General features: G+C 43.9%; 15 protein-coding genes, 4 long non-coding RNA genes and 10 gene segments (V, D, J or C); 25 read left to right on the top strand and 4 right to left on the bottom strand.

Annotated features, from left to right (window-relative positions):
- si:ch211-10a23.2 (Galectin-related protein A-like) overlaps window positions 1–2,555 on the bottom strand; it is a 3,829-nt gene extending 1,274 nt beyond the window's left edge. Inside the window, exons 1-4 of one of the 2 annotated variants that reach the window (XM_004082091.5) lie at window positions 2,436–2,555; window positions 2,178–2,327; window positions 1,939–2,024; window positions 420–600 (exon numbers count right to left, since the gene is read on the bottom strand). In XM_004082091.5, the coding sequence (XP_004082139.1) occupies window positions 420–600; window positions 1,939–2,024; window positions 2,178–2,204 (294 nt within the window). In that variant the 5' untranslated portion in view covers window positions 2,205–2,327; window positions 2,436–2,555. Of the gene's footprint in view, window positions 1–419; window positions 601–1,938; window positions 2,025–2,177; window positions 2,342–2,435 lie in introns of those variants that run through there. The other variant, XM_078941191.1, reaches the window with a different exon arrangement.
- A 1,319-nt stretch (window positions 2,556–3,874) lies between these two features.
- zfyve26 (zinc finger, FYVE domain containing 26) lies at window positions 3,875–24,771 on the top strand. 4 transcript variants are annotated; one of them, XM_023951605.2, is made up of 43 exons: window positions 3,875–4,006; window positions 4,746–5,027; window positions 5,103–5,178; window positions 5,283–5,369; window positions 5,662–5,793; window positions 5,993–6,332; window positions 10,152–10,276; window positions 10,349–10,513; window positions 10,592–10,680; window positions 10,749–10,900; window positions 10,978–11,178; window positions 11,249–11,782; window positions 11,847–12,005; window positions 12,588–12,718; window positions 12,790–13,033; window positions 13,360–13,623; window positions 13,695–13,814; window positions 15,384–15,554; window positions 16,015–16,242; window positions 16,319–16,424; window positions 16,523–17,358; window positions 17,428–17,627; window positions 17,740–17,844; window positions 17,920–18,042; window positions 18,640–18,813; window positions 19,345–19,594; window positions 19,669–19,767; window positions 19,842–20,017; window positions 20,096–20,232; window positions 20,314–20,342; window positions 20,464–20,600; window positions 20,672–20,892; window positions 21,206–21,353; window positions 21,431–21,640; window positions 21,738–21,956; window positions 22,074–22,271; window positions 22,343–22,426; window positions 22,499–22,626; window positions 22,701–22,869; window positions 23,114–23,173; window positions 23,249–23,431; window positions 23,526–23,576; window positions 23,661–24,771. In XM_023951605.2, exons 2-43 carry the CDS (start codon window positions 4,837–4,839, stop codon window positions 23,862–23,864), a joined length of 7,656 nt encoding a protein of 2,551 aa, XP_023807373.1. In that variant the 5' UTR covers window positions 3,875–4,006; window positions 4,746–4,836; the 3' UTR covers window positions 23,865–24,771. The 4 variants fall into 4 exon arrangements, with proteins under 4 accessions (XP_023807373.1, XP_023807374.1, XP_023807372.1 ...); XM_023951606.2 differs by having other exon boundaries at window positions 10,975–11,178; window positions 21,741–21,956; XM_023951604.2 differs by having other exon boundaries at window positions 10,975–11,178.
- Window positions 24,772–25,872: 1,101 nt separating this feature from the next.
- rdh12 (retinol dehydrogenase 12) lies at window positions 25,873–32,166 on the bottom strand. 2 transcript variants are annotated; one of them, XM_004082092.5, is made up of 7 exons: window positions 31,942–32,166; window positions 31,350–31,468; window positions 30,014–30,169; window positions 29,828–29,932; window positions 27,990–28,199; window positions 27,725–27,914; window positions 25,873–26,661 (listed from the first exon to the last, which is right to left on the bottom strand). In XM_004082092.5, the coding sequence occupies exons 1-7, from the start codon at window positions 32,154–32,156 to the stop codon at window positions 26,559–26,561; spliced, it is 1,098 nt and encodes a 365-aa protein (XP_004082140.2). In that variant the 5' UTR covers window positions 32,157–32,166; the 3' UTR covers window positions 25,873–26,558. The 2 variants fall into 2 exon arrangements, with proteins under 2 accessions (XP_004082140.2, XP_011488374.1); XM_011490072.4 differs by having other exon boundaries at window positions 31,350–31,465.
- A 1,046-nt stretch (window positions 32,167–33,212) lies between these two features.
- Window positions 33,213–37,449, top strand: vti1b (vesicle transport through interaction with t-SNAREs 1B). 2 transcript variants are annotated; one of them, XM_023951704.2, is made up of 6 exons: window positions 33,213–33,500; window positions 34,489–34,547; window positions 35,306–35,503; window positions 35,578–35,751; window positions 36,334–36,395; window positions 36,922–37,449. In XM_023951704.2, exons 1-6 carry the CDS (start codon window positions 33,404–33,406, stop codon window positions 37,013–37,015), a joined length of 684 nt encoding a protein of 227 aa, XP_023807472.1. In that variant the 5' UTR covers window positions 33,213–33,403; the 3' UTR covers window positions 37,016–37,449. The 2 variants fall into 2 exon arrangements, with proteins under 2 accessions (XP_023807472.1, XP_023807473.1); XM_023951705.2 differs by having other exon boundaries at window positions 33,240–33,500; window positions 34,426–34,547.
- A 1,011-nt stretch (window positions 37,450–38,460) lies between these two features.
- arg2 (arginase 2) lies at window positions 38,461–44,267 on the bottom strand. Its single transcript, XM_004082093.5, has 8 exons — window positions 44,020–44,267; window positions 43,872–43,944; window positions 41,417–41,591; window positions 41,116–41,275; window positions 40,933–41,027; window positions 40,749–40,853; window positions 39,209–39,345; window positions 38,461–39,130 (listed from the first exon to the last, which is right to left on the bottom strand). The coding sequence occupies exons 1-8, from the start codon at window positions 44,131–44,133 to the stop codon at window positions 38,940–38,942; spliced, it is 1,050 nt and encodes a 349-aa protein (XP_004082141.1). The 5' UTR covers window positions 44,134–44,267; the 3' UTR covers window positions 38,461–38,939.
- Window positions 44,268–46,023: 1,756 nt separating this feature from the next.
- Window positions 46,024–56,769, top strand: rbm25a (RNA binding motif protein 25a). 2 transcript variants are annotated; one of them, XM_011490075.4, is made up of 18 exons: window positions 46,024–46,223; window positions 46,437–46,558; window positions 48,642–48,691; window positions 48,818–48,988; window positions 49,605–49,662; window positions 50,331–50,491; window positions 50,569–50,763; window positions 50,869–50,949; window positions 52,553–52,803; window positions 52,958–53,069; window positions 54,220–54,309; window positions 54,385–54,458; window positions 54,539–54,689; window positions 54,762–55,257; window positions 55,339–55,643; window positions 55,716–55,814; window positions 56,195–56,242; window positions 56,366–56,769. In XM_011490075.4, exons 2-18 carry the CDS (start codon window positions 46,453–46,455, stop codon window positions 56,456–56,458), a joined length of 2,541 nt encoding a protein of 846 aa, XP_011488377.1. In that variant the 5' UTR covers window positions 46,024–46,223; window positions 46,437–46,452; the 3' UTR covers window positions 56,459–56,769. The 2 variants fall into 2 exon arrangements, with proteins under 2 accessions (XP_011488377.1, XP_011488376.1); XM_011490074.4 differs by having other exon boundaries at window positions 50,866–50,949.
- A 1,425-nt stretch (window positions 56,770–58,194) lies between these two features.
- Window positions 58,195–65,814, top strand: slc39a9 (solute carrier family 39 member 9). The gene is made up of 7 exons (XM_023951689.2): window positions 58,195–58,728; window positions 59,807–59,915; window positions 61,773–61,976; window positions 62,186–62,254; window positions 62,677–62,762; window positions 62,842–62,976; window positions 64,031–65,814. The coding sequence occupies exons 1-7, from the start codon at window positions 58,633–58,635 to the stop codon at window positions 64,262–64,264; spliced, it is 933 nt and encodes a 310-aa protein (XP_023807457.1). The 5' UTR covers window positions 58,195–58,632; the 3' UTR covers window positions 64,265–65,814.
- On the top strand, window positions 64,220–80,164 carry plekhd1 (pleckstrin homology domain containing, family D (with coiled-coil domains) member 1). 2 transcript variants are annotated; one of them, XM_078941190.1, is made up of 14 exons: window positions 64,220–64,346; window positions 68,843–68,977; window positions 72,561–72,654; window positions 72,732–72,821; window positions 73,991–74,067; window positions 74,145–74,236; window positions 74,304–74,356; window positions 74,425–74,519; window positions 74,593–74,686; window positions 76,221–76,438; window positions 78,605–78,737; window positions 79,021–79,165; window positions 79,238–79,381; window positions 79,814–80,164. In XM_078941190.1, the coding sequence occupies exons 2-14, from the start codon at window positions 68,871–68,873 to the stop codon at window positions 79,972–79,974; spliced, it is 1,503 nt and encodes a 500-aa protein (XP_078797316.1). In that variant the 5' UTR covers window positions 64,220–64,346; window positions 68,843–68,870; the 3' UTR covers window positions 79,975–80,164. The 2 variants fall into 2 exon arrangements, with proteins under 2 accessions (XP_078797316.1, XP_004082142.1); XM_004082094.5 differs by lacking the exon at window positions 64,220–64,346 and having other exon boundaries at window positions 68,688–68,977.
- A 1,045-nt stretch (window positions 80,165–81,209) lies between these two features.
- Window positions 81,210–89,264, bottom strand: ccdc177 (coiled-coil domain containing 177). The gene is made up of 3 exons (XM_023951642.2): window positions 88,816–89,264; window positions 84,496–87,277; window positions 81,210–81,619 (listed from the first exon to the last, which is right to left on the bottom strand). The coding sequence occupies exon 2, from the start codon at window positions 87,263–87,265 to the stop codon at window positions 84,815–84,817; it is 2,451 nt and encodes an 816-aa protein (XP_023807410.1). The 5' UTR covers window positions 87,266–87,277; window positions 88,816–89,264; the 3' UTR covers window positions 81,210–81,619; window positions 84,496–84,814.
- A 16,880-nt stretch (window positions 89,265–106,144) lies between these two features.
- On the top strand, window positions 106,145–149,143 carry smoc1 (SPARC related modular calcium binding 1). Of its 11 annotated transcripts, none has more exons than XM_078941185.1 (16): window positions 106,145–106,533; window positions 121,435–121,600; window positions 123,751–123,834; window positions 124,707–124,813; window positions 124,899–124,998; window positions 128,981–129,031; window positions 129,259–129,306; window positions 131,256–131,324; window positions 131,835–131,891; window positions 133,250–133,330; window positions 136,551–136,743; window positions 139,149–139,216; window positions 142,420–142,525; window positions 142,824–143,068; window positions 143,174–143,227; window positions 147,485–149,143. In XM_078941185.1, the coding sequence occupies exons 1-16, from the start codon at window positions 106,177–106,179 to the stop codon at window positions 147,499–147,501; spliced, it is 1,803 nt and encodes a 600-aa protein (XP_078797311.1). In that variant the 5' UTR covers window positions 106,145–106,176; the 3' UTR covers window positions 147,502–149,143. The 11 variants fall into 11 exon arrangements, with proteins under 11 accessions (XP_078797311.1, XP_078797309.1, XP_078797308.1 ...); XM_078941183.1 differs by having other exon boundaries at window positions 131,802–131,891; window positions 147,488–149,143; XM_078941182.1 differs by having other exon boundaries at window positions 131,802–131,891.
- A 3,516-nt stretch (window positions 149,144–152,659) lies between these two features.
- On the top strand, window positions 152,660–164,058 carry slc2a1c (solute carrier family 2 member 1c). Its single transcript, XM_023951937.2, has 11 exons — window positions 152,660–153,130; window positions 153,386–153,456; window positions 155,472–155,567; window positions 155,793–155,953; window positions 156,021–156,261; window positions 156,346–156,508; window positions 158,311–158,495; window positions 160,591–160,692; window positions 160,759–160,860; window positions 160,944–161,147; window positions 161,681–164,058. The coding sequence occupies exons 2-11, from the start codon at window positions 153,406–153,408 to the stop codon at window positions 161,858–161,860; spliced, it is 1,485 nt and encodes a 494-aa protein (XP_023807705.2). The 5' UTR covers window positions 152,660–153,130; window positions 153,386–153,405; the 3' UTR covers window positions 161,861–164,058.
- Window positions 164,059–165,722: 1,664 nt separating this feature from the next.
- Window positions 165,723–166,491, top strand: LOC144989134 (T cell receptor beta variable 29-1-like). The segment is given in 2 exon segments: window positions 165,723–165,895; window positions 165,994–166,491. Coding segments are annotated over 2 exon segments (399 nt in total).
- Window positions 166,492–168,109: 1,618 nt separating this feature from the next.
- Window positions 168,110–168,430, top strand: LOC144989135 (uncharacterized). The gene is made up of 2 exons (XR_013653287.1): window positions 168,110–168,238; window positions 168,313–168,430. It is a non-coding gene; the product is annotated as an uncharacterized LOC144989135 (long non-coding RNA).
- A 2,079-nt stretch (window positions 168,431–170,509) lies between these two features.
- LOC111946839 (T cell receptor beta variable 29-1-like) lies at window positions 170,510–172,022 on the top strand. The segment is given in 3 exon segments: window positions 170,510–170,606; window positions 171,324–171,496; window positions 171,576–172,022. Coding segments are annotated over 2 exon segments (393 nt in total).
- A 4,338-nt stretch (window positions 172,023–176,360) lies between these two features.
- LOC101175540 (T cell receptor beta variable 6-1-like) lies at window positions 176,361–176,952 on the top strand. The segment is given in 2 exon segments: window positions 176,361–176,549; window positions 176,624–176,952. Coding segments are annotated over 2 exon segments (378 nt in total).
- Window positions 176,953–177,030: 78 nt separating this feature from the next.
- Window positions 177,031–177,942, top strand: LOC144989132 (immunoglobulin kappa variable 1-39-like). The segment is given in 2 exon segments: window positions 177,031–177,106; window positions 177,172–177,942. Coding segments are annotated over 2 exon segments (513 nt in total).
- A 2,045-nt stretch (window positions 177,943–179,987) lies between these two features.
- On the top strand, window positions 179,988–180,732 carry LOC101154840 (immunoglobulin kappa variable 1D-33-like). The segment is given in 2 exon segments: window positions 179,988–180,160; window positions 180,237–180,732. Coding segments are annotated over 2 exon segments (468 nt in total).
- Window positions 180,733–180,751: 19 nt separating this feature from the next.
- On the top strand, window positions 180,752–183,074 carry LOC144989131 (uncharacterized). Its single transcript, XM_078941181.1, has 3 exons — window positions 180,752–180,893; window positions 180,961–181,314; window positions 182,619–183,074. The coding sequence occupies exons 1-3, from the start codon at window positions 180,842–180,844 to the stop codon at window positions 183,005–183,007; spliced, it is 795 nt and encodes a 264-aa protein (XP_078797307.1). The 5' UTR covers window positions 180,752–180,841; the 3' UTR covers window positions 183,008–183,074.
- A 1,069-nt stretch (window positions 183,075–184,143) lies between these two features.
- LOC101167769 (T-cell receptor beta chain C region) lies at window positions 184,144–196,055 on the top strand. 2 transcript variants are annotated; one of them, XM_078941180.1, is made up of 7 exons: window positions 184,144–184,226; window positions 184,319–184,613; window positions 194,565–194,631; window positions 195,232–195,553; window positions 195,639–195,668; window positions 195,741–195,847; window positions 195,923–196,055. In XM_078941180.1, exons 1-7 carry the CDS (start codon window positions 184,178–184,180, stop codon window positions 195,950–195,952), a joined length of 900 nt encoding a protein of 299 aa, XP_078797306.1. In that variant the 5' UTR covers window positions 184,144–184,177; the 3' UTR covers window positions 195,953–196,055. The 2 variants fall into 2 exon arrangements, with proteins under 2 accessions (XP_078797306.1, XP_078797305.1); XM_078941179.1 differs by lacking the exons at window positions 184,144–184,226; window positions 184,319–184,613; window positions 194,565–194,631 and adding an exon at window positions 194,048–194,450 and having other exon boundaries at window positions 195,218–195,553.
- Window positions 187,067–187,869, top strand: LOC144989133 (immunoglobulin lambda variable 5-45-like). The segment is given in 2 exon segments: window positions 187,067–187,243; window positions 187,330–187,869. Coding segments are annotated over 2 exon segments (507 nt in total).
- Window positions 196,056–201,343: 5,288 nt separating the features above from the next.
- LOC144989129 (uncharacterized) lies at window positions 201,344–201,692 on the top strand. The gene is made up of 2 exons (XR_013653285.1): window positions 201,344–201,468; window positions 201,545–201,692. It is a non-coding gene; the product is annotated as an uncharacterized LOC144989129 (long non-coding RNA).
- A 553-nt stretch (window positions 201,693–202,245) lies between these two features.
- Window positions 202,246–202,712, top strand: LOC101167017 (T cell receptor beta variable 29-1). The gene is made up of 2 exons (XM_020700936.3): window positions 202,246–202,303; window positions 202,381–202,712. Exons 1-2 carry the CDS (start codon window positions 202,246–202,248, stop codon window positions 202,710–202,712), a joined length of 390 nt encoding a protein of 129 aa, XP_020556595.2.
- An 8,962-nt stretch (window positions 202,713–211,674) lies between these two features.
- LOC144989130 (uncharacterized) lies at window positions 211,675–211,987 on the top strand. The gene is made up of 2 exons (XR_013653286.1): window positions 211,675–211,751; window positions 211,834–211,987. It is a non-coding gene; the product is annotated as an uncharacterized LOC144989130 (long non-coding RNA).
- A 13,997-nt stretch (window positions 211,988–225,984) lies between these two features.
- On the top strand, window positions 225,985–226,347 carry LOC144989192 (Ig kappa chain V region BS-5-like). The segment is given in 1 exon segment: window positions 225,985–226,347. A coding segment is annotated over 1 exon segment (363 nt).
- Window positions 226,348–226,376: 29 nt separating this feature from the next.
- LOC105358013 (uncharacterized) lies at window positions 226,377–226,791 on the top strand. The gene is made up of 2 exons (XR_013653284.1): window positions 226,377–226,489; window positions 226,624–226,791. It is a non-coding gene; the product is annotated as an uncharacterized LOC105358013 (long non-coding RNA).
- A 1,936-nt stretch (window positions 226,792–228,727) lies between these two features.
- LOC144989128 (T-cell receptor beta chain V region C5-like) lies at window positions 228,728–229,444 on the top strand. The segment is given in 2 exon segments: window positions 228,728–228,888; window positions 229,006–229,444. Coding segments are annotated over 2 exon segments (360 nt in total).
- Window positions 229,445–242,345: 12,901 nt separating this feature from the next.
- On the top strand, window positions 242,346–242,781 carry LOC105358010 (T cell receptor alpha variable 13-1-like). The segment is given in 2 exon segments: window positions 242,346–242,379; window positions 242,459–242,781. Coding segments are annotated over 2 exon segments (357 nt in total).
- Window positions 242,782–243,828: 1,047 nt separating this feature from the next.
- LOC101170740 (uncharacterized) lies at window positions 243,829–253,782 on the top strand. Its single transcript, XM_078941370.1, has 9 exons — window positions 243,829–243,961; window positions 244,037–244,385; window positions 246,983–247,068; window positions 247,138–247,422; window positions 252,682–252,789; window positions 252,896–253,231; window positions 253,317–253,346; window positions 253,423–253,529; window positions 253,613–253,782. Exons 1-9 carry the CDS (start codon window positions 243,928–243,930, stop codon window positions 253,637–253,639), a joined length of 1,362 nt encoding a protein of 453 aa, XP_078797496.1. The 5' UTR covers window positions 243,829–243,927; the 3' UTR covers window positions 253,640–253,782.
- Window positions 248,591–249,393, top strand: LOC144989127 (Ig kappa chain V region 3381-like). The segment is given in 2 exon segments: window positions 248,591–248,814; window positions 248,890–249,393. Coding segments are annotated over 2 exon segments (480 nt in total).
- Window positions 253,783–257,111: the final 3,329 nt, after the last annotated feature.

Here is a 257,111-nt window from a genome sequence, read left to right as displayed (position 1 = left end):
GTTCTTTAGCCTCAGTTTGTCGTCGCATGTTTGGATGATTATATGGAGAACTGAGAGTGGACAGAGATTCTGGGTTTGATTGACCAAACGTTAGGCAGCTAAACTAAGAAACGTTGGTGTAGCATTCTGTTTTCTGATTGGTTGCTGACATGAGGAAGGTGCTGATTGGTTGATCTGTTCAGACAAAACATCTGTGTCTGGAGGTGTGTGAGTGAGATTAAGAAATGCTTTCAGCAGCCGCTATACTACTGAAGTTTTCTCCTCATCCATGGTCACCATGGAAACCCCTCCCTGGTAAACTTGTGTATTTTATATGGAGCTAATTTCATTTTTCAGTGTTTGGCAAATCTGGATAATCCAAGTCTCTGAGGACAGTAGTTTCATCTGTGCCACATGTAAATCATGAACTTCACATGTACCTTAAACGCCTCTCCCGGCGCAAAAGGGAAGAAGGAGAGCGTGTTCTCGGATGGACCCCACTTCCCCCCCATGCAGGCGTTGCGTTGGACGGCCTTTTCCGAGAAGTTGACCTTCAGCTGCAGGCCCACGTCGGCCTCCGCATCCTCCTGCTCGGGTTTGCTGGACAGAGTCACCTCAATGCTGCACCACAAACACCAGGATGCAGTAACGGTCACCAAAGGAACACATCCTGTCGGCTTCTTTCAAAATAAAAGACACGCAGAACCCAGGACATCACAGGACTTCACACAAACGCAAAGGTTAAAGGCAGAAACGGAGACAGGTCACAGGTGTGGAGGGTCACCTTTAGCGGGAATTCAGGCCCTTTAGCGCCATCCTGTGTTTGTTTTATCAGGTCAATGTCACCTGAGCATGGAAACTTTTGATCTGGGTCATTTGGGAAATTCTGATTAAAAAAAAGAGTAAAGACAGTTGTTTATGACTTTACCAAACTCCTAATGAAAACAAAAGTTTTTGAGTTATTATTCATATTATGTAAAAAAAATGACAAATTCTGCCAGAGTGTAAATATATGAGTACAAATGAGATGTTTTGAAGAGTGTCGATTAACATCTTTGCTGAATACTCAGTTACTTGTTCAATTTTAATTTCAGTCAAACCAAAGATGTTTGAGAGACAGACTATTAAAAAAAAAAATTAAACATCATAACTAGTTTTTATGGTGACTTAATTGGTGTGCTGTAACTTTTCCTAATAAAAAAGTCTAAGTTATTTTATTTATGAAAGTTTATTTATTTAAAAAATGATTTCTTTCAATAAGAAGCCTTGTTATTCAGACTTCAGAAAAAGATTGTTTCTTTTATTTTTACCTTATCCCTATCCGTAAATAGTAACTTTCCTTCATGACTTTCTACATTTTTTTGTGTTTTTGTCCAGATTAAAGTGATTTAAAATATCTCCTAAATTGTGTGTGTGAGTGATGGAAACAATGTCTGTGTACAGATGCTGTGATGACGACCTGGAAACCAAAACCAAAACCGTTTTTCACAGCTGTCAGTCTGTAAAACTCTCAATAGAAAACAGTTTTGGGGTTTAGCTTTAGTTTTCATGCAGAATCAAGTACAATAGAGATAAATAATGAGGCATTTTATGAGAACCGAGCCGTTTTCATTGTGAGGAAGGGCAACAGAAGAGAATGAGGTGTAAAATAAGAGGCCTGGGAAACCTTCCAACTGTCTGGGAACTTTGCAGCGATTGCCATCTCGAAAGCTGATGTTATCCAGTGAATCATTTTCCACTGTGGCTGTTGGGATTTCATGGGATTTGCAGTTCCTCCACACTCAATTTACAAACTGATCCTAATGAAGAAAAAGCGCTCAGGCGGGCGATTCCACAGCTGCCACAGCGGAGAACATCTGCTCTGAAACTCTCATGCCCTGTGAAACGGGAAAGCCGCAACAGGCAGGGTGTCTCCTCAACGACAGGGGAGGGGGGGTCAACAGAAAAAAAGGCTCTCACCTCTTCGGCTTCTTGTTCACGATTCCCATGATGACCAGTTTCATTGAAGGCCTCATGCCTCCCTTTATCTCTCCCGTGTACTCCTCCTGTGTAACAATAGACACAGCAGGTGAGCGTCGTGCCCACAGACCATGTCGGAGCGGAGCTGCAGCGGCTGGGAACAAAAAAGCCGGACTGATCTGCCTTCGCAGAACCAAACCACAGTTTCAGGGAAAGCAAACAAACCAGAGGAGACGTACATTCTCTTTCTTATCCTGGTCTTCCATTCCACTCAGGGCGCGACGCGGTGTGGATGTTTCAGAGCCGTGGTGCTGACTGAAGACTGATTGTCTCTGGCTCCAACCGGCAAACCCCTCCTGTACCAGGTTGCCATGGAGACTGGCTCCCGGCTTGGGGATGGAGGGAAACAGAGGAAGGAAGGGGGGGGGTTGTTTCAGTCTCTCTGGGTGGTACAGAGATGTTTGAAGAAAGGGGTTGGCTCCATCCGTCACTCTCACCTCAAATGCTCTCTGTGTGCCCTTCTAGAAGGACGTCTTTGTTGCAGTGTCAGCGTTTTTCACCGAAAGCACCAAATGCAGCAGATGCGTTCACTGCCTCCAACCTGACACTGAAATGTTGTTTCTTTGCAGATCCTGTTTGAATTTGCTCCTCTTTGCTGGGTAAAACATGTCTCAAGGTTTGGATTTTCATGTATGAGATGTTTTGGAAGGTCTGGGCCAAACAGAAACCCCACCTGTTCACACCACAGGGACCAGAACAGCCATGATGGCTGACCTGCCACAGACTCTGGATGAAGGTTCGAATCCACAACTGTGTGAGGCTTTTTATGATGTTCATTCCCAAAAAAAATACAAAGATTATTCATTGAAAGAGAAGAAAAATGTTATTTCAAGGGAAAAATTGAAGTTATGAAAAGGCATAGACTAATAAAATATATATATATTTTTTATCCCCACTGTGGAACAGAACCATTTTACACTTAAAGCAATGTCCAAACAGAAAAGAGTTAAGAATAAATAGGAAAAAATATGATTATTCATAGATATGTTCATATACAAACTATAAATTAACCGTGATAAATCTGATAACATTTTTGAATATTAATTTGTGTAGGGATGCATTTTGAATGTGTTTGGATTTAAGATTTAAATTCAGCCTGATAAGTGTTTATGCATATAACATATGTCGGATGTTTCCTTGTGTTCCTTGTTCCTCCTGTTTTTTTTTTGTCCCAAGTTTCCTCTTAAAGTTTGTGTCCGAAATTAAATAATATCAATCAGTTTACATGTTGGGATTCCCCTAAACAAATGGATGATGGGAAATGAGTGCAGGCTAACTCCTGCCACCAGTCCCGCCCACAACTCAGAGGTGAATTCCTGAACTCCTGCCGCACTGCAGAAATTATGTTCTAGAAAACTACACCGTTTTTGTTTTTTGCTTTGCTGTTTTTATTGTTTTTGTTTTGTTTTGCTTAATGCTCCACCATCATAATTAAAAGACCACTGGGAATACTTTGAAAATTGATCAACAGATGATTGGAATGGGACTTTAAAGCTCCAGAGGGACAAGCTTATTTTCTGATCTCTTATTTTAATTGAATGAGTAAATTAGAGATGCAAGTATTTAATTTAAATCTAAATTAAACTATGTTTACAGTGGGTCTTTAAATGAGCAAACAGAGATTTGACATAAATCCAGTCAAGTGTCGAAACAGTTTGGGATTAGCAGAGAAAACTTCATGGGAGCTACCATAACACACCGCTCTACATGTAAAGAACACTCTGGAACTATTCAAAACTGAAATAAAAGGGATTTTTAGCCGCTTAAAATCATTATTAAGAGTTTTTAATCGTGTAGTTGCTATATTTCCAACTGCACTTGAACATACCATAAAAAATGCAAAATAGGGGTACCGCCCACCTCATGTCAACCTTTGACCAACCAGAGGCGGTCAATCAGCTGACTTTGTCACGTGATCTGAGTTCCGGAGCTAGCTTAACCGCTTTGGAGCGAGTCGTCTCTCAGCGAAAATGTTCTCCGATTTACAGGAAAACATCGTAAAAGATGAGTAAGTTAACTATCTGTTTGCTACAGGTTTAATTCTAAAGACTTGATACTGAACTGAGTTTTCAGGGAAGTTATCGCGATAGTTTACACACAAAACGTTTGAGTAACAAGGCGCTAATGAGATTTGATGTCCACAGTCACAGAAATAAACTCCTGTGAATGTTAAAGACACGTTACAGAAAAGCTAATTTTTCTAAACTATTCGATTTTGTTTACTTGAAGAGTCTTTCCCGCTTCCCTCCAAATATAAACAAAAGGAAAAAAGTATCAAGAAAAGACAATTGATTAGTTTAAGTCGGTGTATTCAAATGTAACAGCAAGAACTGTGTTTTCGACAGTTTACATCGATTTTCGGCAGCCAAAATGGTCTTTGCTTTAATGTCAGTGACAGCAGGTTTAATGATTTTGAAGATTGGACACAGTAGATTACAGTAAAGTGATGATGGAAAAAATGCTTTAAACCAGCCTGAATATCTGCCAAGATACAATCTAAAACTTCACAACTTAATTTGATTTATACTTAGATAAAATGGTATTTGATTTTCCATCAAGTTTTGAAAAGTAGTTATAAAAAAACATAGATTATTAGTTAGAAAATTTGGAATTGTTACGTTAAAAACAAACACAATAAAATGTTTTTACCTAAAAAAAACACAAACTTTGAAGCATAACCCGGAGTTTCCCTCTGCTGGGGTCAATAAAGGTCATCTTAGGTTTTTCATAAAAACCCTTCATCTCAGGTGAAGCCTTGGCGCTCCCCGGCTCCACGCCGACGGAAGGACCTCCTCATCAGAGACTGTAGAGCGGTGGAGAGTCTCAGCCGGGGCGATCATGCATCCCTTCGGCCGCGAGGCGGAGACGTCCCTTCAAGACCTGTTCAAGTACTTCCAGAGGGCCCTGCAGCTCGGCGAGTGGGAGCTGGCGAGCGCCTGTGTCCCACAGCTGATCAGCTCCTCAGGAGGCCTTTCTGAGAAACTGAAGGACATAATCAAAGCTGTCATCTGCCATCCTCACAGTTTAAGGTGGGTCTCCTCCATGACGAATGATCTCTACCGGATACGCCAGCAGGCATTCATGTGTTCTGACCCGTTTCTCAGATGGGAGTCCGTTGGCAGTCCGCACAGGCTGGCGTGGTTTTGGCTCCAGGTCTTGGAAAAATGGACAGAAGAGAAGGTTATTTTGAGAAATCATTGTCCAAAAGATGAAAAATAAAAAGTTGGAAAAACCTCTGAGAAAAAATAATGACAAGAAAGTGGTGTGTTTGTTTTTTTTTCCAGATTCCTCCCCAGACCAGACGAGAGTTGGAGTTTCTGCTGCTCCTGGAGAAACTGAGCTCAGAGGGGATACCAGAGACCCTCCTCCAGGTCTCTTTTACACAGTCGTTTGAATTCTTTTTCTTTAGAAAAGTTGGCCTCTTGCCGTTGAACTGTCGCTCTGAACTCTTTACCAGTCAGAGGTTGTGAAACAGCATTTTCAAAACAGCTTAAATGTTGTGCATATCTTTATTTTTTCCAATGTTTACTGTTTGTTTTTTGCATATATTTATGGTTTTTCCTTGTACATAAATCATTATAGTCTAATTCCATGTATGCGCATTCACACTAGGTCGCTTAAGCTGATTCTGATTCTAAAGATCAGTTTCTGGTGTCTCTGCAGGATCTACATCAGGCTTTCTCTGCCTTGCCGTCATGCAGCGGCGGTGCGGTTGCTGCTGCGGAGTCGTGTCTGCAGACTCTGTTGCAGAAGAAGAAGCCCAGACTTGCTCAGACGTTAGCAGAGTTTCTGCAGGTCGAGTAAAACAACAAACACTCGTGGCGTTTTGTTTGGATTCAGTTTTTTCTGCCGTTATTTATTAAGTTTGGAAGGTTTTATTTCTGCAGACGCCCAACAGATCACAATTACCTCTGCGATAAAGTGAAAAAGGGTTTTTTACTGAAAAGTTCATTATTTTTAGTGGATTTCAGTGGATACGTCATGTTTCCTGCAGGATCAGTCGGGCCCTGAAGGCATCACTCTGCAGCACATATTCATCCAACACCTGATGAGGAAGCTGCAAAGGCCTGAAAAGATACCAGAGGGGGAGGAGGAGGAGTGGGCGGAGGACATCTACGCCGTGCTGGCTCTGATGCCGTGGAGGTCCTGCGGCGGCGGCCAGCTGGAGGCGCTGTTCGAAGCCCTGTGGGCCGCCAGGGCCGGCCCCCTGAAAGAGGAGAGGATCCTCGGCTGCTTGATTCGGCCGCGGTGTCGCAGTCTGGTCTCGATGTACTGCAGCGCGGCGGTGGGGCTGCAGAGGGACCTCCTGCTGAGGAGCTCGCCTCCAACGCAAGGTAGGAGGCCGGGAAAGGGAGGCGCGGCTCAGACTGACACTAACCTTCATGTGGGAAGAAAGCTGCTGACAATATTTACCTCGTTGCCACTTTTTAAAACCATTTCTCGAAGGATTTGGAGTCAAATTAAAATCAGTTAAAAACTTCTTAACCCTTTGAAGTTTGGGGCCTTTTTGTGCTGTTTTTTTACAATTGTAATAATTTACCTGTAAAGCTTTTTTTTGGCAACACTCGATATCCTTTTATCCTTTAGATTAGATAAGACTTTCTGTATCCAGCGATGGGGAAATTCTTTCGTCTGCAGCAGGAAAAGGACATTCAAACACAGTGCAACAATATAAAAGAACAGAAGAACATCTTGTCACACGACAATTACGTTAAATCAAAAGGAAAATAAGAAAGCCACACTAAAACAAGGATACCCATCATAACAGCCAAAAACGACTGAAACAATAAATGAAACACACACTGTATGGTGTGTCACTATACAGTGTTGCACAGTCTGATGGCTGTGGGGACGAATGACTGGCGGTGGCGCTCCGTCTTGCACTGTGGGAGTAACAGAAGGAGCTGGTCAGCGCCTCTGTGGAGTAATATTTATGCCTCCACATTGCACTCAAAACTTTCTTTTATTAAAAATTTTCTTTTCAATTTTTTTTCTTTTTTTTTTTCTTTCAGAACCTTTTTTTTCTCAACATTTTATTTTTACTTTCAATTTTTTTTTTTGCTTTAAAAAAATATATAAAAAAAAGTTTTTGAAAGCAAAAAAAAAAAAATGTTGGAAGCAAAAATGTAAGATTTTCATTTGCAACTTAGAATGTTTTGTTTGCACCGTGTTGGCATGAATGTGACTCTATATGCCTCTACGGTTTGGTGCAGAGGGTTATCCATGATGGTTGTTAGCTTAGCCAGCAGCCTCCTGTCCTCCTCAATTAAGAAGGTGTCCTGGGCTGCACAGATGACCCCCCCCCCCCGGTACACAGCCCACAATGGCGTCTGAGAACTTCTGCAGGTGACGGTGGTGGGAGCAGTATTTAAAGTCTGACGCCAACAGGGTGAACGGGAAAGGGTTCAGTGCTGAGCTCACCTGGCTGAGGTCGATCATCTTCATAGCCTTCATCAGCTGGGAGCTTAAGGCGGTGCTTCTCAATACGTTTTTGCAATGACGTCGGAAGCTCCGCCTCTGCCATCTTCTCCTCCTTTAAGAAGGATCGTCTACATCGTCATTCCTTTCAAGATCAGAACTAGAATCTCTATTTTCTAAATGCCTCGATGCGTCAATCATATCCGTTGTTTGTTTTGTGACTCCACCTTCTACTGGCCCACATGTGGAAAACATTCACAGAAATGCACAGAATAACAGAAAAAACTCTGTCGCCGATTTTACACGACAGAAGTGAAATAAAAGTTGGTTTAGTGGAATTCCTTTGCTCCTATTGGCTGATTACCAACTTTCAGCACCACAAACAAGAACAGCGAGGTCTTGAAAAGTAAGACGTAGAATATTTTCAGACATTTATGTTTGAAGGATCTTGTCAAATATGCGTCACAAATCTTGTTGTCAAACCGGCCTTTTGAAAACACAGAGGCTCCTCCCACCTCGCCAAATCCTGAGTAAACTTTATTGATATTTTCTGTAAAACGGAGTTGACGTCTCCCCAGTAGGAGCTTTCTAAAAGTAAAACCTTTTTGTTGCCAACCCATAAAATTCCCAAATTTATGGACCTGATCCTCCGAGACGTTTCTGACGCTTCACGGCTCCTCAGACCCACAGCTGGAGCCAAACGTGAGACCAGAGGGGAACATTCACAGGAGAAAGTGACCAAAATGAGTCCAGAAACTAGAGGAGGTCCAGGAGGAATAAGAAGGAGGGTCCAACCTCCTGCAGGGTCTGAAGAACAATCAGAGACCCAGTTTGACACCAAACCTTATTCCAATAGAACAAGTAAGTTTGTTTACCGTCGTCATGGTGATCCCCCCCCCCCCCCCCCCCGACCTGTTTTTTAAAACTTGGAATGGACCGGGATGAAGGAGAATCTGCAGACTCTCCACTAAACGCTTTTAACGCTGGAAACTCCCAAGAAGGAGAAACCTGATGCTGATCGTCACATTGATCTGTGGGAGGGGCTTCAGAACCAAAGTCCTGCCTTTCTCTCTGTGAAGCGGACAATCGTCCTCACTTTGCTGCTTTGAATGTGGAAGAAGTTTCAGTGTTCGAGGATCCAACTCTTCATGTTCTAAAGCTTTGACTGCAGGTTCCTCTAAATCGGTTCCCTTTTTTTCTCTTATTGGTAAAGAAAAAAGCTGAATTCAGACTTCAACCTGCACGCTCTGGGGAACGACTTCTGCTGGAGGAGGAGAAACGTTGGCACGGCCGTTTCCTCCCCTCAGTCGCACTTCTGCTTGTGCCCGTCTCATGTCAGGGCGAGTCCGCCAGCGCGCCGCCGAATCCCAGCTTCACAGGAAGCTCTGGATCTCTGTAAAATATTCCCGCTCTGGTCGCTGTCGATGACCTGGATCAGGTGTTCAGTCACTCAGAACCTGCTGATAAACAAAGTGGTTTCATCCTAAACACAGATTCCCCATCTAAAAGAACATTCTTTTCATCCTTTATCTCCTAAAAGAACAATCCGTTGGTACATAAGCAGTTTACCATCACCGTTTTGTTTTGTTTTAGACCGTTTCATGCTAAACCGGATCAAGATTTGATTTCTGTCCCGCAGCCGTCCTGGACTGAAGGACCAGATTGTTTCTAAGATTCTTCTTTTCTTCTGAACCTTTCAGGGAAATTTCACCTCCGCCACAAACTCAAAAACTCCACCAGCTAAAGTCTACAACCACAAATGAATTTTGGTCGACGGTTGACCTCGGGAAGAAGCAGCAATCTTGAATTTTCAAAAGATTTGGCGTAGCGAGGTCTCAAACGTGTCATTTCCACGTTGCGCACACATTTTAAACTGGAATGTTTTGAAAATGTAATACAGGAATCGTTGGCTTGAGCTGAACAAAACAATATAGCATACCATATGAACATATTAGCAATGTGGGCGTGGTTAACAAAAAACCTCGGTTGCCAAGGAAATCCAAAAGTTTACTTTGGCTGATTCTTCTAAAACTCATATAGACCTGTTCGTCACCACCGGGCGACCAAAAAATAAAATGGTTGCTATGGAGACAAACCAACATAAAATCCGCCATTTTGAAAAAGGTGTTTTGTTTTTTATGAATTTGCCACGTGCCGCTCTGACCAGGCTGGCAGAGGGGGAGGGGTGTGTAGCAGCCGCTCAGCCAGTGGGGGCGGGTCTGGGGGGGTTGCTGCAAGGGCGGGGGCAGTTGGCGCATGCTGACCATACAACGTTAATTTACTTTGACTCTTTTTGCTGAAATGTGCCGTAAGAGGAAGTAAGATTGTCCTCACAGTCCACGACGGCTGCTGGTCATAATTCTAAATCCAGGTTGATGCACTGAGCCAGACGGGTGCATTCGAGGCTTATGACTGCTGTTGCAGTTAGAAATTGATGAAAGTGGATTGGGTATCAATAATGTCAATAAAAGAAAGGATTCTTGACACCTTGGATGGGAGAGCAAAGGCTTTCATCGTTGCTTGTCGTAAAGGGAGATGACAGTTTAGTCTGCTCAGCGCGTCAGCCAGGTCACTGTGGCGTTCTCGGTGTCTCGAAGTACCAGACTTGGCTCCTGTAGAAGTTCTTTATCTCTCAGACTTAATGGGGTGGAGGCTCTCCTCACAGCGGCCCCTAAACCTGCTCTGCGTTTCCGCGGTGTCCGTTTCTAACCTGTGGCGGTGCGTTTTGCTTCCAGCTGACCTTCCAGAAGCAGAGAAACTGGCTCTCAGTCTGTGCTGTCACCACGATCGCCCTACTGCCTGGAAGACCATCTTCTTCGAGTGCCTCAGCAGCGGAAAGCACTTCCTGGAGCAGGTCTTGGTGAGTCACCTTAAAAGAACAAAAGCATGCTAGCGGACTAACGCAGTCCAATAACCGGCTGTGGTTCTGAAGGTGACTGCGCTGGACCTGATCAAACACCAGGAGTTTGCTGAGCTGCAGGCTCTGCTGCGGCTGGAGTTCCAGCCGCTGTCGCGCCTCCTGCTGCTGCTGGGGTGGACTCAGAGCCGCAGCCTGGACTCGGCTCGGACTCTCCTCAGGATCCTCCACCAGGAGCAGGTCTGGGTCGCGGTGCTGTGCAGACGCAGGCGTCCCTGCATCCAGATCCTCATGTCGTCTTCTCTTCTGACCTTTCAGGCTGCAGCCGATGACTCCGTGCTGCAGGAGTTTGCCGATCTTCTGTCCTCTCAGCTCGAGATCCTTGAATGGTGTAAAAACAGCAACCCGTAAGCGCCAAACCGAGACCGGCTTTTAACCACGTAATGCCAGCGTGACAGCGTTGGTTTCTGCGCAGGGGCGTTTCCATGGAGGCTTTGCTGTTGCAGCTTCACACTCTGGACAACCACTCTGCTCTCTACATCCTCCACTCCCTGACTCCTCTGACCCACTTTGAGGAACGGCGGATATTAGAGCTGCTGCAGCAGCCGCCAACCGCGCCCAAAACAGGTTCAGCGTCTGCACCTCCTGTCTGCTGAAAGAGTCTGGGCTTTTTCCATTATTTTTTTTGTTCGGATTTCCAGCAGGACACCCCGGTGCCGCCCCACATCTGAGCCTGGCCGCGCACAGGAACGTCCTCCTGTTCCAGGGCTTCTGTGCCATGAAGTATGCCGTCTACGCCGTGTGTGTGAACGCACACCGACACTCCAGCTGCAGTGAGTGTGCGTCTGTGCTGCATCAGCTGCTTCCAGACGCAGGAATGGACCGCGACAGGACGTCCTCAGAAGGTGTGAAGTCCTCCCTCCCTCGTTGGTTAGGAAAGCCCAGCTGTTTGTTTACGTTTTTCTGTTTTTCCAGGTCTCCATTTACTGTTTCAGCACTACCTGTCGGAGTGCCAGCTCTACCTGGAGGCGACTCCTGCCATATTTCGCCTGGAGCTCCTGGAGAACATCTTCTCCCTACTCTTCCTCTCCTCCTGGGACTTCCAGTCTGTCTCTGAAAGCTCATCAAGCACGGCAGATGCAGGAGCGGAAGTCGGTCAGACTGAACTCGGATGCTGGGAGAAGCAGAAGCCTCCCCTTGTGGCGACCCACTGGGGTCACCTTGAGCTGGAACACTTCATCCGGGGCTGCAGGGGGTTCTTGGTGGATGTGACGGCCATGGAGGGCTTCCTGAAGCTGTTGAAGAAAGCCTTGGAGGACATGAGTGCAGCGGGAGAGCGAGAGGGTCACGATGGCGGCGGGGCGGGGCCTCAGGAAGCCGAGGCGGCTAGTCTGGGCTGCTCTGTGACTCCTGAGACGTTCGAGTCCCGCCGCCAGGGACTGTCCAAACGCATCGCTGAGGCTCAGTGGAGGCTGCAGATCGTCACCAGCAACCAGGGCGTGGCCGACGGTGAGCTCCGGAAAAATACAGCCCTTCTGCTTCAGGTCATGTCTGACCTTCCTCACTTTTGCAGGTTCAGAAAACGCCACGCCCGTGTCGGGACTGGATTCTGCTCCTCCCCCTCTGGGACGCAGCAGGAGCTCCAGTCAGAGGAGGAGGAGGAAAGTTTCGCGGCTCGCCGCTGAGCGGCAGACGTCCACAGAGCAGCCCGCCGGGGACCTGGACGCCTCAGGTGAGCAGACTCCCCCTCCACAACACCTTCCGTCTCACCTGCAAATGCAAACCTGTGCGACTTCAATGCTTTAATAACCCAGGAAGGAAAGTTTTTAGAGGTTCAAAGGTTCTGCAGGAAGGAACAACCAATGAGAAGAAACCAATTCACAATGAAAGCTTTGAATGTTTCATTCATTCATTTTCCCTTCAGTTTTTTAAACTGAAAACCATTTTTCCTATATTTAATTTCCAGAATAAATCCATTCATATCCTTTTCACTCCTGAGTTTATGTGAGTGACGTCAGAGTCTGAAGGGATCGCATCTTCATGTGAAACAAAACAGCAGCTGATAGAAAAATAAAAATGATCCAAACATCTGACAAAAAAGAATATTTTTTATTCCCCACTTTATTAAAATAATGCATTTTTCTACTTTATTTGCCCCTGTCACTGGTACAGCATCATTTAAGAACAGTTTAAGTAAAACATGTCAACCGTTCAAACTTTCCAAACCTGATCAATAAATCTCGTTTCATGGCGGTTCGCCAAAGTCTCCAATGCTGGTTAACCGATTCCGTTCTGTGTGTTTGCGGGTTGCCAGATGGTGCTGGGGGGGCGGAGCCTTGCCCCTGCGGGGGTTCTCACAACTGGCTGGTCCCCGCCATGCTGGCCCCCCCGGAGTCGCTGCTGATTTCCTGCATCCGCCGAGAGAACTTCATGGAAGCACATCAGGTCTGTGGTCAAACTGAGAACCGTCGCGTTCCGGTTCCTGCTGCTGAACCGGCGTTTCTGTCGCTCCGCAGGTGTCGGCGGTTCTGGGTCTCGGCGCGACGGCCTGCAGCGGCGAGCTGGCCTTCATGGAGCGCTACAAAGAAGTGCTGGTGGAGTTGGGACGGGTGGAGCAGAAGATGGAGAGCCAGTCCATGTCGTCCTCGTCGTCTTCGTCGGAGGGTTTGGGCTCGGCGGCTGGGAGCGGCGGTGGGCGGAGCCGGCTGGGGAGCAGCGGCCGGTCCACGCTGCAGGCCATCGGGAGCGCCGCCGCTGCAGGTACGACGGCTCGGCGTCACCTTATCCTCGATTTAACCCACAATCCGTTAAAAGGCTGCTGTTGTCTGTGAAGATCTGAGACTTTTTGAAAACATCTTGTAGAAAATTTAGAGGAGCTCAAGTCCAGATCTAAACCCATTCAATAAACCGGCTTCACTTTTACAATCTGGTTTCAAACTTTCCCCATTTTTGTTCTTCTTAATATAAATATTTTGAGCTGAATTCGTGGTGTTTGTTTCCTCTTGCATGTTCTCATTTAGATATGTAAGGCCGTTTCTGTCCAGACCTAAAGGAAAATCCCGGATTCTTCTGTTTTTTTCCTGCAGGAGTGGCTTTCTACTCCATCTCAGACATCGCAGAGCGCCTCCTCAGCACCCCCGCTCACCCCCTGCCCTCCCTGGAGGAGGGCTACTGGCTGAGCGGCTGCTCTCCGGACCCGCCCGGACCGGTGTACGCGCTGCTGGAGGAGCTCAGCCCCGCGGCCATGGCGGCCTTTGACCTGGCCTGTTGCCACTGTCAGCTGTGGAAGACGTCGCGGCAGCTGCTGGACACGGCGGAGCGCCGGCTCAACGCCAGCCTGGAGGCCCGAGGCGAGAAACTCTGAGCGTCAGTCTCTTCGTTAAGACGCTCGACGTGTTGACTCAAAACGTTTCTCGCTCAGGGATTAGAGTGGACCCGAAGGCGGCGCGTCCTGAAGGAGTCAGCGGGTTCCCCGTGGTTTTGCAGAACATCAGCAAGATCCTGAATCATTCTGCAACTCACAAGGGTTCTGCTAAAGCAGGTCAGTGAAACCAGTGGAACGTGACGAGAAACCCACCTCCCAGTCATGCCTGCAGGGTTTAAGGTCCTGCGTGTGCGTGGGGTCAAGTCAGTGGAGACCAGGTTGTTTGTTAGAAAAAGGAAAAAAAAGAAAAATCTGCAAGTAGTTTTAAGCGCAAAAGTACGTTTTGTTACAGCAGAGTATTAGGGCCACCATGAAAGAAGAAAAATAAACAATACAGTCATAAAATTGTTGCAGAATAAAAATACAGTTTTGAGAAAAGTCACATTTTTTGCAAAAATAAAGTTGTCAAATTAGAAGAAAACGAGAATAAAATCTTCAATTTTTCTTTCAAAATGGACGGTTAAAAGGAAAAAGTCCAGCTTTTTTGTGGATAAAATGTCACAATTAGCTTTTAAAAGGTTTCAGTGATGATGATCTAACATTTAATTCATGCTGCAGATAATTCAGACAATTCATTTCCTATATTTTCTTGGTAAATGAACAATTTTATTTTTTATAAAGTTACATTATTTTTGAAAAACCTTTTCCTTGGAAATTTAACTTTAAATTTTTAAATGATAAATTCATAAAATTTATTTTATAAATAAGTCTTTTATAACTTGACAAATTTACTCTCATTTATTGATCGAATTTCTTTTTCTGTTTGAAACTTGAATTTAAAAAAATTCTGAATCTAAATCTTAAAAAAATGGCAGCAGATGCTGTTTTGTATTTTGAACTTTTGTTTTTTCTGTGTTGGCCGTTTATCCAATTTTTTACAGGGGCGGGGCTTTTAGGCCATTGGCTATTGGGACATGATTGACAGGTGATAGGGGTTATGGTGATGTCATTACTGCTCCACAACAGCATCAGAGGAGGGATGATGCGGGCGGCGCCAACAACAGACGCCACTTTGGAGCGGAAATGACGTCACCGCGTCCTCTGTCATCTACAGTCAATCATGGCCGGCAGCCTAAAATCCCCGCCCCCACCTAAAATTAGGATCCACTTCAAACACGAAAATTCTGAACTGAAACTGTAAATTGAGAAGTGAAGACGGAGAGAAACAAGAAAACAGGAGCTGAAAATATGAAACGGCAGCTGTTGCTAAGAAACATTATTTTTTAACAGATTAATAGTTTTTTATTTTATTTCAAGTTTCTTTTTCCAAGACTTCAATAGTTCCCAGAACCGTTAACACAAGCTGGTCGGTGGAACGTAAGGACTTTAGGGGGGAATATCTTAACAGCAGACTGGAGAGGTAAGAAGGTGCCGTACCTGCCAGAGACTTAAAAGGACGGACCAGAATCTGAATATAAACTAAATATTGCACGGGCAGCCAGTTTGAAGAGGCCAAGATGGTTGATTTATTTGTGTTTGCCCCACAAATCAATCTGGCTGCTGCGTTTTGGAGCAGCTGCAGTCTGGCTATGGACGTCTTAATAAGCCAGCATATAAAGAACTGCAATCATTTAGTCTGGACAACACAAAGGCACGGATGACGATTTCAAGGTTCATTTTTGATATAAAAGATGGGCATCGTAAACCCCTCTGACTGCTGCTTTGTTGATGTTTTGGCATTCGTAGAAGCCGCTGGCGAGGACGCGGCGTTTTCCAGCCCGTTCGGCTGCTGCGTCCAGGAAGTGCTGCAGTGCTGCCACCCCACGCTCAGCGAGGAGAGCATCTCGGCCCGCCTCAGTCTGACTCAGCGTCTGGAAAGCATCGTTCAGGTCCTGAGCGCCGCCACTGATGCTGCAGGTCAGCGTGTGTCCACAGATCTAAAGGCTGTTTGAAGGATCTGGACTTTTCTTTACAATATTTACGTCTATGGAGTCAGAATTTTTGTCCTAATTGAGAAAAAAAACAGTTTGTGTCCAAGACAAAAAGACTGCCGTCTTATTTAAAGACCCATTCAGATGAAAATGATGTTTTTGGTGTTTTGAATATGTGCTTTTGACAATTTTTTGATGATGGAGGACATTTACAAAGAAAATTAAGATTAAAACTGCATTTCTGAGTATTTCTTTATCCAAATCGTTGTGAATCAGTTCCAGACGAAAGTCTTCCTCTGGAAAAAGATCGTATCTTTGATGCAGAGAAAACGCAGGCCACAAGCTCCCAGCAACAAGGATGGGTTGGGGTTAGGGTTAAACGATCGGAGTGGGTCTTTAAAGGCTGCTGGTCAGATTTCTTGCTGACGTTCCTCCTGGTCTTGCAGAGGGAAATGTGGGCGGCGCCCTCCTGGCGCTGCTGGTGGAGCAGGCCGGCCTGAGGCAGGCGGAGCTGGACGCCCATCCCGTGCGCTCCAACATGAAGCAGCTGCTCCGCACGCTGGATCAGCTCTGTCCCTTCGAACCAGAGCTCGGCCGGCCGGATTACGTGCGCAGCTTTGTGGACTACGTCAACACGCTGGCCTCGGTGTTGGTGCGCAGCCTCGGCCCTGAAGGTAGAACCCTTCCGGTTCTGAAAGAGCTCAAACGGTTCTGTGCTGTGATTTCATCCTGCTTTTTTTTTTACTTTAGATGAAACCAACAAGGTAAAGCTTGGAAATCCGATGCTGGTGTTGCTTCAAGCGCCATTCCAGCTGGTCGCCCACCTTCTGTTTGAGAGACAGGTGTCTCCTGGCAGGTAGACGGTTCTCCACCTGGAGTTTGTGACTTTGTTCAGGTCTGTCTGACTCAGGGATGGGAGAAAAACTCTGTCTTTGTGTCCTGGTGAATCTCCAGAGTCCAGTCCTTGCTGAAGCAGGAGGGGCTGTGCCTGAGCGTCCAGCAGGTGATCGTGCAGAGGTGCTGCGAGGCTCTGCCCGTTTGGACTTCCTGTTCAGGCGAGGTCAGAGACTCCCTGAAGGACCAGGGAGCGTTCAGCGTCGCGGCGTTGTCCCTCCTGCTCCATCAGCACGCCCGGCATCTCATGTCCGCTCTGGGAATCTCAGATCCTCGCTCCGATGTGAGCTCAGAGTCCGAGCTCTCCGCGGACGAATGCTCCACCACGCCCAGCAGCCTCTCCACATCCCCGCCCTCTCAGTCAACGTCTTCCTCCTCCTCCTCCTCCTCCTCAAGTTCCTTTGTCCTCACGGCTTCGGCTCTGTCCTTCCTGAAGTCCTGCTCCCCTCTACTGGCTGCGCTGTCGTGCTTGAGCGCCTGCAGAGGAGAAACCGCCAAAGCCCAGTCGTCGGGATGGTCCGGATACTTCCGCAGCGTCCGGAAAGATGTGGCCCTCGACGGCGAGCAGCTTTTCCGAGAAGCTGACGGTCTCCTGAAAGAGTTCCCTGTCCTGCAGGCTTACCTCCAAACCATGGTTGAGCCGCTCCTGGACTCCACCTGTGAAGGAGAAGCTTCTGCTGGACTCGGAGCCTTGATCTGTGGGAAACCAATCGTCAGCCTCCTCCTGTCTGGGCCTCAAGAGGAGGTGACACAGGCTCTGGCGGCGGAGGCCTTTGAGAAATCCCTCATCTCCAGAGACCTGAGTCGAGCTCTGCGTCTGATGGAGCTGTACGGACATGACTCCAGCCAGGAGGGGGCGCTCCGAGACCGCCTGCTGGCGTGCTCGGCCTTAGAAGGTGAGAAACGGTGGTGTGGTGAATCTGGTCATTTTGGAAACGGCGCTGAGCGGTGTGCTGCACGTGCAGATGGAGATGAAGGTCCAGCTCAGCTGTTCAGAGTGAGGGACCCCAACCTGCGAGCCCGGGTCACGCTCCGGGCCCTGGAGCAGTGGCCCCTGTCCGCCTGCCTGGAGCTGATGGAGTTCTGCCTGAACGATCAGGACACAGAAAGCGAGCTGAGAACGGAGCTGGAGCTCCGGCAGAAGGAGCTGAGCGTTTACCACCAGGTAACCTTCAGCTCAGCGGCTGAAACCTCCATGTTAGAAATGTTTATTTGCTGTGAGGGAACCAGAAACCTCCTGCTTTTTGCTTTGAGTCCGGTCTGTTTTCTCATCCCAGATGATGAGTTTACAGCCGCCCCCACCCGGGTCAACGTGGCAGGAGCTGAGGGCGGAGTCCAAAGCAAACCCAGAGGCCGTACTATCCATCCTCCTGGAGACCAAAGTGAGTTTTGCAGACCCACGCTTCCTCAGTTCAGCTTTGCGTGAAAGAAAAGTCTGAGGAGTTTCTTTCTTGCAGGAGTTTGCCCTGTGTGAGCAGTGGGCGGAGCTTCATCCGGTGTCAGAGCAGCTGAGGCTGCAGCTGCAGACGGAGCATCTCCTCCATCTGCTGGAGAAAGGAGAGACGAACGAGGCTTTTCAGGTTCAGACCTCCCAGCTCTCTCTTCTCAGTTCAACGTAATCCTGACAGCAGCGCTGAAAATGCTGTAAAGAGACCATGAAAAGCTTCATCTGCTTCAGTAAATTTGCTGGGACGAAATTATTAGCCAAACTGGCCCAGCTGGCCGGGTGGCCGGGACGGGGGAAGTCTGGGCATAAAAAAAAAAAGAGGAAAACGTCATTAAACTCAAGTCTGATGGAAAGAAAAGCTGAACTTTGAAGGAGATTAAAGCTGAAAAGAGAATGTTTTTTTTTGAAAAAAGCTAAACTGGATCAAAAAAACTGAAGTGGTTTTCTAAAATGGTTCCAATTCTTTGGGTTCATTTAACTTTTATGGATGAATTGAAGCTGCAAAACTCCAATGTCCTGGATGTTCTGAACATCAGACATGTTGAAGGAAACTGGGAGAGCAATTGTTCTGTATTTACTGTACATGAACAGCTGAGTGGAAAACTCTTCACCCATGAAGGATGTCCTCTGCTGGTTATTGCTGTTATGGCTGACAGAACCGGTTCTCTGCACCCACTGACTTCATTATCGTTTCTCTTTTTTCTTTTCTTATGTTTGATCCTCATTTTAGCTCCTTGAAGGCATCACCGACTCAGCGGGTCTGGATGTTTGTGAGCGCGCTCTGGATCGCCGCCCCGGGTTGGCGGCGTGCCACTTCCTGTCTGACTACCTGACCGTCCACTTTCAGAGACAGGTGTCTCCGGCACGCCGACGGCACATCGAAGCTCTCCACCTGGGATCAAAGGTGGGAAAAAGGCGGCGTTCGGTCACATGACTTCTTTTTGGAGGTTGAAGGAACACATCGGCCCTGCAGAGGGTTTGTTTTGCCTCCGGATGTTGTGTAACGCTCCTCTAGGTGACGGTGAAGCTCTGACACCGTCACGCCCCATCATGCATTGAAGGAATGTGTCTGACATCAATAGAAATTCAACAAAACCCAGTTTATACCAACAAAGCCCGAGTTGAAGCAACAAAGAATGACTCTAAATCAGGAAATTGAATGTGGGAAAAAGTCTTCTGTTGTGTTTTTAAACAGCGAGGAGCCAGAAAGATGACTGAAACCTCCAACGAAGGTGGAGGGCGTCGTTGTTGTTCTTCTTTTACGACTTCGGCGTACACACCCTCTGTGCTTCACATGTTGCAACTTTTTTTTTATTCCTGAAATGTTACTTTTGTTCAGGAGGTGCTGTTCCTGCATGGAATCCAGAGCCCTGAAACGGGACGTCCTGAACCATGAATGATGACGGGGATTCTTTAAACACGTCTGCTCCCCCAGGTGCTGCTGACTCTGCCCCCCGCTGCCAGGCAGGACTACTTCCCCCTGCTGTCGGAGCCCCTGCTGATTCTGGAGCAGCTCCTGATCAACCTGAAGGTGGACTGGGCCGAGGTGGCGGTGCGGACCCTGCGCGGCCTGCTGGTTGGTCAGGAGGCGGGTTTCGGAGCGGACGACATAGATAAGCTGCTGGCGGACTATGCCGGCAAGGCCCTGGACTTCTCCTGCGCTCCCAGAGAGAGGTCGCGCTCCGGTGAGTCTGCGGCGCTCCGACCCGTCGGGTTCCCTCTGCGTTCTGCGTGTGAACGCTCAGGTCTTCCTCCGCAGACTCCGTCGTCAGCCTGCAGGATTCCCTGCTGCCGTGCCCGGCTCACGACACCAGCTCCCACTCATCGGGGCAGATGGAGTCTCCGGCGTCGTCTTCACGTGGGGTTTGCTCAGGTGATTCGGACTTTTTCCGTTCAGTACGGATGTTCAACCTTCGTTGTTGTTCATTGCAGACAGCACCCCCACCCACTCCGCCTCCACCAACAGCTCGGACCGCGGCTCTGTTGGCCGGAAGCGGCTCTCCGTGGCCAAGTTCCAGCCGCCGGATCGGCCGCCGGCCCAGAAAGACTGGGTCCCCGACTCTCAGCGGGACTTGTGCATGGTGTGCCGGCGGGAGAGGTTTACGATGGTGAGGCGGCCCCCTAGGGGGTCATCAGGCGGTTTCTGAAGTCATACGGAGGCTTGACTGCACCGTCCGTGCTCTCAGTTCAACAGGCGCCATCACTGCCGGAGATGCGGCCGTCTGGTTTGTCAGGCGTGCTCCGAGCGCCGGATGTTTGTTGACGGGTTTCCAGGGGAGGAGGTCCGAGTCTGCGATCAGTGTCACTCCTTCTTTCACCCAGAGTAAGGGCTCTCTGGGGTGGGACTCTGGGCTCTGATTGGATGATGGAACAGGGAGTGATCCTGCTTTTGTTTTGTTTGCAGGTCTGAAGATGAGCTGGACTCCCCTGAAGGTAAGTCAGTTCTTCAGTTTCCTGCTGAAGTTCCATCGGTGTTTCAGGGAAGTTTCAGAGCCGGGATGCTGCCGCTGCTCTGTGACCAGCTGAGCTTTGGTCTCCCGCTCTGCCCCTGCAGGGGTTGGAGGCTCTGCAGAAACGCCGCAGGACCTGGATGGGATGCTCCACCTCCCCGAGGTGGTCCATCGACGCTTCCAGCTCAGCACCAACCCCGCCGAGAACCAGCTGCTGCGCAGCGGGTTCTACTACGAGCAGGTCTGGACCCGCCTGTGCCGGTTTGGTTTGGCTTCACGTCACGTCGTTGATTGTTTCTGCATCTCCTGCAGGCTCCCAGTGCGCACCTCTGCGTGGCCATCCTGTCCCTGCACAGCGACCAGACCGCCTGTGGGCACCAGCTCATCGGCCACTGCCGCTCTCTGTCCCGTAAGCTGACCAACCCGGAGGTAGACGCCGGGCTCCTCACCGACGTGATGCGGCGGCTGCTGTTCAGCGCCAAGCTGATGTTCGTCAAAGTCAGCCGCAGTCAGGACCTGGCTCTGTGCGACAGGTGTGACGCTCGCTTTCAGGGATTTGTAAAACTTCAAAAAATGAAGACAGAAGATCAGGAGAAGATCTCAGAATGGATGGTCAGCCAGTCTGCTGCTGATGCAAAGTGATGCAAAGTGAAACGGTCCAGTCCTGATGACTGGTGAGACATGAAGAAAGGGGTCGCTGTGATCAGAGCCGTAAAAAAGGGATTTGAAACCATTCCTTCTTAAAAACTCCTCTTTTGAACATCGTTAAACAAACTCGGGTCCGTGCTCCACTGCTCCTTTCTCCACTTCTGCTCCTCCGTTCCTCATAACTACTCCTCTCCACAGTTACATCAGTAAAGTGGACGTGCTGAAGATTCTGGTGACGGCTAGTTACAAATATATTCCTTCTCTGGACGACATCCTGGAGACGGCGGCAGTCGCGCGTCTCCGTAACCAGCTGCTGGAGGCCGAACATTACCAGCTGGCAGTGGAGGTGAATCCTCGACTGCTTTAGTGTGGACGGACACGTCTGAGCGTTTTGGTTCTGAAACGTCTTCGCTGCTCCTCCAGGTGTCCACCAAGAGCGGCCTGGACCCCGCCGGCGTGTGGCAGGCGTGGGCCACGGCGTCTCTGAAGGCCGGGAACCTTACAGCGGCGAGGGAGAAGTTCGCTCGCTGCTTGAAGGCTCCGGTGGACCGAAACCAGCTGAGCCTGGGTCCTCCTCTGCTGCAGGAGGTCGTCCAGCATCTGGAGAGCAACCTGCAGCCTTCTCAGGCGACGGTAGGACGACTCCTGACGGAACGCCGTTTTTCCTGATCTGTCGTCGTACAGGACCATGAAACCCACCGTCTGTCATTCACTGACCCCTCCTCTGAAGCAGTCTTGTGGAGAAGACATTCTGGCGTCCCTTCGAGAGCTGGAGGGGGCTCTGAAGGAGTCTGCGCCTGTCGAGCGGCACGACCACGCGGCGGCGAGCGGCGGCCTCAACCCGGAGTGCCTCTACTACCTGAGCGCATACGGCACTCACCTGGCTCTCGTCAGCTTCTACATGCGGCACAACTGCGTGACGGAGGCCTTAACGTACCTCATCAATAAGGTCAGGAGCGCCGAGGAAAGAAAGGCGGAGCTTTTGTGGAGTTCCTGAAAAGAAAGATTTCCGAGTGAAGTGTGTGAAAAAGGCAGCGTTTACTTCCCGTCTGATTCTGCCGCTCAGGACTGTCCGGAGGAGGTGTTTGTGGAGGGGGTGCTGCAGCCCAGTCTGGAGCGGGGGCGGCTCGGCGTGCTGCAGGGAATCATGGAGAAGCTGGACCCCGGCCTGGATTCCTGCGTCCGCTACCTCATCGCCTCGTGTCAGTTCCTGCAACGCCGCAGCTTCTACCACTGTCTGTACCAGCTGCAGCAGTTCATGATGGTCCGTCCCTGAAAACCACGACGCCACACGCTCTCCAGAGCTCTGACTTGATTTTGTTCCCCCCTCCGCAGGATCACGTGCGAGCCGCCATGACCTGCATCCGGTTCTTCACTCACGGAGCCGCTTCCTACGTCCAGCTCGGGGCGCAGCAGCAGGTATCTGGCAGTTTCTGTTCTTCAGGTCTGAGAGGTTCGTCTTCATTTTTTTGACCACAAACTTTGGCGCAGCGGTGGTTGGTGAAAGCCAAAGAGCACCTAAAGACGTACCTGCAGGAGCAGCAGGGTCGTGGTGCCGGGAGGAAAAGGTCGTCCGTCAACTCCTTCAGGAAGACGATGTCCTCCAGCGATGTGTCCAGGTCCTCTACAGTTGTTTTAGTTTTTTTAGTCTCCTTTTTTCCGGCTTCACAGCACAAACGTCGTCTCTCCTCAGACACATGAACACCATCGAGCTGCAGCTGGAAGTCACCCGCTTTCTTCACCGCTGTGAGACCGCCGCGGCGTCCAAGTCTGCGCCCACCAGCCCACCTTCCACCAAGCCCTCCGCTTCACTGCCCACTCTGTTTGGAGGAACCCCCATGAAGGTGGAGGTGGCTTGCAAGGTGCAGGTTTAGCCATAGCCGTCCTGGCTTTATCCGTTTTTATGCTTTTTTTCCAGAAACTAATTCATTTCCAGAGCAGATTATGAACTCACACCTTCAAACGTTTCCTAACATAAAAAAATGGAATTATTTGTGGTTTTTAGGTTCAAATGTTTTGCTTTAAGAAAAATATTTGGGGGGAAAAGAAAGCAGTGAAGTTTGAGGAATCCCATTGGTAATTGAACCCTCACCTCTGGTGCTGCAGGTGATGCTTGGAGGGAAAAACATAGAAGAAGGCTTCGGCATCGCCTACAGAGTCATCCAGGTTTGTTTTTCCAAAACATAGTTTCATGAATAGACTGTTTTTGAACCATCCGTTTCCCGTCTCCTATCCTTCCAGGACTTCCAGCTGGACGCCCCGGCGGTGTATGTCCGGGCGGGGCAGAGGCTCATCCGGCAGCGGCAGTTTGCCTCCGTGCGGCAGCTGCTGAAATGCGTGGGAGAGTCCGGCTCTGCCACCAAGAGCGACTGCGACGCGCTGCTCCTCAGCTGCGTCGCTGCCGCAGACAAGGCGCCGGCAGACGTAAGGGGCAGACATTTAGCCGGGACGCTCGGCCTCCTGCTTCGTGGTTTTAATGCCGGCCTAAAAGCTGTCGTTGCATTTCGTTTTGGTTCAGGCTAAAGAGCTGGAGAGTCTTGTTCTGGAGATAAAGAGCTCGGAAAACAAGGTGATGTGAGACTGAACCTTCTCTGCAGACCTCCCCGCCTTCGTGAAGTCACGGTTCTCACGCGTGTTGTTGCTCCGCCCACAGATCAAAGCCTACCTGCTGTGCAGTAAGCTGAGGCCGGCGTACCTGCTGGCGGTGAAACTGGAGCCGGGCCAGGCCGGGCCTCTGGTCCAGGAGGTCCTCCAGGCAGCAGAGGAGGCGCAGGACTCGGTGATGCAGAACATCTGCAGGCAGTGGCTCTCCGAGCACAGCAAGTCGTCTCGCCAGGGCCGACCCAACGGCAGGTAAAGGGCGAGGTGAGGGTTCTGTTTCAATGTGAAGACGCCCTCCACTGCCTAAACACGCTTTCACCTCCTTATGGAGAGTAACACAACTAACGAGCGAAAAGGAAAAGTCATGGCCAAGATTCTGCTTCATGGGAAACCATGCAGCCGTCTGTCGTTTGTTTCTGCTGCGGGAAATCCTTTTATTCCTGAAAAACTGTTTACCTCCACAAAAGGTGCATGCTAGTGAGTTAGGAGTCCATGAAGGAAAAGTAACGTCGCCTGCGGCGTTTTGGAAAACCTGGAAATGTATGAATTGTCCTGAGTGCAGAACTCAAAGCTTCTGTGAAGCTGAGAATCACCGCAGTGCTTTATTTTGAACTCTGACCTGCCATATTTGAGACATCCTTTGGTCAGATGGGTCTCCTACCTCAGCCTGAAGGAGGAGATCTTAATCTGCAAAGTTCCTGACAAACCGGATGTCTGAAGCTGTCATGTCTTTGTTGTTACAAACCCGAACGCTCATCTGGTTTCCTGCACAAATCCACTTTTAAAAACTGAATACTTGTGAAGGATTTGAATACAGTGAACTCCTCTGTGGGAGCTTCTTCTGCTCCATCCACCCCAGAAGAACCGCCGTCAATCCCGCCGGGTTTAATAAAGGGAAGCTGACAATCGCTGCTGCCTCCGCCGGTCTGAACCCCCGTGTCTGTGCTGACGCGTCCCTCTGCTGCACTCGTTTTTTTCTGGGACACGTTTTCCTGTAGGATTCGGTGCAAACGGGAGACGACGCTCCCGAACTCTCATCACTGCCGCACTTTATACTAAAAGAGAAAGCTGTGGGAAAACGACGCAAAGACGGCCAGATTTCAACCACGTTTCCTTAATCGCCTGTGACATAACGATAAAATAAAACCTTTGCCATACTGACAGTTTTGTGGTCGTCTTTCTTTTACACAGTTTATCAATTTAGGTGATTAAATTTGTAATTTATGCCCAAACAAAGCTATTTCAACACAAAGAAGGAAGCCTTCCATGGTAGAGCACATAGGTGAGAGTGTCATGATGTGGGGTTGTTTAGCTGCTTTGAGTTGAGACAACAAAAACACATCAACTGCTGCAACACAACAATGTCAGGTTTACATCTTTTATCCCAAATTCCCATTTTTTCTGTTTTACTTCTGTAACATTTTTCAGCTTTTATGTACTTTGCAGATTTATTTTTAAATCTTACGGATAAAATGATAAATCTATGCAACTTTTATCTGCTGATGCATGATTGCAGCTTCAACACGCTGCACAAGAAGTGCTGCTGTTTTGTTGCAGAGAAAAGTAAGCAACCAATTTATGAAATATTAACAAAATGTCTGCAAAGACGTCCATTTAATTTTCGCTTTTTCTTTATTTTTTTTAAACAATTTAATTAAAATGTGTTGAGTGTTGCTCATCTAGGTGGCAGTGTGATGGTGTGGGGCTGTTTGGTATCAACAAAAGTATTAAAAAGAAAGTATTTAATGTTGCACTGCTTAAACACTGGAAATCTTAATTTTACATCTTTCATCCTAAATTCTCTTTTTTTTATTTTACTCGTGTGAAATGTTTTAACGTATTTTGTTAATTTGTGTTTAAATCTGAAAAATGAAATGATAAATCTTCTTTTCTGAACTTAGTTTGAACAAAGTTAAGTTTAGCGACATTTTTATTTTTAGTGAACAATACAGGTTCTAAAAATGACCAAAAAATGCAACAAAATTTGGGGAGAAATCTTTGGAATATCAACAAAATGTCTTTAGCCCCCCCCCCAATTGTTAAATCAAAATGTTTAGATTTGTAAACTTTGTACTTAAAGCCCAAAAAAGCTATTTAAAAACAGAGGGAAGGTTTGCTGAAAAACTGGTCCCATGGTAAGGCACGTAGATGGGAGTGTGGTAATGAGGGGTTGTTCAGCTGCTTTAGATCACACATATGTGAAGAAACCCATCTTTACTCTCATGTTGCACTGCTTCAACATACACCAAACACAAACCAGCACCTCAATAGTAAGATTTGCTTTTTATTTACATACAATGTAAACATTCAACTCTTATCATGAATGCTCGTGTTGTAAAAGGCATGTTTGTAAAAAAACTCTTGGCGATTTTTCCTACGTCAATCCAGAAAAGTTCCTCCTGGAACCAGCGGGGGGCGCTGCGCCGACTGAAATGGAGACACGCGGGACGCGGTTCTGACCTAAACGGCTACGAATATAAAACTTCTCGGTCAGCAGCTCAAACCGACGCTGATGATGTTTAGAATCACTAAGATCCCTTTTTTTTTTTTTAACGCTGGCTCCAACATCAAGACTTTTTACAGGAAATAATACAAAAAAACGTAGAACTAATACTGGAAATAAATGCTGGTCTTTTACCCTGCATTGACCTGTCCGTCTGCTTCAGCGTTCCAGTGCAGAAAGCTGCTTTTTTGCCTGTTTTCTCACAAAAATAGAGTCTAGAAAGTATCTGAGTTCATGTGATCGTAAGGGTGAGTGGTTTTGGTTGGAGGACCAGTCGCTGAGCACCGACGCACTCGGGTTAATCCAGTTTTTCACGAGACTTCACATGACCGTAGCTCTTAACACTAAACCTGACGACGTCTTAACGCTCAAAATCAGCCAAAGCAAATCGATAAATTATAGATAGGAGGGGAATTGGAGGGAGGGGGCCGGCGGCTCGGCGTCCAGTCAGTCCCACTCGATGCCGAGTTGCTCACAGCTGACATCCCACAGCTTCCTCGCCGTCTCCGAGCTCCGTCCCTGAGGGGCCACGAAGGCCGGGGAGCAGTCACTGCACGAGAGGAAGAGGATGAGGGTTCCTGCTGTTCTTCATCAACACTCTTTTGTTTGTATGTGGGCACTTAAAGCATATTTAAAACATTTGAAAACGGAATAACTCTATTTAAAGTCAATTTTCAAAAGTGCAGCAATTACTGAACCAAGTGGGTAAAGAGACTAGAAAATTCAGATTTGGAGAGAAACGGTTGACTGTACATCAAACTGGACTGAGGCCCCTCCACCCTGGCGTTCCAAACAGGAAGTACCCTTAAAATCCCATAGACGTCTACAGAGAAATAAAAAGCTCTTACTGTCATTCTATTGGTCAGAAGAACCATTCTGGACCTGATACCTTTTTTCTTTAAACATGTTCTTAACAGTCCTCCCTTTTTCATGGTCATTTTTCTGAAGTCCAAATTATAAACTGATCAATCGAAAGCCTCAATAAAAGTAGGTGGAGCCTGCTGCCCCCAACGTTGAGTAGCACGCCGTCAAGTTATAGGGGTCGGCCTTCCAACAAGCTTATACCTGATTGGTTGTCATAGCAACTTAGACTCAGACTGACTCGGACCAATCACTGCTCACTGAGGACGTCTGGCTCCAACATGGCCGCGTCCATAATCGCCAAAGATGGCAGCTCATTTGACCTCATCTGGTTGGAGCCGGAGGTCGGGACGTCCCTGACAATGTGGAGAAAGTGGGATCCAACCCCTTCAAAAACAGAGATCCATCAGTCTGAGAAGGTTGTTTTCTACAGTTTTTGGGTCCCAGAAGAACTTGGGAAGGTGGAGAAGACCCCCAACCAAGGAACTGACACCCCACCCCCCACCCCCACCCCCCACCGCCCGAAACTGCCTCACACCTTTTGTGGTTTCGGTTTGAAGTGTCGGATCTTTTTGCAGGTTTTCCCAGAAACACAGGGGCTGAAGTGATGTTTTAAATAATAAAGGAGCACAGATTATCTAATGGCTTTTATGTGTCTATACTGACTCACAGCAGCTGCACTGGGACCAGTTTTATGTCTCCCAGAACCGCTCTGCTGTGGACTCGTTGGACCCCCCGATGGCTTTCGTTACCTGAAATGCTTCCCAGAGATGGAGTGCAGCTCCTCTGCCGTGGCGCAGTAAATGCTGGTCTGGGCTCCTTCCCGCGGAGTCTTCAGGAACACGGAGAAGACGGAGAACAGGATGGTCATGATGGTCGAGTGCCTGGTCAGGTCGGAGTTCACCGTCCCCGGGTGGACTGAGTTCACGGTCACGTCTGTGCCTGAGGGAGCAGAAGGGTTTCATCCCCACATCTCTGCTTGTTGGTGTGGCATTGTGCTGGTGCCGCCGTCCGTACCGTTGAGTCTGCGAGCCAACTCTCTGGCAAACAGCACGTTGGCCAGTTTGCTTTGGCAGTAAGCCAGCCCGCTGTTGTAGCTGCCCTGGCTGTGGAGGTCGTGGAATCGGATCCAGCCGAAGTTGTGCGCCAGAGAGGAGACGACCACAATGCGGGCCGGTGCGCTGCGCTTCAGCAACCCGACCAACAGGTACGTCAGCAGGAAGTGGCCTGCAGGTGATTCAGCAGGCTGTTCTGTTACTCTTTTGGATCAGAAGCATGTGGCGTCATACCAAACCTCACCACAAGGGGGCGTCTGAGTTTTCTCATGTTTGATTTTTATAACACTGCTTTTTCCCTTGTTGCTTAAAAACTCAAGAAATTAGATCAAACCAAAGCTTTACCATCATTCTCACAACAATGTCTCTATTGGAAAGTTGCCATGGCAACTTTGAAACTGCAAGAATGCTAGCTTTTGTCCACAGCTGCGAAAAATCTGATGCAAAAGAAAATTATGGAGGATCAACATAACACATTTAGTTATAATTAAGTCAATTTAATCAGTTTTGCTCTCTGATAAATTATTGGTAAACCTGACTGTTTCCATGGTAACAATTTAGAAGGTTTGTACAATGAGAAAATCTACGGGACAGAATTTGCATGTTTGGTATAAAATATGTTGACTTTTTTTTTTTTTTTGACTGACACGTAAAAATGTCCTCAAATATTTAAGCCTAAAACACAATTTTTTTTACATTTAAACGTATAGGTTCAAAGCACTAAAATAAAATTTTATGGTAAAAATTACAGCAGCTAGCAGTGTTGTGTGGCCCGTAGGCGCTACCTGCCCCCGCCCTCCCCACCACCCTTTGACCTGCCCTCTCTAGCTGAGCGGCTGCTACACGCCCCCCCTTACTCTCCCCCTTCTGCATTTGCCACCGTGGTCGAGAAGCCCCTGGCTGCAGTGTGCGCATCCATGTGGGCGGAGTTAAAGGCGTTGAGGCACGCCTACTTTATGGGATTTATCGTCACAGTAAAGATTCAAAAGCACTAAGGCTGTTTCCAAATTCGAGGGCTGCACCCTTCAGCGGCCGGTTGTTGACGGCTGTGAATTTGGACGAGTGTAGCCTTTAGATAATGCCAGGCGTTCCATCGGCGAATGTCCTGTCGCCTAGCAACCGTGAACCAGGCATGGAGCTCAAAATGTTCCTGGTTTATTTGATCCAACTTTTAATCTTGGAGGTGTAATTATAAAAAGGTGTAATTATCTCCAACTCCGGGGTCCCGCCTCCCATTCCGCCATTGTTGTCAGAAAATCCCTGGATTGGTCAACGATTGGTCTAGACTCGTCCAAATTTTACAGCCGTTAATATCCAGCCTACCTGCTGGACGAAAGACCCGGCCAACGTCAACCGGGAAGGCCGCGGCCCTCGAATTTGTTCACGCCCCTTGAAATCTGGAAAAAAGAAGGCCGTCTTTGTTGGCCGCATTTGAAGGAGTCGTTGAATTTGGACAGGACTCTGACAGCAGACAGTTTTCACAATGGCAGCTTCTCTGTTGGTTTTAGCTCCATAGGAGGCGACGAACACGTCTGTAAGTTTTAGAAGAGTCTGCAAAAGTCAACTTTTGGATTTCCTTGGCAACGGGTTTGTTGTGACTACACCTACATTCCTGACATAGTAGTACTGTTCACGGTGTTCACCAAGTACCAGGTACAGTCTGTTGAAATTATTTTTTTGACAATTACCTTTTTGCTCAAAGGCTCAGCAAGAAAGGAGTGAAAACAATCTTCTCCTTCGGTGCCAAACCGCTACAGGAGATGATGATCACTTTTTTAAAGTATGTCTGTGGCGCCATACCCAGATGATTGACTCCGATGTGCATCTCAAAGCCGTCGACCGTTTTCGTGTAGGGGCACATCATCACGCCGGCGTTGTTGATGAGGATGTGGAGCTGGTGGACTTCTGCAAAGGAACGGAGGACAGAAGAAGCTCCAGACCTTCAGGTTCTGCTGTTTGGATGGAGAACAGTTCCCCCTGAGTCACCTCTGAGGAATTTCTGAGCGAATGCTCGGATGGAGCAGGTGTCCGCCAAGTCCAGCTCTCGAACCTCCACCTGAGCCTTGGGGCACTCGGCTCGTATACTGGCTGCCGCCTCTTCGCCCTTTTCTGTGTCTCGGCACGCCATGATGACCCGAGCTCCTGAGAGACCAGCAAAACCGACACGGTAAGGAGACAAAAACCCATTCTGTGTAGAGTTCCAGCTTTAGATGAACTGATTTGACTGCGATGTGGACTCAGGAATCCGTATGTGAGAATCTAAATGAACCACGAGCTTCTAAAACCTCTTTGCTAGAATCTAAAGTAGCTGCTGTTACAAATTGATTCTTTATTGAAGATTTTGTTCATGACCTGTTTCTTTCAAGTCCCACCAGAGAGTTTGAACACTCTGCTGTGCTTTGGGTCTTTGCTCAAGCTTTGACTTGAGGACTTGGGGAAAAAACCTGAGCTTTAATATGAGGAGTCAGAGAGAAGACCTAAGTCTAGACTCCAGGAGTCGGACAGAAGACATGAGCTTGGACTCGATGACTTGGGCAGAAATACCTTAGCTTTGAGTCAATTTATTGGAGGAAAGACCAGAGCTTTGACTCAAAGAGTTGCTGAAAGGACATGAGCTTTGATTTGAGGAATTGGGGAGAAGACCCAAGCTTTAACTCGAAGAGTCAGAGAAGACCTGAGCTTTGACTCGTGTGGTCGAAGAGAAGATCTGAGCTTTGACTCGTGTGGTCGAAGAGACGATCTGAGCTTTGACTCGTGTGGTCGAAGAGACGATCTGAGCTTTGACTTGGGGAGTCTTAGAGAAAACCCGAGTTTTAACTGAAGAAGTTGGGAAGAAGCCCTGAGCTTTGACTCGATGAATTGGGAAAAACCCAAGCTTTGACTTGAGGATCCGTTGGAGAACATAAGACCCGATGACGAACTCAGGAAATAAACCAGATTCTTGTCAAATTGAAAATGGATTTGCAATTTGTGAAATCATCACCCTTCCACCCATGACAGAGGCCCATGAGTCAACGGTAGCTACCCGAGGCCTGTAGAGGCTGATATTCCTTTGGTCTGGTCTTGAGGTGAACTGGCTGAGATGTTTGTCCCCCCCTCCCATAAAATGATGTAAAATCAAGAGTTTTGTCTGAAATGAGGTAATCTGGTTAAATTAAATGTACCACCAGTGTAGTGTCTGCCCTGAGACTGGGAGGTTGTGGGTCTGAATCCACGGTCTGGTCATAGACACTTTCTTTGGATTGTGAGGGGTGACATGTTGATGCAGTGAGACCACTAATAGGACTTGGACAGCACCCGGGTCTCCTCGGACCCTACTCACCTCTCAGGGCCAGGTCCAGCGCGGTCTCCTTCCCGATGCCGGTGTTGGCTCCGGTGATGAGTACCGTCTTCCCGTCCAGGCGGCTCGCGGTCCTGCACGCGGCTCCAGCTGCATATCTTCTGTTCAACAGAGACAGCTGTTTTAACCCAACCCGGAGCGGCACGGCACGGTTTCCGTCTGAACGAGTGATTTCTCTGAGCCACACGGGTTAATTATTCATGGACAAACTTGGCGGAACGGCGCGGATCGTCGGGTCGAGCGACCCACGCCACCGAACGGGCCCGCCCCGCACCCAATGGCCCCGCTCCGCTTACGCATATTAATTGGACTCCTCCCACGTGCGGGCACCTGATAGGCCCGAGCAGCTCAGACGGAAGGCGGCCGCCTCATCCCGGTGCTCAAACGTTTTTCTGATTCACTCAAAATTCCGTCACCGTTTAGCGGATTTGAGACAAAACTCACACCGAAATCAAAGCGGCTGACTCAAATAAACACCTCTGGGGTTAAAAAGCAAAGCCAGCCTCCGTGCTGATGACGTCACAGCAGTGCAGGTACCGCGATGGGGGGACAGCGGGTCCCCGCTGCAGCTCACCGTATGTGCGGAGCGAACAGCAGCAGCAGCAGCGTCACCACCCCGATCCCCGCGATGATCACCAAGACCCACATCTGAGCGCTTCCACGGGCCTCTGCCTCCGGCCGGACGTCAGGGATGTGTGGGCAGAGCGGGGCTGAGCAGCTGATGTCAGGGCTGGAGGGGCGCAGCGGCACCGAGAGCGCACGTGCAAAGGATTGTGGGATTGTAGTCATTGTTGTGTTTTGTAGTCCTTTACATTGGAGGTCAAATACAAAAAAAATGTTGTTTTTTAATTTCACGTAGCAGCAGGAAAGATTAGAATGAATGCCAAAAGATATATATACAAACTAAATGTGTTTAAAAAACAGTAAGAAAAATCGTAAAGGATGAGTGAGAAACGGTTCATTATAAAGGAATACAAAACTATAGTTTAATTTAAGAAATGTAATGCCAGAATTCGAAGTAAAACATGGAAAAATGTCAATTATTGTAGATTGAATTTTGTAAAAGAAATTGGAAAAAAAGACAAAAACATATAAACACAACAGCTAAATCTAAATCCTCCCACAGCCTTATATTTTGCAAAAAAAATTTAAATAAATGTATATACATTTATATGATTTATTATCATTTGAACAATTATTATTATTATCACTAGAATCAATTACCATTTAAGTTGCCGTTATCACTTCATAAAACTGAAAGCTGCCTCTGGTTATTTCTGTATAACATTTATTTAGAATATCTATTGCATTATTATACGTTGTCCTCGAACAAAATAAGATAAAACATTCAAATAATATTAACTTTTTAAAAACTAAAAATGCATTTTCAGCACAAAAACTCAATTTGTAGTGAAGGTTTTATTTTATTTTTACAAATATCCTTTTATTTATTAAAATAATAGTAAGTTGAGTAACACATATACCAGTAGGCCTATTTGAATCAGTTGCAAAAATTGAATTATAGAAATCGCATCTAATTTAATTTTAATTGTACACATAAATTTAAATCAAAACATTTTCTTTCTTGTAACTAAAGATTCAATTTAGAACTCTTCTGTTTAACGAAATCAATAAACTACACTTCCCAATTTCCCCTGGAGCCAATGTTAGGTGTCTATTTAACTGCCTGACTAGAAATCTTTACTCTTTTCCCTTTTAAAATTCCGATAAGCAATATTGTGTGATACAGTTCATAAAAAATAAATTTAAAATGGTATCTTTAACACTATTTTAATTTTTAAATGTGTAAAACACAACCGATTATTTCATTCTTTTACGGAATTTTAGTCCTTTTGGTCACGAGGACCATCATGCGGAAGAATCCCGGGTTCTGATGATGAAGGAAGCAAAACAAACAGATTATCTTAACCTTTCCACCTACAAAAAAACCTTTTAAGACTCTTGAATATATCTATATTCAGGAGGAGCAATAATAACTGTATTCAGGAGGAACTATCCGGGTTGATCCCTGAGAAATGTCGTCGGAGGAATTCGAGAAGTTGCAGGAAATCTACAGATCTTTGTACGAGGAGCTGAAGTTAATTCCTGACAGAGCCGCGAAATGTCACGGAGGTAAACGAGGATCATGTTCTTTGTTGCTCATTGTGTTCTTAAAATCTCACTAAAAAACAAAGTGAAAGAGGTTTCATTCAAGATCATTCATAGGTTTCATCCAACAAATCAGTTTATGCAAAGGCTAAAAACAGAAAAACTGTTCTTTCTGTTTTCATTTGAGGAAACGTTGTTGATGCATATTTTTTGGGACTTGCATGGAAAAAACATCTTATTTGGTTTCATTAATTATGATAATAAACATTCGTCTTAATTTGATTTAACGAATCTCCTGATTTTACTAAGTATTTTATTCACAAAACTAAATTTAGCAATAAAGCTCCCAATTGTTTTGATTGATCGACTTAAATTAGATTTTACTAACAATCCATTTCCCCCAATACAAACAAAGAAGCAATTCATACTTGTCATTTTGCTCAGGTTTGTCATTTCATATAACTTTATTTTTGTATATTTATCCCTCTGGTGTTTATAATTGATGTACAAGGTAATGGTCTTTATTATTTACTGTACGTCTCCTGGGTTATGAATGAATAAAACTAACAAAATCTCACTCTGATCATCTTTTGATCTATTTCCAAAGTCGTCTTAAATTATGATCATGTTTTTTTTTATTTAGCCAAGAAGCTGTGTCGTTTTCTAGGACAGCAGTTTGTTAGAAATTTGCGTCAGAGTTGTGGGCGGGACTGTCGGCAGGAGTAAGCCCACCCCCACTTCCCGTCACCCGTCTGTTTACACGCTCTCCTGCTTACAGCCTCTCACACCCTCAACCTGACGTTACAGGTGCAACACATCGCAAATATACGTTTTTCAAACTGCTTTTTTTTCCGTCCGCTCCCGATTCACAACGATTTGAATAAAGAATTACTCAGAAAGGCAGTTATAAGCTACATGTTATACATGTCCCCCATCGTTTTCATGGCAGTGGGTGTTTGAAAGGATGGATGGATGGAAGGAGCCTCTGTAACCTGTGTGCTCTGGTCTGCAGAGGAGAGGAAGAGGCTGGTGAGGAGCTTCGATGAGCGGCAGGGAGAGGCTGAGGAGGTGGTAAGCAGATGTCCTCCTTCCTGACGGCTCACATTCATGGAGTCATTTTGCGGTTAAACACAACAGATGGCACATTCATTATTAAATATTAATTTTTAAAAAAGGCTTTGAAAAAATCAAACTGGGGTTTTTGGTGCTACAGTCAAGAACCAGCGAAGACTTGAAGTCAAAGTTCAAATATTTGGTTGCGTTTCACACACAAAAATAAGAATATTTGATCAAATTTTGTTCATCTCTTCCTGTTGGAGGGAAAACGAGCTTCTAGTTTCACATGAAGTCATTGTGCGTTTATCAGCTGATTAACCTTTAATTTCTTTTTTTCATACTGTTTTTACATTTATTTGAAATGAACAGTGTGATTATGGTTACATGGTTTGCATGCAGCTTTAAGTTTAGTTTTCTATTTTAAATTTCTTTTTGTTCTTTTCATTCATTTGAAATAAAAGAAAAAAATGTTTTATTGTTTTTTCCCCTCTTTTTTATTTTTATTTTTTACAGCAAACAATACCAAAAAAAAGAAAAGCAAAGAACAACAAAACAAACAAATACCCTGCAGATTTTACAATTAAATGTTCAAGTAGAGGTTGACTTGTCTATAGAAATAATCCATTAATGGTTGCCATGTCTCAGGTGTAATTTCTTTTTTAACTGAAGAGTTAATAATTCCATTTTTCTTGAACCTTGTCGGCGTTTCTATAGTCGTTTCAGACGCTAAAATCCATCTTTTTGATCAAATGGACTTGGATTTTCTCTCACAGTTGCAGGGCATGGAGGACGAGCTCCGTGCGGCGCCGGCGTCCTACAGAAACGCCATGAGCACCAAGCTGCGTCTGTACCGCAGAGACATCGGCAAACTGCAGAGGGACATGAAAACCTTTGCTCCCGGCTTCGGCCCCGCCCCCCTGACGTCTCACGGCGACCGCCAGGGCCTCTATTCACCCGAGAACCAGCAGAGTGTGAGTGTGGACCTTCACGCCTCACAGGTGTTCTGGAAACCTCCTGACTTCCTGTTTGTCCCTGGGGGGTGCAGACACACCTGCAGTCGCAGAGGTCGCTGCTGCTTCAGGGGACGGACTACCTGAACAACGCCACGCAGAGCATCGAGCGCAGCCAGCGCATCGCCGTGGAGACGGAGCAGATCGGTACAGACATCATCGAAGAGCTGGGGGGGCAGAGGGAGCAGCTGGACCGAACCAGAGACAGAGTGAGGCCGCCGCCTCCTCCTCCTTTCCTCCTCCTCCTTTCCTCCTCCTCCTTTCCTTCTCCTCCTTTCCTTCTCCTCCTCCTCTTTGTCCTCCTGCTCCTTTCCTCCTCCTCCTTTCCTTCTCCTCCTCCTCTTTGTCCTCCTCTTCTTCCTCCTCCTCGTGTTCCTCCTCCTCCTTTCCTCCTCCTCCTCCTTTCCTCCTTCTCCTTCTCTTCCTCTTCCTCCTCCTCTTCCTCTTCCTCCTCCTCCTCCTCCTCCTCCTCCTCCTTTCCTCCTCCTCCTTTCCTTCTCCTCCTTTCCTTCTCCTCCTCCTCTTTGTCCTCCTCCTCCTCGTGTTCCTCCTCCTCCTTTCCTCCTCCTCCTCCTTTCCTCCTCCTCCTCCTTTCCTCCTTCTCCTCCTCCTTCTCTTCTTCCTCCTCCTCGTGTTCCTCCTCCTCCTTTCCTCCTCCTCCTCCTTTCCTCCTTCTCCTTCTCTTCCTCCTCCTCTTCCTCTTCCTCTTCCTCTTCCTCCTCCTCCTCCTCCTCCTCCTCCTCCTCCTTTCCTTCTCCCGCGTCACTCGTTTCGTTTCTTCCTCTGTTCAGTTGGTGAACACGGGAGAGAACCTGAGTCGAAGTAGGAAAGTTCTGCGGGCCATGTCTCGGCGGTAAGCTCACCCACCACTCGGGTTGATTCAAAGGGTCACGTGTCAGTCAAAAGGGCCACGCCCCCTTTGTGCCCAGCATTTATGTACAGTACTTTAAAAAAACATAAAAGCACATAAACATGAACACAGTCAAGAGTTGGAGAACAGGAAGAAGAACAGGCTTTGGATCCAGACTATAAAAAGTCTCCCTCAGACAGCCCTCAGGTGTGGAAGCACACCTGAACGTCTGAGAACGAGGGCGTGTTCACTCTCAGCGGAGCGAGGACAATCGTTTTATTGAAGCAGAGTATTATGGGTAAAGCAAGAACTGCTCATAACACAAGAAGGTCACGCGTGGTAGAGTGTCCGCCCCGGGAATGTCAACAGCTGTAGAAGTTTATGGGATTTTGGCGTCTTAGAGGCCGCGGGCACTTCCTGTTTGGAACGCCAGGGAGGAGGAGTCACTTAGACCAGTTCGCATATACAATAATCAAATAAACGCTTAAATCCACCGATGATGAGGAGGGTCTTCCTCTCTGTCCTGCAGGCTCATGACAAACAAGCTGCTCCTGGCTGTCATCATTCTAATGGAGCTCGCCATCCTGGGCGCCGTGATCTACCTGAAGTTCTTCCGGAAGTGAGGGAGCGTCTGGAGAGGAGGAGCTTCTGCCCTGTAGCAATAATCCTGTTGGTGTGAGCGAGTCCGCTCTGAGACCAGGCCCTTCCTGAAGACGTCTGACTAGAGAAGCACCTCCTTTGACCTCACAGAAGCTCCTCAGAGGGACGTTTGCTCTTGCCAGGGGTTTTCTGAAGGTCACGGGGTCAAAGGTTTCGAGGTCAAGAAATTTCTCTGTTTGGCTTTGAAGGCCTGAGATGAAGCCAGAACGCTCACAGTAGTAGAAATAACCCTGAGAAGTATTTCTGACCTCTTACACATGTGGCCAAATTTTCTTTTGCTCTAAATGTAAAACGAGGACCTAATCTATACGGTATGCCATTTCCTTTACCTACACATAAATAACACCACTTCCTGTTCAGTGCTTAGTTGGCTCCATTAAAGCTAACCTGCTACTCATCTGTTTGGTGTTATATCTAAAGAACGTTGCTGTGGAAAAACCAGAATATTCCTCCTCAAAAGATGTGGAAAAATCAACTGTTGCAGTTCCTCAATTGACCACTAGAGGCTGTTCCCCAAAGGAAGATATTTCCAATTTAGATGGCCTATATCCTGCTTTTCTGAAGCTTTTCTGTGTAAACTACATCCATGTGACAATAAATGACCTTTGGCACACTAAAGAACACGTATTTTAATGAAATATTCATTCTACCTGGAAATAAGACTCGATCTTGGAGGCTCCGCCTTTCGCTCCGTGTGGGTGGCGCTCAGGTTTTTAGAAGAATACTCAGAAATGCGTGAAAGGATCAAAATAACCGCTTTGGGGTTTTCTGTGAGGAAAAACATCGTAAAACACTTAAAAGTGGATTTTACAGGATAAAGGCCCTTTAAAAAGACTAACTTTACAACCATTATTTCTGCCTTTTATCATTAAGATGCACTGCAGGAGTTAGGAAATGAATGTAGAACACGTTATTTCTCGTCACTTTTGGCCTCTTGGAGCATCTCATTGAAAAACCAACATCTTGCTGTCAAAGCCCTGAATGAGCAGATTCCATCTCTTCTCTCCGTTTTTTATGTGTTCTTTTTCCAGCAGGCCCTTGTCCTCCTGACTGACGCTGGTCATTCCTTCCCGCTGTCGCCTTCTGCATTTTCAGCTGGAAGTTTGGTTTTTTAAAAGGATCATTTCCTCCTTAATCTTTTCTCTAGGCCGCTTTAGCTGGAACAGATTCAGTTGAAGCAACATTTTTTTGTTTGCTGCGTAATCTTCTGAATTTATTGATGCTCAAAATGTTTGCTTATCATAGATATTAACTTATTTTCTCATAGTAAATGATGCTAAAGTGCTTCTAAACTGATCCTTAGCTGGATTTTAAGGAAGTATGTGGACCATTCCCATCAGTGACGATCCTCTGAGTCTCATTCTAGCAGCAAACTGAAAGGGAAAAAGAGAGACGAGTGCAAACAAACAAAAATGAAATCACATTTATGGAAGACCAAAGTAGAGGCTCTTTGTAACACGATTATCAGTCGCCATAAAACAGACAAACGAGCGTTAAAGCAGCACTATTCGTGACCAGATGATTTCTAAAGCGCCTTTTTTAGTAAATAAAACGTAACGAAAACCGTAACCACACATGGTCCAGAAGAGTGTTCTGAGAAACGGCGCTGCTATTAAAGTCCACTTTTCATCATATGAATCTTTTTGATGCCCTGCAGATCAGTCCCACACGTGACACACGCTTCGTAACACGCTAACAAATAAATAAGAATGGCCTCTTTTAGAGCAGCAGCGGCCTCAAAAGGTGCAGTGGTTTTTTAAATTATTCAGTCTCTCTTTGCAGCACAAACATCTCGTGGATTCATGGATTCACTGGACCTCCAGAACAACAGTGTAGACAGGAGAAGCGTGGAATGGTCAGGATTCGATCCAAGGTTCTGGGTTTGCTTCATAGGCAGAGCTGCTCCGTGTCGCTTTTCACGGCGGGGATCACGCTGATGGAGGCGTGAGCGCCCTCCCTCGTCTGTCCCAGCGACGACGCGATGACGTCCACGGCTAAAGAGGCGGTGGCTTCCACTGCCTCGCTGCTGGCGCCCAGGGTGGGGTTCACCTCCACCATGTCGATGGCCGACAGCAGACCTGCGCGTCCATGAGATGAAAGGTGAGGCGCCGGACAGAAAACAGAGGCACTGATGGGCGGAGCTCCAGGATCCGTACCTGTGTTGTGGATCTCCTCTGTGATGTAGATTCCTTCTCTGTAAGTGAGGCCTCCGTTCACCGGCGTTCCCGTGGCGGGGGCCAGAGACGGGTCAAAGGCGTCGATGTCAAAGCTCAGGTGGATGGGTCGCTGTTTCCTGCAGAGGAAGGTGAGAACAGCGTCTTCATCCCTGCTGTCGCCATCTAAGAACCTTTTTCTCCTCCCAGCCAATCAGATTTGTAGAAGTCTATGACATCACAGACTAACAGCCATTGGCTATAAGAGAACTGGGGTGAGAGAGTGTGACGTCATCCATAGGAAATGGTTTACCAATCACATGAGGTCAAATCAGGCGCCATTTTTTTCAAAATACGGACGCCGCCATGTTGGAGCCGGACGTCGTCGCTGCTTGTGTCCGAATTCCCACCCTAACCCCTACATAGTGCACTATATAGCACGTTCTGCATGTTCTAGTGCTGTCCCAATCTACAATTCCAAAATCCAGTGCCCTAGAAATTTCCCAGAAGCCTCTGCAAAAAACCAGTGTGAATGGATGCTCACTGGATCCTGGAAAGATCTGATACATTTTTTAAGAACTCATCTAGATTATTCTATGAACATATTATTTTATTGATATTTTACACAAGGGAGACTTAATGCAGAGAAAATATGTAGTTAATTTACATATTATTATGGCTAAATACTTTATACACAAGTGTAAATATGCTAACAAAAAAACAGTATTTTACGTTTTCCAGAAAGAAAAGGTTCTGTATATAAACAGGATAAAATCCTCCACTAACAAAAAAGCTGTTAGAAGAGTTCAAACATGGTCTCTGTTGAAACTATAACAGATTCCTTTGCCTTTATTATTATTTATTTTTTGCTTAACCTGTTTAACATTATTATTATGTTTTTTTTATTTTTGTTTGTTTTCCTGGCGAACGTGAAAATTGTCTTTTGCACACATTGTGGAGTCTTGTATTTCTTGTGTGCAATATTTGTTTAAAAAAAAAAAGTAAGCTCACTAAATCGGCGAATATAGACCACAATGCATTGCGTCGGAACAGTTTTTGCCCAAAAAATGTATTTAAATGTATTTTTTTAAAAAAACCATCAACGTTTTCATCTTCTGAAGACAGTGGACTCATAAATAGTCGCTCACATCAATTAGATTTTAACTTTGTGAAATCGATGACGTCATATCCGCCGTTAATAAAATTAATTTAAAAACAAGTAGTGGGCGTGGCGTCTGAATTGCTTTTAAAGTTCAGGGCGCTACTTAATAGTTTTTTAGGGGTTAGGGTGGGAATTCGGACACAACCGTTGTTTCTATGACAACCACTATAGCCAATCAGGAGTGAGCTTGTTAAGAGGCCACAACACTAAATCTGACAAACATGTTGAAGGTTGGACGTGGGGGCCAGCAGGCCCCCCCCCTACTCTTATTGAGGCATCTGATTGAATGACTTTGACTAAAGAAATAAAATGAGGATTGAGAACGCGGTTTTAGAAAGAAAGTACGGGAGCAAGACGGGTTATTCTGACAAACTGGGATACCTTCCCAGAAGATGGTCCAGAGCGACCTCCATGACCCTCTGGATGCCCAGTCTGTCGATGTCCCTCATGGTGAAGTACTGGATGCCAAGATTCTTCAAAATGAGGCTGCAGCAGAGAACAGACGTTTGTTCTAGAAGGGTGACAGAAAACTGGCAGAGGTGGATCAGGAGATGCGTGAACCTACTGCTCTCCGCGGTCGACGTCCCGCAGTCCCACGTACACCAGGTCCCTCGAGGAGAGGAAGGGCTTCATCCACGAGAACCCGGGAATACTGGGCATCTGGAAGGACAGGCGAGAGAAGGTCATCCTACAGAAAAGGGTGGCCCTCAGCTGCACGTCTGCCGCCACGTCCACGCCCGACACTCGCCTTGTCTTGCAGCTCTTTGAGCATGAACGCCACAGGCTGTCCGTGGAGGTTTCCCGATGGCGAGCACATCGGCGTGTTGATGTCTGCGTGGGCGTCGACCCAGATGAGACACAGGTCGGGACACTGGCGAGCGTGGCCGCTCACTGAGCCGATGGCGAGGCTGTGAAAGGAGAGGAGCCGTCTTATAAATACCCTCCGTCTTCCCATCAGTGCAGACGCTGAGCGGGCCAAACTCGGCACGCATGGTGGAACCATCAGCCGGAACCCCGTCAGGCTGCAGGACCGGGATGCTCGCAGTCACCTGTGATCGCCCCCCAGCAAGACCAGCCTGTGTCCGGCGCCCACGGCTCTGCTCACCGCCCCCGACAGCATCTTGTTTGCTGCGCCGACGGTTCGGGGGAACTTCACACCCATGTAGGGCTCGTCCTTCTCCACGGGGGGGAAGTTGAGGTCGCCAAAGTCGTGCACGGAGTAATCTGAGGACAAAGACGGACACCGCCATGAACAACCACAATCCACCGAGGTTTGAAGCTCCTGCAGCCTCTGCACTTTCTGCAGCCCCTAAAGTTCCTGCAGCATGACTCAGCCGGGATTCGTCTGGCCCGACTGATGAGTCACTGGATGCCAGAGCGGCTTTGAAGACCAAGCACTTTCCACTCCACTCCTGCAGCAGCTCAGGTTCCAGCCAGAGCAGGCGGGCCGGCGGGGAGGGAGGCAAGGCTGTTAATCTACAAATTCAACCGAAAATTTACCAGGTTATGTGCCTCGGGGCAGATGGGGGGTGGGGGTGGGGGTTTAGGACAGGAATAGCGTGTTGATGCAACATGAAGCATCTCTTGCAACGATAGCAGGAGACTCTGAGTGTTGTCCTCACGATAGCCCATGATCAGGAAACTGTGTGTTAATCTGTTGGGTAATCTGAGAGATTTTTGTTTTAAGAATCTGTGAAAATTCTGGGATTTCATGAAACTGTAGTTTATTATAATTTTAACAGATTAGCTTTTTACCCTGGATAACCCATGAGGTCAAATTTGGCCTTTTTTTGTTTAATGTCATTTTTTTTTCCTTTTTTGGTTCTTATTTTTATTTTCTGCTCCTGTTAATTGCCGTTTTAAAAAAAGAACAAACAAAAACCAAATTTTTTAATCAACTTTAAAGAACTGAAGAAAATGGTTGTTGGATTTTCCATGAGTTAAGTAGAAGAAAAAACAACAAACAGACATAGTTTTAGCCAATAAAGACGGCCAAACATATTATTACCCTTTATTTCGACTCCAACACAACAACTAACTTTTAATTTCTAAGAATGCAAAGAACAAACATAAATAAAGTTATGTTGTCAAAGGAAATAAATTGGATTAAACACCCAGGTGCTTTTCAGATATATAATATATATATTTTCAAACATATTTAAAATAGATTTGACAGGTCCAAAACAGTATCATAGACGTTATTTCTTCTTTTTTTTCTAATTAATAAAAATCAAGTGTGATGAAAAGTTGTTTTAAAAATTCATTCATTAAATCCACAAATTTCTTAATTTTTTAAAGCAAAATCGTCAATTTTAATGTAAAAAAAATCATAACTGTATTGATAAAAGTTTCATATTTGTTTGGTTAGACTCACAACTCATGTAAAAAATAGTTTTATTACCTAGAAAACATAATAAATAATTTAAAACTCAGCCTAAACTCTTTCATTATTGTTTTGATGCAGGAAAGTTTCGTTTTTTAAATATAAACTTGGTAAAGTGTTTGGGGGCAGAAGCCTGTTCTGATGCCTCTGGAGGGGTAACAACAGGAAGGCTGGATGTCTCTTAAAGTAAAGGGGTGTGTGGAGGGAGGGCTCTGTTGTGTAACAGTGGATGTTTACAGCTGATGACAAACCGCAGGATTACCTGCTTGTGACGTCACGGACGTCCTGATGTGTCATTTACAGGAAAAGCCGCTTAAATGTTCTTTTCATCAGTCTTCTAAGAAAGTCCCGCGTTCATCCGTGACCTCCACGTGACCTTCAGGAAGGCATCCCTGTGATGGGACCTCTGTCAGACCCGCTTCCTCCCTCATCTGCCTGTACCTGTTACTGTACTGCTCCGTGACGGAGGAGGAACTTTCCGACTGAGGTGTCCTCTTTCAGGCTCGAGGCCGCGTCTCTGCGGCTCAGGCCCGCCGCGACCGCAGGATGGAATCAGAGCCGAGAGTTTTCTGTGTCACTGACAGACTGCGCGTAAAGCTTCATCCAGACGCACGCGGGTCGTTACCAAACCAGATCAAAGTATTTCAAATCGACAGAGAGTAACGCATCTTCTGTTTAGTCTTTGTCTTTTTTTTTTCAAGCCACATCAAAGACAAAATGTTACAAAAATGGATTTAGTCTGTTACCAAAAAAGGATTTCATAATTTTTCTAATCCAACTCTATAGGCTGAAAATATCATCTGTCTGGGGGGGCTTTTACCGCAGACAGGAGGGGGGAATGACAGCTCACATGCAGCGGGAAAAAACCGACATGTGGCTCCGAACCCGCCTGCCGGCCGCCGCGTCACCGACGGTGCCGCACGAGACGCCGGTTTTGGTTTTAATCCGATCAAACCTGGAAGAAGATCCCGGAAGACGGATCTATTTGTGCCGTTTTCCGTGATGTAACCGGCGGAAGGCTTTAAGGTGGTGCCAGGGTGCCACCTCCACCCACTCCGCGTTACGCAACAACGCGGCACCGGCTGTTCCCGCAGCCTCACGCGCGCCCGCCCGGCACTCACCCAAACTGGACAGCCTCTCGACGAGCCCCGCATCCCGGATGACTTTGGGTCCGTGCTCCACTCCTCCTCTTTTCTGCCATCAAAAAGACACTTTTAGAACTGGTTCCGAATCTAGTTCAGTTCTGGTGCGGAGCGGATAAAGTCCTACCTGTCCCCTGCAGAACGGGGCTCCCAGAACCGCCACAGACTCCGCTCTGGTCTGCTGGGAGCACTTCCCCAGTTTGGACCTGAGGATTCGGGAGAACGGTCCTCTCAGAGCCATCTTCACCCGCGGGAGGATTCTGATGAAAGCCCAGACGGGAGTTGCGCCGCCGGTCTGGGTCGGCGCAGGCGCAGGGGGGGGCTCTTATCCGGCGCGTCTCCGCTGAATATTCATGAGCGACGCGGCGCGCGCTTCCGGGAGCCCGGAAACCCGTGACACACCTTCGAGCGGGCCAATGGGAGCGGCCGAAGAGGTGGGTTCGCGTTGTGGGCGTGGCCTGTCAACCGTTCGGGGCCCAATGGCCCCGAAGGAAAGAAAGCGGTACCGGCGCGCGTGAAGCTACACAAGTGGAAAATTCCACATAAGGTGTTCAGCAGGTGTCAATCCCGACCAAAGCAGAACAGACACACACACCAACACACACACACACACACACACACACATTAACACACCTACACACCCTAATATACCCAAACACACACTAACACCTGAACGCACACCAAAATAGACAACCACCGACACCAACATACACACAAACACTTACACACACACCACCTCACACCCACTTAAAAACAGACACACACTTGAACACACTCACGAAACCTCAAACACACACACAGAAGCAAATACACACTCAAGTTCACGCACAGAAACACACAAACTCACGCACACTCAGGGATACAGTCAAACCTATCAACAAACTTGCATAACCTCGCACAAAAAAACAAACGCATGCGCTCAAATACTCACACACTACACTCACACACAAAGACACAAACACACACATGGGGTTGAATCACAAACTTAGTTTACTGTATTTGTGTCATTCCTGTAGCTGCTGGCAGAACAGAGTCTGAAAACATATTAAAGCACTGATTGTGTAACACTCATCAAAGACAAAAATACAAAATAAATTACTTTAAAAATAGGTTTTAGTGTTTGTGTTGAATTATTCCTCATAATTCTAGCTGCTGAAAACCGTAGAATGTCAATAAAATGACATTTCTAGAATACAGAAGAAAGTGGATTTGAGCAACAACTGTTTCGCTGCTGAGCTCATGTTAGACTGACGCAGCTGCAAACAGTAACGGCGATGGACGTTCACATCTTGCTCCAGGACACAGGTTCGAAATCAATTTCCAAAGGCCAAAGTGTGGATTTTGGCGCCACCGAGCGGCGGAAAATATGAACTGCTGAGATTTTTTTTCTTATCTGCACCATCGTATTTTTCCCTGGATCTCTTCTGTAAGGCAAACCAGAGTTCGCTCTCATTTCTAACGTCTTGGTGGTGTGTAGTGGGCAGCACAATCACTACAATGAAAGGTTCAAATCCCAGCTGGATTTTTTTTCTGTGTAGTTTCCTGTACTTGAGGGTTTTTTCCGACCTTTTTAGTCCAAAAAACATGGTCAGAGTTTTTGTTGTTGTTGGTTTAGTACTGCAGCATTTGCCAAGGTCCAGCTTTTTGTTATCCATCTGACCGACAAATTTGTCAATGACAATAAAGGCGGACCAGAGTAGCTACCTTGTGGAACTCCAAACTAAGCCATTTTTTTTTCAATTTCTCCTGTATGCTCCCCCAGTGAGCCAGCTTGAGTTATCATTCTATCCAGACATTTATTTAAAAAAAATGGCTAATTTAATTACGGAGCTTTTTTCTAGTATTTCTAGTATTTAAAGATCCTAAATTGCTTTTTCAGTTATAATTTTGGAAAATCTTTTATTTCTACATGAATTATCCTTTTATTTCACATACTCTCAGTTTGAATTAGAATGAAGTCTCTATTAAAGGACATTGACATAACTATGTTTGTATTTTTTGTTAAATGAAAAATTAAATAAAACAAATCCAACAGAATTAAGGCAAATTTGACGATTTTAAAGTGTTTGATGCAGGAGCTGCTGCCTGTAAGACCTCACTCAGGGTATTAAGAAAAAAACAACCCGAGCTGAACCCAGATGTCCCATAATCCTTTTCGGAAAGAATAGCTCCGTTAGCCTCGAACCACGGGAGCTCCCGCAGTGAACCGGTGTCTAATTTAGCCTGCTAATTCTCCCGGAATCGGTCCTTTTGCTGCATTTAATGGGTTTTTTACGAGGATAATCAGCCGTGTTAGCCGTGTCCTCTTTTTAACGGAATACTTGACTGAAGGTGGGTGAGCGCGTTCTTCATGACCGCCGATGCTAACGTCTAGCAGCAAGGCCGGACTTAGCCGTCTGAGGCTAGCAGTTTACAAGCTAGCTAGTCTTTTAATCTCATCGATTTGTCAGTTTATTCTGTCAGTTTGAGCTGGTCGCTGTGACGGTGACCAGTGGAAGAAGCTCCACTCCTTCCCGCTAACCTCCTCTTGTCTCGGTCTTGCAGGCGGTCTCCTCCAGGAATGTCTTACCCGCCTCCGATGAACCGGCCGCAGGTCGGCCTCCCCCAGCTTCCCCCAGGGATCCCCCCGCCGCAGTACGGAGGCTTCGCCCCTCCAGTTCCACCAGGTACCGAGAACCGCCGCACACCTGTGACCCCCCCCCCCCCCCCCAGCTTGTGTTGGATCTGGAGTCAAGCATCGCGTTGGGAAGCACTGCAGTTCACCACGTGATTTGACGGGGAGATGAATGAAATTCGATAATTGGTAGATTTAGATGAACTTGAATAAAAATCCACACCGTTTTTTGTGGTGGTAGCCGTCATAAATGCTTTATTCATGCTGGGATTTCAGTTTTGACAGGAGCCTCAGATCTGTAGACATGCGCATTTGCCCCCCTGCCTGTAGGCATCCATATTATAAGCAATGTTGTTCACCTGATTCCAGGTGAAAAAATCAGGTAAGAATGGAGGCTAATTTGGGAAAAAGGAAATCCATTCAAATCCATTGATGTTGAAATTCCTCACGGGAGGCTAAACTACTAAACATTGAAGTAGAAGCTCACCGTTAACCTTTAGAGACCCCCTCCCATCAAACTGGTGTTTTTAACATGTTGTAGCATTTTTCTGACATATTTAAAGAAACTTAAACTCATGATTGCATTTCTGAGTATTTCTCTATTCAAATTATTGTGAATTAGGAACAGATTAAAAAATGCTCTTTGCAAAGGTGATGTAGAAAATACGCTGGGCGGAGCCACAAGCTCCATATTTACAGGTGTAGGTTGATATTGCTCGCCATTTTTGTTGCACCGCCCGTGTTAGCATGGGGTTGTGAGGCGCTGTAAGCTAGCAGGAGAGCTTGTAAACAGATGGGTGGCGGGAAGTGTGTGGGGGGTGAATTTCTATTGAACTCCTGTCGCTCTGCAGAAACTATGTCCTAGCAATGACACAACTAAAAGATTTCTTTTATTTTGAAGTTGAAGACTCTTCTTCGGTTTCCTCTCTGGATCTTTTCCTCCGTTTGTTTTTTATTAACTTTGCTGTCTTCGGGCATTAAATTTAGGATTGGAGGCTTTAAGAAAGTACCAAATGTATTTGACACGTGACCGAGGAGAACGTCTTGATATGCAGTAAAGCATAAAGGGATGTGGTGCACAGAATCCTATAGTTTTCCAAAATAAAACTTCCTTCAGAATGAATAAATCCTCCAAACAGAAATAAATTAATAGTAATAACTGTAATAACTTTCTGTAAGTTTTTTGGTTTTGTTTTCTGTGTCTGTTGTCCCGTACCAAGTGACCCACAGGTTTAGAAGCTGCTGGGTTTTTTAAATTCTTTCCATTTTTATTTGTATTTTCTGAACCAGTAGAAGTGTAATCATTCATTTTAATGCTGCATTTCATATCACAATTTGTGGCTGACGATATGTTTATATTCAATATTTGTTCATTCTGAACGCTCCGGTTCACTGAGCTAAAGTAGATCCAGATCCTCTTCATCCAAACTTCCAGACAGAAATTCCTGCTACTGAACAGTTTTCCAGATTCTTGGATTTCTTCCAGATCATCAAGTGGAAATGAAATCTGTGTCCAAACAAACAAGTAAACTAGAATGAATGTCAAATCCATTCACATGTTAGTTTCCTAAATTTCACCACTGTTGTTTTTCCACATCCAAAGAATCCAAAGGGAACATTCTTAGAACATTCTAGCACATTAGACATGTTGTTAATGACAACATGTCATTAACATTCCGTGTTAATGACATCACAAATGTGTTGTCCGCTGTGATTGGTCGATTAAACCTTCTAGTAAAATAAACCGGCTGTACCTCAATCCAAATAGTATTTGATCTCATTTTGAAACCATTTTATAACAGTGTGGGCCAATTCCATTAACTCTGTCTGGTTGGAATCATAAATCAATTCACGGATTCATCGTTAAAGTCCAGTTGTGTTTGAGGCTCACCGTGGATCACTGTCTTCATGAGGACTGGATTCCCATAGTTTGAGGGGAAACAGGTTTCTGTCTGCCTCTGTCTCCTCTGAAGGGCCTCTTTGTCTTAGATGTGTGAGCGTCCGCTCCACCCTGTTGGCTTTACACTCACAGCTTGGAACTGAGGGAACTTTCTGGGTGAAACAGTCCTAGAAGTTAGGATTCAGTGTGGATGAAAGCAAAATCTACACCAACCTTTTCCCTCTGCTGTTTCCAGGTACTCCCATGATCCCAGTTCACATGGGCGTAGTGGCCCCCGCGCCCACAGTGAGTCTGAAACCAGAGTTTTTACCACATTAACCCGCAGCTCCTCCGTGTGACCCGCCGTCACCGCCGTCTTTATGGCATCCACAGTTGATGCGTTCGTCTCTAAACCTTGCATTGCTGTCGCAGGTTCTGGTTCCAACTGCGGTCACCATTACCCAGAAGCCCATAGCTGCAAAGAAGGAGCACGGCATGGGGCGGGCCAGGGATGCGGACGACGGCGCGGGCCCCACCACCACCGTGTTTGTGGGGAACATCTCAGAAAAGGCCTCCGACATGTTGGTCAGGCAGCTGCTGGCTGTGAGTTTGCACCCATTCAGATGCTTTTACTTTGAAAAACCTGTTTGTGGAGGCTGTGAACTGCTGAAGTCTCACCACATTCTGTGGCATCGTTCTCAGAGTAAATGTTTAAAGTTTGTAGTTCCTCTGTAAACCTTAAGTCACAAAAATCTCAGTGATGTTGGTGTCTGAATACTTTTAGTGTGTCTCGTGTTTTTCTTGTCAAATGAGTGAACCAGCTCACCTCCGTTTTCATGAAACAAAGGAATTTAGGATAAGATCAAAAACTGAAGGGAAGCTGAGCGCCCGCTGTGCCTACAAATGACAGCTTTAAAGCTCTTATTTTGATAGGATTAGGATAAAGCTACAGAAATGTTTGAAGATAAAAACTGATCAGTGAAACTAAAAGTTTGGAAGCTTTGAAATGAACGACACTTTCCTGAAAGGACAGGATTCAAATGGAGGGAGAGGGATTTCAAAACGCCCGATACCAAAATAGATATTTTTAAAGATTTCAAAGCCGTTTTGGTTTTGAGTTTAAAACGTTTCAAACGTCTCCGGACCTCCAGCTGCTCTGATGTAAACGTTCAGCCATCTTTGATTAGACTGTCAACAGCTTTGTGTTTGTCTGATGCAGAAATGTGGGATTGTTCTCAGCTGGAAGCGAGTCCAAGGTGCTTCTGGGAAACTTCAAGGTAAACGAAAACTCTTTGGGGCTTTTCTTCTGAAAGGATTTTCCTTCCTGGTTATTGGCTTTCAGAATAAAACTTTCTACCAGCAGATAACAAGATAACAAATAATAATATTTTTATTATTTTTTTTAAAAATAACAACAAAAACTGTTTTGTTTATATTCACTTTGAAATGGAAGCACAACCTACAGATTATTGGGTTTAATTAAAGATGCGTCTAAAAAGGGGTTTTGAGCTGCGTTCAGTTTGTTGGAAACTTCACAATCATGGCGTTAAATTACATGCAGCTCCTGTTCTGTTTTCAAACACACTTAGAAAACGCTGCTTTTCTGAGTTGTGGTGAAGTAAATGTCAGAGTTGAAGCAGACGAGCAGAGATTTTTTTCCCCCTTTATTTTCCCCTTTTTTTCTGCTTTAGTTGAGTTTTGAAAGCTGGCTGAGATAGCTGACAGACTCGTGTTAGTTTAGAGAAATGGAAGATGCTGAATAGTCCTTCCTGTTGTTTCAGAATAAAAGCCCAGCATCTTCAGCTGCTTGTGATGTAAATGCTGTCTTAGAGAAAAACCAAAATAGAAAAAAAATCTATTTTTTTCACAAACTTCTTGCTTTTTTTCAGTAAGTTTTTTTACTTAAACAGAAACAGAACTTTCTTCATCTTCTTGATTTCTTCAGCCTTCGGTTTCTGCGAGTACAAGGAGCCGGAATCGACACTCCGAGCGCTCCGGCTTCTGCACGAGCTCCTCTTAGGGGACAAGAAGCTGCTGGTGAAGGTGGACGCCAAGACCAAGGCTCAGCTGGAGGAGTGGAAGGCCAAGAGGAGGAGCGCCAACGGGGTACGCAGCTAGAGCTCAAACTAAATCGCCTCTGATTCTGAAGATCCCTCTAATATTTCTGACCACTGGATGTAAAGGAGACCGGCGATGGGTTGAAAAAGCCAGATGAAGATGAGGAGGAGGTCCTCGACGAAGAAACTCTGCGGCGGGACCAGGTGGCGAACGGCGCCATCGAAGTCCTCCTCAAAGAGTACTCGAGCGAGCTGAACGCCCCTTCCCAGGACGCCGACAGTCAGCCGCGCAACAAGAAACGCAAGGAGAAGAAAGAGGAGGTACTCTGCACGATGAAGACGCCAGCGCAGGCGTCCGCCGCTCTGCGTTGGTCTTTAGAGGCTTAGTGTTTCCGTTTCTCTTCTGTCTGTCCTTCGGGTAAGGAGGACATCAACGCCATGGAGATGGAGGACGACAAACGAGACCTGATCTCCAGAGAGATCAGCAAATTCCGCGACACGCACAAGGTGAGGCGTCGAACCCACAACCTTTCACAAAGCAGAGTCACAGTTCTCCCTGAAGGGAAGAAGTTTGATTTCCTTCTGAACCGTAGAAACAAAAATTAGAAGGTTTTGCTGGTATTTTTGGGTTGAGGATAGGAAGTTAGTGTTTTATTTGAAGTGGTAAGGTGCTCAGATACGATAAAGAGATCTCCTCATCGCACGTGACGGAGGTTTGGAATCGCCTTCTGGTCGTTTTTCTTCCCAACAAAAAACGTTTCCACGCTGATTTTTTTTTTTTGCATCGCAGCTCGTTCTCTGTTTACATTTATCTGCTGCAAACCTCGTTGCTCTGGCAACCACAGATCCCGTCAACGTGTTGCCAGTTTAACGGCGTTTTGACGCTTCCAGCTGCTGCCTCGCCGCTGTGCTGCATCGTCCGTGCAGACGTGTGATGAAGGCTTTGGTAGGGGAGCATGTTCTCCTGTTTTTACAGCTTCTTTCTGCTGTTTGTGTTCCTCCTGTTTGGCTCCACGTTGATGGATTCTTGAAGTGAGAACAACAGGCATAAAATCTGGATCCTGGCTCCTCATGACTTCCCAGCGGTTTGCAGCCGCCGTCGTCATCGTTTCCAGACAAAGCTGCTCTGATTTTTCTGTCCCAGACGCTCCGTTCTCCACCAAACGTTCTTGTCTGGAGCATTTCTAGCTCCTGTAAACGTGATCTAACGTTGGAGGGAAAGCTGCGTGTGAGCAGACTGACCGCCTCTCAAGTGTTAACTCATGAAAACGGGTCAATGATGTCGGAACGTGGAGTAAACATCAACACAATCAGCTGATCACGTGACCCACTTACAGCTGATGAAGCTGCAGAGCCTCGTGTTCATCATCAATTCACAGATTCACCGCAGTCTGCCGGGACAGCGGGGAATCTGTTTCCCGACATCCAGCGGTTTGCTGGTTTCTGTCAACGCTGCGATGCCCCGCCCACTGTGGCGGCTTCTCTCCATTCGTTTGTAAAATCAATCCTTTCAGGGATTCTACGCCTTTAAACGTTTTATAAAGTCATATCTAGAGCTTTTAATTCTCCAATATTCATTAATTCAATCATCTATTGAGACAACTGAACTGAAAAAAAATTGTGGTTTTTTTTTAATCAGAAAAAATAAATCATATGAATAAAACCATAGAAAACAAAATATGTTATTAGTTATGTAGCTCCTTAATATTCTGACTTTTTATGAGGGAAGTGAATTTTTTTGTGACTCGAATCTCTGTCGTATTTTCATATTCTTTGTTCTTCCTGCTGTGAGTCATCGGCTCGATGCCAACGTCCTGCTTCCGGGCCGCAGCTTCAGATCGAATCCATCTCCCGACTGTTTGCATGACTGAACGCTAATGTGGAAAATATGCAGACGCGCTGTGGCTGAAGGTTATTCCCAGCTCCCGTTACGTCACAATACTCCTGCAGAGGTCAAACGGCTCGGTTCCAAAACAGAAAATCCTTCCTATCGAGTGTTTCAGGAAGAATGTGTCCCTCTACCCCCCCACCTACATGACCCCCACAGTCTGAAGATAGAGCGGCAGTTCTATGAAAACCAGGGGAAAAATAACCTTTTTTGTTTCTGCAGAAACTGGAAGAAGAAAAAGGAAAGAAGGAAAAGGAGCGTCAGGAGCTGGAGAAGGAGAGGAGGGAGAGGGACAAAGAAAGGGAGCGCGAGAGGGAACGCCGCGACCGCGAGAAGGAGAAGGAGCGCGAGAGGGAGCGGGACAAGGAGCGCGAGAGGGAGCGGGAGCGCGACCGGGAGCGTGAGAGGACGAAGGAGCGGGAGCGGGAGCGGGACAGGAGCCGGGACGTCAGCGAGGCTCGCAGCCGCTCCAGGTAGTCTGTCCAGTGGGTTTCAGTGCTTCATGAACCTCTGAAGCCTCAACAGCTTCTGTCTGCCACTCCGTCTTTCTGAGGCTTCCTGCTCGCCCCACTAAATAAAATCGTCAATTGTATCACTTGACTCTTGTGTCAAACTGTCATTTTTCAGGGAGAGGACAAGAGAAGAAAGGAAACGTGAGCGTGATGAAGACGAGGAAGATGTGTACGAAAGGCGGAGGCTGGAGAGGAGGCTCAGAGACAAAGAAGCTGCTTACCAAGAAGTATGTTTTATCCATTGACCCTTTATGACAGCGGTCCTCAACCCCCAGGTGGTGGAGCGGTACCGACCTGTGGGACAGAGAATGAAAAAAAAAAAAAACATTCATTTTCTACGTTTTCTTTTTAATCTGTTTCTGAAGGAAGTTTATTTTGAAAAACCTCTGGCTTCTCCACCACATCCGACTCTTCCTTGACGCTTGTCAAGTCTCTCGGTCGCGTGTTGTAAATCCATCCACTGCACCGATCGCTAAATTAGAGCCCCCAAGCCAGCAGAAAACATTTAGATCGTCCTTTTTGGCAGAAAATATCCAGAGAGGAAACGGAAGAAGAGCCTTCAACTTCAAAATAAAAGCTGCATTTAACAGACAGAAACCAGGAGTCTTTACTCCAAATGTGGATTTATGGTGACAGTTGTTCCCACAGACCATAATAGTAATGCAGAATATTCAGCAGCCGGTTGTCTGATGCTACCAGGATGCTGCTAATAAAGTTGTTCAAACAACAGATTCATGTTTTTAGAAAAGAACAGTTTTAGTGACTTCAGTCTTGTACGGGCCGGTCTCTGGCCTAAAAGAGGGTCGAGGACCACTGATCTACGAGCACTGACTCCTCCCCCCGGCGTTGGAGAACAGGAAGTACCTGCTGGCTCCAAGAAGCCAAAATCTCTCAGGCTGTGTCCGAATTCCCTCCCTAACTACTAAAAAAGTATATAAACTGCGGAGTTATGCAGCGCCCTGGATTTAAAAAGCAATTCGGACACCGGGCTCACTACTGTTTTTTTGTTTTTTTTTATTGAAACGGCAAATATGACGTCACTACTCATTAGGAGTCGTTTACGACGGTTATTTATGATCCACTGTGTACTGATGATGAAATAATCATGATTTAAAAAACAAACATTTAAACACACTTTTTTTGTGCTCAAAGATTTTTCAAGCGCAATGCATTGTGGTCTATATTCGCCCATCTAGTGAGCATCGATGCACACGTAGGTGGAAAAGTAGGTGGTGACCCCGTCCAACGTTCACAACGTTTAACAGATTCGGTGTAGGCCGCTTTTGAGAGGTTACCATAGAAACCGACTCGGACCAATCACTGCTTAATGATGACGTCTGGCTTTAAACTGAAACAAGTGTTTTCTTTTTTCTTCAGCGTTTAAAAAACTGGGAGATCCGCGAGAGGAAGAAGGCTCGGGACTACAACAAAGACGCAGAGCGGGAGGAGGAGCGGCGGCGGGAGACTGTAAGCGTGACGACGGCGTCCAAACGCCTTTGAACATTTCCTGAACTGAGATTTACGGTTTTGGCTCCACTTCAGATGAAAGAAGCCAAAAGGTTGAAGGAGTTCCTGGAGGACTACGACGACGAAAGGGACGACCTGAAATACTACAGGTGCTCGTCTGGACGCAGCTTTGTCACGGCGAGCTGCGGCCCTTTCCTGACGCTCCCTCCCTCCCTCCCTCCCTCCGCAGGGGCAGCGCTTTCCAGAAGCGACTCCGGGATCGAGAGAAGGAGATCGAGATGGACGAGCGGGACCGGAAGAGAGAAAAGGAGGAGCTGGAGGAGATCCGACAGAGGCTCCTGGCCGAGGGTCACCCGGACCCGGATGCTGAGCTGCAGCGGGTGAGTTTCCCTCCCGGTTCTTCCTCGGTTCTGTTTGTGGAGCGGTTGTAGCAGGAGGTGTTTCTCTGTCAGATGGAGGAGGAGGCTGAGCGCAGACGACAGCCCCCTCCCCTCAAACTCGAACCAGAGGAGCACGTGACCCAGGAGAAGTGTCGCCGGGATCGGGACCGAGATCGGGACCGAGACCGGGACCGGGTTCGGGAAAAGGAGAGGGAACGGGAACGGGAACGAGAACGAGAACGAGAACGAGAACGGGAGAAGAGAGCGACTCAGAGACCCATAGAGCCGGCCCCCCCAGTGCCCCCTCCGCATTCGGATAACGACGGGGAGAACGGGGAGGAGGACATCTTCCGTGACGACGAGGCCTCACAAGAGGCCAAGCCACAACCAAAACCCGCCATGCGGCCCATCACCACCGCCCCCTCCGTGTCCTCTGCCAGCGGGAACGCAACTCCAAACTCCCCCAGCAACGAGTCTCCGTGCGGCATCATCATTCCGGGGGAGAACACCCCCGACCTCCAACCTTTGGACGAGCACCGGCCCAAGATCGGCCTCAGTCTCAAGCTGGGTGAGTCCAGAACCCGATTCACAGATGGCGGTGGTTCCGCTGGTGCTCGCCGTCATTGCGTCTCCCTGTTTCCCTCTCCAGGAGCCACAAACAGCCCGGCTCAGCTCAACGCCGTTAAGCGGAAGAAGCTGGCGCCCGTCGACAGCGTTTTCAACAAGTTTGACGACGACGAAGCCGACGAGCAGCCGCGCAAGCGGAAGCTGGTCCCTCTGGACTACGGCGACGACGACAAGAGCCTGGGCCTGGACGGCGCCGAGATGTCCGCGCCCAAAGGCAGCGTCAACACCGAGGAGAAACGCAAACACATAAAGAGCCTGATCGAGAAGATCCCCACGGCACGGCCCGAGCTCTTCTCCTACCCGCTGGACTGGGCCATGGTGGACTCGGTAAAAAAAACGCCGGAGGTCGTTTCTCCGAGATGATTTCTGATGAAAAATGACACGCGTGTTCTTCTGCAGATTCTGATGGACCGCCGCATAAGGCCGTGGATCAACAAGAAGATCATCGAGTACATCGGGGAGGAGGAGCCGACGCTAGTTGATTTTGTCTGTTCTAAGGTCAGAGGTCAAAGCCCCGCCCACTTTTAACATTTTTTTTAAATAGTGGTGCAGAGAACATGGAGCATATCTCCATTACTGTAGCAGTCATTCAAACTGCATTTATGTTATAAATTATAGTTTCAAAAGAACATAAACTGCAATTTATTACTATTACCAATCTCCAAAGGGGTCAGTGACAAAATATCCCAACATTAAATAAATCTAATTTCTCCCTATGACTAACGATTCTAAGTAGCATAAAAATGTTGCGTACAGATGATGATGTTGAATTAAAGCTTTAAAGCTGGAGCGATCTAAAGAAATGGGAGCGCATCGAAGTACATTTGTTTTTATTTACCTTTTTTCTTGTTAGTATAACGTTTTTTTCTCTCTCTCAGGTAATGGCACACAGCACTCCTCAGGGCATCCTTGATGACGTTGCCATGGTGAGTTTTCCTCTCCGGCTGGAGCGGTTAGTCACGTCCGTCCGTCTCCTCGCAGCAGACGGCGCTCTTTGGCGCCGCTGTGCTCCTCCTCCGCTTGCTTCAGGCTTCTGTTCTGTGTTTCAGGTCCTCGACGAAGAAGCAGAAGTCTTCATAGTAAAAATGTGGAGGCTGCTGATTTATGAAACGGAAGCAAAGAAGATCGGACTGGTGAAGTGATGGCCGCCTCTTCTGAGCTCCGTTTAGCAGATTTCTGGTCCAACAGACTGTAAACATGCGCTTAAACACGCCTCCATTCCATCAGCAAGGAGCTGCTGCCGTGTGTGCGTCTCTGAATGTGTGTTTGTGTGGGAAACCGCAGCACACACGCGCTGCATGGTCAACGTTGGGTTGTATTTCTTCCTTCTCTGTTCATTTTTCACACGTCTCTTCTCTGAATCATTGGAAGCATTCTGCTTTGAGTTAATGGTGTTATGTGGAGGCACTGCTCTGATGTCTGAACCAATAAAAAGGCCTTTTTCTAAAAAAAAGATGACACACTTTGTGGTGTTTGTCTTGTTTATGCTTTTGTTGCTTTTGCAGAAATGTTTTTTTGACTCTGTCTGGAGCCTTTAAACATATTTAAGATGAATGTTAGTACCTTCAAATCATCAGAAGAACCGTTTAAATATCAGTTTTGTTTTTCTGCTCATGCTAACATTTAATAGAAAATTAACAAAAGTGTCCATTTAAGCTTCCATGAAAAACAAAAAACTTTATCTGTTAGGTTTATTTTTATCAGCTGAAAATCCTGAAGAGGCAATGCTTTTGCTTCGGTCAGAAGATGAACTGGAACATTTTTTGTTTTGAGATTTAAACGAATAAATTTTGAAGTGTCTCACTTTCTTTCTTTTTTTTAGACTATTGAAAAAGGTGCTTTTCAATAAAATAATGATAAAATAGGATGAAGGAATAGGCAATTCATCAGGTTGAACTCTTATTTTATTTAAAGATGTTTAGATGTAAAATTTATTAGAAAGCTAATTCCTTTTGTTAATACTGGTTTAATGTTAGATTTTATAAAATATATATATATTTATATATATATTTTACTAACTATATTACGGTGATATGAATAAAATAAAGGAGACTTAATCCAGGTTTTGGTTGACCCAGTTCAGCAGATCTAATTCAGAAAGAAATTTAAACCCAGTATTTTAAAGTGAATTAAAAATTCTCTTTAAACCCATAAGACATTTTTATTAATAAATTGATAGTGTTTATTAATGTTTTTTTTATTATTATTTAATTGTATTTAGGTTTGAATTCGTTTGGTTTGAATTAGAACTTCAAGGAGTCTATTCCAAAAATACTTTTCTTTTTATAAATATAAATGTGAATTTTTGTTTATATTAACTGCAATTCTTGCATCTTCTGTAACTGAGACATTAAAACATTTTATGATCTTTTTTCTAAGATAATTTCTTGAAATTATCTTTGCAGTTAGTTCAGCAAAACAAATCCAACTTTAGATATTTTATTTTATTAAAATACTTTAAATGAAATGTACAAAATAAAATTTCATCAATTTTTCTTTTACATTTTTAAATATTTTTGTATTCTTGCGTCTGTGTTCTAATTAATAGGGATTAATAGTTTCTTTAAAACCATTTAGTGATAAGTTTTTTCCAGACTATTTTCTCTTGTCTATATATAGTTTTTGGCCAAAATTAGCATTAGATTTATTATAAAGTTGAGTCATTACAGATAAATAAGATCTCATGTATAGATTTGTTTTTACTGGTCAATACTGTCTTAAATGTATTTTCTGATATTCTTTTATGAATCCTTTCTTTTTAAAAAATATTTGTATCTGCGTTTTGGTAGTATTCTGTTTGACAGGTCATCTCTGTTCTTCCATAGGTGCCCTGTTAGACGCCTGTAAGAAAAGGGACTACGTGGCAGACCAACAAGTCGAACTGTGACCCGGAAGTGTTCGATCGGCACAAAACAAGCGATGTTTAATTAGCCGGGTCGTTGGTGGTTGTTATCAGCTGACCACCTCCAGATATTTAGGCTTATATTATGAAAAGGTGAACTTGTTCGAAACCATGTTGGGGTAGCAGTGCTTCTCTCTGAGAAGATAAGCAGCGAAACTTCGATATTTATGACGACTGAGTACTGCTCAAGCTAGTTAGCTTAGCCTTCGCAGAGGCTGAAGCGTAGTCGTGAATGTTTAGAGCCGAGTCGGTACCAGGGAACGGTACCGCTTCATATTGGTAACACGCCGCGTTAGTTTGAAAATTAGCGTGCTCCAGTTCGGGGCATGTGGGTAAAGTTGACGTCTTAAAATTCAGACTCAAAGACGGAGGTTGAGTTGGATGGTTAGCTAGCAGTAGATTAGCCGAACAGTCATGGACGATTTCACCTCCATCAGTCTGCTGTCTCTTGCCATGTTGGTGGGATGTTATGTGGCCGGGACGATACCGTTAGCCGTCAACTTCTCAGAGGTAAGTGCGTTTTTGTGAAAAAAGCTGCATTTTTCGAGGCATTTAGTCGCGTTGGAATGCAAGAGACGCCCCCTCGGAGCTCGCGCTCACTGCACGCGGCAGTCTGAGTTGATTCTCATGGACGTCGTCAGACCGCCGCGTGCTGGATGATTGCAGCAGAAAGAAAACAGTAAATGAATGAATACGTTCCCAAATTAACCAACATTTTGTAGTTCAGATAATCCAATCTAGCACTTGAAATGTTACTTGAATATTGATTAAAGCATTTATTTGTGCTATTTTACAGAATCCTTTTTCAGAGAAATTGTCCAAATGTTTAGTAAATAAACAAGAGGGTGACAGAAATGGCTGCATGTGTGTGAGCCTCTTTCTCTTGCATCAATGTTTGTTTATTTACTCTAGAAAACCCATTTATAGGCGGAGGTCGCTGACATCCTTATAACTGCATTTTTCCAGATCTTACACAGACATGATCGCACATCTGAGCAGATTCAAGTTGAAGGGATCTCTCTGGGATTTTACGTATAAGACTAGGAGACATTGAAGTCATATTTGACTCAGTTCCTGCATTTATTAGTTCTTCCCGTTAGCCCAAAGATGAGAGCTAAGATGTGAAGAACCTGGAGGGGAACTGGGCTTTTATCTTAACATGAAGTTTTATCTTAGAAGAACAAACTGTCTGGGTTTGTGGATCTGCTTTGCCTCTTCCTGATTGTGAGGAGTTTAGATAACTTCAATGTTTGATAAGGAAGATTTCTGCAGCCAGAAGAATCCTTTAGGCTGAGGTTTGTATGCAGAGTTTGACATGTGCTGTAGAAGAGTCAGACTTTTCTGCATGTTTTGTTTGGATCCCTGTAGAAAGTCTATTACAGTGTAAGTACATCACCACCATTCATGACTTGCCGTTGAAAAGTGGCTTTATGTTGGTAAATAATCCCTCATATATCGTGGAAACGACAGACGTTTGTTTTTTTTTGTTTCATTTTTTGTTTCATCCATCTTTTCTCGCCGTGGGAAATCTGGAACGGAGACGAGTTTCAGCTCCAACGTCTTCCTCTGTGCTCGCTGGTTTGTGCAGGAGAAGCTGAAGCTGATCACGGTGCTGGGGGCGGGGCTTCTCTGTGGGACGGCGCTCGCTGTCATCATTCCTGAAGGAGTCCACGCGCTTTATGAAGAAATCCTTGAAGGTAAACATCCCATTCAGCTGCTCAGGTCTGGTTGCAGGTTTAAAACCGTTTTAATGGCTTACGGGCATTGAAACTTATTTAGTAGATGCTGTACTTTAGTCTTTTTTCACCTGTCCTTGAACGCTCCATTCTTTATTGGGGGAATAAATCCTTTTTGTCCTTCCGTCAGGTTTGCAGAAACGATGGAAGTTTTAAATTCAGAATATTTTGGGGTTAAAGACTATCGCGTTCCTCAAGCTGATTTCCTGTGAACTCGTGACTCTGCATTAAACGGTGAAAAACTCTGCAGTAGGCCTGCACAATATACCGCAAATTTATCGTTATCGCAATATCCAGCTCTGCAATAGGCATATCGCAAAAGATGGCGAATATCGCAATAAATCGCAAACCCAAAATGTGTTAAAACAATCTTCTAGCAGCTTGAAGCATTTAACGAATCAAATAAATCCCTTTATGCTTTGACCAATCAGATGGACGCCTTCCCGTTGTTGACCAATCAGATGGAGGCCTATTATGTTAGATGTTTGTCCCCTGTGTGAAATGGGAATGATGTTTTTGTTTATTTTTCTATTTGTTTATTTACTGCAAATTATATCGTTATCGCAATATTGATCACTAATATCGCAAGTTTTCCTCATATTGTGCAGCCCTAGTTCATACTAGGTCACGTTTAAGTTGTGGGCCTCTATCTTTTTTCTTCATTGTTCATTTATGTTTTGGCCACAGCTATAGGTCTTAACTTTTTCTCCTTTTTGAAAAAGACTTGGATTTTAAGTTATGTTGACTTATTTAATAACACTTGCAGTAAAATGGAAATGTAGGAGACACCAACCTATTTTATTCCTGGGCATCTATATAAATTTTTTGTAATCATTCATCATAGTTTTGGCAAGTTCTATGGTAAATATATTTTCTTCTTTTTGAATAAAACTTGCACGTTAATTTAAGTTGTGTTGAATTATTTGAATAAAACTCACACTGAAACCAAAATGTATTGGTATTTTTGCTTTTGTATTTTTCCATTTATCGCAAGTCATGCCGTCATCGCAGTTTCAAACACTGATATCGCATATCGCAGATTTTTCTAAAATCGTGCAGGCCTACTCTGCAGCATCTGTGGTTTGACAGCAGACGACCGAGCTGCTGCTGTGAACTCCAAGCAGACAAACCAAACCGGCTTGTCCGCTTCACGTTGGAGGACATTTCTGCTTCGTTCTCCAGAAACGATCGCAGCAAAGACGGCCGAGCCAAAGCGACAAGCTGAAGGTGTTTTATGTGGAAAACCACAGGAAGACCGTTTCTGTCTCCCGCCACCGTCATGTTCTAAGCGTGTAGGAGAATGTTTGGGGAAAATCTCCACAAGCTGCTGCCAGAACGAGCCCAAACCAAACGGGACGAGTTCATAGGCTGAATGAGGGGAACACAGACTCGGGTTGGAGTCTGGAAGGTCCGTTTTTGGTCTCGGTGAGGAAAGAGCCGCTTCTTCACAGTTCTGTTCTGACTGCAGACCAGAACCAGACCTGTTTGATTGGTTCAATCAAGCCAACAAGCTGGAACAGAACCTGTAGAAATGTGCTGCTCCAACCTGATTGACACAACGAACCTGATGGTTCTTTATTTCTGCTTGTGCCGCAGCCTCTGCTTCTCCTCCAGCAATACACTTTTTATCTCCTTGCTTGCTCTCGGGGATCGCCTCCACTTTCTCATCTCTGAATTTTTCCAAAAAGTTCATCATTTATGTAGATTTCCCAACAAATTGAGTGAAGTCCATGTTTACATCTTCTGCTGCGGACAAACGAGTGTTTATTCAGGCAAAGCTGCATTGAAAACCCAGATTTTTTTATTTCATTTTTGCAGGCGCTCACCACAGCCACGGGCAGGCCGGGGTGGTGGACGCGTCCGAGGCGAAGGTGGAGGCGGAGGCAGCTCTGAGCATCAGCGGGAAGCATGAGCACGGCCACGAGCAGCTGCACGCCTGCATCGGCGTCTCCCTGGTCCTCGGCTTCGTCTTCATGCTGCTGGTGGACCAGATAGGCTCCTCCCACGTTCACAACACGGAAGGTGAGCGTCCGGCTGCTCCATCGCAGCAGGTCTGCCGGTTTAGACACCAGACAAAGTGAAGAAAAAATGTTTATTTCTAGACGGTAAAGCTGATTTAATCCCCTATTAGCTGCTGCTGCTGCTATTCTGTCTGACATCACGACTCTGTCTGTGATTCTGTCGAATCGGCTGCGTTTGTTTCTGACCGTGTTGTGATTTCGTTGATGTAGATCCGGAGTCGGCGAGGGCGGCCAGCTCCAAAATCACCACCACTCTGGGTCTGGTGGTCCACGCTGCAGGTTGGTGTCGCACAATGATTCACCTGGAAATGTGTTGTTGTTGTTGAATCATTCAAAGAAATAAAGATTTTTCTGTCCTCTAAACACGGAAAGCTTGAGGCAGCCTTTCAAATTAAAGTAGGAAACATTTCTGTTTTTCATAATAAAATACCCAAAGGTCCAAGGTGGTCCATCCTGGAGAAACTCTGCTTCAGATCTTCTGTTGCTCCTGAACCGGAGCTAAAGTCACCACGCCATCCAGCTGTGCTCCAGAGGAAACTCTGACTGTTTTTACTCAAACGAGCAGCTTTGCTTGCAGCTCTGCTCCTCAGTAGAGGAGAACTGCACCTCCCTCATGAGGAGGAACTGAAGATGCCTCCGCTCCTCCTCCATGTTCTCTGAAACACACAAAGGCGTGAATCTGTTTCCTTCTCCGCTTCCAGCTGACGGCGTGGCGCTGGGGGCCGCCGCCTCCACCTCCCAGACCAGCGTTCAGCTCATCGTCTTTGTGGCCATCATGCTGCACAAGGTAAGAGCGGACCGCAAGACGCTCGTCGCACTGCAAACGGTTTTATTTTTGAGAGGGTTTGAACCTGTGACCTCTGCAGGCTCCCGCCGCCTTCGGCCTGGTTTCCTTCCTGATGCACGCCGGCCTGGAGAGGAACCGAATCCGCAAACACCTGCTGGTTTTCGCGCTGGCCGCCCCCGTCCTCGCCATGCTGACGTTTTTGGGCCTCAGCCAGGTACTGATGGGCAGGAAGCAGCCGTGAGTCGGAAGTTAGGATTATGATCCAGTTCAGGCCGTTCAAAGGGACGCGCTGGATGAAATATTGACAGGAAATATTGGCTCTGCAAAAAGCAGATGAAGGCGGGTATCGAGCGTCCTCGCCTGACGGGTTACCGCCGACAGAAACGCGACTTTAGGTTATATAAAAGGAAACAGGAGGCTTTTATTTTGTACGGTTGAAACATTGAGCTAAACAAGGTCATTTTTTAAAATATATATTTTATGATCTTATCATGGAGGAAAATATATTTTCAAACAGTTGAAGTGCATTTCTTGAATGCAGCTGCATCCATTTGGATGTTTTTCCTTCATTTCTACGATTTAATCTCCTTTTAAAGATGTTTTCTTCAGAATCCTCCAATCTTAGAAAAATCCTTGAAGTATTAAAACGCTCCTAAACAATCCTCTTCTAGCTTCTCAGGGTCTGTTTGTAAAACTAAAGTAGTGTTTGTGTTGAAATAAAGGAAAGACAAAGAAAATTAGGAAATTTAAAAAAAACAACCGAACTAGACTCTTAATGCAAATTTAAAAATATGTTAATGTTTTTATCTTATAATCTAAAAATGTATTTAAAGTGTACATTATTTGATCATTGATATGATTTCTATACGTAGTATTTAACTTTATTTAGCTACTTCTGCATACATCCAGGTGGTTTTTGCCACTATTTGAGTTTTAAAGGCTCTTTCTAACCCAATATTCAGTTATTTTCCAACAGTTTTGGACGCCCCTAGCTAATTTTCCCAGCAGCCCTTGCTGTTGGCACCAGGTTTATTGATTTAGTGCTTTCGTCTCTGCATCTTCTAGTTTGTTCAGCTTCTTCTGGGCCTCCAGTGCAGCTTTTTTCCTCACCGTTTAGCTTCAGCAGCTTTCCAGAAACCTCCATCCTGCTTTCTACATCGCCTCAGGCCTTCAGCTTCTGCTGAAAGCTTCCGACTTTGTTTATTCTTGGTCTAGCTGGTAAACAACACCCCCCCCCCCCCCCCCCCGTCTTGTTTTCTTCACTTCAGAGCAGCAAAGAGGCTCTGTCCAACATCAACGCCACCGGCGTCGCAATGCTTTTCTCCGCTGGAACCTTCCTCTACGTGGCCACGGTCCACGTCCTGCCGGAGGTGGGGGGCCTCGGCCACAGCCATGCCCCCGCCGGAGGGAACGGCGGGAAGGGACTCAGCAAAGTGGAGGTGGGGGCTCTGGTGCTGGGCTGCCTGATCCCCCTGGTTTTGTCCGTCGGCCACCACCACTAGACCGACCTTTGACCTCCTGGAGGTGGAGGAGCAGGCGGAGCCCCTTCAGGACTTTGAAGGAGGCAGCTGCAGATCCTGTGAGGTGGGGAGGGGGTCAGAGCTGCTGACTCAGCATCAGCTCTGTTGTATTTTACTGAGGGGGGAGGGGGGGGTGCAGTGACATTAGATCAGTGATTTTTAAGTCCTGTACAGAATAAACCTGTTTAAGTGCCATACGAGCTAAAAGAGGAGACTGTTCAGAATGTAGCGGACACTCCCATCCTACGGTAAGGGGTGGGGGGGGGGGGGGGGGAGTCCCTGCCCCGCCCCGCCCCGGTTCAAACACCCTCGCTGTCCCACAGATCCGTCTTTTATGAGCTGTTCAAATGTGTACATAGTTTTTCTAAGTGATTGTACTTGCAGGTCTTAAGGGGCGGGGCCGTGTGTGTGTGTGTGTGTGTGGGGGGGGGGGGGTGAAGGGACCATCAGCTCAGGAGCTTACTTCATTCTCATTTGGGTTCTGACCCGCAGTCGGTCAGAACGAGCAATAACAGAGAAGCAAGAAGTGTCTCTCCAGAACCCGCTGGGGCTCAAACGTCCATCTCCTGGTGGCGGGACGCTCCTCCCTCGGCTGTGTTTGACTCCCATGTGCAGCAAACCGAGGTTCACTGGTAGGGTTTCACCTCCAGCAGCAGCAGCAGCGCCGCTGTTTTTACTGTGAGCCTCAGAGGGGGAAGAACGGGAACATCTCTGGATTTTATTTGGACTTCTGTTGAAGATTTAAGAACAACAAGTGCTACAAAAAGTGCTTATTCTGTCTCATCCTGGCTTCACAAAGCCTTCTGCTCAGATTCTAACGGTTTCAATAACAAACAGAATGTGATTTTCATCAACGTTTGCACTTTGACGAGGCGCCTCCACTCTGCCCATTCACTCCACCTGAAGGAGGAGGAGAAATGTCTGTTTTTTCCCCCACTGGAAACCTTCTGTAATCCTTCAGCATTTCTCCAGCTCAGTGGAATCCACAGCTATCTGCTTTTTACCCGAAAATCCCCGTTTCCTCTAGTCTGAACGCCGCGGAGCCTCAAACTGGAACGGAGCCGGTTTGTAATGCGGTTAAGGTTCAGTCGGTCTGTGCGATCCGGTTTCCAGAAAACATGAAATCCTCTTCAGTTTGAGCTCCAACATACAGAAGCTGTTTCTCACTTTAGTCCTTCTGTCTTTTACATTAATTAAAGTGATTTCAAATCAAATCTAAATCACAGCTGTGCTTTGTCGTGATCATTGGATGTGAACCTGACTTTGACCAAAACCTTGTTCAGATTTAAAGCCGTTTTTCAGCCTCTTTTCGTGGATTCATTCATAAAAATCCCTCATCACCCAGTTTCACTTCACTTTCCTTGAGCATTTAAAATCTTCCTGTTTGTGATTCTACATGTGAAAATCAGGAGCGAAGGCCAGTTGTTTTATGGTTGGTGTTTTTTATTTTCCTCACTTTGCCTTATTTAGACTATTTTAAGAGTAAGATGTACAGAATTGTTTCCTGACTAAATTAAAAATGTTGAAGTGTGTCTCTGTGGGTTTAAATTTACACTTCAGCCGAAGATCTTCATCATCACAGCATCTTCCTCACTTTAGGAATCAGATTTCGGGTGACTAAAGTGATGCTCAATGAGTGATGCTTTTGGCCACGCCCCCCTGCAGACTTTGGATCTACACCCGCTTAGTAAAAATAAATAAATCCATCTGTTGGATTCATAAGGCTGCCCTCATTGTTGTTCAATACTGTTTTGTCTCTAAAGTGTTTACCGTTTCCATAGCGACACTGCTTCATTGTTTGGAGATTTAAGTTTAGTGAGTGTAAAAAAAAATATCTTTGTGAAAATTTAGGAGAAGTTTGTAGTTTTTTTAAGCTGCACTCACTGTAGATTGATTCTAAAAACTAATTTCCCTTTAAAAATAGATCAGAAGGTTCGTAGAGTGCACGAAAAACCAGCAGCATTTCAGGAAAAAATGATGGATTTATGGATTCTCCTGCAGGTTTTCTTCATCTGATGGTGAGATGGTGACCGATGACCAACAGGATCTTTGCTCAGTGTGGTCCGTAAATCAGGAGTTTTTGTGACTTTTGTAAGTGAAGATTCAAACTGGCGGCAAAATCTTGCATCTGCAAAAAAGTTGCTGACAATCTCCATGAAGTTTCTCAGGAAAATGTCGTCTTTTTCTGGAGAAACTGAATCATTCTTTAAGGCAAATACTTCTGATATGTGGGAAAAGCTGGATTTTTCAGGAGTTTTTTTAGGATCTAGCAAACGGCACCGTAACGTTTGATGTTTGCAGAGGCGGTCCTGGTTAGTTTGATGCCCTGGGCGAAACACTGGACGGCCCCCTCACCCCCCTTTCCAACTCAAAGCCTGCATACAAACACCAAAACTAAATATTTACATTTATCTTACTTTATTAATCATATAAGTCACATATACTTGTGTAGTTGAATTCACAATTAAGATCCAGTATGTAAGGTAGTTCACACGCATCTGTTTGGGTTTTCTTTTTGAAGGTAAAAATTTCCACATTTTTCTGTTTGTTTTTTTTTCTCTTGAGCTGAAAACAACCCTGACATCAATTATGAATGAATAAATCCACAACCTTGAATAGACTTTTCCTGTCTAAGGTCCTCCTCCTCTGCAGCTGCAAGTTGACCCCCCCCCCCCCCCCCCCCCTGCACTCACCTTTAGCGTAAAATACTGTCATGACAACTAGCTGTCACTGGCAGCAAGTTTACACAATAGCGGGGCGCCGTAGTGCAAATTTCATTCACTTTACGGCAGGGGTGGGTAAACTGCAGCTCCATGTTTGATCCGGCCCACTGAACAATATCAGAGACCCATGTTTTTTATTTTTTTTTATCTGGCCACACGATCAAGACGTGACATTTTCTTCCCCCCCCTGCAGTCTGAGCTCCAACCTGAAACCCTCTAAAGTCTCTGTCAAACAGAACAGAAGACAGTCTTTCCTTTCTACGTCACAGTTCATCTTTCCCGGTTTAGCTCGTTCTTTTAGAGCGATTATGCTGCTTTTTTCTTAAACAGAGCACCCTGTTCTGTGTCCTGATTGGCTGGAGACCCTGTCAATCAATCTCCTCTGTGTCTCTGAACGCTGAGCTTTTCAGACCAGAAATCTTTGAGCGATCAGATCTTTGTTTTTATTCTAAGATCCTGGACCTAATTTCTATGAAGGTTTGAGAATTTAAACAAGAGAGAAAAGGGAGAAAATGTTCATGTCTGTCTGAGGAAAGAGTATTTATGCAGTGAGGAGTTTTCCTGCCATAAACTTCTGTAATCACACTCCGTGGATTTCACAGATCACTGTTATTTGTATAAATGAGGGAACTCTGTCCTGGTGAAAAGGTAACACAGATATATGTGTAGCTGCAGCAGAAGACATAGAAATGTTTTTTCATTATTATTGGATGAGAAACAGACGTACAGCTGTGCAAACTATTAAACGAGTGATGTGCTGCAGCCCTCAAAGTATCTATTAGGATCTTGACGGGTGAGGATACATTATTTATTTATTTTTTATGGATCAGTATATTTTTTCTGAATTTTTGTCTTTGAAAATCATAGGGTGTTATTTGGTCATTGTTTTATTTCATAATGTTGTTTATTTTATTAAAAGGATCAAGAATGAATGATATTCATATAGCACTTTACAACTCCATGAAGGTACCAAAGACCTTCACAATAAAGAAGAGATCTAAAATAGGAACAAAGGTTTTAAACTAAAAATTCTAGAATATTTTATTTTAGAATATAATATTCAATCCAAATGTTTTCATCTACGATCCATGTTCTATCAATCTCACTCCACGCATTTGCTCCTGGTCCGACCCTTCTATATAATTGTAGAACCCAATGTGGCCCACGGGTTAAAATAATTGCCCACCCCTGCTTTACAAGGAAGTGGGCGGTTCTAACTGCGGGCTTTTGGGTGCCCCCTAAAAGATTGCGCCCTGGGCGACCGCCCACATCGCCCATAGAAAAAAAATCGCCGCTGGATGTTTGAACATTGTGTGGATCAGAAAACGTGTAAAAGCTTGAACACCCCCCCCCCCCCCCTGCACTGCAGCTGAGCCGTCAGTATCTTCATAATCTGCAGCCTGTCTGCTGTAAATTAATCAGATACCCGTGACAGTAAAGCTGCGCGTCAGCCCTCCGTCCATCATGCAGCCGTGCATCTGCGCGCATGTCCTGATGCTGGGGGCTCCGGGGCCCTCCTACCTGCCAGCAGCCGGTTGCCTGCGGATGAGTGCAATAATCTGAACGGCGGCTTTTACTGGCTGGACTCTTTATTGACCGGCCTCAGATTTAGCCGCTCATTCCCCCCTCCCTCCGTCATCCTGTTGCCCTGCGGTCTGCCTCCAGCTGATGAGCGCATTGGCAGCTGCATCATTCCACCCTGCTGACTTATTGGGATTTGTTTTTTCTGCTGCCTGCTGCCCCTCGGGGTGCGTTGTGAGGCGTTGCTGGACTTTTTAAAACATTTTTTATTGACCGACTGGGGGGAATCCAGCAGGATGTTCTCATCTTCATCCAGAAACTCCCTGCTGTCGCCCTGGTCGTCCATGGAGCAGACGGACTCTGAGGTTCTGGACATCAGCACCAAGGTGCAGCTGCACGGCGTGCTGTGGAAGAGGCCCTTCGGACGACCCTCAGCCAAGTGGTCCCGCAGGTGAGGAGGAGGAGGACGAAGGGTCACCTCTGACCCTTCTGCTCCTGTTTGTGTTGTTCTAAATTTTAAAAAAGCAGCTCAAGTTGGAAGAAATACTTTAGAAAATTCAGAAATGTCTTTTCACTTCTGCTCTACAAAATCAGAGTTTAAGTTCTTCAGGACAAGAAAAGTACACATTTACTTCTTTACTCCTGTAGCATTTTCAAAAATCTAAACGTGGATCATTTGTTGTTGCAGAAGTTGTGCAAAAAATAAAACAATTTTCTTATGTTTCACAAATGATCCCAATAAATGTAGATATGAATTAAATGAATTTGCTCTGAGATGCAAAGCAGCAGTGAAGATGTTTGGAAATATTTTTTTCAAATGTTTTCTGAAAAAAGAAAAATCAAACCTCAGTCTTTCTATGTTGTTTTTAAAGGGAACGTTTGTATTTCTATAAACATATGTTTAGTCTCAGTCCCAAACTAAAAGGTTTTATTTTCAGAAAGTGACTGAAATTATGCTAAAACTGTTTAATTCCAATTTTTATTTAACATCTTTTTCTTTTTTCTTTTCTTGGAGTAAATTTGTAGCAGCTTAAATAAATTGGTTATTTCTAGAATTCCTCTTTTGAATCAGGAAAATTTAGATTTTACCGACCTGCAGGAAGATTTTTTTTTCTCTCCACAAAAAGAGGCGGAGCTACTCCATCTCCCTGCTTTACCTGGAACAGGTGTGTTCAGTCAATCTCAACCTGATGGAGTTTCTCCAACTGCTCCCATCTGAGCGTTTTGTTGAGATTTCCTGAAGTTTTCAGACGTGAAGTTCATGCAGAACGAAAAAAAAGGTTTTGTGTCAAATTCAAACTGTTAAAACTGGGGGTGCGTGGTGGGGGGGTGGGGTGGTGGTCTGGCTTGGCTTGGGGGGATGGTCCCTTTGCCTGTGCTGGGGGGGGTTGGCGGGGGGCGCTGCTCGGGGGGGGGGGGGGGGGCCAGCGGCGCTGGATGGGCTTCCCACCTACACCTGGGGCTGGGATCGGCCCTTCCCTGGCTCTGGGGCGGGACGGGACAACCCTCTTGGGGCCCCCGGTCGCTCTGGGTGTCATCCGCTTTGGCTGCGGGGTCTGGGGGGGGGTCTTGTCGGCCCTGCCTTGTGGGGGGGCATTCTGGGGGGGGGGGGGCACTATTGGTACGGGGCAGGGGGGGTTGACGGGTCGGGGTCTCCGCTGAGGCCATCGGCGGTTTCCCCGGCCGGTCGGCTGCCTCGGTCCCGTCGAGGCCTGACCAGAGCTCTTCTAGGGCCGGCGTTTGGGGGTGGGGGCCTGGGCTTGCTCCGGGGGGGGGGCAACGCTTTCTGGCTCCTCTCTCTCTGTGTGGGGGGGGTGGTGCTGGGCCTGGGGTGTCGGCGCCTCCGGGGGTGGGCCCCCTGGGCTGGGTGGGCCTGGCCCCCTTGCTGGGGGGGGGGGGGGGGGGGGACAGCTGTTTGACCACCGGGGGACAGTCTACCAGCTGTCCCCAACTTACCCCCTTCCTCATATAACCTCATAATAGGGTGAGGGGGTGGTGGGCTTAGCCTGCGATGAGCCTTGGGGGGGGGGGTTTACTAGGCAGTGGCCCCCCTCCTATGGTTGCCGTATGGAGTGGGCCCCCCCTCTTTCGGTTTTATTTGCACCTTAGACATGTAGGGCCCTTGGTAGGGGGGGTGCTTGGACATCACTGCCAGCAAGCAGCGGATGTCCTCCTAGCACCCTACCCGCCAATTTTAACCACACCTTAGACATTTAGGGTCCCTTGGTGGGGAGGGTGAGGGGACGTCACTGTGAGTAATCAGGAGATGTCCCCTCAGTGCCCTACCCGCCAATTTTAACTGCACCCCCCTTAGCACACACACCCCTCCCCCCTCAATATATACATTCCAACATAAACACACACACATGCACACACACACCCTCTCAAACACACATACACGCACACACATTTTGCAAGGAAGGTGGGACCTAGGACCATCTGTCCCCTGCCTCTTCCCTGGTGGGGGGTACGGGCCCCTTTGCGACGGCGGCCGTGTCCCCGGGGTGCCGGCTTCCTGGGCCCGGCGGTGCTCTCTCCGCGCGGCGGGGGGGTTCACATTACATCTGAGCCGGGAGTGTTCGTGTCCCTGGGGGGTGGGTTCTGGTCCTTGCTCCTGAGCGCTGGGCCCCGCCAAATTTCCAACTGTGGCCGAGCCTGGTCGGGCCATATTTACAACACCCCATGTGGGCCCTCTTTTTTTCCCCGGGGTTCCCCCCTCTTGGGCGGGGGCGGCGGGCCCCTGCCTCGCTCCTCCCTGGACCAACAGTGGGCCGGGCGGATGGCTGCCTGGAGTGCGGAGCGGGTCTCCCTTGGGGGGTCCTGGCTCGTACCTGGGGTTGGGGCGGGGGGATGCCCGGAAGTCCTGGGTGGTGGTGGGGTGCTCGTCTGGGGCTGTGGGCGTCCTTCTCCGGTGGGGCCCTGCGTTGGGTTCTCCCGGCGCGGCGGGGGGGCTGCTCTCCTGGTTGGGCTGGGGCGGCGCTCTCTCTCCCTCCGTGCCTCCCTGCTCTCTGGCTCTGGGGGCCTTGCGGCGGTCCTGCTGGCCCTGGCCTGGGTGGCGGGCTTGGTCGCCCGGGCGGCGGTTGTTCCCTGCCGGTTCCCGTGTGGCGTTGGGGGGATTCCGGCTGCCGCTGCTGCTGCGGTGGGGGTCTTGGGGTGGGGATGGCTGGGCACTCTCCCTCCTTCTTTCCACGTTCCACCATCCATTTTAGAAGAACATAAACACTCACCTGAGCACAGGTGTTAGCTCACCTTTGCACTAACAGTTTGCATGACTGAATGACTGAAATATTTCACACTAGTTGGTTTTAAGGCATAAGTATGCGTGTGAACACTATCTGTTTTGTATACATATCGACAGGTGGACATTTTTTGCAGCTAGCAGGTGTGTTTATAACATTTGAGTGTGTGTGTGGACAGGCTCCGCCCTTATTGTACTACATTTGAACCTTACCATAATGATTAACAACCAGTAAACCTGTTGCTTTATGCTGCTTCATGGTCTTATCCCCCTTCCCCTCCTATTATCATCCCCTACCCCCCCTCTCTCTATCGTCCCTCTCTCTTCTTCCCCTCTTTCCTTTTCCGTCCGGTCCAACACCAAAGATTTTCAGACATGATTGAAATTAATAAAGTTTGGCCTCAATTACAAAAGGGGTTTATTCAGACATACCTTTGGTTTGTCTGAAGATTAATAACCCCTCTTGTTAAAGTAAAATATGTCCAACACAAGAGGCCCTCAGCTCTCATCTGTCTGCCCAGCTGTTGGACAGGACAAGTTAAAAAAAAAAAAAACAAACTGTAAAATCTTGTTAAAATATTTCTGAAAATCAAATAGGAAGTTCTGCAGCTCTGCTCTTCGTTTGTTGAAGTGTTTTAGTGCAGGAACATTGTGGATATTCAAGATTTGTGTCTGTACGACATTTTTTCATGGTGACTAAATGGAAAAACTAGGATCTATCAGGCAGGAAAGCTCCTTTTCTGCGGCGGGTTCCTCTCAGCTCACTGCAGCTCCTGTTGTCTTCCTCGGTACAAAGATTCTTCATCATCAAAGACAGCTTCTTGCTCTATTATGGAGAGAATGAGAAGAAAAGCTTTGAAAGCAACAGGTTCTTCAACATCCACCCAAAGGTGAGGAGCAGCATTTACATGTTCTGAGAAGGAGTGAAGGTTCAGGTGAAGAAGAGCTGTCTGTCTGTGCGTCTCAGGGCGTCATTCCTCTGGGAGGATGCGTGGTGACTGCAAACGAGGACATGGGCATGCCCTTCGCCATCGTCGTCAACCTGGAGGATTTCACGGTGAGACGGCGTCATTTTAGGGCTGGAGCTCCAGGCGGATGTTTATTGGTAGCAGTGAGGAAAGTCTGAGAGCTGCAGCATCAGTTGGTGTCCAAACGGCATAAAGGTATGGAAGCAGGTCTGTAGCATGATTACAAAAAATAGTCATTACCAGAAATGCGTTTAAATTTTTTTTAAATGAAGCTGCATTATTAAGGGCCTGTTCGCCCATAATCTTTTATTTCCGTGAGGTCAGTGCTTTTATCTTGGCTGCAAGGACCCGGAAGAAGGGTTAGCATTAGGCTAATACGTGCTAACAACATTTAGCCGTGGATGAACTTAAACTCAGCGCAGGCAATGACGCAATGTGCATCTTGAATGTAAATATGTGGGAATAACTGGAAACACAAATTCACATGATTGTTTACACGGTTTCTCGGGTCTGCGTAGCAGCATTTCCGCCTTCTGCGGTCCGGAGCACACAGCGTAACAAGGCACCCTCCCCCGCCCGCTAACACGATGCTACGAGGCTATCTGCACTGCTACTAGACATGTCGTTGTCTCTTAGCAGACGGCCTGGAAATGCTAACTGGAATTGAGTAATGTGACACTTTTCGCACCGTGGAATGTAAAACACGAAAATTCAATCCCTTCTTAGCATTCTTGCTGTCGCAGAATAAGCATTTTTTAAGAAGAAAATGAAAAAGCACTTTGCAGGATTGTTTTTTTTCTTTTTCTTTTTAAGTCAATTGAAAAAAAGCATTTCTGTTCATCCATTTTAATTGTCAAATTACAAATTGAAGTTTGCTACACATTTACTCAGGAACTTTTTGAACATGAAATGTCAAATACTATTTTCTTTATCATTTGAATGAAGTGACAGAATGAGCAGTGTTGAAAAAGGAAAAGAAAAAACGGTTTGGCTGATTGATTTTTCTTTTTAATTTTGAGTCAACGAACGCAGCTTCATTTTAAAAAGGAAAAATCATTTCTGGTATTGAATTTTATTTTTCATCATGCTGCAGAAACGCTTCCATAAAAAGGTGGAGCTTCTGTTCTGTTTTGTTATCTGCTCCTGTCACTCTAGTAAAAGTTCCAATCTGTAAATATTGCATAAACGTCACGTTTCTCCATTGGAAATGCTTTTCTTTGCTACACGGAGACCACAGCGAACATCTGTGCCTCTGCAGGGAGCCGTCGTCCTGGCCGCTGAATCTGAGGCGGAGCAGCTCCAGTGGATGGAGATGCTGCAGGAGTCGGGGAAAGTGTAAGGAACCGGGGTTCAGAATGTGGTTCCTGCCGGTAGGGCACAAATGACCCCGCCGATGTTCTGCATCCTGACAGAACCTGGAAGAACGCCCAACTTGGGGAGGCCATGATCGAGAGTCTGGAGGCGCAGGGCCTCCAGCTGGCCAAGGAGAAGCAGGAGTACCTGGGTAAGCATGAGAAAAAGTCCTGTGAATGGAAAGAGGTGGAGGAATCAGCGCTGGTGGTTTTCTTTAGATAAACTGATGGAGGAGACGGAGGAGCTCAGCCACCAGAGAGCCCAAAGAGAGGTGAGAGTTTGTTCAGCTGATTCAGGGGAGGGAAGAAAGGTCATCTAAGTGGGAGTTTGTGTCTGCAGGAGCTGGAGCGTCTCAACCAGGTGCTCGAGGAGGAGAAGATGAAGTTTGAGGAGGTGGTGCTGGAGCTGAAGGCAGAGCAGGAGCAGATTAAACTGTACGGGCCTCAGGTGCTCTCAGGTAGACGGGTGCCAACGCCGGGTCTCAACATGTGCCGTGTCCGCCTGCAGGGACCTGGACGGCACGGCCCAGTCCCTGACGGTGGTGGAGCGGGAAAAGGAGGAGCTGAGCAGCTTAACGGTGTCACTGCAGAGATCCATCCAGGTACTGCAGCAGGAAAACACGCCACGCTCCAAAACGGGAACATTTTAGGCTCGCACTTCCCTTGAGGCTCGTACGGCCACCTCATGGAAATGGAACGTACCATTGTTGTGCGTGTGGCAGGGTAATAGCAAGGGTAATAGAAGTTACACGCACTTTTGACGTACAGGTGGCGCTGCCGTACGGCGTCCTTACGCCACGGTGTGCACGTGATGCGTAAACGCCTGTAGGATGTCCACACTATGCCCTGATTGTGTAATTGTTCTCATTTCTAACAGTCAGGCTGCAGCCAGGAGCGCGCACGGATCACATGAACTGCGCTAACGGGCTCCTTGCACAGTCCGCAGGATTTCGGGGGTTAAAAACGGAAAAATCTGTACGACACGCCTGCATGGAAAAGAAACGTGCACGAACATTTTCTCTGTTTACTGAGCGCTCGACAACCTTTCATGGGGGTCACCTGTGTGCCCCGTACAGGTTTGACCATTTTACACCGGCAGACAGCTTTAGCCTGGATCCACATGTACATGAAGATGGCATGTTCCATTTTTCATGGTGGCCGAACTGAAACCAAACCCAAGCCCAAAAAACTACAGCGTCCACGCAGGTCAACCTCCATACGAGTCCACGTGACGAAAGCTTAAGGCATCTTCTGTCTTCTCCCAGAATTGTCTCATTTTTGGACACCCAGAAAACACGCATGTGGTCACCAACCATGTCCCAGTGTCTCCAGACATTTTCCAGAGTTTCTCATCTATAAAAAGGCTTCTGTGATTATCTGACATGTAGGGTGTGATCTGCATGATCCTCCTGACTACCACAAAACTACAATTCCCAGAGCCCCGCCCCTGCACGTTTAAAGCCGTTAAAAAAGCCTCACATGTCCTCCGTAGATCCCAAAAGGAGTTTATTCAGGAGTATGCAGTGGTTGGAGATGTTCAGAAATGTTCTCTACAAAGCTTTATTTCTGCTAGTCAGGGGTTTCTCTGTCTCTTGGGCACCACAGATATTCATGTCTTTGCTGGAACTGGATTTCCAGACAGATTTACAAAATAAGACTGAATGTTGGTTGGTTTCCTCCTGATCAAACCCCTCTCTGGATGTTTGTTACGTCATTTCTGACCTGTAGGTGTGCAAACGCGTCCTTTGGCGTATCGAGAACGGTTCTGAGAATGATTTTGGGGTCTGTCCACAGAACAGCTGATGTGACAAAAACAACTTCGGCTTTATTAACTTCTGGACTCGAAGGCCGCGCTTAAGTGGGGTCTGAGTACCAACCAAAACCTACAGCCATGATGCTCCCTCTGCCGTGCTTCAGACCTGAGGGAATTTTTTTAAAACCTGAACATCTTTTTAAAAGATTTGCAAAAAACAGAAGTGAACCTAAAGAAAATGTGGTCAAAGTCCTGCATGAGTTTTGCTGGTAAACCTTTACACATCCTCTTTAAAATCTTGAACAGCCTCCATGCAGACTAAAACCTTTGTGATCAATAACGTTGAAGCAGCACCGGGATCTCTCCTGCTTTGGTGCACTAAGGATCTGTCCCAGGAGAAGCGGCGCCGGCTGGAGCTTCTGGCAGAGAAGGAGAAGGAGGAAGAAGAGGAGGAGGAGAAGGAGGAGGCGGCCCCGGCTGCTCGGGAGGAGAAGCAGGAGGAGCGTGGAGGTGGAGAGCAGCTGGACCTGCTGCAGGATCTGCGTCACATCGAGGAGCAGATGAGGATCCTGCTGAAGGAGAAGGAGCAGGCCGACGAGAAGTGAGTTTCACTGCTACAGTCACGAGGACATTAGCTGCACCTTCCTCTAATGGTGCAGAGAACGGCTCTGGAAATGTGTATTGATCAGGGAACAACCAGCTCATTATGGGATGGCAGTGTGTTATAGGCTGTTGGTATTGACTGTTGAAGCACTAAAGCTTGGTCACTAGAAACAGACTTAATGCACGAGAGGAGCCTCCTCTTCCTCGCACACCATCACATGTCTGTTCAGTGCTTTGCATTTTTTATGTTTTACAGTGTTACAATGTCAAAGATCAAAGGTTTGAGGCTAAACAACCAATTAACTTTTATTTTTCTGATGAACAATAATGTGGAAAAGTTCAAAGGAAGTGAGAGGAACCATCTGTCAAACACCTGTGATGCATTTTTGGAAGCTTCCACTCTAAAAAAACCCTTGTTCTTTTATCTTCTGCGGATCCTCGTTCTGTTTCATCGCCCAGTTTCCCATCATCCATCTGTTTACTCTCTCCCTCTAGCTTACAGCCCCTCCCACCCCAAACTAACTTAACCAAGATGGCGAGCAATCTCGGAGCTATCCAGCCGTCCAGTTCTGATCCAGATTCCAGCTCAGATGAGGAAAACAAAGACGTTCATTGATCTGTTTATCTGCAGCAGAAAGGGGCGGAGCTGGGAGCCTGTAGCCCCGCCCAGCGTGGTTACTACGTCACAAATACAATCTTTTTCAAACGGCATTTTTTGTACTAAATCATTTTATCTAGAAATGTCTTCCGTCATCAGAAAAATGTCACAAGAACCCCATTTTCATTGGAGTGGGTCTTTAAAGTTCCACAGCCCAAACCCTCATTCCTCCTCTGCCGTGCTTGATAGTTTGTGCTCCGATTGAGGTTGTGATCAAACGTCAACAGGTTTCTGTTTTCTGCTGAAGGAAGGATCTTCAGTTGTTTCTGTCTTTTGTCGTGTCGGTCCAGAATTAGGGACAAAACACGAATTTAACCCGGGACAAACTGTCCCTTCATCAGCCTCTGCAGTCTGAGGCCTGCAGAGGCTGAGATGAAGGCCTGAGGTTTGTCATCTTCTTCGGATTAGAGCTTTTCCTGGAGCTCCTAGCATTTATGAATCTTTCTTTTCATAATAGTTTACTCTTTAATCCAGCATGCAGATTGTTTTCACTTCCTATCTTAAGTGTTTATTAACGATACAACAATTCGCTTTTCCCACGATTTGGTTTAATATGTTTATGTTTTATGAAACAACATAAAACTTAAAATTCAGAACATTCTATTATGTGTTAATAAGTAATTCAATTCAATTCAATTTTATTTGTATAGCCCAAAATCACAACAACAGTCGTCTCGATGGGCTTCGAAGTAAAACATGAAATCAAAAGGATCACGAATACAAAGAGTTCAATAGGAAAATACTAAAATGAACTAACAAACTGACTAAGCTATACTGGCATCCCTGCCCTTAGACCCCCCTTCTGTATGTAATGATGAAGAAAAACCTTTCAGTTGGATTATATTATACCTGCTGTAATGTCAACTATGAAGTCGGTACACTTAATCCTTGTTGTTTAGAAATATTTCACTTTGCTTTGAATAATAATTCCAGAATTACAAAATACTAATTATTTAAAGTTAAAGTACAAGTAAAAAAAAGTAAAAGTAAAAATGCGTAAATATAGATGTTAAATCTTTGTATTTAAATCTAAACCTGAAAAGTCCAGATTTAGACGAGAAAAACAAACAAAAACATAATCAGACGCGTTCGTCTGCAAAAGGATAATTATCCAAAACTTTAACTAACTTTAAAAAACAAACAAAAATCAACATATATTTCTTATATGTTTAAAACCTTCTGTTATAAAATGAGATTATTTATTATTATTCAAAATATCAACCACATTTAGCATGAATGACTGAGCTTCAATATTTACTTCTGTAATCAATTATAAAAAAAGTTGGAGATCCATAAACTCAAATATTGAGTCTTAAATGTAAAAACACATTTTTTTTTTTAAGAACACGACCTTTTATTTTTTCTGGGAACCTGACAGACAAAAATAAATCAGAACAAACAGAAATACATTTCTTCGGCGTTTGCTTTGATCTGACAGGCTTTTCTCCGGCCTCCTGTCAGTGTAGATGTGAGGATGTGTTCTTCAACCACCTGGTTCTCCTTCAGGCTCCTGGACAACGAGCAGCGCGCCGAGGTTCTGCAGCAGGAGAGGGAGTTCTACTCCAGCCAGGCCCGGGTTCTGCAGCAGTCGCTCTCCCAGCTCTCTGTGGACAAACTGCAGACTGAAGCCGAGCTGCAGGTAGGATGACTCGGCGGCTTCCGCCTGCACTGACTCAGCTAAAAACAAACAAACTCAGAGTTGCTGCACCTTTAGGAGCAGATTTCAATTTCACCCCTTTGGTGGGCCTTTTGTCTTCTTTTGACAGTAAAAGTACCATAAAATATATTTTAAAAAAAGACTAAACTGAATAAAAAAGTATGTAAGGTTCTGGCAAAAGAAGAAAAAATAAATTTCACATATACATGAAATTCTATGAGATATTTCTTGAAATATATACTTTAACATCTGGATCTTAATTTAGGCGGAGATTGAGTCTCGTGTGGAGCTGGAGCGGCGGCTGAAGCAGGCGGAGGAGGCTCTGCAGGACCTGGAGAAAGGTCTGGACTGTCTGGAAAGAAGCAAAGAGCGAGACGAGAAGATGAAGGGCGACGTGACGCAGCTGAGGAGTGAGTTCACCCCACCTTAGTGTCAGCTGACCCTCGGCTGGACAGCATTCACTGAGCCGCCCGTTTCTCCAGAGTTCTTCGAGGAATGCATCTGCGCAGCAGAAATTGAGGCCAAGCTGCCCGCCATCATGAAGAACGCCGTGTACCTGCATAAAGCGGCAGCACGCCGGATCAAGAGCTGCAGGATCCAGAGGAGAGCCTCCAGACGGCACTGGTGTATGTCTCAATGAACACGCTCACCTGCAGACGCACAGGCTCACCCGCAGACGCACAGGCTCACCTGCAGACGCACAGGCTCACCTGCAGACGCACAGGCTCACCTGCAGACGCACAGGCTCACCTGCAGACGCACAGGCTCACCTGCAGACAGCATGTTAATCTGTAATCTGGAGTAATCTGGGGTTCAGTGTTTTGCTCACGAAGACTTTCAAAAAGTAGTTGGGTAAAGTGGGAATGGAACCTGCAGCCTTCTGGTCAGACGTTGACCACTCTACCCTCTGCACCACAGCCTCAACCTGTAATATCTTTAGGGATCTTTGATTCTTTTTTTTCTGTTGTATCATACTCGGTCTCTCTTCTCATTTTTTGCTCTTCATCACTTCAAGTTGAACCATCTTCATCATTTGTGTTCTTCTTTGATCTTTCAAGTGAAACAGTCGAAGTCCTTCGCCGTCCCCGGCTCTGATGACGGCAGCATGGAGGAGCTGCGGGCCACGGCGCGCCGCCTGACCTCCGACAGCAGCTTTAGAGAGAGCGTGTACAAGATCATCACCCGCAAGGACGCCGCCGCCAGCAAGAGCCAGGAGTGAGGGGAGGAGCAGCAGGTAAAGAGGAGAAGTCCATTCTTCTTCTACCTGAGAGGTCTTCCTCCCAAACCCATCAGCACACGAAGCTGAAGCTTTCTGAGCACTAAAGAATTTTTGTTTGACTCTCAGTTTAGGGAAACAAGTCTTCCGGAAAATGTAAAAAATGTGACAATAAACTCTGTGAAAACGTAAATCCAGGAGACCTTTAATCATTTCTGCTTCTTTTCAGCCCAGAAGCCTCAGGGAAGGAGTTTGATCTGTTTGTTACCAGATTAGCAGCAAGCAGTGACATTAAGAGGAAATAAGTCTCTTCTCAGATGAAGAGTAAAAAAAAGTTTAATATTCCTTCTCCAGTCACATGGATTTAAAAGTTCAAGAATAATTCTTATAAAATAAGGAGAAAACTTTATTCAAATTCTGTTTTACCACAGAACTTAGTAGGTTTTTTAAATAGTGTTATAGAGTCGGGGCAAAAAACAAAATAAAGATAAGATTTTCCGGTTTTAGGCCTCAGAAAATTCAGCTTTTTACATTTAAAGTCAAAGGTCTTTCCAATTTTGTTTAATAAAAAGGGGATTCAGCCTCCTTGAGTTTTATTTGAAAATGCTTGGGAATAGAAGGTGTTAGAAAACAAAATCAAAACTTGTCGGGTAAATTCACCAAACAACCACAAGTAGCTTCAAGTTAATTCACTCCAGTGTAAATATTACTTAAAGCCACAAGTGGCGTTGTATGGCTCGCAGGTGCTACCCACCGTCCCCGCCCCCAAAGCAGCGGCTGCACGCCCCTCCCACTCCCCCCTTACCATCCCGATCAGAGCTGCATGTGACAAATTCATGAATTCATGGTTTTATCTCCATAGCAACCATTTTATTTTTTGGACGCCTGGACATGACAAACGGATAAATGTCATTTTTAGAATAATCGGGAAAAGTAATTTTTTGGATTTCCTTAACAACAAAGAATTATTATTTTTTTGCTAACCACGCCCACATTCCTAATAGGATTATGTTCATATCGTTCATCTTGAGCTAGGGATGCGGGTCACACTCTGTCAAAACTTTAAGACAATTCCCCGATGGGTTGGACCCAATATCTGACAAAAGTGGAGAATCTGATTGAATCAGAGTGCATTATGGGAATTGTAGTTCTGATTTGTTTTCACTTTTCTGCTGCTTTGGATTTATTTTTTATTTCTTATGGTCACGGTTCAGATAAAATAAAAACAAACACCAACGTTGTGCCGAGTCCACATCAGAAAACGTTTATTTTCTCCATTTTGATTGTTTGCACTGATTGTGTTGTTCACTACAAAAGTTCATAGGAACAGCGATGGTACTAACTTTATAATAGCGATAAACCTGAAAACTAATTCACAGTAGAAAAAGACTGAATGAGGATGACGAAATGTTTCATAAAATCCAACGTGAGATGGAAGCGGAGCCCACGCGTGAGGATCAGCCTGAAAGGAAGGAAGGAAAGTCTGGATGATGAAGATGCTGAACGTCAGGTTGGTTTGCTGCTGCAGCTGCTGTCAGAAGCTTTGGGATTTCTTCTCTGCTGATTAAAGCCTTGATTTGCGGACATTTCCAGGGGAGGAATCTTTAGAGGAGCTAAAGGACGGGTTGTTCTTCACCACCTCCAGGATCTGCGAAATATTCAAGAAAAAAAAATTTGTATTTGAAATAATGAATGTGTTCATTTTCTGCAGAAATGCCTTTCCTAGAGACATGAAGAAAAATGCATTTGTTCACAAATGCAAACTAAATATTCAAAACCTTTAAACTTTACACAAAATCACAGAAATATGTATCTTTTTCAAATAAATGAAACTGCATTTGTTAACAATTATTTGCTTGGTTTGTGAGTAAATAACTTTTGTTCTTTCTTCAATCTATAGAATTTACAGCAGAGATTAGAGTCTATTTATGGACTAAAAACATTTAATTGTTTGTAGGAACTTTTCTTTTAAGTTTTTATCTCTTAAAAACAGCTCAAAGACAACAAATGACTTAAATTTTAAGAATTTTAATGCACTTTCAGTTTAATGTACAGCAAACTTGCAGAACCGTAAACTGTAACAAATGTCTTAGTTTAAAAAAAACTTTTTTAAAAATGTTCAGAAATCAAAGAAAACAGCTATTATGATGAGGGTGTTAACCCTTGTGCTATCCTAGGCACGTTAACATTGGGAGTGGGGTCATCTAGACCCACTAGACAGTGCTCTGGACCTTTTTTCTTCAATGATTTGTGATCTTCACTGGTGTCCATGGATTACATGAAATCTTTCCACCTTTATCCACCTTTGTCATGGTAGGGAGAACACGTCAATGGAAGGGGGGGTCACCTAAGATAGCACAAGGGTTAATATATATATTTTTAAATTCTCACCATATTATTTGATAAATTTAGTCATTTCTTGGTGATTTTGTTATAATTATATATTTTCTTATCTTGATTCCTTGAAATTGTTTATTTTTTCTTGTTCTGATTTTTTTTTTTTTTTGCTTCATTGATTTTCTGCAAACTTATTTTTGGTTTCTGACTAGATTTCAAATAAAAATTCAAGCCGCAACCGGCGTTGTATGGCCCGCAGGCGCTACCCGCCCCTTCCCTCGCTGCCCACCTCCACGCACCACAGCCGCGCCATCCCTGCCCACATCTAAGCAGCACCGCCGCCCAACCACCCACCTTTTATCAAGGCTTGTCAAAGCTGCATCTGGTAATTATGCTAACAATGCAGGTTATGCTATTTTGGCTAAAAGTGCTAGAATAGCGATCAGCATCATCAACTGACTCAGAAAAACACATTAAGATACTTATTATGCTAACTATGCTAGTTTTGCTGATATAGCTAAATGTGCTAGCTTAGCGATTTGGTCACCTCAGTAATGACGAACAGATCGACGTCAGGTTCAGACGAAAGAGGAAAAGTCAACTTTTTGTTTTCCTTAGCAACAGTGGGTTTTTGCTGACCACGCCCACATTCCTTATATGTGTATATCCAGTGTTTTTCATTATGTTCAGTTGCAGCCTTGGATGCATGCATTCACATTTTACAGTATTCCATTGAAAAACATAAGAGTTATAACAGTGCGCCACTTTTGCTAGCTTGAAACGCGAACGCCATTCAAAATCTACAACTTCTAATTCAAAAATGTTGTATTGTATTTGTCTATAGATGCCTGAGAAGTTAGGAGGACGACTTTTCGTTTGTATCTGGCGCTAAAGGGGCTTTTTAAAAAATGCAAGACGGCGGCCTTTTCCTAAGGTCAAAGGTCAACGACACTTCTGTGGTGTTTGTAGACTGGAGTGTGTGCAATTGCGTGAAAATCGCTCAAACAAAAGTGTTGTTTTCATTTATCGTCGGAAAACACAAAAATTGCCAATTCACAAAGTTCGCCACAAAATGGCCGCCAAGCCGTAGGTCGTGTGGCCATCCCATAATGATTTCAAAACCTCTTTGGCTTATCCCCAACACGTGTGTTGTAAATTTATTTCGGCCCCATAAGCGATTTTCGGCCCATTTATTTCTTTTACGGGTTTGTTCGCCGTGATGTCATCGTCTTCGGGGGGGTGACATTGACTTTGTGGAAAAATTCATTTTCAATTTATCTGAGGTGTGTGCACATTTTGGTGACTTTTCGAGCATGCGGCGGGGGTCACATTTTCGCTGAAAGGCGGCGAAGTCGTTTAAACTGCGAAAACAAAATGGTCCTTGCAGTCAGTGAAGCTGCTGAGGGCCATAAAAAAAGAAGTTTTGAGAGTTAAAGGTTCAGTTTGGCTCCAAAATGTTTCTGAAAAACAAAATATTGTTCAGTCGTAGAAGAAATCTCAAATTAAAATGTGCAAGACTAAACATTAAAGTGTCACCTTAAAGTAAAACAACTAAAATTGCCATAAAATAAAGATACCAGACCGAGATATTGAAATAACTTCAATAAAAATGTAAGTTTAGCCTCCAGTGTAAAAGCAGTGGGTTAAGCTTTTCTCTGCTGCAATGAAATTAATCAGATATTTTAATATTTCACTTCATTATTTCTTTGTTTTAATCATAATGTGCTCTGATGATTTCTGGTTCATATTTTTTAATTCGCTGCAGCTTAAACTGCCTCTTTGTGTTTTTTTTTTCATCTAACGCGTCATCCACCCTGATTATCAGAGCTGGGTCAGCCTTAAGCTAGAGGGATCTGGCCTGACGCTGCGTTTCAGGATCCCTCAGCATCAGCATCAGCAGCTGCCGCCACGTGATGCTGCGACCCGCTCAGCCGGCTCTGCTTAACGCAGCAGATGCGCGGGGGGGGGGGCAGAAAACGGCCCAGAGTCGAGTCCCTGACCCGGATTATTCCAACTCCCCACAGGAATGAGATGACGTGACACGAGCTGCAGACCTGCAGCTCCATCCAGGTTTCCGTCGCCGTGACGATGATGTGTGTTCCTGTCCTGGTGGAGGGTTTCTAACAGTTTATTTTCACAACTTCAAAGTGGGATCAGATCAGAAACCTCAGCTGAGGGGGGGCATACCTGCAGAGGGGGCGGTCCTGCAGAGGGGGCGTCTCAGCCCAAACAAACCCCCGTGTTGTTTCCTCCAGGTCTCCCTCCTCCCTCACAGACCGACTCCCTGGAAAGCCTCAGGACTTGTGGTTCCCGATGAACAATGGCGCCTTTTCAGTCCGGCGGCTAAAGCAGACGGGGCGGGGGGCCGGGGGTCCTGCTCTGCTGCCCATCACAGCTGCTTCAGGTGACGTCTTAACGCATCCATGATATGACATAACGGGTTGGGTGGGCGGGAGCGGAGGAGGAGGCTGAAGGGAACCGGGAGGAGGTGGAGGGCTGGCAGGAGCTACAGCTGCTTCTTCTCATCCAGGCTGGCTTTGAGCTGCGCCTCCAGCACCATCTTATCAAACGTGCGCATGTTGGTCTCCTCCCGCACTTTGTCCCGCACGTGAAAGGAGGCGCGCGCCACGGAGCGAGCGCTCTCCAGCACCGCCTTCTTCTCCCTGAAGATCTGCTCGCTCTTCTCCAGCTTCCTCTCGATGGACTGCAGCAGCTCCAGGCGCCGCTGCCGCTCCTCCTCCTCCACGCGCTGCCGGTTCAGCCTCTGCAGGCGCTCCTTCTCCTGCCGGCTCTGGACGGCCCTCTGAGCTTTCTCCCTGGCCCGCTCCTCGGCCACCAGCGCCGCCTGCTGAGCTCTTTTCTCCGCCTCCTTGGCGCGCGCCTCCACCAGCTGCTTCTGCTCCCTCTCGCGCTTCTCCGCCGCTTTCCGGGCCTTCTGGATCTGCTTCTCCTCGCGCTTGGCCTTCTCCTTCAGCTCCTGTCCCCGCTTCTCCACAATCTGCCCGTAGTTCTCGAAAGATCGCTTCAGCTTCTCCTCTGCGGCCCTCTTGGCCTCCTCCCTCTCCTCCTGCTCCCTGCGAGCGATCTCCTGGATCAGGGCTGCGTGGCGCCTCTTCTCCGCCTTGTTCAGACCCTGTCGCTCCTGCTGGGCCTGGTGCTCCTTCTCCTGCCTCTTCAGCTCAGCCATGGTGAGCTTTTCCTCCAGCAGGAGCCTCTCCTGCTCCAGCATGGCGGCCCGCTCCTCCTCCAGGGCCTTCAGGTTCTGTTCCTGAAGAGCCTTTTTGTGCTTCTCCTCCCGGGCCGCCTGCTGGAGCTTCAGCAGACGGCTGCGCTCCTGCTGCTCCGCCAGCTCCTTCCAGCGCTCCTCGCTTTCCTCCACCTGCCGCATTTTGGCGGCGGCGGACTCGCGCTCCTGCATGCTGATCCTGCGCTGGCGTATGGACACCTGGGTGTGCCACACGCGCTGGCACTGCTGCACCGCCCGCTGCTTCTCCCGCTCCTCCTGCTCCCGCCGCAGCTCCTCCATGCGGCGCTCGCTGTCCCACTGCAGATGGGCCACGTAGCGCGTCTGACTCATGATGTCTTCCTCTTGGTATCTGGCGAGCATCAGAGCTGCGATCTTGCGGTCGCGCTCGGACACGGCCTTCAGGCCTCTGCGCTTCACCTCCTTCACGATGCGCTCCACCTTCTGCGTGGTCTGGGGGGAGTGGCTCAGGTCGCCCAGGCTCAGGCTGCGGCCCATCAGAGAGTTGAAGGTGGCCAGAGTGCGAGCGCGAGGGCTGGAGACCTTGGCCCAGTGGTCCCGCGCTCCGTCCCAGCTGTAGGAGGAGGAGGCTCCGGACTCGGATGAGGTGCAGGTGGTGGTGGAGGTGGAGGAGCAGAAGGGGTCCTTCCTCCTCTGCAGGGACTCCAGGGAGTGGCTCTTTCCTCTCACTTTGGAGTGAAGGTGTCCGTTGTGCTGAGAGAACGGCCCTCTGGGGGCACCGTTGAGAGGCCCGGCGGGTCCCGATGAGGTCAGGGTGGAGTTGGCTCGGGGGAAGGATGGAGGTCTGGGTGAAGATCTCGGGAAGGTGTTTGAGGATTTACCAGCGAGGGCCTTCTTCCCCGCTGGGGGAGGACCGGAGGAGAGCGGCCGCTCTGTTGGATGTTTGATGGAACCCTGGAATCCACTCTTGGAGGACTGGGACGATGTCACCGAGGCGGTCTTTGAGGACGGCGTTGACCGCGAGGGGGCGGACTTGGGCGAGGTATTGAGAGTGGAGGTGGGGGTCTTTGCGGGGCCTTCTCTGGAGGCTGTAGCTGTGGATCTGGGGGATGCTCCCGCTTCGGTCGCCGGCCCAGATTTCGGGGCCAGGCTGGGTCCGGATGAGGCTTTGCTTCCGTGAGAGCCGCCGCTGTTGACCGCCGCCTGCAGGATCCTCCTCTTCTCCTCCCGGACGATCCTCTCCCTCTCCTCCCGGCACTGCCTCAGCTTGGCGTGCCGGTCTTTCTCGTAGACCTCAAAGAGGCCCGTGGCGACCCGCATGGAGTGACCGGGAGACTCCCGGATGAAGTCTGTGAGGGGGCGGGGCAGCAGCTCCACGGGTTTGACCCCGCATCGGGCGCACGCCTCCAGGGAGCGAGGGCTGGTCAGCACATAGCGGCTGCCCTCTGCAGCCGGGGAGTCAAAGTTGTACAGGTCCAGGTGCATTTTGGGAGGCAGATCCTCGTGAGTCGGCGGCTGCAGAAGCGCCGCCTCCTCACAGGCGACCTCCGGCTCCGCTGCCGACGCGGCATGGTGGGGGCTCGACTCAGAGCTGCCAGTGGGCGGCGTCTCAAACCCCGCGTCCCCCTCGTCCTCTGTGGTGGTGCCGTCAGTCGGCTCCGGCAGGCGGGGGTCGTTGTGAACCACAGCCGGGGCCTCCAGCTGCGGGCCCTTACACTTACTCTGCTCCTCAACATCCGAAGGGTCGACCATCGTCGGAAAACTCTGCAGGTGGGGGAGGGGGGGAGGGAGGGAGGCGGAGCATGAGAGGAAACAGAAAGGGCAAAAATTACAGCACGCAGTCAAGGGGGGGGTGGGTCAGAGATGCTCATGCATGAGCACATGTTCACGGCGTCTGTGATTTTTACACCAGATGAGGTTTTTGCCCTCAGGGAGGTGACATAAGCCCCAGAAAAACACCGCCGTCCTTTCAGAGAGGAGCTATTTTTGGCAGAGTTACTGGGCTGAGAGAATCTACAATATTTTTCAGTCTACATCACAGTCAGCCTGCAACCCCCACCAGCCCCCCCACAGAGATGGATGCCATCAGTCAACCAGGAACCGTGTGGCAAACGTCTGGAGTCACAGTACTGAACCGTCCTCCGGTTCTGAAGGACCAAAGTTCCCTCTGCAGACCCCATTCAAACAAAGAGCAAACTGGGGAAAATAGAATCTGACTTTTTTATTGTTTTAATTTTTAATTCAAATAGGAAAAAGATTAAATGCATATTTAGCTGATAACTGATCTAAATGCCTGATAAACTGCTCCCCTATTCCTCTTCATTGGACTCTTCCATAAAGTCAGTTTTTCATTCAAAAACAGCTTTAAAAGGTACAAAATGGTCCGATGGTCGCTAAACTTTTATCAAGTGTTTTTAGAATTTCCAAAACTCAATCGACATTGGAGAGATTTTCAGAAAACGTTGAATTTGGTGTTTAGGATACAGATTTACACTTTGGTCTGTACCATTGTCTCAGAGAACTGGACTTAGTGAGAGAGACGTCGGTCCGTAGAAAATGGTTCATTCCAACTCCAAACAAATGAACACCTTCAACCTAATTTTATAAATCCTAAAAAGTCACAAGTTCTGGCAAATCTGGGCTGAACATATCAAATGTACTGTATCACCGCACCATTTATTCAGATTCATGTGTTTGATCACTAGTTCTGAGTTAAAAACAAAAACTGAAACGGTTCCTTGAATTAACGCCAAAATGAATATTTTACTGTTTTTATACCTCGCCAAATGAAAATAATGTTCACGATCATTTTATTAAAAAAAAGATCAGCCAATAAATCAAAGCACGCTCTCTTAAATATAAAAAATGGTCGCTGCATTTAAAATCAATCTCCAACTTTTCAAAATGACTTTCTTAAGGACCCCCCCCCCCACTCAAATGTTGGTATCTCCCACAGTTTTTCTGTCGTCATTTCATTGGTAGAATATTCAGCAGAATTTACATTTACTCCTATTATTATTCCATAACGGGTGACGTATGTGGCAAATGATCTGCACAAAATGCATTGAATGGAGGGGGATGAGGTGGCCCCCCCTCATGAATTTGGGCCCCACATCAGTAGAATCCGCCCCTGATTCGTGACAGACGGTGCAGGCCTGTCTGCCGCATCACCGGACTCAGCGATGCGGGTGGATGATGATCTAGTTCTATAGAGGCCCCCCCTCTATAGAAGGGGGGGGGGGGTTGTTTACGTTCACGGTGAAGCGGCGGCGGGTCGCTTTGATCATGCGGAATCTTCTCACCTCCCGGTTCGCACTTCGTCCTTCGGTCCGCTGTTTTGTTCCCCTTTGATCCGCCCAGCGCGCGCCCCGATCCCCGCATATCACCGGGCTTTCAGGCGGGTAGGGGTCGGGGGGGGGGGCTCCGGCCGTCGGTCCGATCACGGAGCCTCACATCAGCCTCCGGCGCGCGCAGACGGAGCGCTTCAGCCTCCGTCACGTCACGTCGGCGTCTCCGCCCCACGAGCCCGGTTCCTCCGCCGCAGGGCGCACGGTTTCCTCCCACAGATGATCCCGGATCCTCGACGTTCGGTTCCCCCCCGAAGGCGCCTCGCTCACCGGCCGCGGTCTCCACCTGCGCTCGGCTGCATCACCGCTCCACCCGCGCGAGGAAAACACGCGAGAAAGAAAGACAGCCTGTCAGAAAGCACGGGCCAGCCCGCACGCGCGCGCGCGCAGAGATGCTCTCACCCCCCACCCACCCCCCTGCTATTTCCCTCCAGATTTTTAATGACAAATATAAACAAAATGTTGTTGTCTTGGCTTAAATAAAACATACACATAAAGAAAAAAAAAATAGGTTCTAAAAAAGAAACATTTATATAACTTCTGACAGAGGCCTTTCAAAATAAAAGACCCCTTTGTGTCCCATAGGATCATCTCAATGCAGAAAGTGAGGAGTTAAAAAGCTGTTTCTTTGACCATTTGTGATGCATTACAGACAGAATCTAACCAAAAAAAGTGAAGTCAGAGCGAAAGAAACGATCCTGACCTTTTTTTATTTAAAGCATAAACCTCAGTTAAAAAATGAATTTGTTTTAAAATAGGCTACCTGTTTGTGAATTAGTGGAATCAAGTTTAAGTTAGTTTACTTTCTAATTACTGCCTTTTAACTTTACAGTTAGCTCATTTTTCCAGAGGATCTGCTCCGAGCTCCCACACATGACTGAGGACAGAATGTTCTGGAGAACAGGGTTCTGCTGTCCAGAGTGACTTGAATACCCTTGAATGCCACCCAAAGGCACCATTTACATGCACCTAATCCAGTTTTTGAAGTAAACCCCGTCGGAAAAGAGGAACCACACTTTTCATGCTTTTATTTTCTCTGCAGGAATCATCTCCTCTTCCTTCCTTGTCTCTGTTGAAGGTTCAGCAGACTTCCTCATACAGATGTGGTGTTGGAGAAAAGACCAGGAAACAGGTCACTGCATCGCAAACCACCTGACCTGAACCAGCTTTATGTCAATTTAAGACCCCTTATCCAAGAACTTCTAGAATCTGATTAGGATCCTGTTCCACGTGGGTTTAAATGTAGAGCAAACAAAGCAAAATAAGAAAATTTAAACTAATAGAAAACCAAATCAAAGGTGAAGTCAGGACAGATGATCTGCAATGCCTCAAACGAACACTAGGGGTCAGCATAGTAACGATCATAGGTTTTTGAGAAAGGAACATGCTTCCATAATTCTCACCGTTAAAGTAAATTTGCTTCATGGAGTAAATTGTGTGTTTTAAATTACCATTCCTAAAAATACACACAAAAAACCTACAATTTCCACTAAATAAAATTTAATAATTAAATGTTGTTTTAAGGTCGAAATTAAAAAAAATTGGAAATGTCAGGAAAAAAAAGTTTTTTCTTGTTCTTGTAAACGTGTGTACAAAAAAAATCACTCCTTCCGGACAGCCCGTCATGAAAACGTGGAAGGAGGTGGAACAAAGAAAACAAATTTCCTCTAAACAAGTTTATGATTTTAGCTCTGCAGGTTTTTAATCAGGCAAACATTTAAAAGTACGTCAGAAAACGGAGATGCAGTTCCTTCAGTTTCCTAAAACATCTAACCTGTCTGTCATGGTTGGATCAAAATCCCTCTTTGCAGTTTTTTCTGGTCAAACACCTCATAGTCTGCCTGAAGCTTGGGCCGAACGTCTGCAGATGTTTCTAGTTTGGAGGCATTTGTTCTTCTCTTGTAGCTGGAACAGTTTTAGCGGCATGTGGATGCAGCACGGTCATGCAAAAATCCGTCTGTTTTTTTCCAGACGTCAGAGCTCAATAATCTAAAACATCTCAGCTGTTTGCATGAGGCTAAACAGGAAGTGAGTTCATGGATACAGGTGGATGCTTCACCTCTCACAAACTGAATGTTTTAGAGAGGAAATCCAGGTTTTTTTACACCCACTTTCTCCATGTGGGCTAGCGGTGATCAGCTAAACTTTTTCATTTAAACGCACGTCCATCTTTGCTAAAGTTCAGATGTCATTTGTTTCCGTGGGAGAAACGCAGACTGCTGAGGCCGGCTCTAGGATGATGGGTGACACCCACACGGAGCACAAGGCGGAGCCTCGGAGATCGAGTCGTTTTACTTCCTGGTTGGAACATATGCCACATAAATAACTCATAAAAAAAATTGTTATTTTGTGCGCCAAAAGAAACATGTTTTCATATATCTTGATATCTCTGCGACTAGCTTACAGCCCCCCGCCCAAGCTAACATTAGCGGTACAAAAAAAATGTCAAACAGGATCCAGATTCCAGCTCAGACGAGGAAAACAAAGACGTTTATGGATCCATTTGTCTGCAGGTGGACGATCAGAATGGGACTGGAGTTTGTGGCCCCGCCCCAGCGTATATCACAAATAAAATCTTTTTAAAATTGCATTTCTTTTCATCTGCTCCTTATTTACAACAATTTGAATAAAGAAATACTCAGAAATGCCTTTTTAATCTTAATTTTCCTTTTATTCGTATCGTCTAGTGTCAGAAAACGGCTACCAGGTTAAAAACACCAAAAAAACCCACCAAAAACAGACCCACGCCCACTCATGGGAGTCTTTAACTCAAAAAGATCAAAGTCACTTTTAAATTGTTCAAAAATGTTTTCAGCTAAAGTTTTCTGAAGGTCTAAGATCTCAGAGAGCGTTCAGTTTTTGAAAGATTTGAGGCATTTTTCTTTCATTTTCATGGAGATTTCTGAGTAAGATGTCTGTTAAACAACAACATCGATGCTCTGGTTGTTCCCTTTGCTGCCACGTGCTCCTCTTCTCAGCTCAAGCCGTCTCTGAAGGTCCCAGCGACGTTCCAGAGACCCCCTCCCCCTCGGGCCGCAGCAGAACCTTCCAGTCTGGATTAGAGAAACTCTGGCCGTCGCTGTGTCCCACTAAACTCCTAACCCGCTGTGGGAGCAGTGCGAGTTTAATTGGCCCCTCCCGCACGCCGTATCAGGCGGTAAGAAGTGACAACAGGGAACATGTTGGCTGGCTTGTTAACTGGGGGCACGGGGTCCTGGAGGGGGTCCAGAGGCGAGCCTCGCTATGGCAGCTACACAGTTCACTGGTGGGGCTTTTTTTAAAAAAGCTTTTCAGTGGGGGACACTCCCCACCGCCGGCACCGGACCGGGGGTTCATCCAGAGGTGAGCGCTACGGGCCCACCGCTTTCCTCCAGGATCTGGATTTTCTTCCAGACCTTCTCCTCTCAGCAGGACTTTCTAAAATTCTTTTAGAATTCGGTCCTCCTGTGTGATGACTCGTCTGCTCCAAACTTCTTGGTTTTTTTGTCCCCGTTTTGAGATGAATATTAATTTCAGGCCCTGCAGAGTGAGCGGTTTCACGTCTTCTAGTCCTGCTGAGGTCAAAGAAGACAAAGGAGGAATGACAGCCAAGCTCCACGGAGACGCAGTGAAGGCAGTTCCCGTAAAACCCGGGAATCGTGGCCTGAAAGAGGAGAAGGTGAGAGGAGCAGATCCGACAGAAGACTCTGCTGGGGTGGAAAAGACTTCAGCTGCTCCCAGACTCTTCTTCCAGTGTGATTTGTGTTGCATGTGGGGAGCGTTTTTCACGGCTGTCCTGCCGACGGGCCCTTCAGGACCTGGACGCTTTCACAACACGTGCAGACGGCGCTTTCCCCTGTTTGGATGAGCAGAGCGTGGTAATCCCAGCCCGGTGAAGGTTGCCCCGCATGAATGCGCCTGGGGGCAGATCTACAGGTTGAGACATGGTAAATGGCGTAAAGCGGTTGCCTACCTTCCTCAAAAGGCCCAAGGAGCTTTACGGTCACAATACAATACCACAGCCGCCCAGAATGATTGGTGCAGTTTGGTGTAGATGGGTACAGTTTGGTGTAGATTGGTGTAGTTTGGTGTAGATGGGTGTAGTTTGGTGTAGATTGGTGTAGTTTGGTGTAGATGGGTACAGTTTGGCGTAGGCGGGTACAGTTTTGTGAAGATTGGTGTAGATGGGTGTAGTTTGGTGTAGATGGGTGCAGTTTGATGTAGATGGGTGCAGTTTGGTGTAGATGGGTGAAGTTTGGTGTAGATGGGTACAGTTTGGTGTAGATGGGTGCAGTTTGGTGTAGATGGGTGTAGTTTGGTGTAGATGGGTACAGATTGGTGTAGTTTGGTGTAGTTTGGTGTCGATGGGCACAGTTTGGTGTAGTTTGGTGTAGATGGGTACAGTTTGGTGTAGATTGGTGTAGTTTGGTGTAGATGGGTGTAATTTGGTGTAGATGGGTGTAGATGGGTACAGTTTGGTGTAATTTGGTGTAGATGGGTGCAATTTGGTGTAGATGGGTACAGTTTGGGATAGATGGGTGTAGTTTGGTGTAGATTGGTGTAGTTTGGAGTAGATGGGTACAGTTTGGTGTAGATTGGTGTAGTTTGGTGTAGATGGGTACAGTTTGGTGTAAATTGGTGTAGTTTGGTGTAGATGGGTACAGTTTGGTGTAGATTGGTGTAGTTTGGTGTAAATGGGTACGGTTTGGTGTAGATTGGTGTAGATGGGTACAGTTTGGTGTAGATTGGTGTAGATGGGTGTAGTTTGGTGTAGAATGGTGTAGTTTGGTGTAGATGGGTACAGTTTGGTGTAGATTGGTGTAGTTTGGTGTAAATGGGTGCAATTTGGTGTAGATGGGTGTAGTTTGGTGTAGATGGGTGCAGTTTGGTGTAGATGGGTACAGATTGGTGTAGTTTGGTGTAGATGGGTGCAGTTTGGTGTAGATGGGTTACAAATTAGTGTAGTTTGGAGTAGATGGGTGCAGTTTGGTGTAGATTGGTGTAGTTTGTTGTAGATGGGTACAGTTTGGTATAGATGGGTGTAATTTGGTGTAGATGGGTACAGTTTGGTGTAGATGGGTGTAGTTTGGTGTAGATGGGCACAGTTTGGTGTAGATGGGTACAATTTTGTGTAGATGGGTGTAGTTTGGTGTAGCTGGGTACAGTTTGTTGTAGATGGGTACAGTTTGGTGTAGATTGGTGTAGTTTGGTGTAGATGGGTACAGATTGGTGTAGATTGGTGTAGTTTTGTATAGATGGGTGCAGTTTGGTGTAGATTGGTGTAGTTTGGTGTAGATGGGTGTAATTTGGTGTAGATGGGTGCAGTTTGGTGTAGATGGGTGTAGTTTGGTGTAGATGGGTGCAGTTTGGTGTAGATGGGTGTAGTTTGGTGTAGATGGGTGTAAATTGGTGTAGATGGGTGCAGTATGTTGTAGATGGGTACAGTTTGGTGTAAATTGGTGTATATGGGTGCAGTTTGGTGTAGATGAGTACAGTTTGGGATAGATGGGTGTAATTTGGTGTAGATGGGTGCAGTTTGGTGTAGATGGGTACAGATTGGTGTAGTTTGGTGTAGATGGGTGCAGTTTGGTGTAGATTGGTGTAGTTTGTTGTAGATGGGTACAGTTTGGTATAGATGGGTGTAATTTTGTGTAGATGGGTGTAGTTTGGTGTAGATGGGTGTAGTTTGGTGTAGATGGGCACAGTTTGTTGTAGATGGGTATAGTTTGGTGTAGATTGGTGTAGTTTGGTGTAGATGGGTACAGATTGGTGTAGATTGGTGTAGTTTGGTGTAGATGGGTACAGTTTGGTGTAGTTTGGTGTAGATGGGTGTAATCTGGTGTAGATGGGTGCAGTTTGGTGTAGATGGGTACAATTTTGTATAGATGGGTGTAGTTTGGTGTAGCTGGGTACAGATTGGTGTAGTTTGGTGTAGATGGGTGCAGTTTGGTGTAGATGGGTTACAAATTAGTGTAGTTTGGAGTAGATGGGTGCAGTTTGGTGTAGATTGGTGTAGTTTGTTGTAGATGGGTACAGTTTGGTATAGATGGGTGTAATTTGGTGTAGATGGGTACAGTTTGGTGTAGATGGGTGTAGTTTGGTGTAGATGGGCACAGTTTGGTGTAGATGGGTACAATTTTGTGTAGATGGGTGTAGTTTGGTGTAGCTGGGTACAGTTTGTTGTAGATGGGTACAGTTTGGTGTAGATTGGTGTAGTTTGGTGTAGATGGGTACAGATTGGTGTAGATTGGTGTAGTTTTGTATAGATGGGTACAGTTTGGTGTAGATTGGTGTAGTTTGGTGTAGATGGGTGTAATTTGGTGTAGATGGGTGCAGTTTGGTGTAGATGGGTGTAGTTTGGTGTAGATGGGTGCAGTTTGGTGTAGATGGGTGTAGTTTGGTGTAGATGGGTGTAAATTGGTGTAGATGGGTGCAGTATGTTGTAGATGGGTACAGTTTGGTGTAAATTGGTGTATATGGGTGCAGTTTGGTGTAGATGAGTACAGTTTGGGATAGATGGGTGTAATTTGGTGTAGATGGGTGCAGTTTGGTGTAGATGGGTACAGATTGGTGTAGTTTGGTGTAGATGGGTGCAGTTTGGTGTAGATTGGTGTAGTTTGTTGTAGATGGGTACAGTTTGGTATAGATGGGTGTAATTTTGTGTAGATGGGTGTAGTTTGGTGTAGATGGGTGTAGTTTGGTGTAGATGGGCACAGTTTGTTGTAGATGGGTAGAGTTTGGTGTAGATTGGTGTAGTTTGGTGTAGATGGGTACAGATTGGTGTAGATTGGTGTAGTTTGGTGTAGATGGGTACAGTTTGGTGTAGTTTGGTGTAGATGGGTGTAATCTGGTGTAGATGGGTGCAGTTTGGTGTAGATGGGTACAATTTTGTATAGATGGGTGTAGTTTGGTGTAGCTGGGTACAGTTTGTTGTAGGTGGATACAGTTTGGTGTAGATTGGTGTAGTTTGGTGTAGATGGGTACAGATTGGTGTAGTTTGGTGTAGATGGGTGCAGTTTGGTGTAGATTGGTGTAGTTTGTTGTAGATGGGTACAGTTTGGTATAGATGGGTGTAATTTTGTGTAGATGGGTGTAGTTTGGTGTAGATGGGTGTAGTTTGGTGTAGATGGGCACAGTTTGTTGTAGATGGGTAGAGTTTGGTGTAGATTGGTGTAGTTTGGTGTAGATGGGTACAGATTGGTGTAGATTGGTGTAGTTTGGTGTAGATGGGTACAGTTTGGTGTAGTTTGGTGTAGATGGGTGTAATCTGGTGTAGATGGGTGCAGTTTGGTGTAGATGGGTACAATTCTGTATAGATGGGTGTAGTTTGGTGTAGCTGGGTACAGTTTGTTGTAGGTGGATACAGTTTGGTGTAGATTGGTGTAGTTTGGTGTAGATGGGTACAGATTGGTGTAGACCGGTGTAGTTTGGTGTAGATGGGTATAGTTTGGTGTAGATTGGTGTAGTTTGGTGTAGATGGGTACAGTTTGGTGTAGATTGGTGTAGATGGGTACAGTTTGGTGTAGATTGGTGTAGATGGGTGTAGTTTGGTGTAGATTGGTGTAGTTCCGTGTAGATGGGTACAGTTTGGTGTAGATTGGTGTAGATGGGTGCAGTTTGGTGTAGATGGGTGTAGTTTGGTGTAGATGGGTGCAGTTTGGTGTAGATAGGTACAGATTGGTGTAGTTTGGTGTAGATGAGTGCAGTTTTGTGTATATTGGTGTAGATGGGCACAGTTTGGTGTATATGGGTACAATTATGTGTAGATGGGTGTAGTTTGGTGTAGATGGGTGCAGTATGGTGTAGATGGGTACAGTTTGGTGTAGATTGGTGTAGATGGGTGCAGTTTGGTGTAGATGGGTGTAGTTTGGTGTAGATGGGTGTAGTTTGTTGTAGATGGGCACAGTTTGGTGTAGATGGGTACAGTTTGGTGTAGATTGGTGTATTTTGTTGTAGATGGGTACATTTTGGTGTAGATTGGTGTAGTTTGGTGTAGATGGGTACAGATTGGTGTAGTTTGGTGTAGATGGGTACAGTTTGGTGTAGATGGGTACAGTTTGGTATAGATTGGTGTAGATGGGTGTAATTTGGTGTAGATGGGTGCAGTTTGGTGTAGATGGGTGTAGTTTGGTGTAGATGGGTGTAATTTGGTGTAGATGGGTGTAGATGGGTGTAGTTTGGTGTAGATGGGTGTAGTTTGGTGTAGATGGGTGTAATTGTGTGTAGATGGGTGTAGTCTGGTGTAGATGGGTGCAGTTTGGTGTATATGGGTACAATTTTGTGTAGATGGGTGTAGTTTGGTGTAGATGGGTGTAGTTTGGTGTAGATGGGTGCAGTATGGTGTAGATGGGTACAGTTTGGTGTAGATTGGTGTAGATGGGCACAGTTTGGTGTAGATGGGTACAGTTAGTTGTAGATTGGTGTAGTTTGTTGTAGATGGGTACATTTTGGTGTAGTTTGGTGTAGATGGGCACAGTTTGGTGTATATGGGTACAATTATGTGTAGATGGGTGTAGTTTGGTGTAGATGGGTGTAGTTTGGTGTAGATGGGTGCAGTATGGTGTAGATGGGTACAGTTTGGTGTAGATTGGTGTAGATGGGTGCAGTTTGGTGTAGATGGGTGTAGTTTGGTGTAGATGGGTGTAGTTTGTTGTAGATGGGCACAGTTTGGTGTAGATGGGTACAGTTTGGTGTAGATTGGTGTATTTTGTTGTAGATGGGTACATTTTGGTGTAGATTGGTGTAGTTTGGTGTAGATGGGTACAGATTGATGTAGTTTGGTGTAGATGGGTACAGTTTGGTGTAGATGGGTACAGTTTGGTATAGATTGGTGTAGATGGGTGTAATTTGGTGTAGATGGGTGCAGTTTGGTGTAGATGGGTGTAGTTTGGTGTAGATGGGTGTAATTTGGTGTAGATGGGTGTAGATGGGTGTAGTTTGGTGTAGATGGGTGTAGTTTGGTGTAGATGGGTGTAATTGTGTGTAGATGGGTGTAGTCTGGTGTAGATGGGTGCTGTTTGGTGTAGATGGGTGTAGTTTGGTGTAGATGGGTGTAATTTGGTGTAGATGGGTGTAGTTTGGTGTAGATGGGTGCAGTATGGTGTAGATGGGTGCAGTTTGGTGTAGATGGGTACAGTTTGGGATAGATGGGTGTAATTTGGTGTAGATGGGTGCAGTTTGGTGTAGATGGGTACAGTTTGGTGTAGATTGGTGTAGATGGGTGCAGTTTGGTGTAGATGAGTACAGTTTGGGATAGACGGGTGTAATTTGGTGTAGATGGGTGCAGTTTGGTGTAGATGGGTACAGTTTGGTGTAGATGGGTGTAGTTTGGTGTAGATGGGTACAGTTTGGGATAGATGGGTGTAGTTTGGTGTAGATGGGTACAGTTTGGTGTAGATGGGTGTAGTTAGGTGTAGATGGGTCCATCCTGGATGATATAGGATTGTGGTCTTCAAGCTGCTTCTTTAATTCCAGCCTGACAGAAGAAATTCTCAGGGAGATCTTTCACATCTCTCTTCAACACAGAATGATTTGGTTCCCTGCATCATGCTTTAAATCACCCTCGCTGCACATCTACGACCCTCTGCAGCTCGGCTGACCTGAACTCAGCTGTTTCCTCTCAGGTTGCAAATCTGCGCAGCTTTTAGTGGGACTTCTGAGCCGCAGATGAAAATGTTTCTGTCTCTCTCCTGAGAGCTCCTGGTTTTCCACATGAGGATGTTTTACTGCGATCCTGGACTCTCTGTGCACATCAGAGAAAAACAAAGACGTTCTGCCAGCGAACCTTTTATTTAGGACTTCCATGATGTCAGGCTCGGCCCGTCTTCCATATCAATTTATATCTGCTGTCAGGACAAAGAAAAACAAGAGAAATGAGAACATTTGACGGCAAACCATCAATGTGAGCTGGAAACTTCTCTGTTTCTTATATTTCCCACTTGTGGGTGAAGGCAGGGGATACCCTGGTCAGGTCGCCAGTCTGTCGCAGAGTAACCATACATATATTTTTTAATTATTTAAATTCCTACATATTTATTATTTATTTTAATTTTGTGTTCATTTGATTCTTTTCCTTTTCCAATCTCTCATCCAGACCACACCTTCAAGCCAACCTCGATAGGGTTCACTTAACCCTTTAACCCTTGTGTATCTTAGATGACCCCCCCCCCCTTCCATTGACGTGTTCTCCCTACCATGACAAAGGTGGATAAAGGTGGAAAGATTTCATGGACACCAGTGAAGATCACAAATCATTGAGGAAAAAAGGTTCAGCGCACTGTCTAGTGGGTCTAGATGACCCCACTCCCAATGGTAAAGTGCCTAGGAAAGCACAAGGGTTAACACAGGAGACATGCCTAAATAACATGATTTTTGATCCAACTCACCTGAGCGATCAACACTCATCAGCTGATTCAGATGCTGAGAAAAGCGTCTTCATATATCGGCTTTGCATCGTTTAGCAACACCTGACTAGCTTTTTTAACGTGAAGTGTTGCCTAACGGCGCAAAGCTGCTTTTGTCCGCGACAGAACTAGCTGATGACATTGATGACGTGAATACTTCACTGGTGTAAAACTTTGCATTTTAGCGCGTGGAATTATGGAGTGATTGCATCAACGGTTGAAGAGCAATGGTTGTAGAAAGAATGTAAACATCGGAGCCAAAACTTCGCGGATAAGCGGATAACCTACTGAAAACTGTTCCCCCCCCCCCACCCCAGTGGTTGGCGGTCCCCAGAGCACCTGTACTGTGAATTAACAGGAGAATGTGGTCGTGTCCTCCACAGTCCCTCCCTTCACGGTCCTGCAGGACCTTGCTGCTCCTGTGAAGCGCGGGACCTTTTGTTGCCCCCCCCCAGTTCCCATTTCCAACCTTGGTGTGCCAACAGAAAAGCCCACCCTCTCTGGACAGTTTGTCCCCCTTACCCCCTCCCTTGAGTGTGGAAGAGGGGAAAAGGTCCCGGAGCCGGACCTGTTAATTCAATCTGGAGAGCGGCATGCTCAATTAGGCAGCCCTAAGGGCCCTGGACGGGTCCAGGGGCCCCGTGGAGGGCAGGCCGCCCCCTCCCCAGGAGGAATTAATTGTGGATGACAGTGTGTAAACAGTGGTTTGAATAGACAGCCCAGGTGCGGGACACCCCGGTCCAGACTCAGTAACTCTTTTCACACCCGTGTATTTTTTATTTATGCACGAAAAAGAAAACCTTACAGAAAAAAATCACAAATAACTCAACATTTTAGAGGAGGGGGGGGTGTTCTAGTGAGTTAAGACTTTGACTCCTCCATCAGAGTGTGCATGTTTACGGGCAAGTACATGAAAATAATGTGGAATTTATGACAGAGCGGGAGTCTGAGCGCCGGTTTTCCTCCGTCTGGCTTTGATTCAGGGCCGTCTTTGAGCAGCTGAACTTTTCAGATCCTGAAATAAAAAAAATCCAACAAAACATGTCAAAAGAATGAAGCAACAAAGTTAAAAAGGGGTTTCATTGTGAAAAGGATGAAATTATCTAAAAAAAAGTATCACCACACAGTAGAAATACCATTCTACTGATTCATCACCATCATTCACTTTGAGGTTAAGGCTGTATTCAGACTGGACACATTTGGTTCGGTTAAAGTGAACCACAGTTCGCTTTCTCTGATAATCTGGAACAATGTTCAGTCTGAATACACCCAAGCGGACCCTTGTCCGGGACCAGGAACCGCTCTCGGACCCGCCTTTGGAGGTGTTCTTTCCAACCGGACTGAGCTTCGGTTCCCACTGGGATTCCTCGGCCTGAATACAATCCGTTCCCGGAGCGGAACAACTGGACCAAAGCGGCCACCGTAGCCAACGCAAACAGAGTATGTCACCTTTTCACCGTTTATTAATATGTGAATCCTCAGATCATTTTTCTAAATATAAATCTGCATGGGTGAAAAGTTTTGTGTCTGACGTTCAAATCTGGTAATCTAAATATAAAGTTAACTGTCCCTACAAGCATTGTAATGCAGCACGTCTGCCTTTGTCTTGTCCTTTAGTCCCGCCCCCATGGTTCCTGGCCAATGACTGACGAGATCTTTAGTCACATGGTTTTATTTAAAAGCTTTGGTTCGTAACAGAATGGTCTGCTTGATGCCAGTCTGAACACAGACCAGACTAAAGGTTCAGGACTCGATCCGGACCATCTGTCTGACCGGTTGTCAGAAGTCAGAACTCTGTCTCCCCCTCTGGTCACCGGCGGGAACAGTCTGCCTATTCTAGTGACAGACTCAGTCCGGAACGCAGGATGTTCCAGTATGATTACACCCTACGTAGGTATATGTGTAGTCAAATATACACACATCCTGGTTCTTATTTTTGTGATGATCAGAGTTTTTCCTTTATAAAGTCTGACCAAAATTAAGCATTTTATGGTCATTTTACTGCATCTGCTAAGGGTTGTCTCATTGTTTACTGGCATGTCCAATATGGCATCACTCTTTCTGTACATGGAACAATGGTAACAGGCTAGCATAGGTAAATCATGGAAGACTACATACTGCCCCCTACTGAGTGGGAGGTCAAATTTCAGCATCCTTGCTCAGGTCCGGATCAGGATGACGAACGTTTCTTTCTAGCGTGGTTTGGTACAGTTTGCTGGACTCCTGCATGTCACCCTGAATCTCATATTTTTATTGGATACTCCAGTGAGTCACAGTTCAATTTGTCAGGTCGTGATCCCTCAACAAAGGGTACTTTTCTACTCACAGAGAAGTTTTTTTCTCTTCCTCTGTGCTACGAGAATGATCCCAAATGCCTGAAAACCTGTAAAATAATTGATGTATTTTCTCATAATTTGTTTCTCCATCAAACAGCTGCTGCTGAAGGGAGACGCAGAAACATTTGGAGGATTGGTGAAGCAGTCAAGCGTGTGTCTGGCTGGTGAGATCTTCATTTTATTCTCAAAAGCCTTTAAGTCAAAAAAGCACAACTCAAAAAATGAGTTTTGGAAAAAAACAAAAAAAAGTCAAAAAGTCATCCGGAGAGGATTTGCACCGTTGGTTTGGACCAAACTTTTTCCAGCGTTGGGATACGTTGCAAGCAAGCAGTTGCATTCCTCCTCCTCCTCCTCCTCCTCCTCCTCCTCCTCCTCCTCCTCCTCCTCCTCCTCCTCCTCCTCCTCTTCTTCCTCCTCCTCTCAGGATGCTCCATCTGAAGCGAGTGGGTCATGTGTCAGGGCAGAACATCTGTGCTGGATCTGCCCCTCTGCCCCGCCGTCAGATGTCTGGGTGGCCTCTGCTCCGTCTGTTTCTGTCTACAGACACCTGCTAATTTTGGGGGCTGTCTGTGTGTTCGGTGTGAGCCGGCGGCGGTGGGGGGCAGCGGCCGGGCGCAGTAATTGGGGAGCACATTTCTTTTCAGAGTCCCGCTCCGGTCCTTCTCTCTGCCTTTGTTGTCGGGGGTTTTTCTTTCATCTGCAGCCAAACGACAACAGAATTAAAGTGTCGACTTGTGCTTTTCCTACAACAGATTTGGTGTTTTTGTAAAGCGAGAGGAGAGGAGCGAGTCTGACCTGTCCTCGTTAACATTCCAGGAGACACACCTGTTCTTCTGCACCTGCACTGTTTGTCTGCGCAGCTGGAACTAAGATGCTGGGGCCTCACATTCAGGCTACTGAGGTTGTGTCCGAATTCCTTCCCTACTCACTATATAGTGTGTTCACCATTTTGTAGTTTGTGCGAATTCCCACCCTAACAACGAACTACTTCAATTCGATTTTAACTTCGTGAAATCGATGATGTCCTATCCACCATAGAAGGAAAATAAAGTAGTGATCATGGTGTCTGAAGTGCTTTTAGAATTCACTGCACTACATGGTCCTGCACCATACAGTTTTTCAGTGGTTAGGGTGGGAATTCGGACACAATCTAATGAATATCAGCGTTTTACGACGATTATTTATGAGTCCACTGTCTTCTGAAGATAAAAATGTTGATGGTCTATTTAAAAAATACATTTTTTTTGGCAAATATTGTTCAGACGCAATGCATTGTGGTCTATATTCGAAGATCTAGTGAGCATCGATGCACACTGGTTTTTCGCAGAGACTTCTGGGAAATTTCCAGGGCACTGGATTTTGGAATTGTAGATTTGGACAAACTAGAAAATGGTGAATGCACTTTAAAGTCAGTAGGGAAGGAATTCAGACACAACCTACAATTCCAAAATGCATCGATGCTCACTAGATATGCAAACATAGACCACAATGCATTGCATCGGAACAATTTTTGCCAAAAAATGTATTTAAATCTATTTTTTTTAAATAAATCATCAACGTTTTTATCTTCAGAAGACAGTCGACTAAATAATTGTCGCAAAACGCTCGAATCAATTAGATTTTAACTTCATGAAATCAATGACATGATAGCTGCCGTTTAAGAAAAAAACAAAAACGTGTTGAGCATTCTGTCTGAATTGCTCTTAATATTCAGCGCTCTACATAGTCCTGCACTATATAGTTTTTATTAGTTAGGGGGGGAATTCGGACATGAGACTCTCAGCTGCCTCTTTGAGGTCCCAACAATAAGCTCAAAGATCATCACGGTTAGTGTTGATCATTTTCCGTGCTGCTCTCCAACCTTTCCCACCTGAAAACAATCCCTCTGGATGCAGAACGGCGAGGACTTGCAGGAACCGCTACATCAGATCCTAAATAAGCCAAATCCAGGAGCTTAAAAGTCCATGAACCCCCACGACCAGCTTGTTAAAAGCATCTATGTGAGCAGAAACTGGGGAAAGTGAGCTTTACGAGACGTTCAGTTCCATCTAAGAGAGGCTTCGTTTGTGTGGAATGAGAGTTTATTGGACATTTGCAGTGAACTCCAGCTCTCTGACAGCGCTGTCCAGATTCTCTGGAAGGGAAAAGACGGAGGAGGACCATCTAGAAGCCAAGCGTTGTCAGATTGCAGAACGACTGTGGAGTGAGACCACTTTTATGAGTCCGCTGTGATCTCACCTGACAGGCCGGACGATAACAGTAGTCCAACATTTTGGCAGAGCATCACCAAAAAGAGTCCAAAGCAGTCAGAACTCCAGCAACAGCTGCAGAATGAATGAGGTTCCTGATCCTCCGGGCCAAAACGTTTCTGCCTGGAGTCCCAACCTGAATGTCTCCGACTTCACAAACACTTTCAACCACTGAAAGGATCTTTGTTTTTGTTTCTCCCCTTCATTTCTGTTTGGCATTAATTACATGTCATTGTGCCTTTGTGGAAATATGTCTATATCAATAATAATGTCAAGATGATAACATTATTTTATTTTATTCATTTAGTAAAATCAATTCATTAATAAATACTCCAAACTGATTCGATATGTATTTTTTATGATATTTTTATCTAAATGCCGTATACTTATATAGCGCTTTACAGTCACATTCCCTCTCGCCCATTCAATCATTTTTACCCCAAACTCTGTAAAACCAGCAGTTTTCTTAGTACCAAAAGTCTGTTGATTCCAGATAATTAGGGCTTTCTTGGTTTAGAACAAGACAAAAAGATGTTAAACATAAAAAGACAATTATTTGTTGTAGGAAGGTTTATTGTTGGAGGTTTGAACTGGATGCAAAGCCCTTTTGTGGATGGTAATACACATTTATATGCTGATCTTTCATTAAACTTATTTTTTTTTGGATAAACTTGAATTTACTGAAATTAAAATCAAAGTTTTGATTTTATTTTTAAACCAAAAAGTATATATAGGAAACCTATTAGGACTTTTAACTTTCCTATGTAAGAAAAAGTATTTATATTTTAAAATAATAAAGGTAGAAATAGCATGGAAGTCAATTGTCCAATTATTTATAAGTCCATTTAATGAAGGGATTGTGTTACAAAAATGCTTTAGTTTTTCACATTTTTACATAATCTTTTTGTTCAACCCATGGAATAAAAGCTGAAAGTCTGCACTTCAATGGAATCTGAGTAGTTTTATTTAAAATTTACTGTGGTAATGTACAGAAACTAAATTAGAAAAAATGTGTCTCTGTCCAAATATTTATGGTCCTGACTGTATGTGACAGAAGTTTTTTAAAAATTTATTGACTTTGTTTTTTTATTTTGGGAGATTGTTCCAGCAGAAAAAATATATATTTATGAGAATAAAGTCGCAGAATTATGAGTGTAAAAGTCAGTTACTTATGATAATAAAGTTATAATTTCACAAGTTACAGGCTGAGAATGTAAAGTTTAAAGTTTTACATTTATGAAGTTGTTTACTAAGAAAATATAAACAATATTAAAAACAACGTCATGTTCGAGTTCTGCAGATAAATGGATGGATGTAAAATTGCAGTATTTATTTTTTTAAATGGTTAATGTTTTTTTAAATTAAAAGTTCTCTAATCTACAAATATCCAGACAGCTAGAAGTAGATGTGCAGGAGACCTCTGTACATGCAGGTGAAGGACCGAATCTTTATTTATAAAGAAATGTAAAACAGCTTCAGGGCACCAAATGCTTCACAATGAAGGAAAGACAGAAGAAAGCTTAACATATTAAGAGCAAAATAAAATACAGCATACAATTACAAAAGCAATAAACAATAAAAGACAGAAAAGATAATTAGTAGTGTAATAAAATGAATAAAAGAAAATAAAAGGCCAGTGACTAATAAGCAGTGAACAGTGTTTCATTATAAAGTCAAGGACATTGAAAATAATTCCCAGAAAACTGGAAAAAAATCTTAAAGGGAATTTCTGGAGGTCCAAATGTTTTACGGCATGTTTAAAAACTGACGGATTTTGTCAGCATGTAATGCGGTTGGAGGCCTATAGGCCACACCACCAGCTATAGTTGTAGAAACGCACAGATTTTTCTTTACAGTAGAATAATTTTCATAAAATTTTACAAATTTATTTTCAGTGTTTTCTTTTAAAAAGCAGCTAAAAACAAATCTTTTTAAAATAGCTTATTTACAATTATTTTTATATTCTGTGTTTTACTGTGAAGCACTTTGTGATTTTTATCACGATAAGTGACATGCAAATAAAGTTTATTATTATTATTAAACGTATTATTTTGTTATCCTATGTTCTGTTTTAGGACATTTTTAATGCCCTAAACATGCCCCCTCCTCCCCCCTGGCTTGTATTAACTGCCCTCCACAGTTGGGTAAATGTCAGCGGAGGGAGAGGGGGGGTGTCTTTGTGGGGGCTAAAGTTTGACCCCACAACATTTTCTGTCCTGCAGCTGCGAAAATCTCTGCAGAGTGGGCGAGGGAGCCACGCCCACTCTGCACAGATTCCCTCGCTCCTATTGGCTGATCGCTGCGTCGCTCGTGACGCTTTTCCCGCCTCCGCCTTAAAAATGAGCCGCAATGGACTCGGAGGGGATTCAGCCCGTAGGAGCTCCGGTGAGCAGCATACCGGCCCCGCCGCGGATACCCCCCCCCGCCCTCCAGGACGGTTACCGGCGCTCGGTCCCGCCATGTGAACCGGAAACGGGAGTTTCTGCCTCATTCTGGGAGCTGCTTTCGTCCCGACTCGACGCCTCGGACCGTGTTGAAGGCTCGTCTTCGCACCTGCTGCTCCCGCCTGACCTGCGCACATCCGCCCTTCCTTCCTCAGTGATGTTCTTGGCACGCGCGGCGCTCCTCACCTTCTCCTGCTGGTTGGCGCCTCACTTCTTCTGTTACCTGCCTCAGGTGTGCGCGCAGAAGCCCGGCAGCTCGCGGGTGAGTTCACCTTCCTTCTCTGGAAACGTTTGCGTTGTTTTTTTATTTTTTCATTTCTCCACTGAGTCTGTGGAGGCAGACAGAGAAACAAACCCAAGGACCTTCTTCTTCCGGCTCAGTCACAACAAATGTTCCCAAATCCAAGCAGCAGATGTTCAGAGCTGGACATGGAGATCCAGAGATCCAGAGAGCTTCTGGATCTCTGAGGCCCCAGAACCTCAGAGCTCAAAAGCTCCTCAGGACTTTTGAAAAACTTCTAACTCAGAAAACCAACCAACTGTCCAGAAAAGTCTGGATTGGAACCAGCATCTCCAGAGGCTTTGAGGAGATTTTCTCCCAAAATTCAAAGTAAAATGCTATTCTGAAATGATATTTGCAATTTAATTTTCAAAATTGTCTCTAAAAAACCAAAAACAAAATCACAGAAATTTAAAATTACAGTCTTTAAAGTGGCTTTAAAATGAATTTAAATAAACTATGTATGAAAATGTATTTTTTTCTTCTTTTTTTGGCCTTGAATTTTAAATTTTATGCTGCATTTCCAAAATGCACGACCAAGTTTAACATTGAGTTATGATCTAAAAAAAAAAAAATCATTGGAATTATGTTACCAAAAACCACGACAGTTCAAAAGGCAATAGATTTATCTTCTATTCAAAATTGCATTTTTAAATTTGTCAGATTAAATGACAGTTTTTCATACGGAAATCTAAGTTGTAATTTGCACAGTTGCTCAGTGAGGAATTGCATATTGCTTTGAATTATGGGTAAAATAATAATAAGCAGTACACTTGAAGAACGGGACTTGAATGAACATTTTATTGCAATGCCATATTTGTCATTTCTTACTTGTGCATCTAAATACTGAAGTTACTGTCAGTTAGTCAATTTTGCACACCGTTGGTGTCCAGTTAGCTTGTCGTAGATGGCGATCTTCCATGGGGGGGCCGCATTTGATTACATTTATGAAAAAAAGCCTATTGGCCGGACTTTGGACATGCCTGCTTTAGACCGTATAGTGTAGGAACTGTGCTAACTGAATACTTCTTCAGACTAAAGGACCATTTCAATGTATAGATGGTATATATAGAATTCAAATATACTGCCTCGCTGTTAGTAGAGCCTTAGTAAACTGAAATACTACTTTCTGCTTATAGCATGAGGGCCTTGTGGCCCCGTTGGGGCCCCTTTAGGGCCACAAGTGTGCAGAATCTGCAGATTTTTTTCATAGTGTGGCTTGTTTGGTGAAATAAAAGAACCAACCTTGGTACTGAGTTGACTTTCCTGGGGGGTTGTTTGGGGTCACCCATGTCCTGTTGGCCTCCCCAAAACCGCTGTAGCACAGGCCGCCGTCAACGCCAACCGACCGCAGAGGATGGGTTTCCTTCTTTACCCGGCAGCCCACCGTGATGCAATCGGTTCCGACCCGGTGCTTCAGGGAGGGCGGCGGCGGGGGGGTGGGGGCTGTCTGATTGTTGCTGGCTGCAGATCAGTTCTGGAAAAGTTCTTCTTTGATGTCTCCGGGATCCTCCTCCTCTGATGGTTGAGGATGGAGGTCCAGGAGGAAGAAGGCTGAAGTTCTCCTGCAGGACGATGCATTCTTTACCGCCTAAGAGGATTAACGGAACAAAAAAAAAGATATTAAGCAGCTTTCTCAGCCTGAGGTGAACGAATGATCAAACTAACGAGGCATCTGGTGCACAGGCCGCATTTATTCGGACATTTATGACTGAGAGATCAGTTTCCCATGGGGTGGGGGGGGGGGAGTGGAGGGGGGCTCAGGAAGGAGAAGTCAGTTGTGACGCTTTAATCCTTTGCATTTAAATGTTGGTTTCGGGGGGGGGGGGGGGGTGCAGCTGGCTGCATATTTGGACGAAGGCATCAGCGAGGATTGGAGAACTGCCGTCCAATCAGACGTGAGGAGGGCGGGGCCAGGAGCAGGAAGGTGTCAGTGTTCAAAAGAAGCCGAATGCAAATGAGACGGCGGGAGAACAATGCTGTGGGAGGGGCTTAACGATGAACGCGGGTTCATCCATGAGGGCAGCATCACGTGCACGGAAAACGTTGGAAGATATTAAAACATCTGGACTATGGATCTCCAATTTGGATCTTTGCCGGTTTCAAGGATAAATCTGTTTTCGATTCATTATTCATTCATTCATTATTAACCATTAAATGAATGAGAAAGAATTAAAAATAAATCTTGTGAATTTTTGGACTGTAGTGAATTTTCTCAGATGATTGGACGGATAGAAACTGAAAAGGGTCAGAAGAAAAAGGCAACAGCGTTTCAGGGGCCCCTCCTGGCAGCTTCACCGGCCCCCCACCAGTGTCCAGCCCAGCTGTCCGTGGGCCGGTTTCCTCGGATGCCTGAAGGATCAGCGGCGGCGTTGTTCAGGCCTTTCTTCAGCCGCTCCAGATCTGCTCCTCCTCCTCCTCAGAAGCTCTCCGATTCTTTCTTCTGATTCATCTGACGAACGTCGGCCACAGAAAGTCGACAGGCGCTTCTCCTAATCCTTCAGGTGATCAAAACGCTTCGGCAGACTATCCTCTGCCCGCTTAACTCCTCGCTTGGCGTTGGGCTGCGTGTGGTCCTGAGGAGATGGATGTGAACGTGCGATGGACGCCGCGGCCTCGGCAGTGCAGAGCGCCGGGGACAAACGGGGAAAGCTGTTAATCAGATTTAGAGACGCTAGTTCTCATGTTTCAGATCCACTCGATGAAAGACAGAAATCAGAAGTTATATCCTCCTTAATCCTGCTGTTCATGTGACGATGAAAGGAAAAGATCCCCTTTAGGTTCACGCGGGGGCATCAGCATTTGGACCCGGCCCTCCCAGGAGTTCACCCGCTTTCAGTGCTTTTATAATTTTCTGTTTTGTTTCACGCCGTCATCTTTCATCTGAATTACAATTTAGTCAGCACTAAATGTCAACGACATCTTCAATGTATGACAGTTTTTACTCAGAAACCAAACTTTAAAGGCTCTAAAGTTCCCCTATAGTTTGAAAAACTTCTCTTTAAATTGGAAATTTTCAAAATAAAAGGCGATCCTGTCTCTCTGAAGGCCGAACGTTTTAGCTAGTGAACACATGAAGTTCACACGATTTAGTGAAATCTAGACGGAACATTTAAGAAGGTTCCAGATGATCCGTCATCCCCGAAACAACCAGCTAACATCCATGGGGTTCTGCTCTCCTGGTTCTGTAAAATCCTTCATTTATTCTGTGGATGGAAAGAATCTGCAGTGCAGATGACGTTAAGCCTTTAACGCCGGAGAGACGACACTGCAAAGTGTTTCATACCGGCGCAAAGCCGCTATTCAGAACAATCGTTTCATGGTTTCCCTCCAACGCCGGCGCTCGTCCCTCCTCCTGATCCGCTCGTCGGCGGGTTGGTGGACGCCACGGACAGCTGGCGGATCACGATGCCGCGTCGTCTCGACGGCGTGGGACTGTTGTTGCTGCGCCAAGAGAACAATGAGCCAACGAAAGTACCTGAACCATCCGAACGTCAGACATGGACTTCATGACTGACGAGGGAGTCGCTGACCGCTGCTGCCGGCTGTAAATGTGGAAAAGCTGCACCTTTCCTCTGGCCAAACGGTTTTGTCGTCCATTTTGAGTCCAAACACTTTCATTTGTGTACAGATGATTGCGTGTTAAAGCAGGAAAAAATATGTGGTTTCTTTTTGGGGATCAATAAATGGATCCAGTCTTTTGTTTTCCTATTAAAAATTTCTGCTGCTCAGTGACACCGACCATAACAATGCTGGTTTTTTTATAACATTTTTTAAAGCCCAAATTAGGGCTGCACGATATGAGGAAAACTCGCGATATTGGTGATTAATATTGCGATAACGATATAATTTGCGGTAAATAAACAAATAGCAAAACAACCAAAACATAATTTCCATTTCACTGCAACAGTTTAAAAATTATACTCCAAATGACCCTCGTCGACGTAGGAGGCAAACATCAAACATAAAAGTGCTCATCTGATTGATCAACAACGTAAACGGGTCCTTCCTATTGGTTAAATGCATAAAGGGATTTATTTCATTTGTTCAATATTTCAAGCTGCCATGAGATTGTTTTAGCACATTTAAAGGTAACCATTTATTGCGATTTTTGACATCTTTTGCGGTATGCATATTGCACAGCTTGATGTTGCGATAACGATAAATTTGCGGTATATTGTGCAGGCCTAGCCCAAATGAAAAAACCCTCTGAGGAGGGGTGGGACTGTTGGCACAGAGTGAGCCCGCCCTCATTTCTCATCATCACGTGACAAATAGGATCTTTTTTTTAAACCATTCATAATAGATTTGAATAAAGAAACGCTTCATTTTCTGCATAAATGTCCTCCAGCATGAGAAAAATTCCACAAGAAGACGTTGAAACGCCACAAACACCATTTTTTTGTGAGTGGACCTTCAGACGGATTGTCTAGGATTGTCGTTTTGAGACTTTATTCTGATGGGATCTGAGCTGACGTGCTGCTCGGATGAGTCTTTGTGTCAGAAACCCTTTCCTCTTTCCTTCCCTGCTGCCCTCTGAACTCCAGCCGACTGCTAAACTTCAGGCCTGAATCCAGGGCTGTGATTGGCTGTCAAATAACTGGAGGTAATTTGACAGATGCTGGTCGTTTTGATTCAGGTATTTGAACCCAAACAGCGGGGCAGCACGGACCTCCGTGCGTACCGGCTGGCGGGACTTCATTGTTTCGTGTTGATTAAAATGCAGCCAACCGCTTTCAAACTGCATCGACCTCAAGCAAAACATTTAGTTTACTGGAAGAGTTTGGCAGCGGCCTGAAACATTATCTGTTTTGGCAGCTGAGAGAAGGATGGACTTCACACGGGCCTCCAGCGGGCAGACGGGAACTTCACAGACAAACATCCATCTTTGTTGCAGCGGTTTATTCCAAACAGCGAGGCTGTCCTCTGCTTTTGCCCTTAAATCATACCACTGTTTTCTAAAGGTTTTATTTTCCACTTCCAAGCACCATCTTGCAAACTAGAATTAGGTGGCGTGATGTGTGCAGCAGTAGCAGAGATGTGGACGTTATTGCGTAACAGCAAACCCTTCACATCCTGGTGTTCCTGTTGGTGACGAACGGATCCGCTTTGCTTAAATCGTGACGGAGATCTCAAACCATAGATCCTCCTGATGGAATCCACCGTCACCCCATCGGCTTTTTATTTGACGAAATTAACTCAAAAGTCACTTTGATTAGGAAAGAACGGCACTGTTGGGTCGTCACCGGGACAGAATTGAATCCCGACCGGGTTCCAGGTATCTTAATTTTTTATCTCGACCTTTATTAATCCAGGCAAGACAGATTTAAAGGGAAAAAAAGAATCTTATTTTCAACAAAAGGCAAAACCTTTTGAGCAAGAGAAATAAAAGGAATAGCAGGAGATGCATAGAAACTATTGAAATAAAACCGTAATGACACAATAATGACATCATCAGAAGCATAATACTGGGTTATACCAACATTGTTGTAATCGTCACAAACGCAGCCGTCTTTTATCTAATAGAATGCAGCAAGGCTTTTATCGGAACCGGTAAACGGACACACATCGCTCCTCTGTTGTCTGCTTTACGTTCGTTGCCGACTAAAATTTAACTTTACGGTTTTGGAGCCTTCCATGGTCAAACCCAGACGTACATCTCTGACCTTTTAACCCTTCTACTCCTCCGGCTGATCCTTGAGGTCTTCCAAGCACCGTCGTTGAAGTTTTCCAAAAACCCGCCTACAGACTAGAGGAGATCTCTCCTTTCACGCCGTTGCTCCTCGCCGTGGGAGATCCCTCCCATTGGCGCTTCGTTTAGTGTTTCCAATCCCAGGTCAAGACGTTTTTATGCATTTTAGTCCTTGTTTTATTATGTTTTCACTTTTATTGGATTTTACTGTCTTGGATTGATTTTATGCTGTCCCTTTTTGAAGCACTTTGTGTTTTCTTTCTGTGAAAAGTGCTTTAGAAACAAAGTTATTTTATTCTATTCACCTTTTTTTCCCCTAAAACTGTTTTTTTTTTCTGGAGACATTAACATACCTGCAGGATTTTTCCAAAGTTGTGTTTTCTCCTTTTAGATCTTATATTATTTTTACTGATGTGAACTCTCAATTTGCTCTAATTTTATGGATTTTTAGTTTGTCATTAAAAGGTTTGAGCCATACATTTCTAGACTGAGACTATTTTTGTGTTATCTTAGTTCCAAAGGCCTTTAAAAAAATCTGTACCTTTTTTCAGCATTACTAAATGTTTTCAAACGGTGTTTTATTGATAGGAAACATGCGTTTGTCAGTGATCATCAGAGCTCAGTATAATGACTCTACCCTTCTGCTGATAAATTTTACTGCTGTTACTCGTGTCAAAGCTTTCGGTTTTTTCATTTCTCGCTGCAAAGTGTGGAAATGCTGCAGAAATGCACCGCCAACTGCTTTACCAATGAAGTGACTGCTTTTGGTGGAGGGAGTGTGATGGTGTGGGACAGATGATCACTTTATTTGAAGCCATGCAGAGAGCTACAGCTAGAGGGTGCTGTTGCACGGAGCTGGTGAAAGAAATGGGCGTCGGCCTTCGGAGGGGCCAGGTTTTTGTGGCCATTTGGTTCTTCAAGAGACTCTTATTTTGAAATTTCAACATTTCCTGGAAGATTGCCATTTTCCAATAATTGCAAACTAATAGTAAAAATACTTTATTTTATTTTAATGTTTAATCTACATAACCAGGACTTTCTGTAGTTTTTCCACAAATATTTCCTATGAAAGTCATTGAAGAAAATTTAAACTTGTTGGTTTTAGGGAATCGTTTTACTAAAAATTGTTCTCTTACTTCTAAATAAAATAAAAAAATCTATTATCTTTATTGATCTTTGGGAAATCATTTCATGTACAACATAAATTTGCTAAATGTTTAACGTCTGAAATTGCATTCCCATTTTTGCTTTTATTATTTATTATTTTCTTCTGGCTAGTAGGTTGCATTGTGGGTAAATACTAATACAAGGTATTTACAAGGTACTTTTTAATGGGACTTACTTGGTACTTACATGGTACTGTTTCTGTCTACTCGGTACTTGCTGTGGATTTATGTGGTACTATCTGGTTCATACTTATGTGGTACCTACTGGGTATTGTTACCATGTGTAACAAGATGGTAGGTCAACAGAAACTACATTGGAAGTACTGTGGAAAAAATGTACTTTCTACTTACTTAGCAAGTTTGTGTGTTTCATGGTACTCACCATATGTAAGAGGATGGGTAATTGCATAGTACTTATGTGGTACCTTATTGTGTTTTTCATGGAACTTGCTAACAATGAAATACCCCGCAAGTACCCAGTAGTCATAAAAAAGTACCATGGAAATACCACTTAACTACGCTGTAAGTACTGTACGGTAAAATAAAGTGTTGCCTTAAACACCCAGCGTTTATTTTTGATGTTCCAGCTTTTAATCAAAGACCAGAATTAACAAACTTTCTGTCAAAAACGTTCACAGTAAAGAGAAATCTTAATAATAAAATGGTGATATAGAATGATGATGTTGTTCCGGCGTCTAAAGAGGTGAAGGTGGTTGGAAAGTCTTCAACTGCACTAAACGTCCGCTTTGTTTATGATCTGCGTTCCCCGCAAGCCGCTTTTAACGCTCGCAAATAGAATAATCATTATTTCTCATCATATTCTTGCTCCACGGCTGCGTGTCGGACTGGAACCAATTTACTGCCAGCGACGGTAAAAGCCAGTTTTTTGTTGCTGTTGCACAATCGGGCTGCGCTTGACTCGTTTTACGAGAGGAGCGTGGAAAGCTCCAGAATCTCTGCTGCCCTGGCTCAGATCTGACTGATGTTTTGGGGGGAATTTGGCTCGTAAAATGGGAGAATGTGGATGTTTCTCGGTCAGGATAATCTGCTCCTCAACCCCCCCCCCCCCCCCCCCCCCAATGGAAAAGATGTTCAACTCAAAGTTTACACGTTTGCGCTGTCTCTTTCTGCGTTTTCTACTCCGTCATCTCTCCTGAATGTCAAACTTTAGTCTGCTGCGTTCGGCTTCGATGTTCAGCGTGTTCCTCTGCAGACCCAGCAGGGACCCCCGGGGTCTGTTCCTGTGCAGGATCCTTGGTGGGTTTGTTTGGGTTCCTCATCCTGCAGCACATTGTTGTCAGATTAAGCTGGTTTGGACAGCAGTTAAAAATAACCGTGCTTGTTTTGACCTTCTTTATGTTTCCATGAGGGTGGGGTCTACCACATAAGACCCACTGGGGCAGCTTTGGGAAACTGGAGACCACAGGAAAGAGTATGTCAAAGTTGGGATGTGTCCCACCTTGGACCTGAGCACTCCTTTATTTAGAAAATTCTGCTGGTTAAAGGCTGTAGTTAACATTCATTCGGATCATTTTGTGCTGAAACTTTGGACGGACGGAGCCATGATCATACCTCCATCTCCACCCTGAGGTGAATAAAGCTGTCCAACAGGTTGTAGAGTCTGACTGCGTTAGGTTGAAAGATTTTCCGTACGTTTCCTTTGAGAAGTTCTTTTGAATGACAGATTCAAGGTCCACATAGCAAGACTATAAAAACAAACAGAAATTCAATCATAAAAGGGTACAATAAATATAAAACCTATAAAGTCGCTGAAAGCAATAGGCATAGAAACACAGGCTTAAAAACTACTTCCATACCAGTCCTTTCCAGACTGGAAACTGATATTTAAGAAAGCTGCCATCATCAATCGTAGTCGATGGAAACATCACCAAAAATATTTAACTTTACGACAGACGAAAAGCTCAGGATGGCACAATTTAAAAGCAAGAAAATTCAATGTCAGATCAACCTCAGTAAGTTATTAGCATGATATAAAACAGCCTTTTTTAGGACCATAACTGGAACAGACATTAAAAAGCTGTTGTGAACCGGAGCTGCTGGGACTAAAAACCACCAAGTCATCTGCATAAATCAAAGGATTTACTTTAAAACTACCAATCTTGCATCCTGTATTGCATGCATTCATTTCGTTTGACAAGTCATCGACAGAGAGATAGAGAAGGGCTCGGGACAGTACCCCCCCGCCGCCTCACCCCATTGCTCACACCAATGAAGAACCAGTGTACCAGTATGATAATATTCTTACAATTAGCAACGGTACACCCTGTTTGATCATCTTTGAAAAAGGTTTGGTTTGATTAACTCTGTCAAATGCCTTTTGAAGCATCAATGAAACGCAGATAAATTGGGCTTGAGTGTTGCTGAAGCTGCAGGTTTATGTCGCTTTTTGCTCTTTTGTCTGTTTTCTGCTTGGGGCAGTTTGTTTATTGCGTCTTGTACATACATTTGACGCTAGATATGCAAGCAGTCATAAATGCCTTGTTGTCAGCCATCGTCCTCTTCATTGACTGTAAATGTGAACTGGACTGAGTGACTCCTCCCCACTGACGTTCCAAACAGGAAGTGGCTCCAAGAAGCCAAAAATCCCACAGACTTCTATAGAGAAATTAACAGCTTAGTCATTCTATTGGTCAGAAACAAGAACTATTCTTGATCTGAGACCTTTTTTAACATCTTCTTGATCATCCTCATTTTTTCATGATTTTCTTTCTGTAGACCAATCAGATGTCTCAATAAGAGTAGGTGGAGCTTGTCCAACATTCAAAACGCCTACTCAGATTTTGTGTAGCCTGCTTTCAAGTTGTAGGCTCCAACACGGCAGCTTGTGTGTCGTGAAAAACGGTCGACTGAATTGACTTGATTTGGTTGGAGCTGGAAGTAAACTATCTTCTAAGGGTGTTCCACATGTTTTCCAACCAACCTGACATTAAAGCTCCTTAAACACACCCGATCCAGGTCATCAGGATTTCTGGAAGATACTGATCAATCTTAATGAATCCATCTATTCATCGCTGACAGTTGTGGTGGTCCATTTCACCACCATCAGTGATGAAAGTCTTCCGGGAATTCCCGGAAATCCGGGTTTTTGAGCAAACCGAACGTACTTTCCGGGAAATAAAGACCTGATCTCTACGGACAAATCGCTTTCCGGATTAGAAAATGGTCTGAAATCAGCTAATTTTAGCTTTATTTTCTATATTTCTCCGCAGATCGCTTCCTCTATGGTCGTGGCCATCTCTCGTCTTCCCGGCCTAATTGACCAATGACGGGACGTTTTAGTTGCTTTCGGATGCGTCGACGGGTCTGATTGGCTCTGTCTGCACCACGTGGTCAGCGTGACTTGCTTCCCTAGAGACCAAAACTGGCGGACCCACGCTAAACTTTCACAAACACATCTGAAGAGTTTGCGATCAAATTTGTGTTAAAATAATGGCAGGCATCGTCATTATTGAGCGTGGTCACGACCTCAGTTGTGAGAAGACGATAAAAAACAAATTGAAGTGGTCTTGGCTGGAAAAAAAAAAAAAGATTTTTAAGGTAGTGTAGGTCAAATACTTTTTTGTGTAAAATAATCTCAAAACCACATTTTGAAATAATTTCAATTTTAGTTTTGAGTTTCAGTTTTTATTTTGAATACATTTCTCTATCTAATTTATTTGTATTTCCTAATTACCATGATTTAGTTCAGTATAGTTAACATTAATTATAAGTATTTGATGGTTTGGACCCGCACTCCCTTAAAAAATAATGTTTACAATGTTTAGTTTAGTTTGTATGTTTGTTTTGATATTTCCCAGATTACTTAGTATTGGTGTTAAAGAATTGATGTATTATGTTATAGAATTATAGTTTAAAGCAGATCCCATATTTTGATGTAATTATAGTTTGAGAAAACAGTGCAAGTGGATGTTGTACATCAGTCATTTCTAAAGCAGAAATAATGTATAAATAACTGAGGTATTTTCATAGAATATCATAGTTACTGGTGTTCTTGTTGCCATTTGGGGCTTTGATGTTACTATATTTTAGCAATTGTATGTTTTGCAGCTTTTAGGAAAAGCGTAGATTGTAGGATTGTGTTACTTTGAGCAATTTTCCAAATTCTTTTTTAGGACCAGCAAGTCCTTAATGGAGAGTCAAACTAGGGGTTTGAATGACAAATCATGATGCTCCAATTAGTCTTAGTTTCTTGATAAAGAAGTGAATAACTAGCTGCCAGAATGCACCAGAATGCATCTAAGACCACGTATTTTTCCAAAATTTCGCTCTGTGCCCGCCATATCGCTCAAAGAAAAATTCAGGGATTTTTTCCTTGCCTGACTTTCATCACTGCACCATAGATGAAGCTGTTGCTATAAGGCTAGATGACTCCATCCTTGACTTCTTAGGTCTTTCTGTTATCAGACATGGTTGTGTTCTTTTTCACGTACCTGTCATGTTTCGACGTCCGTCGAAACATGACAGGTACGTGAAAAAGAACACAACCGTGTCTGATAACCAAAGAACCTAAGAATCCAGTTAACAATCCAGACGGTATGGACGTTATTCAACGAAACCATCCTTTCTTGCTAAATCCAACTTCCGACAAGAACAACTAATGGTGAAGACAAAAACACCAAACGTCTTCAGACTTCCTGGCCAGTTTCAGTGAGTTGGGATGTAGATATAGCCTCAGTTTTTAGCTGCAAGCTTCCAGTGTTTCTTTGGAAACCAGCCCCTAGTGGTTCTTTGGAGAACTGCGAGGTTTGGTGCTCCCAGGTCGGATTTGAATTTGGGGAACAGAGGGTAGCGGGGATTGGTTTTCACTGTTTCAATTCAATTTTATTTGTATAGCCCAAAATCACAACAACAGTCGTCTCGATGGGCTTCGAAGTAAAACATGAAATCAAAAGGATCACGAATACAAAGAGTTCAATAGAAAAATACTAAAATGAACTAACAAACTGACTAAGCTATACTGGCATCCCTGCCCTTAGACCCCCCTTTGTTTAACAGCTGTTCATCTTGAAATCCAGAGGGGTGATGGTAAGAAACTCGTCTCCTCAGATGGTTTCCTCCAACTAGTCAGGAGCAAACCAAGTCGCAAGGTTTTTATCTTTAAAGGTGACTTCATCATGAGTCAGAAGTGGAGATGAGTGTGTGCGTGGGACGGCGTGACTCGGACGTGGGGGGGCGTTGTTGAAAGGGTTTACATCATCAGAGCAGATGGCGAGGAGAAGAGTGGCTTTCGTCACATGTGAGTCAGGGATGTGAGGAAGACGCCACTCTGGTCTTTCCTTCAATTCTTTGATTGGCTCTCTCCACTTTTATGCTGAATGAAGTGGATGTAAAACAAAAACGTCCTCATCGAGGAGAAGTCGGTCTAACTGCAGATGGTTTCCCCCAAAGTACCTGCAGATTTCTGTCTGCATCAGTAAAGCAGAAAAGAGTCGACGTTAAGAAGGAAATCTTTGTTTTCCTCGCTGTCCGCACACACTCAGGAAGAAGAACGGCATGATTTAGTTTCCCCTGGAGGCGCGTGTCGAAAGGTTTTCTTCCACGCGCGAGTGCCAGGCCTGGAGCCGCTGAAGACGTCTGGCTTGTTCTGGACGTGAAGGCCGGACGAGCTGGAATCCACGCGCTCCTCTTCTCTTCTCGCTGAATTTCCTTCACTTTCAGGAGGAATTCTAAACATTTAACAGATGGAAACTCCCTGACGACGTCTCACGAGTTAAAACAAAACAAAAAAGAGGGTTTAATGAGGAGATTTAATGTTCAGATGAAGCCGCTGCATGGATTTCAATCATTTTTACATGAAATAAACAGAAATTTGAGTTTCACTGACGGGGTAAGACGTGACCTGTTCTACTTTCATGTTTTGAAAGAAATGCAAACACTTCCATTTGATACTGGCAGCACATTTTGACATCAGAAATTGTTGCCAAAAAATGATAACAAGACTAAAGTTCAGTTTGCTGCAGTGGACGACTCAAAGGTTAATGTTTCACAGGGCTTTTCTCAGGAACTACCACCTCTCTGCATGCAGAATCCAATTTCAATTTTTTCAAAACAAACAAATTGGGAAAAAAAACTTGTTTTACTGTCCCATTTCTATTTTGGAAAAGACAAATTTTAGAGTGGAAAAAATATTTTTACACACACACACGCTCACACGCTCACACATATGTATATATAAAAATGGAAAGATGGTATCAATGATCCTTTTTTCATTTAAATATATTGATCTTTGTTTAGGCACAGAAAGTTATTCTGCATTCATGCGGTGCTTTTTTCTTTTTTTAAATGTTTATGAGGCATTTTTCCGATTGTTCCAACACTACATGAACACAACATTTCAGGGACATCATCCCATTGGTGCATTTGGCACTAAAATGAGATCAAAAGTCACAGTTTTGAAAAAAAACACTCAAAAATCTTCTGTTTTAAAATGTATACATTTATGTTCAATCAAAATTAAAGCACGTTTTTGGTTTTTCTTTCTCTTATGAGGCGGATCACCAAATCACTCCAAGCATCTTGGTCAGCAGGGGACATTGGATATAATGCTGTGGATCTACAGGGATTCTGATTTTTAGTGTCTTATTCTGAGCGTCTAAGCTACTTTTCTTCCAATATCGATCAGAATCGATTTATTTCATTTTAAAATAACTTTATATTGATCGATTCGATTGACAGATTGTCTCAGACAGATCGCTCTGGTTGGAACGTAGTAATACTAATCAAATCATGGTATTTGGAGATGATAATCATGTTATAAACATGGAAATGTTTCTGAAGTATTTCTATAGCAGGAGGTTTTTTCTAATTCTGAAACTTTAGAAATTTGGATTTGCAAAAGTGTCTTTGTAGATCTTCATTTTCTAGAAGAGAAACGGTTTGATGTGACGGCAGTTAAAAAAAGATTTGTTTGATTTGTCCTGATGCCTTCAGATGAAGCCTTTCTCCTGTTTCGGTCGTGTGTATGGAGTAATATTTGTGCCACTATGTTGCACACAAAAAACAAACGAAAACGCAAATAAAAATATAAAATTTTTGCTTTCAAATCTTTTTTTTTTTTTGCCTTTGCAAAACACGTTTTTGCACGCGTTAAGTCTCATCTCGCTTTTTTGCTTTCTTTGATTTTGCTCTCATGGGTTTCAGTTTATTCATCAAACAGCCGTCTGACTGGTCCAGATTCTAACCAATCAGGTGTCTCTGGCTGGGAAAAAAGCGAGATGAGACACAACGCATGCGAAAAACATTTGTTTTGCAAATGCAAAACCAAAAAAATAAAAAATCCACAGCAAATATTGAATATTTTTGTTTGCAACTTAAACAGTTTTGCAACGTGGTGGCATGAATATTACTCCATAGTCGTGAATGTCGTGCAGGTCGGACGTGTGAGTTGGCGCTCGTCTGCTGTAGGTCGTTCAGAAATCGGCCTCGGATCGTACGACGGGAGCTTTAGAAGATCTCTGCTGGATCCGACCAATCAGCATCTCTGCTGCTGGCCTAATTGGAAAAAAAAAAGTCGGACCTCTTCCAGCGGGATGACACCCATCAGGTGTTTGTGCAGCCAGTTTGGCTCAGAGGTGCTGCAGGCCTGGCTCGCCGCACCTCTGCTCACTAAACCACAACGTTAGTCATCTGGCAGAGATTAAACTGCCCTCAAATCCTTCAGAGCTTAGATGGATTTGTTGCGGCTGGCGAGCCAAGAGCCGTTAGAGCAGAGAGAGCGCCGCTTCACGCTCACGGGAGGAAAAAGGCTGGCATGGCTCCGCATGGTTTGGCTCATTTCACACCTAATCAGGGTTCAAACCGGTCCTCTGCCAGAGATCAATTAGCTAAAAGAGTGTATGGCAGCAGCTGACAGGAGTGCGATGACTGGTTATGAATAAACTGTTTGGCGACGTCTGAGGCCGAGCTGAAGGCGCTCTCTGTTCGGGTTTGTCATTTTTTCCACATTACCTGAGGTGACTTTACTTTGAAAGTCCTCACTGTCTGACCTGCTTCCTGTTCCTGCAGTGGCTCATTGGGGACAGAGACGGTCACTGTGGGGTCGTCTGCTCGCGGACGCAGGGGAAGCCCGTCTGCGGGTCTGATGGGCGGAGCTACGAGACGGGCTGCGAGCTGCAGAGGGCGCGCTGCAAGGACAAGACCCTCACTCTGGCTCATCGAGGCCGCTGTCGAGGTGAGACGCCAACTGTAGGTCCTTCTGGATCCAAAACTGGTTTGGAAGCTGCTGTTTACATTCAGACTGAACCAGGTTTTCTGAAAACGGTTTCTGCACCTGTTGAAGCGTCACATGTTTTAGCGTGGAACATCTCTGCATCGGACATTCTGCCTTTTATGGCCTTGTTTTTCAAATTGATTCATTTCTTTATGCAACACCAATTAACTATCAATTTATCTAAAAACAAAGAAAAACGATAAACTCACAGAAAAGCTTGTAGTTTAGAACAAATAAGAAAAAAAAAGTTTTTGTTTCAAAGAAAAAAAAGCATCAAGGATCACAAAAACAAGCTTCCTCAAAATGCAGTTATACCTTTATGTCCCTTACGGCTCTCCATCCTAAACATGCACAAGGCAACAGAGGGGAGGAACGACTCGTTTCCTCCCAGCAGAACCAGAAAAGAGCAGAACCCTGAATTCTCAGGGGGGAGGAGAAACGCAGAAACACCGGATCACATGACCAGAAACATGAAGAGAGAAGTCGGAGTTACCCCGAATTTACACTCATCTGTCTGCGGTGCATCTCCGTTTAGTTGCATGAGGAGTCCGTCCCCCCTCCCTCCTGGATCCCGGAGGAGTGGTTTGCTCCGTCACCTTGTGTCTTTGCCCATCCAACACGTAAATGCTCAAAGCCCTTGCCCCCTCCCTCACTGAGTCCTTGTAACATACCTCTTTTGTGTACATTATTATGTTTTTGAACCTCTACAATGAAACTTTTGTCATCCGCGGTGTTTATGTGCGGCATCGCTTAAGGAACGTCTTTGTAAATGTGAAACGATAATGTTGTATTTTGAAACCTGGACCCTGTTTCCGGTTCCCCGGCTTTTGTGGTCCATATTCGCCGATCTAGTGAGCATCGATGCACACTGGTTTTTCCCAAAGACTTCTGGGATTTTGGAATTGTAGATTCCAACAGCACTAGAAAATGGCAAACGCACTTTAAAGTGAGGAGGGAAGGGATTTTTTTCTACAATCGTGACGCTGGCGATAGGTTGTCGTGAACGACACGTAAAGGAGGGGGGGGACATAGGTGAGACGCAGGTGTGTCGTACAGATTTTTCATTTTTTTAAACGTCCACAAATCCTGCTTACCGCACTAAGAAGGCCGTTTTTGCTGTTCACGTGACACGTGCACGCTCCTCGCTGCAGCCGGACCGTTAGAAATGAGGAAATTCGAGTGTAGTTTGTGTGGACGTCCTACAGGCGCTCGCGTACCACGTGCACACCCCGTGCGTGCAGCATTTGTGCGCGGTCAGTAAGACGTCGGTACTCCTGACCTACCGACGACTAGTGTGGAGTTAGGGCGCCGTACGACAGCGTCACCGTGGAACGTCCACCAGCCTTATGAACACAGAGACGTACCACGCGCACGGCAATGGAACGTTCCAGTGTCTTTGTACTTTGGAAAAATTCAGTTTGTGTGGAAATTAAAAAATGATTTTAATTCAAGCAGCCGATGAAGAAAAACTCAAACCGAGTCTGGTGTCTGTTTTTGATAAGTGTGACCAGAACTTTGCCTCTTTTTGGATCAACTGGAGACTTTTAAAGAGGAAAATTAGACACACAAACCTGAACCCTAAGCCAATTGTTGTCCGCCCTAAACCAAAGACTTCCATCTAAATGATGGCAAGCAAATGAAGAGTTTTTGAGGACTTATGTTGTGTGACTTTAGCTAAGAATCATCAGCAACGCAGCAGAAATGCATCCAGTTCTCTGTTGAAGTAGTGGACAGAAGCAGCAGGAAGTTCATGCAGGAAGAGGGAAACCTGCTGGAATTCAGTCATGAAATGACAGAAAGGACTTTTAGAATGTTGTCTCCCTAAATTCTGTGCTGAATCTAAAAACAGGAAGATACTTAAAAGTCAGGAGACACTTTCTGAAGTCATCTGGAAGCAAGGCGTCCCTTTAAATGAGAACATGCCATCACTGGTCTGTGTAGATTCTCCAACAGCAGAGAAGAAGAAGAAGAAGAAGAAGAAGAAGGTTCTACTGGTTTCCCAGAGAAAGGACTTTTTATTTTCCCCCATGTGACACTTCAGAAGTTCTTTCTTTTATGTTGAACTCAGTGTAACAAACAACCTGGATGAACTTGCATTCTTGGTCTTGTAGGCAGAAACAAGCCGAAGGCGGAGCTGCTGCCGGCGCCTCCGGCGGCCACGTCCACGCCTGAAGCCGCGGGCCAGGAGCTCAAAGGTACGCCCGGAAAACGTTCCTGCACGACCCAAACTGCTCATGTCCTACGCTTCCTCCTGACAGAGCCGCATGGGGAAACGCTTTAAAGACATTTTATTTGAGGATCAAAGAGTTTGTTTGAGATGCTGCAGCTCGGAGCCACAACAACAAAGTGCAGCAGCAGCGGAGCAGAATGAAAAGATGTCTTTCATTTTCCACCTCTCTGAAGGCGTGTAAGCTTTAGCAGACGGGATCACACATCTTCTGCCGTCTGGATGCCAACGCCGCCACGACAGCTGAGATGAAAAGGTTTAACGTCACGTTTCCATCGCTCCGATCCGTCTTTGTGTTCTCCACCCGAAGCCGTCATCAGGCTCATAACGCAGCAGAACAGGACAAAAGCTTGGTTTGGTAAAACAGTAGAAATAAAATAGTTTTTGCAATTTTCCTAAAATAGGAGGAGCAGTTTAGCTCCTCAGATGAGGAGAACAAAGCCTATTATTATTAATGAAGGTCCGTGGATGACCAGCTTTCTGCAGCTCCTGTTTAAAGCGGCACGGCTCAAAGTCGGCGTGGAGAATGGCGAGAAAGCAGCTCGTAACTGCTGCCGACGCCACGAGGACGCCTCCAACTGGTTGAAGATGCTCTCGCGTTAGGAGACCGTCTTTAGGTGCATGATGTTCATCAGGTGGAGACATTTAATAAAACGATAAAATAATACAAAAAAAACTACGTGAAAAATCTGGTTTCATGCAGGAAAAGTGAGGAATCTTCACTTTGGATGAGCTGCAGAACAAAACCAGATGAAACATTTTCTTTGTGGCTTCCCGCTGCAGCTTTGCAAGTGTCGGGCAGACGGGTTGAGTGTGAGACCTCATGTGGGCGTGTTTCAGATGTAGGCCTGTCGAAGTGCCGCGCCGACAGGAGGCAGGCTCTGGAGCAGACCAGGAAGCCTCAGGACTTCATCCCGGAGTGCAACGAGGACGGATCCTTCGCTCAGGTGTGGAGACGTTTCTGCTGCGGTCCTCGCCGTCGGCTCCTGATCTGAGCTCGTTTAACGAAGAACTCGCTTTCCGCCGCTGCAGGTCCAGTGTCACACCCTGACCGGATACTGCTGGTGTGCCACCAGTGAAGGGAAGCCTGTGGGCGGCTCCACTGTGCGGAACAGGACACCTGTCTGTTCAGGTAGCTGACCGGATGAGTTTAACCCTTATCTTAAGGGTCAGTTTGACCCATGTTGGTTTTTGTACTGGTTAAACTTTCCTCATTTGGGTAATCGTGTCAAATCTGGACACGTTTAGTGGAGAGTTTGCATACAGAGATGATGTCATGGGTATAATCGACCCGGACACTACTAATCCAAAATAAATCTGCTTCTTTGATGTCCCTTCAATCAACATCAAAGAGTTCTACACCTTGATGTTCAGTCAGTTACGTTTTGACTGCCAGAGCTCCAGGTGTGAAGGAGGAGGGAGCTTCTGTTTGTTTCCACCAGAAGGTTTACAGCTCAAGAAACTTTATCACAGATTTAGAACTTGGATACTGACGCAGAGGAAGAAAAGTCAGAGGATCTTTCAGAGTCTAAAGACAATGTAATTCATGAAACCAGAGCTAGTCGATGTGAGGAGGAGGCAAGGCGGCAAACTACCAGCTATTAGAGATGTATGGGACAAACTGGTTAAAATGGGATGCAAGATGCAGCTACGCATACAGTATGTATAGTATATGTATAGTGTATATAAATGTATAGTGAAGGAGGAATATAAATATACTATCATGCTCCTTTTTAAAATGTTTATATAGTCTAAAATAAGGTTGTTGTTGTTGGTTTAAACAGTTATTTGACAGTTTTGAGTGGATTTTCACATTACCAGACAAAATGATCCGAAACGTGATCAATGTCATTTTGATTGAACCCATTTCCTTTGTTGCTGTCATTGACTGGGTGACATCATCGGTAGAAAATGTTTTACTGCTAGCTCCAACCAATTAATTAATTCACGCCTTCGCCATTTTTTCACGATGCGGACGCCGTCATGTAGGAGCCAGACGTCGTTGAGTCACGGCTTGTCAACAATTTAAACCGCTAAAGCCTTGGTCCCCCGTAAGGGGGTGGTGACCCAAACAGGTGTCTCTGGTTTTTGGGTTTCTGTTATTTGCATTTTTTTAGAGTGACGTCACCTTAAGGGACGTCCGGAAAATAGAACATACTATTGTCATGTGTGTGGTAAGTGTATCGCGAAGTGTTCATAAGGCTTGACACGTGTGCGTCTCGCCTACTTCACCCTTACTTAAGGCCGTGTCACACAGCCACTACGTGCATTTTGTGCGTTTTCCACGTATAAAATGTTGGTCTATCGTGATCCATGCGTGATATACGTTATTCGTGTGTTTGGTTCATCGATGTGCGCAGATGTCCGCAGAGGGTGTTGCGCCCGACGGGTCTTTATGTGAATTTTGTTTTTTACGGTTGTAAAAATTTTGGTTGGTTGAGAAGTACAGAATCTACGCTGATTTTACGTAATTTATACGCAATTATTACGGAAATCTTATGCAACTATCATTTTTGTGTCTTTCCACGACCATTCCACGTATGTCTAACGGACTTTCAACCACGATTTATAACTTGTAAATTGCGTGAACGGCGCGCATATCACGTTAAAATTACGTAATTGAATCACGAATCACTGAGTTGCATATAGACGGTTCTTGTTCTACGTTGGTTTACGTGTTCTTTGTGTGGTGCATTCGTACTTCTTCCGTGGTTTTAACGTAGTTCGTGATGCATCGTGGAACTTTTCTCACTTTTTCTACGTAAATCCACGTAGGACATCCATCCATGCGATACGGTAAAACGGTGCGTACTTGTATAGAGCTTTCTATCTTCCACCAGAGGCAAGGGGGGGTTCAGCATCGTGCCCAAGGACACTTCGACACGGGGGGGGGCAAGGCGGGAATCGAACCTCCAATCTTCCGATCAGGGGTCGACCGCCCTTCCGCTGCACCACGGCCGCCCCGAATATGCGTAACGTGTACGGAGTGGCTGTATGTTGTACGAGTGTTCGGTACAGAGACTGCAGTTGTTCTTGCAGCTGGTTTTGTTCCCCGTTCAACAGATTTAATATTAAAATTACTGCCTATAATTTGGAACGAGTAACGTTCTCCATTAAGCTGTGAGGAGAACTCGTGCAGCCCTCTGCCTGTGCTACGTCAGTTACCCAGCATTCTCAGTGGCTGTGCGGGTAAAGTCTATGCTGTAATGCTGCTCCCATGTGCACGAAACGAGTTTAGGAAAAAAAACTGAAGTGCGTCTGCTGGTGTGGACACGGCTTTGGAACATCTCTGGACTCCATTTGGGAGAATTACAGCCGATCTGCAGGGAGAACAGTTGGACTGATGAAAGACGGAGTCCAGACGTCGAAAGGACAGTTTGTCTTCCAACAATGACGCCCATGGCAGGTGCAAGGTCAACAAGAAGGCTAATGGCCTTACATGCAGGGGCCTCGCCGGCCTCCACCCCCCCACTTTAAATGTTCTGAGCGGGAGCCGTGCGCTCTCATCCTGGATGGAAACACTTTATGATAATCACCATCATTTTCCTTCAGAAGATAATACAGCGGCCTTTGCCAGGATTGGCCTGAACAGCCACTACAACATGTGGTGCACATTTTGTGTGGAGCGTGTGATGAAAGTGGGGGCATGCCCCCTCCAAAGCTGCTCTTCAGACAGTCCAGCCCCCTCCCTCCGATCCTCCGCTTCTCTTTTTAAGTCGAGATGCTTTTATACTGAAGGAAGAACGCATCTGGCCTCATGCTGGATCTTCAAATCTCATCCTATTTGCTTTGTAGACCTTAAAGGACCTATATCCTGGTTTTCTCACTATATCCTGGTTTTCTCACTATATCCTGGTTTTCTCACTATATCCTGGTTTTCTCACTATATCCTGGTTTTCTTGGGCCCTAAAGAGTAAACTAGATCCTTATATATGAGAATATATCACCTTTTTTTCAACCCAGAAGTAAAATGACTCGATCTCTAAGGCTCCGCCTTTTCTCATCTTGTGGGTGTCGCCCATTTCATGACGCCAACTTTAGCCGGCCTCAGCAGCGTGTCGGGCTTTCGCCTATGAAAACTAACGACATACAAACTTTTAACAAGGATGGATGAGCATATTGTTCATCTAAAAGGAAAGCGTTTAGCCGATCAGCTCCACAGAGAAAGTGGGCGTGTGTTTTAGCCTGGGGGCGGGGCTGGAAGCACAGACTCTTCCTGGAAGGGGCTTTTCCTCACTTTGTGATGTCACAATGGGAGAACCCGCACATTTTTGTGGGCTGGGAGGGGCTGGTGCACAGAGAGTAGGTTTTAAGAGGAATACTGAGAAATGAGTCAACGGATCAAAATTCCGCTATGAGACTGATTTTTGGTAGGAATGAACTTTATAATACACTTAAATTAGATTTTTATCAGTGCCTTTATTTCAGAAAATAACTACTATAGTAGTTTTATCCAGAGTCAGTGTTGGGTACATTACTTTTTAAAGAGTAGTTGATTACTTTACAATAGTTAGTAGATGAAATTGTAATTGAATTTACTCATTACCTGTTTTAAAAAGTACTTGTACTTTCCTTTTTGCACACCAATAGCTTTTCTCTGTTTCTTTTTTCTGATTGATTGTTCTGTTTTTCATCGTTTGTATCTTTGAGCCTAACACGGACGCTGCAACAACCTAATTTCTCAAATTGGGATCAATAAAGTATCTTTATCTTTCTTACATACAATTTTTCAAGGGAGACTTTCTTTAGTGGATTTAAAATACATGTATTTTTTTATTGGTTTCTCCCACCAGTGAGTATGTGGCGGGGATGAAATTCTTGCTTAAAGGCGCAGTGAAAAGGCAGAATCATGAAAACAATCTGGTCCTTCAGTCCAGAACTGGTGTGGGACATAAATAGAAGAGAAAGATCTTTCTATTTTCCATCCGATTTCTTTTAATCCTGCATAAGATCCGATATCTTCATCGTTTCTTGCAAAGGTATGTCTGACTGTGGATGCAGCAGCCGGACCCTGGTGGTACAGCTGCTGCCCTCCAAAGCCCCCCCTTACCTCACGAGAAATGGTCGCTGACGCTCCTGTTGACCCCGATAAATCATTTTGCACACGTTTGCAGGAAACACCGGTGAAAATATGGGAACTCATGCGGGGACGAGTGGATTGTCAGGTAGTACATTTCCTTCAAAAGTTTTCAACTCTCTTGTTGTGGATTGGTTGCAACAACCACATGCATGATGGATGGTACTTGCATGCACCAAAGTCGAGATGTTTTAAGGTTTGACATGGCGGTTAACGGACTGATCAAAGGATATAAACATCCTCAAACGTCTGACAAAAGGAGCAGGATGTCTGCTGCCGATTGTCGCCAATGCCGTGTGTGTTTTTCTCTTGCAGGGTCAGTAACCGACAAACCACCGGGGCCGGCAAACTCCGGTCGAAAAGGTGAGCTGAGCTCTGCTGTTTGTGTGCGTCTGTTGGCGTGAAAGAGCGACATGTTTTCAATCCAACAGGCAAAGTCCGCGTCTGTGCAGCTCAGGAGGGAAAACAGGTCACTAGATAAAACCACCAGTTGTGGCGTTTTTTTCACACTAAATTTGTTTTAAAACTCTGATCTGCAGGATTGAGGCTTTTTAAAAAAAAAAATCTGTAACAAAATAATTAGATATTTTTGTTGTCCTTCAGACTCGTAGGGAGTTTGTCAGGACGTGGCGTCGAGGTTCACGCCTCGCCGTCTGTCATTAAAGGATTTTTCCTTTTTTAATTAAATAGATTCTGTTGCACCAGTGCGTGTTTTTATGTCCGTTTCAACATGGAAGTATTACCTTCACCTTAGGATCGAGCCCAGAAACCACTCAGGGAAATGACCCGTCAGTGTTTTTGTGAGACATTTTAAATGGAAAAGATGCAAATCTGCTCTGAATTGGTGGATAATTCGAGCTGTGAATCTTTCTAATCCAAAAGATATTTTTTTCAAGCTTTTGACATTTATACTCCAGGTTATGAATTTACATTCCGAGGACAAGAGTCATAAATCCAAACCAGATTTCGGCGATAGCTTTTGATACTTGTTCTTGTTAAAACAGCGTTTAAATGGTTGGAAAAAAATTTCATAGAATCAGCAAACTCAACCTTAACTCTAAAAGTACAGCAGTACTGTTAACCTTAAAGTCTGAAAGAAAGTTCAAACTCTGGCGAGGAAGATCAAACATGGCAGCGTTTGATAGAAGTAATTAGCTTATTTGGCAGAAAATTGGACTAAAGTCGTGCATGTAAATGTGTTTATGGCAGATGGAAGGAAATTTAGAAATAAAGATGTTAAAAATTAGAGCAAAATGAGCCACAAAAACCAAACTTATATCAAAAGTTTTGCTGGAATGTTCCAGAATTAACCCAAATGCCATTTTTCATCTGTAGTTCAGGCGTTAAAAATTGTCGACCCCAAAACATCGATTAAATACTTCAATAAATAAAGAAAGTATACAACTAAAATACATTTTTGACCGTTAAAATGCATATAACTAATATAAGATGCACACATAGAGAGACACATAAAATAATATAAAAGTCACAAAAGTTGCATAGTTATGAGAAGATGGGGAAGGCATTAATATAATTCAATGTGGACATGTTTGTTGGGATTTTATTTATCCTCATTTATCCATTTTTTAATTATTTGTTGGTGTTTTGATAATTTTTTATGCTTACTAATAGTATTTACAGTACATTTCTTTGTTCCCTCTTGAAAATATCTGTATGTTTCTCACCCAGCAGGTATAAACCTATATTGAAAGGCCTACTTTAAAAAAAAAACAACAACAGTTTTTTCTTTCTTTAACTTTAATCAAAAGATGTTTAATATTTGGACGCTCCCAAAGTCTGTGTTTGGTCTCCATGGTAATTGTGTTATTGAACTTAGAAATGGCTATAGGTCTATAGAAGTATCTCCTTTTTACATTTCTAGTCAAATTCTCTCCATTGCCGAATCTTTTTTAAGCTTGACTTTTTAATGGGACTTAACTAAATAAGATCAGCCTAGCCGCCAAACAAAGCTGTGTAATTAATCTTATGCCTTTCAGCTGCTCTGTTTCTGAAAAAATGTTCGATTTTTCTCAGTTTTCAGTTGTTTTTTTCCATCCTTCTTCTCAGATTCTAACAAAAATAATGTGACAAAAGTTGGCTGGTTTGATTCAGTTGTAAATGTCAGAAAAACAAGTTTTATTTGTTTCTTGGTTTTATTCATCCGTTCGTCTCTGAGGTGGAGCCTTTTTGCTGTTTTATTTACAGCCGATCGGGTCACTCTGACCCGTGGGTTTCTCTGTTTGGAACACTCGGCTGTAGTTTCGCCCCCAAAGTTCTCCTTTTCTTTGCTTTTAATCTAATTATTTCCAAAGGGAAGTTCCAGAAGATGCTAAAGCCGACACGGGTGAGTAACTCGTCATCGCAGCTCGGACTCTCGCTCCGTAAGTTTACCTAAATATTTGCTTCGGAAGGGACGGGGTTCATTTGTTTTTCATTTGTACTTTGTTAAAAGTGACAACGAACTCCGAAAGTTTCAGGGAAACTTTGAGTGCAGCTTTCTGTGGTTTAACAGCTCGAGTTCTTCAGGGTTTTATCTCCATCTGTTTGTTTCCTGAATTGCCAAGAACCAAAACGTTTAGATGTCGACGTCTGCAGGCGACAAAAAACAACCCCAAAACAGAAAAACAAAACTTCTGATAGAGAGGAGCTAAGAGATGGAGCACAGAGGGCCTTCTTGAGTGACAGTTGAGGTCTGTGGTGCATGAGTGTGCGTTCTTTGCCGTGTGTGCACGGTCGCCCGTGGGCGTCCTTCCTGCGTTGTTCCGTCTGCGTCTCTGTCTTTCTTGGCCGGGCCATGTGCAAATCCCAACCATTCAACAGTTCTGGAGAGTAGATCGTATTAACCTCAATAATGGTAGTCTCCTTCCGTTTCTTTCTCACTCTGAACCCAGACGATGGCTCCAAGCCCACACCCACCATGGAGACCCACACCCCCCCGGAGGGCGACGGTAAGCCTCCGCTAATGACGCCGTCTCAGCCAACACCTTGTTGAGTTTGTAACTTAGATCTGTAATGGACAAACCATGTCTGAGCGTTCTGCTCTTGTCTGCACGATTGCAGGTCTCCAAAGAACACAACGTGAACAGAAAATGTCCCAAAACACAATTTGATATTTCATTAGGACTCAATTCACAGAAGCTGTTTTAGTTTGAAGGGGAAAGCTGCACGTCTCATTCTCCTGCTGTGTTAAGACGCTTCGAGAAAGAGCTGACTAAACACCTGAGGTCAGGACGGAGTTCAGTTCACTTGAATTCAGAGCAATCTATTACCGTCAGATGGTAGAAATAATAAGCCTACGAGGCCAACTGATTGCATGAAACGGTTTTTGGCACGATGTCCTACATGAGCTCCAGTCCTCAGGGCCCACCGATGCTTTTTATGTTTCTCTGCTTAAGCACACCTGCCTAAGGGCTGCCACTATCCGGAACCCACGAGGAGCACGTTCAAGGAAAAGGTTAGGAGAACCTCCACTACAGGGAGCATGGATGACTTTAGCTTCCCGCTTAAGGGAACCAAGAACCAAACCTAGAAAGGTAATTTAACCTGTTTGGAGCAGGGAGAACAGAAGACGGGAACATCTATTACAGTACAAAGAGACAAATTAGCAACGGTCATAACTGGACATGCAAGAAGCAATAAACAAGCAGGTGAGGAGAGACGCATCAAAACTACAGTAAAATACGAGTAGAAACAGACACTTCTGTTTCTAATAAAAACATTGTTGCATGATGGTGATGATGACTTAAAACCTTAGAATTAACCATCCTGACAGGTGGATGTGGGCCGAAATATCAACGTTGTAGACCGCTCAATGAACCCATAGAGACTTTGTTTCCTGGTGAACACTTACACTACACAAAGGGGTGAAGGCCGGGTCACACAACCACTGCGTACATTTAGCGCTAGTCAAGGGTGAACACTGTATGCCCGTTTTAGGAGCCCTGATCGGGGTCCCTGTCAACCTAGCCCCTGGAATCACCTCCGTCCATCGTAAGGCGGGGGTTCAGGGAGGGGTGTTTCCACATCACCTCAGTAAACCAGACAGAACAGGTTCCTCTCGTGATAAAACCTTTTTTCAGCTCCACACTCGGTTCCTCTCAGAGATTCTTTTGGGAGCAAACTTTGATCAGAGGTCTAAAAACTTTCCTTCTCATCAAATTTATTGGGAGTCCATGTCCAACAGTCCAACAGATACGGTTGAATAGTTTTGTACTCCTAATGTGTTCTGCTGATTGGCAGCCGTGTAAGGTTCCAACATGTTCTTGGAGACCAGCGTGACTGACCTCCTTCTCCTTCTCTGCTGCAGAGATTACACCGTCAACGCTGTGGGAGAAGCATTTTAATGAAAAGTATTTCAGGCCGAACAACTCCACCTCCAGAAAGCAAGGTAACCCTCGCCGGTGTCGTCCCCAACACAAATACTGCTGTACTTTTAAAGTACATCAGCTCTGTGGAGTACACTTGTCATAAAACCCTAACCTTAAACCAACACGTATGGGCCCACCCAAATCCTGCGGACTGTGCAAAGAGCCCGTTAGTGCTGTTGACGTGAAACGTGCGCACTCCTTGCTCCAGCCTGACTGTTAGAAATGAGGAAATTAGACAATCGGAGTGTGGTTTGACGCTTGAGGATCTTTGTGCACAGTCAGTGAGGAGACGGTACTCCCACCTCACTGACATCTACAGTGTGGCTACGGACATCCTACGACAGCGTCACCTGTACGTCCAGTGGTACGTTCCGTTTCCATGACGTCCCTTGAGGTGGCCGTACGAGCCTCACCTGCGCTCCTCTGCAGATGTCGACCCCAGGATGTGTGCTTGTGACTACGTGTTAAGATAGTTCTCTTTATTCTTGACATGACTCAGTGATTCATTGGTCCTAAAATCAGTTACTGTACTTCCAAGTAGAACTTGTTCAAAAGTCACACTTTCTCAGGATGATGAAAGAAACACCTGGAACCTCCATCTGTTAGAACATTTTTCCTCATTCTGCCCACAGATGGTTTGGTTTGACCCAACGTGGCGTTTCTTAGTCCCTCTATGCTCGGACATCCCCACTTCCTTGCTTGGCACCGCGATTAGCGGTCACGTGGAAAACTCTCCATGTTTTTCAAAGGAGACGACCTGAAGGTTGCCATGCCGTCAAGGTTGAAGCTCCGTCGTGTGTGAAGAAGCAGAAAGGTCTTAGCCCTTATGCTATCTTATGGGGTCCAGATGACCCCACCCTTACATTGGTGTGTTCTCCCTACCATGACAAAGGTGGAAAGATTTAATGTAATCCATGGACACCAGTGAAGATCACAAATCATTAAAGAAAAAAGGTTCAGAGCACTGTGTAGTGGGTCTAGATGACCCACTCCCAACGTTAAAGTGCCTTGGATAACACAAGGGTTAAGCGGATTGGAGGAGATGCTGCAAGCTGTCATCTCCCGCATAAACATCCCCTTTAAAGCCGGGTTTTGTGTTGTTTTTTTTTGTGTTTTCCCCCCGGCACAATAGGCGTGCACTGCAACTGAATGGCGTGTTGAAAGGTTGCGGCGGCGTTGAGGAGTGTTTCCTGTGATGAAGCTCCTCCATCATCTATCTGGTTTTGCTGCTGGAATCTTGAAAACAAACGGCTGTTCCTCAGGGAGTTCCCCCGCTTCAAACATCTACTTTAACTGCACAGAACCGAAGGTTTGCAGCGATTATGGGACAGCTGAAAACCATTGGAGAATATGACGGGGGGGGGGGGGCAGTTTGGTAAAAGTAAAAAAAACAAAAACTCCTTCTAGCTACAGATGTCTTCCTCCGACTTTTATCTGCTCCCTCTGAGATAAACTTCTCAAAAAACAGAGAGAAATCCACTTGTGTGGGTTTTTCTTTCTTCCCCTCACAAAGTTTGTTTTCTGCTGTTTCAGTTCCTGCCGAAGGAAGAAAAATGAAACAAAAAACAAATGGGGCAGGGATGCAGATCTGCGAGGCGGCCGGGAGGACCCCGGTTACATTTCATCCCAAAGCTTGAAAAGATCAGAAGTCCTTTTTTTTTCTCCAAGGAAATGCACAAAAAAGCCTGACGTGCTTTTGGGAATATTGGTGCCTGGCGCCAGCAAACACTCTGTATAATAAACAGTGCTAAATAATTTGGTTGTGAAGGGAGTTTGGCGAAGGCAGCACTAAGAAGACTCTGGGCTTCACAGCAGACGAAGGTTTTCTCTGCAGGTTTTGCTCGGTCGGCAGAAAGTCTGCCTCCCACTGCTGGAGCCGCCGCCGTCCTCGTCTTCCTTAACGCCTCCTGAAGGGTTTTGTTGTAAAACAGGAGCTCGTTTGTTCTGCTATTTAGACAGCCAAGCCTTCAGTCTGTGGAGGAAAAATGAAAACGGACTCCAGAAAAAGAGCAAAATGGAAAAAGTTTTTTTTTGATTTGTAAAAATCAAACTCCATATTTTTTCAGGGGGAGACAGAAACACATGTTTGAAAAGTATAAACCTCCCGTTTTTCCCCCCTTTTGCTTTTTATCATTAATAAAGTATGAAAAAGGTTTTAGGTGCGACAGTTTAAACAGATTTGATTCTTGTGGATTATAAAACACAACACTTTTCTGGAGATGATTTAGTTCAGGATTTATTTTCTCCAGTTTTTCCTCCTTTGAGTGTTTATCTGCCTATAATGTCATCCTTTTTCCCGTTTTTGTGACATCAAAGAAAAGAGTCCATCTGTAGCAGATTTGACATAAAACTATTATGTTCCGTCTTCTTTTTGTTATATTTTTTTTAATCTCTTGTCATTTATTTGTTGGTGACTCAGATCCACAAAATAATTAGATTTATGATCCAACAGGGTTTGAATTGAACTTTATTGATTTCTCAGAAGAGAAATTCATCCATCTAGGCAAAAAAATAACGATGCAAACCACAAATATTCAACCAAACAAACAAATAAGTAAATAAATGGATAAATAATTCATTTTGGACGACTTAATATTGATTCTTTTTCACATTTTTCCTCCCAAACCAATTTTGTTTTAGTTGTGAGAAATTAAAAGTAGACAAAAATGTAACTTTCCAACAGTCCAGCTCTGTTTGGACACTCGGTGACGGTCGTGTTGGACTCGTTTCTCATGAAAACCACCCACCTGGTTTTAGCGGACTACGACCCGTCGGGTCTGCGCTTGTTTTTCTTCTGGATCCTCATCTCAAATGTTGTAAATCCAGTTTTGTTCACATCTTCATCCTATTCTTTCATCTTATGAGGACGTTTGCTCAACAGTCGCTCAGACTCGCGGCACTTTTCCGTGTAAAGTGAAGGATGGTCGTCGTCGAAGAGTAAAAACACTCTTAATCGCCATGGTAACGAGCTGAACTTGCAGCTCTTTTGGATTGGTCTGAAGACAGAAATATGGTCTAAATGGATGTGGATGTAAATACGGGGGGTGTTTCAAGGATGGGGTTATGCCGAAGGAAGACTGTGTGAGGATAAGTAACCGTCTGGTAAACAGTGATCTTCACTTGGAACAAAGCCGTAAACACACTTTTGGTTTTCATTTTTGAACGGCCTCTCTGTTCTTCTTCATGTCTCTGTTCTGTTTCCAACCGTCTGAGCCTCGAGTCCGTCCCTTCTGGTTCCAGATAAGGTTCCCTCCTGTGACCAGGAGAGGCAGAGCGCTCTGAGCGACGCTCGGCACATCTCCGAGCAGGACGCCTTCATCCCGGACTGCGGTTCCGGAGGCCTCTACCGGCCCGTGCAGTGCCACCAGTCCACCGGCTACTGCTGGTGTGTTCTGGAGGAGACAGGACGGCCCATAGCTGGATCCGCCACAAGGTAATATAACCTGCCCCCCCCCAGAAAGAAACACCTTGTACAGTGTTGGTAACAGCCTTCCTAACTTGAATTTTGCTCATACCAATAGTGATGCAAAGAAATAAATGCCCCAAATTGAGCCTAAATTAAGTTTCATGTTATAAATGATACAATTTGAAAATGTAGAAAAATCTTAAAGTAACTAAACTCAAGCATGGTGGTGGAGGATGATGATAGGGGCTGGCTTTGCAGCTCCAGAGCCCTTCCAGTTTCAGTCGTTCTGCTTCTCTTTAGTTACATTTAAGGAGTATAAAACTAATCGAATAATTATTTTTCCCACCAGATCGATCAGTCTGAGGCAAGTTGCTAATTGACCAATACCATTTAAAAGGAAATACTTTCAAAATGTAATAAAGTGATTATGATAAACACCATTCAGATACCATTTGGATTGACACACAATAGTTTTTATTCTAGTTTTTTACTATGACATAGAAATGCATCACAGCAGACAACAAGCATGTGGAGCAGCAAAAACTGATCAGTCCACAATGTGTGGAAACAATAGTTGCTCCTCAGGAGCAGACAGAAACGTAGCTTATTAAAGCTAAAGCTTTACTCTTAAGACAATGTAATAATTATAGTTTTAATTAACAACAGTCTTGTTTATCTTCATCAGTATCTCTAGTAATAATAGTGAGACTAATAACATTTATATATATGATGACTACCCATGTTTTCTACATAAATATCTTTGTACATGCTAGTATTTATCATATATACTTACATTATGCCCATATGCTTGTAGCTATTTTTAAACTTTAGAAAATGTTTACATCGATTTTGTTCAAAACTAATGTGTGCTCCACACACGCACACCCCTACGGTTGGTCCGTACCATTTGCGATTTAGATTTTCCTGTTCCTCCTAGACTTTTTTCTCTGAGTGCTCTCGTAGTTTTTTTTAACCTGAGCTGAAGTTATCGTGAAAACATGAAGAGGAATCATTAATTTAGACAACCAGAAAAAGAAGTTCCAAACTTTTGCTGCTTGAAATTTTTGTCATTTAATAGTTGCATGTCATCAGCATAAAGGCCTGTTCACACCGGGACGAATTTCGCCGGCGATTTTCGCCGACGTTTAACGCCTCGTGACTAAACAAAGGGCACCAATGTGAGTGTGCACACCGACGCGAAAAAACGCCACGCGCCAAAGCGTCAAAAAAAAAAAAAACGCCTCGGGTTCGTTTTTTTTTTTCGACGCATCGCGTCGAAATCTATTCGACCAATGAGAATTGCGCTTTTGCACACGTGTCTGGAGCTTCTGAAGTTACAGTAAAACACAACTTGGGGGCGCTCAAACACAAAACTGCCCTGCTGAGCACACATACCAGCGAAGAAGATAGATGCCAAGTAGCGTCTACACTGCCGCGAAGAAATAATGACGGACATTCTAAAATATCCCCGAACCAAGCACCAGTTGGAGCTACTGGTGCTTGAAATATTCATGTTTTCTTTGTATGATTCTGACAAGCGCGTAAATACTTGCTCTCTTCTTCTGAGTGAAAAGCGACTTTAAGAATCGTAAAGTTGCGCAGCGCCACCTTGTGTACAGGAGTATTTCTGTTTACATTAAGCGCCATCTAATGTCAGGGAATGAAATTGCACGTTCGCTCGGCTCATCGTCAGCGAAAATCGCCTGGGTGTGAACACAAAAGACGTGGCGAAAAACGCCTGGCGAATATTCGTCCCACTGTGTACGGGCCTTAAAAGTGGTTCAAGAGTTCCCTTTGTTCGTCCTCTTGAACAGATAAATCACCATAACCTTTGGAGTCGGTGTGTTTTCAGGGAACACACAGAAAAAGATCCAAACCTGCTCTTGGAGGTCAGATTTGGCAGATGGGAAAACTGCTCTAACGATCTGTAAACAGCGTTCCTGAAATGACTTTTGGTTCCGGATCAGTGGCTGCTGTTTATGCAAACAGACGTCTATGACTTGATTGGAAACCAAAATATGATGAAGCTTTTGAGAACATGAGAGCCGGAGTTGAAACAAAGACATCAGTGGACTGCCGTTCAAAACCGCAAAAATATTCCTAACAATCATGTTTTGTTTTTTTAAGACACAATGAAATATGTTCTTGTGATGGTTAAAAAAAAAGAAAGAAGGAACACTAATTTTTCAGGCTTTTAAAAAATGACCATTTCACTGACGTTGCTTTGAATACAAAACCGCAGCATAAACAGACTCAGACAAAAGTCTGGAGATGTGAAAGTATAAAGCTGCTTTAAGGTCGGCGGTTCTTCCAGCAAAGACGCCTAAATAAACGTCTGATCATTAAAAAGCTCTTTTGAATTCCGATGTTTTGATCTCTGCGGCGCCTCCTTCAGGTTCCTGAATGCAGTCGTGTCCTCCTCTGTCTTACAGGTACAGGATGCCCGACTGTGACGGAGCGCGGGTCACCGAGGACCCCTTCGCTGCGACAGACCTGCCAGGTTGGCTTCACATTACTTCGGTTACAAGCGTCCTCATTTGGCACATTAAAGGTTTCTTCATGTCAGAGGCACCATTAACGTTGATGGAATACTCGAGCTGAAGATTTTCACCCATAATTCACATTATTTTTCAAATGAACACAGAATGAAGCCGTAAGATAAAATAATGAAGATAAAAACACATTTTAAACAACCGACAAAGATTTATTTAAAAACACAGATTTTTCTTTTTCTTTTTTGCACTTGAAAATCCGGCAAAAAATGACATTTTTGTTTTTCCAGTATCCATAATAAACACTGTTTTTTCTTTTTTTGTCCAATGTTTTACATTTGTAATTTTTGTTCTTTAGTTTTAGGGTTTTACTGGCTTTTAAATGGAAGTTAAATTCTTTATATTGGTCAAATATCATATAAACATGTTTTTTTCTTTTATCCATTTGGATTAAATGCACACCTTTTGTTTCCACATGAATTCAAAAGTTTGGATTGGATCAGAAAAAAGTTTTCTTCTGTCCGGTTTGAACCTTCTCCTGTCTTTTTAAGGGCTGAACAGCAGCAGGTCGTCTGCAAAGAACTTTATTTTCAAAACCATTATTTGTGTTTTTAAAACCTTTGCGGCTGAAACAAAATCATTCTTTTAATCTTCCTTCTAAGGATCACGTGAACCATGATTATGTGCCTTTAAGCGGCCCCTTACTATAATGCTTCCACCTCCGTGCTTCACAGTAGGATCTGTGTTTTTGGGCGGAGATGCTTCCTTCTGTGTGGTTAACAGAACGGAAATTTGCTTTTTATTGTCAACGTTCAGAGCCAGTTTGGGATTGATGATATTTAAGAACTCTTTAATCTTTTAAAAACCTTCCAGAGAAACAAAGATGCTCCTTCATAAAATAATTTTGTGTTTCAACATAGTCAGACTTTAATGTTTAAGTTTTCTGAACCATAATCTTCAGAGTCTAAGACTCTTAAAAAAAAAGTCTGAGATTTTCACTGATCTAGAGAAATACATTACATGTAAATAATAGCTTTGATGCTAAAATAAAAAAGTGTTGTTAGTTTGATTTTGTCTGTATTTTCTGGTTGTAGATCGCTGAGGATGAATAAAGTAGAACTTTGCTGCATAACAGTAAACAAACTTTTCCCTTAAGATAACATAAGGAAATGTGGATACTTGGTAATTGTGATTTATTTTTATTTTTAAATTCCTACAGCAATCATTGAACTTTGTACAGATATATAAATGAAATCCCGTAAACTCCTTTCCGTTCCCATCTGGTCCCTCAGAGCTCAGCGGCTGTGGACTGTGCAGCAGATGTGGGGCATCTTTATGGAAGGTGTGAGTGTTTTTGCTGTGGTGAAGCTGTGGGGGGGCCCTCTGGGGGTGTCGAAGATATTTTTATGTACTGTAGAAGGATGTTCTGAACCACAACAACAAAGCTGGATACGTCACGGCCGTCAGATGCTGGAAGCAGGTTTAGGGCTTTGAGAACATCCAGCTGGATCCGAGTCACTTCCAGAAATTAAAATGAGGAACTAGAAAAGGTGGGTATTATGGGCTGTCACCAATTGGATGGTGACGTTTGTCCACCTTTTCAGCAGCAGGAGGCTATTTGACATGACGATATCTTCTGAGTGAAGACATTTTTTTTAGACTTCTGGCCACGCCCACTGTTCAGTGATTGGTCGACCATCTCTTTACTGCAGTTTAACCTCTTTCCGCTTTCTCTACCCTTCAAAACCCCAACATCAGCATCCAATCCGTGACATCCCATAATACTTTGCTAGTTTCTTCTTTTAAAATTACATTTTCACTTTAGTTTTCCAAAATGTTTTTTTTTCTCAACGTTTTTGTTTCTGGACTTTTGTTTGGATTTCTAAAATGTAAGGTTGTGTTTTTTTTTTTTTTTTTATTCTGTTCCCAGCCGTCCTGAACTGTTGGATCAGATTGTTTTTAATTGCTTTAAAATTATTATGGGATGGCCTCAGGCGCTACAGTTTTTGTTTGAGGACTAGATGAAAAAAAAAATTGTTGAAGCGATCTTCACGAAATTCCACACAAATGCAATCGGGTTAATTCTAGGATGACAACCAACGTTTCTTTGACCTTTGACCCCTGGAAGAAGCCGAAATTTCAAAAAACAAAACAGAAATTCCCTTCAGTACCAGCTACAAGTTTAATATCCCCAAAACCTATGGATTTTGATATATCACCTTCTAATCATTAGGAAGCTACTTGGATAAAAATGTTGGATTTAGACGTAGGTTTTGAACGGCATTAGCGTGGCGAGCTCGCAAAACCGCCGTTTCCCTGTTTCTCACACATTTTTTAACCACAATATTGAGAAAATGTAATAGGTGAATCATTGGCTCAAACTGAATAACACACAATATGAACATATTACGATCGTTGGCATAGTTAACAATAATAAAAAAAAAAAAAAATCGGAAAATTTACTTTTGACGATTCTTTTTTAAAATTTCACAGACCTGTTCGCCACCCCCAGGCGACCCAAAACTAAAATGGTTGCTATGGAGATGAAACCAACAGAAAAGCCGCCATTTTGAAAGAAACAATAAATACTGACTTGTTGATGTTGTTTTCCCTTCAGGGCCACCATACACTAATTTAACACTTGGTTTGTGCCCCGCCAAGGTCGTCCTAACCCAGTGAATGCTAATTGGACTCACCTGGTGGGGGGTGCTGGACCACCTTCCACGGATGGCCGTGGAACAAAGAGGTGGAAGAGGAGGGGGTCCAGAAAAAGGAGGAGAAGATTAGTTTACGCAACAGCGTTTGAAGTTTCACTTGAAGAGAGTCGATTAGAGGGGGACCGTTTCCCGGGCTTCAGTGGGCCATTAGAGCCACACATCTGGGCAATAAAAAAGCGCTACCCAAGGTGTTCGGAATTGTGTCGTAAAAGTTAACAGATCTGCAGAGCTGAACAAAGCTCTCCCATCGCAGCACACTTCTGCCCCGGCACGGCGGCCAATCGGACGCCTCCCCCCCAAACGGACCCTCTGCCGGTTCTGAGACGCCCTTTAAAGCGGACGTGGAGCTCGCAGCCTCAGGTGTCCGTTCAGTCAGGCCGATGCCCCGGTGTGAGGCTTCAGAGGCCCTTCAGCTTCTCCACGCCGTAATGACCAAATTAGTGGTGGAAGGTAATTTTTGTGTTTTTTCTCTGTGTGTCTTTGATTGGAACCAGGCTGCCCAGAGGGGAAGAAAGCGGAATTCATTACCAGCTTGTTAGATGCCCTCACCACAGACATGGTGCAGGCCATGAACTCACCAGCCCCCTCTGGTGGTGGGAGGTAAGACAGCTATGCACCTGCTAATGAAAGATTTTTTTTTTTTACACCAAGTCTTTTTATTGGTATTTCAACTTTATTAATCAAAGATACTTTTAAGACTTTTCTTAAATTAATTCTGCATTACTAATGATGCTTAAAAACACAGTAAATCCAAAGAAAAGAAATTAAACTTTGTAAAAAAAAATCTCCACAGCTCTTTAAGTGCATTAATTTTGCTGTAAACTTGACTAAATCAGGATGTTTGTGTACATCTGGGTCCCTGCCGGGGGTTCTTACTTCCTCTCCTGACCTTGTCCAGGTTCGTTGAGCCCGACCCCAGCCACACCCTGGAGGAGCGGGTGGTGCAGTGGTACTTTGACCAGCTGGACAACAACGGCAGTCAAGACGTCAACAAGAAGGAACTCAAACCGTTCAAGAGGTACCTGAAGAAGAAGGCCAAGCCGAAGAGGTGCGCCCGCAAGTTCACCGACTACTGTGACCGGAACAAGGACCGGGCCATCTCGCTGCAGGAGCTGAAGGGCTGCCTGGGCGTCGGCAAGGAGGGTGAGAGGACGGGCCGGCGTTTGACCGGCGCCACGGCCCACGTTCTGATGTGTGAGAAAGACTGTATGGATCATGAAGCTGACCCTGGTCTTTTTCTCTGTGCAGGAAGCTCAACCACAGTCGGGAACAAAGGGACCAGGCAGGGGACAAACGTCTTCTGTAAGTAACATTCTTGAAGGTTTCTCCATTTAGGACTTCAGAGTCCCACATTTCCGTTAACGCTCAGCTGTTGAACATCACTTTGAAGTATAGAAATGCTTTGGTTATGGTGGTTACTCACTTATCTGGAGTTATGTTCCAGAAATAACCTGTCACAGTCCGCTAAGTATTCATCTTTACTTTTACAGTAATTCTAGAGGTTTTAAAGCTCTTCGCTACACTTCTCAAAGACTTCTCACAAAGACACGAACATTTTCACACTTTTCTCTAGTTTAAACTCTTAAAAGTTCAAACCTTCATAGGAAATCTGAGCGCGATAGATTTCATAAATTAGACGCGTTCTGCACGAGAGATATGATATTGAATGACAAAAGTCTACAGGCAGTCAGGATGCAGAACATTTAATTCAAGTCTGCAAAAATGCACTTAGAAAATCTGCAAAACAGCGAAGATCCACTATATTCTGTCGTAGTTCTCTGGTTATATTTATACCTTTTAGTGATTTACAGTCCTCTTGGAATCGTTTCACATTGAAACACCAGAAAAAATGTTTTATTGGTGGATTTGTGGTTTAAAAAAAAAAAAAGTCTCAAAGTTTCCCATGATGCCGAGTGTCAGACAGACCCTGACCCCATGTGAAGTATATCATCATACTCGTTTATAATATTTGTGCATTCACCATCTTGTAGAGCTGTCCGAATCTACAATTCCAAATTCCATTCAACTTGACCAGAAGTTTCTGCGAAAACAAGTGTTCATTGATGCTTCCTGGACTGACAGATGTAGACCACAATGCATTGCGTTTAAACAACTTTTGAAAACAACAACCAGAACTCCTGGGTGGTGAAGGGGTGCTCTTCTGCACCCCCCCCCCCCCCCCCCCCCCCCAATGGGCCCTCCCGGGGCGGCGGGGGGCTGTCCTCCTAATTGCCCCCTATGCCCCCCTGCTCTCTGGCTTTGGGGCCCCCCGTAGCGGTCCTCCTGGCCCGGGGGGGCGGTTGTTGTCTATCTGCTGCTGTGCAGGCAACTTGTTGCTTTATGCTGCTTCATGGTTTTACCCCCCTCCTTCTATAATCACCCTCCTACCCCCCCCCTAACGTCCCTCTCTCTTCTTCCCTCCTCTCCTTTTCCGTCCAACACAAAAGATTTTCAAGTATGATAAAAATGAATAAAGTTTGGCCTGGATTCCAAAAGGGGTTTATTCAGACATACCTCTGGTTTGTCAGAAGATTCATAAAACCTCTTGTTAAAGTAAAATATGTCCAACACAAGAGGCCCTCAGCTCTCATCTGTCTGCCCAGCTGTTGGACAGGACAAGTTATAAAAAAAAAAAAAAAAAGAATTTTTGCGAAAACAAAAAAAAAGTTTGAAATTTTTTTTTTTTTTTTTTAAGAAACCGTGTTTTCATACTTGGAACACAGTGGATTCATACATAGTCATCGTAAAATGCTTGTATTGAGAAGATTTTCACTTTGTTAAATCGGTGGCGTCATATTTACCGTTTAAAGAGAAAGAAGAAAGGAGCGACTGGTTTCTGAAAAGCTTTTAAAATCCAGGGCAGTGAAGTGTTTTTTAGTATTTGGGGATTCCTAGTTGAGTCCTACTGTCTGTCTGTTCTGGGCATTGACTGTATTTGAGGACTGGACTGAGTGACCCCGCCCTCCTGGCATTCCAAACTGGAAGTGATAATCCTCTTTTTTTTATTTAAATATTTTTTCTGTAGTTCAAGTTATAAACTGACCAATCAGATGCCTTAGTAAAAGTGGGCGGAGCCTGCTGGCCCCCACATCCAACATTTTAAAACCTTTGACAGATTTCATGTTGACCACTTTTAAGTGGGAGGGGTGTGGCCTTCTAACAAGCTCACTCCTGATTGGTGAGAATGGTTGCCATAAAAATAATGACTGACTCACAAAAACAAAAAAGGCGACTGAATTGATTTCATTTGATCGGAGCTGGAATAAACCATTTTCTCTGGGTGACGTCGCACTGACTCACTCCAGCGCTCAGATACAGTCACTGAAAATGCATCTTTGCTAACTCGACGGCTCATTTCAAGAACACAACAGCAGAGGAAAGGAAGCTTCCTGGGTCAAATAAATGAATTTATGGAGTTTCTCCTCTGAGAAAATAAAAACGTCAGTGTCAGGAACTGTTTGGGCGTGTTTTTTTTTCTGTGTTTCCTCGCACAGAATCGGTCCTGGCAGACACAGATTTAGAAGTTTATCGTCAAGTTTCGTGTTTGTCCGACTTTTAAACAGGAACGTTAGCAGGATGTGCGATCGTTCAGGGGACGTGCCGGCGTTTTTCCAGAGCACGGCGCACACAGCCGGCGTTCAGATGTTCAGTTTGCGTGGAGTTGTTCACGTCTGGCGCACAGACTCCGGCAGCTAAGAACTCGCACCGCGAACTGTAAATATGTCTGACAAGCCGGCGGCTGCGATCAGGAGCGACGGCGCCGCGCTAAGATTTAATACCCGCCTCTACCTGCACGCCGTGGCCGTCTGGAGTCGGGACAGAGCGAAGCCACATGTTCCTCGCACACAGGAGCCTGTCTTCTCCTCTCATACCTCATTCTCCCCACAACCTGGGGGACCCGGCGGGTCTGAGTGGCCCCATAAGGGGTCGTGTCAAAGCTGTCAGGCCCTTCGCCTCCAGCTGTTTATGCTGGCCTGGTCCGACAGCCGTGACGTTATGTCGCTTCAGAGACATGATGGGGGGGGGTTTGGTAAATACCCACTGAGTCACTGAAGCAAAGTAGATTTTCGGGACGTCTGTATTCAGGAAACGGCTTCTTTCTCTGATGCCGTTTCTGCTCCGTCATGTTTAAAACTTTGGGCAGAAAAGAAAAAAGTTTTAAAAAAACCTGCAAATCATCCAGACAGACATGCAGCCCCGTCACTGAAGGACCTCCCTGTTCCATCCTCTGCGGGCATTTTGATTGGTTTGTTGACGTATCCATGGCAACAGCCTCTTACGAAAATCTGAGTCTTAATATCAGCTCATCCCATCTTTCTGTTCTCCTCCTTCCCTGTATGTTCTGGCTCTAGTTACCTTTAGGCGCCAACAGGGGGGAGCATTATTTAGCAGCCTGGCATCGAGCCCCGCAGCATGGCGGCGGCGCCCGGAGAACCTTTAAGCGTTTGCGCCTAAAATGGACTGAAGGTCTCCTTAACGACGTTGGTGTGCAGCTCAGCCCCACGGATCCAGAACCCGAGCTCCCGGCTGGCTTTGTGGGCCGGCGATGCGACTCGCCGATAAGCAGGATCTGCTTTCAGCTCTTTGGCGTCCACTGAGAGGGTCGAGCTTTGTGTTGTTGGGGGGCCGCCGCCGCTCAGTCGCCCAACAAGGCGTCTTTTATCTGAGCAGGAGAGCCAACGTCCTCTTCATGCCTCGATTTTAAGCAGAAGTCCCTCCACGAGTTCACGCTTTTATTTCCTGTTTAAGTCTGGTTTGGGTCTTCTGTCAGCACGCCGTCTGTGGGCGCCATCACCCCTAACCCCCCCCCCAAGATCAGGAAGTAGAATGATCCTCATCTTGAAAAAACAAACCCATTAACCTCATAAGAATGAGCCGTTTCTGAGCTTCGGCTATTTTTAATTTTTGAGAAAAATGAAACATTTTTTGCAAAAAAAGAAAAAAAAGATATTGTTATTAAAAGAGAAGAGTGACAATATTTCTCAAACCCCTTTGAAAAATGCCAGTGAGCAGGGGCGGAGCTATGGGGGGGCAGCCCCCTTGCCCTCCCCTGTAGCTCCGCCCCTGCCAGTGCTTTGCTTTTGTTTTTTGAGGGGATTTAAAAAAAATAAATTTCCTCCATAGTTTAAAGGGATTTTATGCTTTTAGAGGCAAAAAAAAAACGTTTTAAGAGAGAAAACTTCAGTCTGCTGACTATAATGTTGCATTAGACTAACTCCTGGAAAGGTTTGAGCGAATAATACGGATGTCTCACTCTGTCTCATAAATCATTAAATGTTTCGTTTTTATCCTCCAAAGTCAAATTTTCAGTAAAATCTGCGTAGGTAGTTATTAATCGGACTCTTAACTTAGCAGAGGTGATAACTGAGTTGATAAAATACAACAAATAAAATCTGTTTTACAACTAAAGAGCTGAATTTGTAAAGTTGAGGTTTGGATTCAAACCTTCCGTCCTTCCTCTGAGGAGATGAAGGACCTGACAGAAACTTTGAGGGCCGTTCCTGAACGCATCCTCTCTTTGAGCTGGCGCAGACGCTGACCCCACCTTTCCCCTCTCAGTAGGTCGCCTGGTGTGAAGGACGGGAAAGACCAGAGCGGGACGCCGACCGACGCCTGCTGGGCGAAGACGGACAGAGGAACCCGGAGGTCAAGGGGGACGCGGAAAAAACGAGAAGCGGCACCAAAACATTTGCACTTTTTCCTCCCTGTGTTTGACATTTGACTTGTTTTTGTGTGTTTTCTGTAAAAAAAAGAAAGAGAAAATAATCCCCGCTGGAGCATTTGAAAGAATTGAACCTGCATGTCCAGTCGGTCTGCTGTGAGGGTTTTCCTTTTGCAAAAGCAGCAGGAAAAGCAGCTGCAGCCATTAAAAGACAAAAGTATTCTTCAAAAACCAATCGGATAAAGTTCCATCCAAATCGGTATGTTTGCTTAAATAAACCATCTCCAGAAAGTTAAGTGACAAATGTAATGTTTTTATGAAAACTGCACCGATTTCCTGCAGCAGGGTGGTTGTTCATCCAATAACCACTAGGGGGCTTTTCACACAAAAACATGTTTTAAATGTCTGCTTTCAAAAGGTTTTCCAAGGATGTGTTGGTGGCCTTTTCCCTTCCTCTGGGGCTTTTCTAACGACCCTCAGGGGCAGTTTTCTGCATCACTGCTCATGTTTGGTGGTCATGGCTGACCAGGATGAAGGCACATAATCCAGATTTAAGGAGTATTTTTCCAGGTGGCTGAGGTGGTTGGAGCTTCACCGTCTGGAACCAGATCTCGTCTCCGCCGCTGGTGGAACTCACATTCTGGTTTTACCAGGATTTATGTAGAGACCCAAAACCGACCGAGAAGCCTGTAAAAACTAACATTTAGAGAGTCAATCCCCCATGGACGCAGTAACCGTGTTGGTGCTTCCTCAGTGTTCCAAACTTGAGCCGTCGGAGGATCCACTCTGTCTCCATCCGACACGCAGACGGACGTTTTCTGACCGTAAACCTGAACCGCGGCACCTATACGAGAAGAGGCGGAGCTAGATTTGAGTTTCTGTTGCTAAGCAACAAAATGAAAGTTCGTCACGTTTGTCAGGACTTTGGCTGCAGCAGGTGATAATGAAAAGCCTGAAATGTTATAATCTACATGTAATCTGGTTAATCCCTGCACAAAGGAAATGTCTGAGGCTTCAAATGCTTCACCGAGGATTTTAAAAACATGCTGTTGATGTTTGAATGTTTTCCATTTTGAAACATGAGACAAAAAAAGGCTTCTGATGTAAATCTGTGGAATTGGCTGTGGTGTAGCGTCTCTGTTGGACTGAATGTTGTGGTGGGAGAACTTCCATCCTGTAAAAACATACGTCACTGTAGATCCAGATCGGACTGTTCCACCTTCTCTGTCTTCATGGGGGTCCACCCTCCAGCCAGTCCAGCATTTCTGTGGAGTCTCCTGCTTCAGTCCGGCTTTGGTGGGGCTCTGGATCTGGATCCGGATCCGGGGGCGGCTCTGGATCTGGATCCGGATCCGGGGGCGGCTCTGGATCTGGATCTGGATCCGGGGCGGCTCCGGATCGTCTGCTGAAGTTTGCCGTCAGAACAAACCAGCAGAAGGGGGGGCTGGACACCATGAAGGAGGGGCTACAGATCCCTCCTGCACTTCAACAAATCCTGTTTTTTAAAGTTTATTCGACGGTAAAGAAAACAAAATAAACGAGTTGATGTAAAAGAACCGGGTTTCTGTCTTTTTTACCTGGTTTGATGAGCAAATAGCTGCTGAGTTTTGGACTGAAGACTCAGACTGTTTTTCACAAGTCTTCCTCCAATTTGAGAGGACCCCCCCCCACCACCAAAAAGTGGCCATAATTTACACTCATCAACTACCGAGTGAAAATGAACTCTGGACAAAACTTGTTCCCCTTTTGCTGGCACATTTTTGACCCCAATATTGCAAAAACCGTGTTAGGCTGAGAGAAAATAGAAAATGTAGCGTACGTTATGAACATATTAGGAATGTGGGCGTGGTTAACAAACAGCCTCAGTTGCCAAGGAAATCCAAAAATTGACTTTTGTTGATTCTTCTAAAAATCTCGTCGACCGGTTCGTCACCCCCAGACGGCCAAAACATAGAATGGTTGCTATGGAGATCAAACCAACAGAAATCGTTTTGGACCACCGTGTCAGCGGGGGGGTAGTGGCTCCTTAGCCAATGAGGGTGAAGAGGGTGGCGCCGGCGGGTCACACTACTCAAATCGCGGGTTTAAGTCCTAAATTCTTTTTTGTGTTCATCTTTAAGAAACGGAGAACATCGGTGAGATCTTTTCTGCTGTACATGAATCTAAATCTGAAAAGGTTTTAAGGCCGTTTCTGGGAAAACAAACTGAAATGAAACTTTATTCTCAAAGATCCTCCTTTTGTTCTGTGACTAACATTCAGGCACGGCAGAGGAGGGTTGGTGATGTGGGCTCACTGGATTCCTCCCTGCCTGGAGTTCATTTTTGCTGCAAACATTGATTGACCTTTTATTCATTTCTGAACGTGAAATTTATCTTTTTGTCTTTCAGAAGGCTTTTTTTAGATTACAAAGCCTAAAAAATAAAAAAAAATTCAAAATCCTGGAGCTAAGAATCAGCAGCAAATAGAAAACAGAAGACAGACGTAATGATTTAATGTTAAGTGAGAAAGAAAACTACAATGTTACTGACACCATAAATATGTTCAGATCTTCGAGTCTCCAAACCATAACTTCATACTTCCAGCTTTACTTCTCATAAATGGAATACAACACATAATTAGTGAGTTCACCCTCACATGACTGACGTTTCACAGGACAACAGAAAGTCCTGATGTGGCAAAACTCACTGAAACTGATAGAAGGTACGGCATCGTCTCATTTCAGAGGAAAGTCTTGCTGTGAAAATGGAAACGTCCCGGTTTGAAAACGTTCCTTCTGCAAAAAACACTTTTTCCTTCTCTGTCCAGAGAAAAACTCGTCGTTTGAAGAAAAGCATTGTGCAAAATCTCCACGCAATGATATCGATCATATTCAGATTTTTTATGCAGCGTCTGAAGTCAGTCAGAGGAGATTAAACCCATTTCAACCTGCAGTTTTACTTTTTGCAGGACCAGAGATCAGGCTTTTCTTTTCACAGCCACACGGTCCTCAACTCGTCTCGTTGGACCACCAGCCTGCAGCATCGACCTTCTGCAGACCCTCCGAGATGCTGAATGTCTTCTGTTTAACCCTTGTTCTATCCTAGGCACTTTAACGTTGGGAGTTGGGTCATCTAGACCCACTAGACAGTGCTCTGAACCGTTTTTCTTCAATGATTTGTGATCTTCACTGGTGTCCATGGATTACATGAAATCTTTCCACCTTTATCCACCTTTGTCATGGTAGGGTGAACACGTCAATGTGAGGGGGGGGGGGGGGGGCATCTAAGATAGCACAAGGGTTAAACAAAAGGACTCGTGTCACACTGATGTTCAGAGTTTTGCTTTTTCTCAAACCTCAGGGCCTTAAGTCCCTGCGATGATACAAAATGAATCTTGGAGGAACCTTGAAAACCAGTTTGAGAAAGCTGGACAGACAGAGCTCTACACTGCCCCCTAGCGGCAACCCGGGCTTCCTGCAACATTGAGATGTGGATGATGCCAGCCCAAAAACGCTGCACTTAATTTTGATCTGACGGCAAGCACGCAAACACGTAGCCACCCCCACCCCCAGAGGCGCTTGGAGGTGGGGGTGGCTGGGGCTTAGGCTGAGGCGGGGTGGGGGGCAAACGGGACCGAAGCGGCAGCTGCGCCACATCTGTCTGCTGCAGACATGTGGCGTTTGACTTCCAGCGTGAAGTTCAAAAGAGCTTCATACGCGGCTGCTTTGGCACGTGTGTGCGTGCATGCACGTGTGTGGGTGGAGGAGAGGTGCATGTCTGTGAGGATTCATGGGCGAAGGCCGGAATCCGAGACGCTCGCAGGTGCAGCGCTCTGATGCAGCAGAGGGGGCGGAGCCTCTGACTTAGCCAAAGTGGGACAAACTGGAAAGTTCCAACAGATCTCTGGTTCTGTCTGGAACATCTCCGAGAACTAAAAGTAAACATTTTTGGGTTGAGCCTCATTACCAATAATTGGGGGGGGGGGGGGGGGGGGGGTGACACCATCTGCTGTGGCGGCGGCACCTGCTCGGGAGGCCTGGGGTCAAAGGTCGCGTTCCTGACAGCTCCATGCACACCCTGACGGGGCAGTGGGCTGCAGCAGCAGAGCTGGCAGGAGGGCGACGCATTTTACTGGGAGGTGCTAAAGATCTGAGCTGCTGGAGAACATTATGGACTTCAGGGACGTGGTTCCGATTTTGACCATCAAAAATCTGCACCATCAACGGTTTGATCAGTTCACATGTTTATAGTCAGAAAAATAAGAAATGAGCAGCTTTCTGTACTAGTAGCTAATGGAAAAAGTTAATTTTTGTCAAATAAAAAAAAACACGAATTTTCTGGTTTCTCTTTTTAATGAAAGTTATTTTTCACTAAAAAACATTCCCCATCTAAAATAAACACTATTTTTTTAACCACGGAGAAGCCACAGGGTTGCATTGAGAATATTTTTACCTTTTTTTTTAATTTTATCCCACAAAGTTTATACTAAAAAAGAATTAACAAATAAAAGTGTTTCTAAGTTTAATTTTTAAAAGTCAAAAAATGAATAGTTCCTAGTTTCTTTATTATTATTATTTTTTATGTTTTCTACAATGAATTTCTTCCAGTACAGGACAATAATTGCATTAACATTTTTATTGATGGAAGTATTTGTTTGTTAAATGGAGGACATATTTAAAGAAAATTGAAATGTTCATTTCCGAGTATTTCGTTATTCAAATTAATGTGAATCAGGAGCAAAAACAAAACACAGCATTTCAGCTTCTGTTCTGCTGAAACACTTTGCAAATGTTGATTTAGCCTGAAAAGTTTGTTGTTGCGTTTTTCCTTAAATAACTTTTGCAGTAATAAAAAAAGACAGAAGAATGAAAGATGCTGAAAAAACTGATCATGACTTATTTTCAATCATTTATCTATTATTTATTATAATAATGAAAATATGTTATCATTATTATATTTCTTACAAGACAGATTTACTTCTTGTTTTTTAAATAATCTTAAAAGTTTCTCGGGGGACCTTCTCCTTTTCTCGTTTGATCTCATTATGTTTTTAATTTTTTCCACTTTATGCTAAAGAGGTTCTAACAGTGGGAGGCGGTTCCTTTAGGTTATTTCTGGAAAACAGTGTTTAGTTATTGAACAATGTTCTGACAGCTGCTCTTCTGGGTTTCTCATGAGTAACCTGAAGAGTTCGGTTCCTGACCCTCCGCGTCCCGGAGGTCACGGCCGTGTTTGGGCTCCGCCTCGGCGGGACGACGCTGCCTCGGCTCCAGACTCTGAGCAAACATGTTTTTGGATCGTCAGGCGCACAGGAACCAGCAGAGGCTCGACCGCCGCTGTTCTGTCAGGTCTGCCCCAAATTCTGCAGCAAGGTGTGACTTTGTCCCGGGACCCTGGGTCCGGACGGTGAGGGCGTCCCCCCTTTAAGAGACGCACACAGACGCCTCTGAGACTGCATCAGAGCTGCATGAATGCTGGGAAAAGGACGTTTGAACTGGAATTCTGCTCCAGATCTGAAGGGAATAATTGGACTTTTGTGGTTCTGGATCAAACAACAAGTTCAGGTAAGGTGCTTCAAATCTGCCTCATTAGATGATCCTGACTTTCAGAATAAATGTATCAGAAATCTACATGTTTATTACACTTTTGAAGGTTTTATTTTGGTTCTTTCAAACATGCGACAGCTCACATGTTATTCTAAATGCCTTACAGTCACTAGACTGCCGTTAGTGCACATTAAATGTCCGTGTTTGATGAGTTTTTATTCACTTATGACGGAACTTTGAGGTGCAACTGATTCTGTTTGAACTGTTTTCCAGGAAACTGCAGACGAGGATAAATGTGTGAACGTTTGGAGGGACTGACGCTCCCACAGATGGCATCTCAACAGGTTTACCGCCTTCTGTTTCTATGCAAAGAAACATGTTTGGGAGTGAGATTGTAGTAATCGACCCCCCCTCTCAGAACCACACAAATCAGCTTTTATTTTGAAAGAGTTTGCCTGTTCTCCTCGTCCAAGTGTGGGCTTTCCCCGGGCGCCCCGGCGTCCTCCCCCACTCCAAAAACAATCTTCACAGGGTGATTGGTTTTGTGTGATTGTGTGGCCCTGCGGCAGGGCGTGTCCAGGGTGCCCCCCACCCTCGCCCAACAGCAGCCAGGTTAGGCCACGCCGGCCCCCGTGACCCTGAAAGAGAACGGATGGATATCTAAAGCAGCAGAGATGCTCTGATCTTCCTCTCGTCAAAAATCACTTCCTGTTTCGCTGAGATTTATTCCAAAAGTCCGAACTCTTCCTCCCGTTTATAAGACGTGCCGAAAGTTCCACCTTCATCCGGAACAACACCGGATTCTACTGCTCCTCCAAAGGAGCCTCTCCAGGATCACATTGACGTACGCCCCAAAGGTCATAGGTCACATCCTTCAAGACGTTTTAGAGGCTCAGACTCTACGAAGTAATATTCCTGCCACAAAACAGGAACAACATTTCCCAACGCTGCAATTCAAATGTTTAGTTTTAGAACTTTCTAAACTCCAAATGAAAAAAATGGTCCCAGTTTTTAAAATCTCTGATTTCAAAACAGATGTTTGCGTTTTTTTTATAACACGCGTGACTTCAGACAACTGTAGCTCCCCTTTCTGCTGAGCTCAGCGTAACAAACGTGCCACCTGTCCAGCCAATCACAGACAAGAGGGTTCATCGGCTGTGTGGGTCAACCCCCCCCCCTCGTAAAGGTGCATGTGACGAAGGCGTTTGTGGCTCGGGGAGCTAAGATGGCGAGTTTCCAGAGTTCATTTTTAATGCAGAAGATGGAAAGCCAGCGTCACAGAGTTGCCCGATTGTCCTGACGAGTGTGAAATGAGCTCAGGTATCAGTTTTAGAAATAACTAAAGAGAAACTCTTGTAGAATAAAATGTTATTGCGTGGACCAGAGACCCCCCCTCCCCGGTACCAGAGTTGGCGTTCTTTGAATTTCCGTCTCTCTCTACACAATTAAGGTAAATCCAGGGGATCTGAAGAGGGGAAAAAGCAACCGGTACCGGTCCGTGGGTCACTTTTCTGATTCTGAAGGAAGTTTTGCGTTTTATGTTCCTGCAGGGAGGCGACGACTTATTTAAGCCAAATAACAAGGATTATTACAAAAAACTCAGAATTGTGTAAAAATACAGAAACCAATGCGATGATAGTAAATCCAAAGCTCATCGCAGTACATAGAAAAAATATATGTGACTTCACAAAGCAGAGGATACATATTTTTAAGTAATTATAAGTAAAAACACATATTAGATCCATATTAATATGATAAATAGTGAGAGTTTGAAGTTTGGATATGATGGGTCAGGTGAAGGGAGCCGCTCTGATCTTAAAGCAAAAACAAACATTTGTTATTAAAAGTATACTACTTTAGAATAAGACATATGGATAAATCAAGCTATGATAAAGAATTGGAAGCTATTTTGTGGAAACACGATGGCTGACCTTCATAGAGATTTATGGATTTGGATCCAATCAGTTGGTTCTCTCTGGTTTAAACTCCCATCAACACAAGGATGCTGCTAATAAAGTTGTTCCAACAGTGAATTCAATTATTATATTTAGAAAATACCAGTTTTAATTAACCTTTTATTTATATTCTTATTAATTCGTGGCACCTTAAAAGTTCCAGTTTTTTTGCTTCTACTTTGACAGGAATGGGTTGAGGAATAAATCTAGATCCCATTTTAACGGTTGCTATTGGAGATCAGGAGAACAAAGAGAGTTTAAAGCAGCTGCAGATAAACTTCCCCCTCAAAAGTGACGGCACACTGGAGGCTGAACAGATGTCGGACAGCCCATGTCGGTCTGAGACCACTGCTCTAGGAGAACTCAAACTATGACCTTCACAAACATGCACCGTGTGATCGCAGAGACCGACCGCCACCCTGCTGACCTCCATCCTGGCTGTGGTTCTCAGCTCTCTGCAGATTGGCTACCACACCGGTAACGTCAACGCTCCAGCCAAGGTACCCCAACCGCCGGCTTTCTTACCTGTTTGCCGTCAAAGCTGCATTTTAGGTCAGAGAGCGGCTGCAGCCTGATCCAGCAGTCGTGCTTGGAGAAGCTGAACGGCAGACAAATATAACACCGCCTTGGGGAGCCACTGAAAAATGTCTCCCCCAGGTCTGGCTCCTGGTTTCTAGGGTCCTGCTCCCTAAAGTCAGACGCCGTGTCTATTGTTTGATGAGCAGATCATTGAGGAGTTCTTCAACCACACGTGGAGATCCAGACACAACCAGACGATGACAGATCACGGCCTGACGCTGCTGTGGTCGCTCTCGGTCAGCATCAAAGACTTCGGGGCCTTGCTGGGCTCGCTGGGAGTCAAATATCTGGCAGATTCTTACGGCAGGTAAGAAAGGAACCTCTCAGATCTGGTGACTTTGACTCCTTGTGTCTAAATTTGATTCTCCCTGCAGGCGCAACTCCATCCTAATAGTGAACTGCCTTTCTGTGGCAGCGGCTTGTTTTATGTTTGTTTCCAAAGCCTGCGAGTCCTTTGAGGTTCTGATCCTGGGACGGCTGGTGTTCGGCCTGTTCTGTGGTCTGGTCATGAGCCTGAACCCTCTCTACATCCAAGAAGTGTCTCCCACCAAGCTGAGAGGAGCCTTCGCCACACTCAACCAGGTCTCCCTGGCCTCTGGCACCCTGGTGGGGATGGTGAGGACCGCGCAACCAATTAGATTTGTGAGAGACTCACATCTGCTGGTGCCAGTCATCGTCCCCCTGCATCGTCTTCTGCAGGTGGTCGGCCTTGAGGCCGTTCTGGGCACCGAGGACCGCTGGGCCATGATGCTGTCCCTGTCTCTGATCCCAGCTCTGACCCAGTACCTGCTGCTTCCCTTCTGCCCCGAAAGCCCTCGATACCTGCTGATCAACCGAGGAGAGGAACAGAGAGCCAAAGCCGGTCAGTTCAACACCTTTCACACCTGGAACATGCTAGCGCTACTCCTGTATAGATAGCTTGGTCTGCTCTCAAAAGTGCAGCGTGAAGTCAACCTAAACATTTCCAATGGGAAGAAATCTACTAGTCTGTGAGGAGACTAAGTTTTTTTTATTTTTGCTTTCAATAACTTTTTTGCTTTCACATTTTTTCCCCCCAACACATACGTTTGTACGGAGCCCGTGTCCTGACATGGATAACATAAAATATTTTGTTCCCACAAATTAATATTTCGTGTGAACGAAATGATTATTCCCGTCATAAGTCATTCATAAACACGGATATGCTCTCCGTCCGGCCGCAAAAGCCGCTTTCAGCGGTAACTACCGTGTCTCTGCGACCCACATTCTTTCAAGAAAGGCAAAACAAGAATAATCAAATTATTATTGTCTCAATGAATATAAGAAAAACATCATTAGATTTAGGATGCCCAATCTTTGTGCTCCGCCATACCGCAGCGATTCTCTGGACATAGCTCCTGGCTCCGCCGCAGAGCTCTTTTGCTCGTCATGCCGGCATTCGGGCAGCTGCCAGCCACCTGCGGTATAGATATTGTAGTTTAGGGTCCAATAGGAATAATAACATTCAGGAATTGTCTTTTATTAACATCCGAAGGTTAGCAGGCTACATGCTACGAAGCCAATCGTTTGCCCTGTTGTTGCACTACAGTTAGAGGGACACGGTGATTGGTCGAGATGCATTATGAAGTTTGTGTGATGCATGATGGGATACGTAGCATGTAGCCTACTAGCCTTCGGATGTAAAGTGACTGCTAACAAGGATGATGCTTTTTAAAACAAATAAATCTGATCTCTAAACATCCTCCGTGTTTATGAATGACTTATGACGTAAATAATCATTTCGTTCACACAACTTAATAATTTTGTGGGAACGAGATATATTTTATTTTATCCATGTCAGGACACGGGCTCCATACATTTGCAACACAAAGGTTTTCTCATGCGTTGTGTCTCATCTCGCTTTTTTCCTGTCTTTGATTTTGCTCACACAAGTTTCAGTTTAGCGTGACAAAGCTGCTGTAGGTGTGGGCAAAATCAAAGCTAGAAGAAAAGCGAGATGAGTCACAACGCATGCGAAAATTTTTGTTTTGCAAACGCAAAAAGGTTTTTTGAAAGCAAAAATAAAAATTTTGAAAGCAACAAAAAAATGTGAAAGGAAAAGGAAATTGAAAACAAAAACATAAAATTGAAAGCAAATATTTAATATTAAAAAGGGTTGTGTGCAGCGTGTTGGCATAAATAATCCTCCATACACAGGGTGTGCAGGTGAAACATTAGGGCTTGTAGGACGTCCACACAAACTCCACCCTGATTGTCTCATTTCTAACAGTCAAGCTGCTGAAAGGAGCACACGTATCTTGTGAACAGCACTAACAGGCTCCATATTGCAGCATAAAAAAATGAAAAGTGCGTACGATGCGCCTGCATTTTCTTCCCCTAACGTGTTGTAGTAGTGCTCATTATCATCTGACGTGGTGGCAGCAGGCTCTCCCAGAATCACTTGAATTCTTTCTTTGATGACTTTTTTGGGGAACAATAAAAATCCCATTGTTTGGTATTTGGAGTCTGCTGGCTTAGGCATCCTATTTTCCAGTGATTTATTTCTTCACTGCTAAGAAGAACGCCGTCACATCATCCACCCATGGGAGCGGTGAGGCTTTACCTGCTTTCTCTGCTCTCTGTTCTGAAGACAAACTGTAAATAGTCTGTTTCAGTTTTTGCTGCACGTCTTTCTTTACCCCACAGCCCTGCTGAGGTTGAGGGACAGAGAAGACGAGGTGTTGGCCGAGCTGCAGGAGATGAAGGAGGAAGCTGCGCGCACAACCAGCAGCATCACCATCCGCCAGTTCATCGCAAAACGCAGCTACAGACAGCCCATCCTGATCGTTCTGACCGTCAACCTGGGCAGCCAGCTGTCTGGATTCAACGCGGTCAGTATTGGCTGGAGGTTTTTCTTTGTAGCTTTGAAGGAGGTCCACGCCTACAGCTAAAACTAAAATGAGTCATCCTTCTGACTGTTCTGGAGTAACAGCGACTTGGTGGTTGTTGCTGCCATCTGTCTGTGCACAGAAACACACGAACCTCCAAGGTTACAGTAGATTTGTTAACCAATGGAGATCAACACAGTCTAACCCACATGTGCTGCAGGCCGTTAAATAAAACAAAAACAAAAAAAGTCTGCAGGTTTTTTAGAAACATTTTTCAAGTGTTTTTAAAAAAAACTGCTTTTCATATTATGGGTGTTTTACAATAAATTATGTATTTTTCTAAATTACTTTTTGTTTTTAAAAAAACATATTTTTTTTTTGTTTTCCAATTGTAAAGTAGGTATATTTTTTAAATTCACTTATTTGTGTTTTCAAAATTTTTGTTATTTACTTATATATATATATATATATTTAGAATTTTTTTTATTATATATTCATTTTTTAAAGATATTTTTTGTGCTTTTCATACATTTTTATGTATTTCAATAAATATTCTGTGTTTTTCTAAATATTTATGTAAGTCACAATGATTTACGTTTTTTTAGTTATGTATTTAAAAAAAAAATTCCACTTTTTAAATACATTTTTTGTGTGTTTATAATTTACAAGTTAATTTTTCTTAAGCACAAAATGAAGACAACTGCAGTTAACAGGTGTGTGTGTGTGTGGACAGGCCCCGCCCCTTTGAGATTTGTATTACATCTGAACTAGAGCCCTGCGCGGGACTATTTTCTTCATCCCGCTCCCGCCCGCGCCCGCTGAATTTTTGACCAATCCCGCCCGCTCCCGCAACGTATGCGTTACACTCCCGCCCGCTCCCGCAATATCTATGTCCACTCCCGCCCGCACCCGCAAAACTCAGAGAATTTAGTCCCGCACAGTAATAGAGATGAATTGATTTTGTATCGTCCCCCGTCCCGCAGGAAAAAAACATGTATTTTTATTGATATTATTAAAGAGATTCATGTCCCTCCTCCAGCCTCATCTTTTGATGCATTCCTCTTGTGTAATGTGCAACATAATCATTAAATATATTTTCACAAATCCTGTTCGGTTAAAAGTGTCCGTGTGTGCGCGCGCAGACAGACGGCCTGAAGCGCGCTCTTAGTAAGAGAAGGGGCGGGGCGCACCCCCAACATCAGGTTACATGACAGAGGCCGTTGGGCGTCTCTACCTGGTGCCTTCAAGGAGCTTCAGTACATAAGAAACCAACAGCTGCACAGCCTAACGAAGTCCGCTTATATATATTCATGAGATATTCATGCCAGCACTGATCCCGCGAGGTTTATTTTTTGCCGCCTGCTCCCGCCCGCAGCACAATCCAAACCGCCCAATCCCGCGAGATTTGGGTTGGGTCCCGCGGGACCCGGCGGGACCCGATCCCAATGCAGCCCTCTAATCTGAACCTTACCGTAATGATAAAGATCCAGTAGCTTGTTGCTTTATGCTGCTTCATGGTTTTATCCCCCCCCCATCCCCCCCCCCCTCTCTTCTTCCCTCTTTTCCTTTTCCGTCCAACACCAAAGATTTTCAAACATGGTTGAAATGAATAAAGTTTGGCCTCGATTCCAAAAGGGGTTTATTCAGACATACCTCTGGTTTGTCTGAAGATTAATAACTCCTGTTGTTAAAGTAAAATATGTCCAACACAAGAGGCCCTCAGCTCTCATCTGTTTGCTCAGCTGTTGGACAGGACAAGTTAAAAAAAAAAAATGAAGACAACTACAAACTGACAGAAACTGAGCAAAAGCCATGACCTGCGGTGTTTAGGACAAAGTGTTGTTAGTTACACAGGAAACGCCTAAAAGGATCTGTAAAAACACCGGATTTTTTTCTGTTGAACGCAATTCCATACAATTATGCGAGGAAGCACCTCAAGAGAACGGCTCAGATTAAATGCAGATTAAAGCAGAAAAGTTCGAATAAATCCTGAGAAAAAAACACCAACAATCTCAAATAATTAATTAGTCAATTAATAACAACAATCAAAAGAACATTTTCAAAAAAATTCAATGCAAACTAAAAACTTCTCTTGTAGATCATCAATTATTCCACCAGGATGTTCCAGGCGTCGTTTGAAGACGCCAAATATCTGACTCTTGGTGTGGGAGTGGTCAATCTGACCTTCACCTTGGTGGCAGTAAGTTTCACCTCTTTCAGTATTCGGGTTTTTATTCAGGTCACTAAAGTCGGTCTTTCTCTCCAGTTCTTCTTGATGGAGAAAGCTGGACGGAGGAAGCTGCTGCTGACCGGCTTCCTCTTCATCTCAGCCTGTAACCTTCTCCTGACCGGCGTCGATTCCCTCCTGGTAGCCCCTCCCTCTTCGCGTTCTCCATTGCTGCGTTCCTGACAAACGTCTGAGCCTGCGTCTGCGTCTGCGTCTGCTTGCAGCACGTGCTCCCGCAGCTGCGCAGCCTGCAGGTGCTGCTGGTCTTCTGCATGGTGTCTGCGTACGAGCTGGGCCCCGGCCCCATCTCCTGGTTCATCGCCGCCGAGCTCTTCGACCAGCCCGGCAGACCCGTCGCCATGGCCTTCACCAGCCTGCTGAACTGGGGCGGGAAGTTCGTCCTGGCGCTGCTCTTTCCTCCGCTGCTGGTGCGTTTACACTTTCAAACTTCTGTGGAGACGCATTCCTTTCTCAATCCTCACCGAGGAGACGTCAGGTCGTAAATCTACCGTCAGTCAGACGGTAAAATAGATAGAAATCCTGTCCAGTTTGTGTTCAGTTCATATAAATCTGTTTCTGCACCTTCTTTAACCCTTGTGCTATCCTATAGGGTCAAAATGACCCCACCCTTACATTGACGCGTTCTCCCTACCATGACAAAGGTGGAAAGATTTCATGTAATCCATGGACACCAGTGAAAATCACAAATCATTGAAGAAAAAAGGTTCAGAGCACTGTCTAGTGGGTCTAGATGACCCACCTCCCAATGTTAAAGTGCTTAAGATAGAACAAAGGTTACATCAGTCAGATATTTTTATCAGGGAACCAGCAGAGTCCAGGAGAGAGGAAAAAGATCAGAAATTTGACTTTCAGGGCGTCTTCTTCCTACCGTGCAGTTTGGCTCCAGTCTGACGATCCGAACTGTTTCCTAATAATCGCCGTGTCTCCGTCTGGTTTACAGAAAATCTGCGGCGCCTACGTGTTCCTGCTCTTCAGCGCGGTGGCTCTGCTCGCCTTCGCCTTCACCTGGATTCGTCTTCCTGAAACCAAGGGTCGCACGTTTGACGATATCGCAGAGGAGTTCAGAGGAGCGGAGAGTCTCTCTCTGCTGAACAGCACAGGATTCAACACTTTTACCTGAGCAGCACCTGTAACTGTTGACCAATCACAGATCAGAACATAAGACCCACTCCCACCACCTTCTGATCCACTTTCAAAGCGTTCCCGGTGGACTTTGGTCGTCTTTGGCCAAAATAAAATAATTTGTCTCTGAGACTGACAGCAACTCCGCCCCCTTTCACTCCCCATAACTGAGAGCTCTCTGTTTACACACTCTCCCGCTAGCTTACAGCCCCTCGCATCCCCAACCTAAGATGGTGTCAAACAGCCGCTACGTACATTTTGCACGTGTGAAAATTGGTCACACGTGAACATACATGGAAAAAGTGAGAATTTTTACAGATGAACCTCGTTAAAACCACGGAAGAAGTACGAATAAACCACAAAGAACACGTGAATCAACGTAGAACATGAACCGCGTGTGAATATTGTGCCGTTTATACGCAATTCATTAGGGATTTGTGCATCAGTTACATCATTTGAACGTGATATGTGCGCCGTATACATGATATAAAAGTCATACATCTGTTGTTCATGCATGAAAATGCTGTTAGACTGGAAAGACACAAATATGTGTATACTTCTCGCAAAAATGTGTGTATAACCCTTGTGCTATCTTAGATGACCCCACCCTTGCATTGACGTGTTCTCCCTACCATGACAAAGGTGGATAAAGATGGAAAGATTTCATGTAATCCATGGACACCAGTGAAGATCACAAATCATTGAAGAAAAAAGGTTCAGAGCACTGTCTAGTGGGTCTAGATGACCCAACTCCCAATGTTAAAGTGCCTAGGATAGCACAAGGGTTACTTAACATAATACTTGCGTATAAACCACATTAAATACATGTAAATTTCTTAATTCTCAAGCGACCAAAAATTTTGAACGACTTAAAACCGAATTCATGTAAAAACCCGGCAAAACCCTCAACGGACGTCTGCGCACATCGATGAATGAGGAACGCAAGTAACACTTAGGAGTGACGTAGATCACGAATGAATCGCCAAAGAGCGACATTTCAGACGCAGATAAAAGCTCAAAAAGTGCATTCAGGCTGTGTGACCCGGCCTTTACGTCATCGGGCGAGCAATATCAGATCATTCCAGTTTAGATCCAGATTCCAGCTCAGACAAGGAAAACAAAGACGTTTGTGGATGTATCAGAATGGAGCAGAGCAGAAGTTTACGGCCCCGCCCCATGCCACAAATTCCATCTTTTTCAAACGACATTCTTTTGTCTGCTCCTGATTCACAATTTGAATAAAGAAATACTCAGAAATGCCATTATGAGCTTAATTATTTTATATATGTTATTGAGAAAAATGCCACATGAACATATCAAAAACACCCAGAAGACATTTTTCTGTAGTGGAGTGGGTCTTTAATGAGTCGGTTTAAAACAACACTTTTTCCAACCTCTGCAGGGACGTCACAGAGCAGCGCTAATTCCACAAAACAATACATTATGTAAATAAAATGTCACTATTTCTAGTTTCTAGTTTCTATTTTCTAGTTGGCAGCAAAGAAACTAAAATTTGTTTAAAATGACCAAAGTGTAAAACCCCCAAACTAAAATGTTGAATCTTTTCTGAACATTTTCCTCTTTTTTCCTTCTGTGTTTAACCTAAATCTTTTTTCAGATATGAAGTCACATTTTCTGACACTGATATAAAAGCAGAAGGAAACAGGAAGTTGAAGCATCACAGCAAATGTCAGAAATATGCTTCTGTGGGTCTAAAATCTAAAACTGTGACAAAGTCCTGTTGAATATAAAGTGGATGAACCTCATCTAAACCCTAATGCATGAAGTCAATCGTTCTGGCGGGAAAAACAGCAACAAAAAGAGAATAATAGAGAATTAAATCCTCTGCTTTATTTGATATCTATGGAAGTGATTCTGTAGCATAATTAAAAATAAAAGTCAAACCCAGGAATGCTTTTTCATTTTCAAAATGAAGCTGCCTTTTTTGACTCAAAATGAAAATGAAAAAGCAATCCTTCAACACTGCTTATTCTGTCACTTAAATAATTACAATGATAATGAAAATAGTATTTGGCATTTCATTTTCAAAATGTTCTCTGGTAAATGTGTAGCATAATTCATTTAAAAAATTTCTAATTTGACAATTAAAATGGATTAACAGAAATGCTTTTTCATTTTCAAAATGTAAATGCATCAAATGACTCAAAATTAAAATGAAAAATCAATACTTCAAAATGCTTTTTCATTTTCTACTTAAAAACCGATTATTCTGTGTCATAATTGAAATGAAAATGCAAAGAGGGGATTGCATTTTCATTTTAACATCCACCCTGCAAACATTGTCGCATTATTCAATTCGAATAAGTATTTCCAGAGGGGAGGCGAGGGGGTGACGTCAGTGCTATCTCTGTGTGTCCGGCTGCTAACAGACACATGCTAGGAGCAGTGTAGCTTAGTGTTAGCGGCAGAGAAGACGGCTTTGTGATGGTTGTGAACTTCTGATGACTGTACACAGCTTCTCAGGACCACATAGTAGCATTTACGCCTTCTGCGGTCCTCCTTCGGATGCACACGACAAGCTTGTTTTCTTCGGACCGCCAGCTGTCTTCGTATAGCGGAGCGCAAAGCTCCCGATTGCCGAAGGCGGAAATGCTACGATCTGAGAAACCATCATATGAATTTGTGTTTCCAGTTCAGAACAACATAAAGGATGATGTAATTCCCACATGTTTACATCCAAGATGCTCATTGCCGGTTCAGAGTTAGTCCACGGCTAATGTTTGTAGCACATATTAGCATAATGCCAACCAGTCTTTCGGGTCCTCCTTGCAGCAAAGAAAAAAGCACTGACCTCACGGATTTAAAAAAAAAAATATGAGCGAGCAGGCCCTTAATAATAATCATAACTTTAATGAAGCACATTTAGAAGATAGTCTCCTGCAGCTTGGCGCTGATTTTGCTGTTCGATGACAGCTGGAGCCCCATCAACAGCTATAGCAGATTTCACCATGCTAAACGTTTGCTGGTTGCACCAACACACACTCACACCACGGTAACCTCACTTGACAGCAGATTGTGTTTAAATTGGCCTCGACAACAAGCTTATCTGCTCCCTCTGAGCTCAAACTCACTGAAATAATACCAAGGAGAAACTATCAATGCTCAAAAGTGAGGAAACGTCGCCTCCTGCTGGATTCAACGACTCAATTCATATCACAATTTGTGGATGATTATAATTAATGTCAAATCCCATAGACTACTATAGAGAAATAAACAGTCATTCTATTGGTCCGAATAGCCACGTCAAGCGTTTAATTGACAGATTTTATCGAGTTGCTTTCAGTGGAAAGGGTGGCTCCATCCAGTTCTATAAACAGTCAAGGCTCCTCCCCTACTTCACATGCATGCAGCCGCTTTAGGTTATCGGGTCAGCTATTGTATTTATTTATTTATTTTTAAATATGTATCATATTCCAGTTCGTAGCTTCCAGTTAAAGGTATTACATTACTTCGGAAAGACTAATGCATTTCACAGGTCAAGACTTTTACTGGATTGTTGTGGTTTGTAAACTTAATCAAAAACAAAGCCTTACTTTTTCTAATGATGGAGTCCCTTTAATTATGAAATTGTGCGTAAAAAAGGATAGGTTAAGGTGTTTTTTCTAGACTAAACATGGTAAAAGATCACTTTTTACCTGCAACACGGCGGAGGTTGCATCAAAATGGAGGCAAGGTTGCATCAAAATGGATTTTGACCTGCAAGGAAACGTTTCATAATAATTTTTTTCGGCTGTTGGTGTTACAAATCTTTCAAACTCACAACATCCTTTTCACTTTATCCTTCTTTATTTGACATTACAGACATTAAGCTGCAGTAAAAACCTGACAAAACAGGAAGATTTAAGTGTAGACCATGAGAGCTGCCAGCAGGAGGCGCTCACAGGCCATGTTTAATTCCATTCGAAAAGGGACACGCCCACATGCAGCGCCTTATAGATGAGGGACGGCGTTTCCTACTGAAAGAACATCATGAACGTCTTTGCGTCAGCTCTGATTTTACTCTGGACTTTAGGTAAACAAACATCTGCTTTTATTTGACTTATTCTAGGAAGTCTTTTGGTTTTATTTTGAAATAAAATGGTGCTAAAGGTCGTGACCTTAAAACCCCAGGTCCCACTGATGGCAGAGAGGTCGAGCAGCCCCCCGAGCTGTGGACACGCCGAGGCGAAGACGCAAAAATGGACTGCAGCCACACCAAGGGTGCTGGCTACTACCAGATGTACTGGTTCAGGCAGCTGCCCGGAGAGAGCATGAGGCTCGTCGTGCTCACGACAGCCGGGACGGACAAACACGACTTTGGAGATTTCAGCACCGAGAAGTTCTCAGCCTGGAAGCCCGACGCTCACAGCGGAAGCTTCTCGGTGCTGAAGGTGGAGCCGGCGGATGAAGGAGTGTATTTCTGCGCCGTCGGCGCACAGTGCTGCAGAGGAGCTCGCCGCCTGAACAAAAACCTGAGCAAACAGTGAAACCCCAACGATGGCATATCTATAAAGCTGCTGTCGTGCAGCTGTGACCACAGAAAACATGAAATGATCTTTTATGGAACATTTTGAAGAAATATTTTTGTTTGACAAACTTTACAAAATACAAACTACGGGACAGAAAAAAACATCCAGAAACATCTCAATGAAGTGGTTGAGAACAAAAACTTTATTTAAGAGATAAAAATTTGAAAAAGAATTCTTAGAAATTGTACAAATAAGAAATGTGTAAGACAAAACGAGCTCCTGAGCGTCAAATCAAAGACTTTTATTGTCACTCTGCCCTCCAAACAGCTGCATACAAAGAAAATGAGATTATGTTTTCTGAGCTCTTAAGAGTTTAAGTCAATAATAAAAACATAAAATACTCATAAATACCAACAAAAATAAGTGCAATAAATAAAGAAAACTATTAAAAGTGATGATGTCTGCCTAAAAAAAGCTTAAATGTTCTGTATCACTGCTGGACAAAAACAAGCTTTATTTAACCCACATTTATGGCTTTCTATTGCTGCTGCAGTCGAGGTCGTACCGCCATGGAGAACCCTTTTTGTAAAAAACCATTCAACCAAAACAAAAAAACAAGAATAAAGAACTAAAAATTGATTGAGTATTTATTTCTTTGGCCAGTGACCATCGTTTAAACGGGATAACACCCTGTGCATTATCAGAAATTAACACGTTGGACGGTTCGGGCTTCTGCGTTAATTTCTGATAATGGACACTTTGTCGGCCATTAACCCTTACATAACACCTGTCATCTGGGATTCTACAGACTTCAGTTACAAGGGCGACAGAACTGAACACAAAAAAGAGATGTTTGGATGGATTTAAATGTAAACAAACATTTCAGCACAGACAGATGAGAGGCGGAGATGGACTCCGACTGGTCTGCAGCCACACATCTTAAAGTTTTAAGCTGGTCTGAGCCAAGCTTAACCTACAGCCACCTATTTAGGGTTAGATACCTGTCAAAGGAAAACATGCTCATACGCAAAGCCTCACACGCAGCTTCACATCTGGGCAGACTCCGCCTCCAACTCGGGGAAGTGTTAATATTGACCAGCATGAACTGTTGTTTATTTTTGTCTGTCAGTTGCAAAGCAGTTCTCCGTGGGTGACCTGCTGGACGCTCACGTTGTGGGTGTGGTCAACTTTGCTATAATATTTTCAGAATTCGCTCTAAATTCTTTATGACTACAACAGGTGTAGCGAGGAGATAAGGCCTCTGAAGCCCCGCCTTTCCCTCCTTGTGGTTGCCGCCCACTTCACGACGTCAACCCAAAGTCTAGTACTTGCATTACTCGGACACACTGGTTCACTCTAATAAGAGAAAGAGTAACAGTATGAAGGATTTCTGTGGAGTTGTTTTTAACAAAAGTTATGTTTTTTAGATGGTTTATGGTGAGTTACTAAGAAACTGTTTTTCTGTTTTTGTGTACTTTATTGACGGTCTCTCCAGTTCATCCTGGTCAATAGAACTACATCCAATGTTTTGCTCTGTGATGTTTGTGGATAAAGTAGGAAGAACAGTACGGATCATGTGACACGGACACTTTTCACAGAAAAAAAATGAAGGAAGATAACTTTTATTTATTAAAATAGTTTTTAATTGAATGCCATACGCTTAGTTATAATATACTTTTTGTGTCCAGCAGGGGGAGACAGATGTCAACAATTGAAAAATAGAATTTCACTTCCTGACTGAGAATGCAGCTTCCAGTGACTCCGCCCATGGCACTAATCAACGGGATGCATTTGCATCACCTGTGGACCTCAAAGCAGATGAAGCTGTGGAACCTCAGACCTGAACTTATCCAACATGAGGTTCTTCTTCTGCTCCTTCTGTTTGCTTCATTTGCGCAGCGGTTATGGTGAGGAGACACGACGTACAAGAAGACGACGGACGGACATTTTCCTGCATTCATGATGTTCTTCTTGTCCACAGGAACATCAGACACAAAGACGGTCCTCCAGACTCCAGCTTTCATCATCAAGAGAACCGGAGAATCCTTGAACAATGAGATTGAATGTTCACACAGCATAGAGAATTATGAAGTCATTATGTGGTACAAAACAAGCTGGAATGAAACTCTGAGATTCCTGGGATTTCTGAATCTGGGGTTCCCGTATCCAGAAGAGGATTTGAAAGCAAAGATCAGCTTTGAGGGAGACGGCAGTCAGAAATCTAAACTCAGCGTCTCTGATCTTCAGGTCAGCGATTCAGCCGTCTACTACTGCGCTGCGAGGCGACACAGTGCTGCAGATCCCATGCAGTCAATGCAAAAACCTTCCTTTATCTTCACTGATCCACAGCTGCAGACGCCCCCGTCTGCCTGAAGACCCGAGTGCTTTTATCAGCCGTTTGGATCTCCTCTGACTCTGACATGCAAACTGAAGATCACCCGTCAGAAACGCTCTGGAAGGTAGCAGCAGCGCCTCAGCGGCGCCACCGTGCAGACACGAAACAAAGACGCAGAAGACTCTCAGAGAACAACAAATCCATGTTTAACTAGAAGGAGCTGCATTTCCAGGAGAAAATGCAGGGTTGAATAATGTATTGCTGAATGAAAATGACCCTTAAAGAAATGATCAATGCTAACCATAAATAAAGTGAAAACAGTACAATAATAAGAAAGACATGTTTGTGAAAAGTGCCAGAGCCGGGTATCGAACCAGCGAGCTTCTGCTCTAAGGATTCCAAGGATTACAATGGAGACAAAAATCCTGGAAATCCTAAAATAACTGGAAAGTTCAAGGATTTGAAGGACCAAAAGTCGTAGCTGGAAAAAGCTAAAAGAGCTGAACATTTGAGTAGTTGAACGGTTAAAATAGCTGAACAATTGTAGGAGGAGTTAAGCGGCAGAGAATGGAGGAAGATACTAGAATAAAGAAAGAGAAACAGGAAAACAATGATTGAAGGATTTACAGCATTTAACCAATTATGAGAAAAATTTGAAACACATTTACATTTCTGAGGTAGAATCTAATAAAGATGACGCAAAGATTTCTACATTTTTCTTCAACATAAACATAACAGGAAGTAAACAATTCGTCCCGGAACCGTCCTAGACTGAAGGACCAGATTGTTTCAACAATTCTTCTTTCTATTTGTGCCTTTGAGCAAAAATTTAACCCTTACGACAAACTTTAAACGTCACCAAAATCTGCAGGCACCTAGCGCCTGGTGAAAAAGAATCTTGGACATAACACAAAACAAAAACACACAAACATCACAGTGGGAGAAACAATCAGAAACATTAACGGGGCCAAAATCTGGTATGGGACTCAAGAACAGTTCAAAATCCACTAAGAAACCAAAGGAAGTTTTTAAATTATTATGGGATGGCCACAGGACCTACGGCTTGGTGGCCATTTGACAACTTTCACAACGTGGTAAAAAAAACATCATTTTGTTCGCGCAACCTTCACTTAATTTAACACGCAAACTACCAGGCTAAATCTACAACCAAAGTCTCGCTGACCTTTGACCTCAGGATGAGGCTGCCATCTTGACACTCTCCCCTCCCCCCCCAAAATAAATCACCTTTCCACTCCGTAGGGATTCCGATCCATCTCCTGGAACATCATTGGGGAAAATGTTGGAATAAGAAGTTGTAGATTTTTAACAACATTAGCGTGGTGAGCTGGCAAAAATGGTGTTTCCCCTGTTGCTGATGGGGCCGTAGTGCACAGGTAGAGCGGTCGACCTCTGATCATAAGATTGCAGGTTTAATTCCCGTCTTGTCCACCCCTGTTTCAGACACTAAACCTCACATTGGCTCTGGTGTGTGAGTGTTTGAATGTGTCTGTGTTTGTGTGTGTGTGTGTGTGAATGGGACTGTGACTGTAAAGCGTTTTGTGCCTTAACGGAAGGCAGAAAAGCGCTACATTTGTATACCCCATTTACCTTTTACATTTTTTATTGGAATATTGTTCAAATGTAATACATGAAAACAACATGACACATGACATACGATATGAACAACATACGATATGGGGAAAGTGGGCGTGGCTAACAAAGTTCTCCGTTGCCAAGGAGATCCAAAAGTTTACTTTTGTTGATTCTTCTACAAATGACAGACCACTTCGCCACCCGCAGACGACCAAAAATAATGAAATGGTTGCTATGGAGATAAAACCAACAAAAGCCACCATGATGTAGAGGGAGAGATGAGTGAGATGCATGTAGCAGCCACTCGGACAGCAGGGGCGGGTCAAAGGTGGGCGGCAAAGGCAGGGGTGGGTAGTGCCAACGCAGCTCCTGGCTTAAATTCAAGTTTATTACAGATAAATACTTTACTAGAAGCAGAATGAATGGATCACAATGTTTAGAATACTGCGCTAGTTTGAGCAGGATGCTCACAAAATATTCACCAGTTTAGACTTTTAAACTTCCGGATTTAAATTGACAGCAAGTGTCTCTATTAGCTCCTCTTAACGCAAATAACGACCTACAAAAGGCATCCAAAAATCTTTAGAATGGGATTTAAACAGAGAGGCAGCTGCCAAGGGACCGTCTACAAAGTGCAAGCTCTAGAAAGGAGTGATAAAAAAAATCAATGCTGGCTAAAAACCAACCAAAAGGAATGAATGTTTACATTGATGTGTGCTAGTCATCAATACTAAACCTCATATTTATACTACAAGAACATCTTTAAATTGCTAGAATTTTTATAAGGGATATGAATCACATGACCAAAATTTTCTGAAGATCCTGAGGTTGCAAACATTCTTCACGTTACTAATTATCACTGGTTAATAGTTGGACTTTGTAGAAGTGCCCTGTTTAAGAGTTAAATAATAAAATAAGGTTAATTAATTTTAAATTTGTTTCATTTTGAATGCGTTGGGACTAAGTATCAGCAGATTCTCAAAATCGGACCACTCAGAACCGGGTCAGGGCCAAAAACACTGGATCTGTTCATCCCTGCTAATAGATCTTCAGTTCTGCTGCAGAAACAGGAAGTGATGCTCATCAGGACCAGCTCTGGAACCACCGCCCCACCTTCTGCGCCCAGACTCCACCTCGGCTCTTCACATCCATCTGCTGCACTTTTTTCTGCACATCATGGATGTGAGCCGGAGAACCGGTCTGCTGCCACTGACGCTCACCTGTCTGTGGATTGCAGGTAACTTTAGATCCTCAAAATCTGCTGAAGTATTCGTCCAGGGTTGCTCACTTTTCCGTACATCATCCTTGATCCACAGGTTTTGCTGCAAACGATGTGACCCAGACCCCCGCAGTGCTGACAGAACTGGGGGGCAATGCAACGACGGAGTGCAGCCACGACAAGGGGGGCTTTTATTTTTACATGCTGTGGTTCAGGCAGCTGTCGGGGGGAACGATGGAGCTGATCGTCTCCACGACGGCGGGCCAAAGCGAGCACGAATTTGGAGCTTTCAGCCAGGAGAAATTCTCAGCCACAAAGGCGGGGGTCTCCAGAGGAACCCTGACGGTGAAGAACGTGCAGCCAGAAGACAGCGGCGTGTATTTCTGCGCCGTGAGCCGTCACAGTGACGCAGAGAAGCACGGAAGCTGAACAAAAACCTCAAGCAGGAGCAGAAACATCAAACGGACACTGCAAGCACTAAAAGCTAAGATGTTATGGATATTTAGGGCTCGTTGGTTAGATGGAGATCAGATTCAGTTGATGAAAATAACATCAACGATTATCTATTTATTATTATCTCTGAGTGGTTTTGCACGGTGGTGCAGTGGTTTGCCTCACAGCAAGAAGGCCCCCTGTTCAAGTCCCAGCTGGGGTCCTGAAACAGAACAGCTTTCTGTGTGGAGTTTGCATCCGGGGGGGGTTTCTCCAGGGACTCTGGCTTCCTTCTATGGAGCCCCAAATTGTTCAGAATTAAATATATATATATATATATATATATATATATATATATATATATATATATATATAACCTTGTGCAATCACACAAGCAACCAATAAATATCTCATAAATATATACAGCGGGGAAAATAAGTATTGAACACGTCAACATTTCTCTCAAAAAACACATTTCTAATCGAGCTATTGACATGAAATTTTCACCAGATGTCGGCATCAACCCAAGTAATGCACACATAGAAAGAAATCCAAACATTTATGTCCATAAATGAAGTTATGTGTAATAAAGCGAAAAGGCACAGGGAATAAGTATTGAACACGCTTACTGAAATTTATTTAATTCCTTGTGCAAAAACCTTTGTTGGTGATTCCAGCCTCAAGACGCCTCCTGTATGGAGAAACCAGTGGAATACATTGCTCAGGTGTGATTTTGGCCCATTCATCCACACAAACTGCCTTCAAATCTTCAAGGTTCCAGGGGTCTCTTCTGTGATCCCGGATATTCAGTTCTTTCCAAAGATTTTCAATTGGATTCAAGTCTGGTGATTGATTGGCCATTGTAGCAGCTTTATTTTCTTTTTCTTCAACCAGTTGAGTGTCACCTTGGCTGTGTGCTTGGGATGGTTGTCTTGCTGAAAGATCCACCCTCTTTTCATCTTCAGCAGCCTGGCAGATGACAGCAGATTCTGATCAAGAATGTCTCCATACTTTTCTCCAGTCATTATTCCTTCAATGACATGAAGTCTACCAGTACCACATGCTGAAAAACAGCCCCACGCCATGATGCTCCCACCTCCAAACTTGACTGTTGGTATGGTGTTTTGGGGGTGATGTGCGGTGCCATTTTTCCTCCAAACATGTTGTGTCTTATGACATCCGAAGAGTTCAATTTTGGTCTCATCTGACCAGAGTATCTTCTCCCAGAACGTCATGGGTTTATCCAAATGTTGTGTCGCAAACTCCAAACGAGCTTCAACATGCTTCTTCTTCAAAAATGGATGTGTGCATGGAGGCCATGGCGGTTGAGTGCATTACTTGTTGTTTTCTTTGAAACAACGGTACCTGCTGATTCCAGGTCTTTCTGAAGCTCTCCACGAGTGGTCCTGGGCTGTTGGAGAACCCTCCTGATGATTGTTCTGACTCCTCTGTCTGAAATCTTGCGAGGAGCACCTGGCCGTGGCAGCTTTATGGTAATGCCGTGTTCTTTCCACTTCCGGATGATGGCCCCAATGGTACTCACTGGAACTTTCAGAAGTTTAGAAATGCGCTGTAACCAATGCCTTCAGTGTGTTTTGCAACAATAAGGTTGCGTAGGTCTTTGGACAGCTCTTTGCTTTTACCCATCATGCAATGCTTCTCGTCTAACACCTTGCTGGTGAGAAACCTTTTTAAAAGGCATCAATCAGGACTATACCAGCTGATATTACTTTGCACTAATAGGGGGCAGGTTAACCTTCTGAATACTGACAAACTCCAGCTGCTTTCTTGGCTTGCCAGACCTTTTTACCCCTCCTTTTCTTCATGTGTTCAATACTTATTCCCTGTGCCATTTCACTTTATTACACATAACTTCATTTATGGACATAAATGTTTGGATTTCTTTCTATGTGTGCATTACTTGGGTTGATGCCGACATCTGGTGAAAATTTCATGTCAATAGCTCGATTAGAAATGTGTTTTTTGAGAGAAATGTTGACGTGTTCAATACTTATTTTCCCCGCTGTATATTAAAAAAACATAAAATTGTGAAAAACCTCCACACAGATTTTAAATTAGCCAGTTTACTATAAAAACCTGTTCATGTTGAACATTATTACAATTCTCTGATTTTTTCAGAACCTCGGACTTCTAAATTAATATTTTATCTCACATCTTTCACATTGCTGTTTTTCAGAATGACTTATTTATTTCCCGATGAGCTTTTTCAGCAGAATGAGTCCGTCTGTCAATTAAACAAGACAAGGCGGAGACACTTTTGTGATTGGCTACTCCTTTACTCAGACATAAGCAGCAGCAGCCTAACTACATCCACTGAAGTTGCTTCAGCAACGTAGTGTTGCCTCAACACCAACAGTGTTGCCAGGTTGGAGGGTGTTAGACTAGGAGAATGTTGAGGGTTTCAGGTTTATTTATTTCTACATGCTAATCGTGATATAGAAGGTATAGGCTGTTTTTGGCTTCCATAACTTTAGCAATAAACAAAGCAGAAATGTCACTGTTTAACAAAAATACTAAAAAGGTTCTCCACAGTTTGTTTACCATCAAAGTTTACAGACACTATTAACAAACTGACATTATTTATTAATTGATGGAAAAAAACTCCCAAACCTTTACACAAACACTTCACCGCCATGAAAAGGTCACATGATTTTTGTAATACAGTGTTCACTCACTGTACACGGTTCAACTCTTGCAGTGCAGACTTTTGACTCTGTCTGCTTTCCCACCAGTAGGTGGAGACAATCCGTCCATATTAGCCCCGCCCTCAAACCCTCAAGGTGGGACATCTGCGTCCATCCTGTGAGCAGACAGGAGAGACCGACAGCTGAACACATTAAACATGATTGTCTTCTTGTTCCTGTTGTTTCCATCAGTGACTTCAGGTGAGTTTTCCCAGAAGAAGAATGTGGATCCGATTCATTTGAAGCTTTTAAAAACACGTCTGTTTTTCCTGACAGCTCCCTCCAGTAACGCCGTCCAGCAAACGCCCCCTTCCCTCATCAGGAGTCCCGGTCAACCGGTTCCCAGCCAGATCTACTGTTCACACAGCATCACAAGCTTTGATAACATCCTCTGGTACAAACAAGACAGCGGGGGGGCTCTGAAGTACCTGGGATATCTGAACCTGCAGTTCCCCTATCCAGAGAACGACGTGAAGGAGACCCTCAGCTTCAGCGGGGACGGCCGTTCGCACTCCAACCTCAGCTTTTCCAGGCTGTCTGAAGACGACTCCGCTGTGTATTTCTGTGCTGCTAGGAGGGCACAGTGCAGCGGAGCCTCGCGCAGGCAATGCAAAAACCCAGCAGACGGAGCGAAACATCTGCGCAGCCGTCATCGCAAAAACACATCAGAAAAACAGTGGTGAAGGTTCACACGCCACTTCCTGGTTTCAATCAGAAATGATCAATTCTCAACGGAAACCGGCGCTTTAGATGGATTCCCCCAAAATCAGGCTGCTCCATGACTTCTCTGGAAGAGCCAAAGCAGGGGGGCCAAACTTTTTGCAAAGAGGGAGAGATTTGGGGGGTGAATATTTGTGAGGACCAACCTTCAACTATTTACTAGAAATTGTATTAAAATTACATACTTTTCATTTCTTTTTGCAGAACAGAAGAAACGCCATATACATTTTTGTTTTTACCAAAGAAAATGAACCCAGAGGAATTTGGGGGTTAATTCTGATCCACATGGATCATCTGACCACAACACATCTTTACCTTGATTAACGTTTTACCATTGAAATCTAATTTCATAGGCAAAAGAATGAAGTCATTCATGCACAACAACCATTTTCCTGGTTGGGTGGTCTGAAACAAATTTTATGAGGAGCATCAGCTGTGGCTCCGCCCATTTTTTCACCATAAGATCAAGAGGTTCGACTCAGAGAGAAGCACGGAAATGATCAGTTCAACCACACCAAGACAAAAATGATCATCTTTTTGGTCGGTGTTGCCTTTAAAGCCATGTTGGTTTCAGGTAAAGTCCAAACATTTCTGACCTGAGCTTCAAAAACGTTTTTTGACCATTTCTCTCCTTCTGCCATCCAACAGGCGTCTCGCTCAGCGGTCAAATCCAGCAGTATCCAGCTGAAATGTACATCAGGTCTGGAAATCAGGCTGACATCGGATGTTCTCACAGCATCGACTCCTACAACCGAATCCTGTGGTACCGGCAGGAGAGCGGCGCCCTGCAGCTCCTGGGTTACATGTACGCGGGCTCCCCGAACTCAGAAGGCGCGGTGACCATCGCGGGGGGGTCTTCGAAAGGCGAGAACTGCACCCTGACGACAGAAACCCTCCACTCCCCGGGGAGTGCGGTTTACTTCTGTGCCGCTAGTTTCCACAGTGCAGCAGGTCCGCGCCCCACCATACAAAAACCTCCCAAACGCCAACCTTCATGCTGCCACTTCATTCCTGACTCCGCCCCTTCGCAGCTGCATTCAAACCAGCTCTGGTCAGATTGTAATCAGAGGTTAATGGGGAGGGTCTCACCGACAGCAGCTTTCACCACCAACCTCCAAACTTTAGATCAAAACGGGACAAAAGTTCTGCATCAGAGACATCCGTGATGGCTCGCTTTCTCTTCCTGTTTTCGGTCCTGAACCTGTGGCTTCAAGGTAAAAGCGTGCATCTATGACCCAAATTAAAGGGATTTTATAGTATTCTTTCAGCGCCTGTGTGTTTCTGTCAGGTTTTTGTCAGGATGTGATCCAGCATCCAGAGATCAGCTGGAGTTTTGCTTCCCGGTCTGCAGAGATGACCTGCCGACACACCAGAGACAAAGGTCACAACCAGATGTACTGGTTCAGGCAGCGCCCCGGCGAGGCCATGACCCTCGTGGCGTACACCGTGTTTGGCGGGACACCGGACTACGGCGGCGGCCCTCAAACCAAATATTCATCCGTCAAAGAGACCATTGAGGAGGGGGCTCTGACTGTGAAGGACCTGCAGCCCGACGACGCCGGCCTGTATTTCTGCGCCGTCAGCAAACACGGTGATGCAAAGAGCCAGGAAGGCTGAACAAAAACTCATGGGCACACCTCTCCCCAGTAGGTGGCGCTGACGGTCTATGAAAGGTGAACTGAGCAGGTTAAAAGGATGAGCGTGTCAGTAGGTTGGAGCCACTCGAGACAGGAGATCATGCCGCCACTCTTCCTTTCATTTGTGCTCATAGGTAACCATCAGAAAACCAAATTGTAGCGCATTTTTTACCCACGTTAACAGTTCTTCTCTTCGTAGGTGTTTGTCTGGGTGTTGAAATCAAACAAACACCTTCAGAGACTTTAAAAAACCCAGGAGACGAAGTCCAGCTGGTCTGCAGCCACGGGAAAACCGACTACACCTACATGCAATGGTACCAGAAACCCGCAGGAGATCCAGCTCTGAAGCGGATCGGACACCTGAATTACGGCGACGCGGAAACAGAGACTTCCTTCGGAAACCGCTTCAGAATCGCCGGGGATTTGAGTGGCGAGAAGGCCAAGAACGCCTCTCTGTTCGCCCAGAAGCTGCTGGTGGAGGACTCTGGCGTGTTCTACTGTGCAGCCAGCTATACACGCCAGCGGCAAACCCACACGCCTTCATACAAAAACTCAAGCCCCTCCCACATTTGGTGCCAGCAGCTTTTCCTGTTATCCTCACTTCCTTTGCAGACTTTAGTCTGGTCTGCAGAGTGAAGCTCAGACCAAGAACGTCTTTATTTCTGCTTTTTGTTTATGCAAGGATTACAATGAGGCTTCTCATTGAGTCTTTTTGATCCAGGAATTAGTCTGCTCCCACTGAAGTCATCAAAAATCCTGCAGCCAAGACAAAACGGACCCCTGAGTGACCCTGTGGTACCAGCGGCCTCCTGCAGACACTTGCAGCCTCTCAGGGGTTTGGACGATGGAGAACCCAGACGGAGGTCCGAGTCCAGAAAGAAGGGAACCCGCTGCAGCGAGGGTTGAACATAAGCCACAAAAACCTGAGCCTTCAATCTGAACCTCAGGTGGGAAGTTTCTGGTTAGACACGCCCCCTTTCATGACCTCACTTCCTCTAACCTTCATGCAGGTCAGCGGAGCGAGGATTCCTCAGTCTGATCCGACAGTGAAGGATCTACCTTCATTTGAGGGACCATGATTCATTTCATTCTTTTCTGTTGCATGTTGGGTAAATATTTGATCAAAAAGCTTCTGAAGAGACGAAATTATCCCTCAAATGTAATTTAACATGATGTATTTATTTGTTGAGGAATTAGTCTGGGTCTTGAGGTGCATCAGTCTCCATCTGAAATCCTCACACGTCCTGAACAAAGTGTGCAGATTTCCTGCAGTCACAGCAAAACCGACTACTGGCAGATGCTGTGGTACCAGCGTCCGCCCGGAGACACGGCCATGAAGCTCATCCGGTATTTGTACATGAAGGACCCAACGGTGGAGAGGCCGTTTCAGAAACACTTCAGCCTCTCTGGAGATCTGAGCGGGAACACCCAAAAGAACAGTTCTTTGGTGATCCGGAACGCAGAGCAGAACCTGAACGCGGTTTATTACTGTGCAGCTCGAGAAGCACGGCAGCGGAAATCCTCTCTGATCGCTACAAAAACGTTGATCGAACCCCTTTGAACAGCAGATGCTGTCAGACACCTGCTTCTGTGGTTTTATTCACAAAACAGAAATATCTATGAAGCAAATACTTAGAAATGGGATTTAAGTGGGCGTTGCTTCATGAGCTTCCGTTGGTAAACATGTTGGTTCTCCTGATCCACTTTTGGGCTTTTGAGGAACTAAAAAACAGCTGGTAGGAAATCTGATTTGCCACAAAGTCAGACTTACTTCTGTCCCGGAGGAACCCGTCGGTGATCCAGCAGGAGCCAAACTTCTGCTTTTCTTCTGAATATTGTGAGAGACGTGCAGAAGTGGAGAGATGCAGTTTTGATTCCTTCAAAATGAAGGACAATGAGGCGGGTGGAAAAGCACAGACGCCATCAGGAGGTGGATGAACTCGCATCAAAGAGGCGATGAGGAAAAACTTAAAGGATGAGGAAGAATGTTAGGTGTAACATGTAAATAGGAGAACTCTGTACTATTTAAAGTCCAGTTGGTTTGGGGGTCGTGGTCAAATCTGTACTTGGCCGTGATGAATGGCGCTGCACTGAAGCGGCCACAGATTTCCCAGCATGCATCTCTCCACTTGCTGCTCAAAAGTTGGTCGTAACGTTTACATGTTGTGCAGAAGAAAAAGTCGAGACAGCAGCGGATTCTGGGGCTCCAACAGTGTTCAGCGCTTTCTTACTAATGACCACCGACCGTTTGAAGCCCGGCTGGACGCTACGGTCTCAACACAAACATAAAACAGGAGCTGCACAACCCGAGTGCCACAATCACCCAAAAAAAATCAAAGGAGGTATGGCATCAGAAACCTGAGTGAGTGCTTCAGTCCCGTGAGGAAAACTGATGACCTCATCATTAATGGACGCCTGAAAGTCCCAAAAGAGCCCCCCTCCACCACCACCCCCCCCCCCCCCCTGACTCACACCGCCAACCTCACACTAGCGGTGCGACAAAAGTGAGCTTTCCAGCTGAACAGTTCTGATCCAGATTCCAGCTCAGACGATTTGGATTTGGATTTGTCTGCAGGTGGACGCATCACAATCAAGAGGAGCAGCGTCTTTCTATGTCAACTACAACCTTATTCAAACAGGATTTTTTTGTCTGGTCCCAACTCACAACAATTTGTATGTATGTTTGTTTGTAAGAAATATTCAGGCTTCATTTTCTTTATGAATGTGCATCATCAGAAAAATGCCAAATACACCATTTTCATCAGAGTGGGTCTTTAAGACATCCATCTATAACCCAGTTGATCTCAGGCTGCTTCATAGAAACTTAAAAAAAAAAACGTCAAATCATTAAAAATAAATTATTGACACGTTTTAGAATCCAGATAATGCAAAAGATTTTCAATTTTGGAACAATAAGGCTTCAAATTATACCACAAAATATTTGTTTGTTTGTTTTTTACATGTTTTTATGTCCAGAAACCCCGAGGTCCTGAAAAACAAAAGTTTTATCAAATTACAAAAATCAACCATTCTGAATAAATGAGCAGCTCCTCCTTCTTCCTGTCAGAGTCAGTTTCCTCCTGAAATCCCTCTACAGTCAGAAAACCAACCTGCAGCTTCCTCCTCATCCTGTCAGATCGTCATGACGATGATGATGACTGTAGGTCATTTTTCTCTCTTCCTCACAGGTACCAAAGGCTTCAGATACAAATTTGTTACTTCAGGCTCCACACTCAGGTCATTTTGTCCTTCTGCTCCCATCAGGAGTTGCCATGGCGATTCAGATCCATCAGTCTCCTCCTGCTTTCCTGAAAGAGGAGGGTGAAGCTGTCCAGCTGGTCTGCAGCCACCAGCAGTCTGACTTCAGAGTGATGCTGTGGTACCAGCAGGCGCCCGGAGGCGCCGCCATGAAGCTGGTCGGCTACGGATACGTGCAGTTTGGCGCCGACGCCGTGGAAGAGGCTTTCAGAGGAGACTTCAGCTTAGCAGGAGAACTCGGCGGAGACAAAGACAAAAATGCTTCGCTCTTCATCAAGAACCTCAGGGCGCCTGAACACACGGCCACATATTTCTGTGCAGCTAGTAAACCACAGTTCATCAAACATCCAGCTGCTCCTCACAAAAACCTCCAACCGTCTCTGCTCAGCCGAGAAGCAGGAGATGCGACAAACGAAAACCCACTTTAGTGACAAAGATTCGACATCAAAACGCCTCAATTTGGATGTACATTCCGAAATAAACCACATTTCTCACCTTGAATTCATTAGACCAAACCAAAAGTGTGACTCCGCCTACTTTTGAGATAAAAAAAAGTTCACTTCCTGTCTCTCCTCCTAAGCAGAGGCTCCAGTTGGTTTCTGACCTTCAGCATGCAGCCGTCTCGTCTTCCCATCCTCTTCCTCACTGTGTGCTGGATCAAAGGTAACACCTCAACCCCAGTTTTGTTTTTATTGCAGATAGTCTAAAAAAATTGTCCATCTCTTCACAGGAGGTCGACCATCTCCAGACAAAGTGTCCCAGACTCCAACCGATGTCCTGGTCAAAGCCAACAGTGAAGTCACGCTGACTCTGTCTCACAAGATCCCCAACTACGACACCATCCTGTGGTACCGGCGCTCACCGGGAGACTCCGCCCTGACGCTGATGGCATACATGTATTACAATAATCCCAAATACGAGCCTCAATTTGAAAATCGCGTGACTGTAAAGGGAAATGGAGAAAACACTGTTCACCTGGAGATTGGGAACGCCACTCACCGCGAGTGCACTGGCGAATACTTCGGAGCAGCAAGTATGCACAGTACCAAAGACGGGAGACGGTCTCGTACAAAAACCCTCAGAGGTGATAAGAACCCAACAGGAAACCAATGACAACGTGCAGAACTTTAACCCCCCCCCATGTAGAATAGTGAATATCTGCAGGTCTTCGGACAAACTCACAGATTAAATACATTTAATTTATGACAGTAAATTCATAAAAATGGTTAAACATGTTTAATACTTTTCCAATTTTAACCCTTTTTGTGAATCCTGGTTTAAATAGACTTTTTTTTATCTGAAGACAATTTTATTTATAATTTCTTTTCTTTAGTTGCACTTTTATTATGTATTATTTCTTATTTAGCCATAAGTTTTTCAATGGCAAAATATTGTTATGAATGTTGCACAGACCAAAGAGCACTACAACAAAAAAACAAAAAGAGTTTTATTCAAACAATCCCATTCAATCTAGATTATTCCAGTGCAGACCACCACACCTGTATGCTGACGGATTACATGACGGGTTTCTGGGTTCCCTGTACTGTCAAAAGCCTGAGTCACATGACCAGTATTGGTTCTGAGGGTTTTTGGGTTGCACAGGTGGGGAAGGGGAGCGCTGGTGTGAGCTCACGGGACGCCGTGGAAATGGTGGTCCACCTGGTGGTTCACCCCTCATCCACCAGGTGGATCGCTAAGCAATCACACTTGAGAATTGGACCAAAGACAAAAGATCAACAGGTTTGGTGTGGCTCCGACTAAAACATGATGAAAACAATTAAGAGGCGTTTGTCCCAAAGAAAGTTAAAGCTTTCTTGATAGAAGAATTCCACAGAGGTAGAAGACAAAAAAACTGTTCAGCTGGTTTCAGGTCCAAGACAAAGAGTCCCCCACCTCACCACAGCTTGAAAACTTCAGATGTTTTTTTTGGTGAAGCTTTAGCTCAGGGTGGTCTTCCTCACACCAGAGGTATGAGTGCATGCTAGATCCTCGTGGAAGATTTCACTGTGATGTGTTCAAATTCCTGCAAACGTCTGGAAGTTTCTGGAAGGCTGCACTCTTTAGAAGGAGGGCAGAGCGTTGGTGATGCCAACATGTCTGTTTATTCAGACATGTTCATGTTCCTCTTCCTGATGTTTGGTGGATTTGTGCTCAGATTCAGGATGTAAAAAAACACATCCGTTCAAATAGTGATAAGCTCCGCCTACATTGGTTCGTGTTTCCAAGAGGACTCAGTGAGCAGCCTCACTTGTCATCAGTCAGACATGACGATTGTGTCCGTGTTGTGTATTTTTCTGTGTGCTGTTGCAGGTAAGAGGCGTCAGGTCTTTGTTCCTCCTCGTTTGTCCGACGCTTTTTAACCTTCAGGTGTTTTCTGCCCTTTTGAAGTGCCGGCACTCGTGATCCAGCAAACACCTGAGATCTTTTTCACGCTCGCTGGACAGGAGGTGATTCTGCGCTGTTACCATGGAGACGACGACTATCCCCACATGCTCTGGTACCAGTTCAAAGCAGCTGCAGGAGACCAGCCGGCCATGGAGCTGATCGGACTGCTGTCTTATGAGAACCCAAACGTGGAGAGGGGCTTCAGGGGACGTTTCAAGTTCACAGGCGATGCAAGGAGCAAAGCCCAGCTGAGAATCTCCAACGTGAACGCGTCTGACACGGCGGAGTACTTCTGTGCGGCTCGTAGACACGGTGGTTCCATTCTCCCTGACAGCTTTACAAAAAGCTGGTGTGCTGAAACATCAAAGATGCAGCTGCACCAACGACGATAAAATGTCTGTTTTTCCACCCAACCGTGTCTGCAAAGACAGAAAAATGGAATAAAGAGATGGAATAAGTTCCTGAAAGACGGTTCTTTCATTCACACGTTCTTCACGTTGTTGAAGCAACGACACTTTTCCATTTTAATAATAAAAACTACATTTTGTAGCAGATCATTTCTTGGGCATAATTGTACGTCCAAACGTGAAGCTACGAGTGTTTTTTTTGTTTTGAAGCAGCAATGAAACAGCAGAACTTTAACGACGATGTTTCCAAAGGCAGAAGAAGAAAAAAAAACTGCTGCCCAAGCTAGTGATGCACAATACCAAATCGAATAATTTATTACTCGAGAGTCACTTTACGGTATCGTGAATCCCGAATCATCGTCCCCACTGACTCATTAACCCAGTGTTTCCCAACCCTGGTCCTGAGCACACAGTGTCCTGCGTTCCTGCAGAGCCTGACGATGAGCTAAATCAGGTGTGCAGAAGCAGGACAACGTGGAAAACATGCAGGACAGTTTTCCCTGAGGACCGGGGTTGGGGAAACACTGCGATAACCGGCTCCTTCCTGTTACGGTTAGCAAAGTAACTGCACTTGTAGAAAAATATCCAAATCATCGACGTAAAAAAAAAAAAAATCACTCTGTAGCTCGTAGCTCCGCCTCCCTCTGAGCAGAATAATAGCATGAACTGATGACTCAGTATCTCATAGCTCTACCTCCCTCCGAGCAGAAATGTAGCATTAAATGAATCAGTAGTTTGTAGCTCCGCCTCCCTCCTGACTCAGTAGTCCAGCAGTTCACATGGAGTAGCTGCTCCTTCTCTAAATTCACTCTTTACGTAATGTCTGGCAAAGTTAACAATCAAACGAAAGAAAATATATTTACTCTGTTCTATCACTGCTTTTTTAATATACATTAGTGTCCAACTTGCTAATAAAAGGATAAAAGGAAAAAAACTCAATAGAAACTCACTGTTGATTTCCGCCCATCATTACAATATGCTTCAGTAAGCGATTCATTTCAACTCGAGTCAGTGAAAGGAATCGAGTTTACCATCCCGAACACAACCTGCTGTGACCACATTTCTCCAGCAGGTGGAGACAAAGCACACCTCCTGATCTTTGAAACAGCCCCTTTTTCAGCCTGAGAGCTCCTGTCCTCACATCAGAGCTGGATCATGTCTTCACCCGTGCAAACATTTGGGTTTCTCTGCGCCTGGTTTTGCTGTGAGATCTCAGAACTCATTCTGCATTGAAATCAATAATAATCCATGAAAATGCACCAGTGCCTCATAATCTACTGGTTCTTCTCTGCACAGGCCAGGCTGGGGCCGTCACCTTCCACCAGTCCTCTCCTCTGATCGTGAAGGAGAAGAGCGAGGTCCACATCAACTGCAGGCACGATGACAGCTCCCTCGTCGTCATGCTGTGGTACCAGCGCTCAGAGGACGCCGCCATGACCCTCATTGGGTACGGATACGAAACGATTCAGAACTACGAGGGGCAGCTGGAGCAGGAGTTCACGCTGACCAGGAAAGGCACAGTGGAGGGAGTCCTGACTGTGCGGGAGGCGAGTCAAAAACACTCGGCTGTGTATTTCTGCGCCGCCAGCACACGCCGATGTGGTTTGATGCCACTCCCTCACTAAAACCTCCTCCTCCAAGTCAGAGTTTGTGCAGCTCAGCAGCAGAACTAACCTGCAGGATGTTCTCGGCCATCATCACATTTTTTCTCTTGCTTCTATGTATGTTCAGAAATATCCAGATGATGCTTTTTCCAGGAGTCCATGTGTTCCCTAAACAATGATTAATCCATATTTTCCTTTTTTCCTCACAGATGAAGCAGACGCCGTCACATTTGACCCAACTCTTCCAGTAATAGCGCAGAGCAAGGAGAGAGTGGAGATGAAATGTCGCCACGACGACAGTAATCTCAATGTGATGCTGTGGTACCAGCAAACCCAGAGCGGTGGGATGAACCTGATGGGATACGGGTACACGGGCTCAGAACCTATTCTGGAGAACGAGTTTAAGTCCCAGTTTGAGATGACCAGAGAAGAGGTCCGGAGAGGAAGTCTGATCCTCCGGAGCGCCAAAGAGTCAGACTCGGCTGTGTATTTCTGCGCCGCCAGCACACGCTGATGTGGTTTGATGAGAGCTCATGACTAAAACTCCTCCTTCGGGGTCCCATCTGTGACACGGGGGGCTGGCAGACGGAGGAAACGAACATCACTGACTGACGTTTTAGTCTTTAAGAAATATTGGCGTTTTTCTGTGGAGGAAGTTATGTTCTGGGAGAAGGAAGCCATATTTCAGAAAATATCCAGATTTTAAAAAAATATTATAATAATCGTTTAAAGATTTTTAAATTTTCACACGAAATGCGCTTGTTGTGAACAAGTGACAAACTGTTCCGAGTGACGTCACCCGTTGAAAATGGTTTACCCCAACCAAATGAAATCTATCGGTCACCCTTTTTTCATGGTACGGACGGCGCCATGTTGGAGCCAGACGTCGTCAGTAACCAGTGATTGGTTCAATCGTTCTGAGTCAACGTTTCTATTGGCAACTACTCTCACCAATCACGATTGAGCTTGTTGGAAGGCCACACCCCTACCACTTATAAAGCAGGCTGCACCAAATTTGCCAAACGTTTCAAACATTCATTTGCAAAAAAATGATCAGTTCATCAATTGGTTGCAAGGGATTTATTATAAGCCGTGTGAAGATGAACACACTGGTCTCACTTTAGACATAGGGGGCAAAGCGATCAACAATTAGGAAAGAAACGGCTATCACTAAACTCATCAATTAGAAGCAACTTATTAACATGTATAAGGCATTTGTAAGACATCTACAAATGCTAATTAATGTCTTATAAATTATTGAAGCATCCTAATATAAAGCGTTACATCAGAGCTCTTAGGCTCTATGCTGTAAAGCCCTGATAACACCTAGTTTGTGCTGTAATGGGTGGTTTATATCAAATAACAGGTACTGATCCGTGTGAGCAGGCTTCCTTTACACTTCCACCAGGAGCTGTCAGTCATCTCCAATGATTACTGCACAGTCTAGGAAGGCTAGGATGTTCTCCTTTGCGACTTCTTGGGTGAACTTCCTGTTCTTGTCGACAGCATTGATATAATCTGTGAAGGCCTCCACTTCCTGGATTTTGATCTTAACTCGTCCACATATCTGAACCAATGGCTTGGTGTAGTATCTGGGAATGAGTACTTGAGAAGTACATGAGAAGAGATCTGAAAACAGTCATCTCTGAAGAAATGGTGCCAATATTTCTTTAGAGATACCAATAGTAAGCTTATCCAATGCAAAATTGTGCATCTGTATTACTTTCAAATATGGGCCAGTTTGCAGGGAATTGCTGTTGGAAATGTGGAAACGACATTGGTACATATCTTCATGCGTTCTGGGAATGTCCCTTATGGGTTCTTTTTTGCTTTGAAGTGATTTCTAACATGGAAAACGTGATCGGACTACCATCGGGAATCTGTTCCGTATGCCTCCTTGACACCTCCCTGGAGAGGTGTTCCGGGCATGTCCCACTGGGCGGAGGCCCCGGGGAAGACCCAGGACATGCACAAAGGCTTTGTGGTGGCTTGTAAGTCTCCAGAAGCTGAACACAAGGACTGGATCAAACTCACGACAGAGACTGCTTCATTTGCTATAATAAATAATGTCCAGGTTAAAACAGGCCATGTATGGAGTCATTTATACCATTGATTACATCACATGACCAGCCTTCCAAGGTGTCACATTAGTATTATTACTATCCTTTTTTCTGTTTGTTTCCATTTTATTGATCTATTACTTTCAAAACCATTCAAAACCATCTCAATATAAGACAAAGATAAGGCAAACTGACAAAACAACAGGGGAAACAGTAAATGAATATTTATATGCATTTTAACTCTGTTTTTCACCTTTCAGCATTTCCTTTCCTGTCCATTTCCTTGGAAATGTTATTTTGAAAACAAAAACAAAAAAGATAATTCTTGGAATCAAGTAAAGTTTATTTATCCTTTTTGAATTCAAGATTTGGGACCGATCAAATGGAGCCATGTGAATATTAGTGAAAATCTTGAGGTCTTTAAAGGCAGCTGAGGCCGGCTGTCATGCTGTCATGTGACCTTCATCGCCTTGTTGAACGGAGTCACTCGTCTTCCGTCAGTTCATCAGCTAACATGCTCCTCACAGGTCTCTGTCTGTTCCTGCTCTTCCTCTCAGGTGGATTCTTCCTCTTCATTTATATTTTTATTTATTTATTTTCGTAGGGATGCTGATCTTTAACCACGGTCCTTCACGTCCTGCAGGTGCCGCCGTCAAAGTGCTGCAGTCTGAAGACCTGCTGTCCCAGGCAGGAGCCCCGCTGACTCTGCAGTGCAGCATGGGAGGCGGGCTCAGCATGGGCAGCCACACCATGCTTTGGTACCGACAGAACCGCCACGGAGCTCAGCTGGAGTTCCTCATCAAGGAGTACCAGGACACAGCGGGGCGCTTCCACTCCTCCATCGATACCAACCAGAACAACTTCACCCTTCACCTCAGCGGACTGTTGGTGAACGACAGCAGCACCTACTTCTGCGCCGCCAGTCACAGTGCTGCACCCGGACCGTGCAGCCTTACAAATACGTGCAGCGCATGCAGGAAGCAGCTGCAGTTTATTCTAAAGTCTGAAGGACGAGATGGTTCTTATCAAACATCCTAAAGTGAAGCTCAGAATTCAAATTCGGTTTAGGTTTTGTTTCAGTCACTTAACACCTGTATGCTGTCAGAGCGGACATGGGAGAAGACCGCTGACTGTATCCGAGACCTGGACTGAGCGTGAAGTCATCCATTGAAAATGGTTTCCTTCCAGCTCCAACCAAATCAAGTCAATTCAGTCGCTTTTGTGGCAGAATACAGACGCCACCATGTTGGAGCCAGACGGCGTAAGTAAGCAGAGATTGGTCCGAGTCGGTCTGCGTCAACGTTTTTTTGGCAAATGTTTCTTCTGACCAATAGAAAGACTGAGTAACAGCTGGTTATTTCTCCATAGAAGTCTGTGGGATTTTGGCTTCTTGGAGCCACTTCCTGTTTGGAACACCAGGGGGGAGGAGTCACAGAGTCCAGTTCTCATACAAAGTCAATAAGATTCTTAGTCATCCAGGTCATGTGATCACAGGATCCCGACCTTCAGGGTAGTTGGACCATTCAGTTCAAAACTGAGGGAATTACTCCAGAAATACCTTTCACATCAAATATTAAGTTTTTTTCTGACCAGAACCATTTCAGAAAACAACATCTATATGTTTCGTTGCAGGTTATTGATCATTAGCTTTAAATCTGCTGTATTTTGGGATGTGACAGAATAACTTTATTTCTAGCCTGCATTAACTTCATGCTTCATTGTTTACCATTATTGTTTCAATTCAAGATATAAACAAAAGTGTACTTTTTTGTTGTGTCATTAATGTTTTCAGCTTTTGATGTCTAGAAGACAAAAATTCTAATTTGTGATTCATCGTTTCAGCTTTTCTAGAATCTGATTCCTGCCATGGGACATAAAAGAAAAAATGTAAAAATCTGTGATATTAGCAAAGCAACATTTTTTAGGGTTTTGCTACTTTCACACAAGGCTCAGAAACGCCAGTTTGAACAACCACTTTTATTTAAAAAAATCTGACCGCACGTAAATGTGCATTTTGGGCTTCTGCGTTCAAAACTCTCATGTTCACGTGTCGCTAAGCAGGTTTTCAAGCTCGCCTTTAGGCTCTATGAACAAAACAAGCAGCTATTGAACACACGTCAAAAGTTAAACCGGCTGAACTTTCACCAATCAGGGACTCGGATTTTGTAATGACAAACGGATGACGTCCTTTTCAAAACGCGTTTGAAAATCAAAATTAAACCCTAATTTATTAAATTAAATTGAACCCTTAAAGCGCTTTTCTTTTTTTTTGGTAGAAACAAATGCTCCTTTTCTGCTTTTTTAGTATTTAATCAAAAATATACCTTTTAAATTACTTTATATGTGAGTGATTTCCAGAAGGAAGTATTTCAGTCGTCAAAAATACTAACACATCAAGTCTATTTTGATATAAAGAGTGGTGGGAAAGCCGGAGCTGTTAGCCACAGTTGGTGTTTGAAAGCCCACAAAGCTGATCTGCTCAGATTAACCTGCAGCTGCTAACGAGCTTCTTCTCTGAGCTTCATGTTTCATCGCTGCCCCGCAGAAACCAAACGTCTCTGAGCTCAGACCTGCAGGTTGGGACTGGGCTGACCTTTCTAACCTGAAGAGGTGGACACTCGTCAGCTTTGAGGAGTTGATGCACACTGACCTCTACTGGACATGTGCGGGAATACAGCTGTTCTCTCTTAAAGCTCATTTCATTTAAAAGTTTAAAACGATAGTGAATTGAACATTTGGTACATTTAAATCAAAAACATTTACATTAAGTTTGTTTAAACAACTTGGATGATTACATAAAAGTATAGAAATACAACTTTAATCAATTGAGTGGGAGGAGCTTATGTAAACTGTCCAAGAGACCATCACCCGTCTGAGCTCGTCTACATGCTGCCTTGATGTGTTACCCACTAGATTTCTAAAGTCTGTCCTGAACAGTGTGTTGCCATCAATTACTCAAATAGTTAACATGTCTCTTCAATCTGGAATATTTCCAGAGGCCTTAAAAACTGCAGTCATTAAACCTCTCTTGAAGAAGAGCGGTCTTGATCCCACTGTACTGAATAATTACAGACCTATCTCTAATCTGCCATTTTTAGGAAAAGTCCTTGAAAAAGTTGTCTACCAACAGCTCACTGATTTTCTCTTATTAAACAATTCATTTGATGTTTTCCAGTCAGGTTTTAGACCCCATCATAGCACAGAAACTGCTCTTATCAAGGTAACCAATGACATCCGCCTGAACACTGATGATGGAAAAGTCTCTGTCTTAATCCTGCTAGACCTGAGCGCTGCCTTTGATACTGTTGATCATGGGATCCTTTTGCACAGACTCCAAGACTGGGTTGGCATCTCTGGATCTGCCCTAAGTTGGCTCAAGTCTTATCTGGAAGACAGGAAATATTTTGTTGAAATTGGGAGTTGTGTCTCAGACTACATGGCCTTGACTTGTGGTGTGCCCCAGGGATCGATCCTGGGACCCCTTCTGTTCAACCTCTACATGCTGCCACTAGGGCAGTTAATACGCAGTAATAACATATCTTATCACAACTATGCAGATGATACTCAGATCTATGTGTCACTGACAACAGGTGAATATGGGCCGGTGGATTCACTCAGCCACTGCCTCCAACAGATCAGTGCGTGGATGCAGAACAACTTTCTCCAGCTAAACTCAAACAAGACCGAAGTTATTATTTTTGGCCCACAGAAACAAAGAGAAATTGTCAGCAGCTACCTTCATTCTCTGTCTCTTAAACCCTCAAATCAAGTCAGAAATCTAGGGGTAATCATGGACTCTGACCTGAACTTTAACAGCCATATCAAGTCAGTAACATCAGCGGCATTTTACCACCTGAAAAACATTGCCAAAATCAAAAACATAGTGTCAAAGCGAGACCTGGAGATACTTATCCATGCATTTGTCTCCAGCAGGTTAGACTACTGTCACGGCCTGCTCACCGGCCTCTCCAAACCAGCTGTAAAACAGCTTCAGTACATCCAGAATGCTGCTGCTCGAGTCCTGACCAAAACCAGGAAGTATGATCACATTAGTCCTGTGCTCAGGTCTCTGCACTGGCTCCCTGTACCTCAAAGAATAGACTTCAAAGCAGCTCTGCTTGTGTACAAGTCTCTCCATGGCCGAGCACCAAAGTACATCTCTGACATGTTAGTGCCATATGAACCATCTCGTACTCTGAGGACCTCAGGGACCGGCCTCCTGTTGATTCCCAGAGTCAGAACTAAACAAGGGGAATCAGCGTTTCAATATTCTGCAGCTAAAATCTGGAACAGCCTCCCTGAAGTCGTAAGACACGCCTCTTCTGTGTTCATGTTCAAATCTAGACTTAAAACATTTCTGTTTAGCCGTGTATATGACTGAAAGGTCCTATCTGCACCTTTCTTTCCTTTCCTTCCTTTATTTTTAAATCATTTTTCAAATTTTTTCTTTTCTTTTAAAGTAAATTTTACGTTGATTATTTCAATGATGTATTGTGATTTTAATGCATTTTTCTGTTTTGTGAAGCACCTTGAATTACTTTGTGTACGAATTGTGCTATACAAATAAACTTGCCTTGCCTTGCCTTGCCTTGCCTTGCCTAAACCCCCACTATTGTTTAAATTACCTTTTTTTTTTTACATAGTTGTCTTAATCCAGTTCTTAACTTCTAATTAAAGTTGGTTTTAGTTTACGTTAGATTAGAGTAGACAGAAGGAAAGAGAAAAGACTGGACTGTGGTCAGAAGTTCATCATCCTGGTATCTTTCAGGATTCACTGAAGGGAAAATAAAGAATCTGGACTTAAATGAAAGAAATTGGATAATCTCCAGGAAAAGATGCTGGAAGAAAGTCAGGTCAAAATCCAAAACGTCTTTCCCGGTTCGGTGAACATGATGAGGGGATGATGGGACAAACTGAAAGCCTGAAAGAGCTTGGGGTCCTCAGAGAAAGTCCTTTAAATCCAGATGTTCTTCAATATTTTTATGTCATTTCAACCTGATTTGTTCAACTTCAACTAATACAGATTTGAACTAAAAGCACGATCACTCTGGTTTTAGTTAAACATGAGGACACTAAGCTCCAAAGAAAAACTAAAACACCGTTAACAGAGAGCTCCAGCATCTTTCTGTGAATACAGACATTTAATTCTTTGTGGGTCATGTGACCGTCTGACAGCTGATTGGCTGCTGATCTGAGAGCAGCAGAGATGTCAAACATCACCTTCTCCTCTCCTCTGTCACAGAAATAGCAGCAGCCCCCTCCGACTGCGCAGCTGCTCCCGCAGACTCGCGCTGATGGCGGCTAAGATATGGAGGTGCAGGGTGGGGGAAGCACGGAGGGGGGGCCCCAGAGAGACGTGAAGTTTTTGTATGATGCATTTTCACCGTGGGGACAGGGGGCCACGGTGAAACAACCCCATAGAGGCGCCGTACAAAAACCTCCTCACGCCTTCCAGACGCTTCCCTGCAGCCTGGGACTCTGGGAGGGGGCAGAATTCTGGATCCTGGGGGGGCAGCAGCATGCTGGGACACCTGCCCACCATAAAGTGACTTTATATGCAGAAGCTTTGACAAAAAAAGACTTTTGGGGGACATGAAGATCACTCCGATGTTTGCTCTAAAACCTCCAGAGAAAGCAAAGAAAGGTGGAAATGATGAAGATCTTCCTCCACATCCAAACCCTCCTCATCCTCTGGAGCTCCAGAGGGAGTCTGAGCAGCAGGATTGGGGACAGATTGGGGACTTTTTGCTGCAGGACACATCCAGTGTGACACTGGAAGTGAAGCTTTCTTTGGAAAAGGAACCAAACTCACCGTTCTGGGTAAGTCGGAGCTCTCTGCTCCCAGTTCCTGCAGCTTCCCTCTCAAACTGAGGACCTGCTGGAGCTCAAAGGAGGAGAAATAGTTCAATCTGTGTTTTTGACCTGAACTCGGAGCACTGTGACCAACACTCAACCCGCTCACTTTGGCCCAGGGACCAAGTTGACAGTTCTGGGTAAATATTTCTCTAGAAGTTGAGATTTGATGGAAGAACTTTTGCTTTGAGCCTCAGTTTGGACAGAAAAGTCGGTTTGGTAGAAAACCTGTTAGCTGCTCAGAGATGTTGCACTGTGACAATGCTAACGAAGCCTACTTTGGAAAAGGAACCAAACTGACCGTTTTGGGTGAGTCAAGGGTCCTGGAAACTCTAGAAAAGTAGAAAAGTTAGCATGAGCCGCGCATTGAGAGCTGCAGAATTCATCAGCGTTTACAGTTGAAGTCTGATGAAGACTTTTTGACACCGAGCTGCAGCGCTGTGTCAATTATGAAGCTTATTTCGGCCCCGGAACGAAACTGACGGTTTTAGGTGAGTAAACCTTTTTCCAGACAAAAACTCAGGTCTAGAAAAGTGAAGGTTTTATCCTGAAAAAGAACCCGTCCAAAAAAAACCTCGAGAAACGCTGCAGCATGTCAGGCTGATTTAAGTCTCTGGGGCTGAAGCGCTGTGCCAATGCTGAAGCTCACTTCGGCCCGGGAACCAAACTGACGGTTCTGGGTGAGTAACGGTTAAAATGACTCCATACTGATAACAAACGTGGTACAGGAGAGATTCTTTAAAGAAAAATACATGAAAGAAGAATTTAAAACTGAAGACTAACTTTACAAAGATGATCATGCCACTCCAATAAAGAGTTCAAAGTTCAACATAGGTTTCTCCGAGGTCATCCTAGTGATGATTTAGAGTTTCTCGTGCCCAGGCCTCAATCTGCTGCAGGACCCTTAAAAAAGGCTTGACGGTAAAGAAAGATAAGTCATTAGAAAGTAGCCTGAGATGAAGTGAGATGAGATTTCAGGACCGATCAGAACCGCTGTGACTCTGGGGTTGAAGCTTTCTTCGGCGGTGGAACAAAGTTGACAGTTTTGGGTGAGAATCCCGTTTGTCGTTCAGTACAGCAAATGTTTGGTTCTGGAGTTCAGCTCCCAACTTTTTGTCCTGAAGCTCAGTCACCGTGTCAGAACGAAGCTTACTTCGGTCAGGGGACCAAACTGACGGTCCTCGGTGAGTAAAATCCTCCAAGTTCCATCAGATGGATCTTCTTGCAGAACATGAGGTTCCATTTGTGCTAAAAATACGTTTTTATGTCAAACATATTAGGTCTAAATGGGATTCCATAACAGAAAGCCTGATGCTTTACTTAAGCTCCAGGTTCTAAAACTGGCTTTGGATCGGCAGCTTTCCCTTTAAATTCTAAGAAAATCCTGTTTATGTCGGTGAAACCCTCAAAAGCTAAAGAGCGGTTTGAGCACCGCTCACCTCCACTGTGCCTCAGTACAGCAGAGGCTTACTTCGGTGGAGGAACTAAGCTGACAGTTCTCGGTGAGTCGCCGGCTAAAGCCGTTTGTCAGGGATCCTGTTAGGAAACTGAAACCAGCCGTTTTAGATCAAATGTCTTCAAGAAAAGCCACAAACAGAAGGAAAGCTGGTTTGAGCAGGGCTCCGGTGCGCTGTGCCTCTGGTGCAGCCGAGGCCGTCTTTGGTAGAGGAACCAAACTGACGGTTTTAGGTAAGAAACCCTCTTCTGGGCTGGAAGGATGGGATGCTTCCACATCTTTAGGAGGAAAATGTTTGCGTTTCAGAGATGGAGAAGCAGCAGGAAGACAGAAAGATGTAAACTTGACTCAGTTTCAGAGTTCTATAGTTCCGTTCAGCTGTTGCCGTGAAGGTTTCACTGTGAGCTTCCAGTCAGAAGCTTTCTTCGGCTCTGGAACCAAACTGACAGTTTTAGGTAAGACTTTGGGCTGGAAAACTGACAGATGAGAAAAAACCGTCTTCAGAAAGGGAAAAGGTAGTTGATCTGGTGAGAAAATCTGCAGCTTTTCCTGCAGCCGTTTTTCAGCGTGAACAACTACGATCCCGCTTACTTTGGCAGAGGAACCAAACTGACGGTTTTAGGTAAGAAAAAAAAAATAGAGACATTTGCCAGAACATATCTTCATTTCATTACATCAGGAAAGCTTTCTAGAGTCTAATTTTTTTGTAAAGTTTACAGAAATGTAAAGGAAAGCAGACGCTCCAGATGTTTATGTGTCAGGATTTTGCAGATAGTTTGCTGTTGTTTGTGGGCCTGACCTACAGAACAATTAATGAAAGTGAAAAAACGTCTAACAGTGAAAAGAGTTGATCGCACATGAATAAAAAAAAAAAAAAAAAAAAAAAAAAAACTTTGTTGCTGTTATGCTGCCTTTAAGTCTCAGAGAACCAAAGTCCTGGGCGTATATTCAGTTAAAACCTCAGGAGAACCAGGTTGGTCTCATCCGGAGTCAGAAGTCAGGCGGCAAACAGCTGACGGTCGCCTCAAAGCCGGTGGGTTTTTGTAAGCGTGACTTGGCGGTGTGCTCAGGCAGCTATCAGGCCTATTTTGGAGAAGGAACCAGGCTGACGGTTCTTGGTGAGATCCGGTGAAACATGAAGAGTGACGGCGGGTTTTCAAAGCCAAACTGGAGCTTCAACTGTTCCTGCTTTGACTCTCTGTTCTCTCCTCTCGTCTTTCAGAATCAGGTATAAACGTCACAGCTCCAACTAGAGTCAAGGTTCTTTCACCTTCTGAGAAGGAGTGCAGTAGCGGCAAAAAGACCCTGGTCTGTGTGGCGTCTGGTTTCTATCCGGACCATGTCAGCGTCTCCTGGATGATTAATGAGGAAACTGTCAGCAAAGGTGTGGCGACGGACAGCGCCGCCACGAGGTACGGCACATCCTACAGAATCACCAGCCGGCTGACCGTTTCCTCTGAGGAGTGGACCTCAGACATCAAGTTCGTCTGCAGTGTCAGCTTCTTCAATGGAACAACAACCACATATCATAATGACAGCATCACTGGTGAAGCTAAGAGTGAGTTTCTCTGCAGCACAAACGTCTAAACTGATCTTCTGGGGGACAGAAAACATCTGACAGCGTTTTTGTTTCCTCCTGACAGAAAGCCCATCAGGAACGGAGCTGAGCAGAGGTACAGGATCTTCATTTGGACTCTTCAGACCTGCTTTCTGCTGCCGTTTCATCTGATGCTTTCTGTCTGCAGACAAATACCTGAGGATCACTCAGAGCGCCAAGCTCTCCTACATCATCTTCATCGTGAAGAGCTGCATCTATGGAGCCTTCATCTGGTTTGTGGCCTGGAAGCTTCAGGTCTGTTGAACCAGATGGAACAAACAAAAACTCTTGACGAGTTTGTAAAATTGTCTTATTCTGTGACTTTTCCAGAGTTTGGCAGAAAAGAAGAGGAAAAGGTGAGGGACGGGCCGAAGAGGAGCGGCATTCTGCTGTAAATCAAGTCTGAAGATCAGAGTTTTTCATGTTTCTGATAATACATTTTCAATAAAAATGATAAAAAGAACGTTTGTCAGTTTCCAACTTTCATCTCCTCCTCTTCGTCACTTTTTCCAGAAATAACCTCAGATATTTTTAGCTGCATCCGTTCAGAGAAGTCGTTTTTGCTGCTCAGAATTACAGTGAAAGGAAAATGTTCACGAGTCTTCAGAGAACACCAAATATTTGCAACAGAAACTTTTTATCTGTACTTAGTTTTTACATTTTCAAGTAATCCTCATGCATTTGATACGATTCATATATTCCATAGGTGATCCTTTAAATTCTGCAGAGAAAACTTTAAACTAATACTTCCACTAAGGTTTTTGCTGCATCTTTAAACTTGACAAAACATGAAAGCAAAAACCAAACTGTCGTCTGACAGACGAAGGTCAGAGGAAGATGAAGCTGTGGAAAGTGCAGAGGCGTGCAGAGCTGCAGCAGCGTGCAGGATGTGGCGCCGAGCCGCCCGCAGCTCCTTCCTGTGCCGGAAACGTCACCACAACCTGAGTGCAGCTGCTTCCGTGCACATCCCCGAGCAAACAGCTGGACGGCGAGCACCTTAGTGCAAAACGAGGCTAAAAAACCAGAACATGTGTCTTAGCAACAACAGCTGTTTACCCCGATCTGAGGCTCCAAATATGTTTCTGCTGGCTGAAATCGTTAAATATGTGAAGTCAGGAAGGATGAGCTGGGTTTTTCTGATTGTGATCGGCTACGTTCCATGATTATCCACGGCTGGAACCTTCTTTATAGCTCATTTCTAAAATTCCAACTGGAAAAAATAAGAAAAAACCAAAGTTGACAGTGAGGACAAATGGAAATTAGAGTCATTTCTAGTAAAATACAAAGTTATGTCGGCAACATATCGGCGCCAGAATCAGCCGATATTTGCATCATTTCAGTTTATCGGTCCGATATTTAAAAATCTACAGACTGTTTTCAGAAACACTTTATTTTTAAAAAAGGTAAACTTGTTCCTAATAGATTGGGAAGCTTATGTTTACAGTCATAGTAATAGACTGTTTTTATCTAAATGTTTTTTTGATAATGATTCATGTTGTTCCTCATAGATTATTGGAAATGGGGAGTTTATGGTTTACAGTTCTGTCCAATATTTAATAAATGCTCTGAAGGCTTACAGATATATTTATATGAAGGTTTGAAGTGATGCTTGTTCCTATGAGATCCTTTGCTGTAAGGTAAAAAGGTGAAGTTCAATGTAATTGTCCAGTGAAAGAAAAGTTTTTCATAAAGAAACAAAAAGGAAATCTAAACTTTGTGTTATTGTAGACACTTAAGTATCGGACAACAAAATTTAATCGGCCAATCCCTAGTTTGTACTTTTAAATGAGAACCATTTATTTTTTGTTCACATATTTGAATTATATAAGTTTACAGTGAGAATTTAATATTAAATATGAACCATTTGATTTAAACCCCCCAGATTTAATGTTGATTAAAGTAAACAGACTTTTTTTTTATTTGATTTCTGGTCTTCAGATACAAAATCCACAGTAATTTTGGGGAAAATATATCAAGTATCCAAAAGAAATTGAATAGTTATAAAATAAGTTCATTTGCATTCATGGTTATATTTTTAAGAATGCTGATTGGTTGGTTGGATCCTCACTTTCTCCTCACCAAATTTTTGTTTGGACATCGATCTTTGATCACATCGTTGTTTTCTTCTATAATCCTGGATTTTCTTTAAATGAGAGTTTAAAAAAAAAAAAGAGAGAGAAACGTGTTTAAAGTGAGGAGTTTTACAGCCTTAAACATCTGTAATTATTGTAAAAAGTAAAGATATTGACCAATTCATGAATTTTGTCTATTGTAGGTTTTATTTTTAGATTATATCTCACATGAATAAATAGAGAACGCTGTATTTTTTCTTAAATCTTATATGGAGCCTCAGCTGATAGAAAGTTTCCTATTCTTTTGGCAAACCTGTTTGTTGTTTTTGACAGAAGCAGGAAACATCTGTGGTGATGAAACCAATAAAAACCACGGCTGACGGTTCGTCTCAGCCGCTCCTGCAAAGCTGTGCAAAAACGTATTCAGACCATTTCACTGCGTGAAACAAGACTATCCTGAAAAAGAAGGATTCGTCTCTTTAAATGAGGCAAAAATGTCCAATCTGGGAGAAATATACTCAAATTAATCGCTTCAAATATTTCGTAAGTTTGTAAAAAAAATAATTATATTCTACAAAAAAAAATGCTGTGTTTGATCTTTAGGCTATTAAAACTATTCTTTTCATAGAAAAGAGCAAAAACACTGAAATAAATTCAATAAATTCACAATTTAAGGTTTTATACTGAATTTCTGAAATAAAAATCTAAACTCCTCATGTATTTTTAAGGCGTAAAAGGATTTTTTCAAACAAAATTTCAGTTTAAAGACAAATTTCCCAAATTAAAATGTAAAAAAAATCCAATTCAATTAATGCCATTGGATGAATTCCAATTATATGCAGCATCCAGGTGCAAAGAGGTTTAGGGTGAAAGAAAAAAAACGTTTCTATGTAGACTAAAAGAATAAGAAAAATGATCAATAACCTTCATATAAAAGAGATCTGTCCTGTTTCTATTTGAGTTCTGTTGGTAACATCAATTGACATTCAAAACCAAAAGATATATATATATATATAGAGAGATAGAGATAGAGATATACTTTTGTTAAAATAATAAAAAATAAAAAAAAATGTAATAAAGCAGCCAAGTTTAAACAAGCGCTTTCTCCAGGATTAAAAAAAACAAAAACATTTCATTTTGCTGAACCATTTTCACATTAATTTACATATGAGAGTATTTTTATTGCTCTTATTTGTTTGTTCACTTTTGAACTGTTTTTTTATTTTGTTTAGATTAGTGAGCAAATAGATATTTGAAAGACATTTTATGTCCTGAGGAGAGTCTGTCCTCTACGATGTCGCAGCATCTGGAACCCGGACCCCCACATCCAACACAGAGCCCCCAGCAGAGCAGACATCCCAGCAGCCGTGGTAGTCAGGACAACCTGAAACCAGGCCAGTGGACCCCCCCACCCCCAGAGAGGAGGAGCAGCTGAGAGCGTCCCGGCCCCAGCCAGAACACGTAAACATGAACATGCGTGTTTAAATCATAAGCTTTAGTACAGACTCAAGGTCCATTTGCCACAAAATACACAAAACATAAAAGACTTAAGGAAAAGAATAAAACACTCAAACAAGTATTAGAACGATGACAAAGTATAAAAAAAACTGTCATAAAAGTATAAAAACAGTAAAATAATGAGGTATCATGAACTTAATAAAAAGACTAAAACTGCTGACTTAAAAAAACTTAAAACTTTAAAAAAGGCGACAGTACCAAAACCTCCAAATAGGGGGGTTGGTATGGAAAAGTGCTGTCCTTTACATTGGTGGGAGTTAAAATGATTTCATCATTTGAAATAATAAAACAATAGATAAACTGTCTTAATAAAGCTTAGAGTATTAACTCCAGATCCAACAAACCGCTGCACCACCGAGGCTGTTTTAATAAAATCCTTAGGGCATCATTATGGGCTACCTGTAGCTTCCTCATGCTGGAGGCCCTAGAGTTTGTCCACAGGTGGGCAGTAAGTTTTAAATAAAAGAATAATAAGATTCTCCGAGTGTGAATAAACCCTGCATGCAAGCGTGTTTGCCTGAGCATACAACATACACCGTCGTCTGTGGATATCATCGTCTGGAAGCTTATCGTTGATGACATCAAAAGCAGCAATGTGAAAGGATTATAGATAAACATGAACTGAAAATACATTAAAAAAAAACTAAATAGTAAAAACAATCCTGTTTGCAAAGAATTACTCAAGTGTTGCCTTTGTTGTAATCAGTAAAACTGAACTTTAAGGTTTTAAAGAACCTCTAGAGGCAAAACTTTCCAACTAATGTTTACCTTTTGACTTTCAGCATAAAATTGAGTCTTTAATCCATTTTTCCTTGGATGTAGAAATCTTTTGGATTATTTTTTTCTCATAACCACTCAACTAAACAAACATGGAATTTATTTCAGTTAAAAGCTTAGAATATGTTTATTTTACAAAACAGAACAATGTCTAGAGGACGCAGCAGCAGAAGCCTTAACTCAGAGCGCCATCTATTGGTCAAGTCACGTCAGATCTAGTAAACCAGATGTGACTTCTCTACATCCATTTAGACATGCTAAACCAGACTTTTTCAAATCATTTTAATAATTAAAACAATAAATAAAAAAGCTTAAGTACAGCCGAACTGGTCCAAGATCTGGGGAAAAAAAAAAAAAAAAAAAAAAAGTTAAAACTTTAAACACCGGCTGCACAGTACAGCATTTAAAACAAACTATTGATTTAGCTTCTATTTAATATGACTATTAGTTTTTAGTTTCAACCCCCCCCCCCAATCGGCCCATTCATTACTATAGCCACGAAATGACTTAAAGAAAAAAAACTCATACGTAATATCAAAACAAGTTAATATTTTACAAACTATAAAACGAGTACGCTGCAAACTTTTACATAAGTCGAGTAAGACGAAGATACAAACTATTTTGCATGAGTGTATCAAAAAAAATCCTCATGGACCAAAAATACTTAGCATGCAAGACTAAATGGTGGGGAAAGTGAGAAAGATGAGTGAACAAAGGTAGGATTGCCTGCAGGGGGCGCTCCATAATCCCAACATGATCTCAGTGACGTTTTGAAGGTCACATGACCTGCAGTACATGACACCTGAGCTGCTCTGACTGATCCAGTGAACATGTTCGTGTTCAGAAACTGTCTTCCTGCTTTTTTGCTGCTGCTTCTGCAAACGTCAGGTGAGCTAAAAAATGTTTGTTTGGATTGAGAAACAAGACAAAGAGTAACAAACTTTCTCTTCTCAGATTCATCTGCAGGTAATGACGTGACCCAAACCCCCCTGCTGTGGACGGAGGAAGGCGGCAGCGCCACCATGGAGTGCAGCCACACCAAAGATCACGGACACTTCCAGATCTACTGGTACAGACAGCTGCCTGGAAGAACCATGGAGCTGGTCGTCTTCACGTCTACAGCTCAAAGAGGAGGAGAGCACGACTTTGGAGCTTTCAGCAAAGAAAGGTTCTCAGCCACCAAGACAGAAGCTGAGAGAGGAACGTTCACAGGTGCAGCCTGAAGATAAAGGCTTGTATTTCTGTGCTGTGAGTCAACACAGTGATACAAACCCATGAGAGAGCTGAACTAAAACCTCTCAGCTGATCCCATCAATGCTGTCCTCTAGAGGGCGCTAAAGAGTAAGATCAGCAGGTGATGCAGAAGCGTTTCCAGCTGGTGTCTCCTCCCCTCTGAGCTGATCTCCTGTCATGTTCATGCCGTCAGTCCACACTGAGACACAGAGGAAGATCCAGACATGATGATGAGAAACGTCTGCAGGATCTCTCTGCTGCTTCTCTGCTTCTCCTGTAGGTCTGACCTTCATCTGCTTCATCACATTGACCCTTTTGTCTCTTCCTCATGTGTTTTCTTCTTCCAACACAGACATCTCACTGAGCAGCAAAGTCCATCAGGATCCAGCAACAATATTAGAAAGATCTCAGGGTTCTGCAACCATCAGCTGCAATCACTCCGTCTCTTCATACAACGTCATTTTGTGGTACCAGAAGCTACAGGATGACTCTGCTCTGGATCTCATTGGACATGCATTTCTCACCACTCCAAACTATGAGGAGAAATTTAAGAAAAATGTCAAAATAAGTGGAGACGGATCAAAGAAGTCGGATCTCCTCCTGGAGAAGCTGAACCCTGCAGACAGTGGGGTTTATTACTGTGCAGCTAGTAGACACAGTGACTCAATGAGCTGCTTTTCTGCACAAAAACCCTCTGATTCATATCAACACAAACTGAATCAGGAACACCTGCAGCAAAGCAGCAAACAGAACTGAATCCTGGTTTTCAGGATCCTTCAGAGTGCTGGTTCTCTGATAAATGTTCATTTTTGCTATTTGAGGGTTTTGGACCAGTTTGCATTTAACTGTAATGTAACTTAATAGTTTTTGAGATTAATATGATTAAAAGCAAACGAGTGGTTAAGTTGTTTCAACCAGTAGGGGGCAGTGTCTGCCCACTACACCTCCTCACGTTTCCTCAGATCAGTAGACCACAGCCTGCAGAGACACTCCTCCCTGCATGTCTTCATCTCTAACTGCATCCACACATAACGGACACGTTCAGTTTCCAACATGTCTTCTAGCAGACGTGGTCTCCTCAGCTTGTTGCTGTTTGTTCTCTGGATCAAAGGTAAAACTCTGGAACCTCCTCAGATTGATTCACAGATCAGATGTTCATCTATGGAACTGTCATTGTTCTCCACTCAGGTGGAACTGATGGTAGTGATGTCAGCCAGACCTCCATGCTGTGGACCAAGAAGGGTCAAGATGCAACCATGAACTGCAGCCACACAAAGGGGGCTCAGTATTTCCAGATGTACTGGTACAGACAGCTGCCTGGAGAAACCATGGAGCTGGTCGTCTTCACGTCTACAGCTCAAAGAGGAGGAGAGCACGACTTTGGAGCTTTCAGCAAAGAGAAGTTCTCAGCCACCAAGACAGAAGCTGAGAGAGGAACGTTCACAGTGAAGAAGGTGGAACCTGAAGATAAAGGCTTGTATTTCTGTTCTGTGGCTGAACACAGCGATACAAACCCATGAGAGAGCTGAACAAAAACCTCTCAGCTGATCCCATCTGTGCTTCTGTCACGTCAGGAGGAACTCAAACATGCATAGAACGAATAAACATTTTCTAAAGTGTAGATTGTCTTCAATTTCACACAGATATTTTTTTTTTGGTTCCGCTTGCATTGATTTGGTTGGTTTTACGTCGGATACTCACCCGACAACCCTCTGCATTTGTCCGGACTTGGGACCGGCACATGGCAGCACTGGACGGTGCTCCTTGTGGTTGCATTACCTAACCAAACCTACATTTTTTAATCTGTAGCCAATTTGAAATTTATATTCTATTCTAGGACTATATAACACTTCACCTTTTCTTAGATTATTTTTTAAAGATTTATTTCCAAAGATTGAGTATTTTTAATAAACTAATTTTTAAAACACGAGAAGTTTAGTTATTTTAATATAGAGTTTGATTAACTTGTCTGAAATTTTACAATTTTTTTTTTAAGTTTGGCTTAGTAATCCAAATGTATTAGCCGAGCGTTTTTAAAACCTTTAAAGGTTATTTGACATCTTTGGCTATTTTGCATTAGTAATTTTACCATTTAGTACTTCTCACCACTAGTGTCACATTGAGGATTGAGTTTTTAACAGCAACCGTTTTGCTGATACTTCAGGAAATTTCCTTTTCACATGAAAACAGTTTGACATCAGATATCTGCAGTAAAATGACAAATCACATTGTTCAGCAGTGGTTTGAATCTCCTCAATGCCACAGGTGGGATCCATCGTTTGTGGCAGTTCCAGCAGGTCCAAGAAATACCAGTTTGTCCAAGTCTGTTCAGATTGTGGAAGCAATTCTTCAAGAATTAAAAAATAAAGCTTTAGTTTCACCAGATGGAGAGAGAAGCCTTTAGTTTGGATGCACGGCTCCAGATGAAACTCCTTCAAACATCCCTTAGATCTTCAGAGTCTAAAGAGAACCCAAATCACATCATCCTTCACTTTTTCAGTAGTGTGCACGTTGCATTTTCACCTTTTTCAATCCACTTTCCCAGCCAGAAGCTTCAATCCAAACGACAAAACTCCATTTATGATCATCCATTTGTCTCCATGAACGATTCCCATCCCGTCCATCAGTACTTTGTTCTCCAGCTTCCCACAGTTTGTTTTCCCTATTTCTCTGTTGGAACAGTCGAGTTCCTCCGTTCATGTCAATTAGATTTTGTAAAAAGTTTCACCACTGAGGGACAAATACATTTCTTCCATTTTAAATTACGACATTTTCCTCAACAGTTCAAATATCCAGGCCACAGGTTGAAGAAATCAAAACTTCAAGACTCAAAACCTTTGGTCCAAGATAAAAAGTTCTTTTGGCAGATCCATTTCCAGAAAATAGGATAAAGTCATCTCTTTTACAGATCCCATTCAAAAGGTCAGTTTGAAAAAAGCCATGTTTGAGAAATCTAAAAGTCTTTTTAATGCAAAGACATTGATGTTCTGCCATAAATGCAACAGTTTGACCCACAGATTGAAGAACATGCCGGTAAGCTGGTGACATTCAGGCCTTTTATAGGAACCATCTGTGTGACCAGACATTTACTTTTGTACTGGAGCTTTGCCCTTTTGCTTTGCTAGTAAAACACAAAGAATTTAATAAAATTCCTGCAGCTCCACCAAAAAATACAGATCTGGTTTGCCAACAGCAACGTCACTGTTGATCAGAGAACAGTTGGTTTTCCAGGACGTTCTACCACACAAACAGAACCTCCTGTTCAACCCAACGTTAGACTTCTGAAGTTTAGACGGGTCTTTGAAACCGATCTGAAAAGTTTAACACTGAATCACGTGAAACACAGTTACCTTTTTAAGACCAGTTTAACTTCATGATGAGGACAGGGTCATTTCATTGAGTCAAACGAAAAAGTCAGAAGTTTGTTTTTGTACAGGAACCCACAAAGTTCCTTTAGGCGATGAAGGAAATGCAAATACCTGGAGGCTGTGACTGAAAAAGCCAACCAAATCCTGCCAGAGAAAGAAATGTTCCATGAAGAGAAGGCAAATGCTGGGACCAGTTTCTACATTAGTGGGTTAGACGGCCGTTTAGACATGGCAGATCAGTAGAACAGCTTTAAAATAAATAAAATAACACCCATGGTGCTTTTTAGTGCAGAATCACAATAAAACTTCAGGTTTAAGCAGATTAATGATTCTCATGAATCACCATCCACTCAAGCTGAATAAAATGCAGTCACTGTGGATAAAGAGCATTGACCAACCATCCATATGGCTGACAAATCTGTCAAGACTTTCTGATCCACACTGGAGTTCAAAAAAATAATTTTAACCTGAAAGAAAGAATTTGGTTTTCATCAACATACCAGAAACTACATAGAGATTAGTAAAGAAAAGCAGTCCCTCCTGAACAACAATCTATACGTCTATACGGTCATGTCAGACAGACTGAAGACATTGATGTAAATTCAAGTTGTTACATCAGCAAGCAGGTAAGACATTCACCTCTGAAATGTGCACGTCAAATATTTGATTAAACATTTGGTTAAAACACATTAAGACCCCTCCCCCCACCCTCATCATCAAGGTCTTGGTTTAAATTGGCTCCTGTGAAATAGTTCACCATTAAAAACCACTTATCCCTGAAAGAAGTAAAATGGAACCTGATTCAAAGGAAAGTTCTCCCTGGAACCAAACCTTTTAAAGAACATTGACATATGAACCTAAAAAGCAGTTTGTGGCCAATCAGATTTTGTTTAAATGACAAGGATGAAATGTCAGACGTGTCACATAAGTCAGCCGGTGTTTACCGAAAAGTTCCTTTAAGCAAAAAGTTCTGCAGAAACCTGGAGGCTGTAATTGCGAAAAGGTGGTTTTGTTCTGCCACCAGAAAAAAAAAAATAAAGATTTAAATATTCAGCATGACAATGCAAAGACCATAGAGACCCCTCATGTACAATCAGCACAGAACACGTGTTATTGATGTGTTTACAGTATTTTACATCTGCAAATATAAAAACATTAAACCAATTCTCTATGTTCAAGAATCACCGTTATTGACCATACCAAGAGTTCACACAGAAGTTCCAAAAAAATTATTGGAATACAAGAAATAATTCACAAAAAGGACAAAATTTAGAAAAACCTGGAAGAAAGAACAATTTAAACGTTTGCTCAAAGGTTTGGAAATGAAACCTGTAAATGTTTTGAATTGCAGTTAAGGATTGTATTGATCGTTCCTGCCGTCTGGACCAGGACTCCCCTGAAAAGAGAATGGTTATCACAAAAATCCCTGGTTAAGTAAAACGTTTAAAAAAATAAGTAAAACCCACAAAAACCACCAAGGAGAGAAATACCCAACTCATCAAGAAAAGTTGGTTCAGTTTCAACTTTCAGAATTTATATTCCACCCATTTGCCAGAACAAAACATACAACATGGTTTCTCCAGAGCTCTTGTTTTGATAATTACCATATTCAACCTGAAAAGAAAAAAGTATTTTAACTGATTTTCATGGACCGTCTAAGTCATCCTATAATAAGTCGCTACCGCCCCATGTAGACCTAAACAATCACATACTTTAAAATAAAACTTCATTTTTCTGGACCGGTTACCTTAAAGTCAACAGCATTACACAACCATCTCAGGTGTGTAGATCAAGGACAGGATGGTTGTAAATGTAACCAGAACGTTTAAATCACATGGCGGTCCCTGAACTCCATAATCTTTGTCAAGATCTGCTTTCACTTCCATGCTTAGTTCCACACAGGATCAAAATAAAAAGGTCAGAGAATGCATATTTTGATGATCTAAAGTCTGCAGGACTCCCAGTTCCATTGTTTCTTGAAACAAAAAAAATTTAAAGGCCGTTCTCTGCATGGAGTGTCCCATCAATAAATAGTGTTACAAGTTCCGCTTTGGTTCCATTTTTCAAGCAGCCAATTTGCTAAAAATTCTACGAGGTTTTGCAGCAGTTTAAAAAGCCGCCACAGTCCAGTTTTGCGGTGAGGAGCCGGGCTTTGAATGCAACACAAACTCAGATGATAGATTCTATTGACTCTTTGTCGGGCGTCCTGTCAATCACGTCTCTCGGAACAGAAACTCCAGGGTTGTGAACTATTCCTTTGTCCGGGCACTTTAGTGCAGGTTTTCCATGCGGTTTGCCGCATGTGGTTGATCTTTCATGCGCCGATGTTCAGTTTGTTCACTGGTTGGGTTTCAGTTACATTTCAGTTCCATTGACTCTAATGGTACCGTCCCAGAGGTCCAGTTCCACATTGAGAGCTGCTGCCAGTGGTGTGTTTGTGAATCCCACTTCCCGGTCCTGGATCATTGAATTCTGACATCCTGGTTTCAGTTCTCTTGAAGCTGCTGCATGACAGAAACTGGTTAGTGTACATACAAATGTCCAAAAGAGCTCTTTAAACCATCAAAAAAAATAAAAAGTTAAAATCAGAGGTAATGTTAGATCGTCTGCAGGGAAGCCTCCCTTTACAATCGCTTAAAAACAAAATTTAAACATGAACTAAAATACAGAATTTAAAGGAAATTTGCTGAAGAATGACCAAGACAAATATTCTACCTCCTTTTCTTTAGATTAAATATTTTGCTGCAACTATAAGTGCATACTTGTACAAGTCTGGGTATTTTAATTTTAGTTATTACTAAACTTAAACATTTATAATTAATTTTTATATTTTATTTTCATCTTACATCCTTTGCTTTTCATTTCATATTTTGCTGCCACTTTTTTTAAATTACTGCAGAAATTATATATTAGCTTAATTTTATTTTTTTATTATTTAAATAATTTTAAAAGATTTAAAGTATGTTAAAGTTTGAGACAAAGAAGAAGGATAAAGAGGGAAAATTCTAGAAAATGAAAATATGAGATAAGGTGGAATAAGGGACACAAGGTTCAAGAATTAAGAGAAACTTCTGAGAAAAAGGATCAAGAAAGAGGAACAGGCAGAACTAAGACGGCTCAAAGAGCAAAGACCGGTGTAGACGGACGAGACCCAACCCCAGACCCATGAGGAACAGATGGACCAGCATCCAGACCGGTCCAACGCAAAAGAACTGAAGCACCAAAGGCCAATGAGAGATCCGAGGGTCTAAAGGAGACATTTGAGACAAAAGAGGAGATCAAGTCGATACAGAAAGACGAACCAGAGAAGGAAAAACTCCCAAATAAACCATTGTGCAATGAAAGAACCACCCAGACATGCATTCATGCATCACCAATGCAGGTGGATGTGGCAGGTGGGGCATGCAGTCCTCCCTGATCTACAGCTCCCTGGTTGTGGGCTGGGCTTTCAGAACAAGAACCGAACCTTCAGACCAACGTTTGGAACAGATCCGTGTTCAAAGACTTGAACCAGCAAACCAAAGAAATCACAACCACTGATCAACCAAATCCATTTTACCCAACCCGATGGTAAATAGGGCTCAACCACGGCGGGAAGGCCCAGCAATAAAATATAAAAATGGGTCTTACCTTTCGTCGCACCACCTGAAAAACAAAGTCTGCACAAACTGATCCAAAACGTGGAAGAAACAGAAAAAGGACAGAATCTCTGATGGTCCGCCAAACCAACAAGTCCCTCACCGATTCAGCTCCAGCCCAACAACCACAACCTCTGCTCCAGACCTACAGAGTCCTTCCAACAGTTTCCTGAAGATCTCACCCTGACCAGACTGGACTCTTCCAAACCTCAAAGCTCCAAGAACTCAGAGCAAACACTAAAACCTGACGCTGAGCCTGACGGCCAGAAAGGAAACGGCATTGAAGGTGACTTTACCACAGAGGAGAAACTTACTGGAACAGGAAAAATATACAAGTAAAACAATTAAATACTTAGTTTTAAATAAATAATCACACTTTGATGTACACAAGTCAAAAATTGACAAAAAGAAGAGTAAAAGCAAGAAACAAAGAGGCACGGCAGCCAGAAGGTCATACAGGGGGCGGCACGGCGCCAGAAGGTCGTACAGGGGGCGGCACGGTGGCCTGGAAGGAAAGAAGCAGGTATAGGGGACGTACCTTTTGAGGATCTCCATGATGATGAAATGCTCCACGCAAATGAAATGTGGGTGTGTGCTTTAAAAACTGTTACATACCTTCATGAAGATGATTGATGAAATCTCCAAAATGGCAGAAAATGTAAAATGACGGAGGCGAGGACGCAAATGAACTATAAATTCTCTTAAGTCTATTTTGTTTTACGGCCACGAACAGCAGGTTTTGTTAGGAACTCCATGAAAGGAGATCAGAGTAAAAAAAAATGTTCAAGCACATTTGGAAAACCAGCAGGAGGATAAATTATACATTTCAGCTGAAAGTTCCTTAGACAATAAGCTCCATCCTCATCGTGGCCAAATAGTCTCAGCAGAGCATCACTGCTGCACCGAACCAAAGTGGACTAAAGTCACCTTCAATGCAAGCTTAGAGAAAGAGGAAGAGAGAGGCACGGCGGCCAAAACAACAAATGAGGGACTTACAGGCTGAAGATTTTCCTAAAAGAAAGAGAAAAAATACTTTAGAAGTTGAGTCTTTTAGGGAATTATAAACACAAACAGGTCTGTCTTTATGTTGAGGCTAAAGGCGTTTACTTAAGTAGTTACCTCTTTGTTTGATTGAGGTCCACTTTTCATTGTCCTGAGCAGATTCCAGCAGAGAATTCTGGGAAAGTGATCAGAACACAGCCATGGTCACGCTCTTCCTCAGCTGGAAAACTCACAGGTTGTGTCTAAAATCCATCCCCAATGAATGACTTAAATAAAAAGCATCACATTTCAAGTTGAAAAGCAGAATCTAAAACAAACAAACCGGACAGAATGAAGAACCACGAACCTGGAGCCCCACCAAAGACGCTTCCCGCCGAACTGAACTGAACTGAACTGCAATGAACCGCTCTATCACACCTGGCCCTAATACTCTTAATGAACTCTGCCGCAGGTGGAGTGAGCACGTGACCAGCCGCTCAGCCGGGGTGACAACCAATCGCTTTGAACCTCTCGTAGTGACGTCATCATGTCGGTCCTGTTGTGCCGAAAGAAACTCCCCTGCACATTTAAACCCCCCTGTCCGCTGTTCGATTTTAGTTTTTATTTTAATAATTCATTTCTAAAGAAAATATATTTGCCTGAAAGTTTTCATGACATTGATATGTAGAAATGTAAAGCTCCACAGTGAAAGATGCTGGGAAAACAAGGACAGAATGAAGTGAAGGGGTTCCTCAGAAAATGCACTCATTTTACTTATGACCCCCACCCCCCATTCATTTTTCACGCAAAAATGGAAAACTGAAAAAAAAAACTTCCTATAAAAACAGGAACGTTATGGACTCTGGCATTTTATCAATGGGGTCGTCACGAACTCCACTTCCGGGACTGAAGCTCCGCCTACTGAATGAAAAGCAGCCTGGCGGAGTTTGTTGGAGATTTTCTGCTTTTTGAGGGTTTGTTTCACATTTTCCTGATGGAGATCTGATCGGCTTCAAGGCTTTTAATCTGAACGTGACAAAAGTCTCTAAAAACCTGAGTACATTTATATCATTCATAAATAATAAATCTGTGACAGATAAAATAAAACAAATCAGCCACAGCATTTTCTGTAGTTTCCACGGTTGTAATGACCTCTTCTCACCAGACGGTGACAGTGTTTAGCTCGTGTTCAATATATAAATATACGAATTATTAAATTACAATTTAAAAGCAAAAATTTATTTTAAAAGTGCATTAAAAATCAGAATGTGATCAAAATTATTATTGTAAATGATTATTTGGTTAGAATAGTAAGAAACATGTTTAGAAAATGTAGAAAGAAATAATGAAAAAGTTTACGAGATTTTCTTCTTCATTTGTCATTGTTTCTATAATAAGAAACATGCAAACAAATTCAAAGTATTTATTCACTCTGATGGTTAAAAAAAAGGATTATTTGGAAAAAAAAAAAATTAAAAAGTTGATCAGGTAAAGACAACTGAAAGTTCAGATGAAGTAACTATTTCCGCTTTTGTACCATTTGTTACTTTTTTTGTTAAAAATTCCAGTTTTGTCTGGAAGACTTAAAAATATTTATATTTATGATACATCTATTTATTTCTTGAGGATGCACATTTTTTCCCATTCATTTATGATTCTGTCCGTTTGAGTTGAATGAACATACTCTGGAAAGTGAAGTACTGTTTGCATAAAAACGACATTTCCGGTCTGCTGTCGTCATGGAAACGGCCTGGAGATGCGGGAATCTCCATGTTCCTGCACTTGCGGTTTGAGCAGAGATGGAATGGGCCCACCTCCTCACGATGCAGCCCAACCTTCTTCTGTCATATGGACGTCTTCCTGTGGAACATCAAACCAAAGCAGCTGTTTTGTGTAGCAGCGGCTGCATGGACGCGCTTTGTCCATCCTTTGATTGTTTCATGTCTGTGCTCTGAACTCTCCGTCCTGCAAACTCACTTTGACCAAGATGAGCAGCTGGGAGGAAGAGGAGGAGGATGGAACAGCATCCTTACGTAGAATAAAACCTGAAAATATGAAAACTAAATATTAAACCACTAGGTGGCAGTACACTCTCTTCTGCCAAAGACAAAATGAGCTATTGCACATAATAATTCCCATTTATTGTCAGCTAAAAAAAGGAAAAATATTTGAAAACGTCTCATAATCCAACATCATTTTGGAAATAACAGAAAAAACAAACAGACCAACATTTAAAAATGCAAAAGTTCACTGAGGAAAGAATTTAAATACACAAAAAATGTCAATTTTATTACACCTTTTTTTTTTAGTTATTAATAAAAGAAGGCCAATGGGAATCTCTCTCTATCTAAAAGAAAAATCAAATCCATGATCTCAAAAGGACCGACGTCTGTTATTTGACAGAAATATTCCAAATACTCCAGTTGATGGAAAAAGAGGAGGAGTCACAGTGACACCTCCCTCCTTGGTTGTCTGCACCAACAGAGCGGGCAAACAGCACAAAACGTCCTCAAACCCAAAATGAAGATCCTGTCTGTGTGCTGCATCAGTTTGCATTTCCTCCTGCTTTCAGGTAAAGTCAGAGAAACTTTCCTCACACGTCTCCAAGCACACATGACCCAGTTCATGGAACGTGTTCTGTTTCTGTTCTTCAGCTTCATCTCTGATGGACCAGATCACCCAGACGCCTGCACATGTCTTCAAACATGCTGGAGAAGAAGCTGAAATCAAATGTTTCCACAGCATTCAGAGCTATGATAACGGTCTGTGGTACAAATAGTCAGAGGACGGTCAGATGCAGCTTCTTGGATACATGATGTCAGGAAGCGCGTTTCCAGAGAGCGGACTGGGAGTGACGATGGGCGGCAGTGCAGACAAAGACCAGACGTTCACCTTAACCATAGCAGGAATCAGCGAGGGCAGCAGAGCCGTTTACTTCTGTGCAGCTCGTCTCCACAGTGCTTCACATCACTGCTCTGCTGTACAAAAACCTCCTGCTGCTCCTCAGAGAAGAGAGCCGGTTGCACCTGGACTGCTGCCTCTGATGGTTAGAAGTGGCAGATTAAAGCAAAGTTTGGTGTCAAACTCAGACAATTCAACCTGTAAAGGCGTAAATATGACTGAAGATGAGGAAGGAATCACTTTAACACTGCAGGGTTCTGTTTTTAAAAAGAGCAGCATGCTAACCAAAGAGGAAACACTTTAAGAAAAGTTGGTCTGAAAAAAAAACAACTACAGCTCAGAAGATCCACTGGATTTTGTTGCATTAGAAAAAAATGGATCTAACAGTGATCTGAATACTGCATGGATCAGGGAAGATGGGTTCAGGTGCACCATGAGTCCCCGCCTATAACAAAGTGCACCTGTAGGGAAGAGAAAGGAGAACAGCATCATGACGGTAACAAAGATAAACCAAAAGGGGGCAGCAGAGAGCCTGGGGCTGCCATTATGAAACATCCAGGCAAACAGGCTACGGTTTGGGCTTCATAACAATTATTTGATGAATTGATTTCTCTTCCTAAGTTTCCAACCAGATCAATCTGTCTGAGGTAATCGAATCAAACTAAATCAATTAAAACATTTCAAATTAAAATAAACCAACACTCAATCTTGGAAAACACCATTTGGATAGAGGTACAGTAGGTTTATTTCACTATAACATGAAACTGACCGAGTGCATCACAGTGGAAACACAGACCCGATGTCAGCAGAAACGTATTAATCCATGTTCAAAGACATGTGACCATCCAGAGTCTAGAATGTTCTAAGAGTGTTCCCTTTGGATTCTTTGGATGTGGAAAAACAACAGTGGGCTGAACTTTAGGAAACTAACATGTGAATGGATTTGACATTCTTCTTGGTTACTTGTTTGTTTTGACACATATTTATCCTGCAAGAAGTAGAAGGAATGATGCAGAAGTGTTTCCAGCTGGTGTCTCCTCCCCTCTGAGTTGATCTCCTGTCACGTTCATGCCGTCAGTCCACACTGAGACACAGAGGAAGATCCAGACATGATGATGAGAAACGTCTGCAGGATCTCTCTGCTGCTTCTCCTGTAGGTCTGACCTTCATCTGCTTCATCACATTGACCCTTTTGTCTCTTCTTCATGTGTTTTCTTCTTCCAACACAGACGTTTCACTGAGCAGCAAAGTCCATCAGGATCCAGCAACAATATTAGGAAGATCTCAGGGTTCTGCAACCATCAGCTGCAATCACTCCATCTCTTCATACGATACAATATTGTGGTACCAGAAGCTACAGAATGACTCTGCTCTGGATCTCATTGGATATACCGTTTATGAAAGTGTCACCTATGAGGAGAAAGTCATGAAAAATGTCAAAATAAGTGGAGACGGATCAAAGAAGTCGGATCTCCTCCTGGAGAAGCTGAACCCTGCAGACAGTGGGGTTTATTACTGTGCAGCTAGTAGACACAGTGACTGAATGAGCTGCTTTTCTGCACAAAAACCCTCTGATTCATATCAACACAAACTGAATCAGGAACACCTGCAGCAAAGCAGCAAACAGAACTGAAACCAGGTTTTCATGATCATTCAGAGTGCTGGTTCTTTTTGATAAAGGTTCATTTTTTTCTGTTTGCAGCCTTTGGAAGAATTTATATTTTAATGTAATGTTGTAAGGTCACAATTTAAGATGATTATGAGCTATAAAGCCATAGAGTGCTGTTGTTGTTTCAACCAGTAGGGGGCAGTGTCTGCCCACTTCACCTCCTCACGTTTCCTCAGATCAGTGGACCACAGCCTGCAGAGACACTCCTCCCTGCATGTCTTCATCTCTAACTGCATCCAGACATAACGGACACGTTCAGTTTCCAACATGTCTTCTAGCAGACGTGGTCTCCTCAGCTTGTTGCTGTTTGTTCTCTGGATCAAAGGTAAAACTCTGGAACCTCCTCAGATTGATTCACAGATCAGATGTTCATCTATGGAACTGTCATTGTTCTCCACTCAGGTGGAACTGATGGTAGTGATGTCAGCCAGACCTCCATGCTGTGGACCAAGAAGGGTCAAGATGCAACCATGAACTGCAGCCACACAAAGGGGGCTCAGTATTTCCAGATGTACTGGTACAGACAGCTGCCTGGAAGAACCATGGAGCAGATTGTGTGCACAACTCCTAGCAATAAAAAAAATGACTACGACTTTGGAGCTTTCAGCAAAGAGAAGTTCTCAGCCACCAAGACAGAACCTGAGAGAGGAACGTTCACAGTGATGAAGGTGGAACCTGGAGATAAAGGCTTGTATTTCTGTTCTGTGGCTGAACACAGCGATACAAACCCATGAGAGAGCTGAACAAAAACCTCTCAGCTGATACCATCTGTGCTTCTTCTCTTCTTCAATGAGTCTAGTTTGTGGCTTCAGGGTTTTAAAGTACTGCATCGTGTCCCATTGGTTTGTGGAGACTTTGTTTTACTCTGAGATCCCTTTAAGAAATAGTTTCAGTGTAATGAAGAATCCACTGTTTCACAGGACTTTTAAAAGGTCTCTGTGTTTTTACTCCTCAATGGAAATTAAGTGAAGGTTACATTACAAATACTGAAACACTAAAAAAAGGTGAATGAAACTCCTAAAAGTACAGAAATCCAATCAGAATCCTGTTTTTGTGTCAGAATCCTGCTGCTCTAGTACGGAGCCCGGGATCTGACATGGGTAAAATAAAAAAAATAAAGTGTTCCCACAAAATAATATTTCGTTCCCACGCATTTATGATTCCGTGGGAACGAAATGATAGTCTGATATACATTTACCCTGTTGTCTTTGAATGCACCACAGTTACAGGGACACGTTGATTGGTCGAGATGCATTATGGGATATGTGTGATGCATGATGGGAAACGTAACATGTAGCCTTCAGATGTTAAGTGACTGCTAACGAGTATGTTAATAAAAGAAAGTCCTGAATATTATTATTTCTGTTCGACCCTAAACTACAATATCCCATACCGCAGGCATGACAAGCAAAACAGCTCCGCGGCGGCCCGGAGCTCGTAGTGGTCGGCCAAGGCAAGGCACACATCAAACAAGTGATACATTTAATATCCATAGACAATACATGTCCTAATGCAGTATCGGCTTTGCACATATCACAAAATACGGCAAATGGTAACTAAGGAGGACATGCATGAGAAATGCTTCAACACTTATCTAAGTATACACTACAGATACTACAGGATTTTTACCTTCTTCAGTATCTTTACTCCAGATGTTTCCTGATATGACTTCAGGTCATATTCGGAACTTGTATATGACTAAAATAAGACACAACCAGTATCTTCTGCCCGGACATCATTAGATATGCTGCCTGTCTGAATATGCACCAGACATGGTCCAGATTCTTCAGATATTTAAGAGTGTATCCCCAACAGATATTCATGGATTCTGGCTCTTTTCACGCAGTGAAAGCTCAAACAAACTATGTCCGGAGAATCACTGCGGTATGGGGAAGCAGCACGTTTGAGCATCCCACATCTTATTTTTTTATTATTTTCATCAAGACAATAATAAATAGATGATTCTTGTTTTTATTTTTCCCCTCTTGAACAAATGTGGGTCACAGAGACATGGAAATAGCGGCGGAAAGCGTTTGATTGCGGAAGGACAGAGACTGTACCAGAATTTAAGTGAACGCAGACATGGAGACGTGATTACCAATGCTTTTGTAGAGCTTTTTAAAATAAATAAATCTGATCTCTAAACATCCTCCTTGTCTTCCATGTAATGTAATGAGACACACAGACAGAAATGTGAAGGTATCTGCTGTGAATCCAAGTATCGCTAACATCGGTGTTCATGAATGACTAAACACGTGATTAATTATTTTATGGGAACGGAATATTTATTATTTTACCCATGTCAGATCCCGGGCTCCGTACTCTATTAACTAAAGTTTTACCAAAACCCATTTGTGAAAAGTCCGCACCCCCTTTCTAAGATCAAATACAGAGAAAGTACAAATTCCCCTCGTAAACTCGTTGTGAACACATCCTCCAATAATAATGGTTTTTAGCAGGGACGTGCTCAAGGAAGAGCAGAGGCTCAGAGTCGGAAAAGAACTGCAAAAACACCATAAATGGGAAAATAAACTACTAATGTCAGAGGGGTGGGGGTGAGGCCCCAAAGCAATCAAAAATTTTAGGGATCTGCTGGGGAGTTTGCTAGTTGCTCCAGAGATAGCCAAAGCCCTGATAGTTAAAATGTTTTAATAAAAACAGTCTAAAACCAGAAATGGTAAAAAAAAAACTAAAAACAAAATGACATAAAACACATGTAAAGCCAACACATCAGGAGAACAGCGGTAGTAATTGTCCATATCACGCCATTGTCCAAGTGTCCGCCTTGATGTTCGTCCCACACCCAAGTCCTTCACCCGAGCAGGCCTGCACTCCAAGCCACCAGTTCACATGCAATAAAAACAAGGCAAATCCACAAATAGTTTTAAAAACACAAAAACAGTCATGCAAAGGAGTTAAAAGTCAATCCATATAAAACCCAATTAAAATCCACTGGTGACTGAGCTACAGGCTGCTCCTAGAAGCTCAGTGTGTAGCTGGCACACTTAACTTTAGGAGGGGTGAAGCCCGTTCACCCCTCTGTGTCTCCAAATGGCAGTGGGAGATCTTCCTGAGGGTGTGCTGCCTCCCTTCTCCTCCACGCGAGCGATTTACTGGTCCGCGCCCCGATGAAGACCTGTGGCCAATGTTCTGCCGCCTCCGCGTCCTGAATTGCGCACCTCCGGCTCCAAGCCTTCCTCCTGCCTGCACCTTGCAGGTTGCACCCAAATGTCACGGACCTCGCGTCTCTGGCTCCAGCAGCAGGCCAAACTCAAACGATACAGGCTCCAACAGTCCTCCTGCTGCAGGCTGTGCCCAAGTGTCAGGAACCCCACGCACCGGCTCCAACAGTCCTCCTCTTCTTCCGCCGGCCGCGCACTGGTGCTCTATAAGAGAATGACAGCCTCCCTGCTCTGTATGTGACCACGCCCTCCCACACAGGTGTCCTTCATCCACCATCAGCAATCTGTGCAAGCAGTCACAAACTACCTGCTGACACTAACAGATAAATACTTAGCTACTGTTGGTGAAAGTAATAAAAAACATTTTTTTTATGTAAACAAATTAGAGCCAACGTGAGTTTCTTCACTTTATCGTAGACTTGGAAGACGTTAAAGCAATAAAACACTGGAGGCTCTTTTTATTTTGGCACAATGAGCTGCAGACATAATCCACATGAATCAAGTTTAATCCAGAGGATAATATTTTAAACACAGACATCCTGCAACTTGCAGCCCCAGAATACTGGAATTATTGATATTTAATGTTATCATAATGTGGCTGTGAGGATTCTGCAGTTTAGTTCAGTTCTTTAGTGGAGTTTTTGGTCATATTCTGTCCTGTCAGTCACTCCAGGTTCATGTCAATCATCAAAAAGCTGTCTTCATTTCTGTTCATTGTCTTTAGTCAGTACAATTGGGGGTTTTCAGCTCTCCATTGTCAGGTCATCTGATTTTTTTGTTTCTCCACAGATTTTGTCCTGTTTAAGTTTATTTATTAAATGTTTACGTTTTTTGCCACAAATCCCAGTTTCCAGCATTTTGGCTCTTACGCCTCCAGTTCCCGTTTTTAGAACTTCTGATAGTTTCATTAGTTTGTGTTGTATAATTTTCCATTGGAGGGAATTTGATTCAGCTTGCTAGATTGTGAGATAATCCCCAGGTGGTCACTTGGAGAACTGCAGCAGGTCTTTGTTTTTTAATGAGCTTCAATCAGGAAGTCAAAGGTTTTCCACTTGAGTGTCAGTCGTTTGAAAGTAACAAACTTCTCTCATAGTAAGCAGGGGAAAAAAATGTTCACAGTCATTTTAGCACCCCCTGTAGCATCAGGTGCTCTACTCTGGATACCCAGCAGGCTTTGCACCATTGTCACTAAAAACAAAACAAAACTGATAATTGAATAAAACAAAATATATTATTTTTGAGGTAGTCAGTGCTAAATTTTTAACTGTTAGAGAGACCGCAGGGCTGCAGAAATACAACAAACAGTGAAGCTTAGAGATGACTGGAAAGGGGGAGGAGTCACAGTGACCCCTCCCTTCTTGGTTTTTTGCACCAACAGAGCGGGCAAACAGCAAACGTCCTCAAAGCCAAAATGAAGATCCTGTCTGTGTGCTGCTTCAGTTTGAATTTCCTCCTGCTTTCAGGTAAAGTCAGAGAAACTTTCCTCACACGTCTCCAAGCACACATGACCCAGTTCATGGAACGTGTTCTGTTTCTGTTCTTCAGCTTCATCTCTGATGGACCAGATCACCCAGACGCCTGCACATGTCTTCAAACATGCTGGAGAAGAAGCTGAAATCAAATGTTCCCACAGCATTCAGAGCTATGATACCGGTCTGTGGTGCAAACAGTCAGAGGACGGTCAGATGCAGCTTCTTGGATACATGATGTCAGGAAGCGCGTTTCCAGAGAGCGGACTGGGAGTGACGATGGGCGGCAGTGCAGACAAAGACCAGACGTTCACCTTAACCATAGCAGGAATCAGCGAGGGCAGCAGAGCCGTTTACTTCTGTGCAGCTCGTCTCCACAGTGCTTCACATCACTGCTCTGCTGTACAAAAACCTCCTGCTGCTGAGGCTCCACATCACACAAACTAAAGGAGACCACAGCTGTGGCAATGCCAGCAGAGATATCAGCACAGAAAGCTCCTCCTCAGTGAGAAGCAAACAGAAAAAAGGAGAAACCTTTATCCACTAGGAGGCGTGTTTGCTCACGAGTTTGATCTTTTTTTACAGTTTTATTCTGTCTTGCTGCAGCAGTCCTAGACTGAAGGACCGGATTGTTTTAATAATTCTTCTTTCTGAAGAGTGAAGATAAGCGATGACATCACAGCGGGAGAAACCATCGAAAAAAAAGGAAATGTTTCGGGGTTGAAAAAGTACCGGGTATTTAAAATCCTCTAATGAAACCCAAACACACATGTTGGGAATACCTAAAGGAAGTTTCAAAGTTATTATGGGATGGCCACAGCACCCATGGCTTGGTCGCCATTTTGGGGCAAACTATGAAATTTGCTGATTTTTCCACGTTTGAGCAAATTTCATGACATTTCACAAACACGCCACCAGGTTACGTCTCGACCACAAACAAGTTTTGTTGACCTGCGACCTAAAGAGGCCGCCATCTAGAATTTCAAAAAATAAAAAAACTTTAGTAACTTCTACAAATTTAAACTTCCACGGATTTCAATCGGCCTCCTCCTTACCTGAGCATCAGAAGGAAGCCACTTGAGATAAATTGTTTGTTTTTACTTTTCAAAACCTTTAACAGCGTTAGTGTGGCAATCTTCCAAAAGTAGAGTTACCCTCTTGCTCCAGCATTTCAGACCGGGATTTTAAATATTTAAGAGATGAATAGCTGCCATTTAGAAAGAAAGTGGTTCATCGAGAATTTTTCATGTGCTGCTCTGACCAGGGTGGCGGGCGGGGGGGGGGGGGTGCTGACGCAGCCTCAGCCAGCGAGGGCAACTAAGACGGGATAAATGGGGGGTTAGAAGTGGTAGCCATAAAAAACAATCTCAAAATTATTGTTTTTTATTCATATGGCATTTTCAAGCAGTTTCCTGTTGTGTTAAATACTAAATTTAAATAAAGGTCATTAAAAAAAACATTGCATGTTCAATATAAACTAAACTTTATCTGCCTGATTCTTCATAATTTATCTCTAAACCACCATCAGTCTCTTTCACGCTTTCAAAGACAGCGACTAACAGACGCATCACCTGAGGATCCTCCCACCCTGGAGTTTTTAGGACCAGCAACAGTTTGAAAGCTTTCAGATGTGACTGAACCGAGTTCAGTTCACGACACGGATCATTTGGAAACTTTTGCTCCTCTTAAGAAAGAAGACCACAGCCTGCAGAGACACTCCTCCCTGCATGTCTTCATCTCTAACTGCTTCCAGACATAACGGACACGTTCAGTTTCCAACATGTCTTCTAGCAGACGTGGTCTCCTCAGCTTGTTGCTGTTTGTTCTCTGGATCAAAGGTAAAACTCTGGAACCTCCTCAGATTGATTCACAGATCAGATGTTCATCTATGGAACTGTCTTTGTTCTCCACTCAGGTGGAACTGATGGTAGTGATGTCAGCCAGACCTCCATGCTGTGGACCAAGAAGGGTCAAAATGCAACCATGAACTGCAGCCACACAAAGGGTGCTACATATTATCAGATGTACTGGTACAGACAGCTGCCTGGAGAAACCATGGAGCTGGTCGTCTTCACGTCTACAGCTCAAAGAGGAGGAGAGCACGACTTTGGAGCTTTCAGCAAAGAGAAGTTCTCAGCCACCAAGACAGAAGCTGAGAGAGGAACGTTCACAGTGAAGAAGGTGCAGCCTGAAGATAAAGGCTTGTATTTCTGTGCTGTGAGTCAACACAGCGATACAAACCCATGAGAGAGCTGAACAAAAACCTCTCAGCTGATCCCATCAATGCTGTCCTCTAGAGGGCGCTACAGAGTAAGATCAGCAGGTGATGCAGAAGCGTTTCCAGCTGGTGTCTCCTCCCCTCTGAGTTGATCTCCTGTCACGTTCATGCCGTCAGTCCACACTGAGACACAGAGGAAGATCCAGACATGATGATGAGAAACGTCTGCAGGATCTCTCTGCTGCTTCTCCTGTAGGTCTGACCTTCATCTGCTTCATCACATTGACCCTTTTGTCTCTTCTTCATGTGTTTTCTTCTTCCAACACAGACGTCTCACTGAGCAGCAAAGTCCATCAGGATCCAGCAACAATATTAGAAAGATCTCAGGGTTCTGCAACCATCAGCTGCAATCACTCTGTCTCTTCATACAACGTCATTTTGTGGTACCAGAAGCTACAGAATGACTCTGCTCTGGATCTCATTGGATATACCGTTTATGAAAGTGCCACCTATGAGGAGAAAGTCATGAAAAATGTCAAAATAAGTGGAGACGGATCAAAGAAGTCAGATCTCCTCCTGGAGAAGCTGAACCCTGCAGACAGTGGGGTTTATTACTGTGCAGCTAGTAGACACAGTGACTCAATGAGCTGCTTTTCTGCACAAAAACCCTCTGATTCATATCAACACAAACTGAATCAGGAACACCTGCAGGAACATATCAGCACAGAAACGTCTTCCTCTTTCTACAGAATCTCAGAGGAAACACTGAGTGATGAGGTGTTGATCATCTGCTTCTGGATAAATGTTTTTTTGTGTGTTTTTTGTTCATAAATGTGGATTTGGATTCTTCTGCCTTTAACTTATGGATCAACTTACTGTATTCTAAGCCCACTGAAAAGATTTGCACTACAAAATATCAAGTCCCTCTAACCCAGTGTTTTTCAACCAGTGTGCCGCGGCACACTAGTGTGCCGTGGGAGATGGTCAAGTGTGCCGTGGAAAATTGCCCTCATTAACTGATCTAAAAGCAATTACCATCTCCAGGAAATCAGCTCTTTGTTCATCCAAACAGGTCCTGATAAAACACTGAGTAGTTAGGACTATAAACGATCATAAAATACTTTTTTCTTTGTGTTTATTTGATTCTATTAAAGACATTTTGATAAGAATGACGGTAACGCGAAATAGCTGCAGCTATAACTGTGTAAGGAAAAGTCCCGCAGCTTTTACTGTCTCCACGACTCCACCAATCATTCTTGAAGGCTTAATCACATGTCATCAGTCTGACCAATCAGAAGTGGTTAAAGTCTCCACTTCCTTGTTCCAATTTAGCTCATAACTCAGTCAGTTCCGACAAAAACACCAGCTAAAGCTCGTCTTTAGCGGTGTAGCTTTCCACAGAATCCGGTATCAGACCGTGGAACAAGTGAACAAAACCATGAAGCTCAGAGACGCGAGTCTTTCTGCCTTTTTCTCGCAGTTTTCACACTACATCTCCCATGATGCATTGGCTTAAAGGGACAGCGTCTTGAAAACACAACGAATATACAGTTTGTATGTAACTTAACTTTTATTACATCTTTTAGAAAATTATCTGCAACTTCCTGCTTTTTCTGCCACAATTATCACAAAAATGCACGTCAGATTGCCGGGGGGGGGGGGGGGGAGGGGGCTGTAGATCAAAACAGACTATGAGTTTCTGTTTTTTTGTTTTTTTTTGGGATGCTGGTGTGCCGCGGGATTTTTGTCAAGGTTAAAGTGTGCCGTGGCTCAAAAAAGGTTGAAAAACACTGCTCTAACCTGTACCGTGGCACCCAACAGGGCTGCCCTTTGAGCCCTATTCTCTCTCATTTAGCGATACAACCTCTTGCTATTGCACTTTGTAGCTGTAAAGACCCATCTGGTGTTAGGAGAGGAGGTGTGGAGCACAGGCTCTCCCGATATGCAGATGACATCTTGCTTTATGTCTCCAATGCAGCTCAGTCTCTTCCCTCTGCCTTGGCACTACTCAGTTATTTTGGCAGTTTTTCAGGTTGTACGGTGAACATTAGTAAGAGTGAGCTCGTCCTAGTTAATGAAGCAGCACGAAGCCTAGACTTCAATGGTTTCACTCTGATAGTCGAGCGCAGTAGGTTTATTTACTTCAAAGTAACAGTTACCAAAAATGTATAAAGATTTCTTCAAAGGAAATTTTATAGTTTTTTTCAAACTACATCACCAGACTGATAGTCTGGCAGTGGTCTTCCCCAGCAATGTCTTTAGTTGGACGAGGGAACTCTGTTGAAATGATTATACTGCCTAAACTTCTGTATCTTTTTCAAACTCTACCAATATGCTTTACTGGCTCGCTTTTTCAGCAACTAGACTGTCTCATGTCCTCCTCTATATGGCAGGGTAAGCACCTCATCTAAATATAATGTACCTCCAAAAAACTAAAATAGAAGGGGGCCTCGCCCTGCGGAATTTTCACTTCTATTACTGGGCATCAAACTTAAGAAATGTAGTGAATTGGTCTTCGAAGGGGACTGGTAGAGATGGCTCAAGTATGTGGCCCAGGTGCCTCCTGGACACCTCCCTGGGGAGGTCTTCCAAGCAAGTCCCACTGGGTAGAGACTTTGGGGAAGACCCAGGACATGCTGGAGGGACTACATCTTTCGGCTCATCTGCGATTGCCCTAGATCCCCCCAGGGGAGCTGAGGTGAGTGGCCTGGAAGAAGACAATCTGAGCATCTTTGCTTAGACTGCTGCGCCTGGGACCTGGCCCGAATGAGCAGAAGAAGATGATGGATGGATAGATGGTAATTACAACCAGTAGGGGGCAGTGTCTGCCCACTACACCTCCTCATGTTTCCTCAGATCAGTGGACCACAGCCTGTAGAGACACTCCTCCCTGCATGTCTTCATCTCTAACTGCATCCAGACATAATGGACACGTTCAGTTTCCAACATGTCTTCTAGCAGACGTGGTCTCCTCAGCTTGTTGCTGTTTGTTCTCTGGATCAAAGGTAAAACTCTGGAACCTCCTCAGATTGATTCACAGATCAGATGTTCATCTATGGAACTGTCATTGTTCTCCACTCAGGTGGAACTGATGGTAGTGATGTCAGCCAGACCTCCATGCTGTGGACCAAGAAGGGTCAAGATGCAACCATGAACTGCAGCCACACAAAGGATGCTACATTTTATCAGATGTACTGGTACAGACAGCTGCCTGGAGAAACCATGGAGCTGGTCGTCTTCACGTCTACAGCTCAAAGAGGAGGAGAGCACGACTTTGGAGCTTTCAGCAAAGAGAAGTTCTCAGCCACCAAGACAGAAGCTGAGAGAGGAACGTTCACAGTGAAGAAGGTGCAGCCTGAAGATAAAGGCTTGTATTTCTGTGCTGTGAGTCAACACAGTGATACAAACCCATGAGAGAGCTGAACAAAAACCTCTCAGCTGATCCCATCAATGCTGTCCTCTAGAGGGCGCTACAGAGTAAGATCAGTAGGTGATGCATAAGTATTTCCAGCTGGTGTCTCCTCCCCTCTGAGCTGATCTCCTGTCATGTTCATGCCGTCAGTCCACACTGAGACACAGAGGAAGATCCAGACATGATGATGAGAAACGTCTGCAGGATCTCTCTGCTGCTTCTCCTGTAGGTCTGACCTTCATCTGCTTCATCACATTGACCCTTTTGTCTCTTCTTCATGTGTTTTCTTCTTTCAACACAGACGTCTCACTGAGCAGCAAAGTCCATCAGGATCCAGCAACAATATTAGAAAGATCTCAGGGTTCTGCAACCATCAGCTGCAGTCACTCAGTCTCTTCATACAACGTCATTTTGTGGTACCAGAAGCTACAGGATGACTCTGCTCTGGATCTCATGGGATGTTTATTATGACAGTCTCAACTATGAGGAGAAATTCAAGAAAAATGTCACAATAAGTGGAGACAGATCAAAGAAGTCGGATCTCCTCCTGGAGAAGCTGAACCCTGCAGACAGTGGGGTTTATTACTGTGCAGCTAGTAGACACAGTGACTCAATGAGCTGCTTTTCTGCACAAAAACCCTCTGATTCATATCAACACAAACTGAATCTGGAACACCTGCAGGAACATATCAGCACAGAAACGTCTTCTTGTTTCAACAGAATCTCAGAGGAAACACTGAGTGATGAGGTGTTGATCATCTGCTACTGGATAAATGTTTTTTTGCCTTTCATGTTTGGTGTGGATTCTTCCTTAACGAAGTCAGACAATATTTCAATTCATATTAGTCCAGAACAGTATTATCACATCCAATAAAAAAAAAAAATATATAAATGCGGGTCTGCATACAAAAGTGACCATGGAGGGCAGATGACAACAACAGTTTACAATAAGAGTCCCTCTATTAATTCTAGTTAATATGTATTTGAGTTATATTCAAGCATTAATCAATGGTTTAATCCACATTTAATACTAAATTTATTAATGCATCAGTTAGCAGTTTACTCAAGTTTAATAGTCAACCTAAAGTCTCACTCTGATCATCTGAGTGGGACTTTAATTATGTTTCTGCTGTTTTATGGCTAAATAAAAAAAGAAAAATTATGAATCCATCGGTCTTCAAACACTTACTAGTGATTTTCTGTCTGCTGATTCACCGCAATTAAATTAATAGATACACAGAAACTCAGAATTAACTTTATTTATGTCCTCCATCAGAAAAATGCAACAAGAACACGGTAAAATAACCAAAAACCTCATTTTTATTTGAAGTCTGTCTTTAATTCACTATGAAAAAAAATGATAAAAGTTGCAATTGTTTAGCATTAGAAAAGGATAAAGTACATGCCAGTTCATACATATGTAAGTACTTTAAGTAATTATTTACTATCATCATTGTTGAGTTAGTTTTTCTTAAGCCTGACTTAACTCTTCATAAAACACAAAAAAGCTTCATAAGCATTACTTGAGCCTTAATTAACTTTAGTAAATAAATGTATTATTAGAACCTTATTGCAAAGTTTGAACAATTATCTATTTGGAAATAAACTTTACCTGATCACTGACTAATGCATCCTATAATACATTTAAAGCAAATTAATGCATATTTTGGTTAATACTTTTGATTAATAGTTATTTAATGCTTAATAGGCATTAAATAACATTAACAAAGGGTCCCTTGTTGTGTTAGCAATAAGCTAGTAACTGTTTAACGTTTTTATTTTTATCTGACCAGCAGGTGGCAGTCTTCCTACAAGTGTTTAATGGAGGAGGAGGAGGAGGAGGAGGAAGAGGAGGAGGAGGAGGAGGAAGAAGATCTCCAGAAGGTGACTAAAAGGAGAAACAGAGCAGCAGATCCATCTCCAGAAACCAACTTCAGCTCTGAAACTGAGAATCATGAACGTCTTCTTCTGGTTAACCTTTAACGGCATGCTGCTTTTTTCAGCCAGCTCTTCTCTCAGAGTCCAGCAGACTCCAGCTGAGATGCACCGCCTTCCCGGCAGCTCCACCAACCTCAGCTGTTCTCACAGCATCCAGAACTATGACAGAATCCTCTGGTACAGGCAGCAGGGCGACGGCATGCAGCTGCTGGGATACATGAACGTGATGTTTGGATATCCGGAGCCCGGAGTGAACGTGAACATCACCGGGAGCGCTCGACAAGGCCAAACCTGCACCCTAACCATCCAGGATCTCAGTCTGAGCAGCAGTGCCGTTTATTTCTGTGCAGCTAGTTACCACAGTGCCACATCCAACTAAGCGTCTGTGCAAAAACCTCTGCTGAGTGACTCCACCCACAAAATGATGAACACCAGGGTTCAAAGGGGCAGAACTTCAGATGCAGTCAGCAGAGGCAGAATGATCGCTTCAGTCCTGAGCGTTTGTTTCCTTCTGCTGTCAGGTAACACCACAGAAGCCTTTAGATTTCCTGTTTTTAGTCCGTGTACTGCTTTCTGAGCTGCATCTGGATTCAGTTTATCAGTTTGATAGCTGTAAATTATCACCTCTTCCTATTTTTTTCTTGTACAACAACAGGTTCCTCTGGAAAAACACAAGTTTATCAAACTCCGAGTCAAATTTACAGCAAACCAGGACAAGAGGCCAAGATCTACTGCTCACACAGGGAATCCAACTATGACCAAATCCTCTGGTACAAGCAGTCAGAGGGGCAGATGCTCCTCCTGGGATATGTGTACTTCAGGGACACTTATCCAGAGGCGGGACTGGGAGTGAAGTTGGGCGGAGGAGCATCCAAAGACCAAAACTGCACGTTAACAGTAGAAGACGTCAACAGCAGCAGCAGTGCAGTTTACTTCTGTGCTGCCAGGTCCCACAGTGACGCCTGTGGTTGATTCTCCGCACAAAAACCAAACCTCCACCCCTTCACCCCTCAGTCACCCCTCCAGGGTTTTCAGTTCACTGCCGTTCATTTTACAGCAATGCAAGAGAAAAAACAGTTTGAATGTTAAAAACCTGCAGATATTTGCTGAACTGTTTCATCAACACAAGGAAAAGAGTTACGCTGAACCTTAGATCTTATATGACACAAATCCCCTTAAAATCCTCACCTGTTTATCTTATGTTAAACGTTTTCTTTCTGTTTATGACTCTGTGAAAAATATTTAACAGCTTCCAGCTGAGGCGTCTGCAAAGATGAGGGAGCTAAAATCCACTGAAAGCACAACATTCTGTCATGATCTCGAAACTGGACAGACCCAGGTGCCGGAACCCGGACTGCCAGAGGCACCATGACAGTACCCCCCCCCCTCAACGACCACCGCCGGGCAGGCTAGGATGCCCGGCAGAAGTCCTCAATGAGGGATGGGACCAGGATGAGGGAACGGGAGGTCCAGGACCGTTTCTCCGGACCGTAACCCTCCCAGTCCACCAGGAACTGTAGGCCACGAATACGGCGCCGGACATCCAACACCTGGCTCGTCGACGGTGAAGGCTGGGGCGCCGTCGATGACACGGGCGGGCGGAGGGGAAGCGGACGGCGGGCACAGAGGGTTCTCACGGACCGGCTTAATCTGGGAGACGTGAAATGACTGATGCACTCCAAGGGCAGCGGGCAAGCGGAGACGGACACAGGATGGGTTAATGATTTTGTCAATGACGTTGGGTCCAATGTAGCAGGGTGCCAGCTTCCAAGAGGTGGCCTGGATGGGGATGTTCCGTGACGAGAGCCATACCCTTTGACCAGGCTGGTACGTCCCACCACCCTGTGACGATTTGCAATAAGGCAGTTGCTCTCCTTGGTGCGCAGGCGAGCATTTTTCCGTCTGCTGATTCACCGCAATTAAATAAATAGATACACAGAAACGCAGAATTAATTTTATTTATGTCCTCCATCATCAGAAAAATGCAAATGAGAACACGGTAAAATCACCAAAAATCTCATTTTCGTTGCAGTGGGTCTTTAAAGCATTATGAAACAATAATAAACGTTGCAATTGTTTAGCATTAGAAATGGATGAAGTACATGCCAGTTCATACATATGTAAATACTTTAAGTAATTATTTACTGTGATTGATTGTTCAGTTAGTTTCACTTTAGCCTGACTTAATTCCTAATAAAATGAAAGCTTCATAAGCATTACTTAAGCCTTAATTAACTTTAGTAAATAAATGTATTTTTAGAACCTTATTGCAAAGTTTGAACAATTATCTATTTGGAAATAAACTTTACCTGATCACTGACTAATGTATCCTATAATACATTCAAAGCAAATTAATGCAAATTCAGATCAATACTTTGACTAATAGTTATTTAATGCTTAACAGGCATTAACTAACATTAAAAAAGGGTTGCTTATTGCATTAGCAATGAGTTAGTGACTGTTTAACTTAGTTTTTATTTTTGGGGAGCCAGTTTAGCTCGTGCTGGTTTGCGGCGCCTTCCGTCCGTGAAACCAGGGTTCGACTCCGGGCTGCTCCCTGTTCCCTTCTCTACCTCTGTGCCGGTTCCAAGCCCGGTTTGAGAAGGTTATGTCAGGAAGGGCATCCGGCGTAAAACATTGCCAAATTTACCATGCGACTTGTTCGCTGTGGCGACCCCTGATGGGAGAAGCCGAAAGTGGAAGAAGAACTTAGTTTTTATTTTTATCTGACCACCAGCAGGTGGCAGTCTTCCCACAAGTGTTTAATGGAGGAGGAGGAGGAGGAGGAAGAAGATCTCCAGAAGGTGACTAAAAGGAGAAACAGAGCAGTAGATCCATCTCCAGAAACCAACTTCAGCTCTGAAACTGAGAATCATGAACGTCTTCTTCTGGTTAACCTTTAACGCCATGCTTCTTTTCGGTAAAAGTGTGTTCTCCTTTTTGCAGATATTTTAGTGGAAATATAGAATTCTGTTTGTACGATTTGAAAATGTCGTTTCCCTTTTCCTGGTGTGATCATGGTTCTTCTGCCCTTCAGCCAGCTCTTCTCTCAGAGTCCAGCAGACTCCAGCTGAGATGCACCGCCTTCCCAGCAGCTCCGCTAACCTCAGCTGTTCTCACAGCATCCAGAACTATGACAAAATCCTCTGGTACAGGCAACAGGGCGACGGCATGCAGCTGCTGGGATACATGAACATGATGCATGGATATCCGGAGCCCGGAGTGAACGTGAACATCACCGGGAGCGCTCGACAAGGCCAAACCTGCACCCTAACCATCCAGGATCTCAGTCTGAGCAGCAGTGCCGTTTATTTCTGTGCAGCTAGTTACCACAGTGCCACATCCAACTAAGCGTCTGTGCAAAAACCTCTGCTGAGTGACTCCACCCACAAAATGATGAACACCAGGGTTCAAAGGGGCAGAACTTCAGATGCAGTCAGCAGAGGCAGAATGATCGCTTCAGTCCTGAGCGTTTGTTTCCTTCTGCTGTCAGGTAACGCCACAGAAGCCTTTAGATTTCCTGTTTTTAGTCCGTGTACTGCTTTCTGAGCTGCATCTGGATTCAGTTTATCAGTTTGATAGCTGTAAATTATCACCTCTTCCTATTTTTTTCTTGTACAACAACAGGTTCCTCTGGAAAAACACAAGTTTATCAAACTCCGAGTCAAATTTACAGCAAACCAGGACAAGAGGCCAAGATCTACTGCTCACACAGGGAATCCAACTATGACCAAATCCTCTGGTACAAGCAGTCAGAGGGGCAGATGCTCCTCCTGGGATATGTGTACTTCAGGGACACTTATCCAGAGGCGGGACTGGGAGTGAAGTTGGGCGGAGGAGCATCCAAAGACCAAAACTGCACGTTAACAGTAGAAGACGTCAACAGCAGCAGCAGTGCAGTTTACTTCTGTGCTGCCAGGTCCCACAGTGACGCCTGTGGTTGATTCTCCGCACAAAAACCAAACCTCCACCCCTTCACCCCTCAGTCACCCCTCCAGGGTTTTCAGTTCACTGCCGTTCATTTTACAGCAATGCAAGAGAAAAAACAGTTTGAATGTTAAAAACCTGCAGATATTTGCTGAACTGTTTCATCAACACAAGGAAAAGAGTTACGCTGAACCTTAGATCTTATATGACACAAATCCCCTTAAAATCCTCACCTGTTTATCTGAAATTAAACCTTTTCTTTCTGTTTAAATGACACATCTTTGATATTCAGAGTCTGATATGTGAGGGGAGAAAACTAGACAACAGTCTCACTTAGAAGTTTGTCGGAGGCACAGAAGCGAGGAAATCCAAAGCAGACGAGGACCAGAAGCTTCAACCAGGAGGCTGGACGGTCTCTGGCTGCAGAGGACTTTCTGGCAGCAGCCCTTCTCATGGTTTTCGGCACACCGTACACTGGTGGGTGTAATGTTGCCCTGGCGAAGGTCCTCCTGTTTAAAAAGGCAGTCACTCAGGTGAAAGTCATGATGCTGATTACCTGTCAGGATCATGGCAGTTCCAGTCATTCTGGATGATTTTCTTCTGCCAAGCCGTTCTGCTGGTCCAATAGGATGCTGGGAGGTGGTTCTTTCCAAAATCCTTGCTCCTCTCAGTCTCAGTGAAAAAGTCAAACAGCTTCCAGCTGAGACGTTCTGCAAACATAAAGAAGCTAAAATCCACTGAAAGGACAAAATTCAGCAAATCCTCAAGTACAGACGTGGTGCAGCTCCTTAACAAAGTGTTGCTTAAATTAGATCTTTTACTGTTTATAAGTTGTTAAATTAGTCAAACGTATTAAATTTTACTTTTGTTTCTTAAAGTGAATGTTAGTTTTAAAAATATGTCAGACTAATATGATCAGTCTTGCCAGAATGTGAGAGTTCCTAGGTGTGCACGACAGGTGAGCGTGGGGTTCACCAGGTTTGACGCAAGCAGAAAAAACCAAACTGCAAACATAAAACCTTATGAATAAAAAGTCTTTGAAAGGTTCGTTGTCTTACATGATTTCATTCGGGGATATTTTCTTTTTTTAAATGTTTCATGCTTTTTCTTTTACAGTTTTACTGCGTTTTGGTTCACATAAACTGACTGGATATGCAAACGTGGAGGTGAGACGATGTGCAGACGTGCAAAAACCATCCTGTGTGGTCCTGGAAAGATCGACACCCCGGGTGTTTTCTGAAGTCTGGACTGAAGAGAGATGGAGGAGCAAACAAGGACAAACCTGCAGATTAACCGGTGAAAAAGTCTTTATCTTTGTCTCCTTTTGTCTCTGCTTCTTCATCCATCTGAGTCCTGCTGCTGCTGCTGCTGCTGCTGCTGCTGCTGCTGCTGCACCACCTTTGTCCTCATAGATCAGATAACGATGCTGTTTGCAGCACTTCTCAGTTTGACTTTGTGGTTTAAGGTGTCGTTCATTTTTGTAATAAAAACTTCTTTTTTTTAAAAACTTTTTTTAAATACTTTTTTTGTGCATTTTAAGCATTACTTAAAACTTTTCCTGAAAACAATCATGAGTCAGATTTTCATCACAAAATTACAAATAAAATCTGTAAACAATCAAAAATTGAACTGTTTTAAAAAGAAAAAACTTTGAAAGAAAAGAATATTCACAACTTTTTTTCTGCTTAATTATTTAAGTTCCGGAGAATAAATCTGATATTTTCCTGACTATTACTCAGTTCATCTGTTTCTTTAGCCCTTGTGCTATCCTATGGGGTCCAGATGACCCCACCCTTGCTTTGACGTGTTCTCCCTACCATGACAAAGGTGGATAAAGGTGGAGAGGATTCAATATAATCCATTGACACCAATGAAGATCACAAATCATTGAAGAAAAAAGTTCAGCACACTGTCTTGTGGGGTCTAGATGACCCCATTCCCAATGTTAAAGTGCCTAGAACAGCACAAGGGTTAATTCCTTCCAGGTGAACCAGCACTGCTTCCCACCAGCAGGGAGCACTAAGGAGCTTAATGTCTTCAAGTTATTGAAGCCCAGCTGAATTCTGCAGAAGTAACTGAACCAAACAAAGATCATGATCGCTTCTATGAATATTGAAGGTGTAAACAGGTCATGGTTTGACTCCGCCTCTCCTGCTGAAACGTCTGTTCCTTTGACTCCGCCTGCTGCTGACTGATGGAGTTTCTTCATCACCCTTCCTCGCATGAAGAAGGCAAAGACTCTGTGGGTTTATTGAACAACTGACACTATGATCTGCCTCCTCTTCTGCTGCTGGCTGACAGGTACGAGAACGTTTCAGAACAAATTCCGTCTTTATGTTTTGTATAACATTTCTTCCTCTCTGTGTGGTCACCAGTTGGTCTGGCCGTGGATGTCCGTCAGACTCCTGCTGAAGTGTTCACCCATCCTAGAAACAGCTTGGTGCAGCTTTTCTGCAACCATGACAAGACCGACTTCTACTTGATGCTCTGGTACCAGCAGACGCCTGGACGCACAGACATGAAGCTCATCGGATATTTGCATCACAACGAACCGACGATGGAAAAAGAACATAAAGATGATTTTGACATTTCTGGAGCTCTGAGTGGGAGCACAGCAAAGAATGGATCTCTGATGATCAAGAAAGCAGAACAGAATAGCTCTGCAGTTTATTTCTGTGCAGCAAGCAAAGCACAGTGATGAAGATCATCTGTGAACGTGACAAAAACTGTTGGCATTGCTTCATCGTTGGTGGTTTTCTGGCTCCACACAGCTGCTTCTGTGGTCCACGACTTTCAAACAAGAAACTCATCAAAGTTTCACTTATCTAAGAAGAGATGTAAAAAGAATCAAAAAGTAGGGTTTTAATAGATTTTCATCTTTCTTTGCTGCCACCAGGAGGCGCTATGTCTTTGCTGTTTTTTTCCTCCAAAACACAGAAAATGTTCAAGATGTTTCCAGAAAATTTATAATTTTTAAATAACACACATTCATAAAGCAGTGTGATAGACATCCTTTCATTAATAAATCTGGTTCATATGACATTTTTAAAACAGTTTTTCTATGAAGAACTTTATTTAAGTTCAGACCTTTCAGGCTTTTCACAGAAAAATCTAGATTTATGTTCCAGTTCATAACTCAGAACACTAAAAACAACAAGTGAGTTCATTTTGGTAAAATTATACTATTTCTCAGAGGAAAAAAAGGATGGTCGGAAAGAAAATCTCTGAGGTTTGAATAAATAAAACAGAGTGTCATCTGCATAAAGGTGAATGAGTGTTTTCTCATTGTAAAAAAAAATTAAAATACCAAAAATGGTGTAAACCAGGAGCCTTGTGGAATTTTTTTTTTAGTAAACGATGGCTCTAATTCAGGGTTGTCAAACTCAAGGCGTTGAGGACCGGCTTCCTGCTGGTTATCTGCTGCTGATTACCTGGATCAGGTGCGTTTAGCCAATAAAGAGCTTCAATAGCAGGTTTAGACTTTAAAGGCAGAAATATTTTCAATTTCTAGAAAATCTAGAATTATGCTTTAGTTACAAACTCAGACGCTGAAAAACAACAAGTCTGTTTAGTTTGTATTAATTTTTGCAGCTTTTGTCTCGTCCAGGTGGAACACCTATAAGAAGTAATAATTCAGCATCACTGTAGAGTAAATGTTCCTCGATTATAGTTATGGTTATTGATGGTGCTTTACGCATGTGTTCTAATAAAAGAATAGTTAGACAAATGGGAATCCCGGATTCCTCACAGTTAGTCTATATGCAGAACAATAGGTGGTTGGAAAGACATCTCTATGGTTTGAATAAATAAAAGCGTGTCATCTGCAAAGAAGCGAATGTGTTTTTGATTGGAAAAAACAATTCTGTGTGAAAAATTCAATGGAATATTAAAATAATAAATACACAATGATCCCCTGTATAAGATGAATAGTGGGTTTTTTTTGTGCGTGTGTGAGGTATATTTAAAAATTTAACGCCTACTCTTCATGGACCTGTTTTGTTCTTGACTGTGGTGGCAAACTCCTCCTCTTCATTACTCTCCTGCTATTTAAAGCTGTGTCTCTGTCGTTACATTCTGCATTTTCTTTGCGTTGGTAAAACAAAAAATTATCTGCGTGTTTATATTATATTTCCTCTCAGGTGATTTTCTGAAAAACAAAGACTATATTTGGGTATGATGTGTTACTTGATGCTCCTCTTTTTCTTGTGTTTTTTAGATTTCTGCCAGACTCTTGATGTCCATCAGGATCCATCAGACATTGTCAAAGAACCAAGCAGCACAGTGCAGATTGTCTGTACCCATGAAAAAACAGATTACTTTCAGATGCTCTGGTACCAGCAGACGCCTGGACGCACAGACATGAAGCTCATCGGATATTTGCATTACAGCGCAACAACGATGGAAGAAGAGTATAAAGATGATTTCACAATTTCTGGAGATCTGGGTGGGAGCACGTCAAAGAACGGATCTCTAATGATCAAGAAAGCAGAACAGAATAGCTCTGCAGTTTATTTCTGTGCAGCAAGCAAAGCACAGTGATGAAGATCATCTGTGAACGTGACAAAAACTGTTGGCGATGCTTCATCGTCTGTGGTTTTCTGGCTCCACACAGCTGCTTGTGTGGTTTGATTTCAGTTGAATATATTTTTATTCAGAATCACTGCATGATCATTTTCTCAGCCTCAAAAGCTCAGAGAAAGTTTATATTATCTGTGACTTTTATCATTTAGCACCAAATGAGTAAAGAAGACTGTGATGAAAAGCTCGTGTCCACCTGCAGATGGCAGTAATGATGATTATCTCAATCAGAATATGAATAAAGCAGCAGTCATCATCACTGAAGAGATAGAAGAGCGTATGAGACAAACACAAAGACTGATCAAGCCCCGCCCACCAGGCTGTGTTTATTTAAGCATGGACTCAGACTCTTCCTCACTTTCATTTTTGAATCACAGATTCTTGTCATCAACAGAGAATCTCTAAAGTTCACCAACAACTCAGACAAAACTTCAGACATTTAGACTCAAAGGTGCAATGCTAGAAAAAGAAAAACCCGTCCGTCTGCTCGCCTTCTGTTGCCTTCTGGGTAATCATCTGAAAATTTGGATTTGTAATTTTCTAACATGTTTTTTAAATTACTTCTCTTCCTCGGTTTAGGTTTTACTCTTGGTCTTGAGGTTCGTCAGGATCCATCAGACATCATCATAGAAGAAACCAGCCCGGTTCAGATTTTCTGCAGCCATGACAAAACAGACTTCAGAGTGATGCTCTGGTACCAGCAGACGCCTGGACACACAGACATGAAGATCATCGGATATTTGCATTACAGCGCAACAACAATGGAAGAAGAATATAAAGAAGATTACAAGATTTCTGGAGATCTGGGTGGGAACACGGCAAAGAACGGATCTCTAATGATCAAGAAACCAGAACAGAAGAGCTCTGCTGTTTATTTCTGTGCAGCTCGAGAAGCACAGTGATGAAGATCATCTGTGAACGTGACAAAAACTGTTGGCGATGCTTCATCGTCTGTGGTTTTCTGGCTCCACACAGCTGCTTGTGTGGTTTGATTTCAGTTCAATTATTTTCATTCAGAATCACTGCATGATCATTTTCTCAGCCTCAAAAGCTCAGAGAAAGTTTTTATTATCCGTGAATTTTATCCACCAGGGGGGCATTCCATGAAGCACGTTTAAACTAGCCTGACTTTAAGGTTGAACTCTGGCTGAAATCTGCCTGAACTTGCTTACTCTGGGTATGTCGGTTCCAAAAGACGGGAGATGAGTTAGCGTAATTACGCTCCACTTGGTAACCCTGGGTAAATGCACGTCCACAGCAAGTAAAGACATTCTCAATGCATCGCCGATTTTCGGAGTCACCATGGAAATACGTGGCGATAAAAAAAGAGATCTCTATACTTCAGTGAGACGGAGTCTGAGATTTTAATGACGGTGTGGGTATCGGATCGACTCGGGCTGCCGGAATTTCTCGACGGTAACACCAGTTGGACAAACTACTTAGCGAGCGATTCCACAGTTAAAGAATAAATGATCCACCGTCTCAATGTCATTCAAACAAAAACTGCAGTCATTCTCTTCAAACCCAAAACGAATCCTCAAAAATTCCTTAGATGGGTACAACGTCGCTAAGTAGTAAAATCGCTAAACGTAAAATCGCTCGCTTAGTAGTTTGTCCAACTGGTGTTACAGTCGAGAACATCCGGCAGCCCAAGTCGATCCGGTACCCACAACAGCGTATGAAGATTATACGCCCATCAAAAAAAGTAACACGGCTGCATCATCAGCAAAAGAAAGAGTTTCTGCGTGGAGAAAAAAAAACAAAGTAAAAGCACGAGTTTCTATCTCATTTCTATTTTCATTGTGACGCATATATATATATATATATATATATATATATATATATATATATATATATATATATATATATATATATATATATATATATATATATATACATATAATCCAACTTAAATGAATTAATTCAATTGGTAACAAATAATTGAGTTAAATTTATTCAACCTAATTTCTTTTGTCTATCCAACTCAATTTGTTTTTACAACTGAAACTTAAATATTTATCTAATTAACTCCAATTCAATTAACTGTTTTTCCATTAATTTATTGTTCCTTTTGAACTCTCATATGTCTAAGTTTGAGCCTGCAGATATACTATTTTTTATTACTATAAAATGAATGAAATAATATAGATTTACAAAATGAACCGCCAAATCCTTTATCATTTCTCCAACTTTGACAATGCTGTGATTTGCACTAGGGGTGTTAAATAATCTCATCATCCTCTCCCTCCCTCTCACTCATGGTGCAGAAAGAATTAAACATAACAGGACAAAACAACTAGACAAAACCCAGTAAAACAGCCAAACAACTAAACACAATTGGTCAAAAACCCACACTTAAACCCAAATCCGTCCAGACAGGCAAAGGGAATGGTATCCCACAATCCCTTGCGGTGTGATTTAACGGCAGCACCAAAGTTACAGCCACTTATTTGAATTAATTTGAATGAAAGTAAAATAACTGTCTGATAACTACGTGTTATTTTTAATCTGACTTACCTAAAAAAATGATTTATCTTAACTGAAGCAAATAATTAAGTTAGATCAAAGTAAAAAAGTTTATCTTTCCAACATCCATATGTGGTCTTATCAGCCTCTCATGGTGGAAAAGTATTATCTTCATCCACTAAATCATCTTCAAATGGACACGCCATGCTGCTTCACCTCTCTGAAAACAAACTAACCTTCAACTAAACCTGCTACACACCAGGGGCCTCATTTATAAAACTTTGCGTAGGATTTGCGTCAGAAGTGGCGTACGGATGAAACATAGGACGTGCGTACGCACAGAAATATTCGGATTTATAAAACCATGCGCACGCACATCCTACGCATCTTTCCCTTAATAAATCACAACCAATTCTAAATGCAGTGCAGCTTTTGCGGCTTCATGACACGCCCATAGTTGCCCATAAATAGTCCGTGAAACGCCCACAAATGAATATTCATTGATTGCGAAACCATGGCAAACACAGAGAGGAAATCAAAAAAACGGAACTTCACTCGATGTGAAGTAGAAGTTATCATTGGCGAGGTGGAAAACAGGAGAAAAGTGTTGTTTGGAGGGCACAGTGTGGGCATTACTAATGGCAAAAAGGCACGTGAGCGGCAAACGGTGGCAGACGCCGTAAATGCTGTAGCCTCACAACCTCGGACCGTGGCCGAAATAAAACAGAAATGGTCGGACGTCAAAGTCGAGGCGAAAAAACGTCTAGCGCTGCATCGCCAGAGTGTGTCTGCCACGGGGGGGGGGACATCGCAGCTGACCCCTCTTGATGACAGACTGGCGGCAATAATTGGGGAATCCCTTAAGTGGAGTGGTGACTGAGGCGCAGGGGGAACGCCGACGCGCCAGATGCACCGGGTGACACACCCCCAAAAGCCCGCAGAGGTCCAACAGGACGGCTCGAGGAAGTCAGAACCGGCTCATAAGCCACTCGTCCTCGTTTGCCAGCAAGTTTTCTTGCTGTCTAAAGATGCGTTCACTCCGAATTCTTCCATTTGCCACATCTTCTAAGAGCGCAAGATCAGCCATTGTGTGTCATTACGCATTGTGATGGGGCATTTTATTTCTATCCATTTAATTACATCTGACAAGCTACAGATGTCGGTAATAATCGACGTGGAAATGGGAAATTGTTCAGCGCAAATGTAATTTCTTGTTGCTTTCTGAATGGTTGAGACATACGCCATACATTGTTTTATCAAAAATAAAACAAACTAAAGGCATATGCATGAATACCATAATTCTGTGGCTTATGAAGAAATGTTTTACCATGAAAACAACTTTCCCTAGTGGACAATTAATGCATCTCCCTCTATCTATCCATCTCTCTGTCTGATTGCACCTATCTCTGCTCCGCCAGATGGACACATTGACGAGAATATCAGTTTTGTACATTATTTCGTTCTGTTAACTATATTATTTATGAGGATGAATTGCACAACATGCCAATATTGCAGAACATATTTCACTTTTCTTTTTGCAAATAAGTGTTCATTTGAATTTCTGTTGAAATTTTCGTTTGATTTTTTTTTTTGTTTCACTGCTGATCGATCAAAGGGGTGTTCGTGTCGGCTGTTATTTTTAAGACCTGTTTTGTGAAGTCAAGTTTGCTTTTTATAAATCTCAACTATTGCGTAGAGAGTGGCGTACGCCTTCTTTTGTGCGTACGCAATGTTTATAAATGAGGCCCCAGGTTATGTTCAGAGCATGAGTTGCTATGGCAACTTGACATATCCTGAAACATACCTCCATTCTGGAACCGAAAGCTGAGGTTATCAACTTCTTTAGCCTCAAACTTACTGTGGGAGCTAGCATAACCTGCTTTCTGGAATACCCCCCTTGTGGATGAAAATCTTGTGTTCACCTGCAGATGGCAGTAATGATGACAATCTAAATGAGAATATAAATAAATGATCAAATTCTGCAGATTCCTTAAAAATAAACTTTTTAAAATCAGAAAAAATTATTTGAAGAATATTTCTGTCATTGTTACTCCTCTTTGGGGCACCAGAATTGTCGTAGAAAAGGCAAAACTAATCTTCTAAAGCCTCTGAATATTTACGTGTAATTGAAATCTATAAACAGGTAAAAAGTGATGCTGATTTTTCATCCAGAGGATTTAAAAAATTATTGAAAACTTATTTTTCTTCATCAGGAGTCATCATCACTGATGAGATAGCAGAGCGTATGAGACAAACACAAAGACTGATCAAGCCCCGCCCACCAGGCTGTGTTTATTTAAGCATGGACTCAGACTCTTCCTCACTTTCATTTTTGAATCACAGATTCTTGTCATCAACAGAGAATCTCTAAAGTTCACCAACAACTCAGACAAAACTTCAGACATTTAGCCTCAAAGGTGCAATGCTAGAAAAAGAAAAACCCGTCCGTCTGCTCGCCTTCTGTTGCCTTCTGGGTAATGATCTGAAAATTTGGATTTCTATGTTTCTGACATGTTTTTTAAATTACTTCTCTTCCTCGGTTTAGGTTTTACTTTTGGTCTTGAGGTTCGTCAGGATCCATCAGACATCATCATAGAAGAAACCAGCCCGGTTCAGATTTTCTGCAGCCATGACAAAACAGACTTCAGAGTGATGCTCTGGTACCAGCAGACGCCTGGACACACAGACATGAAGATCATCGGATATTTGTATTTCAAGGATGCAACAATGGAAGAAGAATATAAAGAAGATTACAAGATTTCTGGAGATCTGAGTGGGAACACGGCAAAGAACGGATCTCTAATGATCAAGAAAGCAGAACAGAATAGCTCTGCAGTTTATTTCTGTGCAGCTCGAGAAGCACAGTGATGAAGATCATCTGTGAACGTGACAAAAACTGCTAAAAGCTTTTATAAAACCACAGAAACTTTCAGCCTGAAGCAGCTGCCTCCATGGTTTGATGCTGTTAGAATGAATGAATAAGCATTACTGCCGGAGAATTAGAACCACCAAGGAAATAAATAAATGCTTGAGAGTCAAATTATAAAATAAGTCACAATTTTACAAAAAGAAAGTTTAAAAATTTTACAAAAATAAAAAATACATATTTTACAAGAAAAAAGTCATGTTTCTTTGAAAAAAATACAAAGAAGTGTATGCCTATAGGTCCAAAATGAGAGAAAATAAAGAAATTCATGAGAATAAGGATGTAAAATTATGAATAAAAAGTCATAAAATCACGAGGTCAAAATCTACGAGAAAAAAGTTGTAAAATCAATTTTTATGAAAAGAATATTTTTAATTTCTGATTTAAAAGGTCATACTATCACAAGGAAAACTTGAAATAAAAGGGCTACCATACATTTTTTAAAATAAATTTATGTTAACAAAGTCATAAAATTATAAGGAAGAAAGTAGTAAAATTGTCAGCAAAAAGTCAAATCAATATGCAAATTAAAATTCTATACTTGTGATTTAAAAGCAATAATTTTAAAAGAAAAAAGTTGTGTTTTTTTAAGTTGTAATTCCAGGAAACATTGTTATTCAAAGCAGATTAATGAGATTGTTGAGCGGTGTGATTTCCATTCCTTTGAATTGTAAATTCAACAGTTTGATTGTCTTTGTTGAACATTTTCTTCAAAAAAACACAACCTTTCCCTGGAAAATTATGAATTTTTTGAAACCCAAACTTATGACTTTATTCTTGAAAATGTTTAACTTTTTACATTCAATTTTCTGAGACTTTACTCTCCTGAAATGTAATCCCTTTTTCATATGATTTTAACACTTTGTTTTCAAAAAATTGACTTTTTTTCTCAAAACGTTACAAATTCGTTCATGTAAAATATTTCTACTTTTTTGTCATAATTTTACAGCTTTTCTTTCATGTTTATTTTTCTTCTATCATAGTGGCCCTAAAACCCCACAATAGAAATACACTCAGGTGTAATTTCACACAAAACGATGAAAAATAGACATCAGACCTTCAGAAGGTTTCTCTCTGCTGCCACCAGGAGGTCCATCTTCATCATCGTCAGTCCTGTCACCTCTTCAGACCCCAAACCCTCCACACACATAATCACAGGGTCCCAGCGTGGTAATGGAACCCCAAATGTAATGTTCACGCATGAAGACAGCAAGAGGTCCTCAAACCATTTCTGCTCTTCATGCCTCTAAAAGGATTTCCTGTCACTGAAGAGAAAAACTGACAGAAGAAGTTCTTGTTTTCTTTTGGAGTAAGCTCCTCCCACCAAGCTGCTGCAGGTTCTCCATCACTTCCTGTCCACCTTAAAGCTTCAGCTGCTTCTCACTCCTTATGCAGCTCATGGTACCACAGTGATGAAGAAACCCTCCAAAAACGTGATAACAATTCAATCATCTGTGGTTTTTAGGCTCCAGACAGCTTCTATAATCCAAACATCTTGTATTTGAATTATTCCATAAAGTTATTCTACCTCTGCCAGTGTTTCCATTTTAAAATTTGTCTTTGCTCCTTTTTAAATAATCTACTTCCTCATTAACAAGCACGTGTTTTTCCTTAATTCTTCTTAAAATATTTGCTAAATTGTTTTGTGTTTTTATTTCATGTGATCCCTTTGTGATTCCCTTTTTTATTTCTAACTTGATTAAATGTTTAGCTTCTATTTAGCTTGTATCTAATTGTATTACTATAAAGAACTGGTCCGAGTAAAGAACCCTGAGGAACACCAACAATTATGGTTTTACCTTCTAGGTTGGAGTTTAGTAAATAAATGTTTATTTATTTACCTTTTGGTTTTTTTTGTGTTTAGATCATATTTTCTACTGTATTGATATTTTATATTACTTCTATATTAATTAATCTAATAGGTTTACATTATAACTACAACAAGTTAACAATAGAATTGTGAATGAAAGTAGAAACGAGCAATTTATCTTTTTGTTTTTTTCTTTTAACCGTGGAGAACCCAAGAAATATTTACTTTTGGGCTTTAAAGTTAATTTGATGATTTTTGTTTTGATTTATATTTATTTTGGGGTAGCAGCATTTCACAGCAGCCAAAAAATACAAATATACTAATCATAAAATAAACAAATAAAGTTATTTTGTTTTGTTCTTTAATCAAAACAGGAAAACAGCAGCGGCTAAATTTGACCCTGCAGGTTGACTCTCCAGAGTTCTGCACATTCTGTCATTCTTTACATTGTTTGTTACAGAAATATCCTGCAAACATCCTGGATATTTTTATTTAAATCAAACTCTTGGTCTGTTTTTTTGAACAGATGTAGATTTTATTCATCAGTGAATAGACTCCTCCCTCCCTGTGAGTCTGTCTCCATCATTTCCAGCTCTGGTCTCGTTCAGCAAACAGCTGATTGTTTGTCACTCATCCTTTTAGAGTCAGATTCAAACGTGTCTTTTCTGAAATGATCTGCCGGCTCATTTTCTTTAGCCTGCTGGGTAATTTTCTACCAACATTGTTTTTCTCTTTTACTTTGAAAGGGTGTTCTCCTGATGAATCCTGCTTTTCTGCCTCCAGGTTTTTGCCTGAACGTTGAGGTTCATCAAAGTTCATCTGAAATCACAGACGCAAAGAAAAAAGTGCAGATTTTCTGCAGCTACGACAAGAGTGACTTCAGGGTGATGCTCTGGTACCGGCAGACGCCCGGACGCACAGACATGGACCTCATCGGGTATTTGAACTACAAGGAACAGAAAATGGAAGAAAAGTATGAGAAGACTTTCACCATCGCTGGAGATCTGAGTGTGAACACGCTCAAAACCGGATCTCTGAGCATCACGGCTGCAGAAACGGGAAACTCTGCCGTTTACTTCTGCGCAGCGAGCAGAGCACGGCGATGAAAAGAACCTCTGCTGGTGACAAAAACTGTTTAACATCTCAGGGACTTTGGTCTTCAAGCAGCTGCTTCTGTGGTTGACCTCAGATTTAATCGATGTGCATCAGAATCAACTCGTGCTCCTTCTCTCAGCCTCACTTTTCTTTTTCCTTTTAATGGTGGAAAACAAAATTCCTAAAACATAGAAATAATTTGAAAAAGGTCATGCAAAAGTACTCTTTAAAATAAAAAGTTTGCTTTTTTTCCCCTCGGTTTCACCAGCAGGGGGCTCATTCTCATCACAAATAACTGCAGGAAGTCTTCTCACCTGCAGACACCAAGCCAGGAAAAAACAGAAAGTTTTTAGGAGAAAAGCAGCTTTTATTTTGTAAAATGTTTGTCGATCACTGACCTTGTTCTTCAAGTTACCAGGATTCCTTCAGAGAAACATTAGGATTCCTAAATTACATGTAAAATAAAATAAAAAAAACTAAATTCAACTGATCCTTTAGGAAAGGAAACAATCAAACCCACCGGCTTATCTGCAGGTTTCCAGCATTCCTGAAAAAGGAGGACGTCTGTGTGACATTTTGTGGAAGATCACTCGAACAAACGCCCCCCCCTCGCCATATTGTGAGAAAATGTGAAAATCACCAGATTCAACACTTTGACACTAAATGGCCACCAAGCTGTAGGTCCTGTGGCCATCCCATAATAATTTCTAAACGTCGGTCGGATGTCCCTGTTGTGTGTTTTGGTTTTGCTGGTGGATTTGGAGGTTGTTTTTGTGGCATCATTCATTTTTTTGACAGTGTCTCTTGCTGTGATGTCACCAGTTCTAGAGTTTTTCTTGTCGTGATGTCATCATTTCGTTTGTTATTCTGGCTGTGATGTCATCAGCTCATGCGGGGGAGGGGGGGTTTCACGGTGAATTGTCCTTCATTACAGGACGGGCGGAAATAAGAATGCAGTTTGACGTTTCAGTGACTTAAGCTCCTCCCATCAGACTGAAGCAGTTTATTTTACCACTGACGACTTCTTCAGCCACCCCGTCCTCCATCTGAGTTCGTCATGTGACTCTGACATCATTTCCTCCTGCCTTGCCTCTGCTGTTGTTTTTCGTGAGCAGACAAGTCACCACCATCATCATCACCACAGACGAAGAGCCAGAATGATTGTGTTTCTGCTTCTCGGTCACCTGACGGGTAATGTGGACTCTGTCTCTCACCTGCAGCCCTTCTGTTAAACCAAAGAAAGCTGAGTTTTTGTGATCCCCGTAGGTTTCTGTTTCTGCCTGAGCTTTCACATCAACCAGACTCCAGCTGATGCTCTTCACAGGGAGGGGGAAGAGGCCCGCTTCTTCTGCTCACATGCACAGGCAGAATTCCGAGTGATGCTGTGGTACCAGCGTTCGCCCGGAGACGACGCCCTCAAACTCATCGGATACGGCTATGGACAGTTCCTCAACGACAGCGTAGAGGAGCCGTTCAAGAAGAATTTCTTACTGGGGGGAGACTTGAATGAAAAGGAGAAAAAAGGCTACCTTTCCATCCGCGGCCTGAAGGCGCTCGAACACACGGCGGAGTATATCTGTGCAGTCAGGGAGGCACACTACCTGAAAGACCCACAGCCTTGAACAAAAACCTCCTGCAATGGCCTCTTCCTGTTGCTCCTGCGGGTAAAGAGAGGTCCCGCCTCCACGGTGAGCAGCTCCTCTTATCACAGCTGATCATCTGACAAGAGGCTGTCGCCTCCTCTGTGAGGAGTTTCCAGAGTTTAGTGCAGAGAGGAGGAGAGGATGCCTGGTGGATTGAATTTTGGATTCCAGTGTTCAACAACAAAAAAGATTTGCTGAAAAAAACAGAAAAATCTCAACTTTTTCTTCATTGAAAAGTTAAAAGTCATGTCTGTGGTGGAAGAGCGGCCATGACAAGACCATCAGGAGCAACATGGCCCAAAGACACTTCATTAGGCCAGATGGGAACCAAACCCATGACCTTTAGAGGTCGACCGCTCCACCTCTGCTCTCAAGAGGTGATCTCATGCGCTCAATTTTTAACAGCATCCACTTATCCCATCTGAAAACATGCAGCGTCTCTGTCATGTGATCTCTGAGGCTTGTCTGTGGTTTGGGTTGTGGGGGGGTCAGGAGTCCACACCTCTCATCAAACCCCCCCAGGCTTTACCTGTCCTGACTGAGAGTCGTGTTCCCTTGTAATGACAGATCCATGAACCCCCACAGTTTACGGTTGGACTCCAGAACATCGGTCTGATCGTCTGGAGATCAGGATCAGAACCAGGAGGTGAAGAACCTTCAGAGCCTGATGGTCGTCATGGAACCGACGACAGAGAATGGGGTAGAAAGGAATCAAACCCGGGCAGAATGGACAGACGTGTCAGCAAAGCTTCACAACCAACACAGACCAGAGCCACAAAAATAAATAGCTTTAAGATAGAAGATAGATAGATTTTCTCTAGATTTATCTATCCATACAGATAGCTAGCTAGCCAGCCCCGGCTGGCTAGCTAGCTATCTGTATGGATAGATAAAGGAAAAGAATTCCAAAAATTTAAACAACCAGATCTCCTCTTTTCCTTTAGTGGGTTTTTGGAAGATTGGAAAGATTTTGGTTGGATTTCAAAGACAATCACCAAAAGAAATGGAGAAAAAGGCTTTGAAGGCAGGTCGTTGGAGATGGACAGAACACCTTCAGCTCCTGAAACTCAGACGCCACCATGACAATGGAAGGTGTTTTGCAGAGCTGCAGGTTTAAACCTGGTGCTATCCTATAGGGTCAAGATGACCACTGACGTGTTCTCCCCACCATGACAAAGGTGGATAAAGGTGGAAAGATTTCATGTAATCCATGGACACCAGTGAAGATCACAAATCATTGAAGAAAAAAGGTTCAGAGCACTGTCTAGTGGGTCTAGATGACCCCAAGTGCCTAAGATACAAAAAACCCAAAGATCAAACCTGCAAAAGATCATAAACATCAGGGTTTGGTTTGTCCTGACCTTTATTCTGGCACAGAGTTCAGCGGTCCAAGCCAAATTCCACAAAGACTTCCAGGGTCCTGCTTGGAGCATGACGACTCCCATCCTGACCTTCAGGCTCATCCATTCCAGCACAAGCTAAAAGCAGAGTTCAGCAGATCAGAAGGACAAACAGGATGTGTTCAATCCAACCAGAAGCTACCAGAAACCATCAGGAACTGAGAGAACATGTGGACCTGCTGACGGAATGAAAAAGGAGAAGGACCTTCTGGAGATTCTAACTGAACTCTGCAGCTTCTCTCACTGTTTCCCTATGTTAATGATAGCCGAGCAAAGATGTGAGAAACAGGATTTCTTCAGTTAGGCCGACAAAAACTGTCTTTTTGAAAAAGGAGAACCACTGCAGAAGAATCCATCCTGAATTCTGGACAAGTTTAGACATTTATTTCAATTCAACAAAACGTTCAAAATGATCCAACGTTTTAGACTCAACAGACACGTTGTGTCTAAACATCATGTTATGGTTATGGTTGTAGACAGACAGTGTGTGAACTTTTACAGATGTATCCACTAAACGAGCTCAAAGGTGAGGAATCATTGGAACAGACCAAGAAACAGCTGATGTTCGATGGATTCCTCTGGGAAAACGTCTAAGTTTATTGAGTTTAGAGGCTTGAATACCGTTGGAAGACGTCTGTAGATTCTTTGTCAGACTATCAGATGTTCATCCAGCAGAATGAGAGTGAAATGACGCTGGTTGGATTCAGCCGACAGGTGGAGGCAGAGCGCTCTGAACGCCGCTTTATCACGAGGATGTGGTTTTGGATCAAACCAACATCTTCATCCAGTCTCAGAGCTGCAGCTTCCTCGCGTCTCCATTTAGAGAAGCAGCGTTCCTGTAGTGCAAAGTCAAACCCGTCCTGTCAGGCAGGCGTGTTGGTGGGTCAGACCTCAGATGTTTAACCCCCCAAAAAAAGACTTTAGAACTGTTAGAATCTATTTCTACGTAAAACTGAGCTGTCTTTCTACAGCAACAAACCAGGAGGATACTGCTGCTGCCATCTCATGCCTTTCTTTCCACCTTCAGAGTAATCATTAATCCATGGGTGATGTTCCAGACATGAGGAATGAATCATGAGTGGGTCTGCAGCATCAATTGATGCCTGGGGAAAATGGCGGTAAAGTTGGCCTGCGTCATGTGACCTGGTGTTGTTTTTCTCCTCCGTCAGAGACGTTTGCATCATTGTCGTGTGGATGCAGCTCAGCAGCAGCATGTTTGCCGCCGTGGTTTATCTCTCGGTTCTGACACACTCAGGTGGGTTCTGTGGCGCCACAAACATTTGTTCGTCGGACGTTCTAACGTTGTGTTCTTCCTGTTCTGCAGCTCTCTCAGTTTCGATCCTTCAGTCTGTGGATCTGCTTTCACCGCCTGGAGCCTCCGTGGCCTTGGAGTGTCAAATGGGTCCGGGCCTCAGCATGAGCAGCTTCACCATACTGTGGTACCGACAGAACCGACCCGGAGCTCCAATCCAGCTGCTGCTGACCGAATATGAACAAACAAAGGACCACTTTAGGGCGTCCATCGATGGACCTAAGAACAACTTCACCCTTCAAATCCATGACCTGTCTGAGGACGACAGCAGCATCTACTTCTGCGCTGCTCGTCACAGTGATGCAGTCACAGCTTACAGTCACACAAATAACACCACAGCCCCCCAGGCAGCTGTGGGGGCTGTGGTCTGATTGATTGTTTTGTTTCTTTTGGCGAATATTGTTATCATGTAAAGCACTTCGTGTTACGTATGCATGCCCTCCACCGTCAGAACAAAGAACTTGTTAAAAACACCATTTTCATTGAAGTCTTTCTGGATTTTTTGTATATTTGAGAAGATTAAACTGGCTGGGGGGGGGGACTGTTTAGGGTGGATGCTTCACTGTGGAGAGGAATCTTTTTTTAGTTTTTTACAGATGATCCCAGACCCAGAATCTCTGTCTCTGACTGGTCCAGCAGACGGACGGAGTGATTCTGGTTCTGATGATCTTTTCTTCATGAATAGTATTTATTTATTCTTCATATGTTTCATTGAACACTCGGTGAAAACTTGACTCTCAGAAATAAGTCAGAAATGTTTACCCAGTTGGGCGGCCGTGGTGCAGCGGTAGGGCGGTCACCCCATGATCGTAAGGTTGCAGGTTCAATTCCTGCCTTGCACGCCCATGAGTCAAAGTGTCCTTGGGCAAGACACTGAACCCCACCTTGCCTCTGGTGGTAGGCAGGTGTCTGTGTTTGGCAGCGGAGTGACCACCAGTGAGTGAATGTGTGTGTGACTGTAAAGCACTTTGTCCTTGTAGGAAGAAAGGCGCTATATAAGTCTACGCCATTTACCATTTACTTTGAATAAGCAAAAAATCCTACAATGGGATAAGAAAAAAGGTCTTCCCAAGAATTCTTATTTTGAAAAATAAATTCTACAAATTAGAAAGCTTTTCTTAAACTAAGATTATTTTGCAATTGAAAAACTTTCTTGCTAAGATTTTTTTTCTTGCAAGACAGAAAATAAATCATTTTTTTCTTGAAATTCGGGTCTTTTTACTTTCTTAAGATTCAGTTTTTGCAGTGCATCACTTTCAGTTTCAGTTTCTCCTTTAAGGTACGGTGGCTGTGGAGGGACTAAATTCAGCAGGGAACAGCTTCCAGGCATCAAAACACAAAACTTACCAAACTATAAAGTATCAATAAACACAGAGAAGACACCAAAAGTTTTGAAAAAGCTGTGATTTAAATAGACCAAGAATAAAGACCTAAACAGAATCTCTTGTGTCTGCTTGATGTGAACGTGTGAATGAAAACACAATCCAAACACAACATGAACACAATCACAAACAACAAAAGCCACAAAAAACAAGTTTCCAGAAGCTGCAGTGAAGCTCGACGGCCTGTAGGGGGCTTCTTCAGAGAAACCTCAGATGACCTCCAGCAGAAGAAGCCATCAGCTCATCAGAACTGGTGCTTCATGGGTAGAAATGGAGCTGCTCCTGATCGCAGCGTTCATCTTCTCTGGTAAAAACATTTAACCTTCCACTTTAAATGTAAATGTTTTTTGTTTTTTTATGGAGTTGTTTTTTTGTTTTCCAGATTTCTGTCATGGTGTTGAAATCCAGCAGCCTTCTTCTGTTTTTGGGCGGGACGGAGATCCGTCTGTGACTCTGACCTGCAAACAGGACGACAGCCAGTTCTTCTACATGTTCTGGTACCGACAGCAGGGCGGCGGCAGGATGGAGCTGCTGGTGTATTCTCCTGGAGCATTAAGTGCGAACGTCGAAGCTCCTTTCAACGGATCCAAGTACAGCGCGTCCCGGCCCACGGTGCTGGCGTCCTCCCTGCAGGTGCAGGCCGTGGAGGCCGCAGACGCAGCCGTGTACTTCTGTGCTTCCAGTAGAGCACAGTGTGTCAGAAAGTCTCTGCACCTGAACAACAACCTCAGCGGAGAAGCAAGAGGAGCGACAAGAGAGATCCTCTGAAATCTGAAGATCCTCTGTGACGAGATAAAAACGCTGCTGAAACTGAAAACTCTAACCTTCTGTTCATAAATGTGAAGGAAGTGACTCTGAGTTTCTGTTTGAAGCTGATCCTCTCTGATAAAACAGCAGCTGTCAGCGGAGTGAAGCTCCAAAGCGGAACAGCTTCTTCTGAGCTTCATCGTTAGGATTCTGCATCCATCCCAAAAAAAACCATCCAGATCATCTCTGTGTGGTTCAAGCACCCAGACCTGCTGGGATTGCATCCGACTAAAAAATGAATCATTTCATCAAACTCCATGATCATTTCATGTTTCCACATGGAGACGCTTTTACTTTGAAGCACCTTGATGCAGATGTTGACCTCTGGGGTCATGTGACCGTCTGACAGCTGATTGGCTGCTGATCTGAGAGCAGCAGAGATGTCAAACATCACCTTCTCCTCTCCTCTGTCACAGAAATAGCAGCAGCCCCCTCCGACTGCGCAGCTGCTCCCACAGACTCGCGCTGATGGCGGCTGAGATATGGAGGTGCAGGGTGGGGGAAGCACGGAGGGGGGGCCCCAGAGAGACGTGAAGTTTTTGTATGATGCATTTTCACCGTGGGGACAGGGGGCCACGGTGATACAACCCCATAGAGGCGCCGTACAAAAACCTCCTCACGCCTTCCAGACGCTTCCCTGCAGCCTGGGACTCTGGGAGGGGGCAGAAATCTGGATCCTGGGGGGGCAGCAGGATGCTGGGACACCTGCCCACCAAAAAGTGACTTTATATGCAGAAGCTTTGACAAAAAAAGACTTTTGGGGGACATGAAGATCACTCCGATGTTTGCTCTAAAACCTCCAGAGAAAGCAAAGAAAGGTGGAAATGATGAAGATCTTCCTCCACATCCAAACCCTCCTCATCCTCTGGAGCTCCAGAGGGAGTCTGAGCAGCAGGATTGGGGACAGTTTGGGGACTTTTTGCTGCAGGACACATCCAGTGTGACACTGGAAGTGAAGCTTTCTTTGGAAAAGGAACCAAACTCAGCGTTCTGGGTAAGTCGGAGCTCTCTGCTCCCAGTTCCTGCAGCTTCCCTCTCAAACTGAGGACCTGCTGGAGCTCAAAGGAGGAGAAATAGTTCAATCTGTGTTTTTGACCTGAACTCGGAGCACTGTGACCAACACTCAACCCGCTCACTTTGGCCCAGGGACCAAGTTGACAGTTCTGGGTAAATATTTCTCTAGAAGTTGAGATTTGATGGAAGAACTTTTGCTTTGAGCCTCAGTTTGGACAGAAAAGTCGGTTTGGTAGAAAACCTGTTTGCTGCTCAGAGATGTTGCACTGTGACAATGCTAACGAAGCCTACTTTGGAAAAGGAACCAAACTGACCGTTTTGGGTGAGTCAAGGGTCCTGGAAACTCTAGAAAAGTTAGCATGAGCCGCGCATCGAGAGCTGCAGAATTCATCAGCGTTTACAGTTGAAGTCTGATGAAGACTTTTTGACACCGAGCTGCAGCGCTGTGTCAATTATGAAGCTTATTTCGGCCCCGGAACGAAACTGACGGTTTTAGGTGAGTAAACCTTTTTCCAGACAAAAACTCAGGTCTAGAAAAGTGAAGGTTTTCTCCTGAAGAAGAACTCGTCCAGACCAAACGTAGACTAAAACGCTGCAGCATGTCAGGCGGCTTTAAGCACTGACCTCCTGCACCGTGACTCTGGTTATGAAGCTTTCTTCGGTGCAGGAACAAAGTTAACAGTTTTAGGTAAGAAACATCAGCATTGGGGCTTTTTACTGAGGTGTGGGGTCGCTCTGATGGAGTGGGGGCCCTCAGGCGCTTGACTGTCTGAGATCTGTACTTTTGACCCTGGGGCTGAAGCGCTGTGCCAATGCTGAAGCTTATTTCGGCCCGGGAACTAAACTGACGGTTCTGGGTGAGTTCTGTTCATGAAACCTTTAAAACCAAACAATGAAGCTACGACGGCTTTATTGTTGTTTCTGGAAGGGAAAAAAAATAGTTTGTGAACCATTTTCAAGTAAAGTAAAGGGAAGAAACATTAAGATTTAGAAAAAAAGTGAGTTTATTTCCTTTCTTTGGGAAAAAAAAGACTATCTGCATCTTCAAATACTTATGATTTAAATCAAAAATGAAGGGGAAAGAAGGAAAAACTGTTTATTTTGTGTCCAGCCAGAATCTCATCTGTTTCTGCTTCAGACATCTCATAAAAGTGAGAAAATAAATAGTTAACAAGCAGAAAATGTTGACATTTCTACAGAATTCAGGAACTGGGCTGAAGAAAAGTTAGCGGTGTCAGACAAAGACTCAGATCTGGGGGTTTGTGTGCAGCTTCTGTTCGGGTCACATTGCTTTTTGAAGCTGTAAGGAGTCAGAGGGAAGAAGCAGGAAGGGTTTTTGTCAGCGTTCAGACTCTCTGTGCTCCTACAACGAGGCTTACTTTGGTGCTGGAACTAAACTCACCGTTTTAGGTAAGAAACCCTGCAGCAGCTCTGCTCCTCAGCTCTTTCTGTGACTCTCAATAGATAAAAACCAAATGTTTTTCAAAGATCAGGGAAGAAACTGAAGTTCTGAGTTGGTGGAAGAAGGTAAAAAGCATCATTTGGTGCTAAAAAGGCCCAAAAGAAGTTCTGTTTTACGTGTTGTGTCGTGAAGGAGCCGCAGATAGAAAACATTTGGCTCTGTGCCCAGACGGTTGATCTCATCAGTTCTTCTCATCACTGTTAAACACTGTGAATTACCAGAGTGAAGCTCACTTCGGAGCTGGAACCAAACTGACGGTTTTAGGTGAGAGCTTTCAGAACAAACAGAAAAAACACTGAAAAACTCTCCTATCTTTGATGGTCGAAAGGAATTTTTAATCAAATCCTTCTAAAAAGCTCTGAAATTTCACGTTTGGTGAAAGTTTGTGTCTCAAACTGTCAAGTTTAGACCAAAAAAAAGAGAAGCAAAGCGAGCTGCAGAAAAAGCTGCAGGAGTTTTGAGCTGCAGCTTTTCCTGCAGCCGTTTTTCAGCGTGACCAACTATGAACCCGCTTACTTTGGCAGAGGAACCAAACTGACGGTTTTAGGTAAGAAAATGACAAAACGGTTGTTAAATTGAAAAGGACAACAGTCTCGCCTCTCAGTTTAAAGTTTCAAAACGTTTTTTGTTCCATTTGGAATTTGATTGTCAAAATGCAAAAATCTTCAGTCAAAACTGAAGTTAAAAAGCAAATTATGCAAATTATTTGTTGTGTTTTAGTATCTATTGCCTAAATACATGTTAAGCTGTCCCTAAAAAGGCAGGTTTTCTTGAATCTTTTGTCTGAAAGTGTGATTTGGATGTTAAAAATGAGACTTGTCCTGAAAAGGCTGGACATTGGTGTGAGGAGAGAGCAGTGAAGAAGGACTTTGTCCCGTTTGTGTCGTTTCTGAGGCACAAACAGGAACAGCTTGGTGGGTTTTTGTAAGCGTGACTTGGCGGTGTGCTCAGGCAGCTATCAGGCCTATTTTGGAGAAGGAACCAGGCTGACGGTTCTTGGTGAGATCCGGTGAAACATGAAGAGTGACGGCGGGTTTTCAAAGCCAAACTGGAGCTTCAACTGTTCCTGCTTTGACTCTGTCTGTTCTCTCCTCTCGTCTTTCAGAAGCAGGTATAAACGTCACAGCTCCAACTAGAGTCAAGGTTCTTTCACCTTCTGAGAAGGAGTGCAGTAGCGGCAAAAAGACCCTGGTCTGTGTGGCGTCTGGTTTCTATCCGGACCATGTCAGCGTCTCCTGGATGATTAATGAGAAAACTGTCAGCAAAGGTGTGGCGACGGACAGCGCCGCCACGAGGTACGGCACATCCTACAGAATCACCAGCCGGCTGACCGTTTCCTCTGAGGAGTGGACCTCAGACAACAAGTTCGTCTGCAGTGTCAGCTTCTTCAATGGAACAACAACCACATATCATAATGACAGCATCACCGGTGAAGCTAAGAGTGAGTTTCTCTGCAGCACAAACGTCTAAACTGATCTTCTGGGGGACAGAAAACATCTGACAGCGTTTTTGTTTCCTCCTGACAGAAAGCCCATCAGGAACGGAGCTGAGCAGAGGTACAGGATCTTCATCCCTTTGGACTCTTCAGACCTGCTTTCTGCTGCCGTTTCATCTGATGCTTTCTGTCTGCAGACAAATACCTGAGGGTCACTCAGAGCGCCAAGCTCTCCTACATCATCTTCATCGTGAAGAGCTGCATCTATGGAGCCTTCATCTGGTTTGTGGCCTGGAAGCTTCAGGTCTGTCACAGAAAAAAAACGATTCTGTGATGTTTGGAAAGAATAACCGTGTTTTTGTGACTCTGGGCTTTTGTGTTTTGCAGAGTTCACGTGAAAAACGAAGAAAATGAAGTCTGACCTTCATCCTCTTCTGTGCACAGAACAGCTATAGCTTCATCTTTCTCCATTTCATGTTGTCTTCCGGTTACATTTTGTTAGAAGGTATTTTACTGAAGGCTTGTTTTTTCCTTTTTAATAAAACGATTTAACCAGATTTCATGAGTCACAGTTGTTTATCTTCTCTTTCCAAAGCTTCCACCATTAAACACATTTTCCATCATCACAGCTCAGCGAGGAAAACGTCAGCTTCTTTTTCCACTCTAACGTCAGACTTTTCTCTGATTTCATGCATCAACATGTTGCCTTTCTGCACCAGAAAGATCCTCCCTTTGCTTCAAAAGCTGTCAATGCAGAGCGCGGTGCAACAGGAAGCGTGCACCGCGCTCTGTGCACAGGAAAAGGTCGAGGCGGCACATGAAACCTGCAGAGGCGTTCGGAGCGCAGGATGTGGTCCGGAGCAGCCTGCAGCTCCCCCCCCCTGCACCGGAAGCTTCCATTGAACCGCCGCCTCAGCTGCATCCGTGCACTCGCTCGTGCACACACCTCTGAGCAAACAGCTGTTTCACTTCTGTGTCAACCGAAGCGGAAAAATCAACCGGCGTCGAGGAGACAACAACGCATGGCAGCTGTTTACCGTGGATGTTTGCACAAAAAAAGTCTTTTAACTTAAATTTGATCGTTCAAAGAATCAGTTTGAAGAAAAGATAAAACATCTTCAATTTTCCTTTCTACAAAATGAGAAAACTCCCATAATGCACGGCTCGTCACCCTTTAATACTAAAAGATAATTCTGGGCCTCTTTCTCGCTCTTAAAACCTGCTAGGAGCTGCTTTGCAGTGAAGACAATGATATGTCTTCCTTTATTGACAAGAATAAAAACAGAAATGATTTTTGACAGAAGCTTGTGTGACTTCCTTTCAAAATAAAAGCCATGCATTGATCGGGATCATCCCACTGAAGCAAACAAACTCCCATTAAAGGTTTGAAAGGACATTTTCTCTCCTTTGGTGGGCCGTCATCCTTTTTCCCTACATATTAAAAATGAATTTATTAGTTTATGATTTAACAGAAATAGTTTACGATAAATTTAAAATGAATCTTCTTAGAAACAGCCTTCTGTAAATAAATTTTAATAAATAAACATTAGTGTGCAGCATAAAAGAACATGGGCTTTAAAATCCTGAAATAAAAAGAGCGATCAGAGAAGAATAAAGTTTTGATTCTGGAGGAATGATAGATCAGATAAAGCCTCGTGGTTTATGTCTGCAGCAAACTTTACCGTTTATTTTACTTTTCTGTGAGTGCTGAGCCACAAATGTAAAAACCTAATCTAAATTAAATGAATGCTAAGTATTAGTGCTAATATTATTTTATTTTTGTTCAGTGGAGGGTTAAAAGAGTCACTTGAGGCTGAGATTCAGACCCCTCCCGTAGTGAGACACGGTAGCTGGAGAATCATGATTCCTAAATCTTGTTGTTATAATTAAAATAACGAGTCTTGCACCTTTTGTTATCAGAGATTTTGTTCAAATGTTGACAAAATCTGCAGCTTTAGGAAGACAACAGCTAAACTTTATCTTATCTGATAAATAAAACATTCACAAAATGGTTCTGGAGCGGCTTTTGTTGAACGCAATCCTTTATTTTATTAAAAATGAGGCTTAAGGCTAATGGAACGAGTTCAATAAGCAGCAGAAAAGCCTAATTTTAATTATTTTAATTAATCTGAGTGCAGAGTTCTATGCTTTTTAAGCAAAAATAAATACTTTCAGTTTAGGGGAAGGTTGTTTTATTTATTTATTTATTTATTGCTTAACCCCTAAATGTCTCTAATTCTCAACGTACCATTAAATCCAGATTTCCTCTTAATTTAGCATCACTTTGAACAGAAAAAACACTGAGGAATAGAGAGAAATTAGAAATTAGACTCCTGTTTGTCATGAAAGCCTCTGTGTTTTGATCCTGTTGTTTGGCAGAAAAACATGTTTGCTTTGCTCTGAATTCAGGTAAACAGGAAGCAGAGAGACGTGTCACATCTGTCACCTGAGGGTCGCCGTGACAACCGCATGTTTAAGTTTCGGAATTCATGTCATCCCAGCTGTTGAAGTTAAAAAATACTTTTATTTAAACCTTTTTAAAACACCTAGATAAATATATTTAAAATCTTTTTTATCTGAACTTTTTTATTTTAAACTTTTACTCTTTTGGAAATTTTCACCTGGAAAAACAATTTAAACTGTTTTGTTATTTTTATTTAAACTAAGCAGAATCTCACATTTCTCAGCCTTTTTCTTTTTATGATCCAAAATGTATCATAAAATCAATGCATATTTTAACACAAAAATATATCATTTTGTTCTTATTTTGAAAAGCTTCTAACATCTTATTTAAAAAAAAACTGAATTAAAAGTTTGGGTATTGAACACTAATAGGGAGGATTTAAACAACTATTTGTGAACAAAAGTTCAAAGCTGTTGTTAAGTTTTTTTATTTGCCATTTTAATTTAATAATTGAAGTACAGAAACCTAAATGGCCAAAAACATCTTGATGAGAAACCACACATGAAGAAATGGAAGTAAATCAGAAGGTTAAAAAAAAACAAAATAAACGGAGCAAACTAATCGGATCATTTTATGTCCAAGTTCCCAAAAATGCAGGAAATGAGGAGCTGACTCCAGATAATTAAATCAAAATATTGAAGCAAAAGGGGAAAAAAAGAATCAAAAAAACGATTTTTTTTGCCTCATGAAACATTTTTAAATGGGACCAAAAGACAACAGACTTGATTCACAGATAAAAACTAAAGCAAACTAACGTCTGAAAGGAAAGAACTGGCGATGATGAACCTCATGAAGGCCAAAAAACAATTTTTAATAGTAATAAAGATATGCTGAATAAAGGTAGAATATTAACTTACAAAAACATATTAATATAAGTAACAAATATATGTACATAAATGACACAAATAAACATAAAAACTTATTTCGCAAATAGATGTTTTGGATAAAACAATTTTTATTTTGAAATTCTAATAAAATTGAATAAAGGCCAGAATGAAAAAAGAAAACAGAATATATACATTTGACTGTTTTCTGTCTCTGAGTTTGTAAAGAGGAGCTTCTTTGTCTCTTAGTTCTGTAGAAACGGCGCTCGATTGTTCTGGAACAGCAGGTCGTCGTCTGCAAAGTGACAGATCATGTTTTTTCCTCAGTTTCGTTTTTAAAGGATCTCTCTGCTCTCACATCTGAAACAAACACAAAAGATAAGATAAACTTTATTGATACTATTATGGGGAAAGTCAACACGAGAGGTCAAGGATCAAGGGGCAAAGAAAGGAAAATTAAAATGTGCAACAAAAATAAAAAATATAATACAATCAAATACATTCTGCAACTCTTCCAGGAAACTATAAAAAAGACTAAAAGGTGGAGCTGTTGCAAATATAAATAAATGTTAAACATTTAGATGGACATTTGTTGACA

The sequence above is a fragment of the Oryzias latipes genome, chromosome 22 (genome assembly GCF_053564925.1).
Source record: "Oryzias latipes strain Hd-rR chromosome 22, Olatipes_Hd-rR_3.1".
Lineage (NCBI taxonomy): Eukaryota > Metazoa > Chordata > Actinopteri > Beloniformes > Adrianichthyidae > Oryzias > Oryzias latipes.
The sequence above is the reverse complement of the archived record's forward strand: the minus strand, read 5'-3'. Positions and strand labels throughout refer to the sequence as shown.

What these genes read in the sequence shown, in the direction of transcription:
- slc39a9 (XM_023951689.2), top strand. Translation starts at nt 58,633, where the DNA reads ATGGACGATTTCACCTCCATCAGTCTGCTGTCTCTTGCCATGTTGGTG. An exon ending in TCTGGTGGTCCACGCTGCAG is followed by an intron (nt 62,255 to 62,676) that starts GTTGGTGTCGCA and finishes CTCCGCTTCCAG; the next exon opens with CTGACGGCGTGGCGCTGGGG. An exon ending in TGGCCATCATGCTGCACAAG is followed by an intron (nt 62,763 to 62,841) that starts GTAAGAGCGGAC and finishes TGACCTCTGCAG; the next exon opens with GCTCCCGCCGCCTTCGGCCT.
- slc2a1c (XM_023951937.2), top strand. Translation starts at nt 153,406, where the DNA reads ATGTGTGAACGTTTGGAGGGACTGACGCTCCCACAGATGGCATCTCAA. An exon ending in AGCTGTCTGGATTCAACGCG is followed by an intron (nt 158,496 to 160,590) that starts GTCAGTATTGGC and finishes CTTCTCTTGTAG; the next exon opens with ATCATCAATTATTCCACCAG. An exon ending in TGCTCTTTCCTCCGCTGCTG is followed by an intron (nt 161,148 to 161,680) that starts GTGCGTTTACAC and finishes TCTGGTTTACAG; the next exon opens with AAAATCTGCGGCGCCTACGT.
- plekhd1 (XM_004082094.5), top strand. Translation starts at nt 68,823, where the DNA reads ATGTTCTCATCTTCATCCAGAAACTCCCTGCTGTCGCCCTGGTCGTCC. An exon ending in TCTTCAACATCCACCCAAAG is followed by an intron (nt 72,655 to 72,731) that starts GTGAGGAGCAGC and finishes TGTGCGTCTCAG; the next exon opens with GGCGTCATTCCTCTGGGAGG. An exon ending in GGAGAAGCAGGAGTACCTGG is followed by an intron (nt 74,237 to 74,303) that starts GTAAGCATGAGA and finishes GGTTTTCTTTAG; the next exon opens with ATAAACTGATGGAGGAGACG.
- zfyve26 (XM_023951604.2), top strand. Translation starts at nt 4,837, where the DNA reads ATGCATCCCTTCGGCCGCGAGGCGGAGACGTCCCTTCAAGACCTGTTC. An exon ending in GGCGTGCTCGGCCTTAGAAG is followed by an intron (nt 17,359 to 17,427) that starts GTGAGAAACGGT and finishes CTGCACGTGCAG; the next exon opens with ATGGAGATGAAGGTCCAGCT. An exon ending in CAGAGAGAGGTCGCGCTCCG is followed by an intron (nt 19,595 to 19,668) that starts GTGAGTCTGCGG and finishes CTTCCTCCGCAG; the next exon opens with ACTCCGTCGTCAGCCTGCAG.
- LOC144989131 (XM_078941181.1), top strand. Translation starts at nt 180,842, where the DNA reads ATGCAGCCGTCTCGTCTTCCCATCCTCTTCCTCACTGTGTGCTGGATC. An exon ending in CACTGTGTGCTGGATCAAAG is followed by an intron (nt 180,894 to 180,960) that starts GTAACACCTCAA and finishes ATCTCTTCACAG; the next exon opens with GAGGTCGACCATCTCCAGAC. An exon ending in TCGTACAAAAACCCTCAGAG is followed by an intron (nt 181,315 to 182,618) that starts GTGATAAGAACC and finishes GCCCTTTTGAAG; the next exon opens with TGCCGGCACTCGTGATCCAG.
- rbm25a (XM_011490074.4), top strand. Translation starts at nt 46,453, where the DNA reads ATGTCTTACCCGCCTCCGATGAACCGGCCGCAGGTCGGCCTCCCCCAG. An exon ending in TAGTGGCCCCCGCGCCCACA is followed by an intron (nt 48,692 to 48,817) that starts GTGAGTCTGAAA and finishes TTGCTGTCGCAG; the next exon opens with GTTCTGGTTCCAACTGCGGT. An exon ending in GACGACCTGAAATACTACAG is followed by an intron (nt 54,459 to 54,538) that starts GTGCTCGTCTGG and finishes CTCCCTCCGCAG; the next exon opens with GGGCAGCGCTTTCCAGAAGC.
- LOC101167769 (XM_078941180.1), top strand. Translation starts at nt 184,178, where the DNA reads ATGTCTTCACCCGTGCAAACATTTGGGTTTCTCTGCGCCTGGTTTTGC. An exon ending in TTTTAGGTAAGAAAAAAAAA is followed by an intron (nt 194,632 to 195,231) that starts ATAGAGACATTT and finishes TCAGGTATAAAC; the next exon opens with GTCACAGCTCCAACTAGAGT. An exon ending in AGGAACGGAGCTGAGCAGAG is followed by an intron (nt 195,669 to 195,740) that starts GTACAGGATCTT and finishes TTCTGTCTGCAG; the next exon opens with ACAAATACCTGAGGATCACT.
- vti1b (XM_023951704.2), top strand. Translation starts at nt 33,404, where the DNA reads ATGTCGTCGGAGGAATTCGAGAAGTTGCAGGAAATCTACAGATCTTTG. An exon ending in AGGGAGAGGCTGAGGAGGTG is followed by an intron (nt 34,548 to 35,305) that starts GTAAGCAGATGT and finishes TTTCTCTCACAG; the next exon opens with TTGCAGGGCATGGAGGACGA. An exon ending in TGGACCGAACCAGAGACAGA is followed by an intron (nt 35,752 to 36,333) that starts GTGAGGCCGCCG and finishes TCCTCTGTTCAG; the next exon opens with TTGGTGAACACGGGAGAGAA.
- LOC101167017 (XM_020700936.3), top strand. Translation starts at nt 202,246, where the DNA reads ATGTCTTCTAGCAGACGTGGTCTCCTCAGCTTGTTGCTGTTTGTTCTC. An exon ending in GTTTGTTCTCTGGATCAAAG is followed by an intron (nt 202,304 to 202,380) that starts GTAAAACTCTGG and finishes TTCTCCACTCAG; the next exon opens with GTGGAACTGATGGTAGTGAT.
- rdh12 (XM_004082092.5), bottom strand. Translation starts at nt 32,156, where the DNA reads ATGACTACAATCCCACAATCCTTTGCACGTGCGCTCTCGGTGCCGCTG. An exon ending in CGCTCAGAAATTCCTCAGAG is followed by an intron (nt 29,933 to 30,013) that starts GTGACTCAGGGG and finishes GTTCCTTTGCAG; the next exon opens with AAGTCCACCAGCTCCACATC. An exon ending in CATCGGAGTCAATCATCTGG is followed by an intron (nt 28,200 to 29,827) that starts GTATGGCGCCAC and finishes AATCACCTGCAG; the next exon opens with GCCACTTCCTGCTGACGTAC.
- LOC101170740 (XM_078941370.1), top strand. Translation starts at nt 243,928, where the DNA reads ATGATTGTGTTTCTGCTTCTCGGTCACCTGACGG. An exon ending in GCTTCTCGGTCACCTGACGG is followed by an intron (nt 243,962 to 244,036) that starts GTAATGTGGACT and finishes TGATCCCCGTAG; the next exon opens with GTTTCTGTTTCTGCCTGAGC. An exon ending in CTTCTGCGCTGCTCGTCACA is followed by an intron (nt 247,423 to 252,681) that starts GTGATGCAGTCA and finishes TGTGTCGTTTCT; the next exon opens with GAGGCACAAACAGGAACAGC.
- smoc1 (XM_078941182.1), top strand. Translation starts at nt 106,177, where the DNA reads ATGGACTCGGAGGGGATTCAGCCCGTAGGAGCTCCGGTGAGCAGCATA. An exon ending in GGCAAACTCCGGTCGAAAAG is followed by an intron (nt 129,307 to 131,255) that starts GTGAGCTGAGCT and finishes TTATTTCCAAAG; the next exon opens with GGAAGTTCCAGAAGATGCTA. An exon ending in CGCTGCGACAGACCTGCCAG is followed by an intron (nt 139,217 to 142,419) that starts GTTGGCTTCACA and finishes GATTGGAACCAG; the next exon opens with GCTGCCCAGAGGGGAAGAAA.
- ccdc177 (XM_023951642.2), bottom strand. Translation starts at nt 87,265, where the DNA reads ATGGTCGACCCTTCGGATGTTGAGGAGCAGAGTAAGTGTAAGGGCCCG.
- arg2 (XM_004082093.5), bottom strand. Translation starts at nt 44,133, where the DNA reads ATGGCTCTGAGAGGACCGTTCTCCCGAATCCTCAGGTCCAAACTGGGG. An exon ending in CGAGAGGCTGTCCAGTTTGG is followed by an intron (nt 41,592 to 43,871) that starts GTGAGTGCCGGG and finishes CTTTGTCCTCAG; the next exon opens with ATTACTCCGTGCACGACTTT. An exon ending in CTGGACCATCTTCTGGGAAG is followed by an intron (nt 39,346 to 40,748) that starts GTATCCCAGTTT and finishes CTTCCTCTGCAG; the next exon opens with GAAACAGCGACCCATCCACC.